The following is a 288358-nucleotide window of genomic DNA, read 5'->3' on the forward strand; positions in this document are numbered from 1 at the left end:
TCCAAGGACTCTTTGTTCAGCAAGACTCTCTAGGACCTTACCATTAAGTATATAAGTCCTGCTAAGATTTGCTTTTACAAAATGCAGCACTTTGCATTTATCTGAATTAAACTCTATCTGCCAATTCTCAGCCCATTTGCCCATCTGATCAAGATTCCATTGTAATCTGAGGTAATCTTCTTCACTGTCCACCACACCTCCAATTTTGGTGTTATCTGCAAAATTACTAATTATACCGCTTGTGCTCACATCCAAATCATTCATATACATGATGAAAAGTCATGGACCTAGCACTGATCCTTGTGGCACTCCACTGGTCACAGACCTCCAGTCTGAAAAACAACCCTCCACCACCACTCTCTGTCGTCTACCTTTGAGACAATTCTGTATCCAAATGGCTAGTTCTCCCTGTATTCCATGAGATCTAACCTTGCCAACCAGTCTCCCATGGGGAACCTTGTCGAACACCTTACTGAAGTCCATTTGACAACTTATTCTCCCAAAATAGTGATAGAGAAATCAAGAAAGGTAAATGATTCAGAGGTAGGCCACATGAAGGTATGGGAAGGTTAGAAACATAAAAGAAGGTGAGGTATTCCAGAGACGGTTTCAAAAGAAAATTATGATATAGTTCCAGGGATGAGGTGACTTCAGTCACTTGGATGGAATGGAGAAGTTCTCCTTAGATAAACAAGGTTCAGAGCTGTTCAAAATCATAAGGGGTCTGGACAGAGTAGATAGTGAAGATTTTGAACCACCAGAGGACATAAATTTATGGTGAATGACAAAAGAACCAAACACAATAAAAGTTTGTTTTTAAATGCAGCATGTAGTTAAGCTCTGTAATGCATCGTAGGAGCATGTGGTGGAAATGGATTCAATTGTCACTGACAAAAGGGTAGAGGAAGAAGTGCTATGCTATAGGAAGAGAGGAATGGGACTGGCTGAGTTGCTTTTGCAGAGAACTGAAATGGACTTAAAATGTAGAATGGTTTTCTTTTGTGTTGTAATCATTTGCAAATTCTGCTAGTGCAGTTCTGGTTGCTGCATTACATGAAGGATGTCATCTAGATAAATGGAGAGGGTACAGAGAAGATTTTTGGTAATACTGTTGTCAGCCATAAGCAAAGATTGTTTAGATTGGGATTGTTTAGTTTAGGATTGTTTATCTTAGGATTGTTTACTTTGGAACAGAAAAAGACTGAAGGAAGGTGATAAGACATTTTTTTAATGTTTCATGCAATGTTGGTGTTAATGTCATTCCAAATCCTCGAGTTGATTAGGAAGCCACTTCAGAGGACATTTAACAGTCAATTCATATTCCTGTGGTTCTGAAGTCACATGTAGATTTAAACAACTCTACATAGCACGATTACCATTAGTCAGCATCTAATTCCAAAATTTTATAGAACTCAAAGCTTACCGTCAACTGTGATGGGATTCCAACCCTCGTCCCAAAGAATTTTCCCAAAGCAATGTCCAGTAGACATTACTATGACATCCTGTATATGTAGAGAGATTGGATAGATTTTGTATTTTTCCACAGAAACTCAAAGACTGAGAGGGTATTTCACCAAATAATATAAAAGTCTTCAGATCTGATAAGATGAACGATATCAGAATGTTGCACTCAATTTTCAAATTAAATATTTGAATTTTCTACCCCATGGGTCTGTGAATGCTTTGAGGTTCATTATATTTAAACAAAGGAGCTGACTGGGTTTCTGGATACAAATATAGATAAAGAATATGGAGAGTGCGGAGAAAGATTGATTTGAGGTAGTAAATCAGTCTTGATCACAATGATTGGGAGAGCATGCTGGAAGCATTTCATGGCCTTTTTAAAAAAATGAATATGAGTAGAGCACACAGTGGCCTGAAAACCAGCAATGGGAGGAAACAGTAGCAAATGCCTTCAAGACCAAAACAAAATGAAAGCAAGTGAATGCATAAAGCCCACCATAAACTGGCAGAGACGGTTTGTTAAGATACACTAGGCAACAAAGTAATTTCAATGATTCATTACCTGTGAGAATGAATTGCTCTTCTAACCCGGGCGAAGAGATCGTAGCAAATATTTTACTCCCACACACAACAATGCTAAATCGTTCAATATTAAGAGTACATGTAAAATGATTCATCAGTGACACTGTGCTTGTTTGTGACATAACAAACCACCTCAGCTGAAAAAAAATATAAAACAAATTGCAGGCTTCTTTGTGGGGACAGTTTGACGCCTACATTTTTTTTAACGATAGTCACTTTAAAAGTCTTCACGGATCTTTCTACGTCAAAAAAAAATTGATTCTTAAAAATACTTAACCTTTGAAGTGTAAATTATTACTTTGAATGTATTTGAAAATGTATGCTATGCAAAAGATGAGAACACAATATCAGAATTCAAAATTTCACCATCCACTGTAGAAAAAGATATACGACTTATTTGGGCTCCAAGCTCTCCCTATCTTTATTCCCATCCTTGCCTTTCCTCCTCCACGTCCTTTCATGGTGACCCTGATGGAATGGGTTTCAGCTTGTGGGGCAAGGGAGCTGGTCTGGTGGGTTGGATCTGTGCTGGGACCAGTGTCCTGGCAAATCACATAACAGTGCTGTAGGGAAAGCTTTAAACTAATTGACGGTGGTTGGGTGTTGGAATAAAGGAAACGTAGACTTACAAAGTAAAAGAATATGGCAGCACCAGAGGGCAGCCATTTGATTAATAATATCCAGAATGGGACAGGAAGAGATAGTGTACAAAAGTAGAAAAACAGTAGTACATATGATCCAACAGGTAAAGAAAGATAAAAAGGTAAAGTTAATGACTCTTTACTTCAATGTGTCTCGTGTTCAACACAAACCAATAAATTAACAAGACAATACAGGTTAACGAGTATGATCTTATGACCATTATGGACACATAATTACAAGGAGATCAAAACTAAATATTCAGGAATATATAACATTTTTAAAAGCCAGAAAAGCAGACAAGGGTGTTGAGGTAGCATTGATGGTATGGGATGAAATAATTATGATAGCAAGGAATGATCTTATATCAGAAGATGTAGAATCCATTTGGGTTGAGATAAGAAATTAAAAAGGGAAAGCTGACACTGGCAGGAGCAGTCTCTCGGCTCCCTAACAATAAATCAGGAAATAATGAAGGCACCTAACAAAGGCAAATGAATCATGGGTAACCTTAAATTTCACGCAGATTTGGATAGTCAGAAGAAGCCATGAGGAAGAATTTTGAGCGGAGTTTCCTCGAATAACATGTTGTGGATCCAATCAGTGATCAGACTCTGTGATGTGTAATGAGGCAAGTTTAAAAAATTATGTAAAAGGTCCCCTAGGAAACAGTGACCATAACATGGTAGAATTTAGCATTTAGTTTGGGAGGGAGGAGTACAAACATAAATAAGTGTAATTTCAAAAGAATGAGGGAGGAGCTGGCTGACGTGGTCTGGGTCAGACGTTTAGTAGCAATCTACACAGAGGAATCCAAATTCTGGAATAATAAGAAAGGCAAATGGAACGTCAGACTTCATTTTGAAGTGAATAGTGTATAAAAGTTGGGAGGTTTAGCTAATACTATACAAGACATTATTCAAACCACCTGGAACAGTTTTGGTCCCCTTATCATTCAAAGGTTCCCCAGGCTGATCCGAAGAATGGAAGAACTGTCTTATGAGGTGAAGTTGAGTAGATTGAGCATGTACGCATTGAAATTTAGAAGAATGATAGGTGATTTGATAGGGTATATGGGAGAGTATCGGACCAAAGGACATAATCTCAGAGTAAGGGATCACACATTGAAGACAAAGATGAGGGGGAATTTCTATCGAGGGTATTGAATTGATGGAATTCTTTACTATAGAGGACGAGTCAGTGAGTATATTCAAGGCCAAGATAAGACTAATTTTTAATCAGTAAAGGAATCAAGCGTGAAAAACACAGGGAAGTGGAGGTAAGGATTATCAGACTTGCATGATCTCATTCAATGCCTGAATAATCTGATTCTGCCTCTACATCTTGTTTTATAAGCCTGCTTTTTTTGCAGATGTGCTTTTAATCAGTCTATTCCTTACAGCATACATATTTGCAGTTTCAGGCAGTGCTGTTTTAGATACTAGTTCTTTGTGCATCTCATCTTCAGCATTAAATGATAAACTTATAACTTGCCCAAGCATATCGGACACGTCTCCACATGTGCAAAGGGTGTGCATGTAATATCTATTTCTTGCAATTCTTTCTGGCAGATTTGGGTGTATGTAGTGAGGCCAGATTTTCTACCCCTCCCCAGTTGGACTTAAACTTGTGCTAGAGAGCTGTCTTCTTAAACCACTGCTTCATGGTATAGCTGTTCCAGTAATACTGTTAAGTTGTGAGCTCTCTCTCTACAGCTAATTTGCATTTTCTCATTCAGCTTCCTGAAAATAAATGACCTATTTCAAGTAGACCCATTCTATTTTGCTGACAGTATTTTATACATCAAGCCCTACATTTGGGGTGAATGTTCAATCTCTCACCCATAACTTTCACATGGAGCCTCCTCACAACTTTAGCTCTGTTATCACTTTCTACAGCACCTATGACACAACTCTTATTAATCTAACATTGACAATGCATTTACTTATGTAAAGATAGAAGGTAAGACCATAAGACACAGGAGCAGAAATTCGGCTGTTCAGCCTATAGAGTCTGCTCTGCCATTTAATCATGGCCAAATTCCATTCTCCTACTTTCTCCCCGTAACCCTTGATACTCAAGAACCTACCTATCTCAGTCTTAAATATACTCAATGACCTGGCCTCCACAGCCTACTGTGGCAATGATTCCATAGATTCACCATTCTCTGGCTGAAAACATTTCTCCTTATCTCCCTTCTAAAAAGGTCCTCCCTTTACACTAAGGTCATACCCTCAGGCCCTAGTCTCTCCTGCCAATGGAAACATCTTCCCCAACACCTTATCTGTCCAGGAAAGACATGAGAAAATGCAAATTAGTTGTGGAAATGATAGTTTATAACTTAACATCTTGTCACATTCAATCATTTTATATCCACCTTCACTGAAGAAGAGGGATGAAACTGTCAACATCGGAGTAACAGAAAAGATTGTAAAGAAATTGGGTAGGAGGAAAATAGATAAAAAGAGAGGTTTTTAAAAAGGACAGCAGAACATATGAGCAGAGGGTTAAGATGATGTGGAATGCACAACCAGGAAAGGAGGGGTAAATGCTAAATTCAATTAAATATATTTTTAAAAGGAAGAGGGATAAAGTCTTAAGGGGATAAGAGACAGGGAGCTTGCACAGGCACATTGGGCTTAATGGTACAACATTTTATATTATGGGTCTAAGAGCATCATACCAAGGTGCAGGAATTCTGATCGGGCTCTTGGAATGTGCAGCAAATGGCGTGCCAACAAGGAATTCTATCATCAGATGATCTAACACCAGAATGAAAGAGTTTCATTTCAATGCTAAGACAACACATACAAAACTCCTACCCAGCCTATAACAGAACACAGGTATGCAACAGCTGCTGACCTGGCTGCAATGCCCAACATGAATACATTCAATTTGATGATGAGGGTAATTAACTAGCTGACAAGATTCCCGAGATCCATGAAGTTCCAGATATTTATAAGCAGTTGTGACCGAGAAGAGTCAACTAAGTAGAGTGACAGGGACGACTTTAATAAGTGTTTTGAAGATGTGGGTGAACTATACCTTTTAAGAGAGTTAAAGCGTGACAGCATCTAGTGTTCTTAACTAGACACAATGTAATGTGTGCTCCAGCTACTGGAACAGCTGGCTGCCTGGAAACAAAAAAACAGATTCGAATTAGGCCAATCAGTTTAAATTATACCCTGAAAAGTACCCAACTCCAATCAAGTTTAAATCGAGTATATTGACAATCTTAAAAGCCAATGACACACTGTGATGCTCTGGGGTATAAGACCGGGGGAAAACTGAACAGCTGGGAGGAGGACCACCAAGCCCTAGAATGTAAACAGACTGCCTGAAAAATATGTCTCTTAAACGGTACCTTTTCCAATCAGTAACCTGTGATGCAGAATTCCTAAGAAGAAAAGACACAGGAAGATCCAAATAGAAGAACCGAAAGCTGCCTGGTTGAGATAAGAATTTTTGTTTTGTAAGCCTTAAGTAAGCCTTTTGTAAGACAAGAATTATAGAAGGGAAGGTAAAAGATAGACTAGAGTAAGAACTTGTGAATAGTTGTTAGTTAATTATTCGGTTATACTTTAAGAAATAAAGTTGTTAATTTTTACTTTAAATAGTTCTTGGCCACTCGCGTTTTTTGCAGACGACTGCATGGGATAAATCATTTCTGTGATGCTCGTTTTAAATTAAGCAGGAGGGTTTACCCAGTGTCGTAACATGAGCGTGTTCTTCAACAGTGCTGTATGTCAAACAAACTTGCCATACTAAGTCCTTTCAGATAAAATGCGGGGCTAGGACATATTACCCAATCGAAACAGAATTTGTAATCAACCCCTATTCAGTTGAAATCACTGATGCAAATTTAATTCCTGTACTTTATTCACAAAACATATTCTAATCTATCTGGATTAACATTCATCCACAAAACCACCTGACTTAATGGGGGTCATTGCACAGAAAGTTTGGCAGTTTATTTAAAAGTTTACACTCTATATTACAGGTGCCACAGTTGAAAATATCAAAAATCCATGCTTTCACGTAATAGGAGCTAGGCTCTTGGCAATACAGAAACTTCCCTCATCAGATAATTAAATACTGACAAACATCAGTAGAGTTAATACAATCTGCAATGAATTACAGTTCCAGTTAACCACTCAACCTCATTACACTTCTTCAACTATTCTGTCTTCCCAGAATCAAATCATGCGTGATGACCAATTTTTATTGTATCGTCTGGGTTCATAAAAATGAATTTGTCTTATAAACATGTGAAAACAGTCTTCTTGATCTCTTGTAAAACAATTTTATAGCATTATAACCCAAGACACAATATAATTAATGAAACATCCTCTATACATTTATTAGTCCAAAACATGAAATTCTCCTGTGGTCAAGTGCTACTCTGTTAATGAAAGAGAATGTTTTGCCGATTCATCCTGATGTGTACACTCTCAGGTGAACAGCTTACTCATTGCTTTGCCCATTTTTTCATTTTGTGCCTTGATCTGTTCAATAAGAACTCGAAGTTGCGCTGCAGCAGCAGAGTTTGCTGGTTCCAATTTCAGTACTCGCTTCAAATCACGTTTGGCTTTGTCAAACTCATTAATGGAGGCATAGGCCTGACCCCTTCGGTACAGGCATTTCACAGAGTCTGGCTCAATCTCCAGTGCCTTTGAGCAGTTGTGGATGACATTTCTGTACTGCTTCTGTTTTATCTGGCAGGCTGCCAGATTTGAATACAAGGCCTTTCTGGCCTGGACATACTCCTTGGTTTTCTCAAGAGGCACATCATATTTCACAGTCACCAGCAGCTTCAGGGATTTTGCATAACGTAGTGCAGCTCCAAAAAGATTCCCACTTTTAAAATGCTCAGTGGCTTTAGCTTTGTGATGCATAGCCATCTGCCATTTTTCCTCAAATCCAATTTCCCAGGAGTCCTGCTGGAGGGTGAACTCCTCCAGCTTCACAACCATTCTCAGTCCTTCTCTGCAATCTGTGAATGTTTTCATCAAGTCTGGAGCAGGGATTAGCTCACATTGCTCTCCCAAAAGCATCGTCTCAACACATTTCTCGATTAATTCTACAAACTGTGTATCAGTCTCACCAAGAATTAGCTCAACTGACTGATTGATCCCGTTTTGGAAATGGGTCCCTGCATCAAAACTGCTGGAGGGTTCCACGTCCACACAAACACGACACTTTGAACCTTCTTTGGGTTTATCGAGACCACTACCTCTCTGCAGAATTTTCTTCACGAAGGAACCATCTGGGCATGTCCAAGTGAAGGGTTCAGGATTAGTCTGTTCTTCGGTGGGAGCATTTTCTGGTCTATCACTGAGAGAAGTGGCTGCCAAAGTCTCATTCAATTGGCTTACTGCCATTACTCCACAATTTAAATTATTACTCCCATCTCACCATTGTGCATTATGTACGAATTTGACAGTACTGATGGCTCCCAAGTCCAATATGGAAATCAAAAGAGAAAAATGCTGGAAAATCTCGGCAGGTCTGTCAGCATCTGTAAGGAGAGAAAATATGGAAATCAAAGCACTCAAGAAGGACCTGCAGTTTACTTCTGAAAAATAAAATATGTTCACAACATTTCTTCAGCACACTGCTTCCTGTTAATGGCTTTTAAAAAAATTACCAGAAGTCTAGCACCTAAATACCTAAAAATAGAAAATGGGAAGCCTTCAGAAATGAGATAACGAGAATCCAGAGAAAGTATATTCCTGTTAGGGTGAAAGGAAAGACTGGTAGGTATAGGGAATGCTGGATGACTAAAGAAATTGAGGGTTTGGTTAAGAAAAAGCATATAGACAGGATAGATTGAGTGAATCCTTAGAAGAGGCAGTAGGAATACACTTAAGTGGGAAATCAGGAGGGAAAAAAAGGGGACATGAGATAGCTTTGGCAAATAGAATTAAGGAGAATCTAAAGAATTTTTACAAATATTTAAGGACAAAAGGGTAACTAGAGAGAGAATAGGCCCCCTCAAAGATCAGCAAGGCGGCCTTTGTGTGGAGCCACAGAAAATGGGGGAGATACTAAATGAGTATATTGCATCAGTATTTACTGTGGAAAAGGATATGAAAGTTTTAGACTGTAGGGAAATAGATGAAGATATCTTGCAAAATGTCCAGATTACAGAGGTGGTGCTGGATGCCTTGAAACGGATAAAGGTGGATAAATCCCCAGGACCTGATCAGATGTAACCTAGAACTCTGTGGGAAGCTAGAGAAGTGATTGCTGGGCCTCTTGCTGAGTTATTTGTATCATTGATAGTCACAGGTGAGGTGCCGGAAGACTGGAGGTTGGCTGACGTGGTGCCACTATTTAAGAAGGGTGGTAAGGACAAGCCAGGGAACTATAGACTGGTGAGCCTGACGTTGGTGGTGGGCAAGTTGTTGGAGGGAATCCTGAGGGACAGGATGTACATGTATTTGGAAAGGCACGGACAGATTAGGGATAGTCAACATGGTTTTGTGCATGGGAAATCATGTCTCACAAACTTGATTGAGTTTTTTGAAGAAGTAACTAAGAGGATTATGAGGGCAAAGCTGTAGATGTGATCTATATGGACTTCAGTAAGGCATTCGACAAGGTTTCCCATGGGAGACTGATTAGCAAGGTTAGATCTCACGGAATACAGGAAGAACTAGCCATTTGGATACAGAACTGGCTCAAAAGTAGAAGACAGAGGGTGGTAGTGGAGGGTTTTTTTTCCAGACCGGAGGCCTGTGACCAGTGGAGTGCCACAAGGATCGGTGCTGGGTCCTCTACCTTTTGTCATTTACATAAATGATTTGGATGTGAGCATGAGGTACAGTTAGTAAGTTTGCAGATGACACCAAAATTGGAGGTGTAGTGGACAGCGAAGAGGGTTACCTCTGATTACAACAGGATCTGGACCAGATGGGCCAATGGGCTGAGAAGTGGCAGATGGAGTTTAATTCAGATAAATGCGAGGTGTTGCATTTTGGAAAAGCAAATCTTTGCAGGACCTATACACTTAATGGTAAGGTCTGAGACATGGAAATGTGTTGCTGGAAAAGCGCAGCAGGTCAGGCAGCATCTAGGGAACAGGAGAATCGACGTTTCGGGCATTAGCCCTTCTTCAGGTCTGAGACAGTCTTGCTGAACAGAGAGCTTGGAGTGCAGGTTCATAGCTCCTTGAAAGCGGAGTCGTAGGTAGCTAGGAGAGTGAAGAAGGCGTTTGGTATGCTTCCTTCATTGGTCAGAGTATTGAGTACAGGAGTTGGGAGGTCATGTTGCGGCTGTACAGGACATTGGTTGTGCCACTGTTGGAATATTGCATGCAATTCTGGTCTCCTTCCTATTGGAAAGATGTTGTGAAAGTTGAAAGGGTTCAGAAAAGATTTACAAGGATGTTGCCAGGGTTGGAGGAATTGAGCTATAGGGAGAGGCTTAACAGGCTGGGGCTGTTTTCCCTGGAGCGTTGAAGGCGGAGAGGTGACCTTATAGAGGATTACAAAATTATGAGGGGCACAGATAAGGTAAATAGGCAAAGTCTTTTCCCTGGGGTCGGGGAGTCCAGATCTAGAGGGCATAGGTTTAGGGTGAGAGGGGTCAGGTGCTGGCAGGTGGGACTAGGTTGGGTTGGGATATCTGGTCGGCATGGACGGGTTGGACCGAAGGGTCTGTTTCAATGCTGTACATTGCTATGACTCTAAGTCATACGCACTGCAACATTTAAGATAGCTCATCATGACGTCATGAAGGCCAACTGGGCATGAGCAATGATGTTAACATCCCATAAACGATAAAGGGAAAAAGCACCCAAATAAACACTCCATGCTTTGAATACAGTTTTAAGCATGGCAGCTACCATGGCTTTTATCAGGAACATCAAATATTTGATGTGTGGCGCTAAATCATTCTAATATTTCCTACTATAGTGTTACAGCAAAGCCCAATGTTAGCTCGAGGACCAGCGCCTTGTTTTCTGCTTATAAAATTTACAGCTTTCGGGACTCAATGTGGAGTTCAACAACTTCAGAGTATGAACATGGCCAGATCCTCCATTTTGAGAACATTCTTGCTCCACATGTGTCCTGATGTCATGGTCTTGTTCTCAGATCTGACCTATTTTTAAACATTCACACCTATCAATTATATCTATTTTGCATAAATATTTCTCATTTACTACCATTAGCACTCCCTTTGCCTATGTTTGGGCACATTCTTCACTTTTCTGCTCGCTCCTCTTTCTCCTTGTCAATAGCATTACATTATTTTTCAACCCACAATCAGCACTGAGGGAGTGGGCACTGTCGGAGGGTCAGTGCTGAGGGAGTGGGTGCTGTCGGAGGATCAGTGCTGAGGGAGCGGGCGCTGTCGGAGGATCAGTGCTGAGGGAGCGGGCGCTGTCGGAGGATCAGTGCTGAGGTAGCGGGCGCTGTCGGAGGGTCAGTGCTGAGGGAGTGGGCGCTGTCGGAGGGTCAGTGCTGAGGCAGTGGGCGCTGTCGGAGGGTCATTGGACTCAAAATGTTAACCCTATTTCTATCTCCACAGACACTGCCAGACCTGAGTATATCTTTAATATTGTTTTATTTCAATCTCCATCATCCGCAACTTTTGTTTGTTTGTGTTTGTCTCACACACTTTTCAAAAGTGTATCTGGGTAACATGCAAGAGATGGAACCCTGGCTGACCTTACATTTCTTGACGGAAAATAGCCACTGCTAAAAAGGTTGGGTGGTCAGCTGTTTAGTGTAAACTGGGATCATGAGAGCAGGAGATGGGTCTAATGGACAGGATGAGATTGAGAAAGGGAGATAGGAAAGGAATTTGAGAAAGATGGTAGATTAGGATGAGTACCGACATCAGTATTATAGACAATAGGTGCAGGAGTAGGCCATTCTGCCCTTCGAGCCAGCACCATCATTCATTATGATCATGTATTATAACAAGTTTGGTCAGGCAGACCAGTGGGAGATATAGAACAGGGACATCAATTCCACAACTTATAATTATTACTTCCATCTCACCATTGTGCATTGTGTACAAATTTGACAGTACTGAAAGGAACTTTCATCAAGTCTGGAGCAGGGATTAGCTCACATTGCTCTCCCAAAACTATCACCTCAACAAAGGCAGCTGATCAGATGGTATCGATCCAACAAATAATGAAGTCCACAAGCTGCTGGCAGTTATTGCTTAATGTTGTTCAAGACCTGAAACGTGATGCTTATGAAGGTGATATAATAAGGGGAGATGATCAATACATTCAAATGAAATTAGATGAGCACTTGAGAGAAATAAATATGCAGGGTTATGTGAACAGAACAGAGAAATATGACAATATGTTCTCCATAGGGCAAATTATCTTTTTTGGGCTGTTATGTTCTGCATCTCTGACTCTTGTTGTGACCATGCAGTCAGAAAACAATAGGCACTGATTTACATACAAAGTTCACCTGACTGCATTACTGCACATGCTGGGAACTGTACTGGAAACAAAAAGTGCTGGAGATCACAGCAAGCCAGGCAGCATCCATGGAGAGAAAGCAAGCTAACATTTTGAGTCTCGATGACTCTTCATTTCCCCTCAGGCTAAACTGTTCCAAACTATCCAGCCTATGCAATCGTTTCTCTTGACAAATTCTCCATACCTAGCCACATTCTTGAAACTTCTTTCTGCTAATCCCGCTGTACCCTTTCCAGTAATCATTCTTATTTATTTTCAGGAATCTGCATTTCAGAGTCCCTCTGTTCCTTTGCACTTTTCAATATTTTATTATTTACATTCCTTCAACTCATTTACCCTTCCCATATGAAATATTTATGGTTTCTGAAGGAAATTGTTTCTCATCTTGCTTCTCCAACCTAAACAGCATTCAAGAACCCTGCTGGAGGTCAGAACCAGAAAAACATTTGGCTTCCCTATGAGTGACATTTTTCCCATTGCACAGGAGAAATTTATTTTCTTTAACTTCAGAAGACATTTGATCTCTTATGAACAACCTTACCAATTATGAGTAGATTGTTCAAGCCCTTAAACCTACTCTATCATTCAAACTAGTTATATTTCAGAATTCCCAATTTGCAAAACATTCACACTATTGCAACGAAGTGGCAGAAAACCACCAATACTTACATAAGCAGCAATGACGGATTGGATTTGTTTCCCCTCACATGATCTACAAGTTCACATTAGAGCAATACACTCACTGGAGGCAAATATGGAGCTGCCATTATAGCACGAATGTAAGAGGTCAGGAAAACAGAGAGCATGCATGAGGAAGATGTGCTACATTCACCTAAAAAAGATTTTAGAAGTAGCATAATTTTTAATTCTTCCAAACTAAAAAAAACACATTAAATAAAACTATAAAACAAGTTATCCTAAAATTGGAAATAAAACAGATTATGCTTTTCATGTTGGGTCACACCCCACGCTTAAATGTATTCCACAACCTCCAATAACATAATTACCTCCCATTTTGTACAACCAACCCCTCCTCTTTTCCTACAGAAATAAACCCATCTTACTCCCTTCGGTAAATAAATCCCACCTTTCTTCCCTCAATAAATGCCTATCTGCATCCTGAATAAGAAACACTCTGCTCAGTTACCTTCCTCCTCAGCAAATATCCTACTCAGTAATAACCCCACCTCTCTTTGCCTCCAGTGGGAGCCACACATCTCCTCCCTCAGTAAAAATCACAGCATATCTGCTGTGCGGCAAGAGGCCATCCGGTCCATCAATTATGTACTACCCCCCCTAACCATTACTCCGCATTTCCCGTGGCTAATCCACCTAAACTGCACATGTTTGGACTATGGGAGGAAAGCCACGCGGGGGATGGACGTGCAAACCCCGAGGTTTGGAATCGAAACCGGGCCCCTGCACAAACCACTGAGCCACAGTGCCCACCCCTTAAAAAGGGTGCGCTCTCATGAGAAAGTCCTATTCCCTGCACCTATTCCTCTCGTCCTCTCCCAGGCTTTGGGAAGCTTCCGCGTGCGGTTTTGTGCCAGCGAATCAGGGTCCTCCCCTCCCTGGGCGCGCGGACCCGGACAAACGACGATTCGAGATTCAAAGACAACCCCCGTTGCCGCGAGCCCCTCCCCCCCCTTCACCTGTCACCGACCCCCGACATACGGGGTCTCGTCGACGTCACTTCCTTAACGACGGGCCTTCGGTTGCCACGACAACAGCGGCCTAACAGGCCGCCTTCACCCCCCACACCCAACTTCCAGTCAGGATTACAGCTGAGCGGGGAATGGACTCTAACTCGGGGCTCAGGCGAGGGGAAGGTGCGCCAGTAGAACTCAAGTGTTGGTCCTGGTGCCAGTTGTGCCCTCGCATGCCTGCCGCTCGCGGACGACCTCGGGCGGGCACTGGGAGAGCCCTCGCTCTGGACAACGGCGGCCACAGCCAGGGCAGCCGCGCCGAGCGACCCCCTCCGCCGCGACCCGCCTGGACCTGTTAGCGGCTGCGTTTGGTCAGAGCTAGGCCCAGGAGCAGCAGCAGCGCCGTGGAAGGGTGGTTATCCGGCCTACCCACTCCTCCCTCCCCCCAGCACCAGGGGCATTTGGGCACAAATCAGGAGTGCGGGGGGAAGGGCTGAAATGCAACCCAGAACTCGTGAGTGGCCCCTTCAAATGCTGTGATCCAAGGAGAGAGAAACTCTGAGGAGAATGGAGCAAGGAGCTCACGATGTGATGTCTCGACTTTCCACACAGCAGCCCTGAAAAGTCTGAAGCCAACTGTTCACTTCCTGCTTTGTCAAACAGGGAGCTGTTGTTGTTGCCAAAGGCACTCTCTCATTATGTTGGCAAACAGAAATAATCATGTTTCGAGCTGTGACTTTACCACGGTCCTGATTTTATCTGCATATTTCTTCGGAGAGTACGGACATGGCAGAGAATACTTAAAAGTAGAAAAGGTATACCATCCCCATGCAACAAGTTTGGACATTGCTGGAGAAGCTGCAAATCTGAAATAAAGCAAATGCTAGAAATACTCAGCAGGTCTGGCAGTATCAATAGGGAGATAAACAGAATTAATTTTTCAGGTCGTGACTTTTTACGCCAGAAGATAGTTCAAGGCTATATTGAAGACTTCATCCAGTTATTTGTACTTAAGATGAATAATGCAAGACTCACTGTATGTAAGCCAGTACAGGCACAAAATCCTAATTTCATTGAAAAAATATCAAAATGTGGCAACATCCTTGTAAATCTTTTCTGAACCCTTTCACGTCTCAGAACATCTTTTCGATAGGAGGGAGACCAGAGTTGTATGCAATATTCCTAAAGTAGCGTAACCAATGTCCTGTACAGCGCAACATGGCCTCCCAACTCCTGTACTCAATGCTCTGTCCAATAAAGGAAAGCATATCAAATACCTTCTTCACTGTTCTATCTATCTGCGACCTTGAAAGGTGCAGACTTGATGGGCCAAGAGGCTTTTTTTCTGTGTTGAAGACCTCTATGATTCTATAACAAAAGTCTCATGTCTGTCTGCCAGAGATTACACATTCAATTGTCTGAAATTACTTTACATCTAATAATGTACTCGTGAAATGTAGCCTTTTGTGCAATGTAGGGAAATGCAATAATTAATTTGTCCAAAAACATAAATAATGACCAAATCTTTTCTTTAAAATTTTATTCTTTCATGGGATGTGGGATTTACTGGCTCTGCCAGCATTTATTAGTTAGTCTTGAGGAACTGCCTTTAGAACTGCTGCAGTCCATTTGGTGTTGGTGCACCCAGAAATGATGATGATTGTGAGATAAATGTTAGCTAAGGAGTTATGGAAAACTCTTCTGATTTTCATCTAAATAGTGAGATGTTTTACATCGAACGGAGAAGGCAGATGTGCTCTCAATTTATAAATGCCCTTTTAAAGACACAACCTCCAAAAAATGCAGTGCTTCCTCACCTGTATGAGTGTTATCTGTTATGTGACAGTTACAATGCTAATGGTCTTCAGGTTATTTGCAGGAACTCTGTCTACTGACCTGTTTGACTGGTTCCATTCCAATCTGCTATATGTGCTTACATTGGGCAATAAAAGAGTTGCTATTACTTACATACAAAATGTTCAAGGTAATACTTTAATCATTGGCTAGATGAGCATTTATTGTCCGCCCCTAATTGGCCTTGAGAAGGTGATAGTGAGCTACCTTCTTGAACCACTGCTGTCCATGGGGTGTGTGTACACCCATAGTGCTGGTAGGAATGGAATTCCAGGATTTAGACCCAGATGGAAGTAATGAAGATACAGCCACTACTTGATGTCAGTTTCAATATGTAAGTGCTAAAGGGCCACTGGGGATGTGATGCACCTCCCAGGAACAGGAAGAGAAGGATATCTAGTTTGAGGGAGCTAATACGCAGGTAGTTCATTTGAGGTAAATGTCCTGATTGACAATTTGTTTTGGTGAGGGAGAGCTTTTGACACTATGGTGGGTCAATCCATACATTTCAGTTCTAACATTTGAGATCTAATCCCTTTAATTTGGCCTGCAGAAGCTGTAATAACAGGGAGAGCTTTAAGATCCCTGACCAAAAGTGCACTTGAAGCAAGCAATAAATAAATGTGGCTTTTACCTTCACAATCTTCTCTAAGCTCTAATTTCCACTTCCTTTTGATATCCCGGTAAGTTGTCCACTTTAACCTTAGGTAAAAACAAGGACTGCAGATGCTGGAAACCAGAGTGGTGCTGGAAAAGCACAGCAGGTCAGATAGCATCCGAGGAGCAGGAAAATCAATGTTTTGGGCAAAAGCACATCATCAGGAATAGAGGCAGGGTGTCTGCAGAGTGGGGAGATAAATGAGAGGGGTGGGGGTGGGGAAAAAGTAGCATAGAGTACAATAGGTGAATGTTGTGAGGATGGAGATGATAAGTCAAAGAGGAGGGTGGGGGAAGGTAGCAAAGAGTACAATGGGTGAATGGGGTAGAGGTGAAGGTGATAGGTCGGAGAAGAGGGTGGAGTGGATAGGTGGAAAGGAAGATAGGCAGGTAGGACAGGTCATGAGGGTGTTGCTGATCTGGAAGGTTGGAGCTGGGGTAAGGTGGGGGAAGGGGAAATGAGGAAACTGGTGAAATCCACATTGATGCCATGGGGTTGAAGTGTTCTGAGGCGGAAGATGAGACGTTCTTCCTTCAAGCGTTGGGTGGTGAGGGAGCAATGGTGGAGGAGGCCTAGGATCTGCATGTCCTCGGCGGAGTGGGAGGAGGAGTTGAAATGTTGGGCCACAGGATGGTGGGGTTGATTGGTGCAGGTGTCCCTAAAGCTAGGAGGTGTCCAGTCTCCCCAATGTAGAGGAGACCGCATCGGGAGCAACGGATACAACAGGTAAAACTCTGATGGATGTGGAAGTCTCCTTTGGGGCCTTGGATGGAGGTGTGAGCACAGGTTTTGCAATTCCTGCAGTGGCGTTGGGGGGGGGGGGCGTGCCAGGAAGAGAGGGTGCAATGTTGGGGGGGGCGTGGACCTGACTAGGTAGTCATGGAGGGAATGGTCTTTGCGGAAATGGGTGGGGACTCTATGCTACTTTCTCCCACCCCCACCCCCCTCTCATTTATCTCTCCACTCTGCAGGCACCCTGCCTCTATTCTTGATGAAGGGCTTTTGCCTGAAAAGTCGATTTTCCTGCTCCTCGGATGCTGCCTGACCAGCTGTGCTTTTCCAGCACCATTCTAATCTACACTTAGTCAGTCACCAACTGTTTCCCAATTCAGGGATTGGGAGAGTGGAGGGGACTAAGGTAGCAAAATGGTGTCTTTTGTTTGTCTATGATCCAAGTGTTCTTGTGACATCTAGGAAGAAAAATGTGCATGTCTGAATCCTGAAGGGTCAAACTCGCTTGCCCATAGCCTGAATCCCAGGTTTGTAAAAGATGATCCATTCACATATCCCGAGAGCTCATCAGCACAGGATGCAATGTAACTGTGCAAGCACTGCAATAGTATACTGGGGAGGCAGTGACTAGTCATATTGTTGCTGGGCTAGCAAGTGCAGAGACTCAGACTAATACTCTGGTGACATGAATTCCATCCCCATCATAGCAGTTGGTGAAATTTAAGTTCACTAAAAATATGGAATTACAAAGCTGGTGACCATATAACCACTGTTGATTATCATTAAACAAAAATCTAATGTCCCTCAGGGAAGGAAATCTGCTGTCCTTACCTGGCCTGTCCTATACATGACTCTAGACACACTGCAATTCTTAACTGCCCTCTGGCTCAATCTTGATAAACAATAAAGGATTTTTACTTAGTGCTTAATAACTATGAAATCACATAGTTTCACAAAAGAACTTTATGAAAACGTAACAGGAAGTGCACATTACTATTAGTTACATAGACTTCACACTTACAACTGTCACTGCAAAACTGCTTAAAGACTGAAAACAATTGGCTAACTCCTCCTAGAAACAGTTCTATATATCCTGCTAGGCAGAACCTGTCTCATGATGTTAGTTATGAGGTACTACCAGCCCTTTAAAATTTCCAATAGAATCAAACGAATCTGGGTCAAAGTTTGTCATGTCATAGATGGACTTGATGTTTTTAGATTAGATTAGATTAGATTACTTACAGTGTGGAAACAGGCCCTTCGGCCCAACAAGTCCACACCAACCCTCCGAAGCGCAACCCACCCATATCCCTACATTTACCCCTTTAACCTAACACTATGGGCAATTTAGCGTGGCCAATTCACCTGGCCCGCACATCTTTGGACTGTGGGAGGAAACCGGAGCACCCGGAGGAAACCCACGCAGACATGTTGCGGTCTGAAATCTTTAGTGTTGGAATTGGGCATTGATTAGCTCATGGATTATTATGATATGTACATTTGTGCATGCTGTTAGACCAGTGATAGAAAGTTTCATTGTATCAAAAACATAAATGTTTTCAGGTGTCCACCCTGAGGAGCGATTTAAAATGGACAATGCCAGGACATGGAAGGGCTTATGCCCGAAATGTCGATTCTCCTGTTCCTTTGATGCTGCCTGACCTGCTGCGCTTTTCCAGCAATACATTTTTAAGCTCTGATCTCCAGCATCTGCAGTCCTCACTTTCTCCATGGATGTCAGATCCATTATCAGCGATTAGTTTATGGACTGCACCACACTGTGCCAGTGAGCTGACTACATTTCATCTAAGCTGCATTAAGGGTAGATATTAGCACTTCCATCAATCTTTGAAATGTAACTCATGTATGGAGGTAAAGTTTTCAGATTTTCTGACAGCATCTATGTATCAAACTGAATGTATGTACTACATATCTGGAGTCTGCAAGCTGTTACTTCCTAGATTTTGTTGACATGTTTGCATAACATGGATAGATATTTGGAAACATCTTTCACATTGTTCCTTGGTTGGCTCTGCTTCACATGTTGCTGTGGAGCATTGTGTTGCACTTTGGTTTTCGCAATGCACTTGGACTTCTTGAATACTGCAACTTAATGTGCTCTTGTAGAATATAATAGAAAACTGCTGGATACTGTTGGTGGATGAGACAATCCACAGTTTGGATGTTTTGATGTTCATGTTGACAGCTACAATAGCAGTTGCAGAGTCAAGTACCTATAAATGTTGCTGTTCTGCTATAATTGCTTCATATTTGTCCTTCGAGCAGTGTACCAAGGCTTTAATCTTTAGGGTTGCCCAAAGTGTGTTTTGGAAAGATTAATGAGTGCTGAGGCAATAATCATTTTCATCAGCACATCATCAAAGTCAGCTTCAGTGAAATCACATTCTCTCTCTTAGCATCGGTATCTGACTATGAATTGGCCAATGTTTTCACCAGGCTGTTAGTGGTATGACATAAACTCAAGGCTACGAATCTTGAATTTGACTGTGAGTTAAATCTCCTAGGACTTGAAAAATTTCTCTAGATCTTTGTGGTCGTCACTTGAAATACAGAACATTTAATTCTTTTCAATTCTTTGTTCCTCAAAGTGATAAGATGTTTGGCAGCATGTTTCTCATTGTCTCTGATCTGTTGATCCATTAAAATTAAGATTCATTCTTTAAATAACAAATTCAAATAGAATGCTGCTGGAATGCCATGATCAGATGTATGCTTTGCATCATTGCTGTGCTTCTTTGTGTTCTTTCAAGTTGTAAGTAAAGATTTCTGCTTTAACAATTGCAACCTTATGCCTATAGGTGGCATTCACACCCAAAGAAAGACACGTGTAGCCACATTTGAGAAAATTACATGGTGGACTATAAGACTATACTAGATAGAAACAGAACTAAACCATTTGGCCCACTGAGTTTGTTCTATCATTGAGATTAAAGCTAATCTGACAATTCTACGTTCCTGCCTTTTCCCCATAATGTTTGTTTTTAGTACAGACTAAAATTCTGTCTCTCCCAATCTTGATTGTACTTAATGCCCAACCTCAGCAGTCCTCTGCGTAAAAAAAATTCTACAGCTTCACTATCCACTGAGAGATGGAATTCCTCCACACTCCTGCCGTAACTGGTTAACCCCTTACTCTGAGCATATGCCTTCTGGCCCTAGAGTCTTCCACGAGTGGCAATAACCTTTCCACATCTACCCCGTCAGACTCTTGAGGAAACTTGCATGTTTCATAATCACATTCTCATTTGTTAAACTCCAATGAGCACAGGCCCAAACTGTTCAACTAGTGCCTTCCATAGTTTTAGCAAGATTACCCAATTTTGATATTCCATTCCCTTTGAAATAATGTCCAGCATTTTATGAGAGGCCCATCAATCACAATATATAAGTGATATATAATCATTATATAAGATTATCAGAGGGTTAGATAGGGTGAGCCTTTGTCCAAGAATGGTGACGGCAAGAATGAGGGGGCATAGCTTTAAATTGAGGGGTGATAGATATAGGACAGATGTCAGAGGTAGTTTCTTTACTCAGAGAGTAGGAAGGGTATGGAATGCTTTGCCTGCAACAGTAGTAGATTCGCCAACTTTAAGTACATTTAAGTCGTCATTGGACAAGCATATGGACGTACATGGAATCATGTAGGTTAGATGGGCTTCAGATTGGTATGACAGGTCGGCGCAACATCGAGGGCTGAAGGGCCTGTACTGCGCTGTATTGTTCTATGTTCTATGTTCTCTAGCTTCCCACAGAGTTCTAGGGTACACCTGATCAGGTCCTGGGGATTTATCCACCTTTAACTGTTTCGACACATCCAGCAATTCCTCCTCTGTAATCTGGACATTTTGCAAGATGTCACCATCTATTTCCCTACAGTCTATATTTTCCACATCCTTTTCCACAGTAAATATTTATGCAAAATATTCATTTAGTATCTCCCCCATTTTCTGTGGCTCCACATAAAAGGTCACCTTGCTGATCTTTGAGGGGCCCAATTCTCTCCCGAGTTACCCTTTTGTCCTCAATGTATTTGTAAAAACTCTTTCGATTCTCCTTAATTCTATTTGCCAAAGCTATCTCATGTCCCCTTTTTGCCCTCCTGATTTCCCTCTTAAGTATACTCCTACTGCCTTTACATTCTTCTAAGGATTCACTTAATCTATCTTGTCTATACCTGACATATGCTTCCTTCTATTTCTTAACTAAACCCTCAATTTCTTTTGTCATCCAGCATTCCCTATACCTACTAGCCTTCCCTTTAACCCTGACAGGAATATACCTTCTCTGGATTCTTGTCATCTCATTTCTGAAGGCTTCCCTTTTTCCAGCCGTCCCTTTACCATAAGACATAGGAACAGAAGTAAGGCCATTCGGCCATTCGGCCTATCAATCATGGCTGATGGGCATTTCAACTCCACTTACCCGCATTCTCCCCGTAGCCCTTAATTCCTTGTGATATCAAGAATTTATCAATTTCTGCCTTGAAGACATTTAGCGTCCCAGCCTCCACTGCACTCTGCAGCAATGAATTCCACAGGCCCACCACTCTCTGGCCGAAGAAATGTCTCCGTACTTCTGTTCTGAATTTACCCCCTCTAATTCTAAGGCTGTGTCCACGGGTCCTAGTCTCCTCGCCTAACGGAAACAATTTCCTAGCATCCACCCTCTTCAAGCCATGTATTATCTTGTAAGTTTCTATTAGGTCTCCCTTTAATCTTCTAAACTCCAATGAATACAATCCCAGGATCCTCAGCCGTTCCTCATATGTTAGACCTACCATTCCAGGGATCATCCGTGAGAATCTCCGCTGGACACGCTCCAGTGCCAGTATGTCCTTCCTGAGGTGTGGGGAACAAAACTGGACACAGTACTCCAAATGGGGCCTAACCAGAGCTTTATAAAGTCTCAGCAGCACAACGGTGCTTTTATATTCCAACCCTCTTTAGATAATTGACAACATTGCATTCGCTTTCTTAATCACGGACTCAACCTGCATGTTTACCTTTAGAGAATCTTCAAGTAGCACTCCCAGATCCCTCTGTACTTTGGCTTTACGAATTTTCTCACCATTTAGAAAGTAGTCCATGCTTGTATTCTTTTTTCCAAAGTGCAAGACCTCGCATTTGCTCACATTGAATTCCATCAGCCATTTCCTGGACCACTCTTCCAAACTGTCTAGATCCTTCTGCAGCCTCCCCACTTCCTCAGTACTACCTGCCTGTCCACCTAACTTTGTATCATCGGCAAACTTCACTAGAATGCCTCCAGTCCCTTCATCCAGATCATTAGTAGATAATGTGAACAGCTGCCGCCCCAACACTGAACCCTGCGGGACACCGCTTGTCACGGGCTGCCATTCCGAAAAAGAACCTTTTATCCCAACTGTCAGACAGCCAATCCTCAATCCATACCAGTAGCTCACCTCGAACACCATGGGCCCTCACCTTGCTCAGCAGCCTCCCTTATCAAAGGCTTTTTGGAAGTCTAGGTAGACCACATCCACTGGGTTTCCCCGGTCTAACCTACTTGTCACCTCTTCAAAGAACTCCAACGCGTTTGTCAGGCATGACCTCCCCTTACTAAATCCATATTGACTTGTTCTAATCCGACTCTGCTCTTCCAAGAATTTAGAAACCTCATCCTTAATGATGGATTCTAGAATTTTACCAACAACTGAGGTTAGGCTAATTGGCCTATAATTTTCATTCTTTTGTCTTGATCCTTTCTTGAACAAGGGGGTTACAACAGTGATCTTCCAATCATCCGGGACTTTCCCTGACTCCAGTGACTTTTGAAAGATCTCAACCAACGCCTCCGCTATTTCCTCAGCCACCTCCCTCAGAACTCTAGGATGTAGCCCATTGGGGCCAGGAGATTTATCAATTTTAAGACCTTTTAGCTTTTCTAGCACTTTCTCTTTTGTAATGGCAACCATACTCAACTCAGCCCCCTGACTCCCTTTAATTGTTGGGATATTACTCATGTCTTCCACTGTGAAGACTGATGCAAAGTACTTATTAAGTTCTCCTGCTATTTCCTTATCTCCCATCACTAGGCTTCCAGCATCAGTTTGAAGTGGCCCAATGTCTACTTTTGCCTGTTGTTTGTTTCTTATGTATTGAAAGAAACATTTACTATCATTTTTAATATTACTGGCTAGCCTACCTTCATATTTGATCCTCTCCTTCCTTATTTCTCTCTTTGTTATCCTCTGTTTGTTTTTGTAGCCTTCCCAATCTTCTGATTTCCCAGTGCTCTTGGCCACTTTATAGGATCTCTCTTTTACTTTGATCGATTTCCTGACTTGCTTTGTCAGCCATGGCTGTCTAATCCCTCCCCGGATAATCTTTCTCTTCTTGGGGATGAACCTTTGTACAGTGTCCTCAATTTTACCCACAAACTCCTGCCATTTTTGCTCTACTGTCTTCCCTGCTAGGCTCTGCTTCCAGTCTATCTTCGTCAGTTCCTCTCTCATGCCCTCATAATTACCTTTATTTAACTGTAACACCATTACATCCGATTTTGCCTTCTCTCTTTCAAACTGCAGTCTGAACTCTACCATATTATGATTGCTGCTTCCTAAGTGTTCCCTTACTTTAAGATTTTTTATAAAGTCTGGTTCATTACATAGCACTAGGTCCAGAATAGCCTGCTCCCTGTGGGCTCCATGACAAGCTGTTCCAAAAAAGCCATCCTGTAAGCATTCCATGAATTCCCTTTCTTTGAATCCACTGGCAACATTATTTACCCAGTCCACCTGCATATTGAAGTCTCACATGATCACCCTGACATTTCCTTTCTGACATGCCTTCTATTTCCCGGTACATGTTGCGCCCCTGGTCCTGACCACTGTTAGGAGGTCTGTACATAACTCCCACTATGGGTTTTTTGCCTTTGTGGTTCCTCAATTCCACCCACACAGACTCCACATCATCCGACGCTATGTCATTCAGTGCCATAGATTTAATTTTGTTCTTAACTAACAAGGCAACCCCACCCCCTCTGCCCACCTCCCTGTCTTTTCGATAAGTTGGAAACCCTTGGATGTTTAACTGCCAGTCCTGACCCCCCTTGTAACCACGTCTCTGTGATGCCTACCACATCATAATCATTCACGATGATCTGTGCCATTAGTTCATCTGCTTTGTTACGAATGCTACGAGCATTCAGGTAAAGTGCCTTAATGCTAACTTTCTTATCATTAGAGATATTGAAAGTCATAAGATGTCCTAAGTTATCCTTTCTTTTTGCTGCATTTCCAGTCTGTCTCAAGTTTAAATATGCCTGCACATATGCTATCCTGCTGCTTATCTTTCCATTTAACTCCATACTCTTTGTCTCTTTCACTTTCCCTTCCCCCCCAACTCAGAAGTTTAAAGTCCTACTGACCACCCTATTTATCCTCTTTGCGAGAACATTGGTACCTGATCGGTTCAGGTGGAGACAGTCCCTACGGTACAGATCCCCCCGGTTCCAAAACTGATGCTAATGCCCCATGAAGTGGAATCCCTCTTTCCCACACCAATCCCTTAGCCACGTGTTTACTTCCCTAATTTTCTTATCCCTTGGCACGTGGCTCGGGCAGTAATCTGGAGATTATGACCCTTGAGGACCTGTACTTCAATTTCCTTCCTAGTGCTCGATAATCCCCAAACAGGTCCTCCACCCTAGCTTTGCCTATGTTGTTAGTCCCAATGTGGACCACAACAACTGGATCCTCCCCCTCCCGCTCCAATATCCTTTCAAGCCGGTCAGAGATGTCCCGCACCCTGGCACCGGCTAGGCAACACACCATGCGAGACTCCTGATCCGGCTTGCAAAGGATACTATCTGTTCCCCTAATTATAGAATCCCCTATAACAACTACTTGTCTTTTTGCTCCCCCCTCTTGAATGGCCTTCTGCACCATGGTGCCGTGGTCAGCTGGCTCATCCTGTCCAGAGCCCTTTTCCTCATCTGTACAGGGAGCAAGAATCTCATACCTGTTGGACAAGGTCAAGGGCTGAGGCTCCTGTACTCCTGAACTCAGGTTCCCCCTACCTGCCTCACTTACAGTCACATTCTGTGAACATCTGCCTCCAATCAGCTTTCGAAAGTTCTTGCCTAATACCGTCAAAATTGGCCTTTCTTCAATTTAGAACTTCAACTTTTAGATCTGGTCTATCCTTTTCCATCACCATTTTAAAACAAATAGAATTATGGTCGCTGGCCCCAAAGTGCTCCCCCACTGACACCTCAGCCACCTGCCCTGCCTTATTTCCCACGAGTATGTCAGGTTCTGCACCTTCTCTAATAGGTACATCCACATACTGAATCAGAAAATTGTCTTGTACGCACTTAAGGAATTCCTCTCCATCTGAACCTTTAACACTATGGCAGTCCCAGTCAATGTTTGGAAAGTTAAAATCCCCTACCATAACTAATCTATTATTCTTACAGATAATTGAGATCTCCTTAAGTTTGTTTCTCAATTTCCCTCTGACTATTAGGGGGTCTATAATACAATCCCAATAAGGTGACCATCCCTGTCTTATTTCTCAGTTCCACCCAGATAACTTCCCTGGATGTATTTCTGGGAATATGCTCCCCCAGCACAGCTGTAATGCTATCCCTTATCAAAAATGCCACTCCCCTTCTATCCTTCCTGTAGTATTTGTATCCTGAAACATTAAGCTGCCAGTCCTGCCCATCCCTGAGCCATGTTTTTGTAATTGCTATGATATCCCAGTCCCATGTTCCTAACCATGCCCTGAGTTCATCTGCCTTCCCTGTTAGGCCCCTTGCATTGAAATAAATGCAGTTTAATTTATTAGTCCTACCTTGTCCCTGCCTGCCCTGACTTTTTGACTCACTTCTGTTCTAAACTGTACCAGTCTCAGAGTGATCTCTTTCCTCACTATCTCCCTGGGTCCCACCTTCCTCGCCCACCCCACCTTACTAGTTTAAATCCTCCCAAGCAGTTCTAGCAAATTTCCCTGCCATCCAAGATGGAGGATGGGAAAAATTTCTGGCTGTAAGAGCTGCTCCTTTTTTTGAGGTATTTTAGGTTCTGGAGATGATTTCCTCGAATTCCAGGAGCAGCAATTATTGCTTTATATGCTGTTGCATTGTTTTGGAACTTTGGGAAAAAAAAGTCAAAACAACAGCAGTTTTAAAAGGGAGAAGAGCAGACAAAGGAAGCACATGGTGAGGACAGTGCAGGAGAGAGAGAGAGAGAGAGAGAGATCCTGCACAGTTACTGCCTTTGCTGTTTTTGAATTCATGTGTCGCTGGACATCGGAGTGCATCTGGGAAAATTAACAAACAGTGAATTTCACAACGAATCTTGGAGGAACTGGTTTGGGCGAAGTTCACAACACAGAATCAGAATTGTTGTTTTAAGTCTGTCCAAGAAAAAGGCTGTATTAGTGAGTACAGTGGGTTCTTTCTTGATTATATGTTTTTGGAGATAAGTCTCTCGATTAAGCTTAAAAATATTACAGCTATTAATTTAACCTTGTGCAGTATTTTGTAGAGGAATAAGACGGTGTTATTTTCTGGGTCTGTAGATTGTGAAGGAGCAAAAATGGCCTTTGCAGTGATATGTAATTCTTGTCAGATGTGGGAGTTTAAAGAGAGTTTAAGGTTACTGCGGATTCTATCTGCCATAAATGCTGTTGGATGCGAATCTTATCAAATCAAATGGATCGGTTGGAGAGACAGATAGAAGTGATGAGGAATTTGCAACAGCAATAGTATGTGATGGATGACAGTTATAGGAAGAGTGGAAAGTCTCAGATACAGTCACATAGATAGAGTAGTAGATGTGATCTATATGGACTTCAGCAAGGTGTTTGACAAGGTTCCCCATGAGAGACTGATTAGCAAGATTAGATCTCATGGAAGACAGGGAGAACTAGCCATTTAGAGGATTTGAGCTAGGAGAGGCTTAACAGGCTGGGGCTGTTTTCCCTAGAGTGTCGGAGGCTGAGGGGTGACCTTATAGAGGTTTACAAAATTATGAGGGGCGTGGATAGGGTAAACAGGCAAAGTCTTTTCCCTGGGGTCGGGGAGTCCAGAACTAGAGGGCATAGGTTTAGGGTGAGAGGGGAAAGATATAAAAGGTACCTAACAGGCAACTTTTTCACGCAGAGCGTGGTATGAGTATGGAATGAGCTGCCAGAGGATGTGGTGGAGGCTGGTACAATTGCAACATTTAAGAGGCATTTGGATGGATATATGAACAGGAAGGGTTTGGAGGGATATGGGCTGGGTGCTGGCAGGTGGGACTAGATTGGGTTGGAATATCTGGTCGGCATGGATGGGTTGGACTGAAGGGTCTGTTTCCATGCTGTACATCTCTAGTTCACCTGCTGAACTGTGAACTAGTTTTTTGTGATTTATGCATGAGGACTCCAAACTCCACCCATGCTGCAGCTTATTGCAGTCTATCTCCATTTAGTAGAGGTGCTGCTCTATTCTTCTTGCCAAAGGGCATAACCTTTCATTGTATTCTATCTGCCAAGTTTTTCTTCCACTCACTTAACCTGTCCATATTTCACTGTAGATTCTTTGTGCCATACTCATCAGTTGCCTTCCCACCCAGTTTTATGTCATCCACAAAATTGACAATAAAACATTAACTTACCCCATCCAAGTCATTTACTGTAAATAATTATATCCCCTGTGGCACTCCTCTGGTTACGGTTTGTCATTCTGATGAGTATCAGAATTCAGTTTGCTACTTTCTCTGAAGATGTTGTATATAACCAAACTGCAACACAGGGCTCAAGCTGTATGCACGAGTTGCATACACCTATTATCTATGGACATTGGCATCTGGCATTTGCCAACCCCTCACAAGGATAATGGCACCTTTCTGATACACTGGTGGTGTTCTATAAGCACAGGCTTGCAGGGTGCACTGGCAACTAGTATTGAAAGGTTGTAGCAAGGACACTTTGCATGCATGGATGACTCAGCCATGCCTCAAAGTCTTAGGGAAGTTATCCTCATTGAAGTTCATGGTAGCATGTGTCAATCAGAGGGTCTCAACACTGGCACCTGTCAGTCAGATGGTCACAGCACAAGAGCAGCCTTCCAAACCATCCTAGCCCATTGGACACAGTCAGGTATACAGCTGGGTGATTTTAGTCAGGAGGTCTGTGCCTTTGTTATCTGGGACTGGGTCACAATCAATCCTATGGAACTATAGGAGTCAGTCTAGGTGGTAGACCTAGTACAGTTGGGAAGATGCTTAACCACCAGTCAGGGATTTGGGCATCTCTAATCTGGGGCTGTACAGTTTGGATGCTCAGTGGGTGGGCTACAATCACTAGATCAAGTCTTTCCAAAGAAATAAAGGGAATGGGGTATTCAAGAGCAGCCACTGTAGCAGGAATGAGTCTCGGAAAATTATACCTTGAGACTGTGCTGCAGAGGGTTTAAAATTGTGACACAGGGAGCAACAATATGTGCAAAGTAGGTAAACAGTAAAACATAGTTTGGAAAAGGGTCACGCAGGACAGAAGTTTGCTCAGTTAGGAGCGCCTTGGCTGCGAAGGTGCAGGCAGGGCAGTGTATAACTAAAATTTTCACCTTCTGCTGGATGATCCCAGGGACACTTGTATCTGACTGGGACAGACATAGTGAAGGTTGTCTTGCCAGTTGACCCTCCTTGGTGCAAGCCTTCAAGGGTCAGAGGGGGCAGGTATGGGGCAGATGAAGGGCCCATTCACTTCTTAAGTGTCCTGAGTGGAATTTTCTGAGGGGGTGACATGTGGGTCTTCCTCTGGCTGCGTGATCCTAGTGAGGAAGATGTATCTGGAATGTGCACCAGTTTTCTTGTCCTCCTGTCACTATACTTTAGGCCTGTGAACCAATGGCTGGTATGATGAAGTTGCATTTTGTGCACCTCTCCAGCAGACCCTAAGGGTGCTGGCCCTGGCTGTCTACGGCAACCTATACATAGAGGAAGTCAGACTGTGCCATGACCCGCTGCACTACTGCAGCTTCTGGGCAATAAGGTCATTGTGTACCACATACCTGTTTATGTCATTATGTTCCACCCCTGTTTCTCTCTGTGCCTGTGGACAATGTACCCCATCACCAGCACCACCGGGTCCTGTCTTTCCTGTGGCTGAGCAGGTGGCTTGTGGTACAGTGGTCCACTGCATGCCAGTCTGGCACATTTTTTCCTTGCATATTGAGTGTGATGAATTCCTGATGAAAGGCTTTTGCCCAAAGCGTCGATTTTTCTGCTCCTCGGATGCTGCCTGACTTGCTGTGCTTTTCCAGCACCATACTCTCAACTCTAATCTCCAGCATCTGCAGTCCTCACTTTTGTCACATTTTGTCCTCAGCCAATTTGTTGTAGTTCTCAAAAGACTGGACTCCCACACTTTCTAAACTTAACATTCTCATTGAGGTTTCATTGCCAAGGTGGTTGTATCTGTCAGACATGAGAGAGAAGCAAGTGGAGTGCAATGATTGAGAAACATAGTGGGGTTAATGTGAGAGGTTACAATTGAATGAAGAGTGATACTTACTGATTTGGCCAACCCCGGATGTCTCAGTATCTCTACAGGAGGAGTGCAGGTTTTCTCCTGCAAGAGCCATGATTCTCATCTAGTATGTGATGAGGAGCCTAATATTCATCACCCATGTGGTCTGTCTCTGTCCTGTTTTGGGCTGTCTTTTCTTGCAGTGAGAGAAAGGGAGAGATTGAGTGTGATGAAAGTCAGTGGTGTGACTAATAGTCCTGATGCAGGTGGAAGAAAGATGGTGAGATGTCACAAAGTAGTGAAAAGGCAACACAGAGGCTATGCAGTGTTAATAGCTTGGAAGGCTGGGGAAGCAAGAACAATTCACAGAAAATATTGCAGGAGATCATGAGCGTGGCAAAGCATGAGCTTTGGGAGAGAAATGGAGTGAGTGTAAGGTTGCAGGGAAAGGAGTGTAATTCTTTCCACGCACCATTCCCAGAACAACTCGCCCTCAATGTGCCCCTGCCCAAAGAATAACATTTCTTTCACATGGAACATCTTTGAAAGGCCACAGTATGCCTGGATAAATGTTGGCACTCCATCATTGCCCCTTAATGGCAATATTTTGGCATAGCAGCCACATAGCCACACTAACTATGGCACATAGCCAAGACAGCAGAAACTCCCTCAAAATACAACCTCTTTCTCTCACCATTAAACTCTCATTGTTTAATCACCATGCAACTCACATCACCTTTCCTTAACTGTGTCCTGTCTGAATAATTTGTACATTAGCATAACCCAAATGTACCCGATGCCTACTGGACAGCTGCAGCTTGTCATTGTCTAGCAGGAGAACAATACACTCTGGCAAATAATCAGACAATTCCAGTCACAAATATGAGCTTTTATTTAATGACAAGTAGGTGTCAGCATTGTGTTCAAAAACTGAGACAGTCAACGATTGTGTGCTGCATCCACTCTCATCTATGGATGTTGGTATCAATGAAGTTCTGAGCTGAAAAATGTGTTGCTGGAAAAGCGCAGCAGGTCAGGCAGCATCCAAGGAGCAGGAGAATTGACGTTTCGGGAATTCCTGAAGAAGGGCTTATGCCCGAAATGTCGATTCTCCTGCTCCTTGGATGCTGCCTGACCTGCTGCGCTTTTCCAGCAACACATTTTTCAGGTCTGATCTCCAGCATCTGCAGTCCTCACTTTCTCCTAATCAATAAGGTTCTTTCTGTTTTGGAGCACCCAATGCAGCCGAGCTCTGTCATGGACAACATCTCAAAGGTTCTCATCCTCCTTCTCTGAATACTGCCCCCTATTTCCCCAGTTCCTCAGAATCCTGCACACACCTCTTTGCCAGCTCCATTTGTACAGAGCACGGCATGTCGCAATGATGCACCATATTGAGTAAGAACTATGCTTGAGGAAGTCCAACCCCTCCAAATCCAGACCGAGCAGTAGATCTGCATTTTCAGAGGCCCTATCATCTGCTGTAATACAACACCAGTTGAAGCATGGGCAGCGTTGTAACCATGCTCCACATCAGTCAAGGGTTGTGCAACAGTATCATAGACCATAGTTGCAATTGGTAGCCCTTGTCTCCCAATAACTAGCCTTGTAAGTCCCGTGGATCCTCAAGCACAACAGATATATGAGAGTGCTCAAGGATGTACAAGTCGTAGCAGTTGCCATGGTAGTGGGCACATGCAGGCAGAGTGATCATCACATGCCTTAATCTCCACTATTATAATATCCACGGCCTTCCACCCCATTAGCCTTGGCTCCTGTATCTCCCACAAGAGCATTTCTACCACAAGTGCTTTGACAATAGTAAACATGCTGGCATAACACTAAGCTGATAACGTTACTGAGAGCCCAACACTGCTCCTCCTTTCAGCCATTTAAGGTTCTATGGAGACTTCTGCTCTTACTGGGAGTGGAAGACCCTCCTCAGTGAGTTGCCAGCCAATCTGATCACATGAAGAAGTCAACATAAGCCCACTTTGACTGTGCCAACATACTGATGCGTTAGCCATTTATTATAAATATATTGGAAATGTGTTGCTGGTAAAGCGCAGCAGGTCAGGCAGCATCTAGGGAACAGGAGAATCGACGTTTCGGGCATCAGCTCTTCTTCAGGAATGAGGAAAGTTGGTCCAGCAGGCTAAGATAAAAGATAGGGAGGAGGGACTTGGGGGAGGGGCGTCGGAAATGTGATAGGTGGAAAGAGGTCAAGGTGAGGGTGATAGGTCAGAGTGGGGTGGGGCGGAGAGGTCGGGAAGAAGATTGCAGGTTAGGAAGGCGGTGCTGAATTTGATGGATTTGACTGAGACAGGCTGGGGGGAGGGGAAATGAGGAAACTGGTGAAATCCAAGTTCATCCCTTGTGGTTGGAGGGTTCCTAGCCGGAAGATGAGGCGTTCTTCCTCCAACTGTCGTTTCGCTGTGGTCTGACGATGGAGGAGTCCAAAGACCTGCATATCCTTGGTGGAGTGGGAGGGGGAATTGAAATGTTGAGCTACAGGGTGGTTGGGTTGGTTGGTCCAGGTGTCCCAGAGGTGTTCCCTGAAACGCTCCGCAAGTAGGCGGCCCGTCTCCCCAATATAGAGGAGGCCACATCGGGTGCAAAGGATGCAATAGATGATATGTGTGGAGGTACAGGTGAATCTGTGGCGGATATGGAAGTTTCCTTTGGGGCCTTGGAGGGAGGTGAGGGGGGAGGTGTGGGCGCAAGTCTTGCACCTACTGCGGTTGCAGGGGAAGGTGCCGGGAGTGGAGGTTGGGTTGGTGGGGGGTGTGGATCTGACGAGGGAGTCACGGAGGGAGTGGTCTTTACGAAATGCTGATAGGGGAGGGGAGGGAAATATATCCTTGGTGGTGGGGTCCGTTTGGAGGTGGCGGAAATGGCGGCGGATGATGCGCTGTACATGGAGGTTAGTGGGGTGGTAGGTGAGGACCAGTGGGGTTCTGTCCTGGTGGCGGTTGGAGGGGCGGGGTTCAAGGGCGGAGGATCGGGAAGTGGAAGAGATGCGGTGGAGGGCATCGTCGACCACGTCGGGGGCGAAATTGCGGTCCTTGAAGAAGGAGGCCATCTGGGATGTGCGTTTTTGGAACTGGTCCTCCTGGGAGCAGATGCGGCGGAGTCGAAGGAATTGGGAGAATGGGATGGCGTTTTTACAGGGGCAGGATGGGAGGAGGTGTAGTCCAGGTAGCTGTGGGAGTCGGTTGGTTTGTAGTAGATGTCCGTGTTGATTCGGTCGCCTGAGATAGAAATAGAAAGGTCGAGGAAGGGGAGGGAGGAATCTGAGACTGTCCAGGTGAATTTGAGGTCGGGGTGGAAGGTGTTGGTGAAGTAGATGAACTGTTCAACCTCCTCGTGGGAGCACGAGGCGGCGCCGATACAGTCATCAATGTAGCGGAGGAAAAGGTGGGGGGTGGGGCCAGTGTAGTTGCGGAAGATGGATTGTTCCACATATCCTACGAAGAGGCAGGCATAGCTGGGGCCCATGCGGGTGCCCATGGCTACTCCTTTCGTTTGGAGGAAGTGGGAGGATTGGAAAGAGAAGTTGTTCAGGGTGAGGACCAGTTCAGTCAGTCGAAGGAGGGTGTCAGTGGAAGGGTACTGGTCGGTACGGCAGGAAAGAAAGAAGCGGAGGGCTTTGAGTCCTTCGTGATGGGGGATGGAGGTGTACAGGGACTGGATGTCCATGGTGAAAATAAGGCGTTGGGGACCGGGGAAGCGAAAATCATGGAGCAGGTGGAGGGCATGGGTGGTGTCCCGAACGTAGGTGGGGAGTTCTTGGACTATTCCATGGTGAAAATAAGGCGTTGGGGACCGGGGAAGCGAAAATCATGGAGCAGGTGGAGGGTTTCCATGGTGAAAATAAGGCGTTGGGGACCGGGGAAGCGAAAATCATGGAGCAGGTGGAGGGTTTTCATGGTGAAAATAAGGCGTTGGGGACCGGGGAAGCGAAAATCATGGAGCAGGTGGAGGGTTTCCATGGTGAAAATAAGGCGTTGGGGACCGGGGAAGCGAAAATCATGGAGCAGGTGGAGGGTTTCCATGGTGAAAATAAGGCGTTGGGGACCGGGGAAGCGAAAATCATGGAGCAGGTGGAGGGTTTCCATGGTGAAAATAAGGCGTTGGGGACCGGGGAAGCGAAAATCATGGAGCAGGTGGAGGGTTTCCATGGTGAAAATAAGGCGTTGGGGACCGGGGAAGCGAAAATCATGGAGCAGGTGGATATTGCCTCACGTTGCACTTGCCCCTTTTACATGTCGCTTACCCATTTTGCAGGCTGCTGTGTTTAAACATGAGCTGCATATCATAACAAATGTCTCTCTGTATTTAACAGCATTATTTTGTAAACTATGAACCTTCTATATACGTAGTTGCCGTTTCAAATGGCCCACATGCTTTGTCATTGTAGTTTCCAATACATCAAAATTACACTATAGGAACACACTAACAGGAGGAGACCATTTAGCTCATCGAGTCTGTTCTCATACTAGATGATACTGTGTCTGGTTTTCATAACCATCTTTCCTCCCCATTAGGTAAAAGGTCTGCCTCTCATTTTTAAACTGGCTCCTTGTCCTAGATTCCGATACGAGCAGAATTAGTTTCCTCCAACTCCAACCCACCTGTTCACCCTTAAAAGCTTTGATCAAATTACCCCTACCCGTTAATCTAAATTCCACAGAATACAACCCCAACCTAATTGTTTAATTTCCTCTGTTAGTTTAATCCTTGTAGATATCATATTCAGAACTGGTCCTGGTCCAGTTCTGGCGAAACACAAGAGAATCTCAAATCACAGAATTGCTATAACACAAAAGGAAAACAAACATAATCTCCAGCTGAAATGCTAACTTTGTTTCTCTGTCTGTTGCCTGAGCTGCTGAGCATTTCCTGCAATTTTTGGACTTTTGTTTTACTTACAGCATCCATTTCCTGTCCTTTAAATCTGGCTCAAGGAAATGGTCTTAATGACCACAACCATATACATTATCCGAGGTGTTTAATTAAATTGTGATAAGAGTTTGATATAAACAAGTCCTACAAAAATGAGATGGTTCAGTTGAATATAGTTCCTATAAGCCTTGAAACTGATTTTAGGTCACTTGTTATCAGAGCAATCATGACATAAGTGACTGGAAGTTCTGATGGAGTTTGTTGGAAAACCTTTGACTCTCTCCTCCCATTGCCAAGCAGGGAGATGAACATTTTAGATGCATGTGTTGGGTGGGAACAAGATGGCTTTTAAGACCAATATTTGTTTTAAATATTCATTCACAGGGTGTGAGTGTCATTGGCCGGAACAAATTGTCCTAGGGATAGGCACCCATCTCATAGACTGGATCAGACTTGCTTGGTCTCTCACTGCTTTTTCACTTTGCACCTACATTGATGCTCACAGCATCCTGCCTTTCTTTTTTATGCTTTGCTCCCTTAGCTAGAACTAAATGCTCACTGTATTACTGTATAGGCCAGGCAACTTGTCTCCCTTGCAGCAGTCATCAGTCAAGTGATGGACATGTTGCTATACGGCACCACATAGCATCATGTTTACATCTAGAACATGTGCCTGCCATGTACGTGTCAAACGTGCTGAATGGGCTTCAATCAAATGGATGTACATCAACATCTAAAGGGAGTAGTCCTCAATCAAGGGAGCCATCCTTTAGTCAGTGGGTCCTGCTAAAATAGTCAAGAGCAGCTTCCAATATCCGTCTAGTGCTTGGGCACTGTAAGTCAAGGATGGTCTAGGGTGGAAGGAAGGCCTAGGTTGGTCAGGGTCAGGGGTTATGTACCTGTACTGTCCAGGATGCAGGCCACAGTTAGCCCTGAAAGTCTAGTGCAAATTGTCCTGGGATTCCTAGGATGTCAATCAGGGAGCTGCATAGTAGTCTTGTCAGTCATCTGACTATCCAAGTCTGTCAAGAAAGTGGACCAAGGTGAGTCATGGAAGTCTGTCCACTAAAAATCAAGGGGAAGCTGTTATCAGGAGCAAATGCTGTGGGAAGGAAGCTGGATAATTCAGTTATGGGGATAGTGGGCAGCACGCTGGGCTGCAGAGGGATAACATATGCAAAGAGGTGGCAACTCAACAAATAAGGGGGAGACAATAGAGCTTGGAAGAGAAAGTGGTTATGCTGGAGGGGAATCATTGCCAGTCAACAACAATCTTAACATCAAGGGAAGACAGTGCACTACTATATTTGGCATGACTCAATGTGTCTGGGTCTGCTGACGTAAAGCAGGGAGATGAACATTTTAGATGCATGTGTTAGGTGGGAACAAGATGGCTTTTAAGACCGATACATTGAGGAGCCAAATAGACATTGACTTAAAGCATTGACAATGAAAGCGAACAAGAAGGGACTGCGTCCAAATTTTATCTTCAATTCACAGATTAGAGTTGAGGTAGAATGTAAAATGTAGAAATAGGTTACATCAGCATAAGAGATTTAGTTGAAAGCTCTAAATCAGAAGTATTTGGTTAAATCTTTGAACGGGTTATTAAAGCTGAAAACTCTAAGATGTTATGTTCTTAATCAAGGAAGAGGATATTGAAGTCCAACATATAAAAATTTGAGAGAGAAGGATGTTTGACTACTGGTGTTGGGATAGATGGAATTGTATTTTTACTATGTTTTGAATTTTTTCAAATTGAGTTTTATGTATAAGTAAATTGATATCTCATTTTATCTTACTTTGCATGATAAACTTCTGTTTTATTGATAAAACCAAATCTGACAGATTACATGCTTGTATTTCAGTGAAAGATCAACTTGTGAAACTTTTAAAAAATCTACCAAACCAAATTTCAGTCTGAATTGCTCAGTAAAAACATCAGCTGAGATCGTAATGGTGTTCACAATAAACTGTCAACCATATCACCTATGTGCCTCAGAGAGTCTTTTTTTCTCTTTCCCTCTCAGTACATCGACATGCGATCCTGGGGTCTGTGGCTGGAGTCATGGGAGCCTGTCTTGCAGTGGAAAGACTATTGGCCTTAAGAGTTTTGGTCAGTTTTGATCTTCTTCCCAGACTTACTATCAACCATCCCTTTGCCTACCTAAGCTTTTTTCTTTCTCCATCTCCACATGTCAATTCACTCCTTTCTCAACCACCCCTCCCTCATTCCCTGCATTTAACATGAACACAATCTTTTCCTTGCTACAATCAGTTCTGAAGAAACATCACTGGTCTCAAAGCATCAAGTCTGCTTCCTCTCCCCAGATGCTGCTAGGCCTGCTGAGTTTCTCCAGCAATTTCTGGTTTTGGACCATCATCCCGCCGTTGCCTTGCCATTAGTGTTGAGCACCAATGGAACTGATGGTAGAATGCAGGTCCATGCATTTATCCAACAGATATCGACTATGGTGGATGTGGCTTCCAAAGGCTTATCCATGAAAGTCAGAGGCCACATTGGAAGCCCTGCAGCCTTTATATTAGTTTTCCCAGTGTCTCCAAGAACCACACTGCTTTTCCTGTGTCTGCTTTCACATTTCTATGAAATTCTGACACCAGGGGCCTTCTGATGTCTGCTGCTGAGCAGATTCCTGGTCTCTGGCAGTTCTCTGTATGCCAGTGACCTAGAGAATTTATTCCTCAAGCAAGGAGAAGTGGCATGTGGTTCCAATCTGTGGTTGAGCACAATTCTGCTGCTGCTGATGACCCACAGTTCTTCATGAATATGCAATTTTTGAATTGCTCTATCTGTTTCAAATCTGTCCCATTTATCATGGTGTTTGAGGTACACAACACAGTGGAGGGTATCATCATTGGAAGGTGGGACATTTTCTCCACAAGCACAGCTCGGTGGTCACTCCTACATGTCATGGAAGGATGCTTGTGCAACAGATAGATTAGTGAAGTTGGGATAAAGTTTGTTTATCTCTCTCGTTGATTCCCTCACCATTTGCTGCACACCTGATATCTGCAGCTGTATCTTTTTGGACTCGGCCAACTCAATCAGATGTGCTAGTACTGAATCATTGTTAATAATGGACATTGAAATCTCCCCACCCTGCGAATATTCTGTATCTGTGCCACACTCAGTGCTTCTTTCAAGTGATGTTCAGCATGGAGGGGCACTGATTCAGCAGCTGACGTGAAGGATAGCAATTTGCAGGGGCTTCTGAGAGTAGGATTTATGACTATTTGGAAAAACATAGTTTGATTAAAAATAATCAGCTTGGCTTTGTGAGGGGCAGATCATGACTCACAAGCCTTATTGAGTCCTTTGAGGATGTGACAAGACACGTTGACGAAGGTCGAGCAGTGGATGTGGTGTATATGGATTTCAGTAAGGCATTTGATAAAGTTCCCCACGGTAGGCTCATTCAGAAAGTTAGGAGGTATGCGATACAGGAAAATTTGGCTTTCTAGATGCAGAATTGGCTAGTTGAAAGAAGACAGCAAGTGTTAGTGGATGGAAAGTATTCCACCTGGAGGTTGGTGACCAGTGGTGTCCCACATGGATCTGTTCTTATGCCTCTGCTCTTTGTAGCTTTTATAAATGACCTGGATGAAGAAGTGGAAGAGTGCATTAGTAAGTTTGCCGATGGCACAAAGGTCAGTGGAGTTGTAGACAATGTTGAGGGCTGTTGTAGGCTACAACAAAACCTTGACAGGATGCAGAGCTGGGCTGAGAAGCGGCAGATGGAGTTCAACCTGGATATTCATTTTGGAAGGCCGAATTTGAATGCTGAATGCAGGGTTAAGGACAGGATTCTTGGCAGTGTGGAGGAAAAGCAGGATCTTGGCGTCCCTCAAAGTTGCTACCCAAGTTGATAGGGTTGTTAAGAAGGCATATGGTGTTTTGGCTTTCATTAATGGGGAATTGAGTTTAAGAGCCGCGAGGTTTTGCTGCAGCTCTATAAAACCCTGGTTAGACCACATTTGGAATATTGTGTCCAGTTCTGGTCACGTCATTATAGGAAGGATATAAATGCTTTAGAGGGGGTGCAGAGGAGATTTACGAGGATGCTGCCTGGATTGGAGAGCTTGTCTTATAAAGAGAGGTTGAGTGAGGTCAGGCTTTTCACGTTGGAGAGGAGAAGGAAGAGAGGTGACTTGATAGAGGTATTCAGGTAATGAGAGGCATAGATAGTGTAGATAGCCAGAGACTTTTCCCCAGGGCTGAAATAACTGTCACAAGGGGGCCATAATTTTAGTATGATTGGAGAAAGATGTCCAGAAGTTCCTTATGTAGAGAGTGGTGGGTGCATGGAATGCACTGCCAGTGGTAGTAGAGTCAGAGACATTAGGGACACTTGAGCAACTGCTGGACAAACACATGGACAGCTGTAAATTGACGGGTGTGTCGGTTAAGTTGATCTTAGATTAAGATAAATGCTTGGCACAACATCATGGGCCAAAGGCCCTGTACTGTTCTATGTTCTATGTTTCCTTTCCCATGTTTGACCTGATGCCATGGAGGCTTCATGGAGTCCAGAGTCAATGTTGAGGACTCTCAGAGCAACTTCTTACCTGTTATATATCACCTGCTGCCACCTCTGCTAGATTTGTCCTGAGTACTGGCAATGGTATTGTCTATGGTACTGTATGTAAGGTATGATTCTGACAGTATGATTACATCAGGCTGTTGTTTGACATGCCTGTGGAATAGCTCTTTCTATTTTGGCACAATCTCTCAGATGTTGGGAAAGTGGACCTTTCAAAATGAACCAGGCTGCGTTTGCATGATTATTTCTGCATGCCTAGATCAAAGCCACAAGATCAATTTCTTTCCAGAGACTTTGTTAGAGTTTGCTACAACAGAGTGGCTTGCTAAGTCATTGCAGAAGGCAGTTAAGAGTCAACTACATTGAGGTGGGTCTGGACCCACATATTGGCCAGACTAGGTGGAGGTAGCTGATTTCCTTCTCAAAATAACATTAGTAAGTCAGATGAGTTATTATGGCAATCAACAATGATTACAGGGCTGCAATTGGGTAGGTGTTTCATTCCAGATGTTATTAAAATCAAGTAGTATAGTAGACCTTTCATTTTCATTCTGTACGTTAAGGAGACTTACATTTTGCAATATACTGCTTGTGTACGTAAATATTCATACTCGTGAAATCCCATTGTTATGTTATCATTTATTATATTTTATCATTTCTGTAATATATGATGAGTTATGATTATTAGTCATATTTGGTCAATCTGACACACCACAGTGTTTTCTCAATGAACAAAATATCCTCATATCCACATACATGTCCTTTAATCCATCTATCAGTCTCTAACATAAGCTATTAATCATTTCAGCTTGGTCCTTCTGTCCCACTGTTCCTGTGACACTCTTGGGCCCACTGCACTGACCAAAAGAGGTGAACAAGCATGAATCACACATTCTGCATTATTAGTAGAAGCTACACAGCTCAGTGGCATTGGAAATGTGAGGATGAACTTCTTTATGTCAGGCTGGTGATTTTGGCCTTGAGTATATTTGGCCTTCAACAGTGATGTAAATCCAGATGATGAATACGTTCAAAAGGAATGGCTGGCAACCTTAGGAGAAATAAAGGTGCAGGGCTACAGGGATGGATGTGGGAATGTAATTAACTAGATTGCTGTAGAGGGATCAAACATAGATTTCATGTACTGAATGGCCTCTTTCTATTCTGTCATAAGTCTAAAGTTACTCTCTGGTATCTTAAACAATAAAGCACTCTGGGAATGAACAATTTTACCCAATTGATCATTTTTAGCTACAGTAAGATTCACAAGCCTTCTATATTTAAAAGTGCAAAGAAAAAAGTAATTGGAAGAGATTAAATCAAATATTAATCCTAATTATATCTGCATTTAAGAATACTGTACATTGCACTCCACTGGAAGCAGTTCCATTACATTTTAACCCGAGAAGCAATGATGCGTGATGTAAGCTAAAAGGGAGTATTATTCTCTTTATTATAACCTGAAAGTAAACAGTACTTGAGTCATGCCAAAATGTAGCTTGGAAATGCATGGCACAACAGAATAGCAATCAGTCTTTATAAGAAAATCAACTGTGTTGGTTTTTATTAAAAAGGTATTACCATGGCATCGCATGCATTAAATCTAATACAGGACATTCTGGTGCTCATTTAATTTTATAGAAGTAGCATATACAATTACATTTTTGTTTGTTCATTCATGGGATATAGCAATCACTGGCAAGGTCAGTAATTATTGCTAATCCCTAACTACCTGTGGGGTGGAGAGATGTATCAGTCCACACTACCTTTAAAGAAGTTCCAGGATTTTGAACCAGTAGCCATGAAGGAATCAGTGATATACAGGTGTGTCCAAGTTAGGATAGTGCATGGCTTTGGGGGGCAGGGGGGTACCTTGCAGGTGCTGGAGTTCTAATGTTGCCATTATCCTTCTAGATGACAGAGATTATTGCTACCAAAGAAAACTTGGAGATTTGTTGCAGTGCAATTGTAGATGATGCAAAATGTTGCTACTGTGTGCCTGTGTAATATAGTGAATTATTCAAACAGGATATGTTGTCCTAGATGGCGCAGAGCTTCTTGAGTGTTGTTGACGTTGCACTCATCCAACCCAATATTCCATCATATTCCTGACCTTGGTTTTGTAGAACATTAGAATTAGGATCAGGAGTCAGCCATTCAAGCTGCTCTAGTACAGAGAGAATCATAGATAATCTGATTTTAGCTGTACATCCACTTTCCTGTCCTGTCCCACTTGGGGGCAGTTGTTCAGGAAGTATTTGGGCATTTGGGCATGGGCGGAGGGGGAATGGTGGGAAAGATAGTTAAGATTCATTCATGTTAGAGATGGTCATTGCTTGGCAATTCTGAGGCACAAATGTTATTCATAACTTATCAGCCCAGGAGTGAATATTGTCCAGGTGTCTTTACATGTTGAAATGAATTGCTTCATTACCTGAGGAGGAAAAGAGTTGCAGAAGAAATGTAGCACAATGGCGCAACACTTGACACGACTGATTGCTGTTGACATTTTAGGTGCGGGGATTGCTTTATGAGGAGTGATGGAGCAGATGTGGTCTATTTTCTATGGCTTTTGGAAAAGTAAGAATCAATATCACTGAAATATATACAATTCTTTGAGGGGTTGAATGGGTAGGAGCTGAGAGACCGTTTCCCTGGCTGGAGAGTCTCTACTAGGGAATGTAGTTTTCCCCTAAAGGTTGGCTATTTAGGACGAAGAGATTTTGCCTTTCAAGAGAGTTAGAAATCTCTGTCTTAGAACCTAAATGAGCTCATCTGGTGACTGTACTTATCAGTAGCCTTTCAGACATTAAGAAAATCATTGATGTGGTGAACAGGTGGAAAAGTAGACTTAAGGTAATCTCAATCATAATCATACTGAAGGGGCCATATAGGCTCACTCTGCTTATGTTTCTCATATTCCTTTCTCCTCCACTGTGTTTGTTCATTTTCCTTCTCTCAATAAATCTCGGAATAAAGAGCTGGTCTAAAAATTGTATCTGGTTTATTAACGTGCTTACCTGGTCTGGCCTGCATATGACTCCAGACTTAGTTGACTCTTAACTGCCCTCTGGGCAATGAAAGGCTGGTCTAGCCCAGCGACGCCATATCCTGGAAGGAATAAAAAGAAAACAGACATGGGGATGAAAATTTTGAAGGTGCAAAGCTGAGTCCTCATTCACAGCGATTCCACAGTGATTAAAGAAAGCCTCAGTCAGAATCTCCCCAGTGTCTCATTAACTAGGTTCAGCTCCCACTCTGCAGCTGAGGCTTGGCAAGACAGTCACAAGTTCTATCCCAGCTGGAGGGGGAGAGAGAGGCTGAGGGTTGAAATTATTTTATCTCCTCCATTAGCCTCTCCCTTCCCCCATTCCATCTCCCCCCTCCAGCTCCCTCCGATGCAAGAAAATGAGAAGGCGGGAGGTACCTCCATGTCTGACTCAGAAGGGATAAGGGGATTGTCAGCGACACTGGAACGGCGCAGGTACAGAGCCCTCTCGGCGTTAACTCGTCAAGCGAGAAAAGGGTCGCTGCGGTGGAAACGGCGAGCTCACCTCAGTGGCTGAAAAGATTTCGGACGCTGTCAACGGCTGGGCACCGCTACACCGTTTCGGTCGATGAGGCAAAATGCGGAAAGCTGTCACCGAATCTCTCCGGCGGCACAAAGCGGTGTGTGAGAGGGAATCGGCAGGGGTGGGGGGCAGTGTCTCACTCTGAGAGCTCGCTTCACTGACACTCCCCGCACCTCACCCCCGAAAGAAATATCGAATTCTCTGACGGCGGACACTTTACATCTCGAAGACAAAGGGTGCTGGAGGTGTCCGGGCGCTTCTCCGGCCGCTGTGCAACGGAATCGGTGCTGACCGGTTTATTGTACCTCACGCTCCGAGGACGGGTCGACAACCCAAGAGGCATTCATCGCCTCTGGTCCAAAAACAACCCAAGCAAGCTCCAGAACTCTGTGTGTGGGAAGAATAACTGAAGATCTTTCTAGCGACCAGTGGCTGGTAACACCGAAAAAATGCAGGTAAGCTACCTTGTCAGAGATAAGAGTCTATAACATATTCCGCTGTGTCTTTGCACTCAATGTCTCCTATATTAAAAGGTGGTTGTAAGCTTTGCTCGGACGTCGATGTGTCACACAATCTATGTTACAGGGTTAGTTTGGGTCGCAAGCCGCACCGAGTGGGGAAAAGTTTGGCGGAATTCCTCCTCAGAAGAGTCACGGTGATACAATGTGACTGGAAACACGCAACTTTCGCCAGAGGGAATGGTGGGAGAAGTTGGGCTGACTTCACCTGAGTTCTGTGGTTGGGGGGGGGGGGGGGGGGAATGGGTGGGGGGTGGGGTGATGGGAGAAGGGATGGTGTCAACAAGGGATTGCCAGCCCATAATTTGATCAAGCGGTGCAGTCAGTTTCACACAAGGATGCACCTAAAAACCTACAACCAGGTAATTCGCGGTCGGCGTTAACTGAGGGACAGAAAGAGAAATCGCTGGGGGAAAAAAAACTCAGCAGGTTTGGCAGCATCGGTGGAGAGAAGTCAAAGTTAACGTTTCCGTTTCGAATGACCCTTCCTCAGAAGAAGGGAGTCAAGCGGTTTTGACATTGCACAATGGCTCCCAAGAAGAGGGCTTGTGAAACATTAATTCAAGGTGGGCGTGCAGTTTGGGATATGTCCAGGGGATGGGTCACCGAGAGTCCGCTCCCAGGCCACAAACCAATGAGGACCATTGTCAGCAGTCCAACGGATGCTCAAATAACTTACAGGATGGGACCTAGCTGAACTTTTCCGATGCTTTACCGAAATTCAGGAAATGAGTTGCGGATAGGAATCTAATTGACCTGATGGATTTTTGATCTTCGGCCTCAGAGATAGCAGTTTGTGGTGTAATGGTCATATCCCTAAGCTAGCGCTCCACAAGTGTAGGTTATTCACTGAAGTTCTTTAGGAAGCAAATCCGTAAAACCTTACCCAATTCATAAGAGTCCAAAACCAGAGGGCACGTGTTTAAGGTGAGAGGCGAAAGTTTTAACAGGGACCTAAGGTGTAAAGTTTTCATACAGCGGGTGGTGTGTGAATGGAATGAGCTACCAGAGGAAGTGATGGAGGCTGGTACAATTACAATATTAAAAGGCATTTGGATGGATAGGTGAATAGGAAGGGTTTAGAGGGATATGGGCCAAATGCTGGCAAATGGGACTAGATTAATTTAGGATATCTGGTTGGCATGGACAAGTGGGACTGAATGGTTAGTATAACTCCATTACAATTCTACTTGGGCAAGTGCAGATCATTAAAGAAAGTCAATGTGAGTTTATTAAAACAAATTAAGTTCAATTAACATGTTTGGCTTTTTTGATGAGGTAATGTGATGAGGGTGATGCTATTGATACAGTGTACAAGAATTTTCTAAAGGCATTTGATAAAGTGCCACACAACAGGCATGAGAAATGTTGGCGATCATTGAATTATTGGAACAGCTCGGAGCACTTGTGGTGCAGATATAACCTTCCTACTCCTGGGCTCAAGTCCCACCTGCTCCGGAAGTGTGTAATAACATCTCTGAACAGGTTGATGAGTAAAAATAGCTTACATGGAACAGGTTCCTCCTCCAACTCCATTTTGATTTAGTCGTTTCCCACACTCCCACCACCAGCCCCCTCCCCCACTTTTGATGGTTTGAAATGCTCATAGTGGTCTTTGCTTGTAAATATTGTGTTGGCTGCACTGGTGGTGCTTATTTGTTTAGAAAAAAAAACAAATCAGACGTTATGGTGATTTCGGTGGTGGGATGGTCACTCAGTTGTGTTTAATACTACTTTGGGTAAAGAAAAAATATAAAAGGAACAGCAGGATACAAAATTGGCTGCATGACTGGAACAAAGATGAATGGTCAATGAACAGTAGAAATGTTTTGAGTGGAGCACCCTGGGTTTGGTGTTCTGGGGTTGCAATCTTGGTATTACTTCCTGTGCCAAATACCAAGATAGTGCAGTTAAATACATGACCTAGAGCTGATCGAAGAGAGAGAGCTTCAGGTACATGATTCATTGGAATGTCTTCTGGGGCAGCAGGACGGGTTGCACCGAAACTGGAGGGGCATCAATATCCTGGCAGGGCGATTTGTTCGTGCAATTTGGGAGAGTTTAAATTAGTGTAACATGGGAGTGGGCACCAGAGCAGTAGGTCAGCAAGTAAAATTGCTGAGCGGGAGTCAGAGACTAAGGCCAGTAAGAAATAGAACAGAGATTACTGAACATGGCGGGGACTGGTGGGCTGAAGTGTAATTGTTTTAATGAGAGGAATAATGACATATAGGGCAGATAAAATGATGTACAACTGTGATGTTGTAGCTATAATAGAGACTTGGTTGAGAGAGGGATAAGAGTGGCAACATAATATAATAACAGATATGTGGATAGCTTAAGTAAAAAAGTAAAAACAACAGGGTTGTTGTGGTGGGTGATTGACGGGGACTCCCTTACTGCCAGGGGCTTGGATGGAGAGGAGTTTGTTATTCAGGACGGAGTTTTGAAATAATATGTAAATAGTCCGACGAGGAAGGTGTCATATCAGATCTGGTATTGGGGAATGAGCCTGGCCAGATGATTAACTTTTCAGTGGGGTAGCATTTCGGGAACAGTGATCATAATTCTGTAAGTTTTAACGTTACTTATGGATAAGAAAAAAAGTAATCCACAGGTGAAAGTATTAAACTGAGACCATAAATTTAGACAGAAACTGGGGAATGCAGTTTGGGGACAGCTTTTTGAGGATAAATTCATATCTGACATGTGGGAATCTTTTAAAGGCCAGTTGATTAGAGTTGAGGACCAGCACATTCCTGTGAAAAAGAAGGACTAAGGATGGCAAGATTCCAGAACCTTGGATGACAAGAGAAACTGAGAGCTTAGTCAAAATGGAAATGGAGCCATACGTAAGATTTAGGAAACTGAAGATAGACAGAGCCCTCAAAGAATGCAAAGATAGCAGGAAAGAACTCAAACAAGGAATTTGGAGGGCTAAAATCATCCATGATATGTCTCTGGCAAACAGGATTAAGGAAAATCCCAAGGAGGGATTTTATGCATGGGGCTGGAGGAAGTGGGTGAGGTCCTTAACGAATGCTGTGCATTGGTATTCACAAAGGAGAAGGATATGGTGGACGGTGAGTCTCGGGAGGGATATGTTGATATGCTAGAGCATGTTGATGGAAAAAAAAAGGAAGTGTTCGTGTTTTGAAAAGCATTAAAGTAGACAACCCGCCAGGACCTGATGAGATCTATCCCAGAATGCTGAGGGAGGCAGGTGAAGAAATTGCTGGGACCATATACAAAATCTTTGTTTCCTCTTTGGACACAGGAGAGATCTGGCAGAACTGGAGAATAACTAACGTCGTTCTTTTGTTTAAGAACGGCAACAGGGATAATACGGGAAATTATAGGCAAGTGAGCCTTATGTCAGTGGTAAGGAAATTTTTGGAGAAGATTGTTGCGGATAGTATTTACTCACATTTGGAAAAATATTGACCTCTTAGTCATAGGCAGCCTGGCCTTATGTGGGGAAGGTCATGTCTCACAAACTTGATTGAGTTTTTTGAGAAAGTAACTAAGATGATAGACAGCAGGGCAGTGGATGTTGTTTAAATGGACTTTAGCAAGGCCTTTGACAAGGTCCCTCATGGCAGGTTGATGCAAAAGGTGAGGTCACATGGGATCGGCAGTGGGATATGGAACTGGTTTAGTCAAAGACAGAGAGAAGCGGTGGAAGATATTTTACAATTTGGAAAATCTGTGACCAATGGTGTTTCATAGGTATCAGTTTCAGTACCTCTGTTGTTTGTAATAATATATACATTTTTGGACGACAAGGAAGTGGCCAGATTAGTACGTTTGCAGAAGACACAAAATTGGGGCAGCTGCAGCGAATGAGGAGGTTTGCAAGAGGATACAGCAGGATATAAATTGGCTAGAGACTTGGGCGGGAGAAATGGCAGACAGAGTTTGTTCTGGACAACTGTGAGGTGATGAATTTAGGGAGATTTAAAGTAGGAGGAAATAGCAGTACACTTAATAGCATCAATATACATAGATATCTAGATGTACAGGTCCACAGTTCCCTGAAAGTGACAACATAAGTGGAAAGGGTGGTCAAGAAGGCATAAGGCATGCTTGCGTTCATAGGTCGGAGTGTAGAGTATAAAAATTAACAATCATATTGCAGCTGTATAGAACTTAAGTTAGGCTGCTTTTGGAAAATTGCATAAGTTCTGGTTGCATCACTACCAGAATGATGTGGAGGCTTTGAGAGGGTACAGAAATTGTTTACTGGATGTTGCCTGGTTTGATGGATATCAAGAATGAGGAGAGATTGAAAAAACTTGGTTTGTTTTCACTTGAAGGATGAGGGGGTGACCTGATAGAAGCTTACAAAATTATGTCAAGCAGAATGGGTGGAATGGATAGTCAGAGTCTTTTTTTCCCAGGGTAGAAATATTAGTTACAAGGGGACATAGGTTTAAGGTTAAAAGAGGATAAGTTTAAAGGAGATGTGGGAGGTAAGTGTTTTACACAGAGGGTCGTAAGTGCCTGGAATGTGTTGCCAGAGGAGGTGGCGGAGATAGATACAATCGCAACATTTAAGAGGCATTTTGACAGAAATATGAATAGTCAGGGAATTGAGGGATATGCACAGTGTGGAGGCAAAAGGTTTTCAGTTTAGAAAGATGTTATGTCAGTGCAGTGTTCGTGAGCTGAAGGGACTGTTCCTGTGCTGTACTCTTCTTTGTTCTTTCCTTTCTCTTATGCACAGGTAATTATTCCATAATAATGAACAGAGCATTTGTGACGTTGAGGGCTACAACAAAAATGAAAAGACAGACATTCCTTGGAGAAGCTATAAAGAACAATGCAGAACATAATTCAAGAGGGACCAACCTAACATTTACTTCATAAAATATGTTATCTGAAGGCATTTCAGGGAAATTATAAACCACACTCAAATATGGGTGTGCATAGCATAACAATGTTGCGTCTTCGCCAACATTTATTGCTAACATCACTAAAGAAACATGCATTATCTGATCATTGCCGTAATGCTGTTTGAGGGAACTTCCATCATGCAAAACGGGCTGGTTATGCAGCAGCAATGAAAGCTTCACAGTATTTCTTTGTCTCAATTATATTCTTTCTTGGGAAGTGGGCAACACAGGCAAAACTATAATTGGTTGCCCATCCCATTTGCCCTTGAACGTACTATGCAGGGCGAGCTGTTAAGGTGAGATATTTCCTTTCTAAAGGATGTTGGCCAACCAGATGGGTTTTGATGACAATGATAACTTCATGGTCACCATTGCAGTGACTAGCCTTAAATTCCAAATTTATTTCGTCATTGAATTTAAATTGCACTAAGTCATTTTGCGGGATACGAATGCATGTGACCAGAATATTAAAGAGGGCCTCTGGATTATTAATCCAGTGACATGACCATCACATCAATTTCTTCCGACTTGAAGTCAATAAAGTCACACCATATAGAAGTGAGTCTTCATTTACAAATAAAAACCCGATTCTAGCGCTCCTTATACTTCACAACGCATGCACTGTCCTATTTCAGGAGGTTAGGCGGAAGTGGGTACTGCAGATGCTGGAGATTAGAATCAAGATTAGAGTGGTGCTGAAAAAGCACAGCAAGTCAGACAGCATCCGAGGAGCAGGAGAAATGTTTCGGGCAAAAGCCCTTCATCAGGAACGAGCTTTCAATTCAGGAAGTTGGCTATTCAAAACTATTTGATTACATCTCTGGAAAATTCAAATTCTTGCGTTCATATTTCATCTGACATTCTCATCTCATTTTTCAGAATTTATCCTCCGTCTCCTTAGGTTGAAAGAAAATCTATCACTGGGAAAATGTTAGAGTCTATTATAAAGAAAGTAACAGCAGAGCATTTAGAACCACATAATATGATCAAGCAGAGTCAGCTTGCTTCATGAAGGGAAAATCATGCTTGTCAAAATTATTAGAGTTCGTTGAGAAGGTAACCATCAGGATAAGTAAAGGGGAAGTAGTAGGCTTAATGTATTTAGATTTCCAAATAGTGTTCTTTAAGGCGATGCACATTAGGCTGCTTTTAAGATAACAGTTGGTGTACAGTATATTAACATTGATAGAGGATTTGCGAACAGAAGACAGAGAGTTGGGATAAGAGGGGCATTTTCAGAATGAAAACTGTCACCACTGGAGTGCCACAGGGATCAGTGCTGGGATCATAGTAAATTCCAAGATATTAATGACTTGGATGAGGGAAGTGAATAGGCAGGTTTGTGAATGGCACAAAAATAGATGGGGAAACAAGCAGATGATGCAAACAGTCTGCAGAGGGACAGAGATGGGTCAGGTGAATGGGCAAATATTTGGCCTGGCAAGATGTGAGGTTATGCACTTTGGCAAGTTGGATAGAGGAGCTGAAGATGATTAAAGGGATGAAGGTTGCAGCACAGATGGATTTGGGAGACCTCAGTGCAGTATCACAGAAAACTAGAATACAAGTTCTGCAGGTAACAGGTACATAAAACATTAGACTTTGTTTCAAAAGCCATGGAGTATAAAAATAAGGATGTGCTGCTAAAACAATGTAAGGCACTAGTTATACAACAGTAAAAGTAGAAATTGCTGGAGAAACTCAGCAGGTCTGGTAGCATCTGTGAGAAGAAAACACAGTTAACGTTTTGAGTCTGGTGACAGTTCATTAGAATATCATCAGAACAGAAATACTAGCCTTGAAGACAGTACAGAGAAGGTTCACCAGGATAATCCCAGAAATCGAGGGATTTCCTTACGATAAAAGGTTGAGTAGGTGGGTCTGGACATTTAGATGAATAACAGGAGACCTTATTGACACATGTAAGATTCTTAGGATGTTCAAGAGGATGGATGCTGAAAGATTGTTTCTCCATGTGGGAAAGTCTAGGACCATCGACCACAATCTCTGAGTAAAGGGTCATCCATTTAACACAGAGATGAGGAGGGATTTCTTTACTGCAGATGACTGTAGGAGCTGTGTCATGAAGAATGGTGGCTCAGTGGTTAGCTCTGCTGCCTCACAGTGCCAGGAACCCAGGTTCATTTCTAGCCTCAGGTGAGTGTCTATGTGGAGTTTTCACATTCTCCCCATATCTGTGTGGGTTTGCTCTGGGTGCTCCGGTTTCCTCCCAAAGTCTAAAGACACGCAGAATCGGTGGAATGGCCATTTTAAATTGCCCATAGCATCCCAGGATGTGCAGGCTTAGTGGACTAACGATGGGAAATGCAGGGATAGGCCTGGGTCTGCATTGGATGGTCTTCAGAGGGTCAGTGTGGAAGTGATTGGCCAAATGGCCAGCCTCAACACTGTAGGGATTCTATGAAGCATTGTGCAGGTGAGATGAATTTTTCAATAGTAAGGGAATGAAAGGGTATGGGCAAAGCAGGAAAGAGGAATTGAGGATTAGATTAGCTCACTGATTGGCAGAGCAGATTCAATGGACCAAATGGCCTCCTTATGATTCTGTCTTATACTGAGAAAGCCATTGCATAAAGGACAATGTTAAAACTCTGTTAATTATGAATTAATCCATTTCAAACTTCGAACTTTACTCAAATAAAATGTTTTCCTACTTACAGGTCAGGTTGGATAGCCGCACACAATTGCTCTTTATTGCTCTGACATGTGCAACACTCCTGTCTCTGGTGTACATTTCTTTTAATTCGCCCAGGTTAATGTAAGTAACATTTGGAGCACAATACTTGTTGTGTATGCCTTTGTTGTGTAAACCTGCCATTGAATAGTTCTCAAGGTCACATCAACATTCATATCATTAGTCTACAGCATTGGAATGTGATAAATTCACAGAGGAGAGAAAGCTTCAGTTCATGCTTCAACAGAAACTTACAAAGGGAAATCCGGTAATTAATTTATAGAAAAAAGGACAAGTTCATTACTGGATAGTGAGTCATGTGGACTAAATATGCACCTTAATTCACGCCTTAATCTGCAGTGAGATTGGGACAGGAAACTTTCTGTGAGGGGAACACTCACCTCATGAACAGTGAGACTGTGACAGGTAATACACACTTTATTCCCAGTCAGACTGGGCCAAGTGGCACTCACTGCATCTATAGTGAAACTCTGACAGGCATCACTCTTCTCAGTCCATCGTGAGGTTGGACCAAGTAACCCTCACCTCATTCTATGATTAAACCAGGTCAGATAATACTCACCTCAGTCCACAATGAGACTGAGACATGTAACTCAGGTTCTCCAGTATCCTTGTCCTCTTCTGCCCAAACTGCACTATTATTTCCATCATAAATGACAGGAATCTAGATCCTAAATTATCTTGAGGACAATGTATGTGTTTCAGGAATGTTATTACTCTCAGTTTGCTCCCAACAGTTTGCTGTCTTCCTAATCCTGGTGACATGTATTCTGAGCTTTCATGTACTTCCAATAACCTTTACCTTGATAATTCCTGTCAGATTTCAGCAAGTTCATTCAATCACACCCTTTCTTTTTCTCTTCTTTTCTCTCCTCACAACCCTTAGAATGCGGGCTGCCAAAGAGAAACCAGAGTTTAAATGGAGGAAAAGTTACGTCATTACAAAATATGAAAATTGGTTCAATGATAGGTATGTAATGGTCTCTAATCCTAATTTACTGCCTACTATAGAACTGTGCCCACCACAGCATGTGTTTACTCTGAACAAAGTCTGTCAGACTGATGTAATGATCCAAAATGTTGTGCAATCAAAGGTAAGTGATTCCAATAGTTAGCAGAAGTGGGGGAAGGGGGTTAGGATCAATTTGTAAGGGAGGTCTAAGCTGGTCAGGGAAGTGTAAGACTAAGAGACATCATGCATTGGCCTTTCAATTGGAAGCGTGTGGTACACTTTCAAGTTTCTGCACATCTGTAAACTTTTCTGGAGCAAGAAGCTGACATTGTCAATTTCATCTCCCACGTTCATATCAGAAGCCTTGCATTCAAGGCCCACTCCAGGACTTGAACACAGAAACAAAACTAACATTACCAGTGCAATATTGAGGGAGTGCTGCAGTATTGGAAGTGTCTGCTTTCCAGCGCCATGTACGTTCTAAAAGAACAGTTGAGTTGTACCACATGCGCATACCAAAGGGTCTGTTTCTGTGCTGTACATCTCTATGACTCTATGCTTCCAACACTTATCTCGCAAACAACCTCACTGAAAACAGTGATGACTTATCAAACAGCTTAGTATGGGGCATCTGGCTGTACAAGCATTAGCTGCTGGGTGTCTTGGAATTCAACTACGACTACAGTTCAAAAGTATTTCATTGGGATGTCCTAAGTTTATGAAACATGATATATAAATGCAAGTCACACTGTCTTTTCCTTTGCATTGAAACCCATCCTTAAAATGCATCAATTTTACTGGCAGTGAAGGTTGGATCTTTCTATAACTGCTTTGTGCAGGGATGTTAAATTAAAACCCATTCTGAGAATGCTGTCTATCTGTTAGAAAGCTAATGAGAAATACATACAATTCATTAGGAATTAAATCCCAGGTTAATAAAGTTGAGGTCCATAGTGTCCTGATCAATAGATATGGAGTTTAAAGCAGATAAATGAGGTGTTGCATTTTGGTAAGACAAACTAGGGGAGGAGTAATGGTCAGACCCTGGGGGGTGTTGTTGAACAGAGAGCTCTAGTGGTGCAGGTACACCATTCCTGGACAGTGGTGTCACAGGTAGAGAGGGTAGGGAAGAAGACACCTGGCACACTTATCAGTCAGAGCATTGAGTACATGAGTTGGGACATGTTTTTACAGCTGTACAAGACATTGGTAAGGCCACTTTTAGAATACTAGATACAATTCCGGTCAACTGCCACAGGAAGAATGTTATAAAACTGAAAAGTGTGCAAAAGTATTCACAAGGACTTTTCGCCATTTACATAAATGATTTTGATGTGAACATTGGAGATAAAGTTAATAAGTTTGCAGATGACACCAAAATTGGAAGTGTTGTGGACAGCAAAGAGCACTGAGTATAGCAGTTGGAGCTCATGTTGCGGAGGTACAGAAAACTGTTTAGAGACAAAAAAACTTCAGAAGCTGGAATCCAAAGTAGACAGGCAGGAGGCAGCAAGCCAGGCAGCATCAGGAGGTACAGAAGTCAACCTTTCGGGTGTATTGATTACACTGGTTCGTCCACTTTTGGAATAATGCACGCAATTCTGATCTTCCTACCCGAAGAATGTTGTGAAACTTGACAGGGTTCAGAAAAGATTTACAAGGATGTTGCCATGGCTGGAGGATTTGAGCTATAGGGAGAGGTTGAATAGGCTGGGGCTGTTTTTCCAGGAGCATCAGAGGCTGAGGGGTGACCTTATAGAGGTTTATAAAATCATGGAGGGCATGGACAGGAGAAATAGACAATGTATTTTCCTTGTGGTGAGGGAATCCAGAATTAAAGGGGATAGGTTTAGGGTGAGAGTGGAAAGATATAAAAGAGACCTAAGGGGCACCCTTTTCACGCATAGGGTGGTGCGTGTGTGGAATGAGCTTCCAGAGGAAGTGGCGGAGGCTGGTACAATTACAGCACTAAAAGGCATCTGGATGGGCATATGAATGGGAATGGTTTAGAGGAATGTGGACCAAGTGCTGGCACAAGGAACTAGAGTAGGTTAGGATATCTGGTTGACAGGGACAAATTGGACTGAAGGGTCTGTTTCCGTGCTGTACATCTCTATGACTCTGTGACTCTCTGAGATGCTGGATAGGTTAGGACTCTTTTCCCTGAAGCATCGGGAGCAGACATGTGACCTTAAAAAGGTCTATGAGTGGCATAGATAATGTGAATAGACAAGGGTAGGGCAGTTCAAAGCTAATGGGCATTGCAACATATAAAATTGCATGCGAAATGGACACGATAGATGGGAGACTGTAGGACCAGCGTTTGTAATGTCAGAGTGAGAAATTGTTCAGTTAAATCAGAGATAAGGAGGAATTTGTTCTCTCAGATAATAGTGAATATTTGTAATTCCTTACTGCTGAGGGCTTTCAAGACTGGGTAATTAAATATATTCAAGGCAGAGGTGGGCAGATTTTTAAAAATCAGAAGAACTGCAGATGTTGTAAATCAGAAAAAAAACAGAAATTGCTGAAAAAATTAAGAAGGTCTGGCAGCACCTTTGGAGAGAAATCAGAGTTAATGTTTCTGGTCCAGTGACCTTGCCTCAGAACTAGCATCAATTTTAGTGTCATCTATAAATGTGCTAACCATACCTCCCAAATTCTCATCCAAATTGTTCATATAAAAAACATACAACAATGGACCCAGCACCTTATGGTTAGTTACATCTCTGCCCCCTCCACAATTTAATGTAACGTTTAAATATAGAAATTGTGTTTTTGATTTCAAAGTACAAATCATTCAGGTAAATTGTGACAGCAATGGTTGCAGAACTGATCCTTGTGGAACATTGTATCCCCACTTCTTTCATTCTGAATAACTACCCTTTACTTCCATGCTCTGCATTCTATCTTGAAATCAGCTATGAACTACATTCTGCCACATGTCCCCTTATTCACATTCACAGATCTTATTTGTTAGTCTAATTTGGGAAACTGATTGAAGGTCCTTTGGAACTCCAGATAGATTACATCTATTGAATGCTTGCACAAAAGGTGTGAATAAACAGGACTTTCAATTTTAAAATCCATGCTGTCATTTCATTATTAAATTTCTCCACTCTGGATTTTTTTTTTCTCTCCTTTAGAAAGGATTCCATTATTTTCTTACCAACGATGCTAAACTGACTGGTCCATTCCCCTGGACATGTTGTCACCTTTTATGTAATACTTAATTACATTAGCTATCACCAAGCCTCTGGTCCTGCACCTTGATTTAAAGTATTATGAGTTATGAGCAATAATGCCTTTACTATCACTTTCCTAGGTTCTATATATGAAATCAACCCACCCGGACCAAGGCTTTATCCTCTTTGTGGTTGTTTAGTTTATTTAATACACCTTTTAAAAATTTTAAATTCACTTATCCCATTTCACATTTTGTCATTCAATATTATCTCCAAATATTATATCTCCCTGGTTAAAAACAGAGAGAAAAAAATTAATTGTTATTTCTGTCACCTCTCTGTTGTTACCTATGGTATAATGTCTGTGTGTCTCTCTCTCACGATTCCTATCCCCATCACAGCCTTCCATACTAGAAAAAAAATGAAATGTCTTTGCATTCCTAATTCTGTTTTCTTTTACTGAATCATAGAATCTCTACCGTGGGAACATGCCATTTGGCTCAACAAGTCCACACTGACTCTCTGAAGAGAATCCCACCCAGGCTCACTCCCCTACCCTATTCCTGTAACCCTGAATTTCTCATGGCCAATCCACCTAACCTGCATATCTTTGGACAGTGGAAGGAAACTAGAGCACCTGAAAAAAATCTGCGCAGACATGGGAGAGGTTGCAAATTCCACACACCAGTCACCTAAGGTTGGAATTGTATCCTGCTGCTGTGAGGTAGCAGTGCTAACCACTGAGCCACAATGCAGCCCCACACTGTATTATTCTCCTCATCCTTCACATTGTGTCATCTTTGCTGCCTATGTATTTTATGTCTGCTTTTTTGCTTTCCTCTCAGTGTTCCTTTATACTTTATTTACTCGCAGAGTCTGACTAGTGTTTGATTTGATATTTTTTCTCAATGAAATATGTTTTCCCCGTACTCTGCTGAACACCGTTTTAAATGTTTTCCATTGTTGTTCCTCAGCATTTTCTGCCAATATGTTGGCTCATTTAATTTTTACAGGTTCCATGCTCAATCCCACAAATTGGCTTTTCCCAACTTATTGATCTGGTTTTAATTATACTTACACCCTTCTTTATTATCATCTCAAAGAATATTATGTTATGGTCACTGTTGCTTAGATGCTCCTCAGCTAATATTTCTCATACCTGTTTCAACCCAAAAACAAATCATCCTTTGTTTGGATTTTTAAATTGTGGTTTTGAAAGCAATTTTGCACATTTTGGAGAAATTCCATTTCCTAATTCCCTTTACCTATCTCTTCTGTTCAATTAATATCAGAGTAGTTGAAATGCCCCAAGGGACTGTTATTCTATATTATTTTGTGCCTTAATTTGTCTGCACATTTCTGCATCCAGCTGATTTTATGTTCACTCAAAAGTAGAAAAATTGTCCACATCCCTGGATTGTTAGTCGAGTGACACTACCACTACACTACTATTAGCCCAGTTTTGCAAAGCCACAAATTTTAAGAGCAAAAATATTGTTAGCTATCATAGTTCTCAATTTCTTTGATGCAATTTTGAATATATTCTCACGGTGTGACTTACTTTGAGAAGATAGACATATTGGGACCATCTGTTGGGAATATGTTGGTCTCTGGGTTTAAACTATTCGAGAACATTAAAAGAAAGCATCTTGTGATGAGGATCCCCTACTATATTACAGCTGCTAACATCTTTGTTCTGTTTGAAGTGCTGTTACCGATCAACAGACAAAGACCTCATGGGGTGCTCCTATTATGTGGGATGGGACCTTTGACCCATTGGAACGTGATGAATTCTACATTCAAAAGAAGGTGGTGATTGGCCTGACCGTATTTGCGATTGGAAGGTAAGATAGAGAGACTGTCAGATTTGCATTTCTGGTCCCCTCTAATTTGTCTAGTTAATCCATTCATTTAATATTGGTCCAATTTATATCCAACCTATATCAGGATATTCATCCCAAATTAATTCTGCTACCCTATTGTTTGCCAAGAACCCTGTCCAGTCCCAAATCAATCCCACTGTGCCCTCCCTTATATCCCACAGTCCTGTATCATTTCTAAATTAGTCCCACTGGTCTGCTGTTTCCCCAAAATTCTGTCTCAATCCGAACTTAATTCTGCAGCAACCATACTTCCCAGAACCCTGTATCAATCTCAAATTAATCCTATTGTCCTGTAGTTTCCCCATAGCCCTGTAGCAATCTCAAACTAATCTCACAATTATGTCCTCTCCCATTGTCATCGAGTCATAGAATTATACAGTATGGAATAGTAATGCACTAGTCCACTGTCCCGCGCTCTCCAGATCCTTGTATCATGATACATATCCTGATGCATATCTTAATCCTGCAAATATTCATCCAGTTGTCGTTTGGTGGGTGAAATGACCTCTCCCACAACACTTCATGCTCCGTCGTGTAAAGAAACTTGACATCAGCTCATTTCTAGTGCAAAACTGAAATTAATGACCTTCTGTCAATGTTATCTGAAGCAAGACAAAGAACAAAAATGTTGTTTTTGTTTTAGTGGGGGCCTTTGGATTGCAAGAAGTTTTAACCCTTGTCGTCCCCCCCCCCCCATCAGGTACATTGACAGATATTTGAAGGATTTCTTGGTTTCAGCAGAGCAGCATTTCATGAAAGGACTCCAGGTGATCTATTACGTGATGGTTGACAATGTCAGCAAAGCCCCTGAACTGCAGATGTCTCCAGGCCGGACCATGAACGTGATCCAGGTTCCCAAACAATCTCGCTGGCAGGACATCAGCATGATGCGTATGCAGCAAATCAATGACCTCATCCAGGATAAGATCCGTTTTGAGGTCACCTATCTCTTCTGCTTTGATGTTGACCAGGTCTTTGTGGGGCGTTTTGGGGCTGAAGCTTTGGCAGACTCAGTCGCTCAGATCCACTCGGCTTTCCTCACCGCCAGCCGCAACCAATTCACCTATGAGCGTAACCCAAACTCAGCAGCTTACATCGCACCAGACGAGGGAGACTTCTATTATCATGCTGCTGTTTTCGGAGGCACACCATACCTGGTTTTTAACCTGACTAGGAGCTGCCTGGACGGGATCATCAGAGACAAAAGCAAAGGTATCGAGGCAATCTGGCATGATGAGAGCCACTTGAACCGTTACTTTTTGGATCACAAACCTGCTAAGCTCTTATCTCCTGAGTATTGCTGGGATCGAAGGCCAGCCAAATATATCAGATACGTCAGGATGAAATGGATGCCCAAGGACTATAAGAAATTACGTGACAATTGAATGGGAGAGGAGTCTACTAACCTTTCCTGTTGCTAGGTTATCATCATTTGACTGGGACTCTCTCTCTTGTCAACCATTAAAATCAAAACACGTCCTTTCAAATCTTTGAACAAAACAATTCCAGACAAGAATTTTGCAGTCTTTAATGCATGGCAAGGGCTAACTGCTTGGGGCCGATTTTTCCATTCAGGAACATTATGAGTGGAACTGACACCAGTCCTTGGATTTGAAGAGTTTGACTATCCCTATTCTGATTGTCGTTCAGTCAATCACTTACTCCAATATTCTGCCTAGCTTGTGTGTCTGAGGGTGTTCACCACCAAATCACAGCCTCTTCCCCATATTGTTGCAAGCAGTCTTCTCCTCACAAACTACAAATTCTTTACAGCGAAGATAATTAGAACAAGGACTCTTTTCCAGTTACCTTTTTGAAGCATAATCCATAATTTATTTTAAAATGAATCGGTTGTTTTGCTGAAAAGATGATTATTAACAGTTGTGGAGAAACAAGAGTCAAATTAGGCTCAATTTGCACTGAAAGGTGTTGGCTTTAATCTTGTTTGATATTAAATCAGGATGTGCTTTTCTACATTGCTGGGAGTTTTAAATAAAAATTTATAGTACATTTCAATAATCTGAAATCGGTCATGGTAGTGGACTCCACCCATCCAGGTTTTTGCAAGGATTGTATATAATTATAGCCAGCCTTCTTTTTGTCAAAGTGCGATGCTAATTGTGAAGAAATACAGTTTGAAGGGTCTTTACTTTTTATTCCGTATCAAGATGTAAATTGAATGGATACTTACCAACTGCACTCCTCCACAGTGACAAAGTGCTATCAGAGGTTTACACTGTGCAATTCACCTATTTCATGGCTCTCCAGGTGAATTGATTGCCTGTTGCTTTTTTGTAAATTTCAAGCAATCATAGTACCCAGCTTTATGCCAAAAGTGGTGCTCATTGTGCAGAGACTATTGGCAAGGTCCTAACTTAAAGACCAGTCCTGATTGTGCTCACCTCCTTTTCAAAAGAAGCAGGTTCCTGGGCAAGGCCAAACTGGCCATAAGCAGGTCCAGGTTGCGGCTATGGAGGGGGTCGTTATGGTTGATTGCCTGCCCTCTTCCGTGGTTATGTCAGAGCCCAGTTGTCCCTGGAGAAGGAGCACACGGTGTCCACCAACACCTTCGAGACTTTCAGGGAGAGGTGGGCACCGCAGGGAGTGGAGTGTATAATTTCCCCCTCCAACTCTATTTTGATTTAATCCCTGCCTTCCCTTCACTGTTTCATGATGCAGCATTGCCCTCTGAGAAGGGCACTGCTTGTCACTGGCCACTTGGGTGTTTCCTTTCTTCCTGGTGGTGGAAACTGAATAAAGATTTGTACACCTTGTCTTTCACTGTGTTTCATACCTGCAGAAAAAAATCAAAAGAAGCAAGTGAACCTTGCAAATGAAGGAGATGACACAGTGCCTCAGTAGTTAGCACTGTCACCTCATAGCGCCAGGGATCTGGGCTCAACTCCATCATCGGCCAGTCTGCATGGAGGTTGCACATTCTCCCAGTGTCTGCTTGGGTTTCCTCCCATAGTCCAAATGATATGTAGGCTAGGTGGATTAGCCATGGGAAATGCAGGGATAGGGTAGGGGAGTGGGTCTAGGTGGGATGCTCTTCAGAAAGTCAGTGTGGTCTATGAGCCGAAGAGCCTGCTTCCATCCTATATGTAACCACTTGAAGGACTTTGAGTATGTTGGTTAGTTGACTACGTAGGCAAGCTGCCTAACACGACAAAAACAAAGAGCAAAGATATCATTGGGTCATTCCTACCAGTCACTGCAATGTTTTTAACAAAAAGGTTTCTTCGTGCCTACCCTATCAACGTCCCTCATAATTATATTCACTTCAATCATGACCCTCTCAGTCTTCTGTCCTCCAATCAAAACAACCCCAAGTCTGTCCAACACAAACAAATACTGAAATTGCTGAAAAAGAAACTCAACCGGTCTGGCACCATCTGTGAAGAGAAAACCAAATTAACATTTCAGGTCCAGTGATCCATCTTCACAACCCAGCATCCACAACTCTTTCAGTTTTTTGCCCATTCTGTCGAATCTTTCTTCATAACTAAAACTCTGACAACAACTTGTTAAATGTTCTCTGCACCCTCTCCAATGCAAGCACATTCCTCTTAAAATGTGTGTTCCAGAACTGCATACTCTAACCAACATTTTACACAGTTCCAGCACCATCTCCCTGCTCTTAAACTCTATGCCTTGATAACGGAAAGTATCCCAAATGCCTTCTTAATCATTTTATCTACCTGCCTTGCTATATTAAAGGATTAGTGTACATACGCACTAAGGTCTTTCTGATCCTCAGTGCTTCCCAGGATACCACAATTCATCATATATTCCCTGGGCTTGTACCAGAACAAGGACAATCAGTGACTTCAATAAAATAATTACCAGAAAGCTGACAACAGGTTATCAATAAAATATATCTAATTTCAAAACAACAATACAAATTATCCAAAATTATTTAGTGAAGGATCATTTTGGAGAAAAAATTATTAATTTGGAGCTTTGAGAGAAATGTATTTAAGCATAGATGTCTTAGATTAGAGTGGTCCTGGAAAAGCACAGCCGGTCAGGAGCAGGAAAATCGACATTTCGGACATAATCCTGATGAAGGGCTTTTGCCCAAAACGTCAATTTTCCTGCTCCTCGGATGCTGCCTGACCTGTTGTGCTTTACCAGCACCATTCTAATCTAGACTCTGGTTTCCAGCATTGGCAGTCCTCACTTTTGCCGAAGCATAGATGTCACAGAGTATAGGACACTTTTACTGTATGCTGCTATATTTAACTCTCTGTGGTGTGTCTGATACTGTGTCCTTTCAGATTGATAAAGGTATATCTTAAATCAGTGACGGGCATAGAGAGAAGCAATGATATATGAATTATGGATGTCTTATGAATGTACTGTACTGAGAAGGGATAAGACTTTGAATAGAGGGTATTAACTATCTCATGTGGAATGCCTTGGCTATAACTAACCTGTCAAAACATTAATGGGCTTGCAAAATGAATGACAGCAGTCAATTACTAAACACACTCAAATATAAGCAGAATAGGATCTTGACATCACTTTTAGTGCCTATCTACATTTGCCCAATGTAATTAAGCCCATAAAAGTTCACAAAATATTGTAGCTCCTTGGGAACTTTGGCTTCGTCTTAGCGAGGCTTATGAGCAATCAATATACTTGTCACCTTCTTGATTTGAGTATTGGTACCTATATCACAAGTGAACTACATGTAAAGGAGAGTCCATTAACAGAGTATGAACCAGATTCTCAGCGTGATCTTTCTGCTCCTCCAATTCTGGCCTCTTTCATATCCCTGATTTTCATCTTTTCACCATGGGTTACCACGTGCCTTCAGCTGTAAACTTTTAACACTTTGACATTTATACCAGTCATTGGGCAAATTCGATCTGTACCATTCACACTGCCAGCTCTCAATGCTGGGTTTTCTTTCTCAATCACATTTAGGATGTAAGCATCACGAGCCAAGACCTTGTACTTATTGTCCATCCCCAAGTACATTTGGGAAGATGGTAGTGGGCTGTTTTCCTGAACTGCTTTAGCCCTTCTGGTGTTAATACATCCCAGTCTTGTTAGGGAGCCCCAGGTGTTTGGTCTCGTAACAGTAAGGGTATAGCAATATTGTTTCAAGTCAGGATGCTGGCTGGTTTGAAGAGAACTTACAGAGGGTAGTATTTTCATGCGTTTGCTACCCCATCCTACGTGCTATGTCGTTGGCTTGAAAATTCCTTTCCAAGGTGACTTGGCAAGTGGCTGAAATACATCTTGTACATGGTACACACTGCTCCCATTATGTGCTCGTGCTAGAGGGAATAAAGGATTCATGTGGTGGGAAGGTCCCCATCAAGTGGGATGCATGGCGGCAAGATGCTCAAAAATTAACAGAGCTACACACATTCTGACAAGCATTCACAAATCCAGCTCAGATTTCTCTACTATCTACAGTGATCATTCTCAAGACTGAATTATAGAGCATTCACAATGCCACTACTGAACACAGATGCAAAATTATCACATTTACCCACAGGGCCCTTACACAACAAACCACACATAATCAAGTAGAATATTCACACAGTTATTTTAATAAAAACAAATGGTGCAATATTTACAATTGGATATTTTTGGGGAACTTAAAGCATTCCAAGCAGGATTTCAGATTTGCAAGTATTTACTTCATTTTGTTGGTCATTGGTCCCATTACATCCCCTATAATTCTTCCTCCAGACTGAAAGCTCAGTGGGCAATTGATGGGACATCAGCTACCTTTGGTTTGGGGTAGGCGTAGGAATGGCAGGAGGGGATGGAGATAGAAGGAGCGATGTGAAACACACCAAATTAGGCTCAATTTCTCCCACCTCAAGTTCAATCAGACCAACCTCACCCTCCAAAAGACAAAACTCCCCTCTCAGCCCTGATCACATCGCAGTGATACAGCCAGTGCAGCATGTGCTAAGGATGGGACTCTGGTTTGCAAGCTGGGCATCTGAACTAGTCTCACCATCTCATGCTCCCTCTCCCCACTAAAAAGCACTCTTTCCAAACACTGGTATGCTAATTCAGTGAGAAAATGAGTTCTGCGCACAAAGCAGCATAAATTCTCAAAATGACTAGCTACAAGAATGGTGGAATCAAACTACCTGAGGAGTAAAAGCCTGCTCATGTGCTTATATAGTGACAATCGGATCACCCATTCACCTTCTAAAACCACAACACCTATCATGCGGTGCTCCCTGCTATATTTACTGACCAGTCATATTTCGTGGGATTCATAAGCATTAATGCTGATCGGTTCCCGCACTCCTGGCACAGGTACCACCTACACTAGAACACTTACAGGAGGGATATGTTGGTCCTGGAGGGGGTCCCTCAACCAATTTAACTCTTTGGTATTGAGTTATGAGGACAGGTTCCATAATGATAGGGCTTGATTACAGAAACCAAACAATAGAAGAGGCACTGGCAGTGTCTCAGAAATGGAATTCTCAAAGATGAGATAATGACTGAAATATTAAACTCATCAGGAAAGGCTGAGAGGCTCTTGAAAAGGGCCAACTCCCAATGAACAAAGAGGGGATCGGTAGCATACAGAACACTGGTGCTTCTATATTTCCTGTACTCCTCAAAGCTGAAATGTAGTGGGTAACAGTAGAGCTGATTGGCCAATTGGAGCTGCTCGGGCATTTAGAAACTAGGCAGCACTCTTCTGTTCTCAATCAGATGAAGAATGAGCATGGTAGTTTCCACGCCCACTCTTGAAACATGGAGACTTGCAAAGGTTGACTCTTAGCATATGCTACCCGAGTATTTACTGAGAAAGACATACTCTGCTAAACATTTTCATCTTCCACTCACTAGGACGTGTACATGAACGCCACATTTCAAAGGGAACAACAATTTAAACTGCACGAGAATAGGGTGTACTCTGATTGAAGTGAAGCCATTCAGAGCACACCAGGGAATAGTTTCCTTCTAAGCTTTTGTTTAAATTCAATAAGAGCAAGGTCACTCTGATTATTTGAGGCACTGACATTGGAAAGCAGCAGGGAACCATCATCAGTCATGCTTTAACTCAAATTGCAATGCCTGACTGGATTATATTTTGTCTGCATAAGACAAGGCCCTGTTCATGAATCTTTGTAGCTTCAGGCAAGCATTAATGAGTCATAGTGAAAATCTGACTTAAATAATCTCAGCACAGGCTGATTGAGTATTCTAATCAGTATTCTGCCTTTTGTGAGCAGGCTAAATGAGAGTTGATATAATCCATTGTTGTTAGGACATGTGCTACATTTTTGGAACACTGCAGGTTATGTTGGCCAGATGTCCCAACCACTGGTGATTGTGTCAAACAGCATGTCCTTTCAGCTATTTACAAAAGGTAGAGTACTGGCCACACTAACCATCCCATGCTTACAAAACTCAGGACATAATGCCCAACATTAGATGCAATTCCATGGTAGGACGCTACTTATTTAAACAAACATAAATGTACTGAGAACGACATTAAAAAGCAACTTAAAATTATCAGTTCAGTTCACAATTTCTTGCACTTTCTAGAAGCTTCATGACCGAGGTCCTATCCTCTGCAAACAGAGCAAAAAAAGTGAAGCTCTGCATGTTTTTCATTAAACTAAAGTATGGGGGAACAATAATTCCCATAAGGGTTTCCCATGGCAATGCCTTGACCAATCAGAATTGGCTTCCTTCACGGAATTTAAATAAATAATTGGGGAATAATTATTCCTTTGTGCATTCCCCACAGCAATGCTTCAATCATTCAGAGTCTACTGGACAACCAATCAGCATTTCATTCATTTAGCATAAAATGTTTTTCCTTCGAAATGTGGCATTCTTGTGTGACTGTCCTGCCTGAGTGCAAGACAAAAATCTTCAACAGCATTTCTAGGTTTTCAGCAACACTACTCAAGTTCTGTGCTATAATTAAGTGCGACTCTCTTAAAATTTCTTATGCATAACATTAGTGAAAGTTGGGGCCATACAAAAAACAGGGGACGTAGGTGAGTCACTTTCTGCCAAGAGGTATGGCTTGGAGTCATTCACTCCCTTCTTCTTTCTTCTCCCAGGTTATCTCAGGAAATCCTCATTGTACACCACCTGGCTACGTTTATCACGGTGTGAACCCTTGGCACTGTTCTGGACCGCTGTGGACAAGAGAAATGCTTCTGTTAGCGTAGGATAATTTGGCGATTACCATTTCCATTCTGTCACCAGAAACACCCCCACACTACAACACATTCCAAACCCACCAATATAGTTTGCTCCCTGCCAATCCTGAGGTCCTCTATGCTCCTGTAGTTTCGCTTGGTCCAGTGCTTTCACTCTTGAGACAGAAGTGCATAGCAGGCATTTAATTCCCATTAAAGGATGCAAGAGGAGAATCCTGATGGTTCGGATGTCGTGTTGCATTGCCAAATGTGCTTTTGCTTTTGACTAGCTTTGCTCAACAGAAGTGGTCCACCAACCCGACACTGATTTTGCCACATACATTAATTTTCCACATGATCACATGAAACGTGCTTCAGAGGTGTATACATTCCTTGGACAAGCACCCACCTGCTATTCAATGATCAGGATATTTGTACAGCCATGTCAAGAATAAACAGTCACATTTTGCTCTTTATCTTGGCACATACCAAGAAACACAGGTTAAACTGCATATCCTCATTCCCAATGACTATTTCTATTGCTCAATTGCTCAAATTACTTACTTTCGGCCACATTTGGATTCCCTAACTACAGCTGGGAGTGCTAAACGTACTTCTTTTGGAGAATGCGTTATCTTGAGAAGCTCTGTCTAACTGTCCAAATGGGCATATCACATCTAACTGCTTATTTTACCCCAGATTAGGTTAGATGGGGGAGTGGATCAGTGGTGCTGGAAGAGCACAGCAATTCAGGCAGCATCCGAACCCGCACCTCCGCCCTCAGACCCAACCCCTCCAACCGCAACAAGGACAGAACGCCCCTGGTGCTCACCTTCCACCCTACCAACCTTCGCATAAACCAAATCATCCGCCGACATTTCCGCCACCTCCAAACAGACCCCACCACCAGGGATATATTTCCCTCCCCACCCCTCTCCGCCTTCCGCAAAGACCGTTCCCTCCGTGACTACCTGGTCAGGTCCACGCCCCCTACGACCCACCCTCCCATCCTGACACTTTCCCCTGCCACCGCAGGAACTGTAAAACCTGTGCCCACACCTCCTCCCTCACCTCCATCCAAGGCCCTAAAGGAGCCTTCCACAACCATCAAAGTTTTACCTGCACATCCACTAATATCATTTATTGTATCCATTGCTCCCGATGCGGTCTCCTCTACATTGGGGAGACTGGGCGCCTCCTAGCAGAGCGCTTTAGGGAACATCTCCGAGACACCCGCACCAATCAACCAAACCGCCCCGTGGCTCAACATTTCAACTCCCCCTCCCACTCTGCCGCGGATATGGAGGTGCTGGGCCTCCTCCACCGCCGCTCCCTCACCACCAGACGCATGGAAGAAGAACGCCTCATCTTCCGCCTCGGAACACTTCAACCCCAGGGCATCAATGTGGATTTCAACAGCTTCCTCATTTCCCCTTCCCCCACCTCATCCTAGTTTCTAACCTCCAGCAACACAATCCCTTTGACTTGTCCGGACTTGTCCGACCTGCCCAGCTCCTTTTCCACCTATCCACTCCACCCTCTCCTCCCTGACCTATCACCTTCATCTCCTCCCCCACTGACCTACTGTACTCTATGCTACTCTATCCCCACCCCCACCCTCCTCTAGCTTATCTCTCCACGCTTCAGGCTCTCTGCCTTTATTCTTGATGTAGGGCTTTTTCCAGAAACGTTGATTTCGAAGCTTTTCGGATGCTGCCTGAATTGCTGTGCTCTTCCAGCACCACTGATCCAGAATCTGGTTTCCAGCATCTGCAGTCATTGTTTTTACCTAGATGGGGAGTGGGCAGTCAAGCACAATCTCTTTGGATTTCCTGGGGCTCAACATGTCACTGTTGAGCCCTAATCAACATTACTGCTAGACCACAGTAGGAGGTGAAGGAAACATCAAGCCTTCATCCTTAACAATCTGCCTGCCGCAAATAAATCTGTCCATGGCAGTATAGGCAGGAGTGATCAATATACAGACCTTGTGGAGACAAAGTCCCATCTTCACACAGAGGAAGCCCTTTACAGTGTTGAGTGGCACTACCACCACACTAAATGGGATGGGACAGATTTCAAACAGATCTAGCATCTCAAAACCATGAGGCACTGTGAGCAATCAGCAAGAGCAGAATTGTATTCAACCACAATCTATAGCCTCAAGATTCAGCATGTCCCTTTCTCTACCATTACCATCAAGCATGAGGATTAACCCGGGTCAATAGACAGTGCAGAAGTAGCACCATGGATACCGAAAATTGAGGAATAAACAGTGAAGCTATAATACAGGACTAATTGTGTGCCAAACAGCACAGACGGCAAACAACAGACAAGCCTAACTGATTCTGCATCAGACCTCAACTCGGCAGTTCTGAATGCTGATGGGAAGTTAAAAAAATGCACTGGGGAAGGAGACTCCACAAATACACTGTTTTTAATGTGGAGGAGCCTCGCACACCAGTGTAAAAGGTAAGGCCAAGGTACATGGAATAATCTTCAGCTGGAACTGCCAAGTTGACGGTCCATCTTGGCTTGTAGATTAATACTGCAGCTGGAAATAATGAAATGGCTGTTGTTGTTTAACCACAGGATGCTTTGGTGTTTAAGTAGTCAGGGTACAATTTAGCTCACGGACCTCTTCAACCTCTGCGTAAAATGCAGTGAGTGTAATTAATGCTCATTTGCAATAGGCCCAAGATAGTCAGTCAAGTTGGACAATCAGGTCAGGATGATTTGTTTCAAGTTGGCATCTGTAGGCACAACCTTTTCTTTTTGCTGGGATACTGTTGTTCTTATCAGAAGTGAACTGATTATTCCAGGAGTGTATGCATATCTAGAGGCCTATGAAGATTGAAGTGTTTGATTTACAATTGTTGGAATGAGGACCAAACTGCATGACAACATTTCACAAACTGGTGCCTTAAATACTTGGAATCTAATTTTTTATTCTTTTCATGGGATGGAGGCATTACTGGCAAGGCAAGTATTTATTATGCTAAAAGTGCTTTGTTAAGACATTCAGGGAGCATTTAAGTGTTCCTGGGGATCTAGTCACATTTGTGATGACAGATCTCCTTTTGTAAATGACACTAATGAATCAGTTGGGATTTTACAATTGATCTTAGGTCCAGGGTCACCATTATTGAAACAAGATTTACATTCAAGATTTACTCATTCTATTTAAATTCCACAAGTTGTCATAGAGTAATAGAAGTCTGCAGCATAAAAACAGGCCGTTCAACCCAACTCGGCCATGTTTACATGGTGGGATCTGAGCCCATTTCAATCCATGTCCACAGAACATTAATCTAGCCCTCTGGTTTAGCAGTCCAGTGATATTACCACTACACCAACATCTCCACCTGAAGTTTTTAAGACATTGAGGACAGCAGATAGGGGAGATAGAGAGAAATTATTCCTGCAGTAGGAAAGGCTGGGATTAGTAGGCATAGTTAAATACTAGAGGCAGATCGCTAGGCAGTGAAATTGGGAAATATTTTGTAAAAAAGTCGTGGAAATTTGGAATGCTTCTTCCCCAAATAATAACAGTTGCTAGATCAACAATTAATGTTAAATGAGATGGATTTTCCTTGACCAAAGATATTAAGAGATATAGGGCAAAGGCAGTCCTATGAAGTTAGATTACAGATCAGCTACAATTTCATTGAATGGCAAAACAGGATAAAAGGGCTCAATGACCTCCTCCTGTTCCATGAATGATAGTGGCTATATTTCCAGCTACGAGCGAAAGGGGGCAATAACGTTGATTTCCCAGAGGCATCCAATGTCTGTAAGCTACAACATGCAAAGGCTTGGTTGAGCACAGTAATACAATCATTTTGCAAGACATATTTGGCTGTCAGCTTTGAACCCTCTTTAACAAGGCAACAGTACTTTCAAGGAGAACAACATTTTGTGATGATTTGGAGATGCCGGTGTTGGACTGGGGTGTACCAAGTTAAAAATCACACAACACCAGGTTATAGTCCAACAGGTTTAATTGGAAGCACTAGCTTTCGGAGCACCGCTCCTTTGTCAGTTGGTTGTGGAGTACACAATTGTAAGACACAGAACTTATAGCAAAAGTTTACAGTGTGATGTAACTGACAGCCGAGAGACTTAACAAACAATCAAGGTATTTTTCAGTGTATAATTTCAGTTACATCACACTGTAAACTTTTGCTATAAATTCTGCGCTTTACAATTGCGTACTCCACAACCACGTGATGAAGCACTCCGAAAGCTAGTGCTTCCAATTAAACCTGTTGGACTATGATCTGGTGTTAGTGTGATTTTTGTGAGGTATGAATTGCGGACTGCCTTCAACTCAAAAACACACTCATTGCTTTGCCTTGGCCAGCCTGTTACAGACACATGAACCATGACGTCATTAATACAATCGCACATTCTGCCGCAATGTGAATTTGCAAAGTTTTCCTACCTAGACTGCCCCAAACTGACTTCCCTGTGGCTGTTTCCAACATCAGCTGTTTACGAGCAATCATCACCTTCAAGCAAACAGCTCCAACCATGCTGCCATCTAGCTGTTAGAGAGAGAGAGAGAGAGAGAGAGAGAGAGAAAAAACAAACCTCAGAATGTGGACTGGACTTGAAGAGTACCAGGAATTGTAGTGAAACATTAGAAACACATGGTCAGTAACTAACAAATCCAAACATCTCTTACACACGTACACTCCCACTCATTCACAATAACTGATAAGCTTGACACATGTTACATACATACACACACGAGCAAAGTACAGGAATCAATAGCTGCATCACTCTGACCTGTTCCTTACCTCTGCAATCGCCTGATCTGCCGACTCCATTGTCTCAAAGGTGACAAATGCACAGCTGTAATAAACAGATGAATAATGATCAGTACAGCATAGCTGGTGTGCGACAGCATCAGCGGAATCACAAACACATGAAGAACGCAGACAGCAGTATGAAACAGCAAGGTGGGTGCCTTGGGAGCAGGGAAGAGGGAGAAAAGGTAAGATGGGGCAGGACTCCAAAAACTACACCTCCAGTCAGACAGGTCACTGTTGAGTGGGGCCAGTTAACAGCTAGATTGAACACAGGGCAACTACAGAACACCAGGTGAGATCAGGTAATAGGTTTGAGCCCAGCTGCACACTCTGGGCTAAAATGTCATTGTGAATTGCCCTGCTGGTTACATGTAATCCACATTATTAGTGTGGGACTTATAAGTGAAGAAGGATTAACTTATAAGTTAATCTCTACGTTAATCCTTCTTCACTTATAAGTCCCATCCTGCAGTAGGAGGGAGATCTGTGCTCTGCAGCATTGAAAAAAAAAACAGGTTGTTGAAGGTCAAGCCTTTTAGGTAGAGTCAAATTAACCACCATCTCTTAATCACAGCATCCTAGAGTAGTACAGCCTTTGTTGCAAAGAAGTGGCAATATAGAATTACAGAAGTTTTGCTACAACTGTACACAACATTGGTGAAACCACATGTAAGATACTGTACACTGTTTTAAATTCCTTACTTGAGTAAGATATATTCACATCGCAAGTAATTGAGAGAAGGCTGACGATTGGGGTAATGAAAGATTGAGCTAGTTGGGCCCATATTCATTGCAGTAGAGAAAAATGTGAATGACCTTATTGAAACAAAGATTCTGAGAGGATGCTTCCCCTTGTGGGGAAGAACTAGAATTGGGGAGGATCATGTCACAGTGAGGGCTCTCAATTTAAGACAGAGGAGGAGGAATTTCTTCTCTTTCAAGGTTAACAGTCTTTGAAATTCTCTTTCCCAGTGAGTGGGGCAGGCTAGGATACTGAGGTAAGACAGGTTTTTGATCAATAAAGGAGTCAAGGATAATGGGGAAGAGGGGCAGTGCTGCAAAGTGAAATTGGGGCCTCATAAAGTCAGCCATGATCATAAATGGAGCAAATGTGATGAGCTGAATGGCCGACTCCTATTCCTCTTTCTTATGAGAAGGAAACTGTTTCGACAATCAAGTGTAAGCAAATAATTCCTGGGAGCAAACCAATGAGTCCCACTCACCTTGCTCTTGCCCAAATCCCTTCAGCCTTTATGTTGCATTAGATTAACAGAGAAAGGGTGACAAGATTCACAGCATATCAGCAAACAAGCCAAGAAAAGAACAAAATGGTTTTTTTTGGGAGCAGTTTGTGGTAGAGCCCACTAGGGAACGGGTGATTCTGGATTTAGTGATGTGTAATGATGCAGACTCGATTAGGGAGCTGAAAGTGAAGGAACCCCTTGGGGCCAGTGACCATTATATGATAGAATTCACCCTGCAGTTTGAGAGGGACAAGATTGAATTAGACATAACGGCATATCAATTGCTTAAAGGTGGCTACAAAGACATGAGGGAGAAGCTGGCCAGAGATGACACAAAGACAGGTGGAGGGGCAGGGAGTGTTGAGGTAGCAAGGAAGTTGCAGAAGGGCTTGGACTTAGGCGACTGGGCAAATAAGCTCTGAGTGAAGAAGGGACAGCCCTTTAGAACTCAGATGAGGTGGACTTTCTTCAGCCATCGAGTAATTAACTTGTGGAACTCATTGCCGCAGAGGGCTGCAGAGGACAAGTCACTGAGTGTATTTAAGACAGAGATAAATAGGTTCTTGATTAAGAGGATCAAGGGTTACAGGGAGATGATAGGAGAATGGTGGTTCAGACTCTATGGGCTGAATGGCCTAATTTTGCTCCTAAAATTTACGGTCTAATGGTCTAACCCCCTAAATATCCAATCTGCTTGATATACGTTCCCAGCTTGACTTAGGAGTGACAAGAGAGAAACACCCCGATTTCAATCAACATTTTCGGAATCACGATCATATTAAGATATTTTGTTGAAATGGTGTAAAGCACCATAATTGGTAAAACTACTGGAAAAATCAGAGGGCAATAAAATGAATGTATGTTTTTAGATATATGGTTAAAATTGACTGACTAAAATCTGAGCCACTGATTTGTGAAGAGTATATTATACCATAGTCACAAGGAGCTGGATATTCGCATAACTGTCGTAAAATTATGGAGGGATCAAAACCTCAGTAGAAATAACGTGAACGCATGGCTATCTACTTGTTGAAGGATTGGACTATATCCATCAGTTGAATTTCCTTATTTTTGATAATTGTATTGACCATTAAAATTGCTGACTTAAAACAATAATATTTTGACAAAAAGGGGTCATGGTGGCTCAGTGGTAAACACTGTTGCCTCACAGCACCAGGTACCCGGGTTCGATTCCACCCTCAGTGACTGTCCATGAGGAGTTTGCACATTCTCCCAGTGTCTGAGTGGGTTCCCTCCAGATGCTCCGGTTTCCTCCCACAGTCCAAACATGTGCAGATTCGATGGATTGGCCATACTAAATTGCCAACAGTATCCACCGATGTGCAGGCTAGGTGAGTTAGCGATGGGAAATGTAGGGTTACAGGAATAGGTGGGGTCTGCCTGCAATGCTCTTCAGATGGTTGATGTGGACTTGATGGGCTGAATGGCCTGCTTCTAAACTGTAGGGATTCTATGATTCTGAATCAGCCATCTTGTTGGATCACCAATTTGTATGTAGATGTTGCCATGAACACTTTAAAATATTCAACAGTATTTCACACAACAGGGCAATATAGACTATACATTGTTGATCTGGAGTCATATGAAGGCGTAGTTAAAGATGAGGAATTTGCTTCCCTAAAGTACATTAAATATTACACATAGAAAATTTTATATTATACATTCATATACAACATATGTTGGTGAAACAGATAGATTTTTGCAACAATCAATTCTTGTTTTGCAATCACCATTACCGACAGAAACTTTAAGTTCTAAATGTACTACTTCAAATTTATATTCCAACAACTATCACGTTTATATAAACGATTTGATGAGAATTTAGGAGACATGATTAGTGCATCTGTGGATGACACCAAAATTGGTAGTATAATGGACAGTGAAGAAGGTTATCGAAGATTACAAGGAGATCTTGAACAATTGGGTATGGGCTGAGGAGTGGCAAATGGAGGTTAATTTAGGTAAAGGCGAGGTACAGGTCATTCTGTTTCGTCAAGTTTGTTGTAGTGCGATTGATGAACTGGGGACATTGTTTCTAAAGCACAAATGTGTGTTAGCTGTAACGCAATTACATCGCTAACACTTTACATGTTGTTTCTAAAGCATGATTTTTCTATAAGGCAGGGTTGTACCACATTATAGAAGAACTGACTGTATTGCAGTTTGGTAAAACAGATAAGAGCAGAGCTTATACAATTAATGGTAAGGCCCCGGGTAATGTTGTAGAACACAGAGACCTAGGAGTTGGGTACATTCTTTTTAAAAAATTGCGTCACATGTAGACATGGTAGTTAAAAAGGTATTTAGCACGGATGCCTTCATTGCTCAGACCTTTGAGTATAGGAGCTGGTATGTAGTGTTGAGATTGTACAGGATGTTGATGAGGCCTCTTCTGGAATACTGTGTACAGCTCTGGTAGTCCTGCTATAGAAAGAATATTATTAAGTTGTGGAGGGTTTGGAAAAGATTTACCAGGATATTGCTGGGAATAGAAGGTCTGAGTTTTAAACATAGGCTGGCACTTTTCTCGCTGAACCATAGGAAGTTGAGTGGTGACATTGTAGAGGTTTCTAAAATCATATGGGGCATAGATAAGGTAATAGCAAGGGTTTTTACCCAAGGGTGGGGCAGTTCAAAAGCAGGGGGCATAATTTTAAGGCGAAAGGACTAAGATTTAAAAAGGACATGAGGAACAACTTTTTTTTTACACAGAGAATGTTTTGAGTGTGGAATGAACTGCCAGAGGAAGTGATGGATGCAGGTATAGTTACAACATTTAGAAGACATTTGATAGGAAAGGATATCGGCTAAACACAGGCAAGTGGAACTAGTTTGATTTGGGAACATCGTCGACACGGATTAGTCTGACAGAAGGATCTGTTTCCAAGCTGTACGAGTATGGGTTACTAGTCCAGCATCATTACCAATACGTCACTGTCTTCCAGAATAATTGCACTGGCAGCTTGCCAAGCACAGAGTGCTATATGTACCACTCACTTCCTGGGGCTGTCCATGGTCAGGTTGACAATGGTCCCAAAATTGGAAAAGGAGCTTCTCAGCATCTCCTCAGTCATCCCCATGCCATGCACATAGATGGTGTTTCCTTTACGGGGTGCACGGAAAGAGTCATATCCTGCGGGAGAAGCAGCATTCCAGTTGAGGCACACAATAATTAATATTTTCATCCATTCTCCACATTCACAATGACTGCCGCCACCCCTCCCCACCCCATTCCATAAGATCTGGGCTGATCCACGCTCCCACCTATCCCGATAACCTTTTACCCCCTTGTTAACAAGGATTTCTCCACCTCCAACTTCAAAAGATTCAACGATATTTTCAGAAAGAATTCGACAGACTTACAACTTTCAGATGGAAAATTTAGTCTTATCTTGGTTTAAATGGGTGACCCTTATTTTTAAACAGTGACCCCCAGTTCTCAATTTTCCCATAAAAGGTAACATGTTCTCAAACTTCGACCTGTCAAGTCTCCTCAGAATCTAATATGCTTCAATTAAGTCAACACTTCCTCTTCAAAACTCCAGTGGATACAAATCCAGCCTGTCCAACCATTCCTCATGAGACAATTCAACCATTTGAGGTTTTAATCTGATAAAAAACTAAATTTCTTCCAATGCATTTACACACTTCTTTAAATAAGGTGACCAATACTGCACAAAGCACTCCAGATGTGGTCTGATTAGTACCCTGTGCAGCTGAAGTATTATCACCTACTCTTGTATTTAATGCCCTGGCAATAAATATAAACAATCGATTAGCTTTCCTAATTGTGTGCTCTACTTTCAAACTAACTCTTACTGATTCATGTGTTGATACACCTAGATCTCTATGCATCTCAGTTCTGCAATCTCATTTCATTGAGAAAAAAGGCTTTGCTTTTAACTCTTACTGCTAAAATGGACAATTTCACACTTCCCCACATTTTATTCCGTTTGGCCTACCTTTGTCCACTCACTCAAACTACACCTTTGTGTAACCTTCACGTCCTCTTCACAATTTAATTTCCTATCAATCTTTGTGTCATCACAAATCTGGCAACCATATCTTCATCCTTAATAAAAGCATAAAATTTTTGTGAAAAAAAGTTCCACAATTTTCTCAATGGCTGGCTATATCTGCATACTAACCTGTTGTAATTCATGAACAAGAATACCTCGATCCCTCTGCAACTTAGAGCTCTGCAATCTCTCAGCATTTAGATAAGGCACTTACTTTTCCTCCCAAAATGGACAATTTCACATTTTCCCATGTTTCACTCCATTTGCCATATCTTTCCTTCTCACTTATCTATATCACTTTGCCTATTCCGCAACTTACTTTATCACCTAACCTAAAGCTCTGCAATCAGCAAATTTGGCAGCAATACTTTCTGTCATTTCATCATCATTTATAAACATGCTAAACAGCAGAGGACCTAGCTCTGATCCCTGTGGCAGACCAGTCAAAGTTGATGCATTGGTTAGCACTGCTGCCTCACAGTGCTAGGGACCAGGTTCGATTCCAACCACAGGTGACTGTCTGTGTGGAGTTTGCACATTGTTCCCGTGTCTGCATGGGTTTCCTCCAGGTGTTCCAGTTTTCTCCAACAATCCAAAGATGTACAGATTAGGTGAATTGGCCAGGCTGAATTTCATCTAGTATTGAGGGATTGTAGGTTAGGTGCATTAGCCAGGGGTAAACATAGACAATAGGGTAAGGGAATGAGTCTGGGTGGGTTACTCTTCGGAGTACTGGTGTGAACGTGTTGGGCTGAAGGGCCTGTTTCTACACTGTCGGGATTCTAAGTGCTAAACTGGTTTAAAAAATCCATTTTGAGGGCTTGAAGAGCCTTTCTTTTTAAAAATGCTGGAGATCTCTATGACTCTATGTCTACTCTCTGTTTCCTGTGAGGCATCCAATCTACAATCCACTTGCTACCCCATTCAGCATGAACTTTATTTCTATCAGTAATCATTGGGATGGAACTTCATCGGATTCTTTCTGGAATCCAAGTACAGTATGTCTACTGTTCCCCTTTATTAATCTGTGGCGATATTCTCTGGAGAAAATTCGTCAGTGGCTTGACAGGGGAGATGTCAAGAAAATGTCTCCCGTGTTTGGGGAATCTGAAACACGGGGACACAGTCTCAGAATAAGGGGTCAGCCATTTAGGACTGAGATTGGAGAGCATCATCATTTAAAGGGCTGCGAGTCTTCAGAGTTCTTCACTCTTGAGGGTTGTCAATGTTCAATCACTGGGTATATTCAAGACTGACATTAACAGATTCATGGGCTTTGAGTCACAAAATGTGGGAATCAGGCAAGAAAGAGGAACTGAGGTAAAGATCAACTCCCCTAATTATCTTTGGAAACATGGTGAATCTTCATGATCTGCTGCAACCGAATATATGAATAATGGAGCAATTTCAAGGGGTGTTCAGCCAACACCTGCGCCTATTTCTTATGACTCAGTCCATTAGCATGAGCCTGATAAACAGATGGTGCAAGTTTCCCAAGAAGCAGGTGACAGAACAACAACCACCCTTGTTAAGTCTGGTCCAGAGGGACAAGTGCGCAAACAATTAATTAAAATAAACTACACAACTGGAACTTAAAGGCATTAGGATAAGACTTTGATATCCCACGGGTAAAGGAGAAGTGGGGGGTGGGTTTTGTAGGGAAGCAAAAGCAACCTCTCTGGGTTCTCAAAGTAACCATGCCTATAGAATGGCCACCTGGGAGAATCCGGGCTGGCAAAGTCAACACAGCAATGGGACAAAGAAAATTACACTTACTTCGATAAGAGCCATCACGGTCCCGGTCCCGATCCCGATCCCTGTCCCTGTCTCTGCCACGGTCTCGGTCTCTATCCCTGTCGCGATCCCGATCACGGTCACGATCCCGGTCACGCTCTCTATCCCGATCACGGTCCCGATCACGGTCTCGGTCCCTATCCCTATCTCTGTCCCTGTCTCGCTCGCGGTCTTGGTCTCTGTCTCTATCTCTGTCTCTATCTCTGTCTCTATCCCGGTCTCGATCCCGATCTCGATCTCGATCTCGATCCCGATCTCGATCTCGGTCCCTGTCGCGGCCTTTGTCACGATCTCTTCCACGATCCAGATCTCGCTCAACGTCCCTGTAGCTGTCGCGGTCCAGCTCCTTTCCTGATTCACGTTCCTCCTCTCGATCTTTCTCACGCTCACTGGAGCTCACAAAGCTGAGGACAAACCACAAAAAGCTTAGGTTATTTCTGAAGCTCCTTCACCACTTCCCCAATAGCTGTGCACTGATGACTGAAGGAAAGATAACAGGTTCATTAGAATCCATTACAGGTAAGATTTTTCAAAAGCGTTTCATTTATGTGGCAATTTTAATGAAACAAATACCTAAAGGCATTTTACAAGAGGTAAAGTGAAACTGAGTCATGTAAAAAAAACAGTTGGTTATAAAACGTAGATTTCAAGCTTCTTAAAGCAGGAAAATGAGATAGTGTCAGAGAACTGGAGCAAGATAATTCCAGATCTTGGGGCCAAGAACAACTGAAAGCATGGACACCAATGATGGAGTCATTATAACTGGGACACTCAAAAGACTAGAATTCAACAAGCACCTTATCTTGGAAAGTTGAGAGCCTGGAGGAGATTACAGGGAAAGCAAAGGCCTTGAAGGATCTCCAAACAAGATCACAGCATTGCTTAGCCGGGGTCAATAAGTTCCATGAAGTATCAAAGGATATGTTGTTTTTGAGCAATCGTGGTCTTGGTTGAACAACACGCGATTGAACAGAGCTAAAAGCCGTTTAAGAGAAAGTATATACATGACTTTAAAGGGACTTTTATGTCTTATGCCTTGCACTACAGCTGTTAGTTAATTACTGATGCAAAATAATCCTCTAAATAAGAAGCAGTAACTGATTTCATGATAGACTCTGCTGAGTCACAGTATAATATTTCCAAACAAACTCTTAACCTCGAGCTGACCTCAGGGATTTCTAACAGCATCTGTTTACACAGATTGTACATCACAGGAAAAGCCGATATCATCCATGGGCTCTGTTATGAGGAATATTGGCAGAGACTTGATCCAAGTTTAGAAGCTTGAAGATGACTTGATTTAAGTACGTAAAATCCTGAACTGTCTTGACAACTTGGGCGTGAAAAGGAGGTGGATCAATCTTGAACTCAGGGGCACTATTTAACAATTGGCCAGCTTGCTAACACCTGGAGACATGTGCAGTAGAAGCAACAAATTTGGAGTCATAGAGATACACAGCCCGGAAATAGGCCTTTCAGTCTATAATCGTTCATGCCAACCAGATATCCTAAATAAACCTAGTCCAATTTGCCAGCATTTGGCACATATCCCTCTAAACCCCTCCTGTTCACGTACCCATTGAGATGCCCATTTAATTTTGTAATTGTACCAGCCATCGTCATTTCATCTGGCAGATCGTTCCATACACACTGAACGCTCTGCATCCTTGTAAATCTTTTCTGAATCCTTGCAAGTTTCATAACATCGTTCTTATAGCACAGAGACCAGAACTGCATGCAGTACTCCAATAGTAGCCTAACCAATGTCCTGTACAGCAGCAACATGACCTCCCAACTGCCATACTCAGTGGACCAAGAAAGGCAAGCCTATCAGACTCTGTCTACCTGTGACTCCATTTTCATGGAACTATGAACCTGCAAGATTCCTTCATTCAGCAACACTCCCCAGGTCCTTACCATTTCAAATAAATTTAAATAAGTGATAAAAACCAAACCAACATATAAAAATGAAACACAAATAAATGAAAGAGTACATTGATAAAGTCAAGTAGCATTAAACAAAGCAGAATTTTTTTAACTTGAGTATGAGTATGCGCAGTCAGCACTCATCAATGGTTCACGGGTGTTGGCAGACACAAAGTTGAAAATTAAGGGTTTCCTTTTTAGGGGAGGACTGAAGAGAATTTGTTTTCCTCAGAGGGCTGTGAAGCCTTGGAACTCCCTGCCTTAAAAGACAGTGGAGGCAGGATGATTGAATATTTTTAAAGATGGAGATGTATAGATTCTTGTTCGGCTACCTAATTAAAGATTATCAGGGAGGCCTGTGGTCCTAATTCATATGTTTGTTCATATGAGGCTCCTACCATCCTTCATCATCTAATCCCATCAGTATACTGCTTTTCCCCCCTATTGTTTAGCTAGTTTCCCTGTAATGTATCTATACTATTTACCTCCACTTGTCACTGTGGTAATGACCTCCATATTCTTGTCATTTACTCTAGTAGATGAACCAGTCACTAACTTACGTGTGCTGCAGTTATATTTAACCTTCTCTCCATCCAACCAATTGAAACCTGCAATTGTAAAGACTTAATTATGTCTTCCACCTTTTTGAGGACAGTCCCCAGCCTATTCTATTTTCCCTGATGGTTATAACCTCTCAGTTATGGCGCCATCCTCATTTGCATTATTTCCAGTGCCACTACATCATAAGAATTTAAGAACATAAGAAATAGGAGCAGGAGTAGGCCATCTGGCCCATCGAGCCTGCTCCATCATCCATGGTTGATCTTTTCATGGACTCAGCTGCACATCCCCGCCTGCTCAGCATAACTGTCAACACCTTTGCTGTTCGAAAACCTAATCTTTGTCTTAAAATTTTCGAGCTTAAAACGGACATAGTACTCAAGGCTTTATCTGGTAGTAGAATGCTGTTTTTGATGTCAAGACAACAAACATTGCTAAAGGAGTAGCATGTACTCAAGAAACGATTAAAGGGAACTGGCAAAAGAGGCAGAAGTGAGAGGAGTGTAATGGTTTCTTTTTTTACTCAAGGTTTTATTGTCTGAAATACATTGTCTGAAACATGGTATAATCAGGTTCAATTGTAGCTTTCAGGTGCACATAATTGTAAAACACTCAGGTCGTATGTTTATATAAACAACCCAGCGTTTCCTCACCTCTACCTTGCTCAAACCCCTCTATTGCCTTTGAATTATAAGACAGCTTGTCTGACAGCCAGAACCCAATGAGCACAAACCATCTCAGAACTGATGGATGAAGTTATGGCCTTTGGCCCCAGATGTCCATTTTCTAGACAACAATACCATCCTCTCCCTGACAACTGTCTGAGGCTGACTCAGTCTGCTCAGGAACATGACATTATATTTGATAGCAGGTTGGCCTCCACCCACAAACCACACCATCAAGGCCACCTATTTCCACCTCGGAATACTGCCCGATTCCATGCTTCTTCCAACACATCTGTTACTGAAATCATCATCCCTCATGCCTTTGTGATAGCTGTGGACTTGAATATTCCTACGCAGTTCTGTCTGGCAACTCCTCTTCCTCACTAAAGGTGAGCTCATTCAAAAGTCTGCTGCCCCCGTCCTCATTTGTACCAAATTCTATTACCCAATCATCCCTGAGCTTACTGACCTACGTTAATTTCTGACTAAGAAGTGCCTCAATGTAAAAATTCTAATCCATGTTTTTGAATCTCTCCATGGCTCCATCCCTCCAATTCCAAAGCCTCTGAGACCTCTGCATTTCTCCAATTCCAGACCTTGGGCACACTTGATTTTAAACTCCTTGTCACGATTAGCCGTGACTTTAGCTACATTGGCACTGGGCCCTGGAGCTGCCTCACTAAACCTCTTCATTTCTCTTCCTCACTTTCACCTTCTGAGACACTCCTTACAGACTACCACTTTGACGAAGCTGTTGATGATTGGCCATGATATCTCCTTTTGTGGAATAGCGCTAAGCTTTCTTTGATCATGCATTGGGATATTTTGGATGAGGTGCTTTAAAAATGCAAGTTGTTGTTGTTTGTGGATGCAAGGTTGCACTGAGCAGTTCCTGTCTCAGCTGCTTACCTGGGTGGCAGAAAACATTCTCAGACAGAGAGCAGGAGAGACATTTGTTTGTCAGTCGTTAATCAATAAAAGGTAAAGTTTTAACAACCAGCAACTCAGATGATTAAATAAGAAAAATAGGAGTACCTTTCATAAAGAGTCTTCCTCTGTGGACGCTTACAGACCTAAGAGATCAAGATGTACTGATCAGTGGAATATGGCAAGAAAACACACGATATTGCTACAACAATAAAAGACCCTCAAACAGGGTAACCGCTGAACCAATAAATAATCAGAGATGAATCCAGTCATCTCTCTTTGGGTTGGATGCTGTGGAGTTGAGAAACTGCGGAAAATAGAAAAACTTGCATGCCTGCGAGAGTGTAGATGCAGAAGAGGCAGAAGCAGCACTTGCATTTGCTCACAAGAGGACCAACTTCAGCCCCACAGCATTATATTTGCAGGACCTGATTCTCTCAGGCTGGACTGGAGGTGGTGAGGTGCTGTGGGAAGTTTGGATAGGCTTGTGTAGTTGAGAGATCATGGGCATTATCACTGGGACACTGGCTTCCCTCACCAGCATGTGCAACAGAGACAGCACATAGGTACCTGAGCAACAGCCATCTGGACAAATGATTGGAAAAATAGCACAGAGGCTGGACAGCCTCCATTTTAAGTTAATTGGAATGCCTCACCCACACCATTCCACAATTTTTACTTTCACATTTTCCCACTGGGAAACTGATGATGGTGGGAAAATCCGTAGCCATTGAACAAGTTTCCAGCCACATCAAATTCACTGGGATGTGGCATGGGAATGTGAAAAATCAAAATCTAAGGATAGCTTTTCCTGGAGGCCAGGTGTCAAAGGTAAACTAACACTCCCTCACCAAACATCTCTCCAACCCCATGGTCGACAGGTGAAATTGTTTATTATTTTGACCAGGAAGATAGAAAACAGAAGCAAAAGTAAGTCATTTGATCCTTTATGTCTGCTTTGTCATTCAATTTGATCCTGACTGATATTCTACCTCAATGAATTTCTTCATACCATCCTCATATACTTTGATGTCTCAATGATTGAGTTTTTTGACACAGCTCTATAGGGTAGAGAGTTCCAAATTATCACCACTTTCTGGATGAAGAATTCCTGTTCACCAAATGCTAGATTTCCTATCCTTTATTCCCTGAATTCTAGATTCCACCTACTCAATCAATGCAAGGAGAAATGTCATTTTTCATATAAGCTGTCAATATATGTAACAATTTTGTACATTTCAAGTGAGATCATCCCTCAGTCTTGTAAACTCTAGAGAATATAATCCACTTTTAGCTGCCCATCTTTGCAGAGAATTCCTTTGATTTGGAAACATGATTGCTTGGATTGTATAAGTGTGTGCGTGCACACACGTCTGTATGAATTCATCAGGTCCTCAGCTACGCAATTACTAAAATAAACTTTCAGAAATGTACGTCTGTCATCATTGAAGTTACTCATGTGCGCCTAAGTGTTGTCATTGCTAATAATTGTACCAAAAGAACATTCCTGTACCTTGTGTAACCATCTGAGCTAAAAATAAATCTGACGGCTTAGCTTAAATGTGAACGATCAGACAAGTGCACTGTCTTTCAAGCTATAATGTGGTTCAGTAAAAGCATTCCCATACAGAGAGAAGATATAATTGTTTACATTTTCCCACTTGCATAAAGTCTTTTGTGATAAATTATTTATTCACAGTAGATTAACATTCACAACCATTTCTAATTGCCCTTGAGAAGGTGGTTGCAAGCTCTCTTCATGAACCACTGCAGTGCATATGTGTAGATACAACCCAAAGTGCTATTAGGGGTGGGATTTTAACCCAGCAGTGAAGGAACAGTGATATAGTTCCAAATAAAGATGATGTGTGGTTTGGAGGAGAATGTTTAGATTGTATCGGCTGCCCTTTTCCTTTTAGCGGTCGTGGATGTGAAAGGTACTGTCAAAGAAGGCTCACTGAGTTGCTGCTGAACATCTTGTAGATGGTATTCACTTCTATCACAGTGTGTTGGTGGTGGAGAGGTATATGTTTAAATTGTATGTGGTGCTGATCAAGTGGACTGCTACGTCCTGGAGAGCTACATTCTTCCAAGCAAGGTGAGTGCATTCCAACTCAGCCAATGGGGAGAGGAACATGTGTGGAGACAGGTCAGATCAGTCGATAACATCATTACTTCTGTGTCAGATGTTCATTTCCTTGAACTCGCTATGGAAACATGAGGGTGCAATCTAAGATGGCAGTTCTCTATCAAATCATATGTGAGTTTATTTTAGCGTCCGCTGGTGCCTTGGTAACACATTGGAGCAGGTTCTTTATATAATCCTAATCACTTTCAGTCTAACAATTTCACTGAATGAGAAGTAGGCAGGTTTTATAAGGAGCAAGCAATTTACTTCACTTGAATACTGTCTAGTCAGGGCGTTTTTGAACATCTATTATCCTTTATTGTCGTTAACGCCAGTCCTGGAGGTTAGAATATACCTGCTTCTAACCACTACATCCACCTATCAAAATACATACAGTGACAAACCATTTGATTATGAACTGACCTCCAAGTTGTCATCATCAGCAGAGACACTTCGTTGAAAAGGCTGGAATGAAGGGGTTGGTCCCTTCTCCGGATCCTGCAGAGATAAACCAGCATGATTCAGTGAGTCAGACGTGCTGAGGATTTTGCCATTTCATTCAATCTGAGGGTATTTAATACTCAAACACTCCAAGAGCAGCTCAGACTCAATCCAGCCAGTCACAAGCTGCATCCAGCAAGAAAACAAAAGGATTGCTGCAGCAATTTGTGGCCCACAGATGGAGACTGAGATAATTGTGAATGCCTTCATCAGAAGCATCCAGGTAAATTGTTCACTGTGGAGAGCTGTCTTGCGACCAAGGATGCATGAGTAAAAGTTGGAATTTGGGGATAAGCTGGAAAAGGGGTTGAACATGTTCACCCAGAGAGCTCTGAGTACCAGTAGCCAGAGTAGCTATAATGCGAACCTTAAAAATAGCTTTGAGAAATATTTGAGTTATAGAGAGACAGGGTACAGCTATAGGAGAGAAGCTGGGAGGGTGGGGGATAAATTTGTTGGGTCTTATGTTCTGCTGCCTGTTCCCAAATGTTTGTTCATCCCCCACCCTCTCAGCTTCTCTTATATAGCTGCTGCCTATCTGAATTATTTATCAAAGCTACTTTGGGGTGACAGGTCAGAGTAAATCAGCAACCCAGTAAACTGGGTGATATATTTGTTACTGGGCATGCTTTTTACAGGATCAGTTTCACCATCTGTATTCTCTACAGAACATGGTTACAAATTGGATCTCCATTGTCAAAAACATACTGAGACTCCCACATGGATACAAGGGCTCAGTTTTCAAGGAAACCAGGTTATTGAATGGGATATACTCAATAGGCTTCAATGCAGTGGCAGGGGGTTAGCTATTCAAAACACTGGCTTACTACAATGGTCTACTTGCTAAACATGTAAAGGTATGTTCGACTCCATTGCAGACAGAAGACCCCATTCGCGGGGCAAATGTTTCATCAGAGGGAGAAGAATCCATTGGGCCCATTCATCTATTTGGTGCCTGCAAAAATGAATTGGACCAAGTGCCCCATCAGGGAAACTGCCTCTGTCAGGGAACTCTGTTCAGGAAACCAATCCACTGTGGAGAGAGTGACAGTTTCTTCTCAGACTGTTCTGAGAGGCGAAAGGGGAATAAAATATCTAATGCAAGAGCACAAGAACTGACTGTTACCTCCATAGTAACAGACACTGTGCCTCACTAACGGCTGATTAGTTATGCCAGTGAGAATGGGGGGGGAGCGGGTACGATAAGAAAACCAGTCTTTCCTCCTCACCTTTAGCTTTCCTTCCAAAGTTCGTGAGCGTTTAAAACCAGAGTTCTTGTTTTCTGCCTTGATGGCACTGATTGCTCCAGATTTCACCAGCATTTTTGCCTGCTCTGTTGCTGTAGCAGTGTCAATGATGGGTTGATCAGAAAGAGCTGCACAAAAGAGATACAAGGCTATAAATTCCAACAAGTTTTTTAAGAATATGATCTCCCATTCACAAATCCATGCTGCTTACACCCAACCAGAACATGAATATCCAGCAGTTCATTTATCACACCCTTTATATTAGATTCTAGTATTTTCCGAGTACTCATCTAATGTTAAGAGGTTGGTAGTTCTCAGTTTTCTCTTTTGCTCCTTTCTTAAATAATGAGGTGACATTTGCTAGCTGACAACTGTAGGAATCATTTCAGAACCTATAGGATTTTGGAAGATGATTACAATACATTGTCTATGTCTATAGATAGCTTCCTCAATACTCTGGGATGCAGATGATTAAGTCCTAGGGACCACTAATTTCAACATTCAGGACCACTAATTTTTCCAGTAAATCCTCATACAAATTTCCTTTAACTCTTCCTTCTTTCCAGTCACTCGGATGTCTATTTCTGGATTCTAATAGAGACAGAGTAATTGTTTAGCTTATCTACCTTTCTCTATTCCCCATTACAAATGCTCTTCACTCTGCCTGTGATAGATCCACATTCATCTCACAAATGTTCCCTTTTTTCAAGACAACATCTTGGTCAGAGTCGATTTGCTAATGAAACAGCACTGTTTTCCCCTATATTATAAATTGAAATAATTTGAAATCTTCCATTCTTGCATTTGTCCTGGGGAATGCAAAGCAAAATGTTTTGGAACATGTGTCTCTCTTCATCAATGTATACATTTTAATACATGTTTAGAAGTATTTTTTTAAAAATCAGAAGCATTTTAGTTGAATTATTTTCAATCCCATTACACATGGTCTTAACTACCTCCTTCTGTGCAATGACAGATTGACTAGTCTGTCAAAGTGAAAAGATCTCTTGTTTAAATTGAACATAGTGAGGGACGATGATGAATCAGAAAGCTTCTGACAAGATTGGATCAACAACTTTGACTGGATGCAAGAGTCAAAGCCTTACAGTTTTTCACTCTTTACTAACATGTCACTCACACAAAGGATTTCTGAGAGAGGTATAGTAAGTAATTACATCAGCATCAGCACATTATCAAAGGGACTGTTAAACCCTAGCAGTGGCAGACGATTAATCACAATGGGTAATGCTAGATGCTGGTCTCGTTGGATGGCCACATAACACAGAATGCGAATGAGGTTAATAGTTTCCTCTCTAACCTAGAGCTGATTGCAACATGCCACCTCCCATCACTCATCCTTACAACAATATCAACTGAGGAAATTGCTCCAGCAAACTGGTATACTCACATCGTTTAATTCCACCCTGGTTTGTCTGAGCTGCTGAACTTTGCTTCTTCAAAGCCATCAATGCCTTTTTCTGAAAGGCAAGTCACACAATCAGGAAGAACTCGGCTCTGGAACAATCAGAACCAGATGACATAACTGACTCCACTTCGGTAACATTTAAGGAAACAAAGAAATCATTGGTTTGTGGGAGGGAAGTGCAAAGATAATTCACTCCCTCCATCCATCCATACAATCCAGTATGGCTTGAACAAAAGATTTGTATTTCTAAGGCACCATTCCCAATTCCTTCCAATCTCATGAAGTCCCAAAGTACTTGACAGCCAATTAAGTACTTTTTGAAGCACTATTACAATGCAAGGCAACACATCAGGCAATGTTTGCACAGCTCCCTCAAATAACAATGTGACATCAACCACCAAATCTGTTTCAGTGTTGTCAATTGAGAGATGATATTCCTGGAATATCATCCTTCTTCCAAAGGTACTGTGTAGAATTTTTGACATTTAATGAGAGGGCAGAGGGAGTAGTAATTTAATATCTCATCCAAAAAGCAAATGGTGTAGAGCTCCCTCAATAACTCAACATTACCAAGGGGACAACTTCTGGCTTCTTTTGGAAGAGTTTCATACAGATATAAGGTTTTCAACATATTACGCATGTGAAATCACAGAATAATATGAAGGAATACAATGTCTGAATTCAAAAAGAGGGTATCTGTGTAACTTTGTAATCATCCAGACTCTCACTCTGAGGTTGACTCAAGTTGATGTTATTCTTGGAGGTTTGTTTAGGTGTGACATTCCCATTTCCTACTGGCGTTCCTAGTCAATTCCCCACCATCATGAAACTGCACCCCTAATTACATAAAGCGAAGGAAAAGGTTGCAAAGAAAACAAATAGAGAATATCATATAGATAGTACGTTTTTATTTTGCTCGCAAGAGCAACTGAAAAAAACTAATCTACAATTGAAAGCAAGTCCAGGGTAATCGTGAATGGTTAGCAACCTGAGACAGGTCAATAGAAGACAATCCTTCCCTCTCTGATCTGCACTAATGCCATGGTGATCACTGGACCTATATTGTAAGTAATTAGAAGAAAATAATTGCCCCTGTGGGCCTGCACCGTTGGCATGGTGATCACTCTACCTACAGGATAAGTCAATATGAGTGGATAATTGTCCCTTTGGTCTGGACTGTTCCCATGGTGATCACTGAATGTGCAGGATAATTAACTGAGATGACAATTGTGCCTCTGGCCTGCACCATTGGTATGTTGATCACTGGACCCGCAGGGCAATTAAGTGCGAGATAATTATTGCCCCTCTGGCTAATACTGTTGCCAAGGGAATCACTGGGCCTCCACTCACCTTCTTTTTGAGTTTGGCATATTTCTTCTGCAGAGCCTCTTCCTCCTCACTGAGAGCGGACGGGAACAGAGTCATTATTCCCTCTTTCGCCCAACAATCCTCCGATTTAAAGCAATAATCCCCAGCAAATCTTCTTCTTTATCCCACGTTGCGCCAAAAAGGGACCAAAAAAAATGAAAACAACGGCGCTCGCCAGTGACGCACCGATGACGTCAAACGTTCGGTTCCACCATTTGAAACAGACTTCCATGAATAAAGAATCTATCTCCCTCTGGATCGCTCCAGTATTTCTAAAAAGCTATTTTTTTTATTTTTTTTGTTTTGTGTCAAAAAGAAAGGGACGCAAATCAGCCCCTTCAGGGATATGCCCGCGGAACGCGCCGCCATCTTTGATAGTGGCAAACCGCCACGAAATGGTCGATCATTATTGATAAGACTGGCGGAAAAACGCGTTGGCCATCTTTGTTAGTGGCAAATGCCGACCGTCGCCTTCAATGGGACCGTTCTGGCCATCTTTGTTAGTGGCGAATATCGATAATTACTTTTCAACGGAGGCCCTTTCGGCCATCTTTGTTATTGGCGGCGGTGATGCGGCAGGACAGTCCCAAGGGAGCGGAGGGGGGGTGCAAAATGAAGCAGTTCGCCGGCCATCTTTGTTAGTGGCAGACTTCGCCAGACGTAGAAAGCCTGCCTCTTCCCTAGTTTTTGCTAGTTTTGAAATCACGACCAGCATAAACGACAACAATCGCCGCCACTGAAAAGCCGTGATACGAGTGTTTGCGATGTCCGTGCTGAAAGGGAGCGGGCAAAGGTCATTTTCAGTTGTACTGCCGGGCTAAAGGTCAGAGGTCCCGGTGGTTGCCAGGCAGAGATGGATCAGGAAAGAATTGGTAAGAGTTGGCATGTTGCACACGTAAGAGTTTATGTTGTTTTAATGTAGAGTTTCAAAGTGCTTTGAGGAAGACTGTCTCATCAGACTTGTCCATATTGCTGGCTTTTCCTGCCATGGGTTAGTTATTGTATCACTGGAAAGCAAAGACAAACGTGTAATTCAGTTGGGGATTGTGCCTGCATCCTCACAGGACAACTTCTGATTCTTATTTGAGGTCCCTCAGTGGGTCTTGTTGTAGGATTGCCACACAGGCTCATTGTAGAAAGGCTCCTGAAACGATACACAGGCCCACAGGAGGAGGTCATTTAACCAGTTGTTTCCATACTAGTACTCTTCTGAAGAGTACCACCACTACCCTTTCCCCCTGCAGTTGTGCTAATTTTTGCGTTTTTAATGCCTTGATTGAATCTGCCTCCACCACATGCTCAGACAGAGCATACCAAATGTTTTTTGTGTAAAAAATGCGCCCCCCCCCCCACCTGCACTCAAAGTTCTCAACTTCCATCAGTGGTAATGGTTTCTCCCTATGAACTCCGTCTGGTCCCTTCATGATTTGGAACACCTCTATCAAATCTCTCTGTTCATCATGTAAAACAGTGTGAGGTTCTCCAATAAACCACACTGCAAAAACATTTCTGTAAATTTTCTCTACAACCTCTTTAATGCCTTCGTATCCTTCCATGAAATGGTGCAACTCATGACTTGAGCTTAGTAAGTAACAAGTGAAATACAGCTGCCAATTCAAGACTAAACAGCAATTTTTGGATGTGTTTTTGAAGATATTTTCCAGTCAACCTGTTCAGAAATATTACGACACACCACTGCAGCAGGTGGACCTCGTACTTAGGTTTTCTGGGCAAACGTGAGGACTGCAGATGCTGGAAACCAGAGTTTAGATTAGAGTGGTGCTGGAAAAACACAGCAGGTCAGGCAGCATCCAAGGAGCAGGAAAATCAATGTTTCGGACAAAAGCCCTTCATCAGGAATGGAGCCTCCAGGATGGAGAGATAAGTTGGAGGTGGGGTGGGGCTGGGGAGAAGGTAGCAAAGAGTACAATAGGTGAATGGGGATGGGGATGAAGGTGAAGAGCTTCAGGGCAGAGGAGGTGACCTGGGGGTTGCAGTGAGAGAGAGAGAGACTCACTGAGATTCTAGTGGAGAGAGGAGGAGAACTTTTTCAAGGAATGCAGCCTTGCAAGAGGATTCGCAGTAAGGTTAAAGTCAATTAGGCAAAAGTGAGGACTGTAGTACTGGAAATGAGAGTTTAGATTAGAATGCTGCTGGAAAAGCCCAGCAGGTCAGGCAGCATCCGAGGAGCAGGAAAATCGACGTTTTGGGCAAAAGCCCTTCATCAGGAATCCGAGGAGCAGGAAAATGGGTCCAGACATAGGAATGCTATCACTGTGCCACAAGACTTTCTTGATCCTTTTATTCTTGCAAATGTGTCTGGCTGACTGCTAGGTTTGTTTGGGCATCTGTGCTTGTGCAGTGGAACAGTTTTTCTTTCTTTTTTGTTTATGGCATGTTGGGGTTGCTGATCAGGCCAGCATTTATTGCCCATTCTTAATCACCCTGGAAGCGAAGGTGATGGTGAGCTGACTTCCTAAGCCACTGCATCCCTTGTTAGCAGAGTTAGATGCTTGCTTACTTCTGAAGCAAAAGGCTGTTCGTTTCCCTCTTAAGACTGTGATCCTGAGTGAGTGCTGCACTCTAGGTGGAATTATATTTTGGATGAGATGCTAAAATGAGACATCTCCATAACCCCAACCTTTCTCCACCCATCTGCCTACTTGGGTGAATGTAAAAGATCCCACAACATTATTTTAAAGAGCAGAAGAATTCTGCCTGCCTGATATTTACCCATCAACCAGCATTTATAATACAGGTTATCACGCTGCTGTTGTGGGAGCTAGCTGTGTGCAAATTGGCCCCTGTGCTTTACGTAGCAACAGTAACTACATTTTAGACGCACTTCATTAGTTGTGGAGTGCGTTGGGATGCCCTGAGGTTGTAAAAGCTGCAAGTCTGACTTTCTCGAACAGATATGTTTTGACTTTGATTTGGTGACCAGTTGTGTGATTCTGCTGGTCCTGTAGTTTGTAGTCCTTGGGTGCTCATGATCTTCCCAAGTCTTTGCCTGCCTTTGTGTCTTCTGATTATGATGTTAGGCTGGGAGTAGAATGATCAGCCTGGGTGGGCAGGCTGGACTCTGGAACGGAGGGAGATGGGTGGATGAAGGAGTTTTCTTGAGTGATTGGAGGGCATGGGAGCTACTGAGTGCTCAGCTTTTGTCACTGGGAGAAGCAATAGAGTGGGACTTGGTCTGTGACTGGGAATGAGCCTTCCCCTTAGCTCCTGCAGCTTTTACTAGCCTCCTTGAGTGTACAGATAACTTGTGTTCTTCTCACCACCTCCATGGTTTGGCTTCTGAAACAGGAGGAGGTAGTTCAGCCCTTGCATGCACTGGCCCTTTGAAGAAGCAGTTCTGTTGGTTCCTCCTCTCTACCTCCTTAGCCCTGGAAGTTTTTCAGTGTTTCAGATTACAACGTACTGTGTTAAAGAGAAAAATCTAGTCGTCCTTCTGATTCTTCAAGTCACCTTCGTGGGCGGCACGGTGGCACAGTGGTTAGCACTGCTGCCTCACAGCGCCAGAGACCCGGGTTCAATTCCCGCCTCAGGCGACTGACTGTGTGGAGTTTGCACGTTCTCCCCGTGTCTGCGTGGGTTTCCTCCGGGTGCTCTGGTTTCCTCCCACAGTCCAAAGATGTGCAGGGTCAGGTGAATTGGCCATACTAAATTGCCCATAGTGTTAGGTAAGGGGTAAATGTAAGGGTATGGGGTGGGTTTCGCTTCGGCGGGTCGGTGTGGACTTGTTGGGCCGAAGGGCCTGTTTCCACACTGTAATCTAATCTAAAAAAAATCTTAAATCTGTGACCTTTGGTTACAAACTCTTCTGGCCCTGGGAAGAGATAACCAAAGGTCCTCAACTGCAAGAACCTCCCCTGATTAGTATTTTTCATTTCTGTTGTGTAGAAGTGCCTCCAAAGGATCCCCTTGACCTTCCTTTGTCCATCTTGGAAGTGGGCTGCTCAGGAAAGTTTGAGTTGATCACAGAGCCTGCGAGAAAGAATGGGTACATCTTCCCCTTAGCAACGGTGAGTATTTGCACTTTTATTCCTTAGTAACACAAGCTGTATGTGAGCTTGCACATCCATTTACCAAAGCAGTTTGACTGCAGCAGATGGGAGTACCCTTTCATGTGCTAAATGAAGTGTGTGTATGAACAGGAACTGCGACTATCATCTTGAGCTATAAGAAAAGCATTGATTTCTTAGTTTGTGGGCGGCATGTGGCACCGTGGTTAGCACTGCTGCATCACAGTGCCAGAGATCCCGGTTCAATTCCCGCCTTGGGCAACTGTCTGTGTGGAGTTTACACATTCTCCCCGTGTCTGTGTCGGTTTCCTCCGGGTGCTCAGGTTTCCTCACACAATCCAAAAATGTGCAGGTTAGGTGATTTGGCTGTGCTAAATTGCTCATAGTGTTAGGTGAAGGGGTAAATGTAGGGGAATGGGTCTGGGTGGGTTGCACTTCGGAGTGTCGTGTGGACTTGTTGGGTCGAAGGGCCTATTTCCACACTAAGTAATCTAATCTAATCTTGAACAATGCCAAGTGTTGATGGCTCCTCTGGTAGTGCAGCACAGTGTAATTTGTCGTCATGTGCATCCCCAGCAAAGGGGAGTGGAGTGGGTGTGGTAGTTGGGATGCCATCTCCCTCCTTTTACGGAATGGGATCATTTCCCCCCATACCCCCCAACCCAACCTCCTCCACGTTCACCTCTGAATCACAAACTTAGAGTCAGAGGTGCGCACCATGTGTCACAAAGCTGGTTTCTTTTTTTGTAAAAGCTGTTCTTTTTCTCAAGGATACTATGTCCTTGGTTTTTATTTTAGAGGGGTAATAAACTGCTCTTATTTCTGATTAGTCTGGTTTGGTACAGAGATTAAACTGTACTGAGAGGACTTTCTGTTTATATGTGACCAGATGAGACTTCAGGCCAAAGTGATCATGATTAGATTAGATTAGATTACAGTGTGGAAATAGGCCCTTCGGCCCAACAAGCCCACACCGACCCGCCGAAGCGCAACCCACCCATACACCTACATTTACCCCTTACCTAACACTACGGGCAATTTAGTATGGCCAATTCACCTGACCTGCACATCTTTGGACTGTGGGAGGAAACCAGAGCACCCGGAGGAAACCCATGCAGACACTGGGAGAACGTGCAAACTCCACACAGTCAGTCGCCTGAGGCAGGAATTGAACCTGGGTCTCAGGCACTGTGAGGCAGCAGTGCTAACCACTGTGCCACCGTGCCGCCCTCATGATCATGTTTTAGAAGTGACCTATATAATGAAAGGGTAGTGATCAGCTCTCTAGCTGAGCAGTTTAGTTTAGTCCAGAACTAGTTAGGACCTCTCTGTCTGTCTGTCTCTGTCTGTCTGTCTCTGTCTGTCTGTCTCTGTCTGTCTGTCTGTCTCTGTCTGTCTGTCTCTGTCTGTCTGTCTCTGTCTGTCTGTCTCTGTCTGTCTGTCTCTCTCTGCCCTTCTAACTTCAACCTGTGAGCATCTGTTCCATTTTTTAACTGTGTTTCAAGAGGGTTTGCTTATTGGGACTGTTGTGTATATTCAGAACAGCATTATTAAATCTATTTTAGATAGACTGAATTCTGTAGGGGTTCTTTATTCTGGTCTTTGTGTTTCATTCTGTAATTTTGTGAACACATTTTTTTTGTCTGTTTTAAACCTGGTAGTTAACCTTGCTAACTTCAGGTAATTTTCACTGTATCGTTACCGGAACAAATTGCAAAGTTATGGTCTGGGCTGCCTGCATAGGAATGTTTTGCGTGGTCTGGCCTAGTCCATTACACATGGAAACAGACCCTTCAGTCCATGCCGACCAGATATCCTAAATTAATCTAGTCCCAGGTGCTAGCATTCGGCCCATATCTCTCTCTCTCAATGCTTCCTATTCAGATGGCTTTTAAATGTTGTAATTGTACCAGCCTCCACCACTTCCTTTGGCAGTTCATTCTATATACACCCTATCTTCTACATGAAAAAGTTGGCCCTTAGATCCCTTTTAAATCTTTCCTGTCTCACCTTAAACCTATGCTCTCTAGTTTTGGATTCCCCTGGGGAAAAAAAACCTTGGCTATTCACGTTATCCATGCCCCTCATGATTTTATAAGTCTTTACAAGATCACCTCTCAGCCTCCGATGCTCCAGGGAAAATAGCCCCAGCCTATTCAACCTCTCTCTATAGCTCAAACACTCCAAGCCTAGCAACATCATTGTAAATCTTTTCTGAACCCTTTCAAGTTTAACAGCATTTTTCCTACAGTAGGGAGACCAGAATTGAACACAGTTTTCCAGAAGTGGCCCAAACAAAAGTTCTGTACAGCCACAACATGACATCCCAATGCTCAATGCACTGACCAATAAAGGCAGTGCAAGTCCCATCATAGGGCTCGAGCACAAAAATCCAGATTGACTTTCCTGTGCTGCGCTGTCAAAGGAGCCAATTCGGAATGCGATGTTCAATCAAAGTCCCCTCTGCCTGCTTCAGTAGAAGTGAAAGTTAGCAGGGTGTATTTTGAAGGAGTGCTGGGAAGTTGTCCCAGGCGCATTGGTCAATGTTGATGCCTTAATGTATATCACATAACAGTTTATCTGGTCATTATCGTATTGCGGATGAGGAAGCTCTGTGTTCAAACTGGCTATTCTGTTTTTGCATCATTCAACACTAAGAACACTTCAGAAAGTGTGTCATTAGCTGTAAGGCACACTGACATCTAGACAGTGCTATAAAAGTGCTATGAGCCTTTCCATTCCCCTTACACCTTCATGGTCCCTGCTAAGTACCTCCCCCCAAAATATGGTTAACATCATAGCCCTTTTCTCTCCAGCACTCCACAGATCTTCCGAGGGAACATTCTTTTTCCCCCCCCCTCACAAAAAACCTTCCCATGCTCTTATCCCTTGTTTGAGATCATCCTCTAAGCCTATTCTTGCATTATAGCATTCCTGCTCCTCACCTCCTTCCCCCATAAGGTAGTGACCCAGTTGCTCTGCTTCCATGGTCAGGGGCACTACCCCTCTCATCACACCCTCAATCCCTTCCTTTGTGGTCAGATATGTCCCTAAATCACCTTTCATGAGCAGGATCTCTCTCCTTTTCCTCCTATTCCACAGGTAAGGACCACATTGTGTCTTTTACCTGCTACCTGTCTACCCCTCCAGTAGATGTGAGAATTCCCATGATACTATCTGGGAAGGAATACCTTGTCCACAATTCATCTTCAACAGCGTAACCATAAACTACATCACTGGTTATATATCTTAATATATTTGTGGGAGTTTCCTCTGCTCTGTAATACTTACTTGGCCAGGACATCAAAAACAATGTGAAGGGAGAATTCACTGGTTCACAATGCCAGAAAACTTGATTGAGTTTTTTGAAGAAGTTACAAAGAGGATTGATGAGGACGAGTGTTAGACCTGATCCATATGGACTTCAGTAAGGCGTTTGACAAGGTTCCCCATGGGAGACTGGTTGCAAGGTTAGATCTCGGAAAGATGTGGTGAACCTAGAAAGGATTGAGAAGATTCACAGGGATATTGCCAGGGTTAGAGGATTTGAGCTATATAGGGAGAGGCTGTTTTCCCTGGAGCTTCGGAGGGCTGAGGGGTGACCTTTTATAGAGGTTTATAAAATCATGAGGGGCATAGAGAGGATAAACAGACAAGGTCTTTTCCCTGGGGTGGGGGAGTCCAGAACCAGAGGGCATAGGTTGAGGGTGAGGGGGGAAAGATATAAAAGGGATCTAAGGGGCAACTTTCTCACGCAGAAAGTGATGCGTGTTTGGAATGAGCTAACAGAGGAAGTGCTGGAGGCTGGTACAATTATAGCATTTAAAAGGCATCTGGATGGGTACATGAATAGGAAGGGTTAGGGGGAAATGGGCCAAGTACTGGCAAATGGGACTAGATTAGGTTAGGATATCTGGGTGGCATGGACAGGTTGGACTGAAGGGTCCGTTTCCATGCTCTGCATCTCTATGACTGTCATTGGACATGTTCCATTTGTGACACCTGGAATTCCATGATTTCTCAGGTGTTTGTAGGTTGCATTCTGTGGTTGTGGCACTTGGGTCTGGGATGCTGGGACCTTCTGGGGTAACTGTGACCTGCCACTTGCTGACTTTTCTCTGTTCTGCTTCCAAACCAGCTTCCGCATGGCTTACCACCATACGCCTTGGACCTCATCACTGAGGCAGAGCAGCGCTTCCTGTCCGACCCCTCGTTTCTCCCCCTCCATCACTTTGAAAACTCCCAGAAGTAAGTTCCTTTGTTGACAGGCAATGACATTCATTGCAAGGGGAATGGGGTATCGAGAATATAAAAGCTGGGAGTTTAATTACAGCTGTGCAAGGCTTTGCTGAGGCTGCATCTGGAGCGTTATGTATGGTTTTGGTTTCCTTACTTGAAAAAAATGGAAGCAATTCACTCAACTCATTCCTGAGATAAGGGTCTTATCCTACGCAGGAAAGATGGTCATGTTGGTCTTATATATTGGCGTTTAGATGAATGATCACTGAAGTTATTGAAATACAAGATTCAAGGGAGAATTGGTTGAGGTGGCTACTAGGAGAATATTACTACTTGTGGGAGAGACTGGAAATAAGGGGCACAGTTTAAGGATTGGAGGTCCCTTTAAGATTGAGATGAATTTGATTTCGCTGAGAATTGTCAGCAAAGTTTTCTCCCTCAGAAGGTAGCAGAAGCTATGTCGTTGCAATTTTTCAAGGCAGACTTAATTATATTTTTAATGATCAAGAAGTGAGCCAGTCAAGGAATTGGAGTTGTGACCATATGAAAGTCGTGACATAATTGAATGGAGGAGTAGAGTGGAAGTTTTGTGTGGCCTAATCCTAAGTCCTACTTACTGGCTATTTTAAAGACTAAATGTGTTTTGTTGAAATATGAAGTGAAAAAAATGGAAGTTTGGATTGGTATGTAAAAGGGAAAGAACTTCTTGTAATCACTGGAAGCAAGAGTTGCACTGTGTGTTGTTCACTTACAGGAATGCATGTAACATCTGCTAAAACCGAATTTGATATTTTTGAGAGATGAACTGGCATCAGGTGCCTTTGGGGGGTGGTGGGGGGGAGAGTATTGGGGAAAAGGAAAATCTACTGCCCAGCACCAGCCTTTGGGTTGGTTTTAACTTTCAGTTTTGTCGCGGATCTGCAAGCAATCCAGATCTCTCTCACTCCCTCTCTGAAGACATTCAAATAATGTTTAAAGACTCTACAAGGAGTAAAGACCTCGAATTCCAGCCAAGCATGATAATGAAAGATTAGTGAAGTGAATTTTCACTGAGTTTATCTGTCCTCGAGAAGGCCCAGGGTGGGAATACTAATGTTGACTACCAATAGCAATGTGATTTTGTTATCAAAATCCAACCAAACTGTGAGATTGACACTTGTTTTCCCTTTGACGTTTAGTTTCTTGATCCATAAACATTGTTTCTTTTAGCCATTGTATTTTCTATGCATGATACTTCTGTCCATCTGGTCTGTCCTGGATTTATAATGGGAGGGATATGCATGTTAGTAATTAGCAATCCATTTTGCCATATGTTAGAGGATAAGTTTGTTTCCTTCTATTAATGAAACCTCGTGAATTTTTAAAAATCTTTGATAGTGGTCACATCACCCTCATGATTGAATTGGTCATTTATACATTTCAAAGAACAGAATCATAGAATCCGTAAAGTGTGGAAGCAGGACCTTTGGCCCATCAAGTTTACACCACACTCTGAATAGCATCCCACCCAGACCCATCCCCACCCTGTCCCTGCATTTCCCAGTCTGCACATCCCTAGATTATGGGGCAATTTAGCATCACCAATCCACTTAATCTGCACATATTTGGACTGTGGGAGGAAACCCATGCAGACACGGGGAGAATGTGCAAACTTCACACAGACAGTCACCTGAGGCTGGAATCGAACACGGTCCCTGGTGCTGTGAGGCAGCAGTGCTAACCACTCTGCCACTGTGCCACCCCTAGTGATGACTTGGGCATAGTGGGGCATGGCTTTGCCCATCAGGGTCATAACAGTAAGGTCATTCCACCCAATTGTCATTTATTACCCTCTATCTGGGGGTGGGTGGTGCATGGTTGGGGTGGGCAACAATTTTCTACAAGATGAGAAGAATTTGCAGCTTGGTTTACAAGGGACTCTGGTCAAGCTATTGCACTGAGCAATGAGCCAGAGAACAACCGTTATCTCATTTGTACTGCTGCAACACACACAAGGTATTTGCAAGCTTTTTTCTGTCTGCAAACAACAGGGCTCTGTGTATTCGTATATATGTGATGATCAGTGTTGATTTGGTGGATAAGTATTCATCTATACTGTTCACCTCAACCTGAACCTTGAATGTCCATATTCTTGCCATTCTCGAGGTAAAAACGTTTTTTTTTCTGAATTCCTTATGGAATTTATGAGGGAGTATCTTATCCAGCCCCTTGATCTGGTCTCTGGCCACAAGTGGAGACATATTCTGTATTTACTCTGTCAAACCCCTTGCACAATTTTAAGTATTTATATATGGTCACTCCTTAGTCTTACCTAGTGCCTATCCTGCTTACATTCTGATGGTTATAGCATTCCTAAAGAGCCCTTCTATCTCTTTTTGTAGCGCAGAGCCCAGAATTCTGTGAAGTATTGTGAGTGTGGTCGAACTAAGGTTTGCAAGTTTAACATAATTTCTATATCTTAGAGTTGGATGTACGTTCTTCAACTGCACTTCATCTGTCTTTTCCCAAACTGTTTAATCTCTGAACATTTTGTTTTCCTATTTGCCTGCATCGAAGGGTCTGGCCGAGAGAGGTATGTGTGGATTCTCTGTATCATGTCGATGTCACCCCTGTTCATTCAACGCTTAAAGTGGAGAGGAACCAGACTACTGGCGAGTTGCTGGGCTATAAAGAGGTACGGGGCGGAGATGTCATAGAGTTATTGTACAGCATGGAAACAGTCCATCTCGTTCGTGCCGACCAGACAGCGCCAATACCTGCAGCTGTTGTCTATCATTTTATAATTGTTTATAATTTAGAAGATGCACCATGACCACCTCAACTTGGACTGATTGCTTATTAAAGTATGGGGAGATGGTGACCTTGTGTTCACATCATTGGGTTAGTAGTCTACAGGCCTGGCCAGAATGTAAGGGTTGTGTTTTCAAATCCTACCTGGGACCTGGTGGAAATTAAGTTTAATAGTCCTGGGATGGAAAGTTAGTCTCAGAAATGGTGACCAGCTATTGTTGTCAAAATTTTCTAATTCGCAATTAACCTTCAGGGAATTAAATCTGATGCTTTTATACAGAAAGTCTGTTGTCCTTGTATGCACCAGGAGAGGCACAGGAGCAATATTGCGAGATCTGGGGACTCTTTTTCAGTTTAACTGTACAACTTTAGTCAGTTGTTATTTTGAGATTTGATTTGATAGAGCCAATCTAAAAGTCTATTGAACCTGATTTGTTACAAGACCAATCTAGTAAGTATGTTTTTGCAAGTTTCACAGAATTTATCATTCTTAACATTAAATTTAATAAATAAATCATAGGCAGAGAAGATTTGAAAGAGGCAGTTAGTGTCATGAAGGGCTCTATTGATACTAAAGAATTATACTGGATAAAAAGCAGTAGCTTTGTCAGTTCAGGACAGAAAGTGAGTTTGAGATCTCTGGCTGGGTGGATACATATCTTTTGTTCATGTGCCTGAGGCTTTTCTTCAGTTTTGGGTTGGCTTACTTTAACCTAGACTCCAAAGAGTTACGGCTTGTTAACTCTTGCTAGCTGCTACCCCACACTGTATGTTAGAAGCATCCTAACCTTTAATTGGCCTGTCAAAGTATGAAAGCACATGATCAGTCTCTGACTAGGTATTGTGTGCCCGATTCCAGATAGGTTTCTTTAAAAGTGATGACACTCCCTAAAACCCCTAACCACCACCATGTGAACTTCAAATAACTGTTGATAGGGACATATTTCCAAGAATAGGCCACTCAGCTCCTTGAATCTGTTCCTCCATTCTAAATCATGGCAAATCATCCAATGCAGTGATTGAAACAAGTTGACAAAAGTCACTTTCAAAAACCGTTTGGTTTGGTTTACCTTTATCACGGTACTAAAGCATGTTAAGATTAGATTAGATTAAATGACTTACAGTGTGGAAACAGGCCCTTCGGCCGAACAAGTCCACATCGACCCGCCGAAGCGCAACCCACCCAGACCTATTCCCTTACATTTATCCCTTCACCTAACACTACGGGCAATTTAGCGTGGCCAATTCACCTAACCTGCTCGTTTTTGGATTGTGGGAGGAAACCTGAGCACCCGGAGGAAACCCACGCAGACACGGGGAGAATGTGCAATCTCCACACAGACAGTCGCCTGAGACGGGAATTGAACCCAGGTCTCTAGCACTGTGAGGCAGCAGTGCTAACCACTGTGCCACGTGAACATTGAGGAGAAAATGACATTGCAAGATGTCACAAAATATATAAATTACAGCAAGCTCAAAATATCCAGATAACCCAACACATGTAGGTCTGTTACATACTTTTAAGTTACAAAACTAAAATAATTTAAACCCTCATACTGTCCTGAAATCCATAAGTTAATTTAAATCAGCGATTCAACATTAGTTGCCCTGAGTTTGCTTGCTGGGACCATAAATGCAAGTTCCAGTATTTGTATATTTGACCAAAAAGCCAATGATTATGTAAAAACTAAGGGATGTTCCAGCACCAGTATTTTACTGACCACAATTGAACAAAAAAAGATTCTTTACTTGCTTGATCAGGTCAAAATTATTGAAAAATAACTACCTCTCAAAACGATTGATACTTAATTGCTCTTGAGGGCGATTTGGAACAGGCAACAAATGCAGGGCTTGCTGGTGATACCTGCATCTCATGAAAGAATAAACCAATCAGAGGCAGAGAATATTTGAAAGAAGTATGGTTACCAAGAAGGACTCCACTGAATACAAACTGTCTCCAGTGGCTGAAGGACAATGAAGGTATAGATTTAAGATGATTTGCAAAAGAACCAGAAATGGCAAGAGGAAATAATATTTTGTACAAAAGTGGGACTGACTAGATGAGACTTCAAATGAGCTGGTGCAGGCTTAAGGGCTCAATGACCTGATTTTGTGCTCTATCATTCTTTGATTCTATTCGCAATGAAAGTGCAGCCTGACAATGAAGAATCAATAAAGTAAATTTTCATCGTGATATATGCCCTCCAGAAGGCACAGGGTGAGTACACTGTTGCAAAGTGCTATCAAATGAAAGTTCTTTGCTTGTTTTCTTTCCGACAGGTACTTCTAGATGATATGGGATTGTCGACAAAGAACTCCCTTTCTCTGCAGCGACCACCTGGCCCTCCGTCACAGTCTGTAAGAGGCAGTTCCACCAATTACCCATTCTGGCCAGGTACCGTTCTCAGCTTCCCCGGTATTATATTGATGCTTGTGGCAACAAAGTCCAATAAGATACAGCTCTTCCCCCCACTGACTTCTCCCACTGATCCCCATCATAACACCATACCTCACGTGTGTTCGTGTTCTCGAATCAGTTCACACTCTCTAGTACATATGTTACATATTTATAGTCACAGAGTCATAGAGCACAGAAACAGACCCTTCACTCCTACCAGTCCATGCCAAACATAATCCCAAACTAAACTAGTTCCACTGCCTGCTCCTGGCCCATTTCTCTCCAAACCTTTCCTGTTCATGTATTTGCCCAAACATTGTAAACATTGTAATTGTACCCACATTCACCTCTTCTTCAGGGAATTCATTCCATGCAAGAGCAACCCTCTGTGTAAAAGATTGCCCCTCATGCCTTTTTTGGTTGTCTCTCTTGTCACCATAAAAATGTGCCCCCTAATCTTGAATTCCCCATTCCAGGGACAGGACAACTACCATTAACCCTATCTATCCTCCTCAAGGTCGTCTCTCCATCTCCTGAGCTCCAGTGAAAAATGTCCCAGTCTATCCAGCCTATATGACTCAAACCTTCTATACCCAGCAACTTCCTGGTAAATCTAAACTTTGGTGTATAGCTCATGCTGGTACTCCTATGCCTGATTAAGGGAGAGATTATCCAAGAGATACCTAGGGACCCAAAGAAGACTTGTCCACTTGATGCCAGTGACAGATTGCTAAACCAAGAACAAATTTTGAAAGGGAGCTGGGATCTTTCCACCTAGAAGTCCAGAACAGAAGGCGATCAATCTCAGACAATCATCGAGAAATCTAATAGGGAATTGAGCAGAAAACTCTATCCAGAAGGCTATGAAAATGGAGCTGGCTAGCAGATAATATGGTTGAGGTGAACAATGTGAATAAGGGGAACTGTAGTGGGTTGGATCTCAAACAGTGATGAGATAGAGAGCTTCATGGCATTGTGCAACAATCTCTCCCTCAAAGTCAGCAAAACAAAGGAGCTGGTCATCAATTTCAGGAATCAGAGTGGAGGACATGTCCCTGTCTGTAGCAGTGGTGCTGAGGTGGAGATGGTCGAGAACTTCAAGTTCCCATGAGGAAATATCACCCATAATCTGTCCAGGGTCGTCTATATCGAAAAAACACGCCACTTCCTCCAGAAGGTGAAGGAAACTCAGCAGGTCCACAGTGACTCTTAGCAATTTTTATAGATGCACCACAGAAAGCATTCTATCTAGATGCATCACAGCTGTTATGGCAGCCGTAAGAAACTACAGAGAGTTGAGAACGCAGCCCAGTCCGTCAGGCAAACCAGCCTGCCGTCCATTGACTCTGTCTATACTTCCCACTGCCTCGGGAAAGCAACAGATGTAATGAAAGACCTCTCCCACCCTGGTTATGCTCTCTTCCACCGTCTTCTATTGGGCTGAGGATTAAAAAAGTTTGACAACATGTGCCAATAGATTCAAAAGCAGCTTCATCCCTGCTGTTATCAGATTATGAATGGATGTCTCATATTAGTTGATCTTTCTCTTCTTCATCCCTGTCGCTGGAACACTATATTCTGCATTCTGTTCTATTACATAAGGTATGATTTGTCTGGGTAGCACGCAAAACAATATCTTTTACTGTCACATGTACTGAGATAGTAATAAATCAAATCAAAATTCTTAAGAACATGAAGGAGAAACTAATATGATATTCTGGAAGATGGGAGGATTGTGCTGAGCATTAAAGTACTAACATTGATCTGTTAAGAGAAATGATCTGTTTCAGTGCTGTAAATCCTATGTTGCAGAATTAGCTCATGCTTCTTTTTCTGTCTTTCTGCGTCTTCACAATTGATCCGCTGTCTTTGTAGGGGGCTTGGATGAGCCGAGTTTGGATACAATTAAGTCAAAGGGAGAACTTGAGGAAAACATTGACTTTGAGAAGGGTAAGTGCTTCTGAGATAAAGTTCGAATAGTGCTCCCTCGCTTGCAGTCTTTGAAAATGTTGTGGAGTGATGTATTGCAGGCTGCATCAGCAGTTTTTATCTATCAATCACTGCCCTTGAGAAGGTGATGGTGAGCTACCTTCTTGAACCAGCCTTTGGAGTACAGGGTCACCTACAATGCTGTTAGGGATGGAATTCCAGGATTTTGACCCAGTGACTGTGAACGAATGGAATGGCGATTATAGTTCCGAGACAGGATAGTTTGGAAGAAAACATGTAGACGGTGGTGGACCTTTGCACCTGCTACCCTTGTGCTTTTGAAGTGGGGAAATCACAGGTTTGGAAGGGGCTTTCAGAGGAATCTTGGTGAATTGCTGAAAAGCATCTTTTGCCCACTGCTGCCACTCTCCATCAAAGATGAAGCGAGTGCGTGGTAGATAGAGCGCCAGTCAATTGGGCCACTTTCTGCCAGGCTCTGCAGAGCTTCTCCTGTATTGTTGGAGTTACTCATGTCCAGGAAAGTGGAGAGTACTCTTATTGTACTCCTGACATTTGCCTTGTCGATAATGTGCAGACATTGGAGAGACTGGAGGTAAGTTTCTTGCCACAGAATTCCCAGTCTCTGACCAATGTTTGTAGTTGCAGTATTTATATGACTAGTCCAGGTCAGATTTTGTTTTGTCAGTTATAAGCGTATTGATTTTGGGTATTCAACAATGGTATTGCAGTTGAATGTCAAGGACATGATTGGATTCTTTGTGTTTGGAGGCAGTCATTGGCATTGGTGTGGCACAAATATTACTTGCCACTTATCAGTCCAAGGCTGGATGTTGTCCAGGTTTTGTTGCATATAGACTGCTTCATATCTGAGGAGTCGGGTATGGTGCTGAATATTGTACAATCCTCACATCTGACCTTATGACGGAGGGAAGGTAAGTGATGAAAATGTTTGGGTCTGGACGCTACCCTGGGAAATCCCTAGAATCAAGGAATCCTTCCAGTGTGGAAGCAGGCCATTCAGCCCATCGAGTCCACAGAGCACCTCTGAAGAGCATCCCTCCCACACCCACTCCTCCCCCCTATCCGTGTAATCCTAGGTTTCCTTTGGCTAACCCACCTAGTCTGCACATTCCTGGGCACAATGGCCAATCCACCTAACCTGCACAACTGTAGACTGCGGGAGGATACAGGAGCACCTAGAGGGATTCCACGTAGACATGGGGAGAATATGCAAGGACAGTTGCCTAGGGGTGGAATTGAACCTGACTCCCTAGTGCTGTAAAGTGGCAGGATTAACCACTGAGCCACGCAATCCTGCTGAGATGTTCTGGTATTAGGGCCATTGACCTCCAACAACCTCAACCATTTTCCCTTTGTATTGCATATGACCAGCGTGGAACTTTCTCCCGATTTTCCCTTCACTCCAGTTCTGCTTGGACTCCTTGACTCTGCACTTGGTCAAATGTTTCCTTAATGTCAAGGGGCCTCACTTCTGGAGTTCAGCTGTTTTGTCCATGTTTGAATTAAGGCTCACCTCTTGTGAGAAAGACGAGGATTCAATGTCCACATTTCCACTTGCAGTCCGGCCTGTCCCTGGCTTCAGCACCCTGTGCAGATGTAAATGCATTCTGCGTATTTGCTTTTACAGATTTACTGACTGTGCCTCCGGGATGGAAAAGAGGAATGGATTTCAAAAAAAAAGGTAACTGCTTTGAATTAAGGGTTGCTCTTAATCTGCAGTTGTTTTGGGGGTAAAATAAGGGTGACATTCCCTTTATGCCGTGCACACACTGATTTGAACTGTTTGCTGATTGCATCAAACAGCATGTTCCCTTGGCTGCAGGGCGCAGGCAGAGTACAAATTGTACTCGAACTGCCTGTGCTTGCAAATCCAAAGTAAAATGTGCGCTCACAGCCACCCAATAATCAATAAATCTTCATTTGGTATCACACACAACTTAATGAAAGGCTGAGTAAATTGGGTCGATACTATGTTCTCTGGAGTTCAGGAGAATGAAAGGTGATCATATTGAGACAGACTGGATGGAGAAAGGGTTTGACAGGGTCAACACTGAGAGGTAACTTCTGCTGTCTTGGGATCTAGAAGAAGTGGAGGACAGCCTGAGTGAGGGGCTGATCATTTAAGTTTGAGATATAAAAGCGAATTTCTTCACTCGGTGTATTAAGAATCTTTGTACTTCTCTACCCCAGAGGATTGTTAATGCTCCATTGCTGAGTACGTTTACGGCTGAAATAGTCAGATTTTGGATTTATCGGGAGCCAAGAGATTGGGGAGTGAGTAGGAAAGTGGAGTTCTGACAAGATATTAGCCGTGTGCATATTACATCATGGCACAGACTTAATGGGCTGAATAGTCTACTCCTGCTAGTCCTTATGTGCTTCAGTCCTACAATACAGCTGAAACCAAGAAACTTCTTGGTCAGGTGAGAACGCAGTCCAGTATTTATTGCCCATCCATAATAGCCATTGCGAAAGTGGTGGTGAGCCACATTCTTGAACTGTTGCAGCACTTAAGGTGTAGGGACACTCACAGCGCTGTTAGGGAGGGAGCTTTTAGGATTTTGCTCAGTGTTGTTTCAAGCCAGGATGGTGACTGAAGGGAAACTTTCAGATTAATCCACTGCCCTTCTCCCAGGTGGAAATCCCTGATTTAGAGAGTGCTCTTGAGGAACTTTGCTAAGTTGTCGCAGTGCATCTTGTAGATGGTGCACACTGCTTCCAACGTGTGTACGTTGGTGGTGGAAGGAAGGAATTTTGAAGTTGATGGATGAATGTGGTGCCAGAGAAGTAGTCTGCATACTGTCAAGCCTTTTGAATGTTGGAGCTGTACCCGCCTGGTGAGGGGGAAGTATTCCATTGCCTTGTTGATGCTTGGCAGGAATTTGGGAGTCAGGGGCTGAGTTATTTGCAGCAGAATTCCATGCCTTTAACAAGCTCCTGGAGACAGCATTTATGTGGCTGCTCCAATTCAGTTTCTACATGTCGACTAAAGACTTTAATTCTTCCTGCCCTTTCCCTCTCATGGTGTCTCTTTCTTTTTCTTTTCTCTCCTCTATCCATAGAGCACAAAGTGACCCCTGGCTTACTGAACCTCTCGAACCTTATTGGAGCGATGGATGACTTCAATCTGGGGGGATCCAGCGATGAAGAGGACGAGAAAAAGGCAAAGGCGACTGAGACCAAGCGGCCTTTCCACAGAACCAACAGCTTGGAAGATTTGGTTTTACAGGTTAAATTTTTTTTTAAAATAGGAACAAGTTTGACTAAGACTTCAGCACTAGATCCCTTTTAAAAACAAGCAGCCAGTTATAACCAGGCTGAGTGAGACCACTCCCTCAGCATTTCCAAATGACTCCGCAGTGGAAATGATTCCTCTTTGAGAGAGTAATAATTTCATCCCATTCTCCTTGTCTTTCCCCATCTCCAAGTTACTTGTTTCCTTTTGTGTATTTCTTCCATTTCCTTTCGATAGCGATGATCGATTAAATCTGCGATGCAGCACTTTCAAGCAGTTTGTTTCAGATCCCAACCCACAGTTTCGGTTGAGAGGGATGTCAGTTTCCACGAACACAGGCTGAACTTGGGTCTCCTCTTCTGTTCAGGAGCTGAAGGTCACTCCTCAGCCTGACCAAAGTGAGCAGAAAGAGGAAAGGTCCGTACCCGAGAAGGAGCAGTGGGCTGTCCCAGTTGATATCAGCACCCCTGTGGACGATTTCTACAAACGCATCCCAGATCCAGCTTTCAAGGTAAGAGCTGAGCTTTCAGTGGCTCTTTGTTCACCTCTCAGTATTGGAATGGGACTGGTTGCTGGGGTTGTGGGGTGAAGCAGTGGAGGAGCGTACCTGTTTCGCCCATTTCAATAAAGGCTACTGCACACATCTCTCTCACTCGCACTGTGGGGACATTACACTGTCGGAGGGTCAGTGCTGGGGGAGCGCTGTGCTGTCAGAGGGTTGGCGCTGGGGAAAGCGCCATGCTTCAAGTATAGTTTGTGAAAATTCTGTATAAGTCGAAGTCTTTTATTTTATCAACCAATCTCGATGACTGAATGAAGGTCCAAGACCCTGTTCTCCTGGTAATCATGTTAATTTGTTCTCACACCACCCCCTTCTCCCCACCCCAAAACCCCTCTCCCTTTCAGTGGCCCTTCGAGCCAGATGTCTTTCAGAAGCAGGCAATCCTTCGCCTCGAGACTCACGATTCCGTGTTTGTGGCGGCCCACACGTCAGCGGGAAAGACTGTAGTCGCTGAGTACGCGATCGCACTTTCACAGAAACACATGACCAGGTGAGAGCCTGACAGAAGTAAAAGCCCATGAGCATGGTCTTCATTTCCCTCAGTTCTTTAGACACCGAGGATTGACAACCACTCAGTCCCTGGCAGCAACCAGTTCCTCATCTGAATCTGTTGGTGGCACAGTGGCTCAGTGGTTAGCACTGCTGCCCCACAGCACCAGGGTCCCAGGTTCGATTCCAGCCTCGGGCGACTGTCTGTGTGGAGTGTGCACATTCTCCCCGTGTCTGCGTGGGTTTCCTCCGGGTGCTTCGGTTTCCTCCAAAGATGTGCAGGTGAATTAGCCAGGCTAAATTGCCTGTAGTGTGAGGTGCATTAGTCAAAGGGAATGGGTCTGGGTGGGTTACTCTTCGGAGGGTTGGTGTGGACTTGTTGGACTGGAGGGCCTATTTCCACGCTGTAGGGAATCTGATCTAATCGAACCTTGAGCAATTTGATTGTCCTAGTATCAGTACTGAGGGAACATCACACTGTCTGAGGGTCAGTGCATCTGTGCTGTGGTGGTGAGGAGAGGGCAGTGGGCTGTTGTTGCTGCTGCCGTATTGTGGGGTGAGTCAGTCTTTAGGGTGTGCACCTCTTTCAAACGAGACCTTTAAAAACTTGTCCGCACCCTCAGGTGACTAAAACATTTCACGTCCGATATTTTTGAAAAAGAGCTGGAGAGCTCAGTGTCCTGGGCAATCATCTATCCCTTGGTCTGAACAAGGAGATAGAATATCTGCTCATCTGTCTCATTAGTGTTGATTTGGGAAGTTGCTATGTTCAAAAACGTTATTCCCTTGAGTTCTAACATGGGCTGCACTTGGGAAAAGTATTTAGTCAATTCTGAAGTGGTTTTGGCCATCTTTGAACTGTTGAAAGGTAGAGGAGACAAGAAATGAGAGACGTTTCTTACAATTTTGGAGAGAATGGGAACACCTTCCTCAATTTGCGATCATGGTCGGCCATTTCATTTGAGATATTGGCAAATCTGATCCTCCAGGATCAAAATCAAGCTGTATGGATATTCGATCCCTTTCAAAGCAATGGCCTACCACCAGATTGACTCCTTTAACATGGCTGTATGAATTTTGTACATACATTGTTGGTCGACCCAGTTTGCGTCAGAATTGCAAACTGAACAAAATTCCACCGAAGTTTCGGGTTGTAAATTGGCGCTGGTCTTAAGTCGAGAGCCTGGCTTCTTTGTCCTGCTTCACCATCTTGGGATAGCACTGAAATTGAGAAATTCCTTCATTCAAGAGACTATACTCGCCCCAGAGTGTAGGTGCTCAGTCATAGAGTCGCTTGGATTTGATCAATGTTTGGCAACAAGGAGATGTGGGCAGGAAAGTGGAGTCATGCCTAAATACCAGCCAAGTCACCTTGAATGGTGGGGTGGTCTGATGGGCTGAATGGTCTACTTCTCTGGTTATGGTGTTCTTCAATTTTATCATTGCTTCTAGTCACCGACGAAGTTTTCTCTCCCCCACCCCAACAGGACAATCTACACATCGCCGATTAAGGCCCTGTCCAACCAGAAATTCCGGGATTTCAAGAACACCTTTAAAGATGTTGGCCTTCTGACTGGAGATGTCCAGTTACATCCAGAAGCTTCCTGCCTCATCATGACGACCGAAATTCTCAGGTCTGTAACGCTGCCTCTCCCCTTGTTCTCCCAGAGTCCGCTCGTTCGTCGTTTCTTTCCTTCCTTTCAACTTTTTCTTTATCAAACCGGTCTCCTCATCTAGTTCCCGACTCTGCACTGGAGCCTGAATAGTTTCTGCCTGAGACCTGCTTTCTTTCAGCATTTTGTGGGATCACTTGCAGGGCCAGCATTTAGTGGTGAAATTGTGAAATTTTAGTGGTGCTGCAGTCCATCTGCTGTAGGTTTGGGATCTAGTGGATAGGTAAATGCCAGTCAAATTGCAACCTTGTTTGTTATTTTGTAGCGGTACAATACCATGCTGAGGCTCATAAAGCCCACTTCAAAGGACAGTTAAAGAGTTAACCACATCACAGTGCATGTTGATTCACACGTTGGCCAGGTCTGGTGAGGAAGGTAGATATTCTCCCTGAAGGAACAGAAGTGAACCAGATGTATTTTTGTTGCAATCCAGTTGTTGCACAATCATTTCTACGAATAATCGAGGTTCCTCTGTACTTCAGAAGGACATGGGCAGGGTGTATTTCTTTTGGTTAAGTGACTGCTGGATAACACAGTTTAGCCAAGCATCAGGACCTTGCGATCTTGCTCAGATAATCCGAAATTCGGATAATCGAGGTTCCTCTGTAGACTTTTAGTCCACGTTTATTTAATTAACAAATTCGATTCCCTGGGTGTCCTAGGGAGAATTTGAACTCTCATCTTCAGAACATTGGTCAGGATGTCTGGATTACTTGTCCAGGAAGATTTACGCCATCTAATGTTCCTTTCGTTGGTTAATGACTAGGTTTTAAAGCCAGACCTGTACAAAATTCGCAGTTATGTTGTCGCTGCATGTTACCCATAGGATATCTTAAACTTAAGAGAAACCTGTGACTGGGAAAGCTGGGATTCTAGTGGAAGAAATTTGTCTTTGGGTCTATGCTGAATACCTAGATCACTTAACCAAGTTTAATAGATGTCAGTGGTAAGGCGGTACAGTCAATGTCAATGACCAAGATCAGGAAGTGGGTGGATGGACTGTTGTACATAGTAGGGAGTAACAGTGATGTAGCAGTCAAGTCACTAACTCCTAAACCCAGGCTAACAGTGTGGAGTTTGACACTGGTTTAAATCCCGTCATAACTGCTCATGCAGTTTAATATTTGCTTATAATGTACAATAAAAAGCTAGTCTCAGTAAATAATTTTCATCTGTTGTTGTCGTCGTCGTCGTCGTCGCCGTCGTTGTCGACGATCTGGGGTTTTAGAACCATAATGTCCTTTCGAACATTTGCCACCCTAGTCCATACATGACTGTCCATATTCAGCAATTAATTATCCTCTTTAAGAGCTTAGCAACCCATTCAGTTCAAGGGCAATGCAGGATGAGCAGAAGGTGCATGTGACACCCACATCATATGAAAGGATAAGGCCAAGATACTGTGCAGACTGGGACTCTGTGACATTGTGTCTCCCACAGGTCCATGTTGTACAATGGCTCGGACGTTATTCGTGATCTTGAATGGGTGATATTTGATGAAGTTCATTATGTCAACGATGCTGAGGTGAGACAAATCCATGGTTTGAAACTTGCACTTCCTCAGATCTCTCGGGCAAACTGGAAATCACTCCAACAGTGCAGAAGGAGGCCAGTTAACCCATCGTGAATATGCTGACATTTCATTAGATTACAAACGTAACACCTTTTTATTCAAAGAAAGGAGTCAGAAAACAGGAAATCACAAGCCTGTTGGCTTAATGTCGGCCTTAAAAAAAAAAGTTAGAAGCTATTAGTAAAGTATTACACTTCGATAAAGGCATGTAATCAGGCAAAGTCAGCATGGTTTTGCAAAAGAGAAATTATGTTTGAGCAATCCATTGGAGTTCTTTGAGTAAATAACAAATAAGAAGGCATTTGATAAATCGCTGCATCAAAGGTTATTGTGGAAAATAAAAACTCATAGTGTAGGAGGTAACATACTGTCAGGGATAAAAGATTGGTCGGCTAATAGGAAGCAAAACATAGACGCAAGTGGGTCTTTTCACGTTGACAAGAGCTAACGAGGTGTGCCACAGGAATTGGTGCTGGGATCTCAACTTTTCACAGTTTATATATGGCTTGGATGAAGAGATGGAAAATGCTGTTGCCACTCTTCCTTACAACACAGTAAGGGAGTAAAGTCAGTGCTGACGAGGACAACGGGATATCAATAGGTTAAGTGAATGGGCAAAGTTGTGGTAAATGAAGGATGATGTGTTGTGCGGTTGCAGAGGGAGCTGGTTGTCCTAGTTCACGAATGGCAAAAGGTTGGCGTGCAGATATAGCATGTAATTGGGAAAATTCAGGAACGTTCTTTGGAAAGAACTGTCATAGTTTACCAGATGGATACTTGATTATAAAAGTTAGGTTATGCGTCATTTATGCTTCAGTTACATAAGGCACTAGTGAGACTGCATCTGGAAAACCATGTACAGTATTGCTTATCTTCTTTAATAAAGGATATAAACATGAGGATGCAATTCCCGGGAAGGTTTGCCAATCTAATACTTGTAATAAGTGAGTTGCCTTCTGAGGAAAGGTTGGAACAGACCAGATGTGAATCGGCTGGAATTTGGAAGAGTAACAGCAACTTAAGATCTTAAGGGATCTTGACAAGATGAATGTGGAATTAATATTTCCTCAGAGATCTAGATTTGGGGTTACTGTTTTAACATTTTGGGGTCACCTTGTGGAGCATGTAGTTCCCCTTTGGCTCGGACAATGCCACGGAGAAAAGAATCAAATCTTTTTTTTCCTTATAGGATAAATTGTTGAGCTTGGTTAAAATTTGACATCCTTGCACTTGTCCTGATCAGGGCAGGAAAAGTAGTTAAAGCAATATTTGCTTGATGATTTGGCCGTGGCGCACTTTTGAGGTTATGTGAGGTGCTATGTAAATGCAGTTCCCCCCTTCTTCTCTCCTTGTAGAGGGGTGTCGTATGGGAGGAAGTGCTGATCATGCTCCCGGACCACGTGAACCTCATTCTTCTGAGTGCCACAGTTCCCAATACCCTGGAGTTTGCCGACTGGATCGGGTGAGCTGTTTCCTTCCAAGCCTCAGAATAAAGGGGAATGCCACCCACTTCTCTCCCTGCTCTACGGCCCCCTTTAAGGGCCCTTCAGCAGGAGGAGGGACATTGGTGAGGAACTGGCTTGAATTTCACCTTATACTGTGCTGATGACTTAAAAGTAAATTGAGCCTAGCGATGTTCTCTCTGCAAGAAAGCAGGGTCCCGATTTAGCGAAGGCTGATCAAGTGCTTCCAGTAAAGACTTTGATCTGAAGCACGTTTTCAGAGATTTCCATCAGGGCATTGCTCTGGGAGAAGCACCTTTTGTTAAAATGGTCAATATAAATTTATTTCATTAATGTTGGGGAAATCAGATTCTCTGTATCAATAAAAACACGGGCCATCAAATTCACCTCTTGCCATCCCAGTAGTCGCAGGTTACACTGATGGTGGAGTTGTTGCCTAATCTTGGTGTTTAACCCCTATACCAATGAGTCATCAGCAGATACAGACTTCAGGCAGGGAAAGCCTTAAGTGGTGAAGAGTCTTGGAATTGACAACTGTTGTGATCACTTCTAATAATCAACCACAGAATTCGAGTCCATGTTTTCAGTTATTAATTTGAGTGTATGCAATGAGCAAGTCCACTCTGGACTAACGGGAATGGAAACTCTGCTGAATACAAGAACTTAATCGATTTACACATCTTCAATCCCTTTCACAAATTCCAACCTTGTCAGTCCATAAAGAGACAGTAAATTTATGTTTTCAGTCCAAGGGATGTACCTTCACTCACCCAGATGGATATTGCTTAATCTTACCCTAGTTTTGTACTGTTTTCTTCAACCCTTACCTGTATGTTTGATCTGTGCCCTCCACTCTCTCCAAACCAGTTAATCCTTTTAAGGTTTCCAAGACTTTTCTGGAAGTGGCCTGCGGCCCATGACCTTTCTGGTGTACAAAGATAATCCAGAGAATTCTCTCAATTTTTCTGTGAACGTAGAAATCCCTACTTAACCATATAGTCTAATGAACTCTTTAGGAACCAGGACTTGGCACTGTACAATCCTGCAAAAAGTATAGATTATAGGCGAGAGAAGTAGGAGGAAGCCATTCACACCCTGGGGCCCGCTGTATTACATAATAATCTTAAGAACTATAGGAGCAGGAGTAGGCCACCTGACCTGTTCAGCCTGCTCCGCCATTCAGTAAGATCATGGCTGATCTTTGTGGACTTGGCTCCATTTATCAAAACCCTTAATTCCTTTACTGTGCAATAATCTAACTACCTTTGCCTTAAATACATTCAATGGGGTAGCCTCAACTGCCTCACTGGCCATTGAATTCCAGAGATTCACAACCCTTTCGGCGAAGAGGTTCCTCTTCAACTTAGTCTTACATCTACTCCTCCTTATTTTGAGGCTCTGTCACCCCAGTTCTAGTTTCACCCCACCAATGGAAACAACCTCCCTGCTTCTATTTTGTTTATTCCCTCTATAATTTATATATTTCTATAAGATCCCCCTCTCATTTTTCTAAATTCCAATGATTATAATCCCAGTCTACTCGATCTCTCCTCATAAGTCAATCCTCGTAACTCTGGAATCAACCTGATGAACCTCCTCTGCACCCCCTGTAGTGCCAGTGCACCGTTTCTCAAGTAAGGAGACTACAACTCTGTGCAGTACTCCAGGTGTGGCCTCAGCAGTAACCTGTACAGCTGCAGCATAACCTCCCTGTTTTTAAACTCTATCCCTTTTAGCAGTGAAGGACAATATTCCATTTGGCTTCTTAATTACCTGCTGCACCTCCAAACCAACCTTTTTTATAATTCAGACACAAGTATTATAAGTAATCTCCTTCCTCAACCCCTATTTCCAGTCTGCTCTCCATATCACTTGATTTGCTTCGTGCCTGAGTATCTCTGGATGTCTGCCTTGAATGGATTCGACGATAAAGCACCCACAGCCCTCTGTAGTAGAAAATCCTTAACTCTCTTACATCTGTGAGTCAAGAAATTTCTCCTCCTCCTCAGTCCAGAATGGTTGACTATTTATTTTGTACATGCGTACCCCATGTTCCCGATTTCCCAGTCAGGGCAAATGTTTTCTCAGTGTCTACCCTGTCAAACTCTTCAAGGATTTCCTCCTTTTCAATGACTTCAATTCTCATCCTTCTAAGCCTCAGGGGTCATTAAGCCTAGTCAACCCAGTCGTCCCTCTTAAAGAAGTATCCTTGTCTCAGTAATCTGTTTGGTGAGCCACTCTCCCTCCTTTCACATATTATCCTTCCTTGGGTAATGGCGCACTTGGTTAACCTGAAGTCTCCACCATCAGCGCACTGTGTTCGCAATGTGTAATATCGACAGGATGCACTGTAGTAACTCGTCAAGACGCCTCAAACAGTATCTACCAAACCTCTGACCTCTACCACTGAGAAGGACACAGGCCGCAGGGAAGCGCTTGTTCACAATAGGTTTAAGAGCATAGGGAATCAGAGCTGGAGTGGACCATTCAGCACTTTGGAGTCTGCTCCCTCATTCAGTAATATCATGTCTTACAGTTTTTACCTCAGCTCAACGTTGTCCCCATGTGCTGCTGATCTGTTGTTATCCAAAAATCTAGCTATCTCATTATGCATGCGGAATGAGTGGACATCCACAATTTCAAAGGCTCCCAACCCTTTAAGAGAAGAAATGTTCCCCTCTGCGTCTGCCCTAATTTGCCAACCCACTATTCTGAGACTGTACTCCATGTTCTTGATTCTCAAACAACAGGGAATAAGCTATTGATGTGTACGCTGTCAGCATTCTGGGAATTTTGTGTGTTTCAGTGAGGGCCCCTTCATTTTTCTGAACCTTGTGAAATATAGACATTTCTCTACTTGAAGGGCAGTCCACTAATCTGAGAAACTAGTCTAGTGAACCTACAAGGCACTCCCTGTACCTTTTCTTTATCCTTCCTTGGTTAAGGAGAACAGTCCTGTGCTCTCATTAAGATCCGATTACAATCTACAGTCATAGAATCCTTACAAGGTGGAAGAAGGTCATTCAGACCATTGAGTTCACATTGACCCTCCAAAGAGCATCCTACCCAGACCCAACACCCCCATCCTGTCCCTGTAAGCCTGCATTTCCCATGGCTAACCCACTTAGCCTGCACATCCCTGGACTCTGTGGGCAATTTAGCATGGCCAATCCACCTAGCCTGCGTGTCTTTGGACAGTGGGAGGAAAGCAGAGCATTCGGAGGAAACCCACAGCGGATGTGGGGAGAATGTGCAAACTCCACGCACACAGTAGCCCGACTGGAATCAAACCTGGGTCCCTGGCGCCGTGAGGAAGCAGTGCTGACCACTGAGCCACTGTGCTGTCCACAGTTAGACACCTTCACTCTTAAATGCCAGTCTTCCTGCTCCAGAGAGCTTGGGACTATGGTCTGGCACAGAGTAAACAGTGTCCTCAAATGCTGTAAGATTTAATAGCATTGGCCAAACTTGGACTTGGAAATAGGTCAGGAAGATGCCGTAGTGTGTACATCAACTAGGGAGGGTGTTGATAACCAGCCGAAACAGTGCTATTGATACACTATACATTCTTTGCCTATCTCAGACTGTCCTCCAGGTTCTGTCAAAGTTAACCAGAGCAGTGTCTTCAGCCTTGAGACTCTGTGCTGTTGGTTGTGCAGCAGCTGAGAAGGTGTGTTGAGATTTCCCGTCTCCCGCCCTTCCCCTCATACTGGTGCAGAACATCTACCCCTTTCTCGGTGTTTGCAATCACCCATTCCCCGTCTCTTTGCTGAATGGGCAGCTCCTGACCCGGGTCCTTGTTCCCACCTGCCTGCAGGAGGATAAAGCAGAAGAAGATTTACGTGATCAGCACCATGAAGAGGCCGGTGCCTCTGGAGCACCACCTGTACACTGGTAACAGCCAGAAGACACAGAACGAACTCTTCCTGCTGCTCGACGCTCAGGGGAACTTCCTCACCAAGGCGTGAGTCTGGGGTAAAGTGGGTGTACTCGTGTGTCTAAACCGCTGCATCAGTGGGTCAGTACGGAGGGAGAGTTGCGCTGTCGGAGGGTCAGTGCTGAAGAAATACTGCAACTGATAGGCAAGGGTACTCACTACTGAGGGAGTATCACACTGTTGAAGTTGCCCTCTCTTGCTAAAGCAAGGCACTGTCTCTCCCATCAGGTGGACGTAAACGTCGTTGTGGCCACTATTCAACAAAGAAGCAGGGGTGGGCTGGAATGGGGAGATCGCTCTGATATCTCGGTCTGTATTTAGATTTCAGTCGACGTTAGTAACATAGATAACCTGGTGATTAAGACACGGCTGTTTGCTTTGTATAATGAGCATATAATGAATGCAGCATTTCCCATGTTTGCAACAGTTGCTCCATCCCAGTGAAAAATGACACCTAATTAGCTGTAATACCGTTAGGGATAGCCTGAGGGTGTGGTGGGCACTACATGGATGTTTATGTTAACTCTTTGCATCTGGGCATTGCCTGTTACACCTCATCTCTGTTTTTAAGTGTCTAGCACCAGTCCTTTCCTTAATTTTGAAAGTTCATTTATGGGTTGTGGACATCACTGTCTGGCCTATTGTTAGTTGTCCTTGGGAAGGTGATGGCGAGCTGCCTTCTTGAACCGCTGAAGTCCATTTGGTGTAGGGAGGCCCACCGACCTTCCCTGGAATTTCTTTTCTCCCTGTTCCAGAGAACCCTGATGCACTGGATTTCGAAAGAGGGAGCCAGTCCTTTTGCGGGTGTGGACCCGCTGCCAAGGGGGAAGCGTTGACACCCACACAGTGCTGTGAGGGTTGGGGTGGTGGGATTCCTAGATTTTAACCCACAGACAATGAAGGAACAACCACTTAGTTCCGTGTGTGTGTGTGTGTGTGTGTGTATCTTGCAGGGGAACTTCAAGACTTGCTGGGCTGGAGGGCCTGTTTCCACACTGTAGAGATTCTGTGAAAGTTTCTATGAAAGACAGTGGTATCCCTCATATAGCTGATACCCTTGTCCTTTCACATGGTAGTGTTTGTGGGTGTGTCTAAGGAGCCTTGCTTTTATCATAGAATCCCTACAGTGTGGAAACAGGCCCTTCTGCCCAACAAGTCCACACCAAAGAGTAGACCCATTCCCCTCCCCTATTATCCTACATTTACCCTTGACTAATGCACCAAACCTACCACTATGGGCAATTTAACACAGCCAATTCATCCTAACCTGCACATCCTTTGGGAGGAAACCGGAGCACCCAGAGGAAACCCACGATTATGCTGGGAGAATGTGCAAACTCCACACAGACAGGTCGCCTGAGGCCGGAATCGAACCCAGGTCCCTGGCGCCGTGAGGCAGCAATGCTAACCATTGCGCCACCATGCCATCCCATTTATTACACAAATGACATTTCTGTGTACATACGAAAATGTGAGCACAGCCATCAATTCCAAAGTCATGGCATTTTTACCTTCCATAATCCCACTTTGCGAGCGAGTTCCATCCCCTGTTATTCAGCCGGTCTGTTCCCCAGTGCAGTCGCAGTTTTACCCTTGTTTCCGATTTGCTTGCTAATGTTGCAGGTACTACGCAGCAGTTGAAGCCAAGAAGGAACGTAGCAGCAAGCACTCGCAGTCTTTCGGAGCCAAGCAACCGGTGTATCACGGAGGCTCCAGCCAGGTAAGGCTGTTGTATCTCGGTGATGAAAGATGACATGCACGTCCATCATTAACACCCCTAACCCCTGTCAACCCCACGTTCTCCTCCCATACCACATCTGGGTGTCTGACAGGTTGCTGAAAGTAGGTATGCATGTCCAATAGGCAGTGAAGGAATCTAGACAGGAGAACTCTGTCATTTTCTGAACGGGAATCTTGCCTCATTTTGCTTTATAAATACTGAGGAGTCTTGTGACCAGCCAGTCCACAGCTGTATCCAATTGGGCATCTTGCCAGTCTGTCAGCCCCGATAACTAACCGTCTTTCTGCATTTCACTGGGCGCAGGATAAGAGCGTGTGGTTGTCCCTGATTGACATGCTGAGGAAGAAGGACAGTCTTCCCATCGTGGCGTTCACCTTCTCGCGGAACCGCTGTGATGAGAATGCCAACATGCTCACCACCGTCGACCTCACCAGCACTGTGGAAAAGAGCGAGATCCACATTTTCTTCCAGAAGTGTATCTCCCGGTTAAAGGGCACCGACAGAGAGCTACCGCAGGTACGTGTTGGTGAGCCTGTGTCCTTAAATCCCAGCTCAACGTGCGGTTGAACAGCACCACTCCTATCAAGAGTGATGAGGAACTAAATGATGGCTCCACCGCTGCCTCTTTACGTGGGTGGGTTTTATGTGGATGGTAACATAAATGTAGAATAAGCCATTGAGCCCCTGAAGCCTGCACCGTGGCTGATAGTCCACCTTGTTACCATATTTTCCACTCTGCCCTCTATCCCTTGATGACAGTAATCAGAGATCTATCGAGCTCTGTCTTGAATGTACTGAATCTCCATCTCGCCTCATAGGGGCAGCACGGTGGCTCAGTGGTTAGCACTGCTGCCTCACAGCGCCAGGAACCTGGGTTCAATTCCAGCCCCGGGCAATTCTGTGTGGAGTTTGCACGTTCTCCCTGTGTCTTGTGTGTTTCCTCCGGGTACTCTAGTTTCCTTGCAGAATCCAAAGATGTGTTGGGTGAATTGGCAATATTTAATTGCTCACAGTGTTCAGGGATGTGTACTCGGTTAGGTGTGTTAGTTAGGAGTAAATGTAGGATAATAGAGTAGGGGAATGGGTCTGGATGGGTTACTCTTCGGAGGGTGGGTGTGGATTTGTTGGGCCAAAGGGCCTGTTTCCACACTGTCGGGATTCTATGAATGACTGAGCAGCCACAGCCTCTGGAGGACAGAATTTTAAAGATTTACCATCCTCGTCATCTTGAATAACCTGCTTCTTAATCTGAGACTCAGTTAGTTCTGCTGGAGTCCATGTCAGTGAATATATTCAAGAAAGAGATTGCTGCATTTAGATTTGAAAGGCAGCATGTGATAGCGGAGGAATAAAGGCATGGGGATAAAGGATCAGCCATGATCGAATTGAGTGGCGCCACGGGCTTGAAGGGTCACCTGGCCCACTCCTGCTTGTTTCTCTCTTTCTGATCTGGGTCCAGACTTCTCAATCTCTTCTTGTAGGACTGTCCCAGTCCGGTGAACCTGTACTGCACTCCCTCTATATTCTTCATTAAATTAGGTGGTCAAAATTGAACATCTACAGATGCGGGCTCTCCATGTTTCTGTACAATTGGGTGTGGGTGGCAGATATGACACATCATGTGAGGTACGTGCATAAGTCCAGGTGGGGACAATGCTTTGGAAAGTGAGGAAAGAAGCTTAGCACAGTATTTGCTAAATGTTCGGTTTTTCAGAGACGGTGAAATGGGTTTTGGTGCTTCCTCACTTGCGATTACACACAGTGTGATGGGATTTGACTTTTTTCTTTTTGCCGCAGCTTGCATTGAATTGGGGAGCGTTGCTTTTTGGGGAGGTTTACAGTCAGGGAGGACAGGATTCACTGTTTTCTCATCTGTGTTTTCTGACAGTCAGATAGTGTTCTGGATTTTATTTTTGCCTCTGGTTACAGACAGGAGGGATTTTGTGTATTTTGTTTTTTGCATGGTGTTGCAGCTGTGAAATGTGTTTTGTGGGGAGGGATATTGTGTGAAATAACTCCATGAAGGCCAGTATCCCATCATCAAGCCACCCTTTTATGTACACATGTATAGAACATGACACTGATCCAGCCTCCTCAGAGCCAGTTCCTAGGGTGTGCAGAATCCCTGACACTCCTGTTTATATGTCAGTCAGGGCTCCCTGATTTTCACCAGACTAACAACCCCAATTGGGGAGTTAATTCTCTGGCGTCGACCTGGCTGACCTCATTCCAATCACCGTGCTATGAGGATGGAGCTCGGTGTCTGGGATTACTGAATGAAGCCCCGTGCTTTTTATTTTTGCCTTGGGCCACAGACAGCTTCGGTTTTTAATGCCCGGGACGACAGACAGTGAGATGAGCTTTGGCTTTTTTTCTCCCCCCTGGAGTTACAGACAGATGGGTTTTGATGTGTTCAGTGGGATTGTGTCCCTAGCAAATGCTTGGCTCAACGCCAACTCCAGGATATGTTGATACTGAAATTAAATGTGCATCACGCGTTGTTTACTCCTTTGCTCGATCTGTTGGAGTTTTAAAGACGCGTTTCTGTTTCCACCGGACAGGTCCTTCAGATGGTGGAGCTTCTGAAGCGGGGAATTGGTGTCCATCACAGTGGGATCCTTCCAATCCTGAAGGAGGTTATCGAGATGCTGTTTACCAGGGGCCTTGTAAAGGTATAACATTGTTCTGTGTGAGCTGTGACTCGCCCACTTCCTGCAGACCTCCTCACCCTTACAACATTCTTTTTGTAAAATTGATTGATTTGGTTTAATCTTGTTGTCACGTGTGCTGAGATACAATGGAAAAATATTGCTTTGCGTGCTATACAGACAGATTGTACCATACAAAGTGTATCCGGGTCACAGGCGTCTGCTGTCTGTGGAAGATAATTCCACAGGCCCTTGACCCTCTGAGAGAAGAGATTCCCCCTTGATTTCCTTATTTTGAAACTGCGTCTCCTAGTTCTAGCCTTCTCAAGAGGAACCCCTTTTCACCATTTACCCTGTCAGGGCTCCCCTCAGAGTGTTTTGCGTTTCAATATGAACGTCTCTCGTTCTTCTGAACTGCAATGCGTTTTGGCAGAAACTGTTCTGCCTTTCTTCATAACTGTTTCATCTCCAGATTCAGCTGAATGAACCTTCTCTGAACTGCTTTCACGGCGAGTTATTCCCTCCCAAAGTAAATTGACCTAAAACCAAACACACCGTTCTCGGTATAAGTTGAAGCAAGACTTGCTGTCTTTTGGGCATGACATTTTATTAAGGACGTGAAGGTTTTGCAGGGATTGAGGTAGAGAAGGTTAAGAGGAGGTTTGATAGAGATTTTCAAAAGATCTAATAGATTAAAGAAAGAGAATTGGTCTGTCATAGCTAAACACATGATAGCCCCCAAGGGCACAGATATTAGATAAATTGACCGAAGACCCAGCGATAAGAATCGAAAGACTTCTTTTACGCAACGAGTAGATGTGATCTGGAGTGTGCTGCCCGAGAGAATGGTGGAAGCAGACATGGTAGAGGTATTCTGCAAGGAATTGGATCCATAGCTGCAGGAGAATAAATATAGCAGGGATATTGGGAAGAGTGAAGGCTAGGATGCACAGACTCTGATAGCTCCAAGGTTTGTGTGAAGACTTGTAGCTCGGTGGCAGGTTGCAGTTGTTCTGGGAATGCTTGCCGAGCTGGGAAGTTGGTTTACAGATGTTTGGTTGTAATGGCTGGCATATTGGGTCAGGGTTAACATGTTTATTGATGGAGTCTGTGGTTGAGTGCCAAGCCTTGAGAAATTCTCCAGCTGTCCTCTGTTTGGCTTGTCCTATTATTGTTGTGTTATCCCAGTCGAATTTGTGGTCCTTGTGGTCTGTATGTATAGCGACAGCTGGTCGTGGCCTTTGGGGGCAGGACAAGTTTTAGTGGTGTACAAGATTCCATGCAAGGACTGCATAAAACATTATATAGGACAAACAGACAGACAACTAGTGATCCGTAATCATGAATATCAACTAATCATTAAACCCCACAATCAGCTGTCGCTAGTAGCTATACATACAGATGACAAGAACCACAAAGTTGACTGGGACAACACAATGATAATAGGACAAGCCAAACAGAAGACAGACAGAGAATTTCTAGAAGCATGGCACTCACCCACAAACTCCATCAATAAGCACATTAACCTCCACTCAATATAACGGCCACTGCAACGATCAACTGTAACCCACAACTGGATGCAGCGGGAACAAAACCAAATAAATTCCAACTGATACAGTACACCAGTGCTTCACAGGAGGCTCCACAGCACTGAGGATGTCACCTAGGAAGGGAGCGAAACATCTAGTAGCCAAAATCCCAGCTCAGCCAACATATCCTGCATCTGATAGCTCGCTTTGATACTGTGTTGTTATATGACTGTGAAACTTGACTGCATCTCCCTCTGGCTTGTTCCATGGAGTGAATGGTTGAAGGAAACTGGCCTGAGGAGGTATTGATCCAGCAGTCAGCACTGTCTGTGTGTTTACAGGGTCTATATCAGAGGGTAATCTTAGTTTTTGTTTTGCCATACGGTAGAGATTCAGCACCGTCTGTCTGTGTGTTAACGATGTTTATATCACGAGGTAATTTAGTTTTTGTATTTCCACGTGCTGCAGATTCTCTTTGCTACAGAGACCTTTGCGATGGGAGTGAACATGCCAGCCAGAACTGTGGTGTTCGACACAATCCGCAAGCACGATGGGACAAACTTCCGAGACCTGACACCAGGTAACGATGTAACCTCCTCCCCCGTACCCCCTCCCCAACTCCTCTCCACACGTGGCAGGCTCAGCCACGTCACTGAGGGCAGACCACCAAACAGAAAGTGGAGAGGGGTAGTAAGAATACGGAGACACAGTCCAGGCTTGTGGTGGGATGGGGGAATGTCGTTCAGCGGGAGATGACTAGTAGAGATGCGGGGTGAGAGGAGAAATTGAATGAATTTCAGTTATCTGGATCCCCTTGTGGGCATTGTTCAGCATCGCTCAGCACAGAATTCCCCATTTTCAACGGCCTGGTGTTACCATTGGCCAGAAACTGAAGTGGATCAGCAAGGTAAATACTGTGTGACTGTAGGAGCAGATCAGAGGTTGGGAAACAGCGAGCAGCTCCCCACGTGACTCTCCAAAGCCTGACGACAACTGGCGACAAAACAGAAGTCTGATGAATGCACTGTACTTACCTGGGTGAGGCAGGCTCCAACTTCACACTGAGCTTGACAGCATCCAGGACAAAGAACCTTGCTCAACGGACACCTCCAGTCACCGTCTTTAAACATTTCACTTGCTGCACCACTGACGCTTGCTGGCAGCAGCTTGTACCATCTACGAGACCCTTTGAGGGCACCTTGCAAAATATGATCTCTGCCACCTCAAAGGACACTAGGCTGCCATCACATCTGAACCCAGGCACCATCCTGACTTGGAAGTGTATCACCATTCCTTCACTTTGGCTGGATCACAATCCTGAAGCTTCCTTCCTAACAGCACAACGAGGCACTCCTGCACCACATGGATTGCAGCAGTTCCAGGAGGTGGCTCACTAGCACCACCTTGTGGCAACTAAGGATAGGTCATTAAACCGATTAGACTCCCTACAGTGTGGAAAACTAGCCCTTCAGCCCAACAAGTCCACACCAACCCTCAGAGTAACCCGCCCAGTCCTATTTCCCTCTGACTAATGCACCTAACACTATGGGCAATTTAGCACAGTCAATTCACCTGACCTGCACATCTTTGGACTGTGGGAGGAAACCAGAGTACATGGAGGAAATCCATGCAGACACTGGGAGAATATGCAAACTCCACACCGACAGTCGCCCGAGGCTGGAATCGAACCTGGGACCCTGATGCTGTGAGGCAGCAGTGCTAACCACTGAGCCACCATGCCACCCCATAAACACTGACTTTACCAATGATTTTAAAAAGTACTTGCATGTTTTTTTTTCTCCACCATCATTGCCTTGCAATCCTTTTGTGGTGGGTTTACTTACTGCGAGGAATGACAGAACATTACAGCACAGAATGAGACTTTCAGTCCATCTTGCTTGTCCTGGCTGTTTCTAGAGAACAGTTATTTACAGTTTCAACTTTTTATTGTTTGTTACCCTAAGCATACCTCGTAGAATCATGGAATAGTTAGAACACAGAAGACAGCCACTCAGCCTGTCGCATCTGTTCTGGCTCTCTGTGCTGGCTCTATCATGGCATGTCGTACACATCTGTTTTGCGACATTCTCTCCCAGTTGCTGTAGTGTACAATATTTAAAAGGCATCTGGATGGACATATGTCTAGGAAGGGTTTAGAGGGATATGGGCCAAATGCTGGCAAATGGGACTGGAGTAGGTTAGGATATCTGGTCAGCATGGATGAGTTGGACCGAAGGGTCTGTTTCCATGCTGTACATCTCTCTGACTCTCCGCATTCAACTGCACTTCGATCAACTCCCCTTTTTGCTGATGTCCACTTTGTCTTTTGAAAGAGATCCTTGACTTTTCAGCTCTAATCTAGTGGCCAAAATCCTTAATTTTTTCCTATCTGTCACTTTTAAAGAGTTTTTGTTTTGCTCTTGCAACTGTTCACCTCTTCATTTGTCTTACCTTCTCTATATGGACGATTTAGCATATGTGTCTTAACATCTGTGTTTCAAAGGCCTCTATTTTCTTCCATGGATCTTTTATTTATAGTCTGGAGTTTCTGGCTGTCAGGTTGCATCTTTCGAGTTTTTTTCTTATTACAATCTTGGGTTTTATTCTTAACATGTAATGGGTTTGAGGCAGGGAAAATAGTTCCAGCCTCACTCGTCATCAAAACTAGGGGTCATCAATATAATGGTGACTGATAAATCTAGTAGTGAATTCGGGAGAGGTGCCTTTACCAGAGACTGGTGAGAATGGGTATCCCACTATCACAGGGTGAGGTTGAAATGACGAGTATAGATACATCTAAGGTGAGATAGCAAAAGAAAGATGTGTTGCTGAGTGTCATAGAGTCATAGACATGTACAGCACAGAAACAGACCCCTTGGTCTAATTCGTCCAAGATTAATCCTAAATTAATCTAGTCCCATTTGCCAGCATTTGGCTCATTTGCCTCCAAACCCTTCCTACTCATATACCCATCCAGATGCTTTTTAAATGTTGTAATTGCACCAGCCTCCACCACTTCCTCTGGCAGCTCATTCCATGCACGCATCACCTTCTGTGTGAAAACGCTGTCCCTCAGGACCCTTTTAATCTTTCCCCTCTCACCCTAAACCAATGTCCTCTAGTTTTGGACTTCCCTCTTCTAGGAAAAAGACCTTGGCTATTCACCTTATCCATGCCCTTCATGATTTTATAAACTTGTATAAGATCACCCCTCAGCCTCTGACACTCCAGGGAAAACAGCCCCAGCCTGTTCAGCCTCACCCTTTTGCTCAATCCCTCCACCCCTGGCAAAATCCTTGTGAGAAGGAGAGGACTGCGGGGAGGCCTTGATGGAGCATAAGCTCTAGCACAGGTCAGCTAGAGTCACTGCAGTGGTTTTGATGTAATGTCTGAACAGCCTGGCTCTGACTTTTAAGATTATGCCCTTTGCTTTAAGCTCCCTCCACCAGGGAAAATGGTTTCTCTGTATTATCCGTTCTGTCGACTCTGTTGAGGGCTGGCTAGTTCAGTCAGAGGTCATTCTTTTATTGTGCAGCCTGCTGTCCAGATCCCTGAGTTTGGGTTTAATACAGACTCATTGAGGAGAAGGCAAAGTAAGAACTTTCCTTAGGCTTGTGTTTCTTTATAACACTGTTTGTTTATTAGAAGTTAAGACTAAATACTACAGTAAATGGTATTTGGAGATATACCGGGCTGTAATTTTGTCCTTTTGCACTCTGGAAGGAGTATTTCATAAGCTCTGCTGCCTTTTGCCTGTGAGCCTATTCCACATGCTTCCCTGTATGTGTTTCTAACATTCACGTCGCTAGACTTCAAGCTGCTTCCTCATTCTCTGTGTGTTTCTTCTTTCTTTTAAATCTACCCACACTGCGTTATTTATGCCGAGTGAGGAGAACTCTCTGACATCATCGGAAGGTTGCTCTCGATTCCTAAAGTCCTTGCACAGCAGCAGTCTTACTGGAGAGTAATCCAGAGACCAGCATTAATGTGACATGAGTTTATAACAAACCATGGCAAATATGGAATTTGAACTACTCATGATATTACCATTGTAAACCCATCCAGGTTCACTTGGAGAAGGAAATCTGCCATCCTTCCTTGGTCTGGCCTAATGTGTGACTGCAGATACAGAAACCATGTGGTTGACTTTTCATTGCCTTCTGAAATAGTCTCGCAAACCTCTCCCATTGTATGTTAAGAAGGCAGTTAACGTAGATAATACTCTGCACGTCCAACAATCCAACAATGTCCCACATTTGATTAAAGATGAAATCAAGCAGCACAAAGCTCCTTTTTAATCACACTTTAATCTTCAGTACTGAAGCAAATCCAAACAGAACCTCCAAATCCTGTCCTGACCGCTTACCCCATTTTTAATCCTCTACCCGTGTTGTACTCATTGCAGGTGAATATATTCAGATGGCTGGGAGAGCAGGAAGAAGAGGACTGGACACAACAGGGATGGTTATCATCCTGTGCAAGTCTGGGGTCCACGAGATGGCTGACCTCCACAAGATGATGTTGGTAAGTAATGCAGTTGGAGGGGTGAGAAGGGAGGTGGCAGTGCGATTCAGTCTTGGAGACCAGCTAACTTTGAAGGAGTCTACCCTTGCCCTTGTGACCTCGTGTTGCATGAGAAAAGGAGCAGTTTGTCAGTCATTCAGTTGCTTTGTTTGCAGATTTTGCTGTGCAGAATGGTCACCCTTTGACTAAAACCCTACTTCGATTTCTAGCTTTAGTTCAAAACAACTTGACTTTTCTCCATCTTTCTCCTTTGCTCTCTCTTGCCCTTTGCCACCACTTTTGCCTTTCACTGTTCCTTTTGCTGTCTCTTTCCTGTTACCCAGATTGCTTTGTGCAGCCCTCGGTGTGAGCGTGTGTGTATTTTGTTGCACTGTGATGGCTTTGTGCAGCCCTCCGTGCGAGCGTGTGTGTATTTTATTGCACTGTGATGGCTTTGTGCAGCCCTCAGTGTGAGCGTGTGTGTATTTTGTTGCACTGTGATGGCTTTGTGCAGCCCTCCGTGTGAGCGTGTGTGTATTTTGTTGCACTGTGATGGCTTTGTGCAGCCCTCCGTGTGAGCGTGTGTGTATTTTGTTGCACTGTGATGGCTTTGTGCAGCCCTCAGTGTGAGCGTTTGTGTATTTTGTTGCAGGGGAAGCCAACGCTGTTGCAATCACAGTTCCGTCTAACCTACACCATGATCTTGAACCTGCTGCGGGTGGAGGCGCTCCGGGTGGAGGACATGATGAAGCGGAGTTTCTCCGAGTTCCACACCAGGAAGGATGCCAAGGTACAGCTGCAGATTATCACCGAGTCCTTTTAAGGGCTTTAGATTAGATTCCCTGCAGCGTGGAAACAGGCCCTTTGGCCCAACCAGTCCACACCGACCCTCCGAAGAGTAACCCACCCAGACCCATTTCCCTCTGACTAATGCTCCTAACACTATGGGCAATTTAGCATGGCCAATTCACCTGACCTGCACATCTTTGGACTGTGGGAGGAAACCGGAGCACCCAGAGGAAACCCATGCAGACACGGGGAGAATGTGCAAACTCCACACAGACAGTTGCCCGGCGCTGGAATCAAACCTGGGATCCTGGTGCTGTGAGGCAGCAGTGCTAACCACTCAGCCGCCCTAACCTGACTTCAAAAGATTCATCTTGTAGCTCTAGGTTTCTGTTGCCTTGAGATCCAATCACCTATTCATATTCAGTTTTACATTTCTTTAAAACCAAACCTCCATCCAATTGACACTGATCTCGTCAAGTAGACGAAAATATTGCATCTGCCCTATCCTAGGTACTGCATTTTCAAAAAAAAAATTCTCTCATGAGCTGGGCCAGCATGTTGCCCGTCCTTAATTTCCCCTAAAAGGTGGTGGTGAACTACCTTCTAGAAACACTGCAGTCTGTTTGCTCTCAGTAGACCCATAATGCTGTTTGGGAGGGTATTCCAGGATTTTGAGTCAGTGACCCTGTAAGCAACAGTGACATATTTCCAAATCAGGATGGTGAGTGACTTGGAGAGGACCTTGCAATTGGTGGTGTTCCCATGTATCTGCTACCCCTTGCCCTTCTAGGTGGAAGTGTTCATGAGTTTGGAAGGTGTTGTCGAAGGAGTCTTGGCAAATTTCTGCAGTGCCCCTTGCAAATGGTACATACTGCTGCCATTGAGCATAGGCACTGGAAGGAGCGAACAGTGCCTATCAAGTGAGCTACTTTGTCATGGATGGTGTCGAGCTTGTTGTTAGAGCTACTCTTGTTCATGGGGAGTATTCCAACAGCCCCTTGACTTGTGCCTTGTCGATGGTGGACAGGCTTTGGGGAGTCAGTGTTTTATAAATTCTCAAGGATCGGGTTCGCAGGAGAGTAGTCTGACACAGACCAGGAGAAAAGAACTGAGAGACGAGTTTGCTAGAATATAAGTATTTTATTCCCCGCAGTGTCGCCTCAACCAGGTCTCGTACTTACAACGGGTCTGGTTTATACTCACTCTACATGTTACCGGAACTGGGAGCCGTCAGTTCTCGTAGAGCGGTTGCCAACAACCCACGCTCGGCGGTTAAACGTAACCCGAAGCAGACTCTACCGAACTGGGGACTTTCCCAGCTTATATACTCTTTCGAGATCTAAACATTCATGCGAACAACAGGGCAAGACTCTTTACGAGTTTCAGCTGGAACCAATTAAGCTTGCAACATCCTGTTTGACAGTGTCTGTTCCTTATCAAGGCTGGTAGCATAAACACCATAAGCAACACATTCCATTCCGGCAACATATTCATGCGAACAACAGGGCAAGACTAAGCAACACATTCCATTCCGGTTACATACAGATAATAAGATTCACACATGTATTGGGACATAATTTTAACCCTTTCACCACATTCCACTGATTGGCCCAATACATGTGTTACATCATGCCCATATATATCTTTTCCAACAAGCGTCTACGTACACGCCAAATATACAAGCAAGTCAGGACATTACAGCATGTTACGATCACCAGGACTCCTACCAGGATCGATAACAGATAGGTCTGATTCTGCCATTGCCACTGATAAACATTTGAGAGGCATCCCGAGAACGGTACTGTGGGAAGCATGGGATGTGGGTTATTGGTAGCCACACAGAGTGTGTGTGGCCCAATCTGCCACATCATGTCCCTTGAAGCTTCAACAGTCCATTCACACAGGGCCGTTCCCTTAGTCAAACAAGGGTCTCGATATCTGTCCATCAGTAGACAAGCTTTACCTTGATCAGTCTGTTCACAGGCGGACAGATCATAGGTAATATTGGTATCTGGGCTAAACCACTGCCCCTTTGTTTTCAGGAAATAGTATCCAGAAGACGTACTCACCGGTAATACATAATATTGACAGACCGTAACAGTTCGAGTTACATTCATGGTAACAAAATGCCCTCTACACATAGTTGTATTACACCATGTTTTCTCTGGATGTGTCATCATCCACAGTTTCTCGGATACATTCCATATTCCCCTCCAAGCTTGTACATTAGGGGATGTTACCGTGCGCAAGAATCGTTCTTTCTGCATCTGTGCATGCAACATGTTAATGTGACAGGCAGTCCAATTTAACTGAGTTGTAATGTTCTCAAACAGTTCCTGGGTGGCACCCCAGACATCTAGTTCCCATTGCAGGGATTGTATCAATATTTTAGCTGTTTCTCCTTGAGTCATCATTACGGATGGCATCCATCTTCCAATAGTGTGTAGTCCTTGTGAAGTAGCCTGTCCTGTGTTGGATAATTTAGTACGGGTTACCTCAGAGTCAATAGCATTTGAGATACCCATGACAGTTCCTGCACCTCCCAGTAGAGTGTCATACCATGCACGCCGCCTCCTCTTATGTTGGCATTCTGGGATAGCCGGCAGCCGCACCTGCCAGTGAACATCAGTGTGCAGTACTGCCTGGGCCATCTGCTGACAAGTTGACATAATGGGAGCCAACTGTGTGCGGTGCGCGTCAGAGACGTTAGGGCGCACCAAGATCAGCCATAACATTCGAGTCCGGTTTTGAATAACTGTTCCATTGCTGATCCAGATGTCCTCATCTCCAGTCGTGATGTTCCATCGTGTCCCGTTTGAGCTTTCACATTCACGAGCGGTTATATTCCAATGACACATATTCACCATTGCATTCAACATCAATGTACAGTTAGGGGTTATCAAAGTTACATTTCTCCCCTTATAACATCGTACACAAGTATACATTTGACAATCACTCGTGAGATCTAAAATTGTACACCATTGATTTGCCGCACACTTAAAATCATCTTGCTGTCGTTCCTCACTACTAATTTTCCAACCTACATTTTGTTTCGATAAGGGTACCAACGACTGAGCTGGCACACTCCTCCAGACTGATTCCCCAGGATACATAATGGTGACCAGACTGTCTTTTCCTTGGGCTATGATCTCTGCTGGTTTGGGGGGACCAGTTGTCTGGCGTACCCATACCTTGGCACCCTTAGTGTCAGTAGACCCAAATCCCCCCGTCCCACGCTCAGTAACCTTAATGGGAGCTCCCGTCTCTTCCACCGTTGTAAGGTTACATGGTTTAATAACTAATTGTGCTATTCTGTCTCCCTTCTGTATCACATAAGGTTCAGATGTGATGTTGACCAGGACTACTCCCAATTCTCCTTGGTAGTCCGCGTCAATTACTCCTGCCATTACATCAATCCCCTTTAGTGACAATCCCGATCGCGGGAGGATATGCCCATAGGTTCCAGGGGGACAAATCAATCCTAATCCGGTCTTAATCACCGTAGGTTTTTGTTGGACCAAAGGTCTGTGTAGTTAACGCTCGTAAGTCCAGTCCAGCCGAAGCCGGTGTGGCCCTTACGGGAATATTAGCTTCCTTAGCAAATTTCCACATTTTAATAGGCTGTGCCTTTGGGGTATCACACACCCGTATCATCCGATTCAAGGGCGTCACCCCGTTTCCCAATGGGCGGTTATTAATTTGCTTTACTACCCGAATCAATTGTTTCTTCCAACCTGTTAAATTATTACATCCTCCTGCCTTTCGCAGGGAGGATTTTAGAAGCCCGTTCATTCGTTCAATAAGTCCCGCAGCTTGCGGATGGTAGGGCACGTGATAAATCCACTCCACATGGTTATCATGACACCACTGCTTCACCATCCCTCCTGTGAAATGGGAGCCATTGTCACTCTGGACCTGTATGGGCAATCCATAAAATTGTTCGATCAAATCTAAACACCGTAAGGTAGCCTGTTGGTTGTTATGTCGACAGGGATGGGCTACCAAAACCCCAGACATAGTGTCCACAACTGTACATATATGGTTACATCCTTGTGAGGAAGGTAATGGACCCACAAAGTCCATTTGCCAGCTCTGTCCCGGTCCCTCTCCTCGGTGTATATGTCCCATCATATGTTGGGGCACTCCCTGCCGTTGATGCTGACACTGCTCACACTGGTTTACTGCAGTCTTAACATCATCTACCATAAGATCTATTCCTCGGTCTCGAGCCCATTGCAAGGTTCCTTACACTCCCCAGTGCCCAGCCTTAAGGTGTGCCCATCTAGCTAGGTCCACTGAGGTGCCCCTTTGCACATTCATGGTTCGGACGATACCATCCACATATCGATTATGTAGAGCTTCCACATCATTTCGAGATGTATGGGCATCTACGTGGGTGATGTATATAACCAGGTGTTGAGCTTTTTCCCAGAGATCTTCCCATAACTGTTTACCCCATACTTCCCTATTTTGGATCATCCACTGATTGGCCTGCCAAGTTGGCATCCATTGTGTCATGCCGTTAACCACTGACCAAGGGTCAGAAAACAAATAAACTCCCATGACCCCCGCTTGCATGACCACCATATGTACTGCTTTTAATTCTGCCCACTGACTACTTTTCCCCTCGCCTAGTTCTTCTAGGGTTATACCTTGTTTCGGATTAAAAGCGGCAGCTTTCCATCTACATTGTCCTGCCTTCCATTGGGCTGACCCATCTACAAACCAAGCCGTGGTTTGTTCATCCAGGGTCAGTTCATCATACCGTTTGCCCATCTTGACGGGTGATTCTTTATACTCAATCACCTCAAACCGCTTTTCCCCTTCCCCAGGGGCCTCTGCCACTTGCTCATGCAGGACTGACACTCCCTTTTGTCCAGTCCGCACTCTTTCTGACACGTACCATTTCCATTTGATAATGCTGCTCTCTTGGGCGGTTCCTATCCTGTGGGTAATGGGGTCACTGAGTACCCACGGGAGGATAGGAATAGCTGTTCTCATGATCATTTCATGTCCAATAGTTAGAGCTTCAGTTTCCACCAAGCTCCAGTAACATGATAACAATTGTTTCTCAACGGGGGTGTATCGTTCCCCTGCCGGGGGCAATTTCCGGGACCAAAATCCCAATTCCGCAGGAGGCTGAGCCCGCGGTAATTCATGCATAATTGCCTCCCCCTGTTCATTCCGTATGGGATTCCCTTCCCCATCTAACATTACTTCCCGCTGCACCGGGAGGCGTCTCTGGACTTGTTTTCTCCTAACTACTGGTTTAGCCTGGAGTACGGGTGGGTCATCTTCATACTGATCATCTGAATCTCCCCAAATATTTCCGTCCCAATGGTCGATATCCCATCGATCCCCATTATTTAACTGGGCTACAAACGCCCGTACTTGTACTGGGTCCGGGGTTCGAGGGACCTTCCTTTTCTCTTTCCGTTTCTTAGCAGACAGATACATAATAGTTCGTCCTGCTAGTTCAGTTAATGCTGTCAATTCAGCCTTTAACTTCATAATTTCCTGCCTCAACATAGAGGCATCTCCCGAACTGAGTCCCTGCTCATGTTTCAGGAGGGCTAATTCTGCTTCAGCTTTTTGGCGCTTGTCTGACTGTTGTCTACAAGTCGCCGCACATGCCCACATCCTCCGCTGTACCCCAGGCAAGGGGTTCTTCGGCAGGACTGAGATCTTCTCAAGGGTGGACAGCAGCGACACTGGGGTTCCTACGCCCTCGGCTTCCCAGTTTTCCGGTCGCCCCCCACCATTTGCCCACATCCTCCGCTGTACCCCAGGCAAGGGGTTCTTCGGCAGGACTGGGATCCTCTCAAGGGTGGACAGCAGCGTTACTGGGGTTCCTACGCCCTCGGCTTCCCAGTTTTCCGGTCGCCCCCCACCATTTGCCCACATCCTCCGCTGTACCCCAGGCAAGGGGTTTTTCGGCAGGACTGGGATCCTCTCAAGGGTAGACAGCAGCGACACTGGGGTTCCTACGCCCTCGGCTTCCCAGTTTTCCGGTCGCCCCCCACCATTCCTCAAACAAACTGCCACGTCATGCCACGGTCCCTGCCATCCCGGGACGGTTGGGACCTCCACAGTTTGTTCTTCTGGTTTCTTAGTCCTTTTCCCAAACATTGTTCTGTATCAAAATCTCTCCCCAATTGCGATTGATCCTGCCGACTACGCCAAAATGTTTTATAAATTCTCAAGGATCGGGTTCGCAGGAGAGTAGTCTGACACAGACCAGGAGAAAAGAACTGAGAGACGAGTTTGCTAGAATATAAGTATTTTATTCCCCGCAGTGTCGCCTCAACCAGGTCTCGTACTTACAACGGGTCTGGTTTATACTCACTCTACATGTTACCGGAACTGGGAGCCGTCAGTTCTCGTAGAGCGGTTGCCAACAACCCACGCTCGGCGGTTAAACGTAACCCGGAGCAGACTCTACAAAACTGGGGACTTTCCCAGCTTATATACTCTTTCGAGATCTAAACATTCATGCGAACAACAGGGCAAGACTCTTTACGAGTTTCAGCTGGAACCAATTAAGCTTGCAACATCCTGTTTGACAGTGTCTGTTCCTTATCAAGGCTGGTAGCATAAACACCATAAGCAACACATTCCATTCCGGCAACATATTCATGCGAACAACAGGGCAAGACTAAGCAACACATTCCATTCCGGTTACATACAGATAATAAGATTCACACATGTATTGGGACATAATTTTAACCCTTTCACCACAGTCAGGTGATGAGTTACTCTCTGCTGGATTCCTAGCCTTTGACCTGCTCTTGCAGCCACTATGTTTAAATCATGCATCTAGTGCAGTTTCTGGGTGATGGTGACCCCGGGATGTTTTTGTGGGATTCCGTGACGGTAGTTCCGTTGAATGTCAAGGCTAGGAGAGCAGCTGTTGTGGTATGACCTGCTTGTTTGTGTCGTGCCATTCTCTCACAATCCGTATAGATTAGATTACATTACAGTGTGGAAACAGGCCCTTCGGCCCAACAAGTCCACACCGACCCGCCGAAGCGAAACCCACCCATACCCCTACATTTACCCCTTACCTAACACTACGGGCAATTTAGTCTGGCCAATTCACCTGACCCTGCACATCTTTGGACTGTGGGAGGAAACCGGAGCACCCGGAGGAAACCCACGCAGACACGGGGAGAACGTGCAAACTCCACACAGTCAGTCGCCTGAGGCGGGAAGTGAACCCGGGTCTCTGGCGCTGTGAGGCAGCAGTGCTAACCACTGTGCCACCGTGCCGCCCACCGTCTGCAAGTGCTCTGTGATCGTCATCATTCTGCTCAGCCGAGGGAAAGGCCTCTTTCTCTGGAAAAGATTCCTGTAATTTTTCAGCTCTGACCAAATGTTTGAAATCCTGGAATTTTCTTCTCAGTGTGTCACTTCATGGAGTTATTTTTGCGGCTGCAATTTCAATCACCTCCTCTTTTCTGTTTGTACATAGATGCATCTTGGCACCCAAATTTCAGAGGCCCCTGTTTTCTACCATTCGTCTTTATTTATTGTCAAGTTTCTAAAGCATTCAGCGAAGTGGTTAGAATGTGTAATTTGAGCTTGAGTCTTCTCTTTTCTTGAGAGATGGCAACAAAGTGGGATTATAGCACAAGAACAGAAGAAATAGGAGTGTGAGTAGACCATTCGGCCCCTTGATCCTGCTCTACTTGTCAATAAGGTCATGGCTGATTCAATAGATTCCTGAAAGCCACTTTTTATTCTAACTGCACCCATGTCGTTTGACTCCCTAGTTTATCAGAAGTCAGTCTAAGCGTTGAGCATATTCAGTGACCCTGCCTCCAGTCCCCTTTTGAGGAAGGGAATTTCACAAATTGACAATTCTCTGGAAGAAAATCATTCCCATCAGCTCTGCCTAAAATGAGAAATTCCTGGTTTTTTTAATTGTAGCCCCCTGGATTCCAGACTTCTCAACAAGTTGAATCATCGTCCCAGGATTGACGCTGTCAGCTCTCCTCTGGATCTTATTTGTTTCAATAGGACCTCCTCTCAGTCTTCTAAACCCAGAATTTGGGCCTAACCTGCTCAGCTAAGCCTCCTTTTTAAAAATAAGACCCGAAATCTGGCGAGTCCATTTTCACCGAATCGCTCACGCATTCATTCGTTCTTGCGTGAGGCGATAGAAGCAGAACGCAGTGCTCCGGTGACTAAGCTGCAGTGATATCTCCCTGTGCAGCAGCCACCTCCTTCCCATGCAAGGGGTGGAGCATGTGCAAAGGCTGAATGGTGCCTTATACTTCCTGCTTCTCACATTGTGCTTTGCAGATATACGAGCAGCAGATTCAGGAGCTGGCAAAGAAGCTGTCAAACATGGATGAGGTGGAGTGTGTTGGTCAGCTGAGTGATTTGGAGCACTACTACAATACTGTGAGGGAGCTCCTGTACACGAGGGACACTCTGCAGGTAACGTGTGATGAGATGAAGCCTAGACTCTCAATTGATTTAAACAACGGTGAAACTTGCTGCTCTGCTGTTTTAACACCTGCTCTGTCTCGCGTTACAGAAAAGCATCATGGAATCCACAAGCGCTTTCAAGGCACTGTCTGTCGGGCGAGTCCTGGTGGTTAAAAACCAACATCACAAGAATGCCCTGGGAGTGATCCTGCAGGTAGAGCGGTGGGGGATGTTAACTGTGCTTTGAACTGTCTCTATTTGTTGCACTGAAGCCATCCACCTTAAATTATTATCTCCATTTTCCCTTCGCTTTGAAGGTGACAGAAGCTCAGCCTCCAAATAGTTCTGATATGCCATTTGTGATCAGAGATGAAAACTGGCTGTTCAGTTCATTTGAAAACTGATGGGAAGCAAGCTGAATTTCAGGGACTTCGATTTAGAGGTGCCAGTGTTGAACTGGGGTGGGCAAAGTCTAAAGTCACACATCACCAGGTTACAGTCCAACAGGTTTATTTGAAATCACAAGCTTTTGGAGCGCTGCTCCTTCATCATGTGAATTGGAAGGTAGTGCACAGGCACAGACTCTATAGGCGAAGAGATCATTGCAAGATAATTCCAGGTGATTAAGAATGTCAAAAAATAGTACAAATGATGTGAGTGGAGCATCGAGAGGCCGAACAACAAGTCATTGCAGGTTGTCAAAAGTGTCAGATGGTGTGAGTGAAGTGTCAAACGCTAAGTAGCAAGTGAAGGGATGACCTGTGATCCAGTTAATTCAGGCAGAAAGATAATTCCAAAAAAAAAAGATGGTGCTGGAGGCAAACCAAATGGCTGGAATAACATGATAGTTATAAGACGAGGGTCTAACCGAAGTAACAACAAGCAATCCAAAACTGGACAAACTAATGAAGGTCATCCCTTCACTTGCTATTCAGCTGTTGACACTTTACTCACCCTGACAGTTTTGATCACCTGCAAAGAGTTGTTATCCAGTCTGTTGACACTTCACTCGCACTATTTGTAGTTATCTTTTGACCCTCTGGATTACCTGGCATTATTTTGCAATGATCTCTCCGCTGATAAATTCTGTGCCTGTGCAATTCCCTCCACTTCACCTGACGAAGGAGCAGAGCTCTGAAAGTTTGTGATTTTGAGTAAACCTATTGGTCTGTCACCTGGTGTTGTGTGACTTCAATGACTTCACGAGACACTTCTTCACCATCTTCGTCATCGCGTTTATATTAGAAGATGATATTTCAACATGCATACAAATTCCTATAACCAAAAGTTAGAAGGTAGGAAAGTTTTTTTTAAATCAGTCTGCAATTTGGTGGGCTGAACGGTCTTTTGTATCATTAGATTCTTCCTTTGTTTCTGTATTTCGATACTAAGAATTTGGAAGAGCCAGTTTAAACACTAAAATTGATAGCTCCTTATTTAACAAAATAGTCTAAGGGAGGTAAATAGCATTATCATGCAGATCAGTTGCAGTGTGAGCGAATGACTGCAATGGCTTATGGGGATGACTGGCCTCCTCCTGTCTCTATCTGAAAGTGGTCTCACCAAGTGCTCTCTCATGAACTGCAGGTTTGCACAGATTCCAGCAACCGGTCGTTCACCACCCTGGTCCTCTCGGAGCCTAGGCAAGAGGACACGGGAAAAGATGTTGAGGAATTACCTGTGGCACCGACTCCTGACTACCTCCTTGCCAATAAACTCTTCCTTCCTGAAGGTGAGCTTGATGAGTAATCTCGCCTCATGCACCTCAGCACTCCGAGAATTCATTAATTCCCTGTTCCCACCAGCAACACGTACACCTAGTTTAAACTAATTCGATGGCACTTTTTGATGATGTAACCTTGAGGGTTGATGAGGGTACTGCCATTGGTGTGTTGAACATGAACTTTTGTTTGACAAAAGTGCTGCAAGTGAGATTTCTGGCAGGAAAGTAATGGCATGGATAACAGTGCGGATATGGTACTCTGACCCGAATCCTGCCTTGGCAGGTGGTGGAATTTGAATTTAACAAAAATCTAGAATGAAGTGTCTTAATGATGACCATGAATCCATTGTCAATTGTCAGCAAAAACTCATCTGGTTCACTAACATCATAGAACATCGAACATTACAGCGCGGTACAGGCCCTTCAGCTCTCTATGTCACGCCCACCTATGGAACCAATCTGAAGCTCATCTAACCTACACTATTCCATTCTCATCCATATGTTTATCCAATGAACATTTAAATGCCCTTAAAGTTGGCAAGTCTGCTACTGTTGCAGATAGGGCATTCCACACCGCTACCACTCTTTGAATAAAGAAACTACCTCTGACAGCTGTCCTATATCTTTCACCCCTCAATTTAAAGCTAAGTCCCCTCGTGCTAGCCATCGCCATCCAAGAGAAAAGGCTCTCACTGTCCAACCTATGTAACCCTCTGATTATCTTATATGTCTCAATCAAGTCACCCCTCAACCTTTTTCTCTCTATTGAAAACAGCCTCCAGTCCCTCAGCCTTTCCTCGTAAAACCTTCCCTCCATACCAGGCAACATCCTAGTAAATCTCCTCTGAACACTTTCCAAAGCTTCCACATCCTTCCTATAATGCGGTGACCAGAACTGTATACAATACTCCAAGCGCAGCCGCTCCAGAGTTTTGTACAGCTGCAACATGAGGGAAGAGAGCTGCTGATCTTACCCTTTTCTGGCCTATGTGTGACTTAGACCCACAGCAATGTGGTTAACGCTCAGCTGTCCTCTGGACAATAAATGCCGGTCTAACCAGCAACGCCCCCAACCAGTGAATGAATATTAAAAAACAACATAGTGAGCCGGGACAGAGTCACGTGGGCGTTTGCTTTACAGATCGAGGGAAAGGCTCTACTTCCATTCCCTTGGGGTCAGCTTTGGAAGGGACTGTGGGAAGGTGATGAGTCTGAAATGCTCCCTGTGGGAGATAATCCTGAGCCTGAACTCTGGGTGTGATATACACGATGTATAATGGGAGGGAGGGATCTGCAGGGGCTGGACTGACCTGTTGCTGACCTCTCCCCACCTGCCCAGGACCCTGTGGCCACGTGGTGGAGAAACTGATCGCCAAGGACATCGGCAGCATCACCGTTAAAACCCTGCGCATCAATGCCGACAAAATCATCGATGACTACAAGAAGAGGCAGATTCCCCGCTTCAGGTCAGTCACTTACCTCTGCCAACGGCACCGTGTGGGGAGCACATAGAGTAGGAGGGGTGAAGGGGGGGTCGGGGTGAAGTGGGGGGGAGCGGAATGTACCAAGGGAATAACAGACTGCTCAGGGGATTACTCTGAACCCAGCGCCACCAATTTTACCCCCTGTCCCTCAAGTAGCAACACCCCAACTGCCTGTGGGACAAAGGGATAGCAGAGTGAAGGGACTGCCTGACTGCAGATGTCTTGCAAAAGTCAGCCATGTATCCTTCCTTTCTTTTTCCACCGCTCCCCACCTCTACCCCCCATTATCATCATGACCCCTATACTGTCACCCCCTAAACCTGTCCCTATTCTGACAGCCCCCCCCCACTCATTTTCAGCATGATCCCTATACTATCACCCACTAACCCTATTCTGCTCCCCACCCCAACCCCAGTGTCTTCACATTGATTTCCTCCCCCCCCCACTTCCTCCAGAACCTCCAACACTGCCGGGTGAAGAGAGGGCAGTGCTGTGGGGTTGCTGTTGCCCACATCTGCCCTCTGCATGCCTGGGTACCTCTAATAGAGCGTCGATCTCTTTTGTTCCCACCCCCCCCCCCCCCCCCCCCCCACCCTCAGGCATGACCCACCCGGTCCGTCGGTCACCACTGCCACTCAGGAGCTCCTGCGGCTGGTTGAGGCCCACCCTGATGGCCTTGCTGGCCTGGACCCCATCGGCGACCTGCAGCTGAAGGACTTGGACCTGGTCGACAGCTACACCAGGGCAAGGAGACTCGAGGACTCTCTCAGCACGTTTACCTGCTTCCACAGCCCCAGGTTCTCCACCGAGGTACAGCCTGTATAGTCCCTTTGCCTCTCTGTGAGTCGTGTTGCTGTCTGAGTAACACCCCGCCCCTGTACGTTAACCCGGGTGCTGTTCACGTGCAAACCGTGACGGTAAATGTCAGCCGGCTGCGTAGAGCAGCGTGTGGCTGAGTCTGTTCCGAAACTCTGACCCGTTGTGAATCCATGAGCCACTGTGGCACTGCCACTTCACCTCTTGCTTTTCCTTACCCCTTGAGCCATTGTGGCATTGTCTCTGGTCTGCCTGCCCTTGCTGTGGGCTCGGGGCACAGAGTCACGTGGGCGTTTGCTTTACAGATCAGTGTGGTCTTGATGGGCCAAATGGCGTGCTTTCGGGTGCCTCCTGTTATCCCTTGAAGTGGAAGGGCCAACCTGCCAGCTGAAGACGGGCAGGTATGCTCAGTAGGTGGGAGGGACGTCATTTCTGAGTACAGAGCCATGTCAACGTATGAGCATACCTGCTAGCCTGCTCCACTGGTTTTCACATCCTCAACTCCACATTCTCTCCTGCACCAGATAACACTCTCACCTTGCCTAACAAGAATAATCCACCTCTGCCTGGAGTAATAGTCAAAGATTCTGCTTCTATCACCTTTTCGGGAACAAGGTTCCAAAGGCTTTCCTCCCCCAGGAGAAAATGTTTGTTTCCCTTTTAAATAGCTGACCCTTTGTTTTTGAACTGTAACCCCTTTTTCGAGATTTTCCAATAAGTGGAAACAGCCTGTCCGTGTCTCCAACAGTTAAGACCATTCAAGATCTTGAATGGTTCAATTAAGTCACCTGTTATTCTTTTGAAGCTACAGCAAGTACAGAAGCTGAGCCCAACTAGGATGGGTCTGGGTGGGATGCTCTTTGGAGGGTCAGTGTGGTCTTGATGGGCCAAATGGCGTGCTTTCACACTGCAGGGACTCTACGATTATTCCAGTAAATCTTTGAACTTCCTCCAACTCACTCACATCATTCCTTCAGTGAGGTGCTGAATACTCGACACAGTAATCCAGATGTAGTCTCACCAGTGGCCTGTATGTTTGTATTTATTTCCCCTCCGGATAACTGATAAGATTCCATTTGGACACTCTGTTTCAGCTGCATCTCCTGGTAATAGAGTCCTAGAGATGTACAGCACCGAAACAGACCCTTTGTCCAACCCGTCCATGCCAGCCAGATATCCCAACCCAGTCTCGTCCCATCTGCAAGCACCCAGCCCATATCCTTCCAAACCCTTTCTATTCATATACACATCCAAATGCCTCTTAAATTTAGCAGTCTCCACCACTTACTCTGGCAGCTCATTCCATACACATACCACCCTCTTCGTGGAAAAAGTTGCCCCTCAGGTCTCTTTTATATCTTTGTCCTCTCACCCTAAAACTATGCCCTCTAGTTCTGGACTCCCTGACCCCAGGGAAAAGACTTTGTCTATTTACCCTATCCATGCCCCTCATAACTTTGTAAACCTCTGTAAGGTCACTCCCGCCCCACTCTCCCCCCCCCCCCCCCCCCCCCCCCACACTCCGATGCTCCAGGGAAAACAGCCCCAGCCTGTTCAGCCTCTCGCTATAACTCAAAACCTCCAACCCTGGCAACATCTTTGTAAATCTTTTCTGAACCCTTTCAAGTTTCACAACATCTTTCCGATAGGAGGGAAACCAGAATTGCTTGCAATATTCCAACAGTGGCCTAACCAATGTCCTGTACAGCTGCAACATGACCTCCCAACTCCTGTACTCAATACTCTGACCAATAAAGGAAAGCATACCAAACGCCTTCTTCACTACCTGCAACTCCACTTTCACGGAGCTATGAAACTTGGACTCCAAGGTCTCTTTGTTCAGCAATATTCCCTAGGACCTTGCCATTAAGTGTATAATTCCTGCTAAGATTTGCTTTCCCGAAATGCAGCATCTCGCATTTATCTGAATTAAACTACAGCTGCCACTTCTCAGCCCATTGGCCCATCTGATCAAGATCCTGTTGTAATCTGAGGTAATCTTCGCTGTCCACTACACCTCCAATTTTGGTGTCATCTGCAAACTTACTAACTATACATCTTATGCTTACATCCAAATAATTTATATAAATGACAAAAAGTAGAGGACCCAGCACCAATCCTGGCACTCCACTGGCCACAGGTCTCCAGTCTGAAAAGCAACCCTCCACCACCACCTTTGAGCCAGTCCTGTATCCAAATGGCTAGTTCTCCCTGTATTCAGTGAGATCTAACCTTGCTCACCATTTTCCCATGGGGAACCTTGTCAAACGCCTTACTGAAGTCCATATAGATTACAGCTACCGCTCTGCCCTCATCAATCCTCTTAGATACTTCTTCAAAAAACTCAATCAAGTTTGTGAGACATGATTTCCCATGCACAAAGCCATGTTGACTATCTCTATCTCTAATCAGTCCTTGCCTACCCAAATACATGTACATCCTGTCCCTCAGGATTCCATCCAACAACTTGCCCACCACCAAGGTCAGGTTCACTGGTCTATAGTTCCCTGGCTTGTCCTTACCGCCCTTCTTAAACAGTGGCACCACGTTTGCCAACCTCCAGTCTTCCGGCACCTCACCTGTGACTATCTATGATACAAATATCTCAGCAAAAGGCCCAGCAATCACTTCTCTAGCTTCCCACAGAGTTCCAGGATATACCTGATCAGGTGCTGGGGATTTCAAGACACCCAGCACTTCCTCCTCTATAATATGGATATTTTTCAAGATGTCACCATCTATTTCCCTACTTTCTATATCTTCCATGTTCTTTTCCACAGTAAATACTGATGCAAAATACTCGTTTAGTATCTCCCCCACTTTCTGCGGCTCCACACAAAGGCCGCCTTGCTGATCTTTGAGGGGCCCAATTCTCTCCCTAGTTACCCTTTTGTTCTTAATATATTTGTAAAAACCCTTTGGATTCTCCTTAATTCTATTTGCCAAAGCTATCTCATGTCCTCTTTTTGCCCTCCTGATTTCCCTCTTAAGTATACTACTGTCTTTATAGGATTCACTCAATCTATCCTGTCTATACCTGACATATGCTTCCTTCCTTTTCTTAACCAAAGCCTCAATTTCTTTAGTCATCCAGCATTCCCTGTACCTACCAGCCTTTCCTTTCACTCTCACTGGAATATAGTGTCTCTGGATTCTCATTTCTGGAGGCTTCCCATTTTCCAGCCGTCCCTTTACCTGTGAACATCTGCCCCCAATCAGCTTTTGAAAGTTCTTGCCTAATACCGTCAAAATTGGCCTTCCTCCAATTTAGAAATTAAACTTTTTAGATCTGGTCTATCCTTTTTCCATCACTATTTTAAGTCTAATAGAATTATGGTCGCTGGCCCCAAAGTGCTCCTCCACTGACACCTCAGTCATCTGTTCTCTAGTCACTTGCCATTTGTATAACTTACTTTATTACTCTTGCTGCCAAAATAAACAATTCACATTTTCCCACATTATACTCCATTTACCAGATCTTTGACCACTTATCGACATCTTTTTAAAGCCTTCTTTACAAATGTTCCCTGCACAACTTGGGGAGCAAACTATGTCATCGGCAAATTTGGCAAACCTATCTTGAGTTGCTTTATCCAAGTCATTTGTATAAATTGTAAACAGTTAAAACCCGAGCACACCACTTGCTACATATTGCCAACTTGATAAAGGCCTATTTTATTCCCTACTTTCTGCTTCCTTTTACCCAACCCAATTTTCGAACCGTCCTATACGCTAGCTCCCTACGGCACGAGGTTTTATTTTTGCACAATAACCATGAATTGGCACTTCTTCAAACGCTTTCTGGAAGTCTCAGTATGGTACATTCACAACCCTTTTATGCACTGATCTGTTGACTCTGTCTGGTTACCTTGAACTTATTAACAAAGTTAAAACAGGACACTTAGATAAGAGCTTCCAATGTTTTTCCCAACAACAAATATTAAGCTAATTGACTTACACTTCTAAACCCAAGAGTTTCCAATACAACCAGTGAGTTCCCATATAAATCTCACTGCACACATAGGTGATACCAGAGTAACTCCATGCATAATCGTCCATCTCCCTGGGACAAGTGCTGTTGATTTCTCTTGTTCCTGTCAGCCGGTGTGTTCGGGAGCTCAGTTTGGGTGTGACATGGAGATGGGATGGGTGTCTGTGAGAAACTGACACAAGTGAACCACTGCTGATTTGGTTAATATCTCCTGCAGTACACACGGATGCATGAGCGGATGATGATCAAAGATGAGCTGGAACGACTCCGTTTCCTGGTGTCGGACCGGAGCCTGATGCTGCTCCCAGAGTATGAGCAGAGAGTTAATGTACGTCAATATGGGACTTGGTGAGATGCAGCCGAGGGACAGGGTCGGAGGGACAGGTCAGCGAGAGAGACCTGGGTGGGTACGAGGGTCAGCAAGAGAGGAGGGGGGAGCGGGAGTGAGGTCAGTGAGTGCCACAGGATGGGGCAGAGCCTGTGACGGGGCGGGAGAGAGAGCGTGCATGGGGAGAAGGATGAATGCCAAGATCAGAGGGAGAGAGTCATGGGAGGTAACAGAGAAATAGAGTGGATGTCAGTGAGGGAGAGCTGCGGGAGGGGTTGGGGGGTGGGGGGGGGGGGGGGGGGGGGTGGCGGCGGTGGTGTTGTCAGTGAGAGAGCAACGGGTTTGGGGAGTAGGGTCAGGGTCCGTGAGAGAGAGCCGGAGATGGGAGTGGTGAGGAGGGTTAGTGGGAGAGCCAGGGTCGAGAGTGATGGGAGTGGGGTGGGCGGTGATGTGAGAGAGAGAGAGAGACAGGGGATGGGACCAGACCAGCGTTTGGGTCTGGAGAGTGTGCAGTGGCGCCGTAGGAGGCGGTGGGAGGTAAGGGAGCAACCAGTTGGGCTGTCTGGAATTGTCCCAGGTCTGAAGCTGACCTTGTTCTGTTTCCCACCTTTGCCCCACCCCCCCACCCAACAGGTGCTGAAGGCCCTCAAGTACATCGACGAGAGTTGTGCTGTGCAATTGAAGGGCCGGGTGGCCTGTGAGATCAGTAACCATGAGCTAATTGTGACGGAAATGGTCTTTGAGAACGTGCTGACAGACTTGCGGCCGGAGGAGATTGTCGCTCTTCTGTCCTGCCTGGTCTTCCAGCAGAAAACGCAGGTGGAGCCTGAACTCAATGAGGTTCTACGCAAGGTGAGGGCAGGACAGGGTCTCGGGCAGCATGGGAATTCAGGGATAGAGCCCTGGTGTGTGGGTGAATGGGTACTGACTACGGATGCTGTGGGCTGGACGTGCTCTTGTATCGATCCTGGGGCTATTCTCCGTACTGCTGTGTCAGAGGATCGTACAGGCCAGTAGCTCAGTAGCTATCGTCCATCTGAGCTACAAATCTTCTCAAAAACCGCTAACCGGCAGAACCCGTTCAGCCCACTGAGTCTGTGCTGGCTCTCTGCACAGCACATCAAATCGGCCAATCCCATTCCCCCCTCTCACTACAAATTTATTTCCTTCCAATGCTCATCCAGTTTCCTTTCAAAATCATTCATTGTCTGCATGCTCCAGCTCATTACCCTAGAATCCCTGCAGTGTGGGAGCAAGCTGTTGGGCCCACAAGTCCACACTGATCCGCCAAACAGCTTCCTACCCAGACCCACTCCCCTATCCTAACTCTGTAACCCTGCATTTCCCACGGCCAGTCCATCTAACCTGCATATCTTTGTACTGCACCCGAGGGTGGAATCGAACATGGGTCCCTGGCGCCGTGAGGCAGCAGTGTTGACCACTCGGTGACATGCCCTCCCCTCTAACTATTCCCCAAAACCTTAAATCTTTTTCTCCTGGACCTTATACTATTTGGTAATGGGAACAACTTCTCTTCATTATTGTATGCAAACTGTATCTTGTGCACCTCCGTCCATCGGAACTAGGCACAGGGCTCTGTCCGAAGAACAGCATTGTGAATTGGAGGCTTGCGTCACTGCACAAGGCACTGTCCAACCTCTCTCGTTCAGTCCTTTTAACGTGTTCCCGTTGTTCAAGTGTCCATTTCTCCTCCGCAGGGGATCGAGCGGATCCGTGGTGTTGCCGAGAGGATAGCCACCCTGCAGCGGGAGTGCAGCCTGCGTGAGTCGGTTGAGGATTACGTGGAGCAGTTTAAGTTTGGTTTGGTGGAAGTGGTGTACGAGTGGGCCCGGGGTCTGGTGAGTATCCACAAGCTGCAGTGGCCTGCTATCAAGGCCACTTGCTATTTTACCTCTGCTCCTGTCTCGCACAACTGTCAGCCGCAGGGGTTGGTGGTGGGGGCGCGGGGGGAACCAATGAGCTACTAGGACATTTTTCCACCTCCCCCACCCCAAAACACTTAATCTTTAGTGCATTTTTTCTTTAGTTCCTGACTACCTCTGGCAAAGGTTAAAAGAGGTCTGGGGGCTCCATGTTCCCCTCCATGTGATGCATGGATAGGCAGAGGGGCAGATGCAGGCACTGACAGACAGGCAGGCCACGCTAACGGGCTGATACAGAAATACACACTGGGACATGTGCCTCTGCACTCTGGTGAGTTAGCTTGGGCACAGCCTCCAAGTGAAAGGGTGACCCTTTAGAACAGAGATGAGGAGGAATGTCTTCAGCCAGAAGGTGGTGAATCTGTAGAAGGCCATGGAAGGCGAGTCATTTTGAGTGTGTTGAAGACAGAGATAGATAAGATTTTTAATTGGTAAGGGGATCAAAGGTTACAGGGAGAAGGCAGCAGAATGGGGTTGAGAAACTTAATAGCCATGATCGAATGGCAGAGCAACTCAATAGGCCGTGTAGCTGAATTCTGCTCCTTATCTTATGGTCTTTTTGGGTAGAACTTGAGGAAGAATATTGAAGCTTGGGGATGGTACAGAGGAGGGACCTCCATAATGTGTGGAATCTGGAGAAGCTAGTAATGTCCTCCACAGAGCCAAGAAGGTAAAGGGGAGATTGAAGCTGCAAAACCAAAATTGTTGATGGTGGTTGTGGATTGACCATCATTTACAGAGAGAGAGATCTAGAGGGGAAGTGAGAAGTTCACACCATGGGGGAGGTGTTAAAATCTGGATAGTGCCACCTGAAAGGGGAATTGGAATCTGATTCCATAGGAGTTTGCGGAAGGTAATTGGACAGCACTTGTTCATTTTCAGGGTTCTGAAGAGAAAGCTGTGACATGACACGATTGAACTTTTTTTTTCCCCTGAACATTGAGTCAAAGTCATTAGAAAGAGATTTCTTTGGAAAAGAGACAGGTTTCCAGACCATTTTATTTTTACACCAGTCGCTTTCCTGCAGCAAAACATCGAGAAAACTCAAGACTTGACTTCAGTTCTCAGCACTAATTCCACTCCCTAGTCACCAACTCTACCCCTCTCCCCACCATCTGTTTGAGACAACGCCAGTCTTTTCACAACCTCCGTGATGTTTTTGACCCCAGGATGAGCTGCGGGCCACATATCTGGACCATCCAACAAAGTCGCTGATTTCCTTCTCCCTAGTTTTGTGTGAGATTGCCCCGTCTCAGCTCCTCATTGCTGCTGAAATCCTCATCCATGCTTTAGTCACTTTCCACTTCTGATGTGTCAAGCCGTTTGTGTCTGATCTCCCACAACGCAGCATTGAATTTTCAGCTCATCCGAAACTCTGCTACCCATATTACTCCCGCTGTGCTTGCTGATTGACACTGTCCCACAGTCTGGCAACATTTCCAGTCTTGTGTTGAATTGCCCACCTTCTCCCGCTGTAATACGCCAGCTCCCAGAATTTAATCATTCTACTGCAGACCCTAAGCGCTGGAATTCCCTTATGTACAGCTCTCCTCCTCTGTACCTCACTTTCCCCTTTTTTTTTTTGTTTTGTTTTGCATGCCCCTGAAAAGCTGCAGGTTTGGTTGAGTTTTCACTCACCACCTCCCTCTGAGGCATGTTTGGGTTTTTGGTGAAGCTGTTGACGGTGTTTCCCGCTTCTGGTGAACTCGCTGTCTTTCCCGTTTTGTGCTCAGCCCTTTGCTGAGATCACCAGGCTTACGGACGTCCAGGAGGGCATCATCGTGCGGTGCATACAGCGGCTGAACGAGACCTGTCGCGACGTGCGCAACGCAGCCCGCATCATCGGGGACCCCACCCTCAATGCCAAGATGGAGCAGGCCTCGAACCTCATCAAGAGGGACATTGTGTTCGCTGCCAGCCTGTACACCCAGTGAGAGCCGGCTGGCCAGCCATCTCGCACTGGGACCCCGAGCTTCTGCCCCCACTGCCACCTCCTCCTGCCGTATCGATTAAACAACAGCCAAGCAAGAGCCTATGCCTCTTCGATCCAGCCACCTCCTACATTGGTGACGCCGTCGGGTCAGCATCGCCATTGTCGTGGGTCCAAGGGGCTAGATGTTTTCAGCCCCGCAGCCCTGAACCAGCATAGCCCCAGCAGCCTTGTACCAACCATGCCAGCTGGCAGCCACAGCCGGACTGGGTATTGCGAAGCTTCCAACCTGTTGAGAGGACACGGTGACAGGGCAAGTTCCCACAGACCCATTACTAGAAATTCTCCATGTCGGGCAGTGGGCGTGTGTATGTGTGAGACCTCGTGTTCCAGACCACAAAATGAGCATTTCATCCGTTTTGATCTGTGCTACTCTCAGACGCTGCTTTCAGCCAGACTCTGAAAGGTGTGATTATAAACACGAGACTGTTTTTTTGACTTTCAGCACGATGTGAACTTAACAACATAGGACTTCAATGTAGTTGCTAATGAAGGCACTGCCATGGCGCCTGGAGGAGGAGGAGCCCATTCTGTGTGTTATGCCTCTGCCAGCTCTTCGATCGAGCCACCCACTCAGTCCCATTTACTCCATGTCCCTGAGGGTGTCTCCCTTTCAAATATTTACCTAATTCTGTTTTGAAATTTGAAACAGTGATGCACACAGTTCCACTGCCTGTTTCTGCGGCGGTGAGTGATCACACACATGCATAAGTGTACAGGTGATGTGTTTTACTTGGTTTCTCACAGGCAAAAGTACAAGATGAGGTTGTGACAATTCGAAAATTATAAAGCTCAGAATGCAACCTCACCAGTTGCAATCTTCCACTGCCTCTCACCCCATTTTCCCCCAACTTCCCTTCCATTCCCTGCCTTCCTAAACCAATCCGTAAAACTGTTGAGCAAGATTCCCTAATCCCAAAGTGAAATCCCGCCCTCGTTGCTCAGGCCATCTCATTACATTCTTCTCTTTTATTCTTTCGTCGTTGTTCCTGGCTGGCCACAACCCAGCGCCTTTTTAGGATAATGAAAATCACAGTCCGTAATGAGATTCTTCTGCCCCCACTGCACACCACCACAAAACTGCTATTTTCGACACATGGTTACAACAGAACATGGTTACAATTGCACCCCCTCTTTCTTCAACGCCTCCAAACCCCCCCAACTTCCAATCTCTCCGAATCCTTCACCTACTCCTGACTTAGCCAGCCAGAATTGGGAACCTTGTCTATCCAAATCGTTCTCCCACTGAGATTTCCACCTGGAATTTTCTCTTGGCCCTGTCCAGCATATTTACTGTAATGCCTGTTGTCAAGCAGCAAGGTGACAGGAACTGTGGTATAATGCTGCATTTAGCCTACACAGAGGCTGCCAGCTGTTGTTTGGAGTTTGGTACTTACTCAGCGCAATCAGCGTTCGTTCTACTGCAGCAAGTAACAAGAGAAAATAAAAACTGAATTTGCCAGAACGCATTCATTCCCGTTGCCGATCTCGATGCAAATGTTGCTTCTTTTGACCCAGTAAGTTAAATTTCTCTGCAGGGAGTTCCGAGGGTGTTAAATCTCTGTAAGATAGCTTTATGAGTTGTTTATGGCACTCTTAAACCCAGGATGAATAACAACAATTAATAAAAGTCATTTGAATGAAGTATTTATTGATCTTTTATAAAACCAAATGCTCATCAACTGAATATGTTAATCAATGTGCCACATTGGAAGTTGAGAATTTTTTTTATTAAAATATCCTGATTTGCTTTATCTTTAACTGAAACATTGGAAACATACTTGGCAGAGGAAATAGTCAATAAATCACTGGCAGAGTAGAGACAAGAACTTGCAATTTGCAATGGACTGCACAGCTGTAAGAATGGGTGATTTGAACTCCAGTGCTGGTCCGCATCAAGGCAACTTGCTTGTTTTAGTGCTGCTAGCTGACACTCAAGCTACAACTGAGTGCATGGAGTACGTATAAATACTGCTGAGATTTTAGGATAATTCTAGCCTGAGCTGAAAGTTCGGATTATAAAGAGTTGGGAGACCCCAGGTGTGACTCGAAAGTCACACAGTGGTCATTCTTCAGGGATTTGCAGAAATGAGAGATTCCTGGGCCATAATGGGATTCCAGCCAGCACGGGAAAATCCTCCGGCTGGGAATTGCTCCCATGATGCAGGTATTTTGTGTGTGTGTATATAATGCATGTGTCTATTGATTTGGGCCCAACAACAGCTCAGAGAAAATCACAGTGCCACATGGTAAGTGAGATGTATCTAAAAACGCAGCAGTGTTTTCAGTGAGCAATGGATTCCCTTCAGCTACCTGGAAGGGAAGCGTGTCTCCTACTGGTCCAGAAATCTGGTGCTGTTGCCCAGGTGCTGCTTCAACCAGTCCATCACTTTGAACAAATTGATGTGAAAATCTCTGGCGTGGTCTGGTAGATAGGATTGTTCACACAGGTTCATGACTCCCCAGCTTACGATTCCCACCTGGGATGGCAGAAATACTATATTTAGAAAGCACCTTTCATAAGAGAATAGCAACAGCTCTAAGGGTGGGTGGGTAGGTGGGGTCACATGGAGCATGCAGACTGCGGTGGGGGAAATGTTTAATAGCACCAATTATTGAAAGTGCGGAATGAGGTGAGAATGCAGTTGATAAAGGTAGTTAAAATCCAGGTCTTTATAAATAGAGTTGTACAATGCAACAGTAAGGTAGTTGTAGTACATTGAGAAGACGGCGATGTTGTGGCAGTATCGCTAGACTTGTAAGCCAGAAGCTAAAAGTATGGGGACAGGAGTCCAAATCCTACTTGATCAGCCAATGTAATTTAAATTGAATTAATAAAATTTGGACTTAAAAGCTAGTTGCAGTATCAGTGAAAATGAAGCTCCTGTCAGTTGTAAAACCCATCTGGTTCATCAACTTTCTTTGGGGAACACAATCTACTGTCCTGACGTGTATATGACTCCAGATCCACAGCAATGTGGCTGAATTGGGCCTAGCATGTCACTCAGTTCAAGGGGCAGTTAGGGATGAGAAATAAAAACTGGCCTTGTAAGTGATGCCCACATCTCATGAAAAACTAAGGGGATTGCGACTTTTTAAAAATAAAATAGTAGATGGGACTAGTTCAGTTTGGGAACATGGTTGGCGTGACCTGATTGGACTGAAGGATCTGTTTCCATGCTGTATGATTATGACTCTAAACAGTAGTCTGACAGTAGCTGGAGTGGATGTAAGTTTGCTCGCTGAGCTGGAAGATTCACTTTCAGATGTTTTGCCACCATACTAGGTAACATCTTCAGTGAGCCTCCAGACGAAGCCTCCACTGAAGATGTTACCTAGTAGGGTGACGAAATGTCTGAAAGTGAACCTTCCAGCTCAGCGAGCAAACTTCCATCCAGAACCTCAACCTGAGCTCCAAATCTTCTCAAAACACACAAGTAACTGGAGTAGTATCCAGTTCTAGGCACCACAGTTTCAGAACAATGTGAAGGCATAAGAAAAGCTTTTGTAGAATGACCCCAGGGATGTGGAAACGTGAGTTATGTGGGTATATTGGAGAAGCTGACACAGAACGAGACCGCTAGGGCTGTGCCAGATCTTTGAGCTTTTCCATTAGCTCCACTTCCCTGTACTTTAGTTCATTCATGATTTTGACCAATCCCTTTTTCAAGTTAGACTGAAATCCTCTACCCACCCCCTTTTCAGTGAATGAATTAAAGCAACAACTTATTCCTCCTCAAATTTTCTTGCCTAGTCCCTCAAATGAATGTACTGCTCATCTATAAGACATAAGAGCACAAATTAGGCCATTTAGCCCATTGCGTCTGCTCCACCATTCAATCATGGCTGATCGGTTTCTCAACCCCCATTGTCCCGCTTTCTCCCCATAACCCTTGCTCCCCTTGAAAATCAAGAATCTATCTTAGTCTTAAATATACTGAATGACTTGGCCTCCACAGCCTTCTGTGGCCATGAATTCCAGGCATTCCCCACTCTCTGCCTGAAGGAGTTTCTCCTTATCTCCGTTCTAAAAGGTCTTCCCTTTACTTTAAGGATGTGCCCTCAGATCCTTGTTCCCCCCCATCCCCCACCAATGGAAACATCTTCCCAACATTCACTCTGTCCAGGCCTTTCAATATTCTGTAAGTTTCAGTTGTCTCCCCTCGTCCTTCAAATCTATGACCATTAGAAATTGTTAATTCATATCCACTTCATATTTTGGAATACAGGGATGGACTGATTGGCTTCTTCCTGTGGTAGGGTTAAACTCCCCACCACCTTTCCCCCTCTGGGGAGAATAATCCCAACCTCTAGCCTCTCCAGGCCACCTAAATACTTCAAATCAGCTACAAATCTGATAGGACTTTAGAGTGATTCAACTCTTGGTGTTGAGACTTCAGTAGGATCGACATTGCACACTACTGAAACAACACAGATGTATGTACAAACCTGAATATATCGGTATAGTTTCTGAACGTACAACGGTCCTCCTGAATCTCCTTTTTTAAACAAGAAAAAAATAAAATAGTTAGTTGCAGTTAACTATTCTGCTCTCTGGTAACCAGTAGCTTTGCTCCCAGTGGTAGCTGGGAGTATACATTGGAATCATCACTGCTAGGATGCTTCTGTAACCTCTTAAGAAAACAGACTACATCTTGGGCTTTATGAACAGGGTACAGAGAAAAGCTCAAAAGGAGGTAAGTTACATTAAACCTTTATAATAATTTTGATCTCAACTGGAGTATTGTGTCCAGTTTTGGGTTCCATGCTTTTTGGGAACGATTGAAGGCATCAGAAAAGTGCAGAAAATATTCAGTGAATATTTCCAGGGATGAGAGACTCCTATTACATATGCAAAGTAGGAGAAATTGAGGAGGATATTCTAGCCATGGAGAGAGGACATCAATGATTTGCCAGGCTGATTCCTGAGTTGCAGGACTGGGGTATGAAGAGAGACTGGGTTGGTTAGGACTGTATTCACTGGCATTTAGGAGAATGAAGTGGAGAGATTTCATAGAAACCTATGAAATTCTAACTGGACTAGACAGGATAAGTGGAGGAATAATATTGCCAATGACCTCAGAGTGCAGAACTGGGGTGGTGTCACAATCTAAGGATATAGAGTCGGTCATTTAGAACTGAGAGAAGGAGAGATTTCTTCACCCAGAGAGTGGTGAGCCTGTGGAATTTTCTGCCACAGAGAGAGGTTGAATTTTTAAAGAAGGAGTTAGATGCATTTTTAGGGTATGGGGAGAAAGCAGGTAAAGGAAACTGAGTTTGATGATCAGTCATAATAGTATGAATGGTGGAGAAGGTTTGAAGGGCCGAATAGCCTACTGCACTTGCTATTTGCTAAGTTTCCAAACATTGGGGAAGTGAAGGTAGATAGGAGACTTGATATCGATATTCAAAAGCGTGAGGGGACTACACAGAATATATGAACAACAGTCCCCACTAATGGCTTTAGACCAGGAGTCGAAACGTGTAGTGCTGCAAAAGCACAGTAGGATTTGAGGAGCAAGAGAATCGATGTTTCGGGCACCAGGAATAAGGAGCATGCAAATTTAGAGCAGTTGGTGGAGGAAGTAATTCAGACATGGCACGGTTAGTATCTGGAAGAATAGGTTGACTGAATTTGTGGTGGAGGCAAGTTCAGGCAAGAGGGAAATGGGTCATTATTTGAAAAAGAGAAATGTGTAGGGAGAAAGCAAGGGCCTGTGACTCGGCGAATTCCTCCTCTGGAGAGAGGAATACGGGACAACTCCGGAACGCTTACCCTTACAACTGATGACCTCAGGATTCTTTCTACTTCCTCCTGTGCATAGAAAGCGGTCAGTGACCACGTCTTTGACATTGCTCACGTTAACATAGATGGCAGCTTTGATAGCGTCCTGCTCACATGAAGCTCTTTCCTGTAAAATATATTGAGAACTTACTGGACCATTCACCAATAGTTTTGTGTTGTGCATTGACTTGGACTCAGTTATTAGCCCCTGACTTGTCAAAGCCTGTCTGTCATCTACAAGTCAGGAGGGTGCTGGAATACTCCCCACTGGCCTGGACAAGTATGGATCCAATAGCACACAAGAATCTCAACATCATTCAAAGCAGTCCACTCAATTAACACCCCATCCAGTATTTTAAACATTAACTCCCCTCACCTCTGGTGTATTGTGACAGCAGTTATGTGTCCTGCGTACAAGACACACTGCAGCAACTTACAGTACTACCCCAGCACTGAACGAGGCAGCATGTGCAAACTGCCATCTGCAGGTTCTTGATCTGAATACATATCTTGTACTGTCACTGGGTCAGACACTATTGAAAATTTCAAAATACAGTGAACTTCCCCCTTCGCAGAATAACTCACCGATGCACCAGTCTTTATCCTCACGTTTTTCAGTTCGTGTTTCCAAGTTTTCTGAATAAACTTGGCTTTAACAGTTCCCAAAGTTGGGAGCAGTTCTCTCTCTGTAACAGCAACAGACCATTACTAATCTTCATTATATATTTTTTTTCTGTACTGCCATTATCAGCAAGTTTTCTTCAGTCAGGTATGCCATGGAAATGTGGTGCTTCAAATGCACAGCAGGTCAAGCAGCATCCGAGTAGCAGGTAAATGCTTTATCCTGCTCCTTGGATGCTGTCTGACCTGCTGTGCTTTTCCAGCACCACACTCTCGACTCTGGTCTTCAGCATCTGCAGTCCTCACTTTCTCCTATGTCATGGAAATGTCAGAGGCAGTTCATTACCCCGAATGAGTTGGGCCTAGTTGCTTCCCCCCATTGCCTTGCAATTTGCCTTCTCAATTACATGCTGCACCTACATTCTTAACATTTTGTGTTTTATGCACAAATGCACCCAGCTCCCACTATGCTGCACTTCTTCGGAGTCTGTTTTCATTTAAATTTTTTTTTGTTGGTTCGCCATAGTCTTACCAGACCATAGGGGCTGCTCTCTCATTTGAGAGAGGCAACTAGTGGTGATTTAACCTGAGGGCCACCAGACATCAGACGAGGGAAGAGGTTGAGAAGGAGAGTCCTTCCTGGTAGCCTCATACCAGTGATGGGATTGAACCCATGCTGTTGGCATTACACTGCTCTGTGAGCCAACTGAGCTAAAGGCTTTCAACTAATAGACACAACCTCACATTTTCCTACAAAAATTCCATTTGCTAAGTTATTGCCCACTCGTGAAACTATCTATATCCCCTCACAGTTTCCTTCAGTTTTCAACTTAAAGACTATCTATTTCTTTTTTTCTGTAGTTTTGGTTCAGGATTGAAATGGGATAAGAACTGTCTTAAAAACCATGGATTGATGAAGCATTACTGCACTTTTTAAAAGCAAATATTCCAACACTCATTGTAACTGCTGTTTGCACAGCTGCATGTTTGTGTTGAATGCCTAGTTACAGATCAGCTGAAGACAGAGGGGGGTTGTATAAAATCTGAGCTTTGGTCAGCACAAGCAGCTGATTGGTCGGTGGCCTTGTGATCAGTTATTAATTCCAAAGGTCTCCTGCCTGCCAACGACTATCTGATTGGCTCCGAGTAGCTGAACAGCTTAGGGTGCGAAGGTTTGAAGGAGAACAGAAGGAGTTTTTTTATCTGCAGCAAAAAGCCTCTCAAGCTTGAAGGTAGCCAGTTTATGTCGATAAAGTGTGGAGCTGGAAAAAGCATGGCAGGTCAAGTGGCATCAGAGAAGCGGGGAGTCAATGTTTCAGGTCAGAACCTTTATCAATCCTGCTTGACAAAGAACTCTGAAAAAATTTGTCTACCATGATTTCCCTTTAATTAAATCATGTTAAACCTGTTTGATTGTCTTAAGCTTTTCTAAATGTTCTGTATTTCTTATTTAAGAATGGACTCTAACATTTTCCCAATGATAGACGTTAGTGTAACTGGCTCACAGTTTCCTGCTTTTTGTCTCCCCTTTTTGAACAGGGGGACCCCATTAGCTTTCCAATCTGCTGGAATTCTTCCAGAATCCAGAGAGTCCTGGAATATTTCAACCAATGCTACCACCATCTCTACAGCTATTTCCTTTAAAATACTTGGATGCTGTCCATCAGGTCCTGGTGACCGGTTTTCCTTCAGTCCCATTAGTTTGCCAAATACTTTGTCCCTGTTGATAGAGGCTATTACGAGATCTTTCCTTCACTAACACTTTGCTGATCTGTTATGTCTGCAGTGACCCCTACACTGGAATGGGCACCAAATGCTGGCCTAGCAATTGCAAGTGAAGTCACCAGGGTCCAAAAGGACCGCAGGGCAGCTCTCTCATCAGAGAGAGATGACTGGTGGTGGTTTAACCCGAGGATGTCCATGCCTCAGGTAAGGGGAGAGTTGAGAAGAAAGCACATTTGTGGTAACCTCGGCCAATGGGAGAATTGAACCTAGACCATTGGTATCTCTCTACATTATAAACCAACCAACTGAGCTAACCATCCCTCTTCCAGAATATGTGCACCTTAAAGCACACATCCTCAGTAAGATCTAGAGAATTATTTCCTTGCAGAATTATTCCACAGTTTTCTCATTCTATTCATTCTGTGACGTAAGTTTGATTTTCAATTGCCTATTAACCCTTAAGTTGGGTGGAACTGAAACACTGAAGGAGCCACAGATTACCATGATCAGCACAAGTTGGTTTGGTCTGAGATATCCTCAAAGCAACACTGGTGTCCACTGTGCATGGCAGGCAAATCGGTCTGAGGGCAGAAAGTGATGAAAGAGTTAGTCAGATACTCTTCAAGGAAGGGTCGAAGGAATCTACAGGGTTGAAGTTACATTTACAGAAATAATCAATCAGAAAAACAGCTTACAGCCACAATTACTGTCAAAATCTGATCAAGCCTCCATTAAGTCCAGGTTTATTTGGCACAATACTAAGATGTATAAAACCTTTACATATGTGTTTTTATAACCAACCAATCACCATAATTATAATTATAACAACCTCCCTATGTGCAATCTGTTACATTAGAATTGTTAGTTATTGGGAGATGCTCCCTAAGGTGCAACATGTTGTGGTTGTGGGATGCTCCCTGAATTCTGTTTTACAAGATTGTTGGTGCAATTGTGGGATGCTCCCTATGTGTAACCTATCACACTGGGGCAGTCAGCGTAATTATGGGACACTTCTTTCCTCCAATGTGTCATGTGGCTTATATTGGGACCTTGTGTGAATTGCATCCAAATAGATCTGTCAATGCGATTTTGGGATGCTTGTCGAGTAGGAAACATGACATTAAGGTTCTGGGATGCACCTGGTGTGGATTATGCCCAGACGAGACAATTGGGATAATTGTGGGACAGTTTTTAGGCAGAGCCCATCTTGACTGGAACATAAGTCATAGCCCCAAACCCATCCCCTGTACCTCACTCCCACCAGACTTCACATCCAGGTAGATTGAGCTGGATTGGTGTAGGGAAGGGAGTCCAGAGGCTGGGAATTGGGTCAGGTAAAGGTATATTAAGTAATGGTGGAGCAATTAAAATCAGAGCTAGACAAGAGATGGACATCTCAGGAGCACTCAGATATTTCAGGGGGTTACGTATGAACATAAAAATCAGCAGTAGGCCGTTCACACACAGAATGCTCTGCTATTCGGCCAGTCTGACTGTAACCTCATTCCCATCTAGTCCTGATAACCTTTCACACCTTCACCTCTGTCCCAGAAATATTCACTGATTCTGTTTGCACCAGCATGTCAGTAAGATGGTTCTATAAAGACTCATATGCCTCAGAGAAAATATGTCGATTAATCTCTATTCCGTATGAGCGGCTCCTTATTTTCAATCAGGGTTCTGCAAGTGGAGATAATTCATAATTTCAAAAGTAGGTTGGAATGAGCAATTGAGAGAAATAAAGTTGCTGGCCAATGGGGTAATGACATGGACTGGATTACTCTGTGGACAACTGAAATAAACAGAATAGGCGAAATGGCCTCTTTCAGTGGAGTAATTACTCTAATACTGAGAATATGCTCCAGATGTATAGGGAACCAGTGGAGAAGTAATAGTGTCAAATGTTTCCTAATCTAGAAGGAAAAAAATGCTGGAGAAACAGTGCTTCTCTATTGTCTGAACAGTTCTATTTCTACATGGCTGAAAAAGAGTCATACCAGACCCAAACGTTTGTGTGTGTCTATCTCTTTCCATTTATGCCTGTCTTCTTTTGCCCCTATTTTTTGTTTTAGGTTTCCAGTATTGCAGTATTTGACTTTTATTATCATTTTCCAGAGGCCAAGATTAATAAATTTGAATTCAATAATAAGCTGGCCCCATGTTACCATTGTCGATTGTTGTAAGAAACCTCTCTAGTTCACTAATGGCTTTAGGGAAGGAAATCTGCCATCTTTACTTGGTCTGACCTATGTGTCACTCCAGATCCACAGCAATGTTGACTCTTAACTGCCCTCTAGACAATCAGGAATTGGCAATAAATACTGGCCTAGTCGGTACATCGCACGAATGAATACATTTTCAAACATTGCCACAGAAAGCAATCCGTTTGAGACAGAGAAAGGAATGATTTTTTGCTTTACCTGATGAATGTTGAGAAGTTCAATTTTGACTTTATCTTAACCAAGGCAATATCATAATCATAAAACTCCTGGATGCCCATCTCCACCTTCCCAGTCAGGTTGTAGTTTGGGTGTTTTATGACTCTGTCTATTTCGAGTTGTACCTTTGTATTGGAAGCTCCTGTGAAATTCAGAAAAAATAAAGCTCCATTCCTTCACAAGTTTTTTTTTTCTTTGAATATGATGTTAAACTGAAGCCCTCTCTGGCCTTTCACAGAGTCATAGAGTCCTAAAGCCATTATTCCAAAGAAGGTGCTTTCTTTGCATCATGGATTACAATGTACAAGGCCGTAAGACGTGGGAGCAGATATTGGCCATTCAGCCCACTGATTCTGCTCTGCCATTCAATGGCTGATCTGATAATCCTCAACTCTGCTTTCCTGCCTTTCTCCCATAGCCCTCGATTCTCTTAGTGAGTTTTTAAAAATGCATCAATCTCAGCCTTGAATATTTTCAACCCAATGTCACCATAGTCAGCTGTTTACCACGTTCCCGGTCTGTGGGAGCTTGCTGTGCACAAATTGGCTGCCGTGTTTTCCTACGTCACACCTGTGACAATATTTCAAAACCATTCACTGGCTGTAAAGCCCTTTGTGAGATTCTGGGGTCATTATACTCGGTCCCAGGGTGGCACGGTGGCTCAGTGGTTAGCACTGCTGCCTCACAGCACAAGTTCAATTCCATTCTCCGTGTGACTGTCTGTGTGGAGTTCTGCACATTTTTCCTGTGTCTGTGAGGGTCCCCTCTGGTGCTCCAGTTTCCACTCATAGATGTGCGGGTTAGGTGGACTGGCCATGCCAAACTGCCCATTGTGTCCAGGGATGTGCAGGCTAAATGGATTAGCCAGGGGAAATGCAGGGTTACAGGGATAGGGGAAGGATGTGGGTTTGGGTGGGATGCTCTTCGAAAGGTCGATGTGGACCCCATGTGCTGAATGCCCTGCTTCCACACTTTAGGGGAATCTATGATTATCCAGTGACGAAGATTTGTTCGCATTGGAATCTAGAAGAACAAGCTATTGATCTGATTAATAGGAATAAGGTTCTGACAAGGTTTAACAGAGTGAATACCAGGAGGAAATTTCCTCTCATGGGCAAGACTGGGAGTGGGGGGACACAATTTAAGGGTAAGCAGTCTCCCATTTAAGACTGATATTAGAAGAATGTGTTTGTCTCAAAGGGGGTGGTTAAGTCTCATCCCAGAAAGCAATATACAAACATATGAATTCTGCCCCTCAAAACTGCTTTGCTATTCAATAAGGTCATGGCTGATCTCATTGTGACCTCAAATGCACACTCCTCCCCTTCCACCCATCTCCAAACAACAATCTATCCACCTCTGACCTAAAACTGTTAAAGACTCTGCTTTCACCATGTCCTCGGGAACAGTGTTCCAAAAACATATGACAGTCCCAGACAATAAAATCATGCCTTCAGTGGGTGACCACCTGCTTTTATAAATGGTAACCCTCTAGCTCTAGATTCTCCCTGAAGGGGAAACATTCTGCTTCAATCAATGCCTTCAGTGTTTGAAGCAAAAACACTGACACAGAACAATTGGGCTGAATGGCCTGTGTCATGTATGAGTTGAACTATCAGATGAATGAGTTGTGTTGGTGTAAATGCGATAAAGGGTGGACTGGGTTTGATAATGGGTGGCATGTTCCCTGTGTCCTACTCCCAACCTAGTTCAGGGTGTTGGAAACAAAAAGCCATCAAAGAGTTCATTTCTTACCAACAAAAATGACTCTGCTGTCAGTGTTTCCTTCAGGCAGATATTCGAAGCAATGGGCTGCTGTTAGGATCCATTGATCCCCTATAATGGATCCAGAACACCGAAAGTCCTGTTGAGGAGACAGCTCATTAAAAACTTCCTGATGATCTGCTACCAAGACACCTTTCGCCCCAGGGTTCAGCCACATTGGTGACTATGCCTCCCACAGCCTCTGCTAGCCACAAACAAATCTTCACCTGATCCCACTCAACCATCTCTCTCAGTGCTCATTGTCTTGCATTGGCTTCCAGTCCTTTTCAAATCTCCAATTCTCACCCACTTCCTTCAGTTCTGTCACCCTCTTCCCCATTGAGGTGACCTCTGAGTTTGTATTTGCTACACACCCTGCCTCATATTCAATGGGTTTGATGGTGTAACAGAAAAGCCATGTGATATAGTCCTCCCACTGCCACCCCATCAAGATGGCTTTCTAACATAATGAAGTTGTGGGTTGGAAAACAGGATCCTTCATCTTAATCGAGCCAGACCTCCTCTCCAAGATCATCTATAAACCAACCCATTTAATACTCAGCCATACACATTCTCATTCCTTCTTTGTCTTCCCATTTCTTCTTTTTTCTCCTTTTGTCACTGCCTCTCTCTCTTTCTCTCTCCAATGAATTATTACCTATCACACTTTCTTCTCTTTCTTTATTTCAAAGTATCTCTTTTATCCTCTGTCTCCCAGATCTCTCCCTCTCCCCAGTGCTTTCTCGACACTATGATTGCTTCCCTTTCTTTCTCTATCTCTCCAAACATCTCTCTCAGCTGAATTTCTCACTCATGCTCTTCATGTGTGTTTGTCTGTGTACCTATATCTGTGTCTCTGTATCTTCCTTGCCCATATCTTTGTCTCCTTCTCTGCATGTGTGCTCATCTCTGTCTCTTTCTCCCTCTCTCCAACTGTGTGATGTGTCTCGTGAACACCCTCCGTTGCTTTCTCAGTTTCTCCCAATTTGTGTTGGAGAAGACGATTGGTATGCTTGCCTTCATTGGTCAGGGCATTGAGTATAGGAGTTTGGATGTCACATTGCAGCTATACAGGACCTCGGTTAGAACACTTTTGGAATTATGTGTTTAATTCTGGTCTCCCTTCGATAGGAAGGATGTTGTTAAACTTGAAAGGGTGCAGAAAATATTTACAACGATGTTTCCAGGGTTGGAGGGTTTGAGATGTAGGGAGAGGCTGAATAGGCTGAGACTATTTTCCCTGGAGTGTTGGAGATTGGGGTGGGGGGTGACCTCATAGGGGCATGGATAGGGTCTTTTATCCCAGATAAGGAAGTCTAAAACTGGACGGCATAGGTTTAAAGTGAGAGAGGTAAGATTTAAAAGGGACTTAAGGGGCAGAGGGTGGTGCATGTATGGTATGAGCTGCCAGAGGAAGTGGTGGAGGCTGGTACAATTACATTCAACATTTAAAAGGCATCTGAATGGGTACATGAATAGGAGGGGTTTGCACAGATATGGGCCAAATGCTGGCAAATGGGACTAGATTAATTTAGGATATCAGGCCAACATGGACGTGTTGGACCGAAAGATCTGTTTCTGTGCTGTATGATTCTATGTGTTGGGTTTGTGTGCAAGCATTTCTCTCTCACTTTGTGTGCATAGGTCTTTTATTCCCACTCAGTGAATATATCTCTCTGTCAGAGAAGTAAAAGCTCACATAGACTCACCGGATTTTCATTACTGCGAATTTCTGCATACCACGGATAGGAACTCTGATCGCTTGCAGTTAAACTTTTATTGGCGAAACCACACAGGCTTCCTACTGAAGTAAGATCTGTAAAATGAAATGCACTTTGTTAAACTTTAGTTCTGTGCAACAGAGCAAGGCCATCATTGGTGAAAGCAAATGTTTCATCATTTGTCCAGAGGTTGTCTGGTGAAGGGAAAGTGACAGAAGGAGACATTTTTTAAAAACCCACATTAAATGATGGATAAGCTGCATGCATTGTTTTCTATGGAAATGTATGCCCTCTATTGCAAGATTGCTGACTTAGATAGAGACCACAGTGTTTTTGATGATCTTTGCTTACAAACGTATATAAGTGTTGACAACTCACTTACTGCGGAGTATCAGTTCTGAGGAAGGGTCACTGGACCTAAAACATTAACTCTCATTTCTGTTCACAGATGCTGCCAGACCTGCTGAGCTTTTCCAGCAACTTTTGTTTTTTTTTTCTGATTTACAGCATCCATAGTTCTTTCGATTTTTACTGCAATATGTCATTGCCCAACTCATGAGCACTGTTCAAACAGAGAGAGAGAGACATGTTGATAAAACTTCTCACCTTGCACTCATCAGGATAAATGCAAGAATGCCAAGTTTCAAACAATCACAACAATTTATAACATTGGAGTAAAGAATGCTGCTTGGTGGGCAAGTCAAATCTGATTGGCCCAGCTGTTACCATGGTAAAAAGAGAGGTGGAGAACTAGCTCCCAAGCTCCTGTGTGTAAACTAGTAAAAAATGCAAGGCTTGAATGTGTTCCTTCTATTACAGGGTTCCTGTGTCTGAAGGTTTGCTGTTCCAACAAGCCTCAATGGGCCTTGTTATGAGTTCAACCAATTTATGTTGAACTGGCATTAGTTTGAATATCATTTTTAATCAAAATTATACAGCAAATGCTGTCCAATTGCCCAATCATATCTTCTTAATTGTAAATTGATGGGATCATTTGAAATTTCATCCCATCAAATGCATTTTGCATATGTCCTCTTGAATACATATTTCTTTCAAGCAATATTCAAGTTGGAAGACCATAAGATGGAGAAGTAGAGATTGGCCATTTAGCACATCAAATCATTCAATGAGGTCATGGTTAATCTGATTATGCTCCACTCCAGTTTCCTGCCTTTTCCCTGTAATCCTTGAATTCCTTACGGATTAAATATCTGACCTCTCAGCACAGAATATACTTAATGACCCAGTATTGACAGTGCACAATTCCACAGATTCACCACCTTCTGGGAGAACAAATTCCTCCTCATCTCTGTCTTACATGAGTGATTCTTTATTCTTGAGAATATACGCTCCAGTCTCCTCTTATTTGCCTGGACTCTAACGATACAAGTCCAATCTATATGAACCTCTCCTTATCGAAAAGCCCTCCATACCTGGACTTAACCTATTGAACTTTCAGGGTGAAAACAATGAATGCAGATGCTGGAAACCAGGTTCTGGATTAGTGGTGCTGGAAAAGCTCAGCAGTTCAGGCAGCATCCGAGGAGCAGTAAAATTGACGTTTTGGGCAAAAGCCCTTCATCAGGAATATAGGCAGAGTGCCTGAAGGGTGGAGAGATAAATAAGAGGAGGGTGGGGATGGGGAGAAAGTAGCATAGATGAAGGTGATAGGTCAGGGAGGAGGGTGGAGTGGATAGGTGGAAAAGAAGATAGGCAGGTAGGACAAGTCATGGGGACAGTGCTGAGCTGGAAGTTTGGAACTGGGGTGAGGTGGGGGAAGGGGAAATGAGGCAACTGTTGAAGTCCACATTGATGCCCTGGGGTTGAAGTGTTCCGAGGCGGAAGATGAGGCGTTCTTCCTACAGGCGTCTGGTGGTGAGGGAGCGGCGGTGAAGGAGGTCCAGGACCTCCATGTCCTCGGCAGAGTGGGAAGGGGAGTTGAAATGTTGGGCCACAGGGCGGTGTGGTTGATTGGTGCGGGTGTCCCAGAGATGTTCCCTAAAGCGCTCTGCTAGGAGGCCCCAGTCTCCCCAATGTAGAGGAGACCGCATCGGGAGCAATGGATACAATAAATGATATTAGTGGATGTGCAGGTAAAACTTTGATGGATGTGGAAGGCTCCTTTGGGGCCTTGGATGGAGGTGAGGGAGGAGGTGTGGGCACAGGTTTTGCAATTCCTGCAGTGGCAGGGGAAGGTGCCAGGACGGGAGGGTGGGTCGTGGGGGGGGGGGTGGTGCGTGGACCTGACTAGGTAGTCACGGAGGGAATGGTCTTTGCAGAAGGCGGAAAGGGGCTCATGATTCTACCCCCATTCCCCCCACCACCACACCCACTCCAGTTACTGGCTCTGCCCCCACTCCCAGCTCTGCCGAGTTTTCACCATCCCACCAGACCTCCCCCTCACTGAGGATGAATGATCAGTCCTCAGCAAAGGACTCGCCTTCATCCCCCTCCGTCCACACATCAATGAATTTAATACACGCCGTGACGTCGAACACTTCTTCCGCCGCCTCCGCCTCCGAGCTTACTTTCACAATCAGGACTCCCGCCCACCTTCCGAAGACCTCCAACACACTCCATCCACCTGGACACCCCGCGCTGGCCTATTACCTGCCCTCGACCTCTTCATTTCCAACTGCCGCCGGGACATTAACCACCTCAACCTGTCTACCCCCTTTCCCCACTCCAACCTCTCACCCTCACAACACACAGCCCTCCAATCTCTCTGCTCCAATCCCGACCTCACCATCAAGCCAGCAGATAAAGGGGGCACAGTGGTAGTCTGCCACACTGACCTTTACACAGCTGAAGCTAAACACCAACTCAAGGGAACCTCTTCCTACCGCCCCCTCTTCCTACCCCACCTCCCATCACCAAACCATCATCTCCTAGACCATACAGAACCTCATCACCTCAGGAGATCTCCCACCCACAGCTTCCAACCTCATAGTCCGGGAACCCCGCACTGCCCGGTTCTACCTCCTTCCCAAGATCCACAAGCCTGACCACCCTGGCCGACCCATTGTCTCAGCATGCACCTGCCCCACTAAACTTATCTCTACCTACCTCGACACTCTCCTATCCCCCCTACTCCAGGAACTCCCCACATATGTTCGAGACACCACCCACGCCCTCCACCTACTCCAAGACTTCCGTTTTTCCTGGCCCCCAACGCCTCATCTTCACCATGAATATCCAGACCCTCTACACCTCCATCCGTCATGACCAGGGCCTCCAAGCCCTCCGGTTCTTCCTTTCCCGACGTCCCCAACAGTACCCTTCCACCGACACTCTCATTCGTTGGCCGAACTGGTCCTCACCTTAACAATTTCTCCTTCGAATCCTGCCACTTCCTCCAGACCAAAGGGGTAGCTATGGGCACATGTATGTGCCCCAGCTATGCCTGTCCCTTTGTTGGCTACATAGAACAGTCCATCTTCCGTAATTACACCGGCACCACTCCTCACCTCTTCCTCTGCTACATTGATGACTGCATTGGCGCCACCTCGTGCTCCCGCGAGGAGGATGAGCAATTCATCAACTTCACCAACACATTCCACCCTGACCTTAAATTTACCTGGGCCATCTCTGACACCTCCCTCCCCTTCCTGGACCTCTCCATCTCCATTGATGACGACTGACTTGACACCGACATTTTTTTACAAACCCACCGACTCCCACAGCTACCTGGATTGCACCTCTTCCCACCCTACCTCCTGCAAAAATGCCATCCCGTATTCCCAATTCCTCTGCCTCCACTGTATCTGCTCCCAGAAGGAGCAGTTCCACCACAGAACACACCAGATGGCCTCCTTCTTTAGAGACTGCAATTTCCGTTCCCACGTGGTCAAAGATGCCCTCCAACGCATCTCGTCCACATCACGCACCTCCGCCCTCAGACTCCACCCCTCCAACCTCAACAAGGACAACGCCCCTGGTGCTCACCTTCCACCCTACCAACCTTCGCATAAACCAAATCATCCGCCGACATTTCTGCCACCTCCAAATGGACCCCACCATCAGGGATATATTTCCCTCCCCACCCCTTTCTGCCTTCCACAAAGACCGTTCCCTCCATGACTACCTGGTCAGGGATGGAGGCATGGGGAGGGACTGATGAAAAGCTGGCTCAATGTGGTTTAGGGGAGTCCTAAAGAAGGGGATGAAGTTGAATTGGGGTGGGGGTGGTTGGCGGTGGTGGAGAGCTAAACTGTTGAATGGTATATCCCTGGTCAAAAGCTAACGGAACCTCTCTTACCCAGCATCGCGTTGAAGACAGTTGTTAGCTCCTCCTTCTGCATGAAAAACATATGCCTCTCGTTATTCTTCTGAGATGCGATTGAGTTGATCTCCACTTTGTCAGTATCACTGCCAAGCCCAAACACATAGACATCTGAAAGAGAAATTAGATTAGATTCCCTACAGTGTGGAAACAGGCCCTTCGGCCCAACAAGTCCACACCAACCCTCCGAAGAGTAACCCACCCAGACCCATTTCCCTTTGACTAATGCACCTAACACTGTGGGCAATTTATCATGGCCAATTCATCTAATCTGCACATCTTTGGCCTGTGGGAGGAAACCAGAGCACCTGGAGGAAACCCACGCAGACACAGGGAGAATGTGCAAACTCCAAACAGACAGTTGCTCGAGGCTGGAATCGAACCTGGGACCCTGGTGCTGTGAGGCAGCAGTGCTAACCAATGAGCCACCGTGCCGCCCCTAGAAATAGTCCCTCTCAAACAAGCCTTGAATCTTTGTTTCACGATCAGATGTTATATATTGTGTTCAATTCACTCATGGGCCAGCATTTATTGCCCACAGGGCAGGTAAGTGTCAAACTCATCCCTGTGGGTATGGAGTCACATTTAGGCCAGACCAAGTAAGGATGGTGGTTTCCTTCCCTAAAGGATATTTTTCTCCCCCTGTCAATCGCATGGTTTTGTGATCACCATTGGACTTCTAGTTCCAGATATTTTTGATTTCAAAGTTCACCGTCTGCCGTGGTAGGTTCAAACCCACAGCTCCAGAGCATTTTCTGGGTTTCTGGATTAGTAGTCTGGCAATAATACCACTAGGCCATCACTTCCCCCACAAAACATAGAAGATAGGAGCAGGAGTAGGCCATTTAACCATTCAGTGTGATCATGGTTGATCATCGTGCTCAATACCCTAATCCCACCCTCACCCCAGATTTCTTTAGCCACAAGAGCAAAATCTGAGGGTTTTGGACCCTAAGCATTAATCTGCTTTCTCTGCACAGATGCTACCAGACCTGCTGAGGTTTTCCAGCAATTTCTAATTTTATTTCTCATTTTCAGCATCCGCAGTTTTGTTTTTAAAGAGTTACATCTACTCCTTCTTGAAAACGTATAATATTTTGGCCTCAACCACTTCATTAGTAGTGAATTCCATAGGCTTGCCATTGCCTGGTAAGAAATTTCTCCTCATCTCCATCCTAGAAGATTTATCCATATTCTTTAAACTACGACCTCCTGTTTCCAGACTCCCTCACCGTCAGGAATGTTCTTTTTACATCTAACCTGTCTGGTTCATTTAGAATTGTATAAATTTCTATGAGATTCCCCCATATTCTTCTGAACTCCAGTGACACAATTATAACCGACTCAACCCAGAGATCCAGTTAATGTTCTGAGCACCCAGATTCAAATTCTGCCATGAGAGAAGGTGGAATTTGAATTAAATAGAAATCTGGAACTGAGAGTATGATGATGACCCGTCTAGTTCATTGATGTTCTTTAGGGGAGGATATCTGCCATCCTTACTTGGTCTGGCCAACATGTGACTCCAGACCTACAGCAATGTGGGTGGCTCTTAACCACCCTCTGGGATGGGCAATAAATGCTGGCCTAGCCAGTGACACTCTCATCCCATGGATGAATAAAAGAATCTCTCATCATGGGTCAGTCCTGCCATCCCAGGAATCAATTTGTCTCCAGTTACTTAATATTAAAATAAAAGACAGGGGTGTTTATGCTTCCCAATAACACCCTACACCAGCTTTAGGTGCTTAGAAGAAACAGTGAAACTGTGAGAGATGCTCTACCGAGAAAGTCTTCTCCAACATTGTCAATGTCCAGGAACTGCCGAATGCGATCCATCATCGGTTTGGGGTTTCCTCCCACATTGTTCCTCCCTGGAAAACAGACAAAACTCAGAAGATTGGTTGTTAAGGATTTATTACTCGTGATTATGATTTTTAAAAAGAAAGGAATACTTACTAATCAACCTTTACAGTGATGTCATTGGAGCAGGTAGGCACTTGAACACAAGCCTTCTAGCCCAGCACTTTTTTCTCATTTTGCCATTATGTTTGTTCACTCACAGAGTTTTATGAGTGTTGATTCAGTTTTCTACCACCCTGCCTGGCCTCCACAAATTCTGCCATTCAAAGCCAATGCCTAGCTTGCCCAGGCATTGTATGGACCCTTTGAGAGAGGAGGGAGGGGTTGTGGTGGTGAATTTCACAGATTGTGCTTCCTGGACCACGTGTTCCCTTTCTTTCTTTATATTCCCTCATGGAATGTGAGTGTCATGGGCTGAGCCAGCAGTATTTTTCCTGCCCCTAGTTGTGCTTGAGAAGGTGGTGGTGGGTGAGTAGCCTTCTTGAATTGCAGCCTCACACTGCCAGGGACCCGGGTTCAATTCTAACCTCGGGCAACTGTCTGTATAGAATTTATACATTTTCCCTGTGTCTGTGTGGGTTTCCTCCGGGTGCTTTGGTTTCCTCCCACTGTCCAAAGATGTGCAAATTAGGTGGATTGGCCATACTAAATGAGGGGTTACGGAGATATGATAAATAGCAATGTGTCTTTCAGAGGGTCAGTGCAGACACAATAGGTCAAATGGCCTCTATCTGCACTGTAAGGATTCTATGTACTGCAGGTAGACTCATACTGCCATTAGGGAGGGAATTCCATGGTTTTGACCCAGTTACAGTGAAGGAATGGTGATGTATTTCCAAGTCAGGATGGTGACAGTCTTGGAGAAGGAACTTGCAGGAGGTGGTGCTCCCATATATCTGCTGCTCTTGTCCTTCTAGATAGAAGTGGTCACGTGTTTGGAAAGTCCTGTTACTAATGAGCACTGGTAATGGAGGGAATGCATTTTTGTGAATGTGGTTCTAATCTGAGTGAAGGTTGAACAGGCGCTGCTTGTCCTGGAGTTTTGAAGAATGAGAGGCGGTCTTATTTAAAAATAAAATTCTGAGAGACTTGACAAGGTGAATGTTGAGAGGATGTTTCTTCTCATGGTAATCTAGAATTGGAGTGAGGGGTACAATCTCAAAGTAAGAGGCACAGTGGTTAGCACTGCTGCCTCACAGCACCTGGGTCCCAGGTTCGATTCCAGCCTCGGGTGACTGTCTGTATGGAGTTTGCACATTCGCACTGTGACTGTGTGGGTTTCCTCCCACAGTCACAAAGATGTGCAGGTTAGGTGAATTGGCCAGGCTAAATTGCCCGTAGTGCTAGGTGCATTAGTCAGAGGGAGGTGGGTCTGGGTGGGTTACTCCTCGGAGGGTCGGTGTGGACTTGTTGAGCTGAAGGGCCTGTTTCCACACAGTAAGGAATCTAATCAAATCTAAGATGCAGCAAAGAGGAATGTCTTTATTCTGAGGATCACTGGAATGTTCTTCTCTCCACAGAACAAAGGAAGCTGAGTCATTGAATATATGCTGAATCTATAGCAGATGAAATGTTGTGGTGTGGGGGCAGTGTGGATGGGCAGAAAGTGGAGTTGAGGCCACAATTTGAATCCCTATAGTGTGAAAGCTGGCCATTCAGCCCATCAAATCCACAACAACCTTCAGAAGAGCATCACACCCAGACCCACACCTATCTTTGTAACTCTGCATTTTCCATGAATAATCCACCTAGTCTGCATATCCCTACACGCTGTAGGCAATTTATCATGGCCAATCCACCTAACCTACACATTTATGGACTGTGGGAGAAAACCACAGCACCAAGAGGAAACCCACACATCCATGGGGAGAATGTGCAAACTTCACATAGACACAATTGCCCAAGAGTGGAATCGAACCCAGGTCCCTGGTACTGTGAGGCAGCATCCTAACCACTAAGCCCACCCAGGTTATCCATAATTTGATTGAATGATGTAGCAGACTCAAGGGGCTGAATGACCCACTCCTGCTTCTAATTCGTACATTCTTATATTGAACCCAAGAGCTAAAAGTTGTTGTGGAAACATTGGCAGAGGTAGCTTTCGCAAAGAGAGAGGACAAAGAAGATGTGATTCACTGTTACCTACCATCAGTGAAGATCATGATGGCGTGTCGGACATCCCTCCATTCTACCTGTTTGTTCTTCATTGCTGCCTTCTGCAGAACCATCATTTCAAGAACTGTTTTCAAAGCTCCAGTCATGTTTGTTCCTGCATTGCTGTACTTTGTGACGTCTAAGATCGAGAAGGTTAATCAGACAATGGGTTTCCAGGCAGATCCTGAGGCTTCTGATATGAGACCGAACATCAAAGCCAGGCCCAAACTCCCAGTTGAGAAACTCAACACTGGCAAAGGCGTCTCTTTAAAGATGTGACCTCAAATCAGGGAGCCAGAACAAGAGGGCAAAGCCTTCATATTAGAATTGGGTCAATGTGGTAGTGTGGCTGAGTGATCCAGGGCACTGGATTAAAGCTCCAGCCTCTGAGGACCTGTGAGTTTATACTCCATTGCTACTGAAGCTGTATTTTTGTCTCCTTCAGCATGCAGCTTTGTTTGGACAAGTGAGATGTTAATGTAAACAATTTTAGTTGCTGATAGTAGTATAATGGTAATATCAATGGACTAACCCAGAATAACCTAGAGGCTTTAGCCTTCACAGGTCTATAGCCATACCGCAGCAAGCTGGGGGAAATTTGAATTGAAGCAATAAATCTGGAATGTGAATTTACTCTATCACTAGAGGGCTGATGATGACCATCACAACTTGGTATGGCAACTGCTCTACCCAGGATGGTAAGAGACTACAGAGAGTTGTGAACACAGTCCCAACTAACATGCAAATCAACGTTCCATCCATTCACTCCATGTGTACTTCTTGCTGCCCCGGAAAGGCAGTCAACGTAATCACAGATCCCTCTAGTCCAGTTAAAATCTCTTCCAACCTCTGTCAGGCAGAAGATACAAAAGCTTAAACGTACAAGCCAACAGATTTAATAACAGGTTCTTCCCCACCGTTATCAGGCTTCTGATTGGATATCTCAAACTTTAAATTTAAAATTCACCTTGCTGTTTGTGCACCTTCTCTGTAGCTGTAACATTGTGTTCCTCACTGCTCTATTACCCTAATGTACTTTGTATGGTGTTATCTGCCTGTATATAATGAAAGTTTTCACTGTACCTAGATACATATGACAATAACAAATCAAATCTAGTGGTATTATAACTAGACTATTAATCCAGAAACTCAGTTAATGATCTGGAAATCTGGGTTCAAATCCCATCATGGCAGATGATTTTTTTTAAGTTGAATTCAATAAAAACAATAAAATTAAGAATCTATTGATGGCCATGAAACCATTGTCGATTGTCAGGAAAAACCCATCTGGGTCACTAATGTCCTTCAAGGAAGGAAACGGCCATCCTCATTTGGTCTGACTACACATGTTTCCAGATCCACAGCTGAAATGACCCAGCAAACCACTCAGTTCAAAGATGGCTAGGAATGGGCAGTAAATGCTGACCAGCCAGCAATGCCCATGTCCCTCGAGAGAATAAAAAAAAATTAATGGCCATACCATTCCGTCCAGTTCCACAAATGCCACTATGGGCAAGGAGATCAGCCATCCTTACGTGGTCTGATCTAGCTAGATTCCAGACCCACAGCAATGTGGAGGAGGCTTAACTTCACCTTAAAGTGGCAAAGCCAGCCATTTAGTTTGAGGGTCATTAGGAATTGGCAGCAATTGCAGTCTTACAATGAGACCTAAAATTATTTTTTCATAAAATAAACAGAATTGAGTTGATGTCACTTCCTAACACAAAGGGTCATGAGGCTGAGGGTCAAGTGGAACAAGTCAAAATTGCTGATAATGACGTTTTTTGCTGTATGAAGTGATACAGAAACATGGACCGCCATACTCAATGTCTGGAGTGACATTAGCTCAAGGCGTTAATTAGCTCCACTATCTCTATATTGAAGAATGGCTTCATTGGGAAAAAATATGGGGCTCAATCAATGTCTCAAAGAGAGTAGCAAGACTTGAAAGGAAAGAGGAACAAAAAAATTTTTAAAAATTATGAAAGGCAAGTAATTTTCATGATAATATCTCATCTCAGCAAAAACTTGTTTTCATATAGCACCTTTAGCGTAGTGCTCAAAGCATCTCACAGAAGTGTTATCAGGCAAAATATGACACTGAACCACTTCAGGAGAAATTAGATCAGAAGAACAAGAATTTGGTCAATCAAGGAGTTTTTTTTAAAGGAATGTTTTCAAGGAGAGGTTTAGGCAAAGAGTTCAAGGGATTGAGTTAGAACGCTGAAAACGCAATGGTAGAGCAACTAAAAGTCAGGGAAAGGGCAAGAGGCCAGTATTGGAGAAGTACACAGCTATCTCAGAGGGTTCCGGGGGCCTGCAGATGAAATAGAAAGGGTCAAGACCAGGGAAGGAATTAAAAACAGTCAAGAACCTTCACTACTGATGTCGGGGATAAGTGATGGGAGGCAATCACTTACCTTCATATTTAAGAGTAGGCAGTACTTGGAGAACAGAATCAGAGTCGCTCACATCATCATGAGCAATATTGATCTCCACATGTGTCCGAGAGCCAAACATCACCAGTCCATAACTGACCCCAACTTCAAACTGTTTGATCTGAGGGAGGACAGGAAGTAGATTTCCTGAAAGGTCAATTCACTGTAAACTTCTTGAGAACTAACAACAATCCAAGAGGAAGGAGAATTGGCCACTCAGCCCATCAATTGGTTCTGTGCCATCCAACAACTGAGAGGTGGGTTGAACCCCATAACGTAGGCTGGCCCTCACAAGTCTGCGGTACTGACGGAGTGCCACACTGACAGAGGTGTTGCCATTTAGATGAAATGTTAAGCCAGGGGCGTGTATCTGTTGGACATTAAAGATCCAGGGGTGGTACTTTGGAGAAGAATGAGGGAAGCTGCTCCCCCTGACCAGACCCAATATCTATCCCTCAGTCAACTGCATAAGAACAAGTTAAAATGGACTGGTCCGTTTTCTTGTTGTGTATGGGATCCTGAAACTGGGCACCTGGGTTTTTGGTCCCATCAACAAATCAAATCTTGGAGGTCAGTCCGTAACTCCCTTCCTAACTGCTACCCTTCCTGAATTGGGTGCTGTATGATGGAGCAACATGGTTCTACAGAGCTTTGCAGCTAACCTAAAGGCAGAGAGACTCCACTTAATGTTTGCCACTCACCCACAGGAGGTTTGCCATTCATTACACAACTGAAAAAAACTGTGTTTGAGTCCTCGCTTTGGCTCAAGTGGTTGCAGTCTCATCTCTGAGTCTGAAGATCATGGCTTCATAGACCCAGAGGCTAAAATGCTAAAGTAAGGGCTAATGTCATTGGGGCACTGCTGAGGGCACTGTCTTTTAGGTACAATGTTTGCCTCTCAACAGATTTCAAAGATCTCACTGCACCATTTCAAGGAAGAGCAATCTCCCCAGTATCCCAGGCAATGATTATTCCAACATCACAAGTCAACAGATTCTCTGGCTGTCATTTAGAGTCATAGAGTCATAGACATGTACAGCATGGAAACAGACCCTTTGGTCCAAGTTGTCCTTGACGACCAGACATCCCAACCCAATCTAGTCCCACCTGCCAGCACCCGGCCCATATCCCTCCAAACCCTTCCTTTTCATATACCCATTCAAATGCCTCTTAAATGTTGCAATTGTACCAGTCTCCAACACTTCCTCTGGCAGCTCATTCCATACACGTACCGCCCTCTGCGTGAAAAAGATTCCCCTTAGATCTCTTTTATATCTTTCGCCTCTCACCCTAAACCTATGCCCTCTAGTTCTGGACTCCCTGACCCCAGGGAAAAGACTTTGTCTATTTATCCTATTCATGCCCCTCATAATTTGGTAAATCTCTATAAGGTCACCCCTAAGCCTCCAACGGTCCAGGGAAAACAGCCCCAGCCTGTTCAGCCTCTCCCTGTAGCTCAGATCCTCCAACCCTGGCCACATCCTTGTAAATCTTTTCTGAACCCTTTCACGTTTCACAACATCTTTCTGATAGGAAGGAGACCAGAATTGCATGCAATATTCCAATAGTGGCCTAATCAATGTCCTGTACAGCCGCAACATGACCTCCCAACTCCTGTACTCAATACTCTGACCAATAAAGGAAAGCATACCAAACGCCTTCTTCACTATCCTATCTACCTGTGACTCCACTTTCAAGGAGCTATGAACCTGTACTCCAAGGTCTCTTTGTTCTGCAACACTCCCTAGGACCTTACCATTAAGTGTATAAGTCCTGCTAAGATTTGCTTTCCCAAAATGCAGCACCTCAAATTTATCTGAATTAAACTACAGCTGCCATTCTTTGCCCATGGCCCATCTGGTCCAGATCCTGGTGTAATCTGAGGTAACCCTCTTCACTGTCCACTACACCTCCAATTTTGGTGTAATCTGCAAACTTACTAACTGTACTTCTTAGGCTCACATCCAAATCATTTATGTAAATGACAAAATGTAGAGGGCCCAGCACTGATCCTTGTGGCACTCAACTCGTCACAGGCCTCCAGTCTGAAAAACAAACCTCCACCACCACCCTCTGTTTTCTACCTTTGAGCCAGTTCTGTATCCAAATGGCTAGTTCTTCCTGTATTCCATGAGATCTAACATTGCTAATCAGTCTCCCATGGGGAATCTTGTCGAACGCCTTACTGAAGTCCATAGAGATCACATCTACTGCTCTGCCCTCATTAATCTTCTTTGTTACTTCTTCAAAAAACTCAAGTTTGTGAGACATGATTTCCCACGCACAAAGCCATGTTGACTATCCTGAATCAGTCCTTGCCTTTCCAAATACATGTACATCCTGTCCCTCAGGATTCCCTCCAACAACTTGCCCACCACCGAGGTCAGGCTCACTGGTCTATAGTTCCCTGGCTTGTCCTTACCACCCTTCTTAAACAGTGGCACCACATTTGCTAACCTCCAGTCTTCCGGCACCTCACCTGTGACTATCGATGATACAAATATCTCAGCAAGAGGCCAAGCAATCACTTCTCTAGCTTCCCACAGAGTTCTCGGGTACACCTGATCAGGTCCTGGGGATTTAGCCACTTTTAACCTTTTCAAGACATCCAGCATTTCCTCCTCTGTAATCTGGACATTTTGCAAGATGTCACCATCTATTTCCCTTCAGTCTATATCTTCCATATCCTTTTCCACAGTAAATATTGATGCAAAATATTCATTTGCAGTTTGTGAGTGTTTACTGAACGCAAATTGAGTTTCTGCATTTGCAACATTTAGCACCACTTCATTGGCTGAAAAGCATTTTTGGATGGCCTGTAGAAAGGAAACTCTTTCGCTATCACAGGCACACATGAGTTAGAGCCCAGAACTTGTTATTTCACTTTCTTAGAGTACTGGTTGTTGGCAAGACCTCCATTTATCACCTACACCTAACTGTCCTGAAGGTCATAATGCAGCGGTGCCAGTGTTGGACTGGGTTAGATAAAGGCAGAGGTCACATGACACCAGGTTATAGACCAACAGATTTATTTTAAATCACAAACTTTCTGATCAATCCCAGTGGAGAGAAGTGTGCAGGCACAGAATTTATAGGTGGAGAGATCATTGCAAGGTAATTCCAGGTAACTAAGTGTCAAAAGGTACTACAAATGGTGTGAGTGGAGCATTGAGAGGCTGAATAACAAGTCTTTGCCGGTGATCAAAAGTGTCAGATGGTGTAAGTAAAGTGTCAAAGCTGTGTAGCAAGTGAAGGCAGAGAGATAATTACAAAAAATCAAAAAGAAGATGTTGCTGGAGACAAACGAAATGGCTGGATTAACATGATAGGTATAAGAGTCTCATGATAAGGATTTGTCTCTAGCACCATCTTAATTTTTTTTTGTGATTATCTCTCTGCCTGAATTAACTGAATTATAGCTAATCTATCCAGTCCCATCATATGATTCCCCCCAACGCTGCCCCCATTCTTCTAAATTCCTGTAGATGGTACACTCTGCCACCTCGAGGCATTGGTGGCAGAGGAAGTGAAAGTTGAAGGTGATGGATGTGGTGCTAGTTAAGTCGGCTGCTTTGTCGTGGATGGTGTCAAGCTTCTCTTGAGTGTTGCTGGAGCTGCACTCATCCAGGCAAGTGGGGAGTATTCCATCACACTTGTGCCTTGTAGATGGTGGGCAGGCTGCTGTTGGGTGCCTTTGAGAGGGTGGCACAATACCACTGCAGGAAGGGATTGCTTTGAACCAGATATCACATTGAGTCACACTTACCATGGTGACAAATTGGGTCACAGCAACAACGGCGTTCTGAAAATCCTCTTTTGTAATGCTTCCAGAAACATCAAGCAGAATGTAAATATGAAGCTTCTGATTTTGCCCCAGTATGAGTTTCCTGCCGTGGCTGCCTGAGAAAAACCAGAAATGCTTATCAGATACTATCAGATATTTACAATTAGACATAGACTTCTTGATAGAACAAAATCCATTCATACATATAGGTAGACTGGTAGATATGTCACACCAGCAGAACCTGCTTATTGGGTTAATTTGACTTTCGAGATTTGTCAAGGGTGACCACTTAATGAAAAGCAATCTTGCAATTTCTAAGGAGTACTAGTCTCTCAGTATCTAGCTCATTCCTATTCTATTCCACAGTTTTCCAGCTCACCCACTCTCTTCCGATCTTCTCCTATGCCATTCCGTCCACAACGTTTTCAGTCAGCTATACCTCAGTTGGTACCTCTCCTGCCTCTTAGTGGATTCAACTCCCTCCCTCCCATTCTTGAACACAAAGGTCCAAACTGACAAATATGAGAATTAGGAGCAAGAATAGGCTATTCAGCCCCTCGAGCTTGCTTGGCCGTTCAATAAGATCATCTTCAACTTCTCTTTCCTCCCTGTCCCCATAACCCTTTACCCACCTCGTGTGAATCAGCTAACTCTGCCTTGAATTGATTCAATGAGCCACCATCCACTGCTTAGAGGGGCAGAAAATTCCAAAGGCCACTGAGTCCCTGAGCAGAGAAGTTCCTCCATATCTCCAAGTAGATCCCTCATACTAGATTCCCCCATAGAGGGAAAACAAATCTAAACAGCATCTTCCCTGTCAAGCTGCCTCAGAATCCCAAATGTTTTAATAAGATCACCTCTCATTTTTCTAAACTCCAATGAATATAGCCCAACCTGCTCAATCTTTCTTGATAAGCCAAACCCCTCATCCCAGGATCAGCTGAGTGAATCTTCCCAGAACTGCTTCCAATGCAAAAATATCCCACCTTAAATAAAACTGCGCACAATATTCCAGGTGTGGTCTCAAGAAAACCCTTCACATTTGTAGCAAGACTTCCCCATTCTACTTGTGATGAAAGCCAAAATTCTGTTTAGTGCCTCAGTTACTTGCTAGACCTGAATGTCGATTTGCTGTGATTTATGCATAAGATCCCCGATCCAGACAGTGCACAACTCGAGGTATGTTACAGGGTCAGCAGTATTGCCCTTTGGGCGAGACACTAAATCTAGCACTGGCTTTCCCTCCAAGGTGTGACAATTTTCTGAAGAAGAGAAGGGGAACTATATCTGGTCAAAACTTATCCTCTGTCAATATCACAGAAAGAAGAAGTAAATTGTGTGGTCATCATCTCATTGCTGTTGGTGGGAGATTGCAAATTGACTGTTGCATATCCTATATCACAACAGTGACTACATTCTTAAGACTACTTTGTTGGTAGAAATCATATTGAAATCTGTAGCTATGACAAGCTTAATGTAAAATCTAGCCTTTCATTTCCCCTCTCCTATCTATGTCTCTATTCTAAGCTAACTATTGGTTAAAGTCCTAGAAACATAAGTAAATAATACATACAATCTTATAAATATGCCTACTTTTTAAAAAGTTCACTCACAGATATAGGCATCTCTGGCTAGGCTAATATGTATTGTCCACCCCTAATTGCCCAGAGGGCAGTTAAGAGTCAACCACATTGCTATGGTCATATATAGTCCAGACCAGGGTAAAGAAGACCGTTTTGTCACCTAAAGAAGTTTAGCAAACCATTGTTTTTCTGACAATCGATAATAGTTTCATGGTCACCATTAGACCCTTAATTCTTTATTGAATTCAAACTCCACCATCTGCCATGGTAGAATCTGAACCCATGCCCCCAGAACACTAGTTGAGTTTCTGGATTAATAGTCCAGCAATACCACTAAGCCATTGCCTCCCAATGCCTTGTGCAATTAAGAAATGTCTTTGGCTTGTTTGCTTGATAGTCAAACACCAATGTTTGTTAGTTATCTTCATATGCAACTGTCTAGAACTGAACAACTTTCATGACTATGTATGTATTTCTTTGTGAATGAAGTAAAGTTTTGAAATAAAAAATAGGAAGGAGTGAAGTCAGGTGATGTTGCAGAGGCAGATCTTACCTCTGGATCAAAACTGACACTGAGGTTGTGAACAGACTGGCTTTAGTTTTGCCAGTGATGGGAATTTTGTGGTTCAAAATGCCTTAAGACTGTAGACAGAAGAACCCCAACACTTGGGAAGAAGCCTCTCCCAGCGAAACTCGCAGACTTGCTGCGCCAGCAATAAAATATCGTGAACCGAGTTAGATCACTTACCATCTTGCTCCTTAGCCTCGGAGTTAATCTTTGACTCACTCAGAAAGCGTGAAAATGAGGCAGAGAAATGAGAAGCCACTTCCTCTGGCAGGTCAAAGGAATATATGTCTGAAACAAGAGAGAGAGGGAGAGAGAGTCACCATTTGGGGATGTGAGAACAAGAGGAACAGGAGGAAGAGTTCAACAACAAGTTCAACAACTTATATAAAAGTGAAATATTGTAGAAGCTAGAGGTCTCAAACAACACACATAGAATGCTAGGTCTGACAAAATCTGTGGAGAGAGAAACAGAGTTAACACTTGGAGTCTGACATGGCCCTTCTTCAGAACTCAGAATGGCCTATATTTATGTAGCACCTTTAACAAAATGAAACAACCCAAGGTGATTCACAGAAGCATTCACAGGAGTAAAGTATGAAACATAGAAAATAGGTGCAGGAATAGGCCAGTTAGCCCTTTAAGACTGCACCGCCATTTAATATGATCATGACTGATCATGCAATTTCAGAATCCCACTCCAGCTTTCTCTCCATACCCTTTGATCCCTTTAGCCACAAGGGCTATGTCCAGTTCTTTCTTGAATTGGAACTGGCCACCAGCAGCCTTCTGTGGTAAAGAATTCCACAGGTTCAAAACTCAGAGTGAAGAAATTTTTCCAGAATGTTTACCCCTTATTCTTGGATTGTGATCCCTAGTTCTGGACTTCCCTGACATCATGAACATCTCCCCACATCCAGCCTGTCCAGTCTGATCAGGATTTTATATATAACTATGAGATCATCCCCCCATTCTTCTAAGTTCCAGTGAGTACAAGCCCAGAGGATACAATCTTCCTTCATACGTCAGAGGTTGAATCACATAAGGAAATATGAGTTCTGTCCAGAAAAATGCTTGGTAAAGTAGGTAGATTTTAGGGTGGGCCTAAAGGGTAATGGAGAAGACTAGGAGAAGGCTACTCCCAAGGCTGCCTAGGCAGCTTAATATATGGGCACTGATGTTGGAAAAATTAAAATTGGAGATGCTAAATAGGAACACAGATATCGCCCCGGGTTGCGGGGTCATAGAGTCATGGAGACATATAGCACGGAAACAGACTCTTTGGTTCAACTCGTCCATGCCGACCAGACATCCTAAATTTATCTAGTCCCATTTGCCAGCACTTGGCCCACATCCCTTTAAACCCTTCCTATTCATGGAGCCATCCAGCTGCCTTTTAAATGCTGTTAATAGTAGCAGCCTTTAGCATTTCCTCTGGCAGCTCCTTTCATACATGCACCCACCATTTATATGAAAAAGTTGCCCCTTAGGTCCTTTTTAAATCTCTCCCCTCTCGCCCTAAGTCTATGCCTTCCAGTTCTGGGCTCCCCCAAGCCAGGAGATGACCTTGTCTATTTACCCTATCCACACCCCTAGGTATAATTAGTAAGTTTGCAGATGACACCAAAATTGGAGGTGTGGTGGCCAGCGAAGAAAGTTACCTCAGAGTGCAAGGGGATCTTGACCAAATGGGCCAATGGGCCAAGGAAAGGCAGATGGAGTTTAATTTAAATAAATGTGAGATGCTGCATTTGGAAAGGCAAATCAGGGCAGGACTGATACACTTCATGGTAAGGTCCTGGGGAGTTTGCTGAACAAAGAAACCTTGGAGTGCAAACCTTGAAAGTGGTGTCTCAGGTCGATAGGATAGTGAAGAAGGCATTTTGTTTGCACGTCTGGATACCTTTAAGCAGCAAACAAAACCATCAAAGTGCACTCTTGAAGGCTCCAGTAGTCCCTCAGCATCCACAGCCTCTCTATGTGAAGTAATGTTTCTTGATGTCACTCCACAATGACCCAGCTCTGACATTTACCTGATGCCTGACTCCAATTTTTCAACCCAAAGAAAATAGCTTCCTAACGTCTATTCAATTAAGTCACTTATAATGTCTCAAGAACCTCCCAGGTCAGATCATCCCTCAATTTCTCCGGCCAAAGGGCAGTGAATCTGTGGAATGAATCACCGCGTGTGGAGGCCAGGCATTGAGAATATTGAATGCAGAGTTCTTGACTTGTAAGGGGATCAAGGGTTATGAGAGAAGGCATGAGAATGAGGTTGAGAAACATATAAGCCATGATCGAAAGATGCAGCAGACTCAATGGGCCAAATGGCCTCATTCTGCTCCTATATCTTATCTCTCACTTATCTCTCCACCCTTCAGACTCTCTGATTGTATTCCTGATGAAGGGCTTTTACCCGAAACATCGATTTTACTGCTCCTCGGATGCTGCCTGAACTGCTGTGCTCTTCCAGCACCACTAATCCAGAATCTGGTTTCCAGCATCTGCTGTCATTGTTTTTATCTACCTCCCCTCTATCGTACGGTCTTATGCTTTTCAAAACTCATGACGGTATAAGCCTGACCTCATAATTTAAGCTTCTCTGCCAGGTTGAGGCAGGATGTGGTATTAGGCAGGATCCTTTTTTAGTTATCAGAGCTCCTGGTTATTTTGATACTGTCTTACCGGTTGGCTCCTTATTAAGTTTCAAGCCTTAAAGTCCTTTAAAATTAGAATACCTTTGGCAAATTATCACCTATTGACTTTTTTGTTAGTTATTTTTCCAGAATTGCTGGTGAGGCGATCATTTGTCAGTAAACTCAAATGGCCTTGAACTGAGTGACCTGCTGGGGCTATTTCAGAGTACTGGTCAGCTGCATTACTGTGACACAGACCTAAGGTGAGAGAGAAAAGATTATAAAAGAGACGTAAGGGTCAACTTTTTCACGCAGCGGGTGATTCCTGTATGGAACAAGCTGCCAGAGGAAGTAGTGGAGGCTGGTACAATTACAACATTTAAAAGGCATCTGGATGGGTATATGAATAGGAAGGGTTTAGAGGATCTGGGCCAAATGCTGGCAAATAGGACTAGATTAATTTAGGATATTTAGTTGGCATGGACGAGTTGGACTGAAGGCTTTGTTTCCATGCTGTATAATTCTATGACACTTTGACAGCTCCAAGTCACCTTTGCTCAGAATAGCCATCAATTGTACGTTCCTTCTTAACTTGTTAAATTTTACATTTCTTCCCAAAGACTATGGTAGGGATATTGAAGTCAGAGTGCATGACCATCTCCTCAAAAGTGAACGGTGTGGTCTTAGTCTCATTTCAAGTAATGCCCCCTTATTTCTACACTGTTGTGCAGGTGACAATAAAGCAACTTCAATTCCGGTTTCAGGTTTAATGACTCAGGTGCTCCTGGAAAACCATCTTAAGCTATACCCCTATGCCTCCCATCCAGCTGAGGCCACAGACATACTGAGGGCAATTTTTAAGGAGCTTTTGGGGTAGCAATCCCAGAGACCGAAGGGTTTTATACAGCTGTGTACTAACCATTGTACACAGTAAGGGGGCAATAAGGATAACATTCGGTCCATGTGACCTGATTCCATTAAAGTTGATCCTACAATGCACTCACTTATCCCTTCATTGTGTTCCCATCGATAGACCTTAAGATAACGTTTAATCAGAACGTTGGTCACAAAAATCAATTAAACCTAGGTGCTCATTTAAATATACAGTCCATTTTACTTTGAGTGATATTTCTGCCGTTTCTGTTCACTCACGCTGACACACAGGCTCCGATCCACTCCATTCGCCAGTTTCCAGGCAGATCCTCTCCTTTGAACCAATCAGAACAAGATTGTGGAGGCACAGGTATTTGACCTTGTCGTTGAAACCATAGTTAGTCCCAGATTTCGAGCTTCCTGCTGGAATGCCAGGATTAGGACAAGTGTCCACTGAAAACAGAAAAGGGAGGTATGTAATCAAATACTCACTGCAGAGTAGAAATAAACATTGAACAGCTCCAATAATGATCAGTGAGTTTTCGGATGATACAGGAATTTGTGTGATGGTAAAATCATCATGAGATTAGCCTATGGGGACAGGAGGCTATCCAAGTGCTGGGCACTGGGCTGATTAGCGGCAGATTAAATTAAATTCACATGCACTTTGGCAGGACAAACAAGAGAAGGAATACATGATGAACAATAGAACCCTGGGAAGTACCAAGAATCAGAGGCACAGGACAGGTAGAAAATGGTTAAGAAGCATATAGTATACTTGTCTATATTAGCTGGGGCACAGCATTTTAGAACAGTAAGATGATGCTGCAATTGGTAGTATTGTGTACATTTTGGAATCAACTTTATAGGAGGAGATTTACCAGGACATTGCCTGAGTTAAACCTAATTCAGTTACAAAGAGAGATTGGACAGACTGGAGTTGCTTTCCTTGAAGCAGAGGAGACTAAGAGTGGGAGTGGGGTACATTACTTCGATGTAGAAAAGTATGAGGGACATAGGCAGGGGAGACGAGAAGGAACATTTCCCCTGGTGGAGGGATCAAGGATCGGGGCATTGATTTAAAGTAAGGAGCAGGAGTTTTAAAGAAGATGTGAGGATATATTTATAAACCCAGAGGATGGTGGGAATCTGGAACTCAGTATCTGTAAGGATGGTAAAGGCAGAAACCCTCATAATATTGAAAAAGCATTTAGATGTGCACTTGCAATGCCAAAGCGTTGTGGTGGTGATTGGAGATGTTCATGTGCAGCTATCACTCTGGCATCATCTATGACCCCCCAAAACCACCCCCGCCCAAAGTGCACAGGAAAGCTCAGTCTGTGAGTTTGGCCTCAGAACTCAGAGCTTACATCCACCCTGGCATACGGCTGTGGTCCCATTCCATCTTCCATTGATCAGGCAGGTTCTGTTCTTTGAGCCCCATAGGCTGTATCCATCATCACACTCGAAGCTGACAGTGTCACCCACGGCATATGACACGCTGATTGGAAAGAATGCTCCTTGTTCAATCGAAGGCGTCGGGCATTTGAATGCTGAAAGAAGAACAGCATGTGAAAAGGATCCACACAGAGCAAGTTGCTCAGGAGCAGGCCACTTGCCTGGACAGGTTCCAAACCAACCTCTGCCCACTCACTTTACCAACTTCCTAACCTCCCCTTAAATAAGGCCTTGTTCCCCACCTCAACCACATTACTCAGCTATAAGTCACACTGTTCACTGCGCAATAAAGCTTTCTTCAAACATTTAGAGACCAAGTCTAAGATTTCAAACCAGCGACAGTGTAAGAACAATGATAAACAGGTCATTCTGCTATAACGCACATTTCAACAGCACAAACTGGCTGATTGTGATTGTGGACATTATTTGAATAATGAAAACTTTCTACTGAATGGGTATAGCGATTTTCTATTAGTGATGTTCTACAGCGCGGTTTCCTGTGGCGCAAGATTGCAGAGAAACACAACTGTCGCGTTATAGCAGAATGACCTGTACTTTTAACAACAGGTGATGTGCAATTTGGGCCATGCCTTGCTGGCCTTGTCCTTCTGGATGTTAAATATTACAGGTTTGGAAAGTACTGTTTTATGAGCAGATAGGGGAATCCCTAAATGAGTGTTTTGCCTCAGTTTTCACTAAGGAAAAGGAGCTTGTTGTGAATGAGAACTTTGAGGAGCTGGGATATGGGCTTGAACAGATCAAGATTGATGAAATTGATGTGTTGGAAATTTTGGTGAACATTAAGATTGATAAGTCCCCAGGCCAGACCAGATTTATCCAAGATTGCTCTGAGAAGCGAGAAAGGAGGTTGCTAGGCTGCTGGTGAAGGTCTTTGCTTTCTCACTCTCCACAGGAGTCATACCGGAGGATTGGAAGGAGGCGAATGTTTTTCCTCTTTTCAAAAAGGGTAATAGGGAAATCCCAGGCAATTACAGACCAGTCAGTCTTATGTCTGTGGTCAGCAAGGTTCTGGAAAGAATTCTGAGGGATAGGATTTATGACTATTTGGAAAAGCATAGCATGATTAAAGGCAGTCAGCATGGCTTTGTGAGGGGCAGGTCATGCCTAACTAATCTTATTGAGTTCTTCGAGGAGGTGACAAGACAGGTTGACATAGGTCGAGCAGTACATGTAGTATATATGGATTTCAACAAGGGTTTAAACTAACTCTGCAGGGGCATGGGAACCCAGATTGTAGCTTCAGGGTGCAGGGCCTGGAGTGTAGGGAGGTTAGGAACATGGTATCAATTTCCAAGGAGGGTGTCTGTAAACAGGAAAGTGGCTTGAAGTGTGTATACTTCAATGCAAGAAGTATACGAAATAAGGTAGGTGAACTTGCAGCGTGGGTTGGTACCTGGGACTTCGATGTTGTGGCTATTACGGAGACATGGCTAGAACAGGGACAGGATTGGCTGTTGCAGGTTCCAGGATTTAAATGTTTTAGTAAGGTCAGAGGTGGGGGTAAAAGAGGGGGAGGTGTGGCATTGCTTGTCAAAGATAGTATTACAGTGGTGGAAAGGACGATGGATGAGGACTTGCCATCTGAGGTAGTTTGGGCTGAGGTTAGGAATAGGAAAGGTGAGGTCACCCTGTTAGGAGTCTTTTACAGGCCTCCTAATAGTCCTAGAATCATTGAAGAAAGGATAGGGAAAGTGATTCAGGAGATGAGTGACAGTAATAGGGTGGTTGTTATGGGGGACTTTAACTTTCCTGATATTGATTGGGAAAGCTATAGCTCAAGTTCGTTAGATGGGTCAGTGTTTGTTCAATGTGTGCAGGAGAGTTTCCTGACACAATATGTAGACAGGCCAACAAGAGGTGAGGCCATACTGGATTTGGTTCTGGGTAACGAACCAGGCCAGGTGTTAGAATTAGAGGTAGGTGAGCACTTTGGGGATAGTGACCATAATTCGGTGATTTTTACTCTCGTGATGGAGAGGGATAAGTGTGTACTACAGGGCAAGAGTTATAGCTGGGGTCAGGGAAATTATGATGCGGTGAGGCATGACTTAGGATGTGTGGCTTGGAAAAGTAGACTCCAAGGCAAGAGTGTAAATGATATGTGGAGCTTGTTCAAGGAGCAACTATTGAGTGTCCTTGATAATTATGTACCTGTCAGACAGGGAGGAAAGGGTCGTGCGAGGGAGCCGTGGTTTAATAAGGAATTGGAATCCCTTGTTAAATGGAAGAGGGCGGCCTATCTCAAGATGAGACGTGAAGGTTCAATTGGGGCGATTGAGAGTTATAGGGTAGCCAGGAAGGACCTGAAGAGAGAGCTAAGAGCAGCAAGGAGGGGACATGAAAGGTCCTTAGTCGGTAGGATTAGGGAAAACCCTAAGGCTTTCTATAGGTATGTTAGGAATAAAAGAATGACTAGGGTAGGAATAGGTCCAGTCAAGGATAGTAGTGGGAAGTTGCGTGTGGAGGCGGAAGAGATTGGGGAGACACTGAATGAATACTTTTCTTCAGTATTTACTCAGGAACAGGGCATTGTCGTCGATGTGAATACTGAGTCACAAATAAGTAGAATGGATGGCTTTGAGGTATGTAGAGAAGAGGTGTTGGAAATCCTGGAAAAGGTGAAAATAGATAAGTCCCCTGGGCCTGATGGCATTTATCCTAGGATTCTCTGGGAAGCAAGGGAGGAGATTGCAGAGCCATTGGCCTTGATTTTTATGTCCTCTTTGTCTACAGGAGTAGTGCCAGAAGACTGGAGGATAGCAAATGTGGTTCCCTTGTTCAAAAAGGGGAGTAGGGATAACCCTAGTAACTATAGGCCGGTGAGTCTCACTTCTGTTGTGGGCAAAGTCTTAGAGAGAATTGTAAGGGATAGGATTTATGCACATCTGGATAGGAATAATGTGATCAAGGATAGTCAGCATGGTTTTGTGAAGGGCAGGTCGTGCCTCACAAACCTTATTGAATTCTTTGAAAAGGTGACGAAGGAGGTTGATGAGGGGAAAGCAGTAGATGTGGTATATATGGATTTTAGTAAGGCGTTTGATAAGGTTCCCCATGGTAGGCTACTGCAGAAAATACGGAGATATGGCATTGAGGGTGAGTTGGAGGTTTGGATTAGGAATTGGCTGGATGGAAGAAGACAGAGGGTAGTCGTTGATGGCAAAGTTTCTTCATGGAGTGCCGTCACTAGCGGTGTTCCGCAAGGATCTGTTTTGGGACCATTGCTGTTTGTCATTTTTATAAATGACCTGGAAGAGGGGTTAGAAGGTTGGGTGAGCAAGTTTGCGGATGATACGAAAGTCGGAGGAGTTGTTGACAGTGAGGAAGGATGTGGCAGGTTACAGCAGGATATAGAGAAGCTGCAGAGCTGGGCAGAAAGGTGGCAAATGGAATTCAATGTAGCTAAGTGTGAGGTGATTCACTTTGGGAAGAATAACAAAAAGATGGGGTACTGGGCTAATGGTCGGATACTTGGTAGTGTGGATGAGCAGAGGGATCTTGGTGTCCATGTACACAGATCTCTGAAAGTTGCCACCCAGGTAAATAGTGCGGTGAGGAAGGCATATGGCGTACTGGCTTTTATTGGTAGAGGAATTGAGTTCCGGAGTCCTGAGGTCATGATGCAGTTGTATAAGACTCTGGTGCGGCCACATCTGGAATATTGTGTGCAGTTTTGGTCGCCATACTATAGGAAGGATGTGGAGGCACTGGAACGGGTGCAGAGGAGGTTTACCAGGATGTTGCCTGGTATGGAAGGAAGATCGTATGAGGAAAGACTGAGACACTTGGGGCTGTTTTCATTAGAGAAAAGAAGGTTTAGGGGTGACTTGATTGAGGTGTACAAGATGATTAGGGGGTTAGATAGGGTTGACAGTGTGAACCTTTTCCCGCGTATGGAGTCGGGTATTACAAGGGGGCATAGCTTTAAATTAAGGGGGGGGTAGATATAGGACCGAAGTTAGGGGTAGGTTCTTCACTCAGCGAGTCGTAAGTTCATGGAATGCCCTGCCAGTAGCAGTGGTGGACTCTCCCTCTTTATGGGCATTTAAGCGGGCATTGGATAGGTATATGGAGGATAGTGGGTTAGTATAGGTTAGGTGGGCTTGGATCGGCGCAACATCGAGGGCCAAAGGGCCTGTACTGCGCTGTATTCTTCTATGTTCTATGTTCTATGTTCTATTTGATAAGGTTCCCCATGGTAGGCTCATTCATAAAGTCAGGAGGTATGGGATACAGAGAGATTTGGCTGTTTGGATTCAGAACTGGTTGGCTGACAGAGAGCAGAGAGTGGTTGTAGATGGAAAGTATTCTGCCTGGAGGACAGTGTTGAGTGGGGTCCCGCAGGGATCTGTTCTTGGGCCTCTGCTCTTTGTAGTTTTTATAAATGACAAGGATGAGAAGATTGAGGGATGGGTTAGTAAATTTGCAGATGACACAAAGGTTGGAGGTGCCATTGATAGTATCAAGAGCTATTGCAGGCTGCAGCATGACTTAGACTGGATGCAGAGCTGGGCTGAGAAATGGCAGATGGAGTTCAACCTGGATAAATGCAAAGTGATGCATTTTGGAAGGTCGAGCTTGAATGCTGTATATCGGATTAAAGACAGGATTCTTGGCAGTGTGGAGGAACAGAGAGATCTTGGTGTTCAAGTACATAGATCCCTCAAAATTTCCACTACAGCTCTACAAGTCCCTGGTGAGACCACACTTGGAATACTGTGTCCAGTTCTAGTCGCCCTAGTTTAGGAAAGATACAGAGGCTTTGGAGAGGGTGCAAAGAAGGTTTACTAGGATGCTGCCTGGATTGGAGGGCTTCTTTTATGAAGAAAGGTTGACTAAGCTCAGACTTTTCTCTCTGGAGAGAAGGAGGAAGAGAGGTGACCTGATAGAGGCATGGATAGAGTCAATAGCCAGAGACTTTTCCCCAGGGCAGGATTGACTGGTATGAGGGGTCATAGTTTTAAGATTTTAGAAGGAAGGTATAGAGGAGATGTCAGAGGGTAGGTTCTTTACGTAGAGAGTTGTGAATGTATGGAATGCGTTGCCAGCGGTGGTGGAGGAAGCAGAGTCATGAGGGTCATTTAAGCAACTGCTGGACATGCACATGGATAGCAGTGAGTTGAAGGATGCATAGATAAGGTTATTTTATTTTACATTAGGATTAATTCTCGGCACAACATCGTAGGCCGAAGGGCCTGTTCTGTGCTATACTTTTCTATGTACTATAGCTTTCATGAATTGCTGCGGTTTGTGAGGCAGGAACACAGGTCAAAACAACTCTGTCAAGCTTAACTAAGAGTAATTATAAAAAGGAATGAAAGGTAGCCTTACTGAAACATTCAAGACTCTTAGGAGATTTACAGGTGTATACGGAAAAGTTGATTCCCCACGTGGGAGAATCCAGGACCAGAGGGAATAATCTCAAAATGGGAGTGGGGTGCGGTGGGGTGGGGGGGGTCACTTAAGATAGAGATGCGGAGGAATTCCTTCTCTCCAAGGATAGTGAATCTATGAAATTCTTTATTGTAGAGAGTTCTTGAGGCTGGGTCATTAAGTAAGTTCAAAGCTGAAATCGACAGATTTTTGATCAGTAAGAGAATCGAGGGTTATGGGGAAAAAAAGGAGGAAAGTGGAGTTGGAATTATCAGATCAGCCATGATCTCATTAAATGGCAGAGCAGCCTTGATGGGCTGAATGGCCTACTTTTGCTCCTATGTCAGATCGTGTACCTTGCAGCACTGTCACTGCTGTGTGCCTGTGATGAAGGGATTGAGTATTTAAGTATAAATGGATGCGGTCTATTGGGTTAGTTGTTTTACCTTGGTTGATATCGGGCTTTCTGAGTGATGTTGAAGCTGTACTTATTTAGGCAAGTGGAGACTATTTCATTACATGCCTAATTTAACACTTGTAGATACTGGACAGGTCCAGTGACTTACCCACTGCAGAATTCCTAGCCTTTGATCTGCTGTAATAACTACACTATTTGTAAGGTGAGTCCTGTTCAGTCTCTGAGCAATAAGAAATTAAGAACATAAGAACTAGGAGCAGGAGTAGGCCTTCTGGCCCGAGCCTGCTCCACCATTCAATAAGATCATGGCTAATCCTTTCGTGGACTCAGCTCCACCTAACCGCATTTTCACCATAAGCCTTAATTCCTTTAATTTTCAAAAAAGAATCCACCTTAGCTTTAAAAGCGATTACTGAAGTAGTGTCAGCTATTTCCCTGGGCAAGGAATTCCATAGATTAACAACCCTCTAGTTGAAGAAGTTCCTTCTCAGTTCACATCTAAACCTGCTACCTCTATCGGGGTATGTTACTGGGATACACTGACTTTTCATCCCCCTCTCTCTCTGGGACCGGGGTGTGTTAGATACACTGTCCTTTCCCCTCTCTCTCTCTCTCTCTCTCTGGGACTGCGGTGTGTTAGATACACTGTCCTTTCCCCCCCCACCCTCTCTCTCTGGGACCTGTGCCAGATAGACTGTCCTTTCCCCCCCTCTCTCTGGGACTGGGATGTTATAGATACACTGTCCTTTCCCCCCTCTCTCTCTGGGACCGGGGTGTGTTAGATACTCTGTCCATTCCCCGCTCTCTCTGGGACCAAGGTATGTTAGATACACAGTCCACCCCCTCCCCCCTCCCGCTCTCTAGGACCAGAGGGCCATGCCCTCTTGTCCTAGTTTCATCTACCAATGGAAACATCCAATCTATTTCTATTTTATCAATCTCCTTCATAACTTTATATGTTTCTAAAAGATTTCCCCCCCCATTCTTCTGAATTCTAATGAATATAATCCCAATCTACTCAGCCTCTCCTCATAAGCCAACCCCCTCAACTCCTTTCTTAAGTAAGGAGACCAAATCTGCATTCGGTACTCAAGGTGTGGCCTCACCAGCACCTTGTACAGCTGTAACATTACCTATTTGCTTTTAAACTCAAACCCTTTAGCAATGAAGGACAAAATTCCATTTGCCTTACTAATTATTTATCGAACCTGCAGACCATCCATCTGCGATTCATGCACAAGGACACCCAGGTCCCTCTGCAAATCAGCATGCTGCAACTTTTTTACCATTTGAATAATAATCTATTTTGCTGTAACTACAACCAAAATATATGACTTCACATTTACTAACATTGTATTCCATCAGCCAGACCTTTGCCCATTCACTCAATGTATCTATGTTCCTCTGCAAAGTTTCACAGTCCTCTGCACACTTTGCTCTACCACTCATCTTAGTGTCATCGGCAAATTTTGACACCGTACATGTGGTTCCCAACTCCAAATCATCAAAATAAATTGTAAATAGTTATGGTGCCAACACCAATCCCTGAGGCACACCATTGTCACTGATTGCCAGCCAGAATAGCACTCATTTATCCCCATTCTTTACTTCCTGTCAGTCAACCAATCCTCTATTCACACTAATACTCTACCCCTAACACCATGCATCCTTATATTATGCAGCAGCCTCAGGTGCGGCACCTTGTCAAAGGCCTTTTGAAAATCTAGGAACACCATATCCACTAGGTCCCCATTGTCCACCTTGCTTGAAATGCTTCATAGAATTCCAAAAGATTTGTGAAGCATGACTTGCCCTTCATGAACCTTTGCTACATCTGTACAATGGGACAATTTCTTTCGAGATGCCCTGCTATTTCATCAAATAATAACCCCAGGATGTTGCTAGTTGGGGATCCAGCAATGTTCGGGGATGTGGTTAGATTTTCTGTTATTGGGAATGGTCATTGCATGTGTGGCACAAATGTTACTTGCTGTTTATCAGTTCAAGCCTGACTGTTGTGCAGTTAGACACAAGTAGTTTCAGTGTCTGAGGAATTACGAATGATGTTGAACATTGTGCAATCATCAGCAATGCTCCAGCTTTTGATTTTAAATCGAGATGAGAAGCTTCTAAAATATATTAGTCTCCCGTACCTGCCGGGGGTTACGTTCCAAAACCTACCACGGAAGCCTGAAACCTCGGACAGGAGCGAACCCATTAATTTAATGGGAACGTACCATCCCGGCAACCTCCTGGTCGCTGGTGCTGGAATGTTCCCTATAATATGCTCGGGCTGTGGTAAACCGCAGGTAATTGAAACCACGGAAAATGATTTCACGGATGGGGGGTTACCCTGCAATTGAAGCTGGTTAGGTCTAGGATACTACCCTGAGGAAATTCTACAGAGATTTCGAGCTGAGATGACTGACCTCCAACATCAGCAATCTTCCTTTGTGCCAAGTATAACTCCAACTGGTGGTGGGATCCCCCAATAACATTGGCTTCAATTTGATAAGGCTCTAAGGTATCAAACTCAGTCGAGTGGTGCCTTGATATCAAATGCAGCCACCCTCCCCTCATTTAACAGCAGAAAGCAAATATTTCATCTTTTCCATACCATTCTAGGAACGAATGAAGAAAAATGATTAAGATTTTCACCTCTGCACTCTGCCTTTGAAATGATCCGTCCATGGTCATTTCTCATTAAACTCCATTGGCCATTTCTTCTGCAGGTCCGGCTTGGTACTGGATATGCATAAAACCCGGAGGGACAAATGTACCTTAAGATGCTCCCAACTTCCCCACCATTGGACAGTGTGATCCTCCCACCTTTGATTGTGATGTTGGGATTACATGTGATGCCATCATTTTCACTTTCACCTATAATCAAAGAATGTAAATCAGACAGTACATGATGTGAACCCAGAAATTCACAACCCTTAAATCTCAATATCCAGAGTGTTGGATTTCTGAAAAAAAGACTTGTACTCATCAGGGTATTTTGCAAGAATTTACCATTCAAGGGGCAGCCCGACAGTTATCTTGCATGAGAACAGTCTGATACTCTGACTGGTGGAGGTATTGCCATGAATTGTACACCAGTTAATGATAATTGACAGTTAACAGCCAGCTTCTGTAAGCAGGCAGGTTGAATCTGATTGATTAAGCTATTGTCCTGAACCAGCGAGTGGACACCATCTGCTTTGTAGAGTTGAAAGAGACATAGTGTTTGTAAATGCTCTTTCTAACATGAAATACAAATATGCAATGTCACATGCAGATACAACCATACATGTGCACACAGATGCATGCTCACACAGACATGCTCACACACGCACACTGACAGAACCATTGACACAATATACTCACATACCGAAACACACATTCTTGCCTCCCAATGGGTAGATGTACCTAAACCTCCACACATTGACACAAGGCTCACATACATCCTCTCACAGCAACACAGGACTGAGGGCTGTGAATAATGAATGGGGCAAGTGAGTGAACATGGATTGATTGTAAGAGAAATGGAGTGAGGATGGTGAGTGTTCACTGAGGGATCTTTTGGGAATGATTGTGGACGGTATCTATGGAGAATGGGAGTGTGGAGAGGGTCAACAAAAGGATATGGATCGAAAGGGGGGGAAGGTAAATGGAAGACATGAGGATGGCAAGTGTTTACTAAGGAACATATAGGACATGAGGGTGTAAAATGTTTACTGGTGGATATAGAGTGTGTTCAAGTAAAACGTGTCTACTGAGTGATGTGGAGGGAAGGAGTGAAGGTGGAAGGAGGGAGTCAAGCAAGTAAGGATGTATCCTGAGGGATAGGGAGTGAGGGGATCAGGCTGGAGAGTATGGGGGCAGTAAGGAATATGGAGGGAAGGAAGGTGGTGAATATATACAGAGGACAATGGAAAAAGTGAGGATGAGGAGTCTTTATGGAGAGAACAGGAGTGAATAATGGCAGCGTGTGTATATGGAGGAAGTGACTCTGGTTGGATGTATAGGGCAAGACGTTGATACATTATCAGGAGAGAAACTGGAGAAGGTGAAACAAAGCTCTAATATAAACATTAGAGACTTTTGAACAGGCTGGAACTTTACATTCTGGAAGGGAGAATGCTCAAGGGTTAGAAGTCTTTAAAATTAAAAAGTGCAGATGCAGAGAGGACCTTTCCACTAGTAGGTCAGAGAGCAGAGTTTGGGGACTTCAATATTCACAAATAAATCCAATCAGGAATTCAGGAGAAATCTTTTCTTTCAAAGACTGACAAGAAGGTGGAACTGTCTCCCACAGAGGCACATTTTTAAAAACTCATCATAGAATGTGGACATTCTAGCTAAGCTAGCATTTACTGCCCATCCCTATTGCCCAGAGGGAAGTTAAGAGTTAACCAAATTGCTGTGGGTCTGGAGTCGCAAGAAGGCCACAGCAGATAAGGATGACAGATTTCCTTCCCTAAAGGACATTAGTGTACCAGAATCAACAATGGTCATTGTTAGACCTTTAATTCCAGGTTTATTATTGAATTCAATCTCCACTATTTACCATGGTGGTGTTTGAACCCAGGTCCCCAGATCACTAACTGAGTTTCTGGATTAATACTGTAGTGATGATACAACAAGGCCATTGCCTACCCTCACAGTCAAATAGAATCGATAGAAAGGGAATCTGGATTAAACACGAGGGAGGGATTAAGGGGGTGTAATGTTGTGCTAATAACCTGACCCACTGCTTGAAAAACCAAGTCATTTTGCCTGATATGAGGGAGTTTTAACAATGGCACAATAGGCATCTTTCAACCCAGCATGCATACAAAGCTCAGAAACATAACAGACCTTGTCCAGTCTGGATGTTGCTGATAAACAAACGCTTGCCTTCCTGATGGTTTGAATTTGAGGGTTCACTTACCACTCACAAGAAAAATGAAGAGATTCAAGGCAGCAATCCTGACCAGTCCCATTTCTAACCTCGCTGGTGGATAATGCTGCACTCAATGGGACATAGACTGTGTTCTCAACGCTGATTAAACAATCACTTCCCAGCAATGGCAGTGTAAACACGGACAACCTGACCAATGAAGTTATTTAATAGATAACGTCGTTGCCATTGCTTACGTCGCCCCATAAATCAATCAGACCTCGTTTGGCCAATTGTTCTGCATTAATCTCCCTGCAAATACCACAAGTTAAGTAAATAGAGGTTAATGTGGTCTGGGTCCTATATTACTACCTGATCATACACAGCCTGAGAATGTTGCAGAATCATATATCTCTGTCCTGCTGTCTATGCCTTGCTCTATCTATGAGTGCATCAATATCTGTCAGCTTTTGAATTTCATTGTCTGTTTATGTTGAGTAAAAGAGGCTTCAGTTATGCCGCTGATGCTGGGCACAGACCTGGCTTTCGTAGCTTTGTACCATATTTGGCATGGATTTGTAGCAAACGGGTTTTGGTGTATGTTGGTACAAGTTGGTTCATCTTTCAGGGGTGATGGCCTCACCAATTGGAGTCAAACAGCTTATGGTATGATTTGCCTGTATAGTACACAAAACAACATTTTTCACAGCATCTCAGTACATGTGACAATAATAAATCAATCAATGTATTTGGTTTAAAATTTAAACAAAGTCTGGCAGTTAACTCTTAAGTATCTTTAACTGGTGCAATCACCATGGCAATGCCTCTACCAATCAAGATTCCACAAGATCCACCTCAGCAGAAGGCTCCAATGTCCAATTCTCATTGTGGCCAATCTTTATTAGTAGAGATGGGGATGATGCTGGGAATGGACAGAATTATTCATTCTGATCTGGAAAATTCAACACAGAGTCTAATTGACAGTAAACACTGGGACGTAGGCAGCCACAAGAGCTGGACCGTATTGGGCATTCTTGTCTTGAGTCAGTTTCATTCCAGCATCAGTGCTCATGGACTACTGCACTGTCAGAGGTGCATTCTTCAGATGAGACAGACTCACCCTCTCAGGTGGATATTAGAAACCCCACAGTCGCTGTTCAGAAGAGCAGGTTAGTTCTCCAGAGTTTCCTGAGCAACGCCTGATGTGGATTTTCTACTTTGTATTTTCCTTTACACACAAACATGCAGGGCCCATCAAACATGTTCCACCATTCAATGAAATCAGGCTGATTTTTTTTGTGGCCTCAACTGCACTCTCCTGCCTCTGCCCAAATGAACTTTGACCCCCTTATCAGACAAGAGTTTATCTGTCTCTGTATTACAAATATTCAATAATCTAGCGTTAGCTCTCTGAAGGAGAGATATCTATAGACTAATTACCCTTTGAAAAATAAGCAAGAGTTCTCCTCTTCTCAGAATTCAACAGGAAATCCCTTATTTCTAAACACATCCCCAATTCTAATTTCTCTCATAAGAGAAAACATCTTTTCAGCATGTTCCTTGCCAAGTAACCTCAGAACGTTTTATCTCAATAAGATCACCTCACATTCTTGTAAACTTCACTGGATACAGGCCCAATTTGTCCAAGGTTTCCTGTTAAGGAACCCCTCCACCCCAGGCATCAGCCAAGTGAATGTTCCTTTAAGTGCTTCTGAAGCAACTGTACCCTTTCTTAACATAAGGAAATCTAAACTGCACTCAGAACTACAGATGTAGTCTCAGGAATGTCCTGTAAAACTGGAGCAAACTATTTCTCCTTAAATATTCCACTGACCTTGCAATAAACATATGTTCCTACATGGCACCAATCACTATATTCTGGACATCTGTCGAAGGCTGTGCCAAATCATTTGTAACCTTGGCACTGTATCTGAGTCTACGATTAGATTCTGACCTAATGTCCCCTCAATCACCAAACCTACCTATTTCCAAATCTGTACCATTTTGTTTCTGCTCCTGCCTCACCTCACTAGTGATTTGAAATCTCAATCCTTATATGTATTACTTCTGGGCTATTTCAATGCTCACCTCGCTGGTCATCCAACTTAGCTTCTCCCTAACTCTTAACTCAGCAAAATCCAAACATGTAGCAAGTCCCATGCCTTTATTGTCTGCTGTACCACTGGCCTCCACAGATTTTTCATACAGCAAAGCTTTGATTTAGAAATCCTCATCTTAGTACCTCTTTATCTCTGTAAATCTCCTCCAACTCCAAAACTCTCTTAGAACACTCTGCTCTTCAGCTTCATGAGCATTCCCCTTTTGTTATTGGTGGCTATACCTTCAGTTGCCTGAGTTCCAAGTGTTGGAATTCCCTCACCTCAATTTCATCATTAAAATCCACATCTTTGACGGAACTTACTTCTCAACTGACCTAAATTCTCCTCATGTGATATGGAAAATAAAGAGCATGAAAGCATGGGAGGGGTTACTGCATGAAGACCACTGGCGATCTGTTGCAAAATGATCTGTTGCTATCCTGTGGAATGCAGGATAGCATAAGAATAGTGAAATGCTCTTATACCAATTAGCAGAGGAAGGTTGAGGCTGAAAGTTCACTATGGTGAGATGAGATAACAGAATTAGTAAAATTAGCCTTCCTGTTAAGTGTCATTATAACAAGATTGGGACCATAAATGTTTGGGACATGATATTAAATATCTAATTAAAAGTAGAGTCAGTCTGCTTGAGACTATTGACAATAAGTATCTAATCATGACATTAGGAAAATATTAAGTAAGGTCTGGAATGAAAGACCATTGTTGCAAAAGCTGACATTAAATATCTAACCGTGACATTAGAATAACATTAAGTAGAATGTAGGAAAATCTATAGTGAGACAACTAGAGATAATGGGAACGAACAACACTGATTTATTGTATAGCGAGAGTGAAGTACTTTGATTAATATAGTTGCACAAGATGATAAGCTAACAGAAACATGATAAAAAAGATATAAAAAACCACAGACCCTGAGGTTCGTGGGCATTCGAAAATCTGCTTTCTGAGTGTCACGGTTTTTTGTTTGCAAATAAAAGACCTACTTCTTGAAGAACTCTCTGCATCTCCTAGTGATTCTCTATATTTTCTCCATGACAGTGACTCAGTGTCTAATTTTATTAAATTATGTCTCATTGAAGCAGCTGAGGATATTTTACAATGTTAAAAGTCTTATGGGTGTTTTTATATCAATGTGAGTGAGATTCCTTGACAGGTTCAGTGGAATGCATACCAGTTAGACTGAGGGAATATCAGCTAGAACATGGCTGGAAAGAGAGTCACTTAGAGTCATAGTTATAGAGTCTGCGATGATGCTGTGGCTTTTGGAGCTTATTTTGTCCTTTTTTTAGGCCAAGTTGTAAGGCAGAGGTGCTGAGCAATCTGGGATAAGATCAGCTTTGGAGGCCTTGGGTTTTGTTTAGCAGCCGGAATGAGTGTGCCCATCTCTCACAGATCCCAGATTCCTGAGTTTTGTTTTTTTTCAGCAGCATCAGGAGCTATTGGGGCCTCAACAGATGAAGCTTCAGTGAATGTCCCCTCGCTGCTATTCTCTCTGAATTTTCTCTTGATGTTTTTCCATCCTTGATGAGAGAGAACTGCATGCGAAAATCTTTGTCTGAATTTTCCTTATAGCCAAGCAGTATTTTAATGGGATGTTAGTATATCAGAACAGTTAATAGTTACTGTATCTATTATTGTGTTAAGCTATTCAACAGAGTTCAGGTATTCTAAATTCCTCTTTCTTTTGTTTTTATTTTAACTATAATGTTTAAATAAGTTGCGTTTTTCTTAACTTCAAGTAGTTTAACCAGTCATATTGCATCTGGAACACAGCATTCCACATTTCATTTAAGATAAGAAAAAGTTAGGCTCTAGAATAGCTTATTAAAATTTTTTTGGGGGGCGCGGTCTCGTATGGTTCATAACAAGTTATACAGCCATACAGCATGGAAAAAGACCCTTAGGTCCAACCAGACCATGCTACCATAATCCCAAACTAAACTAGTAGTATGTGCTCACACTTGGCCCATATCCCTCCAACAATTTCTTATTCATATACTTACCTAAATGTCTTTTAAACATTGTAACTGTACCCGAATCCAGCACTTCCTCTGGAAGTTTATTCCACAAAAGAACCAATCTGCTAAAAAATTGCCACTCATGTCTTTTTAAAATCTTTCTCCTCTCACGCCTTAAAGATATGCCCCTTTTCCCTAGGTGTCCATCCCAGGGAAAAGACACCCGCCTTATCTATACCCTTCATGATTTTATAAAGCTCTTTAAGGTTACCCCTCAACCTCTTATCTCCAATGAAAATATCCCTATTCAACCTCTCTCCATAACTCAAACTCTTCATTCCTGGCAATATCCTGGTAAATCTCTTCTGAAGCATCTCAAGCTCAATAATATCCTTCCTACAACAGGGTGACCAAAGCTCGACACAGTACTCCAGAAGAGGCCTCACCAATGCCCTGTACAACTTGCTGAAGGATTTCCCCTTGCATTCATCAGGACAAATGGAATAATGCTAAATTTCAAAAAATCACTACAATTCCTTTATGCATGTTTATATATATATATCTACGGGAGATAAGAGTGCTGATTGGTTGACAAGCTGACTTGATTGGCTGAGTTGTTGCCTTGGAGAAAACAAAGCAGAATCTCCAGCGTATCCCAGAGAAGGTTTAAAATTTGAACATATTGTTTTGTTTTCCAGAGAATAGATCTCTGTGTATGATTGTCACTTTTGGAAAAAGACAAAAAGCCAAATTTGGAGGTCAACTCATTATTTTAAATTGTTTTGTAACTTTGGATTGAGGACAAGTATTACCTAATCTCAAGAATTATAGAGATTTGTAGTTGTTTTGTTTTGGGTATTGCAAGTGTGCATTAGTTGAGCATAGACTGCTTGCCAACCAAGCAGCAACCTCTTCCACTGCAGTGTAAATTGTTATGATTGCTTGAATTTTGTCATTCTTATATGCACCCTGTGAGTGCTAGGCAAAAATATGTCTCTCATTTCAACAATATTCAAGTTCTGTACTGTCCAGTGACCACAATAATATCAATTTGGCAATGTTAACCATCAGTGCAAACACAAGGCTGAGATGGTCCACGTGGTCAGGTCATTGACTGATCGAGTAAAGTCCATATCAACTGGAAATTACATAACTGACTCCAAGATGAGCTTCTGACCCCACATATCTGTGAAATGTTATCAGCTGAAACTAGATTCTTGTCTGATGAGATGGGGCCCTGTTAGATCAAAGAAAGTGAGAGGGGTTGTCATTACTCTGTTTAGAAAACTAAAGACACTGGATACAGTTTTGGTCTCCTTACTTAAGATGGGATACACACACCGAATGTTCAAAGAAGATTAGTTGTGCTGATTACGTAAATGAAGAGATTATTTTACAAGAAAAGGTCAAACAGATTGGACTGATACCAATAGAATAACTTACTTTAACTCATTCATGACATGCAGGTGGGACTGGCTGTGCAAGCATTTAATACCCATCCCTAATACTTTGGAAGGGCAGCTAAAAGTCAACTGTGTTGCTGTAGGTCCGGAGTCACATGTGAGCCAGACCTGTGGAGATGACAGAGTTCCTTTCCTTAAAGTGGTCAATATTAGTCATCTTGTTTCAATAATTCCAATTTGTATGGAATTCAAATTTCACCAGCTGCCATGATGGGATTCAAACCCACACTTCCAGAATATTGGCCTGGGACCCTGGATTACAATTCCAGCAACATTACCACTACACCACTGCCTTTCCATAAGAATGAGAAGTGATCTTGCAAATCATGAAGACATTTAGAAGGGACGGTGTGTAAAGTTGCAAAGTAATTGGTCTCCCATTAAAGATGGAGGCAAAGAGGAATTTCTTCCTTCTGAGGGTCATTAATTTTTGGAGTTCTTGGTGGTTGAATGCCTTCAAGGTTGAGGCAGATTTCCAATTGACAAGGGAATCAAAGATTGCAAGGGGATGGGCAGAAATGTGAGGCAATTACATTTGGGGCATATTCAAGGAGTCAGAATGAGAAGAGTGCTTGCATCACAGCAGATTGTGAGGCTGCAAGGCTTTGTACAGATAAGGAAAGGTGAGGTCACGAAGAGATTTAAAGTCAAGGAGGGGAACTTAAGCAGGAGCCAATGTTCATCAGAGAACAGAAGAGTGATAGGGAAATGGGACATGCTGTGAACTAAGATACGGTGGCAGAACCTTGGATAACCTCTCGTTCACTGTGGGTGGAAAGTAGGAGGCTAGTCAGGAGTACATTCAAATAGTTGAAGCTAGAGGTAACAAATGAATGAAAGTTTCAGCAGTAAAATAGTAATAGGCTGAAAACTCTCCACCCAACAGCACCACCAATACTCAGCATTCCTCATGTGACAGCCCCAAATGTCTTCTGAAAATTGATGCCAGGCAGTAAATAGCTCTTAAAGTGGTCTTTACTTGGCAACTTCAAAGGCCTCATGTAAGACCAGGCAGGCTGACCCAGGCCTCACGCCATCCCACAATGTGGGAGTACCATTGTGAAGGTCATCACAGAAATTTTAGAATGCCTTCTCTCACGAACCCACTGATAGAGGACTATAAAACCTGATCTTCTCATTGCCTGCTCAGCTTCCACAATGTCTCTTTCCTTATCTCGGAGTCAACATGTATGTGTAACCAACCAAATCAGGTGAGCATTTTATGTTCCCAGTTTCCCATAATCAAACAGAGAACAACAAAACCATACACACAGCCTCAAGGTTCAAGTCACTGAAAACCAGTCCACAAGGCTGGATGTGTTGACTTGTATGCCTGGCATCAAATTCCCAAAGCAACAGCTTGCTCAGAATTATTTGTATCTGGAGACTCCCTGAAGGCTAACTGGGTAAAGTTTAGGGATGTCCTCATTGCAACCCCAAGGAGATATGACTCAGAGAATCCCTGACATTTAACAAACTGAGAAGGTTCACTCACCAGTGCACAAAACACAGTGGGGGACACTATCGGTGACAGGCTGAGGCAAAGTCAAGGAGTTGGAGAAAGCGTACTAACGTTAAAACAACCCACTGACCCAACACTTCAGTGTCACCATTCCACATGGCAGTCTCAACTGAGTTTATCAACCATCTCATAACCTACAGAACCATAGTGGAAACAAGTCTTCCTCAATCCCAGGGAACTGCTTAAAGGCAACCTGCACTGCAATTAGAATTCTATTGTTATCACAACTGATGTGTCTTCACACATACATCTCCTGAGCACAAACATGTAATTTCAGACAGTATTTCCAAAGTGTACAAATACACCTGTACTTCTGTCACATGTAACACACATTTTCTGCCCCCATCCTCACTAATATTTGGGTTGATAATATCATCAACTTATTTTTGACCCCGGTTGCCAAGTTCTGGGGCATCTAACATCCTTCAAAAGAAATTTGTCTTGATATTTGGAAAAAAACTTAAGAGATATTGGGAAAAATCTGGGAAATGGGATTCAGGTAGACAGCTATCTCTTAGTGTAAGTGGCCTGTGTACATTACACAATGCTTTCTTTCATAATGATGCTTATTGCAACCACGCTTCAGGCACCCAAATGTGCTCATGGATCATTGTTTTCTGTGAAGCATTTGCAAATAAGGATTGCATGTACTTACAAGTTTATTTCAACAAAATATTATAAGAAACAGTCAAAAGAAATATATATTCTATATCAAGCTAGTGAAGGAAGGGAAATAAATCAGTAAACACCAACAATCACCTATTCCTCTTGCTCATAAATGTAATGTTTCCTTAGAAAGGCTTTTAATCTATGACACATTCAGGTATTTTTAACTTGCACCAAACCATTAATAATCCGTATGTATAGGTAAGTCAGGGGCTCACAGTAACATTGGCTCTCTAACTCCTCTCATCTCTTTCTATCATTTCTTTATCCTCCTCCCTCTTTCTACATCAGTCCACCTCTTCTTCTTGAGCTTGTCTTTCTCTTTTTTTTAATTTTCGTCTCTTTTACCCTATTTTCTACTTATTGTATGTCTCACTCACCCTCTTCTCTCTTCTTTCACTGGCTCCGTCTTCTGTTTCACAGTCCCTTGCATTCTCCCCATATACACTATTTTGGTCTCTATCACTCTCTTTCCCACTCCACTTTCTTCTCTATCCTTTTCACAGTTCCTCATTTTCTTTTGTCCCTCTCCACCTCTCTCACTCAGTGCCTTTTTTGTCTCCTTTTTGCATTCCTTCTCTTTTGGTGTCTCATTTTTCCTGCGCACGCCAGTCCTTGTTTCTATCGATCTCTCTTCTCTCTCTATTTTTCCTTTGTCAATGTAATTAAATTTTGGGGAGGGTGTATAATTAGGTAGATAATTCAATGATCCCTCCCATTCCCTTTTGCTGCTTATTAAAACACAGCAGGCTCTTCTTAAAATCGCGAAAGAGTTAGCATGTAGATACAGCAAGCAATTAAGAAGACAAATGATTTTTTTATTTGTAGATGGTTGGAGTTTGAAAATATAGAAGTTTTGTTGCAACTGTACAGGGTGTGGGTGAGTCTGCATGGCAGCACTGTGAACAGGGTGGATGTGCTGACATTCAAGGCAGTTTAGAAGAGATTTACGAGGCTGATACCTGGGATGAACAGGTTAGTAGCTGTTCACTAAAGTTTAAAAGAATGAGGCGTGATCCTATTAAAATACAAGATTCTGAGGAAGCTTGACAAAGTGGAATGTTGAGTAGATTTGGGCAATCTCAAACTAGGACACATATTTTCGAATAAGGAGACACCCATTTGAACCTGAGATGCAAAGGAATTTCTTCACTCCGAAGAATGCTTGAAATTCCTTTTGAGAGTTGTGAAAGCTAGATCACCGAAATTATTTAAAGAGGCTTCTGAAATATCAGGGAGTTGAGGGCAATGATGAGCTGACACCAAAGATGAGGCCTGGGGCAGATCAACTATGGACTTATTGAATGGTGGGCCAGGCTTGAAGGGCCAAGTAACCTACTCCTTGTGCCCTAAACTCCAGAAGCACATTTGGGAAGACTGTCAAGGTTGATCAGTGAAGTCAAGGTAAAATCTTGCACTTGGCACTGTTGACAAGGTATGTCTTTGCTTTGTGTTTGCTCCAGTGATAACCACACTGATGGACTTGATCTGATAAATTTAGACATGATAAAACTGATCTTCAAATCTATTAGGAGAATGAGCAATTAGTTCAATATGGACTATTAGAGAGAGCCAGCTTGGATTGCAAAATACAAGGTCACAGCCATAGACCCAGTTGAATTCAAGTCAAATTATCACTTTCTGCAGGACTCTAGAACTAGGGGACAGTTTAATAAGAGATCTCCCTTTGAAAATGGGGATGAGGAGAATTTTTCTTCCCTCTCTAGAGTCTGTGACATTCACTCCTCTAGAAAGTATTGAGGCATCACTGAATTTATTTTGGGTAGATTTTTCATAGACTAGGGAGTCCAGTGGCTACAAGGGCAGACAGAAAATATCCATAACCAGATCAGCCACAGTCTTGTCAAATGATAGAGCAAAATGAAAGGGTTGAACAATCTAATCCTGCTCCTCAATCACATTTCTACATTCCAAGAATGTAGCTTTTGTGATGCATTGGGGCACATCTATGGATATCATTCAAGTGGAGTTTCAGAAGAAATTCAGTAAGGTTCCACATGAGAGACTGTTAATGAAATTAAAACACATGGAATTGGAGACAATCTATTGACATATGTAGGGAAATTGCATGAGGTAGGTTGCAAAGACTGGTGATAATGCTATATACTCTAATTGCAGGGTGTTTCCTGGTATATTCCCAGGGATAACTGTTTTTCACTATGTACATAAATAGTACCAATGAAAGAATAAAGAACCACATGTGCAAGTGGCATCATTTTCAGTAGCACTGTAAATGACACAGATGGAAGGGGAACGTTGCAGAGGCAGTGAGCGATTTAAAGTGTGGTCAAAACTGGCAGTTGGAGATGTGGAAAAGATCAGAATATTTTCTAAATGGAAACTTTGGATGAACAGAGATTTAGAGGGCCCAACTATAGAAAATATTTTAAAATACTCGTAAACACATACAAAAAAATAACTAAACAAGTAAGTGGAATGTTCACCTTTATCTGATAGTCAGCTCGATTATGAATGGGAGTAACAAGTACTGTGGATGTATTAAAACTTGGGATGGACCCCAGCTGGGGTACTATATTCAGTTGCTCACTGCATCTCAGGAAGGAAATAGTAGTCTTGGAGGAGATGCAGTGAAGATTCACAACAATTATTTCATAAACTGGAATATTATTTGAATAGAAGAGACTGCAGAATGCTGAGGCACAGAGAGATCTCTGTTTAAAGGCGGGGGGGGGTTACTGGACCCAAACCGTTAACTCCGACTTTTCTGCACAAATGCTGCCAGAACTGCTCAGTATTTCCAGTGATTTCTGTTATTATTTGATTTCCAGCATCCACAGTTCTTGTGGCTTTTGTTGAGAGATCTCTAAGTGTTCTAGTAAATGATTCGCAAAAAGTCAGCACACAGGTATAGTAAAAAACTAGAAAGGCAAAAGGAATTTTGGCTTTTATTGCAAGATATAAAATGTAAATGTTGGAAAAGATTGCTACAACTGTACAGGGTGATGGTGCCATTTCATCTAGAACACTACAATTTTTATCTCCTTACTGCGTTGGAAGCAGTTCAGCACAGTTCACCTGGCTTGATCCCTGGGATAAAGGGGATATATCATAAGAAAACATTGAGCAGGTCGAACTTATTAGCATTTAGAAAAATAAGTGATCAAATTAAAATATAATGATTCTGAAGGGGGCTTGACAGTCAAGATGCTGAGAGGGTGTTTCAACTGGGGAATCTAGGGAGAGTTCCAAAATAAGAAAGAGGAGACTATTTAAGATAGAGGTATAAAGGAATCTCCCCTCTCAGTGGTCTGCGGAATTTTGAATTCTCTACCCCAGAGTGCAGTGGAGAGTGGATAAATTGAATCTGTCGGAGGTTCAGTTAGTCAGGTTTTTGATTGACAAGAGAGTTAAGGATCATGGGGGAACAGTAAGGAAAGGAAAGTTGAGACCATGGTCTTATTTAATGGTGAAGATGGTTCGAATGACCTATTCCTTATGATATAATACCAAGTCTGAAAAGGTCCAAACATGAGGAGATATTGCAGAAACTAGGCATTTTTATTCCCTTGAGTTAATAGTGTTAAGGTGTTTGAACTGATTAAAGTATTCAGCAAGGTAAACAGAGAACCCAGATCCTCAAAAGGACGAGTCCATAAAATGAGGGCAATGGGCTTAAAACTAGAGCTACATCCTCAGGCGAGATGCTAGATCACACAAAGGATAGCGATAAATTGGAACATTCCCCACATCAAAGTTAAAAGAATTTTCACTCAGTAAGGTTACTGAAGTTTATGGAACCAAGGTGGGTGGGATAGCATTAAGAAAGAGAGCAACCATCATCTAATTCAATAGCGGTACAGGCTTGAGAGGCAGAATGGCCTCCTCCTAACCCTAATCTATGAATGTCATAATTTTCCCAAGTCTCTCTTTCAACCATGGCAACACCTTGAATAAGTTGACGTGAAAGTCACGAGCGTGATTCTTGTCTGCGTTCACAGTATCACAGACATTAATAACTCCCCAACTTATAACGCCCACCTGTAGAATATAGGAAAACACATGTTAGAATTACATACTGAAACTGCATTTTATTCAAAATCACAGCATTGTTACAAAATAGAAAATGGTCATTTGGCCTAGCGTATCTGTACAAGCTCTCCAAATGAGGAGTTTCCTTAATGCCATTAATTCCACTTTTCCCATTAGCCCTGCACTTGCTTCCTTTTCAAAAAAAAAAGGAATTCCCTTTGAGAGCCTTGAATGGATCTACCTCCACCACAATTTCAGTGCACTCCAGATACTGCCATCCACTCACTACATCATAAACTTCCTCCTCGTATCTTGCTTCATTTATTTGCCAATTATCTTAAATCTGGGTTCTCTCCTCAAATCTTCCCTACATGGGACCACTCTCTATCAGTACTCTTGGCATCGCATGAATTTGAACATCTCCATTCAATCTCCTCTCCATTATCTCTTCTCCAAGGACAACATTCTCCAGTCTATATGTGTGAATGAAGTTTCTCACCCTCCACTGGCCTGCTGACAGTGCAGCACTCCCTTGGTAACAATATCTTTCATTTTTGTTCTGGTCTATGCATTGGGACTTGAATCCATAAACTCTACCTCTGCCTAATATCTAACACAATGACATAAACATTTGTCGCCTTCGGCTGCCCTCAACTCCAGGTTGACCTCGACCGTGGCTATGGGTTTCTGCTATCTTCACGTGACCGAACAGATTGACTGGTGACCCACAGACATTTTGGTCTGTGTGATGGAGTTTGGCGGACAAGTTGTTGGTATTCTGAACAACTGGTAGAAAGATCCTCCCCTTCATTAATGTCGGGGTGCTGTGTTTCAGGGAGAACTTCAGAGTGTCTTTGCAGCATTTTCTCTGTCCACCCCAGCAATGGCTGGCCACTTGAGAGTTGATAAGACAGTCTTGATTTTGCATGAGTTTTACCTAAAAGACAGCTGCCTTTGGAAAGGTCTCTCAAGTTTGCTTGACAGCCCTCCCACTCAAGCTAATGAAGGTGGAGAAGGAATTATTGGTAGAATTTGTCTTAAGTGTCACTGATACACAATCTAGGTCTCAATGTAATACAGGAACATGGTGATGACAACTGCTCTGTACACTAGAACTTTTGCTGGCTTACTGAGGTCTCTGAAGTCAAACACTCACTGCTGTAGATTATAGATGACTGAGTTGGCCCAGCTGATTCAGTCTTGGATCTCATCGTCAAAGGTCATCTTTACAGAATGATGGTTGCTAAGGTTAGAGAAGTGCTTAACAATTCAAGAAGGCAGCTCACCATTATCTCCCCAAGGGCAATTTGCGATGGGCAAGTTGATGACTGAGCTAGCCCAGCCAGACGTACACTCATCCCACAAATGAAGAAAAAATTTCAGTGTCTCTCCTTCAACATATACAGGAAATGAAAATATTTGAGTCACCAGATCTGGTTTGGTATGGGAGTTTGATTTTGGCAACACTCAAGGACAGGTTAAGTCCCCTGTATGTACAATTGAGGAGACCAAGAGTGGCTTGCTAACATAATAGAGTGGTCAACAAATTATAGAACTGATTACCCACAATCCTGCCTACTTCTGATAATCTCTCCATCCCTTTGCTTATCAAGAATCATCTGCCACTATCCTAAAAATATTCAAAGTCTCTACTTCTGTGGTCTTTTGATGAAGAGTGTCCCGAATGACCATCTGTGAGAAAAGGAACTCTCATCTCTATCTTAATTGGGCATCCCTATATATCCTTTAATATTCAGATCTCCGTCTCTGTCATCCTGCATCTATTCTTTGTAAGGGTTACTACAGTGATTGTAACAAGGTCAGCAGCTGGACCTCATAGAATGGGAGTTCCCTGATTGGGCCCAATTAACAGCCTCAATCAAGAAGCCCTTACTGGCATAAAACGGTTGAGTGTCAGGGATACTGTCACTCTGGTGCCTTACTCTGTATGAGGCAGCATTATGGGCAAGGAGTGCACATTTGTAAATAGAGGGTCACCTGGTGACGGGATACTGGCTTCTGTTGAGTTATTTCAGTTACAAGATCATGTGTATTTCTTTTTAAGCTCTCAGTTTTGTTTTGTTTTGAATACTAAGTTGATTCAGATATAGAGCTCTATGATAGTCCTTTTGTTTTCTGTGTAACCTTCAATCTTTCCTTTTGATTTGATCTTGGATTTGTCCTCTCTGTCCCTTACTGTTATGGTCGGTTGTTAGTCAAAGACAATATTATGGTGGCAGAAAGGATGTTTGATGAGGACTCGTCTACTGAGGTAGTATAGGCTGAGGTTAGAAACAGGAAAGAAGAGTTCACCCTGTTGGGAGTTTTCTATAGTCCTCAGAAAAGGTCCAGAGATGTAGGGGAAAGGATTGCAAAGATGATTATGGACAGTAGCTAAAATAACAAGGTAGTTGTTATGGGCGACTTTGACTTTCCAAGTCTTGACTGGAAACGCTGTAGTTCAAGTACTTCAGATGGGTCAGTTTTTGTCCAATGTGTGCAGGAGGGTTTCCTGACACAGTATGTAGATAGGCCAACAAAAGGCGAGGCCACATTGGATTTGGTACTGGGTAATGAACCGGGCCAGGTATTAGGCTTGGAAGTAGGTGAGCACTTTGGTGACAGTATCCACAATTTGGTTTACTGTCGCAATGGAAGGGATACGTATATACCGCAGGGCAGGAGTTATAGCTGGGCGCAAGGGAATTATGATGTGATTAGGCAAGATTTACGATGCCAAAAGATGGGGAAGGATATTTCAGGGAATGGGCACAATTTTAAGGTGAAGCTTGTCTAAGGAACAGCTACTGTGTGTCCTCGATACGTATGTACCAGTTAGGCAGGGAGGAAGTGGTCGAGCGAGAAAACCGTAGTTTACTAAAAAAATTGAATCTCTTGTCAAGTGGAAGAAGGAGGCTTATGTAAAGATTAGACATGAAGGCACAGGTAGGGCACTTATGAGTTGAAGTTAGCCAAGAAGGACCTAAAGAGAGAACTAAAAGGAGCCAGGAGGGGACATGAGAAGTCTTTAGTAGGTAGGATCAAGGAAAACCCTAAAGCTTTCCCACAGATATGTCAGGAATTAAAGAATAACTACAGTAAGATTATGGCCAGTCAAGGACAATAGTATGAAGTTGTGCATGAAGTCCGAGGAGGTAGGAGAGGTGCTAAGTGAATGCTTTTAGTCAGTATTCACACTGAAAAAAGACAACATTGTTGAGGAGAATACAGAGATACAGGCTATTAGACTAGATGGGTTTGAGGTTCATAAGGAGGTGGTGTAAGCAATTCTGAAATGGTGAAAATAGATAAGCCCCCAGAACTGGATAGGATTTAGAGTCATAGAGATGTACAGCATGGAAACAGACCCTTCGGTCCAACCCGTCAATGCTGACCAGATATCACAACCCAATCTAGTCCCACCTGCCAGCACCTGGCCCATATCCCTCCAAACCCTTCCTATTCATATACCTATCCAAATGCCTTCTAAATGTTGCAATTGGAGCAGCCTCCACCACTTCCTCTGGCAGCTCATTCCATACACGTACCACCCTGTGTGTGAAAAAGTTGCCCCGTAGGTCTCTATATCTTTCTCCTCTCACCCTAAACCTATGCCCTCTAGTTCTGGACTCCCTGACCCCAGGGAAAAGACTTTGCCTGTTTACCCTATCCATGCCCCTCATAATTTTGTAAACCTCTATAAGGTCACCCCTCAGCCTCTGACGCTCCAGGGAAAACAGCCCCAGCTTGTTCAGCCTCTCCCTATAGCTCAAATCCTCCAATCCTGGCAACATCCTTGTAAATCTTTCCTGAACCCTTTCAAGTTTCACAACATCTTTCCGATAGGAAGACCAGAATTGCACGCAATATTCCGACAGTGGCCTAACCAATGTCCTGTACAACCGCAACATGACCACCCAACTCTTGCACTCAATACTCTGACCAATAAAAGAAAGCATATCAAATGCCTTCTTCACTATTCTATCTACCTGCGACTCCACTTTCAAGGAGCTATGAACCTGCACTCCAAGTTCTCTTTGTTCAACAACACTCCCGAGGACCTTATCATTAAGCGTTTAAGTCCTGCTAAGATTTGCTTTCCCAAAATGCAGCACCTCGCACTTATCTGAATTAAACTCCATCTGCCACTTCTGAGCCCACTGGCCCATCTGGTCGAGATTCTGTTGTAATCTTCACTGTCCACTACACTTCCAATTTTGGTGTCATCCGTAAACTTACTAACTTTATGTCTTATGCTCGCATCCAAACCATTTATGTAAATGACAAAAAGTAGAGGACCCAGCACCGATCCTTGTGGCACTCCACTGGTCACAGGCCTCCAGTCTGAAAAACAACCCTCCACCACCACCCTCTGTCTTCTACCTTTGAGCCAGTTCTGTATCCAAATGGCTAGTTCTCCCTGTATTCCGTGAGATCTAACTTGCTAACCAGTCTCCCATGGGGAACCTTGTCGAACGCCTTACTGAAGTCCATATAGATCATATTTACTACTCTGCCCTCATCAATCCTCTTTGTTACTTCTTCAACAAACTCAATCAAGTTTGTGAGACATAATTTCCCATGCACAAAGCCATGTTGACTATCCCTAATCAGTCCTTGCCTTTCCAAATACATGTACATCCTGTCCCTCAGGATTCCCTCCAACAACTTGCCCACCAATGTCAGGCTCACTGGTCTATAGTCCCCTGGCTTGTCCTTACCACCCTTCTTAAACAGTGGCACCACCTTAGCCAAACTCCAGTTTTCTGGCACCTCACCTGTGACTATCAATGATACAAATACCTCAGCAAGAGGCCCAGCAATCACTACTCTAGCTTCCCACAGAGCTATTAGGTATCCCTGATCAAGTCCTGGGGATTTATCCACCTTTATGTGTTTCAAGATATCCAGCACTTCCTGCTCTGTAATATGGACGTTTTGCAAGGTGTCACCATCTATTTCCCTACCGTCAATAATTTCCATATCCTTTTCCACAACAAATACTGATGCAAAATACTCGTTTAGTATCTCCCCCATTTTCTGTGGCTCCACACAAAGGCCGCCTTGCTGATCTTTGAGGGGCCCTATTCTCTCCCTAGTTACCCTTTGTCCTTGATATATTTGTAAAAACCCTTTGGATTCTCCTTAATTCTATTTGCCAAAGCTATCTCATGTCCCCATTTTGCCTTCCTGATTTTCCTTTTTATCCAAGGATTCTCTGGGAAGCCAGGGAGGAGATTGCAGAACATTTGGCATTGATTTTTATGTCATCATTCTCTACAGGAATAATGCCAGAAGACTGGAGGATAGCAAATGTTGTCCCCTTGTCCAAGAAGGGGAGTAGAGACAACATTGTTAATTATAGACTAGTAAGCCTTACTTTGGTTGTGGGTAAAGTTTTGGAAATGAATATAAAAAAGATAGGATTTATGAGCAATTAGAAAGGAATAATTTGATTAGGGATAGTCAACATGTTTTGTGAAGGGTAGGTCGTGCCTCACAAACCTTTAAGAAAGTGACCAAATAGGTGGATGAGGATAAAGCGGTTGATGTGGTGTATATGAATTTTAGTAAAGCATTTGATAAGGTTCCCAACAGTAGGCTATTGCAGAAAATACAGAGGCATGGGATTGAGGGTGATTTAGTAGGTTGGATCAATAATTGGCTAGCTGAAAGAAGACAGAGGGTGGGGAATGTTCATCCTGGTGTTCAGTTACTAGTGGTGTACTGCAATGATCTGTTTTGGAGTCACTGCCATTTGTCATTTTTATAAGTGGCCTGGATGAGGGCATAGAAGATGGGTTAGTAAATTTGCAGATGACACTATGGTCGGTGGAGTTGTGGACGGTGCGGAAAGATGTTGTAGGTTACAGAGGGACCTGCAGAGCTGAGCTGAGAGGTGGCAAATGGAGTTTAATGTGGAAAAGTGTGAGGTGATTCACTTTGGAAGTAGTAATAGGAATACAGAATACTGAGCCAGTGGTAAGATTCTTGGTTCTGTGAATGAGCAGACAGATCTTGGTGTCAATTTATATAGATCCCTGAAAGTTGCCACCCAGGTTGAGAGGGTTGTTAAGGCGGCATACAGTGTGTTAGCTTTTACTGGAAGAGGGACTGCGTTTTGGAGCCACGAGGTTATGTTGCAGATGTACAAAACTGGTGCGGCCACGCCTGGAGCATTGCACATAGTTCTGGTCTTTGCATTACAGGAAGGATGTGGAAGCATAGGAAAGGGTGTAAAGGAGATTTACTAGGATTTTGCCTGGTATGGAGGAAAGGTCTTATGAAGAAAGGCTGAGGGACTTGAGGCTGTGTTCATTCGAGAAGTAGTTGAGAGGTGATTTAATAATGACATACAGATGATCAGAGGTGTAGATAAGGTGAACAATGAGAGCCATTTTCCTTGGATGGTGATGGCCAGCATGAGGGGACAAAGCTTTAAATTGAGGGGTGATAGATAAAGGATAGATGTCAGGGCTAGTTTCTTTACTCAAAAGGTAGGAAGGGTGTGGAATGCCCTGCCTGCAACAGTAGACTCGCCAACTTTAAGGGCATTTAAGTGGTCATTGGATAAACAAATGGATGATAATGAAGTAGTGTAGGTTAGATGAGCTTCAGATAGATTTCTCAGGTCGGTGTAACATCGAGGGCCGAACTGTAATGTTCTATGCTCTAAAGCGGAACAAAGCATCTGCAGGAACTATAAAACACACCTGAATTAATCGTCGTTTTTTCTCCATATATAAGGCACCTCCCGAGTCACCTGCAAATCAATATCGCAAGATGTGACTAAACAGAATTTTCTTTTAAGAAACTAAAACACTGAAAAGCCTTACAACACTTTTGTACCTATGCTGTTTCTGTGAAGAAGTCATCAAAATTTGTTGTCACTTTGTCGGTTTTCCCTATTTTCCTAAAAATTGTCCATTCAAGTGTTGTGTCGAAAAGTGTGATGCTGGAAAAGCACAGCTGGTCCGGCAACATCCAAGGTGCAGGAGAGTCAACATTTCGAGCAGGAGCTCTTCATCAGGATTTTTCCTAATGAAGAGCTCATGCTCGAAATGTCGACTCTCGTGCTCCTCGGATGCTGCCTGACTGGCTTTGCTTTTCCAGCCTACACTTTTCGACTCTGATCTCCAGCCCTCATTTTCTCCCAGTCAAGTGTTTATCCAATTCCCCCATCTACAAGTTACAATTCAATCTGTTTGCACTGCCCTTTCAAGCGGCACTTTCCAAATCACAACTCACAGATCGAAAAACATTCTCCTCGACTTGAGTTCTTGCTAATTATTTTAAACCTGTATTCTCCGGTTGCCAGTGGAAGCAATTTCTTCCTTATGGTTGATCCTTCACAAAGAGAATCACACAAGCACAGAACTACATGTGCACACATGACAGACAAATGCACAAGCACCAACACAGAGGCACAGATATAAGCACACTCACAGAAATACAAAAGGTTACATGTCAGAGACACAAAGGTGGCCTGCCACACACGTAAGCACCTACATATAACTGTAGATATCTAAGTGGTCACACCCGGAGAGACGTAAGCATAGACAAGCATGCAGGCACACACAAAACAGACAAATGCACAGCTTCACAAACAGGCATACCCAAAATGTCAGATAAAAGACAAGTGCACAAAAGTACATACACAGAAATAGACAGACACACAAACAGACACACACAGTAAAACAGTAAGAGTGATGAGGTTAAATTATTGAGCCATATACCTTTACAAGATACCTCCTCAGCTACAGGGTCTTGTCCTCCAGTGCAGAGGAATCTGTCTGTGACCACCATCCGCACATCAGTAACGTGTTTGTACTCTTCAGCATGGAGTGCATTCGCCTCACAGGCATCTCTCAGCTAAGTGGCAAGACAGAAATAGTGACAAGTGAAACCACAGACAATGATACATCAGCAGAATACCTTGCCTAACATTCCCAACTTTTAGACTGAATAAAAAGCTGTGTCTTTACTGAGATGATAATTGCCAGTTATAAGCATTTTAAACAAAGAAAAGGCTTGAGAAACATAGTCGGTCTGACAGCATCTGTGCTGACTGAAAGAGGTAAAGTTTTGAGTCCAGCATCACTCAACGTCAGGACTTCAAAGTAATTTGCTTTTATTTAAGCACCTTGGATCCCTGTATATGGAGAAGGGTCTCAACAACGGGCAGTGGACATTGGCTGTCAGGCAGGAGGTAAGGAAGGTGGGCATAGCTACCGTGTGATCACAATTTAGTGACTTCCCTCACCCAGTAGCCACATATTGGACTTTAGAAGAGGCTGTGTCCTTGGTCAGGATCAAGAGACTGATAGAATCTAGACTTAGCAACTTTACCTTTTATGAAACATTCTGGCAACTATTTACAGAATAAGGCTGCACGTGAATCATGGACTCAAAGTTCTAAGCACAGAAAAAGACCTTTCAGCCCATTTTCCAGCACTTGGTCCATAGTCTTCTGTGCCTTGGCTTTGTAAGAGCACATAGAATTATAGAGTTCTACAGCATGAAAAAGACCCTTCAGTCTAACCCGTCCATGCCAACCAGATATCCCAAACTGATCTAGTCTCATTTGCCAGTATTTGGCTTGCATTCCTCTAAACCCTTCTTATTCATGTACTCATCCAGAAGCCTTTTAAATGAAGTAATTGTAACCCTCTCCACCACTTTGTCTGGCAGGTTGTTCCATACATGCACTACTCTCTGCAAGGAAAATGTTGCTTTTCAGGCCCCTTTTAAATCTTTCTCCTCTCACCTTAAATTTATGCCCTCCAGTTTTGGACTCCCTAAAATCCCTTGACTATTCATCATATTCACATCTAAAGACATCTTAAATGTTGAGGATTTTGCCTTTACCACTCTTAGAGGAAGTGAGTTCCAAATTCCCACCACCCTCTGAGTGAAAAACGTTTTCCTCACATTCTCTTTACCATAAACCTTTGCCTCAGTCATTGATCCCTCCTTCACATCACCATTCTTTCTTCCCTCCACATGCCCTTCATAACTTTATACATCTCAATCTGCTGCAAGGAAAACAACCTCTGTCTGTTCAAAATCTGGTCATAACTGAAACTCTCCAACCCAGACATCATCCTGGTAAATCTTCCATGCATCCTCTCCAGTGCAATCATATCCCACCTACAGTGCGACTTCCAGACCTGCACATACTGTACTTGTGGCACAACAACATGCTATACATTTCCAGCATCACCTCTATGTTCTTAAACACTATTCCTCACGTATTAAAGGCAAGTACATCATTAGCCTTCTTAACCAGTTTATTTACCTTTTCCATTACCTGGGACTTCATTAGAACAGTTTGCCTTTGTCTAGTCTATTGCCACGTGGTGCCTTACATCATTGACAATTCAGATTCACTATTTTCATGTTAAGCATTGACTCTTTGCAGAAGAGTATGTGGGCTGCATGCACAGGGTTCAATGAACCTCATGGTTCACTAGGCCGAATGGAAAGACACTTCTTTAAGAGGGGATCCTAAGGACTAACAAGGTTTCACATCATAGGGTCAGTGCAGATATCACTTACAGCCTCAGTCGTCTTTATCGTGACATACGCCTCTGTCTCTAATCTCCCTCTGTCGCGCTTCACGAAGCTTGCTGGGACTGATCTGGTCGTCGGTAACAGTTCATTTTCTGCACAGAATAAGCTGATTAATTAAATACAGCCCAGTTTACAGGCTTCTCAAACCTAAGAAATTTGCAAAGTCCTGCTCCTCACTGCCCAGCCAGGTCACAGCAGGGGTCAGTTGGAAGGTTCAGCAAAGAGGATGTTATTGTCACTCCAGGAGCTGGTCAGTTACAGCATGAGTGAGTCAGTAAATGATACACAGAACAAACTAGTTAGCGGGATAGTCACTTAAAAAGCAATCAAGTACCAATGCAATTCAGTTCCAGTTTAAGTCTGTTACACTGTATGAGGAATAAGTAAAGTCACCATAGTCCCAGAGGACCATAGGGATGCTCTCTCATCAGAGAGAGAGATGACTGTGGTGATTTAACCTTAAGGTCAATATCCCTCAAGTGAGGGGAGAGTTGGGAAGGTGGGACTTTCATGATAACCTCAGCCGGTACTGGAACTGAACTCACGCTGTTGGTGTCACTGCATCACAAACCAGTCATCGGAGCTAACCAGTTATGGTGTTTAAATGGCTCACCACCTTGCACCTAATTTTGCTTGTACAATTTTATGCACGTTTGTCTGAACAATCTTGAGTACACTGCTTAAATTGTGCAGGAATCCTTCAATAATCACTCTGACACTCCGTTATATCAAGTTTCATAGTAAGTTGCATTGCATTGTTCACACATACCGTGGTCACGACAGTTTGTTCCTGGGAATGGTTTTCGGATGGCTCTTGTTGTTTCGCTTGTGCATGGTAAACAGATGGATCGACTAAAAGAAATAGATTATCACTTAAAAGGTTTGTTGAAAGAGAGATTACCACTGATGATATGAATGAATAAGCGCATATGTGGAATATCCATTGTTTTTGTTGGAGAATTCCATGCTTGTTCTTGCTCATTTGGTGTGTCGGGCTGGGTGAAATATCTCTCACGCTCTCCTGCTATAAGCAATGCAAATCAAATCCTGGAAGTGCATGCTTCCTGGAAAATTTTCTCAAATTCTATAAACCAAATCTTCATGTTGAAATGCCTCTCATCCTTTCATCTCCACAACCACAAGGTCCAACAGTATGAGACACTACAATAAACTTTCAAAAGGAATATTATACATTAATGTGAATGCTGTTTCTATGTTTAATATAGATTTATTTTTTGTGACCAAGAAGAATGTTCTGATACAGCTTGTATATTCTACACTTTTCACTGAATAGGTGTATGTTGTTATTGGTTCACCGGATAGAATACTATACATTCCTGCAACTGTTTAGTAACTGTTACTAGATGTGATTTACACAATCAATAATCATCACAACAGCACTGAGCAGGAATAAATTATGTTCCTTGATAATATTTAGTGGCTTGTGGTTTCAGAATAGTAATGGAGATATCCAAATAGCTAAAACGTTTGCATAAACAGAATAAAGAACATGATATGAAAGTCTGAGCAAGACTACAAAGTAAACCATAAAAATCTATAAGTATATTGATATACGTGAATGTACACCAGGAAATCTGGACCTTTATTGCCATTATTGCACCTGTCACATATCATTTTTTGAATTAGTGTCTAACAATGAAAAACCTACTTCTGTTCTAAATTCATATCTGCATACAATTTTAAGTAGGCCATTTGGCCTTGAGTCTGCTCCATCATTCAATGAGATCATGGCTTATACATTTATGATTCAAATGCCACATTCCCATCTACCCGTCAACCTTTGAGTCTCTTGCCTAAAAAGAATCTACCTACCTATTTGCCTTTGAGCTAGAGTTCCAATGTCTCTCCACTTTTATCGAGTTTCCCATTCTCCTTGAATGTCAAGTATCTATCAATGTTCAGGACCCAATACTACTCATCATGCAGCCGTATCTCCAAAATCAATATATCACATTATTTATTTTTAAATGTGCACTATCAATGTATTAACTTTATTAAGGATTCAATATGCAATCATATTAAGCACCTTTAATTTTGCCTTTTTGTTATCCTTATAACAATTCGTCTTGACTGTTGGCATATTCTTAGGTTTATTAGGTCCACTCTGACCTTCATTTCTCATTACTACTGTTCTCCCTTGTTTGTTGCATCTATCCCTTGACCTCCCACCCCACTGTTTAGGTTATAACCCTCTCTGTATCACTAGTTTTATGATTTGCTAGAAGACTGGTCCTAGCATGGTAGAGGTGTATTAAATCCCAAAAATACAGACTCTGATATTCACATTAGTGCTAAGAACTGATATCCAGTTCTCCCACATTAGTCACTGTATGTATTCATTTTACTAATCTTAAGAGTCCCTCTGCAAATTGGCATGGACTTGGGTAATAAGTCGTTACCTTTAAGGTTCTGCTCTTCACACTGTCAAAGCTGAATATGTCTCCCTGTTCTATGTCTTTGATACTTACAAGGACCAAGATCTCTCCTGCTTCTACTTCCTGTCCAGCCCTGAGCAGATGTCCCAAACCCTAGCACTGGGAGGCAAAATAAACTTCTGGACTAAAGAAAATATTTTCATTCACACGAACACACGTATGAATGTATGAATCAGGAGCAGCTATTGGTCACTTGGCCCTTCATGCATGCCTCTCTGTTCAATCTACTAAACACTGCTTTCCTGCACCATCCCCATTTCTTTTTAAGTGTCTTAGTGTCAACAATTCATTTGATGGAATTGGGGGAATGAAATCAGGAAAACTTTGGGTGTTCAATTCAGATCAGAGGGGTGATCATCTAAAATGATACAACATAGTTAAAAGTTTGACAAAGGTAAATGGAGAAGATATATTTCAAATACTTTTCAGGCCCACAAGAATGGTCATACTGGCAAAGGAGTCAAACTTGGACGCACATCAAGTCAAATCTTTCACACAAAATGTGATCAGTGCTTGGAACGTGCCTCCAGATAGAATAGTGGAAATCAAAGCATGGAACATTGTCCTGCATGTGTAAATGCAGCAATCAATAAGGTTCTGTGAACAGAGAAGAGTCATGGGTTCTTCTCTGGACAGGAAAATTAAGATCGACTGAATGGCCTCTCCCAAAGGCAAATATCCACAAAGTAAAGACACAAGTTACCTTTTTGTGTCGGCAAAGTCTATTCTCTTCTTCAACTTAAGCAATGCCACATCATAGTCGTAAAATTGGGAGATTTTCTCATCAAGCAGCCCTGATAGGTTGTACTGTGGGTGTATGTATACGTCTTTCACATGGCTAAAACGAAACTTATCACCTGCAGATTTGGATCAGGATAAAGAGAATTGATTCTTTAAAAGTGAAGAATTTAAGCATTTCCCCATTCACTCTCTTAGCCCTCTAGACCATTTCCCAATTTCTAAAGCTTCACTATTGGTACCTTCTGCTTTTGATGCCTTAAGTTAGAGAGGAAATCCCTCTCCTCCAACATTTCTCCTCCTTTAAGATGCTCGAGTAGGGGATCCAAGATGGCGGCGACCCAGTAAGACGGAGTCTATAGTGCTCCTCCCAAGACTTGGGCACAGTGGGTCACCTACCCCCTACCAAGCTCACCAAATCATTTATAATAGTTTTGTAATTTAATTAGTTGTGTAATATTACATTTAAACAATTTAATCCTAAGTTAAAATGACTAAAGGGAAGGGAGCCCGCAGCTCTCAGCAAGCAGGAACCCCTCCCCCACCCTCTCCAGCTGCAGCAGAGGCGTCCACAGCCGCCCCGGGGGACTTACCTACAGTAACAAGCCTTGCAGAAATGCTTTCCAAGCTTGACTCGAAGATCGATGCTTTTATTGTCGAATCCAGAAATCGTTGGGAGTCGCTCTCGGCCGCGCTGCAGAAGCACGACCGAGAGATTGAAGAAATTCAACGCCGAGTCAGAGGGGCGGAGCTAAAGGCCGCGACCTCCGAGACAACCGCTCAATCGGCCGTGGATCAGGTCCGAACTCTCGAGCAGCGAGTCCGGACCTTGGAAAATCATATTGACGACCTCGATAATCGAGGTCGCCGAAAAAATATTCGTTTGCTGGGCCTTCCCGAACGGGAAGAGGAAGACCAGCTTACAGCATTCCTGGAGCAGTGGCTGCCACAACTTTTAAATCTGCAAGCTGGATCAGGCCAGGTAAGGGTGGAATGGGCCTACCGGGTAGCAATACGCGGGCCCGGCTCGAACCAGCGCCTGCGCCCGGTCCTGTTCCGGCTGCAGAGCTACAGGGAGAGGCAGATACTCCTAGAAGCCTCTAGAAATCTCGGAAAAGACCCCCAAGCTATGAACTACAAAGGATCCAAGATCATGCTATTTCAGGACTTTTCCCCGGCTCTGGTTCGAAAGAGGAAGGCATTCGACGAGCTGAAGAAGCGTTTAAGGGACTTAAATGTTCAGTACTCCTTACGCTACCCAGCGATGTTACGCTTTAACCATGAAGGATCCGTATATAACTTTGGATCACCAGAAAAGGCTAAGGAATTCTTGGACTCTCTTAGATAAACTGTAGGACATAATGGATGTTGGTCTGCCTTTCCCCCCCCCCCCGCTTTGGTTTATATCCCCTCCTTTTTTTTTCTTTCTCTTACCTTACTGCTTAATATTATCATGGGAGGTGGGGAGAGGGATTTGATTTTCTCCTCCCCCCCCCCTTGGAGTTGTTTTCTGTTATTATTTTATGTATATATGAGGGATGTATGTATATATGTATGTGTATGTATATATATATATAAACTGGGGGATTTGGTTAATGTTGGTGGGGGGAGGTGGTTACCTTATTCAATTTTACCTCTGTCTTTAGGAGCGGGGTTGTTTTCCCTTCGTTATTTTGTATTATCATATTTAATTATTACTTGTTGAAGTGGTAATTTTATAGTTATATGTTTATATATGGTATTAACATTACCAAATATACCCAGGTGTTGGTATGGGTGGGGGTGGGGTGCTCACTGTTAACTCTAGCTTTGTATTATATTTGAATTCTCCTCATTTTATTGAGGAGTGCCTGGGTCAAGGGTGGGGCACTGGTTGGGAGAGGATATGAGGGACTTTTGGAGAGGAAGTGACGCCCCCTGGGAACAAGGGGGAAAGTCTCCACTTAGATACGTTTTATATTTTTTTTATTCAGAAATAGTTTTTTACTGTATTGTTGTGGGTGTATTAAAGAGGCTTTATTTTTGTAAATTTTACATGTTCCACACTCGGGATGTTCTGGATAGGGTTCCCCCTCCCGAGGGGTCTCGGATTGGCCCAGAGGATTATGGTTGATCAGTCGGTTAAGTGGTGCACCTGGAATGTCAAGGGGAGTAATTCGCCACTCAAAAGGAAGAAAATATTATCAAATCTTAAGAAGGAAAGAGTTGATATAGCTCTCCTACAGGAGACACACCTGTCAGATAAAGAACACTTGAAATTACGACAGGGCGGATTTGATCAGGCCTTTTTTTCTTCTTTTAGCTCAAAAAGCAGGGGAGTTGTTATTCTTGTTCGGAAGAATTTCCCTTTCAAAATCCTAAAGCAGATAAAAGATGAATCTGGACGATATATCTTGATTAAAGCCCTCATAAATGGAGAGGAATATGGGATTTTAAATTTGTACTGCCCCCCGGCACACCCCTTTAAATTTATAACGGAAGCCTTTTCAAAATTGATGGCTTTTGATGCCCGTCATATAATTATAGGGGGAGACTTTAATTGTATTATGGATCCGGAAATAGATAGGATTCCCAAGAGTACTGCAGGAGTATCTCCCAGATCTAGACAATTGATGGATCTGAACAAAGAATTAGGATTAGTAGATGTATGGAGATGTCTTCATCCACAGGGTAGAGATTTTTCTTTCTACTCTAATCCACATAAATGTCATACCAGAATTGATATGTTTTTTGCCCCCTCGATTTTTTTAAATTTCATATCATCCTGTAAAATAGGTAATATAGCAATTTCTGACCACGCTGCTGTATATATGGAAACTAAGGCGAGGAACAGTGGGACATCCCCTCGGCATTGGCGTATGGACCCCTTCCTAATGAAAGATAGTAAATTTGTAAAGTACTTCTCTGAAGAATTTAAAACTTTTTTAGAAATTAATTCAGGTACAGCTAGCAACCCGTCAATGATGTGGGAGACCATCAAAGCTTACACGCGAGGCTTGATCATCTCCTACTCAGCGACCCAGAAGAAATTAAAGGGAGAACAACAGCGTCTGCTTGAAGCCCGCTTAAAAGCGGCTGAAACAGCATACACTGATAGACCTTCTATTATTAAATTGCAAAGGATTACAGCTCTTAGGACAGCTCTAAACACTACACTTACTCAAACGGCTAAGAGGGAAATATTATTTGCAAGGCAAAGGTTATATGAATATGGCGACAAACCGGGTAGATACTTAGCATTTCTTGCAAAGAAAAAAAAGGCCCCTCAGACTATTATGTCTATCAAAGAAAGTACGGGTATTTTGACTCATGATCATAAAAAGATTAATGCGACCTTTACAGAATTCTATTCTGAGTTATATAAATCACAGGATTGTGAAGATAGGACGAAGAGGATGCAGTCATTTTTTAAAAATTTGACTTTTCCAGACCTAACTCCGGAACAAGTATCGGTCCTAAATGATCCTCTTACACCCCAAGAAATTAGATTAGATTAGATTACTTACAGTGTGGAAACAGGCCCTTCGGCCCAACAAGTCCACACCGCCCCGCCGAAGCGCAACCCATTCATGCCCCTACATTTACCCCTTACCTAACACTACGGGCAATTTAGCATGGCCAATTCACCTGACCTGCACATCTTTGGACTGTGGGAGGAAACCGGAGAACCCGGAGGAAACCCACGCAGACACGGGGAGAACGTGCAAACTCCACGCAGTCAGTCGCCTGAGGCGGGAATTGAACCCGGGTCTCTGGCGCTGTGAGGCAGCAGTGCTAACCACTGTGCCACCGTGCCGCCCACAAATAGTTGATGCAATTAGGCACCTTCAAAATGGTAAGGCGCCGGGCCCAGATGGCTTTCAAGCTGAATTCTATAAAGAATTTACAGAAATACTGGCTAGTCCACTTATGGACATGTATAACTATGCATATAGTCAGGGCTGTCTCCCGCCTTCGCTGAAAGAGGCAAATATCTCTCTTATTCTTAAAAAAGGAAAGGACCCAGAAGATTGTACATCATACAGACCAATATCCTTGCTAAATGTAGATTTTAAAATCCTCTCTAAAACTTTAGCACTGAGACTAGAAAGGATACTGCCACATATTATAAAGGAGGATCAGACAGGGTTTATTAAGGGCCGTAGATCATCCAATAATGTTAGAAGGGCTCTGAATATGATTCAAGCTTGTCATCAGGGAAAGATACCAGGAGTAGTGGTTTCATTAGACGCGGAAAAGGCATTTGATAGGGTTGAATGGTCATATTTGTTTTACACATTGGAGAGGTTTGGCGTTGGACAGGTGTTTACCAAATGGGTTTCAACATTGTATAGTGATCCCAAAGCAGTTGTGGTTACCAATGGATTAGGCTCGGATAGCTTCAGTGTGGGTAGGGGCTGCCGTCAGGGATGTCATCTCTCGCCATTGTTATTCACGCTAATAATTGAACCACTAGCAGAAGCTATACGAGCTGATCCTAATATAGTGGCCCCAAGGATTGGTACAGGTAAACATAAAATTACCCTTTATGCAGATGATGTTCTTCTATTCCTCAGTAATCCTTTGATGTCTATACCTCGCTTAATCCAAGTTATTAATACATTTAGTGCATTCTCAGGCTATAAAATTAATTTTTCAAAATCGGAGGCTATGCCAATGGGTGGCCTTGCTGTGATACCCCGCTTAGCGGACGGTTCCCTTTTTCCCTTTCGCTGGTCCCTGGAGGGTTTCTTATATTTAGGTATTTTTCTTACTCCAGTATTTGGTCAGTTGTATAAGGCTAATTTTGTGTATTTATTGGAAAGGATAAGGCAGGACCTCCAGCGATGGGGAGACCTACCAATTTCCTGGTTGGGTAGAATAGCATTAATCAAAATGAATATCCTGCCCCATCTCCTATATCCTATGAGAATGCTTCCGGTGATGCTGCCGAGGACGGCTTTATGTAAATTATACGGCTGGCTGAGTTCCTTTATCTGGAATCATAGGCGGCCCCTCATTAAGCTGAAGAAGCTACAGCTTCCACAGGCAAGGGGTGGATTGGACTTCCCAGACTTTAGGAAATATCAGTTAAGTTCCCTATTAAGTTACATAGCTGATTGGGTCTTGTCTGATCCACAATCAATCTGGTTGGACATCGAGGCTTCTCAAGTAAAATACCCACTTATTAACCTTTTATTCTCAGACAAGAGGAAAATCATTACAGATCACTGTAAAAACCCTATAATACTAAATACAATCAAGGCTTGGAATATAATGCGGCAAAATGAGGGTAATTCACATAAAACATCCCCCTATGCACCGATAGTGGGAGCATGGGGATTCCAACCGGGGTTAACAGATGCCACTTTTAAACTCTGGAGATCCTGGGGTATCTCATGTCTAGGGGATTTATTTAAAGATGGGGTCCTGATGTCTTTCGGACAGCTGCGTCAGAAATTCGGATTACCCAATGGAGACCTCTTTCGATACGTCCAAATTCGAGATTATATACAGAAGAAGACTACGTTATTAGATAGTCTTTATAAATCCAATAGAGAATGTAGTGTCCTACGACCAGTGGGGGTATCTTCCGTCAGTAATATTTATCATTTACTACATGATGAAGTATCGGGAGATATGGATAATCTGCTTAAAACATGGGATCAGGATCTGGGACTAGAAATCTCCACAGAAACGTGGAATGATATCTGGGAAAATGCTAGAAGAATTACTATTTGTAACAGAACCCAGGCTATCCAGCTGAAGATACTCCATAGGGCCCATATAGCACCGGTTCGATTGGCAAAATTTAAGGCAGGAGCATCTCCAATGTGTCCTAAATGCAAAATAGAGGTGGGCACTCTTGTACATTGCTTATGGACCTGTCATAAGATCCGTAGATATTGGACTAAAGTAGCAAGTACCCTGACAGAAATTTTAGGAACGGAAATAAAAGTGGACCCTGTATCTCTCCTCTTGGGCTTTTCGAACTTTCCCTCCCTGGACACGTACGGGAAGAGACTATTTTCTATTCTTTCTTTCTGTGCAAGGAAAAATATTTTGGTGAACTGGGCGGCGGAGGGCCCCCCTGGACTTTCAAATTGGCACAGACTAATTATGGAATGTATTCCCCTTGACTTCCTTACAAATATGGTGCACCGAAAGACCGAATTATTTTATAAAATATGGCAGCCCTTTTTGAATTACATAAATACAGATATTTCGGCTATCCTAACAAGGGCTTTTATTTAATTGAGATTACAAACCTGGCTGGTCCGCGGCCCCTCGGGGGAGGAATCCCGCACGAATACGGGTTTTATTATATCTGATGCTAACACATCCCGAGCATGTAAGAGACTTAAATATACACCCTGGTTAGTTGTAGGTTAGATTAGTAGATAGTTGAGTTTTGTTTGTTTGTTTTTTTTTCTTTTCGGTTTTTTGTTGTTGTTTTTTTTGTCAAATTTTGGCTATTGTATATTTGAGCTAATTGTATATCAATGTTTATATCTGAGAGTTTTGTTTATTTTTGTAAACTTGTAAAAATGTTAAATTTCTAATAAAAATATCTATTAAAAAAAAGAAAAAAAAGATGCTCGAGTAAACCTATCTGCTTGCTTTAGCTTTTGGTCACCTGTCCTAATATTTCTTTCCATGGCTCAGTGTCAAAACCATTGCTTCTGTGAAGTGCCAACATGTTGCTACATGTTGTAAAAAATAAAGTAACTCTACTGTAAAACCCCTTCCTCAGACAACCCCATTACAAAACTCCCCTCAGAACCGAAGTGTTTGTTAATGCATTGGTATGCCCACTCTTCTGTATCTCTTCTTTCCCCCTATGGATTTGATTGTGTCCTTCTATCACTTGCCATCGCGTTCTGCCACTGTCTTCTCGGTCAAGAGAGTTGTAGGCTCGTGAGGAACATCTCTAACCCTGTCTTTGTATCCAAAGCACTCAATAAATGCAGTTCAAGGAATGTGCAACTGATGATGTGGTTGCAACTATCTTGAGTGGGAATCCTGAAACAGAACCTTTTCAACTCTGGCCCAAAGTCATTAATGGAAATGTGTTGCTGGAAAAACGCAGCAGGTCAGGCAGCATCTAGGGAACAGGAGAATCGACGTTTCGGGCATTAGTTTCTCCCCAAAGTCATTAAGACAGTGGGCTGTTATTTACAATCGAACTAATAATAGCTATTCACCTCATCAAAGATCAGCCACCCTCAGGGTTGGTAATACAAAGAAGTCAGTCGGTCTTTGAATGTTGGAAAATAAAACTCATCATATAGCAAGCAGAATAGTATACAGCACTCAAGAATCGAAACAAGGTTTAATACTTTGCTATTTTCAATTCTATCACTCTAGAAGTAAAGCCTCACGCGTGGTTTGCTTTTTTATCATGTTGCTAATACGTGGTACATTCTTAGTGATTAGTGTTTTTGTACTCGGCGATCCAGTTATCCCTTAGAGCCTCGACCTAATCTAGATTTGCACCTTCCATGTAATAAGTGACCTCTCGACTCTTCCTATCAAATGTCCTGACATTAAACAGTGTTAACCTATATCTGCTAATTATTTAACTATTCTCGACCGTTATTAATATTTTCCTGAAATACGTTGGAGTTCCCCTCTGTGGTAATTATGCCTTCAAATTAGAAGTAGTGCTTTTGATTCCAAAATCAGAATCATTGTGAAGCGGTATTCTGGCATTTGAACATCGTTACCCAATTTTCTGTGATTCTGAATAACTATCCATGGCATGTTGGCTCAGTTGTTAGCACTGCTGTCTCACAGTGCCAGGGACCTAGGTTCGATTCCAGCCTTGGGTGACTGTCTGTGTGGAGTTTGCACATTCTCGCCATGCCTGTGTGGTTTCCTCTGGGTGCTCTGATTTCCTCCTACAATCTAGGTTAGGTGCATTAGTCAGGGGTAAATATAGGGTAATAGGGTAGGGGAATGGGTCTGCTTGGGTCACTTTCTGGCGAGTCGGTGTGGACTTGTTGGGCTGAAGGGCCTGTTTCTACACTGTAGGGATTCTATAAACTCTCTGATTTCTGTCTTGAAGCCAACTAGGAAGACCTTTTCAACTATTCTGACTTGTGCCTTCCTTCAACAGTCTTGTTCACAACAGCAGTGAGGTGGTGTGGTGGCCGTTAGGATGCCCTATGGGTGCATATCCTTGGAACTATAGCCCCATGCCCTGGACAAAACAGAACTAGACTGTTGTGTTCAACCCTTTACATTGGGCAAATTTCCTTGTATAATATTCGCTTTTGCTCATCTAAGAATCTGGGAACCAAGAGCTATCATAGTTAACCATGAAACAAAGAGGATTACAGTTAGTCTTTGAAGACTTGAGAAAGGGTGGTGGTGGAACATTGCCTTGTTTCACACCCCAGCCAGTACTTGCCTCTGGGGCAGATAGAGTGTAAAACAGGTAGTTTTAAAGTCATAGTCCTAAGGTCATACAGCACCTAAGAGGCTCTTTAGCCTATCAAGTCTGTACTGACCTATCTACACTAATCCCACATCCCAGCACTTAGTCAATAGCCTTAAAAGTTATGACATTTCAAGGGTTCATCCGTGTACTTTTTTCTTAAAGTGGCGAGATTTTCCATCTCCACTGTTCTCCTGAGCATTGCATTCCAGATTCACACTTGCCTCTGGGTGAAAACTATTTTCCTTAAATGCCCTCTCAATGTCCTTCCGTTCACCTTAAAATTATGCCCTTTTTTCAGTGACCTTTGACTAAGGGGAAGTTATTTCCTCTCCAGCCCCTCAGCATCTTAATCAGGTCTTCCCTCAGCCTTCTCTGCTCTAAAAACATGTGAGTCTATCAATCTCTCTTCATAGCAAAAATGCTCCATCTGAGGCAACGTCCCGCTGAATCTTGTCTGCACCACCTCCAGTGCAACCACATCCTTGTTATAGTGTGGTGACCAGGCTCTTGGCACTCTAGTTGTGACCTAACCGAAGTGCTCCCTAGCCTATGAATAATTTCACCTTTAAACACTGGAGGGAGGACAATCAGCTCTTCCTGTGGTAGGGTAAGAAAAGTGGAAAGGAAGCCCTTACCAATTTGCACTGTAATCTTATCGATATCCAACTTAGTCTGCACATCTTTCAAGCAATGAGCGGCTGTCAGGACCCATTCAGGGGACACAATGGATCCACTGCAACTACCGATACCCTGTATGGGGAAGAGAGCACCACTCATTACTGGACCTCATTGCCAAAGTGAAGGAATGAACCCTTAAGATGGTTAGGCTACAAATGAGCAAAAAGGCACAGACACTGAAGGAGTGGATTTCATGAAAGGATGAGAGAGAGGTGAGGAGCACATGCAACTTTGAGGTGTGGGGCAAGATGACAAAGAATCAAGGCCATACACTGGCCTGAACCTACTCCATCATTTAAGATAGTCATGGCTGATCTTACATCTTATCTCTAAATTCCAAAACCTCCATTATTTAGTTTACTCTTCCATGGGTCGTTGTTTGCCTTCGAACGGAGTAGGTGTCCAGCGCATGTCAGAAGGTCCTTACTAGTCAAATTGTTGCAGGCGAGAGCAGAGAGTGTGAAAGATTCACACCTTTCACCTGAGGAAATTTCTCTTCACCTCAGTCTTAAAATGTCTATGGCCCCTCATTCCAGTCTCTCCATCATTCTTTGTCTATCTACCCTGTCAACTCCTCCAATAATTTGATACATTTCAATGAGACTGTGTCCAAAATTTCCTTGATGAAAAATTAAGAATAACATAGTGTAACGCGTATAATGGCAGATAAACCGTTCGGCCTATAGTGTTAGTGGTACCTTCTGCAGGGACAATTAACCAGTTTCCACTCCAGTGCCTATACTCTGTATCCTGCATCACTTTTTTCCCTTCAGACTGTCATCCAGTTCCCACTGGAAACCATATTTGAACATCCCTCCACAATGTATTCATATCTGGTTAATCACATTGTTATGTTTATCAGTGTTTATTTACAGTTAAGGATGTCAGTGATGGTAATGTCTTGAAAATCATGGTGGTTAAATTGTCCCTTATTGGAGACAGCCATTGTCTGCCATTTGTGTAGTGAAAATGCTACTTGTCAATCCAAGCCTGGATACTGTCCAGACCATGTTGCATTTGAGAAAAGACTGCTTCAATATTGGAGAGTCATATATGGTGCTGAACATTGTGTAATCACAGCAAACGTCCCCAGTATGACCTTACAATGAAGGAAAGATCATTGACAAAGCAACTGAAGCCATTTGGCAGAGGCCACGACTCTGAGGAACTCCTGCAGAGAGATCTTTTGAACTGAGATGTCAGACTTTCAACAACCACAACCAATTTCCTATACGCTGGATATGACTTCCACCAGTGGAGAGTGTGCCCCCTGATACCCATTGATTCCAGTTTTGTTTGAGCTCAAACAGGATCCTGATATCAAGGGCTATCATTCTCACCTGGTGACCTTGGCGGAATGTAAATTGAGTGTCAGTGAGTAACTGAGGAAGGTAATAAACACTCTCTGCAAAATGAGAGAATTACATGCTTTAATTTCAATCACTCCAAATTCCTTGGAAACAATTAACACCAAAGCAGAGGATGGCTTCCTAAAGGGTGGAGGCTGAAAAACGATTATTAAATTTCACATGGAAAAGTGAAACTGGTGTTACTTTGATGAAGTCAGAAGTCACATGACACCAAGTTATAGTCCAACCGGTTTACTTGAAAGCACAAACTTTCACAGTGCTGCTCCGTCATCAGGTGAAGTCCAAAATTTTTTCTAATTCATTCAGAGATTAAGGATTTCATTGGCTCAATTAGCATTCCCATTTTCTTTGTGTGATGGTGAGCTGCCTTCCTGAACTGCTGCAATCATTTGGGTGTATGAACACCCACCTTGCTGTGAGCCAGGGAATTAGAGGAGTTTGGCCTACCAACTGTAAAGGAACAGTGATTTAATTCCAAGTCAGAACGATGATGACTTGGAGAACTTGTAGGTAGTGCACCTGCTACATTTGTTCTCCTGAATTATAGCAGTCATGGGTTTGGAAGATGTTGTGTAAACAGCCTTGCTGCATTTCTGATTGTATGGGATACACACTGCTGCTACTGAAGGTCAGTGTTGAAGAGAGTGGATGATCAACAGTGAACTAATGGGGTGGGGTGGGGCATTTATTGGCAAGTTGAAATTGTCTTGCTTATTGTGCAGCGGGTATACCTGAGCAATCTCATACTTTGCCAAGTAGATGTCAGTGATCTAACTGCACTGGAACAGGCTGTCCAGGAGCACACCAAGTCCTGGAGCATGTGTCTTCAGTAGTCTTATCAGGGCCCATAGACTTTGTAGTATCCAGTTTCTCGATGTGACACGGAGTGAATTGAATTGGTTGAAGGCTGATATCTGTGATGTTGAGGATTTCTAGAGGATGTTGCCTGATTGGTACAAATGTTTCAGCCTTATGTTTTGTGTTGTACAGCCCCATCATTGAGGATGGGGAAATCTGCTGGGCTCTCTTCCACTGAATTGTTTAATTGATAACTGACAGTCATGACTGGATGGGGCTAACCCATCTATCACTTGTTGCTAATGCGGTTTGACGCACAAGTTGTCCGATGTTGTAGCTTTACCATGTTGATAGCTCAGTTTTCAGTATTCCTGGCAATGATCCTAGAAAGCCGTCCTGCTCTTGCTTCATTGAACCAGGGTTGATCCATTGGTTTGATGGTAATGGTAGAATGGGGGATATGCCAGGGCATGAGGTTGGACATTGTGTTAAAATATGATTTTGCTGCTGCTGATGGCCCATAGTGCCTTGTAGATGCCCAATTTCAAGTTGCTAAATCTGTTCCAAATCTGAGGGAAAGTGAGGACTGCAGATGCTGGAGTATCAGAGTCGAAGAGTGTGGTGCTGGAAAAGCAGAGCAACTCAGGCAGCATCTGAGGAGAGTCACGTTTTGGGCATAAGTCACCTGCTGCTCAGTTGCTGCCTAGCCTGCTGTGCTTTGCTAGCACCACACTTTTCAAAATCTGTGCTAATTAGCGCAGTTGCAATGCCACACAACATGAAGGAGGAGAGGATTTTGCGAAGACAGGATTTTGTCTCCACAAGGACTGTGTATGGTCCCTCTTACCAATACTGTCATAGACAGATGGATGTGCAGCAGGCAGACTGGCGAGGACGAGGTCAAACTGTATTCATCCGTCTTGTTGGTTCCCTCACCACCTGCTGCAGATCCAGTCTAGCACCTACGCCCTTGGGGTTCCGACCACCTCTGACAGTCGTGGCTCTGCGAGTCACTCTTAAAAATGGACACGGAGACCCCAAACAGAGTACATTTTGTGCCCTTTCTATCTTCAGTGCTTCCTCCAAGTATTGTTCAATATGGAGGAGCCAAGGGAAAATAGTGCACGTAATCAGCAGGAGGTTTCCTTGTCTATGTTTGGCCTGACGCTGTGAGCCCTCATAGGTCAGGAGCCAGTGTTGAGGATTCCAAGTGCAACCCTTTCCCAACAGTATATCACTTTGCCACTACCACTGCTGGGTCTGTCTTGCTGGTGGTACAGGACATACCCAGGGATGGTGATGGTGCTGTCTGGGATGTTACCTGTAAGGTGTGATTCTAAGAGTATAATTATGTTAGACTGTTGCTGGACTAGTCTGTGGGACAGCGCTCCCAATTTTAACAATAGCCTCCAGATGTTGGTAAGGATGATGTTGTAGGGCTGTGTTTGTTGTTGTTTTTGGTGCATAGGTCAATGCTGGGTGGTCAGTCCAATTTCATTTCTGAGAGATTTTCAAGGTGTTTTATGCAACTGAATAACTTGCTAGACCATTTCAGAGAGTAGTTGACAGTCAATCACATTAATGTGGATCTGGAATCATATACAGGTCAAGGATGCTGCTAAGTTTCTCCAGCATTTTCTGTGTGTGTTAGTAATTCTATTTTTGCCTCTGCTTTGCTAGATGGTCCTAAGTTGTCAAATATGGATATATTTCTAATATTAAAAGAAGTTAGATTTTCAGAAACAATCATGTTTTTGGAACAAAGGAAGGAAAATTTATTTTAAAAATCCTAAGAAAACATTTCCAGGTGATTTCATGGCATAAATGGATTTTAAGGGCTCAACAGCATCACCACTGTGACAATCAAGTGGTATTATTACTAGACTATACCTTAGGGGTCCAGGTAGTGTTCTGGGTGGAATTGGAATTCAACAAAAATCTGGAATCAAGTGTCTAATGAAGACCATTGTCAATCGATGGAACACTCTCCAACTGCCTGGACAAGCATCACATCCACAAACATTTACTCTCTCCACCACCCATGTTCAATAGCAGCAATGGACCTAGTTGCACTCCAGAAATTCACCCAAAGTTCCTCAGCCAACACTTTCCAAACACAGACATTATAATCTAGAAGGATAAGGGGCACAGATACTTAGGAACACTACCACCTGCTTCTACCATGTTCCCCTTCAAGACGCACAATGTATTGACTTGGAAATATATTGCTTTTTTCTTTAATGTCACTGGGTCAAAAATTCTGAAACTTTCTCTTCGAGTGTACCTGCACCAAATGGACTGCATCAGTTCAAAAAAGCAACTCACCATCACCTTTTCAAGAGCAAATAAATTGAGACCCTAATAATATCTTGCTACTTCCGTGGTTGTGTGTAAAACTTACCGGAATTTCCATGAGAACGTGCCAGGGGTGTCTCAATCTAAAGGATTTCTCTACATTTTCATCAGCAACTCCACACAAATCACCAATTTGGTTAAAGTCTGCAAAAGTGCAAAGATACAGCACGTTACAATAATCACCAAAGCAAGATTAGCAAAGATGCTCGAGAGGTGTCACAAACCGAACTGTCATAAGTCAGTAAATGCCAACAGTAATAAAACTCAACTATCACCAGACAATAGTAATTAATCACTCATATACTCAACAGCAATCAGTATTCAACCATTCATGCACTCAATGTTCAACTATCACCATGCCTATTAATAACTTGTACTCAGCCATTCCCACACCCCACAGTAAAATGTACTCAACCATTCCTGTTCTCAACAGTAATTATTATTCAATCATTCCTGCACCTAACAATAACTGGCACAATAACATCCAGGCTTTGGCTAAGTGGCAAGAAACATTTGCGCTACCCAATTGCCAGGCAATGATTATCCCCAATACAGAACCTAACCGTTACTCATTGTCACTGTCATTGAATCCCCTACTATCAACATTCTGGGGAATAAAATGAACCAGAAACTGAACTGGAACTGACAGGTAAATGTTGGTTTCAGGCATAGTTCAGAGGCAGGGAATTCTGCATCAAATAACTCACCTGTTCTGCGATGCCTGTCCACTACCTGCAAAGCACGAGTCAGGAGTGGAAGGCATAGTCCCAACGTGCCTGGATGGTGTGGTTCCAAAACACTCGAGAAGCTGGACATAATAAGAACAAAGCAGCCTGCTTCACTGGCACTCTAATTACCGCCTGCATTATAACTTATAGGTGGTACACATACATGGAGGGTAAAGTGAATAAATATAAGATATAATGCAGCAACTCACCACTTACCCCTTCAACAGAACCTTCCAAGACAGACCTAGACAGACAATTACAGCCAATGCACGGGGACAACTACGTGTAAAACCCACCCTCAAGTCACACATGATTCTGACTTGGAACTACATCTCAACATCTTCACTATTGCTGGGTCAAAATCCTGGAACTCCTATCCTAACAGCAATAGTAGGGTGCCCTTTCACCTCAAGGACTGCAACAATTCAAGGATGCAGCTTACAACCATCTCCTCCAGCAGGATTAGGGGAGAGCAATAAACGCTTGCTTTACCAGTGATGCCCACATCCCATGTATGAATAAAAAGAAATCCTATACACAATAATGAGAATTCATGCATCAAACAGTAATAATTTACGTTGCCATTCCCACTCAATACTAATTAATACTCCACTATTCCTGTACCAAACATTAATCAGCATTCAACCATTCCCATATCCAAGGAAATTAGTAATCAAATCTTGATGCACCTAACTAGCACGCTAGCATCCTTTATACAATAGTAACTAATACTGAATCATTCATGTACTTAATAGCAACTAGTACTTAAAATAACTAGTACTGAATCATCTCTGAACCTAACAGTACCCAGTACTCGATTATTTTGCCAGGATTTGTGGTGGGGTTTTCAAAACTGGAGGGCTTACATTTAAGGTGAGAAAGGAAAGATTTAAAACAGATCTAATGAGCAAACAGAGGATGGTGCACGTATAGAATGAGCTGCAGAGGAAGTGGTGGAAGCTGGTACATTACAACATTTACAAAGCATTTGAATACGAAGGGTATATGAATACGAAGGGTTTAACAGGGATATGGGCCAAATCCTGGCAAATGGAACTGGATTTATTTAGGATATCTGGTCAGCATGAACGAGTTACACCGAAGTGCCTGTTTCAGTGCTGTACATCCTTATGACTCTAAATGCTTTCCCTGTGAACATTTACTTACCATGACGATCAAAAGAAGATTGGAAAATTCTGGCTCGTACCTTTGCAGTTTCCAATCTTATTTCATTATCCTTAGAAAAGGTCTCCTCTGGTCCTGGGGACTTATCTTCTTTTAGTAAAGCCAGCCCTTCTAACATCACTGATTTTTCAGTAGTGTGACTAATGTTGGCTGAATTGTGGGAAATTAAGAATTTCAAATGTAGCGACCTGGATGTTGCACCTTGCGAAATTTAAACCAGGATAAGAGTATCTCCACTCAGAATTAAATTGTTTAATGAGCCTTAAAGGAACACTGTCAAAGAAACTGAAATCCATACCTAATATGTCATCAAAAGCTTTTATCAGCTCTGTCGTGCTTTTAAGAATAAAGCAATGTTTCTCGTCATGTTTTTTAGATGATAGTGCGTTCAGTTCTAGTATATTGGCACCATCTGTCACTCCAAAGGAGTACATATCTGTAAGACAAGTAGTAGATTGTGAGCACTGACACTCAAGCAAAGGATGGTCAATATGCTTACAATTCAATATGCCTGGATGTACAAACCAGCTTGAACAAACTTTGTCACGAGTCTAAACAATTTCTCATAGAGACATGGGAGATAGGAGCAGGAGGAGCCCTTCAAGCCTGCTGCGCCAACCGTCATGATCCCATTCACTCAAGTGCTATGTCTAGCCACCTCTGGAATACATTCAATGTTTTGGCATCGTTTATTTCCTGTGGTAATGAATTCCACTTTTTGGGTGAAGAAATGTCTCATCTCCATCTTGCCTGGTCCACCTCAAGTCCTCAGACTGCGACCTCTGCTTCTGGATGCGCCCACCATCTGGAACAAACCCCCCCTCCTCCCTCCTCCCACCTACTCTGACTAGTCCTGTTAAGATTTTAAGTCTCTACAAGATCCCCACCCAAACATCGGATTCGCCCTGAACTCCAGCCGAAAACAATCCAAACCCTACTCAGTCAATCTCACCTGGTACTCCATCCCAGACATTCAGAGAAAGTGAGGTCTGCAGATGCTGGAGAGTCGAAAAGGGTGGCGCTGGAAAGGCACAGCAGGTCGGGCAGCAACCAAGGACCAGGAGAGTCGACGCTTGGGGCGTAAACGCACCGACAGACACTTTTCACTGACAATGGTAACAGCGAGTGCCTGACCGTCGACCGTTTCCTCTCCTCATGGCACTGCAGACGACAGCGAGCGAAACCCGCGCACACGTCCGTTGGGGAGTAACTCGAAGTTCGAACGCTGTCACGGCACGTGACATCACGCATTACTGCGCATGTTCAGGGAAGCGCGTGCGGTATTGTTCTGACGTTGAGTCTCAGTGGGACTGGGGCTCCGCTGGGTGTTGCGTCAGTTTGGTTCTCTCCTGGGAACAAGGAGGAGTCCTTTCTCCGTCTCCCTGCCGCACTCCCCTCCGACGGTTACTCACTGCGAGCTGTAGCCCTCAATGCCATTCAAGGGCGGATCGCGGCCGTTCAGCCCGTCGCGATTACGCCTAGCTCTTTGAATGGCTGCCTCCAGCACAATCTCAGGCAGTGCATTCCCAGGCTCCCGACCACTTTTGCTATGTGAAAAGGTTCGCTCTTGTATTGTTTCGAAATCTTTTGTGAATTGTTCTAAATCTATGTCCAATCATTCTCTCTCCTTTCTTAAGTGAGAACTGTTTCTCCCTGTCTATCTCAAACTCCCATGATTTCAAATACTACCATCAAGTCTCTTTGCTCCAAGGTGGAGGACCATCCCACCCCAAGTTGTCACAAAGGAAGTCCTTCATTCCTAGAGTGATTCTAGTGAATGTTTTCTGTATTTTCTTTAATGACTTCATACCTTTCCCAGAATACAGTGCTCAGGACTGGATACAGTACTCCAGCCGAGGTCAATCTAGTCTGTTATATAAATTCAGCATAACCACCTGCTCTTAACTGTACTTCATGACCCTGCAAATAAAGCCCAGGATACTATATGCTTTGTTAACCAATCTCTTAACGTGTCTTACCAGCTCCAATGACTAATACACATACATCAAGGGCAATATGTTCCTTCATATACTTTAGAGCTGTAAGCTCCTGCAATTCAATACCCTTGGATACTTCCGAGATTGTTTTTCTCCATTTATTTCCTAACAAAATGAATAACTTCATGTTATTCTCTTGATCTGCATCTGCCTACTTGCCCTTATGATGTTCAACACTGTTCTCTCAGTTTAGAATGCTTCCAAACTTTGTACCATGCAACAGTATTAAAACTGCAGTTTCTACCTCAACCTTCAGGATATTAATATAAATCAGGGTTCTTGAAGAATGTCATGAACAATCTTTCTTCAATTGGAAAATCATCCAACCACCAGTGCTATCTGTTTCCTGTCACTTGTCCAATTCAGTATTCATGTTGCTACTGTCCTTTTCATTTCATGAGCTATAATTTTGCTCACAGATGCGGGTGGCATTCTATCAAACCACTTTTGATAGTCCATGAATACTTGAACAGCCTTACTTCCATTAACACTCCCTGTTACTTCAAAAGACTCCAGCAAGTTGGTTAAACATAATTTTCCCAAAAGAAATCTATGCTGGCTTTTAATTAACCTGTAGGTGTTCATTTGAATATTAATTTTGCCCATAATTATTATTTCTAGAAGTTTCATGCCCATCATAGTTCAACTGACTGGTCTGTAGTTGCTAGACTTAACTTTACACCATTTTAAAAAATTGAACAAGTCCTGTGGTGCCACCCATTAATCTAAGAAAGGCTGAAAAATTACTGCCAGTTTCTAAGAGATAAAAAGCAACTTCATTGCAATGACATCTTCCTCTCCTCTCCTATCTATTACAGATTGTTGAAGGGTGGACAGCAGAGAAGAAGCTGCTTTGAGTGCAATGAATGGAAGTATCTATGTGAGTAATGATCTTCTGAATAACTTGGCAATATAATTAACATACCATTAACAAGATACACCAGTGAAAGGCATTGCTTAATTACGTGCCTAGAGCACTTATAAGTAGAGACTGTTGAGACACTGGGAGCAGTAGGTAGGAGACAGACAGGTGAAATGCTGCACAATAAATGTATAAGAAAATGTTTGACATCTAGTTTCACACCTCACAGTCTGGCTTGGAATCAAATGAAAACTCACGCTGGCACATGGATACTCACCAAGATAATCATCCGATTTATTTTGTGCAAAAATAAAGTCCTTTATTTCTCTGACTGCTGTCTTGGGGTCCCCTCCCATGTTCGATTTCCCTGCAACACCAAAGAAGGTCTCAGAAATGTACAACTCACCATTGAGAACCACCTGATTGAGAGTATCCCAAAACGCATCACTGCTCCCTCAACCAATTTATTTTATCCATTCATGAATGCCTCCAAGGCCAGCATTTGTTTGCCTGACGTCATTGCCCTGAAGCAGATGGTGACAAGCCATGTTTTTGAAGCGTTGCAGTCCATCTATAGCAGTTATACTCACAGAGAGGGTGCTGCAGCAACAATTCAGGAATGGCCACAATGTTTCCAAGTTTAGGTAGTGTGCAGCTTGTAAGGGAGGTGATGGTGTTCTCATTCATCTGTTTCTCTTGCCTTTCTAGATACTAGAGAGTGCAGGTTTGGAAGGTGTTCTGACAGGAGCCTTGGTGAGTTGCTGTGATGTATCTTGTAGATGGTGTGCACACGTATTGCCACTGTGCTTTTTGGTGACAGGAGGTAACATTTAAGATGGCCTGCATAATATTGCAGCCACAGTGCATACTGGAAGCAATGTTTGAGGATGGTAGGGAGAGAAGAGAGAAAACAAATGAGGGAAATGTCCAAGCCAGCCGACTGCTATTTCTAGGAGGCCGTAGGCAGTTATGACTGCAAACATTCAGGGTCAGTGTGGTGTGGGTCTGTTTTGCTTCAGTCAGCTTAATCTGCCCCAAACCTTACCTTCTATCCACTTTTTAGATTTCACCCTAGTATCTGAGCGTACTCACCATCTGTAAATAATATGGTGACGAATCTTGTCTTGCCCCAGGAATCCTTATAAATGATCTTTGAGAGGACCATCATTTCCAGTACCTTCTTGAACGCTGCATGAATGTTGGTGCCTCTCTTGTCAGCATGAACTACAAACATAAGATGTAAATCAAGGGAATTGATTTTTTTTTAAAAAGTGGCTTCAGCGGCAATTTGGAAAGAGAGAGAAACAGCAGGCAATTGAACATGATCTCCCTTTCAATTAGACATCGGGAGATCCAATTCTTAACTCTATTTGCTAACTTGGTTCCACACCAGTTATCAGACAAAAATCTATTGTTCTTGGTTTACACAATTTACAACTTACATAGCTGTCCAGTCAATGTGATCCTGGCTGATCATCCAATTCAGCATCTTGTTCTTACTTTCTCCTCATACCCTTGGATCCATTTAGTGCTAAGAATTACATCTAACGTCTTCTTGAAAACATTCTGTGGCAGAGAACTTTACAGGCTCACCATTTTCTGTGTGAAGACGTTACTTCTCATCTCAGTCCTAAATGACATACCCCCATATCCTTAGATTGTGATCCCTAGGTTCAGGATTTCCTGGTCATTAGGAACATCCTTCCTATGGTTACCCTGTCTAGCCCTGTTTTGATGAATTAGTGTTGATTTATCTTCTGTTGATGATATAAGTAGGAGCAGGAGTAGATCCTGTGACCTGTGAAGCCTGGTTCTGCTGTTGAGTACAACCATGGCTGACTGTAGATCTGAGCTGCTTTCACCAGCCTATTCCTCGTATACCTCGATTCCCTGAAAGACCCAAAAACCCTGTACATTACAGCCTTAAAAGTATCAAATGATGGAGCATCCATAAGCTGCTCAAAATGAGGATTCCATAGATTCACAACTTTTTGAGTGAAGAACTTTCTCCTTATTTCAATCCCAAGTGATCATCCTTTACCCTAATACTATGTTCTGGGTTCCCCAGCCGGGATGGGAGAACAACCTCCCAGCATCTATACTGTGGTGTGAATCCCACAGCGAAATATAAATGGGGGAGTCTCTACATTTTACAATCGGAATAAAGAAGACCTTGAGGTCCATAGGTCGACAGGAGGTAACTTGCACACTAACCCTAACCCCAATGTTAACCCTATAGTTGTACCCCTTCTAACCCCCTCCGTGATGCCAAGGTTGTGTTGTCACTGTTCAGAGGAGAGATCCCTTTTGTGATGATGCTGTCACTTTAAGAGGCTATTTTGTCCTTTTCTTGAACAGATTTTGTAAGGCAGAGACGCTAAGCTGTCTCTAAGAAAGTAAACAGTTTGAGTCCTTGGGTTTTTATTTTAAAGTTGAAATAATGGAAGCAGCTGGGTGTGGCCAGCTTTCACAGATCAGGCTTTCTAGGTTGTTTTTAGTTGTTTGGTTTAGTTTTGAGCAGAAGCCTTTGGGGTCTCAAAAAGATTGGCGCTTCAGTGAATATCTTCTATCATCTATTCTCTCACTGCTTTTTCCTCCTGTATTTTAACTAGTAGTTTGACCAGTTGCATTACATCTGGAACACGGCGCTTCACATCTGCCTTTTAAAATAAGAAAAAGTTAGTGTCTAGGCTACCTTCTTAAAATATAGAGGAGGTCTGGTTTGGTCCATAACAGTGGTCCACTGTTGTCTTCAGTGGACAACAGAACGGAGGATAGGTTGTATGTTTACATGTCACCATTTCACCGAGGATGGTTCAAGTTAAAAATCAGGGCCCTTTGTGCACCCAACTCTTAAGTTAAAGACTAGGCCATTTGGCTCCTTGGGCCTGCAGTACTCTTTTGGGAATAAGGGACTAACATTAATAAAGGAAACGCTGGAGCATCCAGACCTTGTTCTCTTCAAATGGAAGGTCAAGTAGAGATTTGATAACATGAATCAAAGTCACGATGAGTGTGAACAGGTAGGAATTGTTTCTGTTGGTTTATTATCCGCTGGAAGGATTATGAACCAGAGGCTACATGTCTAAGGTGAGTGGCAAAAGAAACAAGACTGGACATTGGTGAGGCCAGTTTTGGAATACTGTGTGTAATTCTGATCAAGGATGTTAAACTTGAGAGTACAGAAGAGATTTGCAAGGATGTTGCTAGGACTGGAGAGTTTGAGTTACAGGGAGAGCCTGAATCGGCTGGGTTTTTTTTCCCTGGGAGTGTTGCAGGGTGTAGGGTGACCTCATAAGAGATTTCTAAAATCATGAGGGGCATGGATAGGATGAATAGCCAAGGTCTTTCCCTTCAGGTGGGGAAGTCCAAAACTAAAGGACATAGGTTTAAGGTGAGGGGGAAAGATTTAAAAGACCGGTAGCTTTGTCATGCAGACGGTGGTGCATGTATTTTAAGAGGTGCAAAAGGAAGTGGTGGATATGGGTACAATTACAACATTCAAAAGGCATCTGGTTGGGGTCATGAATAGGAAGAGTTGAGAGGGCCAAATGCTGGCAAATGTGACTGGGTCAGATTGGAATGTCTGGTTGGTCCAGATGAGTTGGACCAAAGTTTCCATGCTTATGACTTTGAGTGAAATGGAGGGGGGGATGCATTTATGAAGCAAAGAGTGGTTAGGATTATTAATAAAAGCAAAATACTGCAGATGTTGGAGATCGGAAATGAAACAGAAACTGGTAGGGAAACTGAGCGGGACTGGCAGCATTTGTGAAGAGAGAAACAGTTAATGTTCTGTGTCAGTCTGACTCTTCAGATTAGACTCAAAATATTTTCTTTCTTTCTCTCCACAGATGCTGCCAGACTTGCTGTGTTTCTTCAGCACTTTCTGTTTTCATTTGGTCAGGACTTATGTGTGATGTATGATGATGTATAAATATTGCCATGGGGGGAGATCCAATCACAGCTTTTAGAGGAGAATTGGATCATTATCTGATGAGGAAAACATTGCAAGACAGTGGGTGGGGGTAGAAAGCAAAGAAGTTGTTGAAAGTTTTGCAGTTGTCTCACATAGACACAATGGGACAAACAAACTCTTGAATCACCTCAGAAACAACAAGATTTCCAGCAAATACAAGCTGGTTAAGTTACGTTTTCCTCACAATGCCCTTCAGGTCCAGTATTAGGTTAGATTAGATTCCCTACAGTGTGGAAACAGGCTGTTTGGCCCAAAAGTTCACACCAACCCTCCGAATAGCAATCCACCCAGACCCATTCCCCTACATTCATCCCTGACTAATGCATCTAACACTACAGGCAATTTACCATGGCCAATTCACCTAACCTGCACATCTTTGGACTGTGGAAGGAAACTGGAGCATCCAGAGGAAACCCACGCAGACACGGGGAGAATGTGCAAACTCCACACATGCCCAAGGTGGGAATTGAATCCGGATTCCTGGCACTGTGAGGCAGCAGTGCTAACCACTGAACCACTGTGCCGTATTGTTCTGGTGAATCTGTTCTGCTCCCTCCAATTTTTTTTCATCCATTCAGGGGATGTGTCAATGGCCAGGCCAATATTTATTGTCCAGAAGGTAGTTACAGTGGGTCTGAAGTTTCATCTAGCCCAGATCGGATACGGATGGCAGATTTCCTGCACTAAAGGACATGAATGAACATGATGGGTCTTTTTTTTACAACAATCAACAGAAATTACACGGCCGCTATTAGACTACAATTTTTTTTCCCCCAGACTATTGTTAAATTCAAGTTTCACCATCTGCCATTGTGGGATTTGAACCCATGTTCCCAGAATGTTAGCCTGGTTTGGATTACTAGTCCAGTGACTTTTACTTATGCATCCCTCTGTTTCAATAAGAACAGAGAGAAAAAAAACTGCAGGAAATGCTCAGCATGTGTGGAGAGAGAAACAATTCATGTTTCAGTTCGGGATGATCTACAATCAGAAAATCCTTTCAACATAGGTGTGATGAGCAGAACTGAACACCTTACTCTAGATGAGGCTAAAACAGGGCTTCATATGTCTGTGGTAAAACTTGCCTTGCAGGGGTGGAGGGTAGCGATATTGGCCGGTGCAGAGCAGCAGCGATATATAGCTTCTCTGTAGGTTGACGAATGAGTAGGAGTGAGGAGCCAGTGACAGACAGCTGTCAGGAGTGAATGAGACAGAGAGAAGAGTAACTGGGGGACCCGGGCTTCAGGACAATGTTGAGAAGCATCACAAGGGAGTGGGGCAGGGGAGGCAGAGAATGGGTTTTTTCCCAGTTTATGTTGAATGAGCAAAATTAGAATGGGAGTTGGCTGTCCGATTATTCCGTGAGGAGATATCTGATCTTGCTCGTTTCCCTCAAGCGCAAATTTGCTGAGGCGAATGACGTGCAAGACTTCTTTTTGGATACCAAGAAACTGCAAAGCCATGGGCATTGTGCAGGAAGTGGAGTAGGTTTGAGGGGCTGAATGGTTTACTCCAGTTCCTATTTCTTACATTATTAGACCGTTAATGAATGAGCAATTGCATTCCAACCCTTAGCTCACCTTCATATTGTGCCGATTCCCCATTATCTAACAGATAAATGACCTCATCAGCTGTGGCTGTCTCCTGAATATTGATGTCAGAGATGACTTTTGGTTCTGATGCATACGATATAATTCCAAATTTGGGCTGAATGTCAAAACTTGCAATCTATGAGATAAAATAGAAATAAATTGAGAGAGAGAACCTGCACAGTTACCGCCTTTGCTGTTTGAATTCATGTATTGCTGGACATCGGAGTGCATCTGGGAAAATTAACAAACAGTGAAATTCACAACTAATCTTGGAGGAACTGTTGGGCGAAGTTCACAGCACAGAATCAGATAACTTAATTGTAGTTTTAAGTTGTCCAAGAGAAAGGCTGCAGTAGTGAGTATAGTGGATTCTTTCTTGATTATATGTTTTTGGAGATAAGTCTCTTGATTAAACTTAAAATATAAGCCATAGCTATTAACTTACCTGGGGCAGTGTTTGTAGAGGAATAAGACGGTGTTATTTTCTGTGTCTGTAGATTGTGAAGGAGCAAAATTGGCCTTTGCAGTAATATGTACTTCTTGTCAGATGTGGGAGTTTAAAGAGAGTTTAAGGGTTACTGCGGATTATATCTGCCATAAATGCTGTTGGATGCGAATCTTATCAGATCAAGTGGATCGGTTGGAGAGACAGATAGAAGTGATGAGGAATTTGCAACAGCAACAGTATGTGATGGATGGCAGACATAGGAAGGGGGGAAAGTCTCAGATACAGTCACATAGATGGGTTAACTCCAGGAAGGGTAGTGGAGGTAGGCAGCTAGTGCAGGAGTCTTTTGTGGATATACTTGTTTCAAACAGGTATGCTGTTTTGGAAAATGTAGGGGGTGATGGATTCTCAGGGGAACGTAGCACAAACAGCCAAGTTTCTGGTATTGAGATAGGCTCTAAAGCAACGAGGGGTATGTCGGCTTCCAAGAGATCAATTGTATTAGGGGATTCTGTAGTCAGAGGTACAGACAGACATTTCTGTGGCCAGCAGAGAAAAAGCAGAATGGTGTGTTGTTTCCCTGGTGCTAGGATCAAGGATGTCTCAGAGAGGATGCAAAATGTTCTCACAGGGGAGAGGGACCAGCAAGAGGTCATTGTCCACATTGGAACCAACGACATTGGAAGGGAAAAGGTTGAGATTCTGAAGGGAGATTACAGAGAGTTAGGCAGAAATTTAAAAAGGAGGTCCTCAAGGGTAATAATATCTGGATTACTCCCAGTGCTACGAGATAGTGAGTGCAGGAAAAGGAGAACAGAGCAGATGAATGCATGGCTGAGGAGCTGGTGTATGGGAGAAGGATTCACATTTTTGGATCATTGGAATCTCTTTTGGGGTAGAAGTGACCTGTACAAGAAGGACGGATTGCATCTAAATTGGAAGGGGACTAATATACTGGCAGGAAAATTTGCTATAACTGCTTGGGAGGATTTAAACTAGTAAGGTGGGGGTGGGGGTGGGACCCAGGGAGATAGTGAGGAAAGAGATCAATCTAAGACGGGTACAGCTGAGAACAGAAGTGAGTCAAACAGTCAGGGCAGGCAGGGGCAAGGTAGATCTAATAAATTGAACTGCATTTATTTCAATGCAAGGGGCCTAACAGGGAAGGCAGATGAACTCAGGGCATGGTTAGGAACATGGGACTGGGATATCATAGCAATTACGGAAACATGACTCAGGGATGGGCAGGACTGGCAGCTTAATGTTCCAGGATACAAATGCTACAGGAAGGATAGAAAGGGAGGCAAGAGGGGAGGGGGAGTGGCTTTTTGATAAGGAATAGCATTACAGCTGTGCTGAGGGAGGATATTCCCAGAAATACATCCAGGGAAGTAATTTGGGTGGAACTGAGAAATAAGAAAGGGATGGTCACCTTATTTGGATTGTATTACAGACCCCCCAGTAGTCAGAGGGAAATTGAGAAACAAACTTGTAAGGAGATCTCAGCTATCTATCAGAATAATGGGGTAGTTATGGTAGGGGATTTTAACATTCCAAACATCGACTGGGACTGCCATAGTGTTAAAGATTTAGATGGAGAGGAATTTCTTAAGTGTGTACAAGACAATTTTCTGATTCAGTCTGTGGATGTACCAACTAGAGAAGGTGCAAAACTTGACGTACTCTTGGGAAATAAGGCAGGGCAGGTGACTGAGGTGTCATGGGGGAGCACTTTGGGGCCAGCAACCATAATTCTATTCGTTTTCAAATAGTGATGGAAAAGGATAGACCAGATCTAAAAGTTGAAGTTCTAAACTGGAGAAAGGCAATTTTGGGATGGTATTAGGCAAGAACTATCGAAAGCTGATTGGAGGCAGATGTTCGCAGGTTAAGGGACGGCTGGAAAATGGGAAGCCTTCAGAAATGAGATAACAAGAATCCAGAGAAAGTATATTCCTGTCAGGGTGAAAGGGAGGACTGGTAGGTACAAGGAATGCTGGATGACTAAAGAAATTGAGGGTTTGGTTAAGAAAAAGAAGGAAGCATGTCAGATATAGACAGGATAGATCGAGTGAATCCTTAGAAGAGTATAAAGAAAGTAGGAGTATACTTAAGAAGGAAATCAGGAGGGCAAAACGGGGACATGAGATAGCTTTGGCAAATACAATTAAGGAGAATCCAAAGGGTTTTTACAAATATATTAAGGACAAAAGGGTAACTAGGGAGAGAATAGGGCCCCTCAAAGATCAGCAAGGCGGTCTTTGTGTGGAGCCACAGAAAATGGGAGAGATACTAAATGAATATTTTGCATCAGTATTTACTGTGGAAAAGGATATGGAAGATCTAGACTGTAGGGAAGTAGATGGTGACATCTTGCAAAATGTCCAGATTACAGAGGAGGAAGTGCTGGATGCCTTGAAACGGTTAAAGGTAGATAAATCCCCAGGACCTGATCAGGTGTACCCGAGAATTCTGTGGGAAGCTAGAGAAGTGATTGCTGGCCTCTTGCTGAGATATTTGTATCATCGATAGTCACAGGTGAGGTGCCTGGAGGTTGGCAAATGTGGTGGCAGTGTTTAAGGAGGGCGGTAAAGACGAGCCAGGGAACTGTAGACCGGTGAGCCTGACCTCGGTAGTGGGCAAGCTGTTGGAGGCAATCCTGAGGGACAGGATGTACATGTATTTGGAAAGGCAAGGACTGATTCGGGATAGTCAGCATGACTTTGTGCATGGGAAATCATGTCTTACAAACTTGATTGAGTTGTTTGAAGAAGTAACAAAGAAGATTGATGAGGGCAGAGCAGTAGATGTGATCTATATGGACTTCAGCAAGGCGTTCGACAAGGTTCCTCACAGGAGACTGATTAGCAAGATTAGATCTCATGGAATACAGGGAGAACTAGCCATTTCGATACAGAACTGGCTCAAAGGTAGAAGACAGAGGGTGGTGGGGGAGGGTTGTTTTTCAGAACGGAGGCCTGTGATCAGTGAAGTGCCACAAGGATCGGTGCTGGGCCCTCTACTTTTTTGTCATTTACATAAATGATTTGGATGCGAGCATAAGAGGTACAGTTAGTAAGTTTGCAGATGACACCAAAATTGGAGGTGTAGTGGACAGCGAAGAGGGTTACCTCAGATTACAACAGGATCTGGACCAGATGGGCCAATGGGCTGAGAAGTAGCAGATGGCATTTAATTCAGATAAATGCGAGGTGCTGCATTTTGGGAAAGCAAATCTTAGCAGGACGTCTACACTTAATGGTAAGGTCCTAGGGAGTGTTGCTGAACAAAGAGACCTTGGAGTGCAGGTTCATAGCTCCTTGAAAGTGGAGTCGCAGGTAGATAGGATAGTGAAGAAAGCGTTTGGTATGCTTTCCTTTATTGGTCAGAGTATTGAGTACAGGAATTGGGAAGTCATGTTGCGGCTGTACAGGACATTGGTTAGGCCACTGTTGGAATATTGCATGCAATTCTGGTCTCCTTCCTATCAGAAAGATGTTGTGAAACTTGAAAGGGTTCAGAAAAGATTTGGATGGGTATATGTATAGGAAAGGTTTGGAGGGATATGGGCCGGGTGCTGGTAGGTGGGACTAGATTGGGTTGGTATATCAGGTCGGCATGGATGGGTTGAACTGAAGGGTCTGTTTCCATTCTATACATCTCTATGACTGTATAAATTACAATGTAAGATATAACAAACAATAATAAAAATCACTTCTTTATTCATGTGAGCTTCATTGACAAGGTTTGTCACCTAACCCTAATTGCCTCTGAGAAGGTGGTGAGCTGCCTTCTTGAATCACTGCAGTTCACATGGTGTATGTACACCTCCCAGTCAATCTAGATGACAGTTCGAGGATTTTAACCCAGTGACAGTGAACGAACAGTAATATATATTTCCAAATCAGTACTGAGAGTGGCCTGGAGGGGAATTTGTTGATGGTGGTGGCCCATGAACCTGCTGCTCTTGTCCCTCTGGATGGCAGAAGTCTGGGATTTAGAAGGTGGTGTCCAGCAACCCTTGGTGAATTTCTGCAGAGAATCTTGTAGACGGTGCACACTTCTGTTACTGAGTATTGGTGGGGATGCCAGTGGAAAGGTTTAAGATCGTAGGGTTCCAATCAAGCGGGGTTGCATTATCCTGAGGCAGTGATGTCCAAAAAATTGCAGAACAAGGAATAACCCCCATGAAATTCTTCTGTTTAAAACTACGCTAAAGGCCACTTTCGAACTTCATGGCAATGATTTGTTTCATTACCTTGTCAGTGAGGTTCTTTATGATATTCTTGGCTTCATTGAAGTTGGCCTCACCAACACTTTCGGAAGCATCTAGAAGGATGTATATATGAAGTGGAGCATCCTTGGTGAGAGTAATTTTGCGGGCAGTGGATGCTGTGAAGTAAGAGACAGTTAAAGTTAGGGTGATATGGGTTATATTGGCGCTCATTGGAAGGAGGTGTTCCATGGATCAAAAAATACCTTCCCAAATCCAATGGACATTGAACTCTCCAAGGCCTGTGTCTATCTAGTGCGCCTTGCATATCCCACCACACCGTGTAGATCACTAAGGCACATCTGTCAGTGGCAAAGTTCATCTTCTTCCCACCATTATCATCTGCCTTTGGATGAAGGCAAGCCCTAGGACCCCAATAGAGTTCCTGACCCTCTGTTGCCATGGAGTCTTTGACCATTGAAAAGTTAATCTCACTAGACATGACAGCGAACAAAGTGCAGTAAAAAGGTGGCCGAGGCCCGAAAACAGACTTGACTTTTAATCAATTTTCTTTAAATACTTTTGTTGCTTAGTTATTCATACATGAGATATTAGCGTCGCTGACAAGCCCGGCCTTTCCCTTGAACTGAGAAGTTTACTTGGCCATTTGGAGGGCAGTTCAGAGTCAGTCACATTGCATACGTCTGGAGTCACATGTAATCCATATTAGGTAAGGATGGTAAATGTCCCTTTTTAAAGGATATTAGTGAACCATTATTGGCAGTACATTATTATTATTCCTAAGACTAGCTTTAAAGTTCAGACTTATTCATTTGAACTTGAGTCCCCTGAGTACACTCAAAACGTCAACTTTCCTGCTCCTCGGATGCTACCCTTCCAGCTATGCCTTTTCAGCACCACACGTTTCGACTCCCCTGAGTAATAGACTGGGCATTTGGATTACTAGTCCAGTGATATTACCACGATGTTACTATCTCTTGGAGAATGAGGGAGTTGGGGGATAGTAAAAACTGTTAAACCAGCTGAGGTGATTGGACCTCGAATGTCATGTGATGCAATCACCAGGGAGAAATCCAGTTGAAGTTGACTACCCTCAGCCCCAGGCCCATATAGAAGTCAGGGTTATGTTGACAAGACTCATTCCACTTCGAATAAGAAAAGACCAAGAACCTTTGAACCTAATGGAACATTGACTTTGATGCCCACTAATGTGTTGAACAATCGCACAAAAATAAGAGGAAACCTCTCCATCAAAGAGTTGTTTCTGTGGGCTGAGGGGTGGCAGGAAAAACTCAAAACTGACTGGGACAGTTGTTTTCCAGCAAAAATGGTAATTGCTATTGAAACTCAGCAGGTCTGGCAGCATCTATGGACAAAGGAGAGTTAACATTTCGAGTCCAATGAACCTTCTTCAGAAATTTGTTTCAGATCTTCAACATCCACAATTTGTTTTCTGGTAGGAATAGATGTTTTATTGGGTAAGGGTGTATGGGTTTAACAGGCCTAGGTGATTGGATGGAGTTTGGTTACACTGCAGCCATGGTCCAATTGATTGGTAGAACAGCCTCTTCCTACTCTTCAGCTCCCAGTGAGCTCAATGTTCACTGTTCCTATGATAGATTGTGGTTCAAATGGGAACAATTAAAATATTCGAAAGGAGGATTTTGGTCATTGGATCAGACAGAAGGGGATTGAACAACCAGGAGAAAAAGCAATCATAGAAAACATTAAAAACTCGAGGCAGGAGTAGACCATTTAACCCATCGAGCCTGCTCCACATTCAATATGATCATGACTGATCTAATATCTTAACATCAGACTGCCATCCACTCCCCAATCTCATTGAAATATTTCACTTCTAAAAGTATGTATGTTATATTATGGAAAATATTCTAAAATTTATTTTGCTTTCGCTCCTTAAACAATTTTATTTTAGTTGTTTGTTCGTGGGTCTCATACTTAAGATGGAAATGAGGAGAATCATCTGGGGATCATCAGTCTTTGAAATTCTTTTCCTCAGAATGGACAGTCTGGGCTACTGAATATGTTCGAGGTTGGTTTTAGACAGATTGCTGATTTGTGGCAGACTTCAAACAAAAATCTAGGATCTATGTCGTTTGTTGCCTATAAGCAGCCTCTGGTGTCACGTTGCTATATGTTTCACAGCCCTGAGATGTGAGTTGTTGAGGGGACTTGCAGGAGAAAGCAGCTTTCTCTGCCTTAGTCAGAAAGAGACAAACCTTAAAGAAAAGAAACAGCAAAAACTCTGTCAGTGAAGTAGTTTGAAAATCTTATGAAGTTTTCAATATCAGGATCAGAATCTGAAATTGGGTCTGAAGATCTCTGATCATTCTGCAACTTTCAGTAATTAGATCTCGTCAACAGAAAATCTAAAGAACAGTGAGAAATCAACACGTTCATACCCTTGACTTACAAGGGTGCTATTCTTCAACTTTTTTACCCCAAACTCGTATTTGCAGACCTGTGTTGTTTTATCTGACCTGTGTGTATTTGGAATTAAGGAGTAATTATAGTAGCTTTGTTGGTAACCTGTTTCCCCCACTTCTAAAGGACATTTGTTTGCATTAAGTGTATTTTGAGACTAATGAAGAAACCTGGTCAAAGTATCTCTTATTCTACGTAATGACAATAAAGAGACAAATTAACTATCTTCGTGATTAAAAGAAACATTTACACTTTGGAGATTGATTACCAGAGCACTCCTCCCATCGGTGTTATAATAGATTAAAAGAGTTATGGAGGACTGCAGACAGAAAAGTAGAATTAAGACCAGAATTGTGTCAATAATTTTGTTCCATGTGCAGCAAGTTGCTCGGCGTAGAATGGCCTATTGTGGTTTCTTATGTTTCTCTCACCAATAAAAAAGTGAAAATGCAACTTTTGGTTATTAAGGACTTATCCTATCCCTTTTTAAAAAAGGCTTTAGCTGAGACAAAGGGAAGAGTTAGACGGGGGGACTGGTTAATGTCATGTGGAAAGGCAACATATGACATACCTGGCTGCTTTGCTTCTCCAGTTTGAGTCATACCCAGCATATTGGTAAATGAGGCTGTGAAAGCTGATGCTACATCTTCTGGAGTGTCAAAGGAGTTTTTGTCTGCAGAAAGAAAAGTGTTGGTTTAGCAAGATCCACTTTCTCAATTTGATTCACGTGTGTCCAAACTGAGACTGTACCATTTTTGTCCCACAATCTTCCCAAATGGAATGTTGTTCTTCCATGCTACCCCTGACAACTTCCCCACCAACTAACCACACCTGCCAACTTCCTGCATAATGTTTGAAGCTGAATGGATTCTTTCCATTTCGGTTTCAGTGACAGATGGTGGGAAGCTGGGTGGTGGAGGGAAGCAAGGGCAAAGTCGTCAATCCACTCCTTACATTGTATTTTCCTCATCATTTGAGCTTGTTGAGACTCTCCGTAATATTTAACCTCAATAAAATAGTATTGCCATTACTCCATTCTGAAAAAAAGGAAGGGAGTTCTCCTCTCAGTCCTGAGTTGATTTTAATCCCTCACAACAGATGGATGATTATTTTTTATTCACAATATGTGGGGATCCTAGCAACATCTGCATTTAGTGCCTACGCATTATTGCCCATGAGAAGGTGGCACTGAGATGCCTCCTCAAGTATAATGGAGTGACTCATTAGGCCATTCCAGTGGGCAGTTAAGTGGCGAGCTGAGGTTCCAGAGTCACACAAAAGCTCGACTGGATAAGGAGTCAGGAGTGTGATACATTGCTCCCCATTTGCCTGGCTGAGTGCAGCTCCTACAACAGTCAAGTTTGACACCGTTCAGGGCATAGCAGTTCGCTTGGTTGGCACCACATCCACAAGCATCCACTCTCCACCAGCGTTGCTCAGCATCTTTCAAACCTATGACCACAGCCATCTGAAAGGACAAAGGCAGCAGATACATGAGAATACCATAACCTGCGTGTTCTCCTCTAAGCCACTCACCATCCTTACTTGAAAGTTGGTCGCTTATTCCTTCAGTGTCACCGGATCAAAATTCTGAAATTCCCTCCCTAAGGGCATTTGAATATATTTGCAGGATAGGGGCTTGGCATGTTTCACAATACCATGAATGCACTTTCCTTGGCCATCAAGTCTTGGTTTAGGATTCAAACAGTATCTCTTTCAGTTCATTTGTAATTTTTAAAAACAAAACTTGCCTTAAGATTTGCCACACACAAATACACAGTGTCAAATAGATTTTATGTGGAACAGATTTTATGTGAAACGTGATAAAAACATAGTAAATAGACACAGGGTTAGGCCATTTTGCCCTTTGAGCCTCTTCTGTCATTCAATACGATAGTGGCTGATCATCCAGAGTAATACCCTGATCCTGCTTTATCCCCATACCCTTTGATCCCTTTAGCGCTAAGAACTATATTTAAAACCTTCTTGCAAATATTCAATGTTTTGGCCTTAACCATTTTCTGTGGCAGAGAATTGCACATGCTCACCACTATTTGGGTGAAGGCTTTTCTCCTCTTCTCAGTCCTAAACAACCTACCTTAGTATTCTTAAACTGAGATCCTTGGTTCTGGACTCCCAAGTCACCGGGAACATCTTCCTTGCATTTACTCTGTCAGGTTTGTTAGAATTATATAGGTTTCTATGAAATCTGCATCAATGGAGCTGAGGTGGAGAGTGTAGAATGTCCAAGTTCTTCGGAGTGATGATGACCAACAATCTGTCCTGGACCTTCTATTTAGATGCAATGGTCACAACAATGTCTCTTCTTTCTCAGGCAGCCTAGGGAATTTAGCATGTCCTCACCAATTTTTACAGATGCACCATAGAACCTGAGTACATAATGGCTTTGTATGTCAACTGCTCTGCCCAGGACTGTTAGAAACTACAGAAAGTTGTGTACATAGCCCAGACCATCACAAAAGCCAATCCTGCCATCTGTGGACTCCATCTACAATTCCCATCGCCATGAAAAGGCTTCCAAATTATCAAAGACCCCTCCCACGCTGGTAATACTCTCTTCCACTAGAAAATATAGAAGCTTAAATATGTACCAACAGGTTCAAGTTCAGCTTCTTCCCTGCTATTGTTAGACTGCTGAATGGATTCTCTAATTTCCAGTCTAATGTTGATGTTGCTTTTGTGCATCTCCTGTGCAGATGTAACCTTGTATGCTTTGTTTTGTCTAAACACCCTATGATCTCTATGTCCTGTAAGTTATGATCTGCCTGTACTGCTCGCAAAACAAAACCTTGCACTGTACTTCGGTACATGTGACAATAACAAATAAACCAAATCCCTCTCCTTGCCTCCATGACTCATAAAACCTGGCAGAGAGGGGATGGGTCAAGCGGCCAATTCCTGTGCTGTAAACACTATGCGATCCCATGCAAACTGTCATTCCAACAGTCATTACCTGCACAACAGGTAATAGAAAGAGGCAGTGAGCTGATGCTCCTGTCTGATGGTTCATTGAATGAACCTAAAGAACTGATGAAGAGGAGGACTTACATTGGCAGCTGGGTTCTCTTCCACTCCACTCCCTCGACTCCAGGCATTGCCTCACGCTCGACCCTACCAGCACGAGGTGGTTGTTGCAGACATACTCCACCTTGCTGCCGATCATGTAATTCTCTCCGGATTTCCTGCCTCCAGCCGGGATCCCGGGATGAGGGCAGTATTGTGCTTTGAGAGTTTGAAAACATGATTAAAGGCGAGAAACAACTCAGTAGCTAGCTAGCTTTCAGTTATTTTCAAACCCATGGCAGCAAACACACAAGGGAAAAGCTTCACCCTCCCACGCAGTCACCCCTTCCTCCTACACACCTCCCATTCATCAATTTCCAAAACAATGAAGTTCATGGTACAATAACTCCCAGCTCACCATGAAGGAAATGGCACCGGGAATTTCTAGTTTACTGAAGTGCTTCAGTTAAAGCTCTTTCAATCTAAGCCTGTAATTGTTTGAAGAATTGGAGGGTACTGTTGATAGCAATATTCATTTAGGTGTACCAAGAGTCCCTTGAGCTTGTTCCTAGAACAATGCAATCAGTTTTGGGCATCCAATCCTAGGCAGAATATGTTGGCCTTGGAGAGAATGGATCAGATCTCACAAGGATAATACCTGGAGCCTGAGGGTTACTTTACAAGGAGAGATAATGCAAACCAGGGTTGTGTTTCCTAGAATTTACAATGTTAAGGGGTGAGTTGGTCAAAGATTTCCAGATACTAAGGGAGATGCAACGAGGAAGATAGAGAATTTAGGGAGAGGGAATGATGGAATCACACCAAGAGGTATGACAGGGGAAACGAGAGAGTGTTGGGGTGAGTGAGAATGGGGAAATGTGAGGGTGGGAAAGAGGTTGGGAGGATTGAGGGTGACGAGAGTAAGTCTGGGAGGATTGAGGGCAGAGAGAATAATTTGAGGGTTGAGAGCATGGAAAGTGAGGCTTGGAGGATTGAGAGTGGGAGGTTGAGAGCAGGGAGAATGAGGTTGAAAGAACTAGGGGGAGAGATTTGGGGGATCGAAGTGTGAGGGGAGTGTGGTTGCGGGAATTGAGGGTTGGTGAGAGGGAAAATGGGAAGAGACTGAGGTTGGGAGGAGTCAATATGGTAAGACTGATGGTGGTAGAAATGAGAGGAGTGAGTGAAGTATGGGTTAAGCAGCGGGGTAGGAAAGGGTGACTGTGGGAGGGGTTGATGTGAAGACGATAGAGTGGGGGGCATGGAGTCAGAGGAAGGGCGGGATGGGGGCTGGAAATTCTGAAGATTGAAATAAATTATTTATGCTGGTTGAAATGTCCAGGATTGAAGGATAGGATCTAAAAATGAGAACCTGACCTTCCAGTGGTGAAAGTAGGAAACGTGTCACAAGAAGGGAAGGCTAAGTGGAATTCTATTTTGAAAACAGCAAAGCAAACACATCCAGTGATAGCCTAAGGGGGAACTCACATCCAGAGTTACAGCTAGTTATTGTCCCATTCCATCGCCCATTCTTCATACAGGTCCTGCTAATTGATCCTTGAAGCTTATACCCATCATAGCACTCGAAAAAAACAGTTTCCCCGATAGCATAGGAAAGGTTCTGTGGTCTGATCATTCCATCTTCCAGTACAGGCATTGGACATCGAAACTCTAGAGAGATAAGAACAGGTTAGAAAGGTTGAATGGTCTGGCATTGACTTCAGGGCTTGAGGAGAACAGAGACACGAGGGATTTCAAGGAGAAACGAGTGAGCTAAGGAGATCAGTGAGTCATAGAACAGATACAGGACAGAAGGAGGCCATTTGGCCTGTTATTCTGATTCTCTTGCGGAGGCAAGAGCAACTTGGTCAGCCTATTCCCTCTCCTGGGAGATTTCCAGGGAGGTGCAATCTTCGAGTTTATTGATCGCAGGACATGGGATAGTGACACACAACTTCAGATTCCACCACAATTTCAATTCTGTTAACAGGTAAACTGAGAATGGCAGAGTTAGTCCTAAAATGGTGCTCAGTTACAATCTTCTCAAGGCCAGTTATTGTCTGGATGGACAGTAATAAATGATCACAGGTCGTGAAAGAGTGAAACAGAAAGAGGAAGGAGAGAGGAGAGGAATAGAAAAGGAAGCTGCCTCACCTTTGCATATAGGTTTGGTGCGTCTGTAAGTGAGCCTGAACCAGTGCCCACTCCTCGTGCACTTGGTCTCTGACACTGGGTATGGGTAGGTGTGTTCTGGACACTGGAACCTCAGAACGCTGTCCACTGCATTACCATTCGATTTCGTCAGTGTGCCCCCAGTAATGTGGACATTGGGATCACAAGTTATATTCTCTTCTTGATTGTCATCTTCTGCAATGAGATTTGTGAATGTAACTTCATGAATGGGTGAGGGAGAATGGGATAGGGAGGTGAAAGTTAGGATGAAGGAGGTTCCATCTTACTGTGCTACTGCACGTTGACCTCAGAATTGGTCCCGAAAGCCAACCCAATGGGCTGACTAAAAGATTTTGATCATGATACAGGCTATTCAGCCTTGTTGTGGGCATGTTGGCTCGCTGTCATGGCAACTTAACTAGTTCCATTTCTTGCTTTTACCCATAGCTCTGTCAATCTTTCCATTCTGGCACTTAATCAACTCTATTTTGATTGTCTTGATGCCAACACATTCTCAAGCAGTGCATTCTCTACAAGAGGTTTCTCCTTGTGACACATTTGTTTTTTTTTGATAATCACCTTAAATCTGTGCACTCTGGTTGTCAATCCTGCTAAAGGCGTATTATGACTAATGCTGCCCAGACTCCTCAGGATTTGAAACACCTTGATCAAGTCTTTACTTAACAGTCCCTGAGGAGATCAGGTCCAAAGTTTGCAATTTCTCTGTGCAATTGAAGCTTCTCGTCCCTGGGACTAAACTGGTGTGTCTTTTCTGTACTCCTTCGCTGTCCAAACCTGATGTCTATACAATGTTCAGCACCTTTCATGATTCTCAAGACACTGAATCTATCCGTGTTCAAATGCAACAAGACCTGGACAACATCCATGTTTGGTCTAACAAGCGGAAAATGATAAGAGAGCAAATTGTAGAGCCATTGGCAGAAATGTTTCAGGCCTTTCTGAGCATAGGATTAGTCCCAGGTGGCTGGAGGATTGCAAATGTGACAGTGCTGTTTAAAATATAATCCAGGAAACTACAGACCCTGTCAGCTTGACATCAATAGTGGGAAAGCTGATGGAGTGCATAATACAGGATAAGGTAAAGAAACACTTGGAGAGAAACAAGTTAATACTTGACAGTTAACATGGCTTTGTCAAGGCAGGTGATATCTGACAAATTTAATTGAGCTGTCTGACCAGGTGACACAGGCAGTGGTGAGGGTGGTACAATGGATGTTGTACACGTGGAATTTCAAAAAACATTTGATACAGTTGGTTAGCAAATTAGAAAGGTTTGGGACTGGTTGATTTTGCAGCATGGTGGCTCAGTGGTTAGCATTGCTGCCTCACAGCACCAGGGATTCTGGTTCAATTTCACTCTTGGGAGACTGTGTGGAGTTTGCACATTTTCCCTATTTCTATGCGGGCTTAGTCCAGGTGCTCTGGTTTCCTACAAAGACATGCAGGTTAGGTGGATTAGCCATGTTAAATTGCCCATATTGTCCAGAGATGTATATTTTGGCTGGATTAGCCATGGGATATGCAGGGATGGGTCTGGGTAGTATATGCTCTTGACAGGGGCAATGTGAATTTGATAGACTGAATGGCCTGGTTCCATGTTGTAAGGATTCGAGAAGTTGGTTAAAACATAGGAAACAGAGAGTAGGTATAGATGGGCATTTCTCAGATTGAAGTTAAGTTTAAAATGGTGCTTGCCAAGGATCAGTGTTGTGATCTTTGTCCCTTTCTGATTTATGTAACTGATTTGGAAATGGGTGTTGAAGGCAAAATCTCTGAAGTTGCAGATGAAGCTAGGGAAAATAGTGAGTTGTGGGGATGGTGCTGAGTGACGTCGGGGGAAATCAACAAGTTGACCAAATGGGCAGACATCTGGCAGGTGAATTTCGATGCAGGGAAATGTGAAGTAATGCATTTTGGTAGAAGCAATTTGGAGAGACAATCTAGGCTCATAGGTACAATTTTGAGGGTAGGACAGGATCTCAGGGACCTTGGGGTTCATGAGCATGAATCTCTGAAGGTGGCCAGGCAAATTGAAACAGTTGTTAAGGTGACATGTAGGATCCTTGAGTTTATAACTAGACAGTCATACTTTCAAGATTGTCAGCAAGAGAGCTAAGAGTGAGATGAGGAACTTGTTTACTCAGTTGTTGGGAGTTGGAATGCGCTGCCTGGGAGAATGGTGGAGACGGATTCCATAGAAGGTTTCATAAGAAGGGCTGGATAGATATTTAGAAAAAATAAATTTAGAGAGCTGTGGATGTAGGGATGGAGAATGGGACCAGCTTGGTAACTGTTTTGGGAGCCAGAAAGTGTCAGTTCTCCTAAGTTTCTCCAGTGCTTTCTGTTTTTCAAGGCCATGTGTGTGCTGTATAACACCATTCCTGCATGTACAGTGTCAGTGTCAAAGCTTGTGACTAGTGGGAGATGCTTTGAAGTACATTGCCAAACTATGAATTGTTTTTGCAAGTTGGTGTGTTGTTACAGTCTCTTTTTCAACAAGATAATTCAATGGGAAGAAAACTGCAGCTACTCAGTGCAGTAATAGTGACTATGGAACTCTGAGTCATATGGTACATCCATCAAGTCTACACAGAAATCAAGAACAACAAAAAATTATCAAATGTTGTAAAAGCCCATTTTTTCTGGTGTCCTTTAGGGAGGATAATCTGCCATCTTTACTTGGCTGGCTGACATGTGACTCCATAACCACACTAATGTGGTTAACTCTTCAGTGCCTCTGTTTAGGCCCAACAGTGCAGTTAGTTCAAGGGCATTGCAGATTGGCCACAAATGCAGGCCTCACAAGCAATTCTTATCTTGTGAAAAGGAGAAAGCTAAAAATGAAGAAAAAAACCTCAACAAGTCAACTATACCCTGTTCTTCTTCAAATAGAATCATTGCATTTCTTATGTCCACCTGAGAGGCCAATGGGGCCTTGATTTAGGCTTAGATTAGGTGTATGTACCCAGTTGTTCTGACTCAGTGGTGATAACATCACACATTAGCCCAGGGCTCTTGTGGCACAGTAAGTGTCCCTGCTCTGAACTAGGAAGTTCTGGGTTCAAGTCCCACCTTCTCCATAACTATATGTATTAACATCCCTGAACAGGTTAATTAGGGGGAAAAAAATCAGCCTTTGATGCTGTGGGTAAAATGTTCACCAGAATTCAAAGAAGGGTCATTTAGCAGATTTCTGGGATGGAAGAGGTGAGGAAAGGTCGAATACGTTGGGCTATACACATTGCAGTTGAGAACAATGTGAGGTGATCTTACTGAAACATATAAGATTCTGAGTGAACTTGACAGGGTTAAGGAGAATTCAGAGGGTTTTTAGAAATACATTAAGGACAAAAGAGTAACTAGGGAGAGAAGAGGGCCCCTCAAAGATCAGCAAGGCAGCTAATGTGGGGAGTCACAGGAGACGATGGAGATACTAAATGGTATTTTGCATCAGTTTTTACTGTGAAGAAGGACATGGAAGATAGAATGTGTGGAAATAGATGATGACATCTTGAAAAATGTCCATATTACAGAGGAGGAGGTACTGGATGCCTTGAAACGGATTTAAGTGGATAAATCCCCAGGACCTGATCAGGTGTGCCCTCGAATCTATGGGAAGCTAGGGAAGTGATCGCTGGGCCCTTTACTGAGATATTTACATCATTGATAGTCATAGGTGAGGTGCCGGAAGACTGCAGGTTGGCTAACTATTTAAGAAAGGTGGTAAGGACAAGCCAGGGAACTATATACTGGTGAGCCTTTCATTCGTGGTGGGCAAGTTGTTGGAGGGAATCCTGAGCAACAGAATATACAAGTATTAGGAAAGGCAAGGACTGATTAGGGATAGTCAGCATGGTGTTGTGCATGGGAAATTATGTCTCACAAACTTGATTGAGTTTTTTGAAGAAGTAACAGAGAGGATTGATAAGGGCAGAGTAGTGGATGTGATCTATATGGACTTCAGCAAGGTGTTTGACAAGGTTCCCCATGGCAGACTGGTTAGCAAGGTTAGATCTCATGGAATACAAGGAGAACTAGCCATTTGGATACAGAACTGGCTTAAAGGTAGAAGACAGAAGGGATGGTGGAGGGCTGCTTTTCAGTTTGGAAACCTGTGACCAATGATGTGCCACAAGAATCAGTGCTGGGTTTTCATCCTTTACTTAAGTGGTTTGGATATGAACATAGGAGCTACAGTTAGTAAGTTTGCACATGACCCCACATCGACGATGCAGTGGACAGCGAAGAAGGTTACCTTAGATTACAATGGGATCTTGAGGGCCAATGGGCTGAGGAGTGGCAGATTGAGTTTAATTTAGATAAATTGAAGGTGCTGCATTTTGGAAAAGCAAATCAGAGTAGAAGTTCTACATTTAATGGTAACCTCCTAGGGAGTGTTGCTGAACAAAGAGATCTTGGATTGCAGGTTCATAGGTTCTTGAAAGTAGAGTCACAGATGTGGTCAGAGCATTGAGTTTAGGAGTTGGGCGGTCATGTTACGGCTGTTGGGGACATTGGAGAAAGTGAGGACTACAGATCAGAGTCAAGAGTGTGGTGCTGGAAAAGCACAGCAGGACAGGCAGCATCGGAGGAGCAGGAGAATTGATGTTTCGAGCATAAGCCTTTCATCAGGATATTGGTTAGGCCACTTTTGGAATATTGCATGCAATTCTGGTCTCATTACTATTGGAGGGATGCTGTGAAACTTGAAAGGGTTCAGAAAAGATTTACGAGGATGTTGCTAGGGTTTGAGGATTGGAGGTAGAGGCTGTCTAGGCTGGGGCTGTTATCCCTGGAGCATCGGAGGCTGAGGGGTGGCCTTATAGAGGTTTATAAAAACATGAGGGGCATGGATAAGATAAATAGACAAAGTGTTTTCCCTGAAGTTGGGGGAAGGTTTCAGAATTCAAGGGCATAGTTTTAGGGCGATAGGGGAAAGACATAAAATGGACCTAAGGGGCAACTTTCTCACGCAGAGGGTGGTACATGTATGGAATGAGCTGCCAGGCCAGAGGAAGTGGTGGAGGAGGGTACAATTACAGCATTTAAAAGGCATCTGGATGGGTATATGAATAGGAAAGGTTTCGCGGAATATGGGCCAAGTGCTGACAAATGGGACTAGATTAGGATAACTGGTCGACATGGTTGAGTTGGCTCAAAGGGTCTGTTTCCGTGCTGTACATCTCTATGTCTGTATGACATCTATGACAGAGTGGATTTTGAGGAGGCATTTTCTGTCATGGGGAAATGTAGAACCAAGGAGGTGCTGTTTCAAAATAAGACTGAGATCAAGGGATGAAGAGATTCTCTGAGTGATGTCAGATTTGGAATTCTTTTCCTGCAATGAGCAATGGATGCTGAGTCTTTGAATTCCATTGAATTCCGAGTTGGACAGGTTTTTTGATGAGTGAGATGTCATGGCTTACGTGGGAACGGCAGGAAAGTGGAGGTAAGGAATAAATCAGATCAGCTAGGATCTTATTAAATGGTGAAACAGATTCAAGGGCTGCTCCTCATATTCATCTTATTAGCCTCTGGCGGTCCTTGCCCACTGATGTGATGAGTTCTGACTTTCTTCAAGAAAGTCTTCAAGATCAACTGGCTTTTCAGTGAAAGCACATGATCTGCTGACTGTTGGCAGTCACTGGAGTGAAATTTCTGTATTTCTTTTCTAGCAGATTACCTGGCCCAAGTGTGACAGTATGAGGGGGAAGAGAGAAAAATGAAGGGCAGAGAGTGAAAGAGGGGAGGAGCTGAAGGGAGAGGAGACGAATAGGAAGAAGGGAAGGGTCAAAAACAGAGGGGGAGAGAAGGAGGGAAAAGGGAACAAGGATAGAGGAAGGGGAATGAGGACTAGGGCGACTGAATGTGAGAGAATGAGTGAGAAGAGAGAGAAGACGACAAGGTGAAGGAGAATGGGTGAAATATAAAGGACAAGGGAGGAGGAGACCATGTTAAAGAGATGTTGAAGAGTCCTGACCCGAAATGTCGACTTTCCTGCTCCACTGATGCTGCCCGAGCTGCAGTGCCTTTCTAACTCCACTTCTTACCGATTCTGAGTTCAGCTACTGCCATCCTTAATATCTCCAAATCGCTGGAAGAGAAGACATCTCTCTCTCTCTCTCATTCTGTGAATTCGGTGTAGGTCCGAACTACTTTCTTTTAATAGGATCGGACTCTGGGTAAAGGAATGTCTGGCTAAACACTTTATTCAGATCCCTCCTTAATCCTGTGTAATTCATTGGGTAGCACTGTCACTTCCAGAATTTCTTCTGAGGGTAGTGAATCTGTGGAATTATTTACCGGAGGGTTGTTGAGGTTGACTTGATAAATACATTCAAGCTGAGATAGGCATTTTTAATCAGTAAGGGAATCAAGAATTATAAGAAAAAGGTAAGAAAGTGGAGTTGAAGATTATCAGATCAGCCATGATATTATTAAATGGTGGAGCAGGCTTAATGGGCTGAATGGCCTGCTCCTATTCCTACATCTTGGCTTTGTAGAGATCAAAAGGCTGGGTGTGCCAGTCTACCTTTAAAAATATGAGTGCATAATCAAGGCTAACACTCCAAAGCAATGCTGAGAGTGCTACACTGTCAAATAAGTTATTACAAGTTAAACCAATGCACCAGCTACCTCCTCAAATGGGCCTGAAAGGTGCCATGGCTCTGTTTCAAATAGGAGCAGGGGAGCTCTCCCAGTCGTCACACTTCTTCTTAACCAAATAACTGCAAACTACTGTGTATGCTGGAAGTCTGAAATAAGATCAGAAAGTGCTTGAGAAATTCAACAGGTGTGGCAGTATATGTGGTGAGAGGAAAAAGAGTTAACGTTTGGAGGCCAGTATGTCTTTTTCTGCCATATTAGACTCAAGAAGTTAACTCGGTTTCTCTGTTCAAAGACATGCTAGACCTGCAGAGTTTCTCCAGCACTTTTGTTTTATTTGTTCTCTTCAATCATTAAGATAGGCGATGTAGTCATTCACCTAATTTCTGTTTATGGGAGCTTGCTGTGCACATTATTAACCAGTTGACATTTGAAGTAACTGTGAAGGTCTCTTGAGGTCACTGAAGGAGTTGGATAAATGCAAGCCCCTCTTTCTGATGAAAAAGTGAATCATAGAATGATTCAGTGATGGCTTAGGACTGGAATATGCCCTGGCAGGTTGATTCCAAAGATAAATGGTCACCCCTCTACAGTCTTAATGCATTCTGAAATCAGGAAAGATGAAACCCCCAAGTTGCTAATCGCAGCCTGACTCTGTTAGTCCATCACTTACCTTTTGCACCTGCCAGAAAAGGAAGGCAGAAGATGAGGAATCGATACAGTTTCATTCCCGAATCCTGAGGAATTTGAAAATGCTCTCAAGCTTCCGTGGATCTATATGACACTGAATCCTGATTCCAAGCATAGGTACTGGTGATCAACTATTGAAGTTCTAGGCTGTTCATTAACTGCAGGGTAAACAGGGAATCAAAACAAAACTGGAGATGCCATGCCCTTTTTTTTTTGAGGATGAGTTTCTGAGCTAAAGTTCATTCTTTATCTTCCTTCGTAATATCTACCCTGCTGATTTCCCATCACATCATCAGTGTTAGTGAACATTCACTGTTTGACATTAATTGATTCATGAGGTAAATGTCCCCTGGTGTAAGGATCATTGTTTTGTCCATTGATTTACCCAGTGTACACAAAGCAAAAAGAATTGGAGTTACAGGAAAGTGTGCATTGCCCAACCATTGATTGCACAAAGCAGGCAATGGATGCCAATTCTCTTTCTTGATGTTTGCTTTCAGGATTTGGGAATTGCTGACAGTGCTGGCATTTGTGGGAATCCTGATAAAGTAGCAAACTGAGTTGCTTTTTGCAACATTAAAGTGAGAGCCCATGTCTGTCTGGAGTTGTGTTGGCCAGCCTAGAACAAGATGAGATTCCCTTTCTTTCAGGACATTGGCAAATGGAAAGTATTTTTTTTTAAAAGTTGGTTGGTGATCATCTCTGTTGAGACCAGTTTTTCATTTGATATTTATTTAATTAACCTTTCCAACTGTCCTGATGGGATGTACTTGAAACCTCAACTCATGACTCAATCTTGATTACTAAACCAGTATCATAACCATCATAGATGTTGTCAGGCTTGCAATACAACCTTCTTGTAACAACACCTTCTATTACAATTTCATCATTACAACCTCTCATTTGATTACACTTTTTCCATTACAATCTCTCAAATTATTACCACTTCTCCTTTTGTTGCAATCTGAAATTTACATTTTCTGCTCCCATTCATTACAAATATAAAGTGCTTAAATATTTGGTTAATAAGGGGTGGATTGACAGTCAGCATTTTTAACAGTGGTCATGTCCTTCTAATCAAGTTGAATTTAAGAGTTGATAGGAAAATAGAAACATAGGATAAGGCGTGGTTCATTCCACTCCTTGAGTCTGATCCTCTGTTCAAACAGATCAGGGCTGATCTTCAGCCTCAATGAATTTTCTGCACTATCTCCATAGTCTCTATCTTTTGCAATCTGTCCATTGCCATCTTTAAAACACTCAATGATTAAGCATTCACGGTCCTCTGAAGTTCACCACCCTGAGTGAAGGAATTCCTCAACTCAGTCCTATTAGACTATAAAACAAGAACAGGGGTATGTTTTTTTGCCCTTTTGAGTCTGCTCCTCTATTCAATAGGATAATGGCTGATCCAATATTCCTCATGTTCACTTTTCTGGCTTTTCCCCATAACCCTTGCTTCCCCATATCCTGAAGGAAAGGGAATCTATATATCTCAGCCTTACATATCGACAAGGATATCCATACTTGAATGTGGCAAGGCGTTCCAAAGACTCTCAACTTGCTGACAGAAAGAAAAAAATTCTTCTCAGTCTTAAATTTTCACCCCTTTATTCGAAGACTATGCTTTCTTGATCTACTCTCCCTTGAGAGGAAACATCCCCTCAGTATTAACCCTTTCAAGCCTTAAGAATCCTATATTTTTCAAAGAGGTCATCTCTCATTTTTCTAAATTCTAATGAGACTGTCCTCCAATGGTTCCTGACCTCCCGGCCAAGAGAGACATCTTTGCTGGATCCACACAATAAAACTTGTACATGTGTTAATGTGACCATCTCTCATTCTTCTAAATATAAGCTCAGGTTCCCTAATCAGGTCAATAACAAGGTAGGTAAGGGAGTGCCCATGGATGTTATGGTTGACTTCCAGAGTGCATTTACCAACATATCACTCTGGGATCATTTGGGACAATTACAGGATGTCTGAGAACAATCGACAGAATGTGGCAGTTGGGTGTGCTTAGCGTTTTGTATTGGGACCCAAATCATATCGCCATACTTAATAATAGATGGGAAAAGGAGTAGATGGGAAGGGTTACAGCACATTCATACCATTGTGCCTGTGCTGGCTCTCTGCAAGAGAAAACCACTTAGCCCCTCTCCTCTATCTTTTTCCACCAAACTTGCATTTTGCTTTCCTATTTACATATATAATTATTTTAAAAGCTTATCATTGAATCTGCCTTCACCACACTTCTCTTGCATTCCGGATCCTAATAATTTGCTGTGCATAAAGAGTTGTTCTTCGTGTCACTGTAGTTCTTTTGTTTATTACCTTATATCTGTGCCCTCTGGTTCTATATCTGTTCATTAATAGTTTCTTCAAATACTTTGTCCAGATCCTTTATGATTTTGAACACCTCTGTCAAATCTCCCCTCAACCTTCTCTCCCCTAAGAAAAATAATCACAACCTTTCGACATAATTGAAGTCTCTCATCCCTGAAACTATTACGAATGTTATCCTCTCTGATAGCTCAACAACCTGAAAAAAAGGGCATTGGCCCAGAGCTTGAGACAGTGCTTCTTTTTCTGCACATCCTGGTTAGCGGATGACAGTAATTTGGAAACAACAGTCAGCAGTGCATGTGGGGTGAGAAATCCCCAAAGGGACACAAGAAGACCAAGAGAGCAAGGACATATGTGGAACTCAAGATGGTACAGTGGGTAGTCACCTACTTCAGACCAAAGGAAGCTATATCAGTGTACTGTTAACACTCAAAACCGGTCAGCTTCAGGGTTGGATTGGCTGTATTTCAGGTCAGTTACTTTGAGCAGTGGTCAACCTGTATCCAGTGGGGTCAAGGGTCACTTGCACAGGAATGATGATACAAAGTAGTAGTAGTCCGTTCAGCCTTTCCCATAATTTGACAAGATTTTGGCTGATGTTTGTGTTTCTAATCCAACATTCCCATCTACCTGGCAACTCTTGCCTTGCTGTAAAATAATCTATCCACCTCCGAATATTTTTAAAACGATGACACCCACCTCATGAGGCAGAGAATTCTGAAGTTACAAAGCCCTCAAAAAGAAGGGATTTCTTCTCATCTCTGCCTTGATGGGCAAACCTAATGTTAAAACGGAGCCTGCTGATTCTGAACTCACCCACAAAAGGAAACATCTTCTTTTATGTCCACCTTGTTAAAGTCCACTGCTGCTTGTCATTTTTATAAACAACCTGGATGAGACCGTAGAAGGATAGGTTAGTAAATTTGCGAGTGACACTAAGATCGGTAGTGTTGTGAACAGTGCAGAAGGATGTTGTAGGTCACAGAGGGACATAGATAAACTGCACAGCTGGGCTGAGAGGTGGCGAATGGAGTTTAATGCAGAAAAGTGAGGGGTGATTCACTTTGGAGAGAGCAACAGGAATGCAGAGTACTGGACTAATGGTAAAATTCTTGGTAGTGTAGATGAGCAGAGGGATCTCAGTGTTCATGTACATAGATCCCTGAAAATTGCCATCCAGGTTGATAGGGTGTTAAGAAGGCATACTGCATGTTAGCTTTTATTAGTAGAGGGATTGAGTTTCAAAACGATGAGGTCATTCTGCAACTGTACAGAACTCTGGTGTGGCCCAACTTGAAAGTATTGTGTACAGTTCTGGTCACCGCATTATAGGAAGGATGTGGAAGCTTTTAGAAAGGGTTCAGAGGAGATTTATTAGGATGTTGCCTGGTATGGAAGAAAGGCTTAAGGGATTTGAGGCTGTTTTTGTTGGAGAGAAGAAGGTTGAGAGGTGACTTAATTGAGACATTTAATATAATCAGTGGGTTCGATAGGGTAAAGAGTGAGAGCCTTTTTCCTCAGATGGTGATGGCTAGCATGAGGGGGCATAGCTTTAAATTGAGGGGTGATCGATAGCGGACAGATTAGATTAGATTACTTACAGTATGGAAACAGGCCCTTCAGCCCAACAAGTCCACACCGCCCCACCGAAGCGCAACCCACCCATGCCCCTACATTTACCCCTTACCTAACACTACGGGCAATTTAGCATGGCCAATTCACCTTACCTGCACATCTTTTGTGACTGTGGGAGGAAACCGGAGCACCCGGAGAAAACCCACGCAGACACGGGGAGAACGTGCAAACTCCACACAGTCAGTCGCCTGAGGCGGGAATTGAACCCGGGTCTCTGGCGCTATGAGGCAGCAGTGCTAACCACTGTGCCACCGTGCCGCCCACTAGTCAGAGCTAGTTTCTTTACTCACAGTAGTAGGGGCGTGGAACGCATTGATTGCAACAGTAGTAGACTTGCCAACTTTAAGGGCATTTAAGTTGTCATTGGATAAACATATGCATGAAAATGGAATAGTATAGGTTAGATGGGCTTCAGATTGTTCCACCAACCTGTGAAACCATCGAGGGTCAAAGGTCCTGTACTGCGCTGTAATGTTCTATGTTCTAAAACAGTTCAGAATCTTACACACTTCAATCAAGTGACCCCTCACTCTTCTAAACTCAGATGAAATCAAGCCCACCCTGCTCAACGGTTCCTCATGAGATAACCCGCTCATTCAAGGTACCAATCCATTAACCATCTCTGCATATCCTGCTGTAGTTTCTAGCCAAATTGTTGCATTAACTAACTTTAATTGAGCGAACTTTTTTTTTAAAATGCCACATTCGAAGAAGTCCAATATTTGGAAAACTCTGGTTTAAAGACAACAGGTTCGGAGAGATTGTACATGCTCCATTCTCACCAGTTAGAGACTAAGAAAGGACAATAAATGATCAGAACAAATCAAAAGCTGATGGCATCAAATGAAAAGAAATGCTATTTCAGCCTTGGTCAGATACCCACCTACAGTACCTGAATGTGGACACCACTGGTTTATTTCCCTGTCTATGACAATGAAAAGCTGGAAACAGTGTGGGTCTAATGAGACTTGAAAGCCTAGGAGGCTATCTGGTCGGCATGGGTGAGGTGAACCAAGGATCTGTTTCTGTGCTTTATGGCTGTATGACTATGACTCATTACTATGTCATGAACAGGTACAGAAAAAAAATCAAACCAAAAGCTAACAGAAGGCAGGCCTTTTACATATGGGGGACAAGAATACAAAAAAGTAGAAGTCAAACTTCAGGTATATAACACCCAGGTTACAGCACACTCAGAGTAACAGTGATGAGTTTTGGACATTATACTTTTGGACGTTTACACTAACCTCAAAGGAAGTGCAGGTAGATTCACAAGAATGATAGCCGGTCTCTGAAAGTTGAATTATCAGCAGATTTTAAAACAACTAGGGATGCATTCCCTGGAATTCAGAGGGATACAGCTGAGTTGATTGAAGTTTTCTCAATGTTAAGGGGAACAGGTCAGGTAGATAGAGAAGAACTGTTTCTGCTGGGTGGGAAATCAAGAACTAAGACCACCATTTAAAAATTATGATTCGGACAATGTACTTTCAGAGTTACATTGCACTTTGCTCAAAAACCACATACATTCATGTAGAACTCTGAGCTCAAAAACTGCATGAATTTATGTAAAACTCTGTTATCTCACTTTTTAGATTGGAATCAATCTAAACATCAGGTCATAGACAGAGAACACAGGGGGCTAACACCTTCAACATATTGACTAGCTATCACCATTGTTAACAGCTAACCCGAGAATGCAACTTTTAAAAAAAAAAAGGGTTTTGTGATTTACACGTGAAAGAAGTGAAACTATCACTGTATTCTAACAGATGAAAGGCTTAACAGACAATCAATTCTTCAATGTATAATTTCAGTTACATCACACTGCAAATTTTTGCTATAAATTCTGTGTTACGATCGAGCCCTCCGCAATCACCTGATGAAGGAGCATCGTTCCGAAAGCTAGTGTGCTTCCAATTAAACCTGTTGGACTATAACCCGGTGTTGTGTGATTTTTAAATTTAAAAATTAGAGTTACTCCTTTTAGGAGTGAAATTTAGAAACACTTCTATCTACATAGGTTGCAGTGGGAGACAGTTTGTAATCGTGACCATAAATGGCAATTGATGCTCGATCAATTGCTCATTTTAAATCTGAGAATGATAAGTTTCAGTAGATATTAAGGAACAAAGGGCATTGGAGTTAGGTGTAAGATCAGTCACAATCTTATCAAATAAGATCAGCATGGTAGCACAATGCTGCCTGAGAGCCAGGGACATGGGTTCAATGCCAGCATTGGGGAAACTATGTGGAATTAGTACGTTCTCCCCAGTCTCTGCGTGGGTTTCTTCGGAGTTTCCAGTTTCCTCCCACAGTCCGAAGATGTGCAGACTAAATGCTTGGAATTAGTAAAATTGCCCTGTAATTGTCCAAGGATGTGCAGGTTACATGGTTTAGCCATGAGGTTTAAAAACCCCATGCATGGTTACAAAGATGGGGTAGGGGTGGTTCTGGATGGGATCTCCTTCAGATGGGCAGAGCAGACACCATGGGCTGAATGGCCCTATCTGGACTGTAAGGATTCTATGAAATGACAGGACAGGTTCTAGAGCTGAATGGTCTCCATCCGTTCCATGAAGGCCAGGGGAGTGGTGACCTTAAATCTGCTGTAGTCCTTTTCCCCTTTAAAAACTCAAAGGGCAGTCAGTGGCTCTTCAATGTTGATTACAATGTTGTGAACAAAATCTGATTGTAAAAGCTGTGAGGGGGATGACCAGAAACCCCTAAAGCTTCATGAGCAGGCTGTGTTTGAGTGTTAGACTGCATGGCAACTACTTGCCTTACAACTGAAACAACCACCATAAAAGCACTCGGTGAAATAAAAAACAGTCCGAGGGACAATGCTCTACCTTCCCGGCGCCTGACAAATTAACAATTCACGCAACAGAAGGTTATAAAAAGAAATGATTTTCGCTTGTATATTTTTAAAATCACAAATTATTATTTTTTGCAATAAAAATATAGATTACACAAAAGAGACGTTTCCTGTTGTGGAGACATACAAAATAAAATAAACCAGGCGATGGTGAGGATAGGCCCTTGGTTAAAAAAACTCAAACAGACAAGAGCAGAAGGTGGACCGAGAATTTGGAAGAGTCCATTGTTTGATCAGATTAAAACTGTGCTGTTAATTGGGGTGGCTGCACTGTGAAGTCGTCTAAAAAATGGGGTGCTTCTTTGACAGGAGGCGATTCTGTGTGAGATATGGGAGGGGTCAAGTTGGAATGGATCTGGGGTGAAGAAGGATGAAGATTCTGAGATGATAAAGTGGAGAGAAGGGAAGGATAGGATGGAAGGGGTAGATTGGGTTGGTGGGTAAACCAACTGCTAAGGCACCACCAGGCTGATTTCAGCGGGCTTGTTCTCCATGTTGCGTGTAGTGGTCTTGCCGTGCTGGTCCCGGAGGTGGACCCGCAGGGTGCTGTAGTGGGTGAAGCGCATGTCGCAGTAACTGCAGCAATGCGGCGAGTCACCGTTGTGCACGTTCATATGGTCCTTGAGCGAGCGCTTCTGCGTGAAGGTGCGACCGCAGATAGCGCAGCAGTATGGCTTGAAGCCGGTGTGCACATTGATGTGCTGCGCCAGCCGTGCATTTTTCTTGAACACTTTGCCACACAGCAGGCACATGTAGAGCTTATGGACTACCATGTGCGCAGCCAGGTGCTCGCGGTGTTCGAACGGTGCGCCGCATTCCGAGCACAGGCCAGGGCTGCGCGCCGACTCCCCTTCCTTAGCGCCCAGTCCCGCCAGGGCACTGGCAGAAGGGGGCGGCGGCTGTTGCTGTTGAGGTGCCAGCGGCGGGTGCTCCTCTCCGGGCCGGTAGTAACTACCAGTGAAGCCGCTGCTGCGGCACTCCTCACTAGCTGAGCTCTCATAGTCCTCCTCCTGGAACTCATCTGAGATCATCACCTCTGACATGTCATAGGGAGGGCCACCGGCATCTGGGTAGCCACCCGCTGTCGAATGGATGCCCGGATCGGGCTCCAAGCCGTTGGCGGCCTCAGGACCCCGCACTTTGCCCACCGGCTCCGGGCAACCCTCCATGCAGTCGGCTAGCGACTCCACCTTGTGGATGCAGATATCCTCGGTCCCGCTGAAATCTGAGTGTTGTTCTGACTCCAGCTTCACCACATCGTCAGCTGGCGCCCGTTTCGGTATTTTCTCCTCTGGTGCTGGTGGTGCTGCTCCAGCTTCCCAAGGAGCTGGCCTCTCGGTGTCCGGCACTCGCTCTGACGAGCTGGCGATCTGCGGCGTGCCAGGCCCCTCATCGACTCCCTCGGATGGGGGCACGCGGGGCCCGATGCGTGGTGACAGCGATTGGCGGCACTTCTCCACCACATGCTCCATCTGCAGGCAGCTCGCAGCTGTCAGGTAGTCAAGGATGTCATTGAAGGGGAACTCTAGGCAGCCGGTATAGCATGAGAGCAGCAGGCGCAGCACAATCTGGGCGCCGGTCATGGGGAAGACCTGCACCTCCTGTGATGGGTTCATGTGGAACTGATCACGCAGGAACGGCGAGCATGCGGCCAATACCACCCTGTGGCCCGGGAACCGCAGCTGGTCCGCCACGATGGTCACATCACAGAAACGCTCCTCCAGCCGCAGTTGGTTCATCTTCTTCAGGATGGTCACCTCGTGGCTCGGGAACTGAAACCTCACTACGTCGTCAGACGCCATAGCTGGGCAGAGGAATCTGGGGAGGGATAAAGAGAAATAACAGGAATAGATGCATTAGACAATATCCTCTAATTGCTTATCTGGGGTGGGTGCGGGAGAAGAAGAAATAACAGGGAAAGGTGCTTAGGATGGCATTCTCCAATTGCTTATCTGAGGAGGTGGACAAGAAGGAGAAATAACAGGGAAAGATGCATCAGACATCTTCAGATGGACCACAATATACCCAGTGTTGCTAACACTTGGGCCGAAGGGCCTGTTTCCACACTGTAAGTAATCTAATCTAATCTAATCTAAAGACGCAGGGCGAATCATTCCTTTCCTCCAGGAAATAGGAGGAAGGTGAGCCCATTTGGCTCCTCTCCTCTGCCAGATTATGATTGTAGCTTTTGCTCTTTCCTATGGGTAAAAACAATGACTGCAGATGCTGGAAACCAGATTCTGGATAAGTGGTGCGGGAAGAGCACAGCAGTACAGGCAGCATCCAAGAAGCTTCGAAATCGACATTTCGGGCAAAAGCCCTTCATCAGGAATAAAGGCAGTGAGCCTGAAGCGTAGAGAGATAAGCTAGAGGAGGGTGGGGGTGGGGAGAAAGTAGCATAGAGTACAATGGGTGAGTGGGGGAAGGGATGAAGGTGATAGGTCAGGGAGGAGAGGGTGGAGTGGATAGGTGGAAAAGGAGATAGGCAGGTAGGACAAGTCCGGACAAGTCATAGGGACAGTGCTGAGCTGGAAGTTTGGAACTGGGGTGAGGTGGGGGAAGGGGAAATGAGGAAACTGTTGAAGTCCACATTGATGCCCTGGGATTGAAGTGTTCGAGGCGGAAGATGAGGCATTCTTCCTCCAGGCGTCTGGTGGTGAGGGAACGGCGGTGAAAGAGGCCCAGGACCTCCATGTCCTTGGCAGAGTGGGAGGGGGAGTTGAAATGTTGGGCCACAGGGCGGTGTGGTTGATTGGTGCGGGTGTCCCGGAGATGTTCCCTAAAGTGCTCTGCTAGGAGGCGTCCAGTCTCCCCAATGTAGAGGAGACCGCATCGGGTGGAAGGTGAGCACCAGGGCCGTTCTGTCCTTGTTACGGTTAGAGGGGTGGAGTCTGAGGGCGGAGGTGCGTGTTGTGGACAAGACGCGTTGGAGGGCATCTTTAACCACGTGGGAAGGGAAATTGTGGTCTCTAAAGAAGGAGGCCATCTGGTGTGTTCTGTGGTGGAACTGGTCCTCCTGGGAGCAGATACGACGGAGGCGGAGGAATTGGGAATACGGGATGGCATTTTTGCAAGAGGTAGGTTGGGAAGAGGTGTAATCCAAGTAGCTGTGGGAGTCGGTGGGTTTGTAAAAAATGTCAGTGTCAAGTCGGTTGTCATTAATGGAGATGGAGAGGTCCAGGAAGGGAAGGGAGGTGTCAGAGATGGTCCAGGTGAATTTAAGGTCAGGGTGGATTGTGTTGGTGAAGTTGATGAATTGCTCAACCTCCTCGCGGGAGCACGAGGTGGCGCCAATGCAGTCATCAATGCAGTGGAGGAAGAGGTGGGGAGTAGTGCTGGTGTGCTATGCCTGTCTCTTTGTTGGCGACGTAGAGCAGTTGATCTTCCGTAATTACACCGGCACCACTCCCCACCTCTATCTCCTTTTCCACCTATCCACTCCACCCTCTCCTCCCTGACCTATCACCTTCATCCCCTCCCCCACTCACCCATTGTGCTCTATGTTACTTTCTCCCCATCCTCCTCTAGCTTATCTCTCCACGCTTCAGGCTCACTGCCTTTATTCCTGATGAAGGGTTTTTGTCCGAAACGTCGATTTCGAAGCTCCTTGGATGCTGCCTGAACTGCTGTGCTCTTCCAGCACCACTAATCTAGAATTTTGCTCTTTCCTGTTTGCCAACAATAATCCTCAACTCCCTCATACAGATTAAGCTGCCACCTGCAAGGTTCCCTCCAAGCCACTCACCATCCTGACTTGGAAATATATTGCCGTTCCTTCACTGGGTCAAATCCTGGAATTCCTTCCCTTAGGCCATTGGGGGTCAATCTACAGCATGTAGACTGCAGTGGATCAAGGTTGCTGCTCACTTCTCAAGGGCAGTTAGGACGGGTAATAAAATCCTGGCCAGCCAGCAACACCTATATCCCACGAGTAAATTTTTTTAAATCCTACTCAACTCAGCCTTGAGTATATACCCTGAACCAATCTCCCAGACATGCTGGGGAAGTGAATTCTAAACATTACCCATCTTCCTTTTATTAATTCATTCATAGGATATGGATTCACTGGCCAGGCCATCATTTATTGCGCATCCCTAGTTTCAGAGGCCAGTTGAGAGTCAACTGTATTGCTGTAGTTCTAGAGTCACATGGAGACCAGACCAAGTAAGGATTGCAGTTTCCTTCCGTAAAGGGCATCAGTGAACCAGATGGGTTTTTCCTGACAATGGACTCATGGTCATCCTTAAGACTCTTAATTCCAGATTTTTATTGAATTCAAATTCCACCATAGCAGGGATCAAACTTAGGTCCCCTGAACATTACCTGGGATTCTGGATTAACAGTTCAGTGATAATACTACTACGCCATCGCCTCCTTCCTTCTCCCCACCTTAAATTAGAGACTCTTTATTATTAAACTGTGGCTCCTCACTTATATTTCGCCCAAAAGAGAAGTATCTCAGCATCTTGCCTTTCAAGGTTACTCAGAATATTATATGTTTCAATAAGATTACCTCTCATTTTTCCTAATTCCAATGAGTATAGGCCTAACCTGCAGATGCACAAATCAAGGGCAGCAGAAGGCTGATCAGCCCTTCAAGCCGTCAGTCTCTGCCACTCAATAAGATCTTGGCCAATTTGTAAGTTTTTTAAATTCCACATTCCCAATTATCCAAAAGCTTTTTGATTCCCTTGTCTATCAAGGATCTTAAAAATATTAAATGACCCCCCCCCTCCCTCACCTTAGAATCAGAGCATATTTACAGCATGGAAAGAGGCCCTTCATCCCACAGTCCATCTAATCTAATCCTATTTTCAAGCACTTGATCTGTTACCTTTGTATGCATTTCATCTGTTCATTTAAATAGTTCCAAAATGCCCTGAGGGTTCCTGCCTCTACCACCCTTTTAAACAGTGAGTTCCAGATAAACACAGTCCTCTGGATGAGAAATAATTTCCTCAAATTCCCTCTAAACCTTCTGCTTTTTATCTTAAAATTGTGCCCCTGGTTACTAACCGCTCAACTAAGGGGAAATTTTTTTCCTTATCTCAGAATGTTGTACACCTCAAGTGGGAGTGTGGGTGGAGAAATGGCATGTGAAATTTTAATCCAGACAAGTGCATTTTTAAATTCATTCATAGGAGGTAGGCGTTGCCAGCTAGTTGAGCATTAATTGCCCAGCCCTCAATGCACAGAGTGCTGTTAACAGTCAGCCACATTGCTGTGGTTCTGGAATCCCATGTAGACCAGACCGGGTAGGGATAGCAGTTTCCTGCCCTAAAGGACATTAATGAACCAGATGGGTTTTTCCAACACTGGATTCATGGGTATCTTTAGACTATTAATTCCAGATTTTGAAAAAAATGAATTAAAATTCCACCATCTACCATGGCAGGGTTCAAATCTGTTTTCCTGGGATGCAACCTGAGTGTCTGGATTAGCAGTCCAGCAATTAATAGCATTAAGCCATCACCTCCCCTTAAGTGTGAAGTGATGCAGTTTTGAGAGATCAAATGCAAGAGGAGACTATACAGTACATGGTAACACCATGAGGAGCACTAAATAACAGAGGGACCTTGAGGTGCATGTCCATAGCTCCTTGAAAATGGCAATACAGATGGATAAGGCAGGAAAAGGTGTTAGGCATGCTTGCATTCATCAGACAGATCACTGAGTATAAAATTGATGAGTCATGTTGCAGGTGTATATAACTTTAGTTAGGCCACATTTGGAATATTGTGTATGGTTCTAGTCACTACACCTTAGGAGGATATAGAGGTATTAGAGAGGGTGCAAAAGAGGTTTGCCAGGCTGTTGTCTGAATTGGAGTGTAGTGTTGAAAAGTATGGTGCTGGAAAAACACAGCAGGCCAGACAACATCCGAGGAACAGGAGAATCGACGTTTTGGGCATAAGCCCTTATGCCTGAAATGTCGATTCTCCTGCTCCTCAGATGCTGCCTGGCCTGCTGTGGTTTTCCAGCACCACACTTTTCAACTCTGGTTTCCAGCATCTGCAGTCCTCACTTTCTCCTCCTGAGTTGGAGTGTATTAGCTATAAGGAGAGGATTGTTTTTGCTGACGAGTCAGAAGCTAAGATGTGACCACAGAAATGCATTAAATTGGGAATCGCAGATAGTCAGAGTCTTTTTGCCAAGGTGGAAATCTACGGGGCATAGATTTAAGGTGAGAGGGGGAAAGTTTAAAGGAGATGTCCGAAGCAAGTTTTTTTTATGCAGAGGATGGCGGGTGCCCGTAACATGCTGCCAGGGGAGGTGGTAGAAGCAGATAAAATCGTAATGTTTAACGGGCTTTTAGACAGACATATAAACAGGCAGTGAATTGAAGAAAATGGATCATGTGCAGGCAGGTAGGTTCATTTAGAATGGCATCATGGTCAGCACAAACATGGTTGGCCCAAGAGCCTGTTCCTCTGCTGTACCATTCTACGTTCTAATCGGATCCCTCCTCCGCCTTCTCTGCTCAAAGGCAAACATCCCCAGCCTATCTGGTCTCTCTTCACAGCTGATTCACTGCAACCAGGCAACATCTGCATCCTCTCTGGTGCAATCTCATCCTTTTTATAGTGTGTTAACCAGTGTTAAAGTATCCTTCACATAGCCTTCGGAGGCAAAGTCGCACACATTCTGAGAGAAAAACTTCCCTAAAATGACAATACTGAATTTTAAAGTAGGGCTCCCGAGTTCTGAGGAAGAATCAAATTGGAGGCAAAGTGTTAACACTATATTTCTCCACAAATGCTGCCAGACCTGAGTTTCTCTCACACTTTCTGTTTTTATTTGACATCTCCCAACATCCATGAGACTTTGCTTTTCCTCCCCCTAGTTCTGAAGCCTTCCTCTTAAAAAAAAATCAAAAGGGGCAAATTGTTTTTTTCAGTGTTTCTTTCTTCTGGACTGAACAGAGACAGTGTGTGAGAATGATAATTGTGTTGCTGAATTGTGTTTACCAAGCATGTGTTTTTGGGATGCTGCCTATGTTGGAACATTTCATGATTAGTTGTTAAATAATATATTATCTTGTTATGTATTTCAATAAAGTTATGCTAATTCTTCTTTGTTGTATTTTAACTATGTTGTAAGAATAAAGTAAGTTTTGGTTTAAGCTTAATGATGGACCAATCTAATCATGTGTGGAACACAGCACTTTATACTTGCCTTTTAAAAAGTATAAAAGTTAGAGTCTAGGATATTTCCATTGTACACTTTGAGGGGGGAGCGAGGTGTGGGTCTAAACTGGTCAGTAACATACGGTTAGATGGTCAGCCATGATCTAGAATAATGTAGCAGGCTTGAAGGGCCGAATGGCCTACTCCTGCTCCTATATTCTCTGTCTCACCAGGGATGAGGGATTTCTGAGACCAGAGAAACTGGGACAGCTCTCAGCATGGCAAAGAAAGTTAAGGAATGATTTAGCAGAGATTTTCAAAATTACGAAAGGCTTTGACAGAATAGACACAAAGAAACTGCTTCCAGTGGCAGTGGGTCAGTAACCAAAGGATATGGATTTATTATTTACCATTTATCATCAGAGGGAGAGATGAGCAATTAAAAAATTCAAAAAGGAAGATTGTGGCTAATTGAATAGCTCTACCAACGGATCCCAGATCTTGTGGCACATGAGCAGCCTCCCTGCATCTGAACTCCAGTTTTTAATCCCATATAAGGGTCTAATGGCATGGAAGGAACAGTCCTAACACAAGTTGAGTAAATCCCTTCAAGTTTCAATGTCAGACAGTAAGTGTGAGTGCAACGATGTGGTGGAAAGAAAAATGGAGTCTCTACCATCACTATCCATAGCTCTAAACCTCTGCATACAGAAGTGACTATCCAAGTGAACTGTCACATGCCAAAACGATTGGTTGTACGGCCTCCTCCTTTACTGTTGAATTCCATGCATGACGCAATTAAGTTGCATTGAGGTATTTAATTCAATCATGAGAATATAGAAGGTATGCTTAGTAAAGTTGCAGATGACATCAATATTGGTGATATAGTAGACAGAGAAGAAGGTTGTCTCAGATTACGAAGAGATCTTGATCAATTGAGTCAATGGGCCAAAGAGTGGCAGATGGAGTTTAATTTGGATACATGTTAGGTATTGCATTTGGTAAAACAAACAAGGGTATGACTTCCGCAATTAAAAGCAGGGCCTTGGGTAATGTTGTAAAACAGAGAGACCTAGGTGTTCAGCTTCATAATTCAAGTTTGCATCACATGTAAACGTGGTGATAAAGACGATGTTTAGCACGCTTGCCTTCATTGCTCAGACCTTCAAAGTATAGGAGTTGGAACATCATGTTCAGCCTGTATATGACGTTGGTGAGGCCTCTTCGGGAGTAATGTGTCCGGTTCTGATCGCCCTGTTATAGGAAGAAGCCTAGAGAGGTTTCAGAAGAGATTTACCAGGATGTTGCTGGGATTGGAGGGTTTAAGTTATAAGGAGAGGCTGGATAGGTAGGTGGGACTAGTTTAATTTGGGATTGTGGTCGGCATGGACTGGTTGAACCGAAGGGTCTGTTACCATGCTATAATCCAGTCATTCCAATTAAGCAACACAAGTAATGAGTCACTCTCCCCATCAGCGCGCACAACTTGAAAATCACTTTCGACCCAAGCTTGAACAAGCCAATTTCTGTCTACCTCCTACCTGCATCGCCCAACAAATTTGCCATTTTCCTTTCTACCACTCTGCAACATTCCCATTCCAAACTCTGTCCCACTTCCACATCACCATTAACCCTCATTCTCTCCCCCCCCCCCCCCCCTTAGATTGGACCTATGACCGTACAAGTCTGATTCATCCCACCTGAAATAAAAACTAAATGGTGGAGAAACTCAGACCTGGCAGCAACAGGGTCAATGTTTTGAATGCAGTACGATGTTTCTTCAAAACTAAGCCCATTCCTCCTGTGCAGTTTCCTAACACATTAGCTCTATGTCTAACAGTGTTTGCAGTGAGGGAATACCAGCAATTTGACCCAGTGATAGTGATACAGTCCCAAGACATTCCTCAACTCAGCTCAACTCTATGATCTTCCCGTATGCTATTGGCTAAAAGTAATTTCATAGCCTTCAATCAATTTACAGAAAGCTTTCTCAATGAGGGAGAAGCGCACAGCAGGGAGGTGGAGTGATGTCGAGAGGAAATTACTTTGTGATGGTCAGTTTAGGGTTTTGGTGCAAAGCATTTTGGGATATGGTTAAGGTTTTGAGAAGTTAATATTTTTGGGTCAGGGTTTGAGGGGACGGTTAAGGATTTTCCATGGTTGTGTTAGAGTTGAGGTTTGAGAGGTTAATGTTTTAGGCTGAAACAAATTGCTGGATAAAGTCAGCAGGTCTGGCAGTATCTGCAGAGAGAAAGGAGAGTTAACATTTTGATACAATCCAGAACTGATTGTAGCTTTTAAGATTGGTATATACACTGAAGATGGGGCGGGAGCTGGAAAATACCAACATCATATATACCAACCTTTTCCCCACTACAATCAGTTCTGAAGACAGGTTACTGGAATAGAAGTGTTAACTCTATTTTCTCTCCCTGCATGCCTTTAGACCTACTGAGTTTTTTCACCATCTTCCATTTTTATTTCTTTGGTTTGTTTTTGTTCCAGATTTAAGACTGGTCTGGTTAGGATTTTCCTGAGCGGTTAAGATTCTGGGGGGAGGTGGAGTGTGTTGTGGGTTTTGGGTTATGCCTTTGATAATGTTCTGAATGGTTAGGTAAGGATGAAGTTTTTTGGTGAGAAGGAGTTAGGGTTTTTGGGGCTGAAACTTTTGGGTTGTTAGGTTATTTTGGGGTTTGGTGGTTAAGGTTCTGGAGGTTATGGTTTTGAGGGTGTTAAGGGTTTTAGGCTATTCAGGTTATGGTTTTCTATACATGATTTGGAAATTGAGTTTTGAATTTGAGGAGGGTTGAAAATGGGTATTTGGATAAGGTTTGAGATGAAATTTAGATGTTGAATTTAAAGAGTGTTGGTGGTGAGGTTTTGGATGAAAGGTTTGTAAGGGCGGTTGGAGATGAGGAAGGGGCTTAGATGTCAGTTTAAAGAATGGCTGGAGACATAGTATTCAGTATCATGTTTGGAGGTGTGGGATTAAAATGACATTTGGATGGAGGGTTTGGAGTTTGCTGCCAAGTATGGAATGTTGATACAAACAGATTTCTAATTATGGGAATTAACAGTCATAAGGGAAAATTGACGATTATCAGATTATTCATGATCTCACTGAATGTCTGAGCAGATCCGAAGGCTTACTTTTGCTTTCACATTGTTTGGAGGGAAGAGGATAATATTTGGAAATGGTGTTGTGATTGTTAGAAACACTATTTTGGAGATGGCGGGTCTTTTGGTCCAGGTTTTGAAGAGGGCTTTTGGTTGCAAGGTTAGAGAGGGCTGGAGTTGCAGTCTTGGAGGTAGGGTGTGGAGTTGGGGCTTTGAAGACAGGTTGGATATGAGGCTTCCAGAGGATTGGAGGTGGGGTTTAGAAGGGGCTGGAAGTGGTTTGAAGGTGGGGGTATGGACTGAGATAGGGGAGTTGAAGATGATATGGGGTGTTGAAGATGGTGGGAGGAAACTGTGAGAAACATTAACTCCATACCTTACAGAACGATGGGGGGGGGGGTTTGAAGATGGCGATTTGAGGCATTTGGAGGTGGGGATGAGCAGTTAAAGATGGTGGAAGAAAGATTGTGAAGATGGTGTGGCGGCGGGATTTAAGTTTGTTTGGTTGAAGATTGGGGTGCGTTTGAGTAAAAGATGGGGAGTTGGAGGTGGGGATAGGATGGTGAAATCAAGGGTGGCTTAACTCGGCGGGGGGGGGGGGGGTCTAAAATCAAAGGAATTGGGGATGTAGGAGTTAAATATGGGGGTTCGGAGATGGGGGAGATCGGAGGCAGGGGGTGGGGGGGGGGGAGATCGGAGGCAGGGGGTGGGGGGGGGGAGAGATCGGAGGCAGGGGGTGGGGGGGGGGAGATCGGAGGCAGGGGGTGGGGTGGTGGGGGGATAAAATTAAGGTGTTGGGGGTTTAGAGGGAGTTGGAGATGGGGAGAGGTGGGGTAACACTCGGATGAGTTTTTTTTAAAATTCAGGAGCTTCCACGTAGGTTCCCCTCCTCACCGTCTCCCCCGGGGTCAGCGGCCCAGGCGAACACTGGGACTCCAGCCCCAGGCCTGGGGCCTAACGCGAGCGGGAGTGAGGCCGGGGCCGGGGGAAGAGGATGGGGGCGGGGTACAGTGCGAGGTGAAGACCCGAGCTCCCCCCACTCCTCCCTCTCTCTCTCTCTCTTTTCTCCCGTCCCGTCTCCCCGTAGGCCCTGCTCGGACTCACCAGGCTCCGAGTTGCCGCAGTCCCCGGCGGGTGGCCGACCGATTCCCGGGCCCGGATTCCGCCAAAACTGCCCTGCGCCGGCAGCGGAGCTGGGCCGACCAGCCGCAGCCGCGGAGTTTCCACCAGCCTCCCCAGGATCTCCCGGTCACTTGATCCCTCCTCACTGGATCGCCCCCCGCCGCTCGGTCTCCCCGTCCCCCGGATGTCGCTCGATCTCTTGGCCACTGGATCTCTCCCCCTCCCCTGTAGGTCTGTGTCACTGGATCTCTCCCCCCTCCCCTGTAGGTCTGTGTCACTGGATCTCTCCCCCCTCCCCTGTAGGTCTGTGTCACTGGATCTCTCCCCCCTCCCCTGTAGGTCTGTGTCACTGGATCTCTCCCCCCTCCCCTGTAGGTCTGTGTCACTGGATCTCTCCCCCCTCCCCTGTAGGTCTGTGTCACTGGATCTCTCCCCCTCCCCTGTAGGTCTGTGTCACTGGATCTCTCCCCCCTCCCCTGTAGGTCTGTGTCACTGGATCTCCCTCCCCTCGATCGGACGTATACCCGTCGCCGATTCCAGCGTCGCTCGATCTCTCTCACCAGATCTCCCGTTGCGCAATCTCCGAGCCGCACTGGATCCCCCCCGGCCCCTGATATCGCTCGATGTCTGCCACTGGAAACCTACTCGGCACATGGTCTCTCCATCACTCGATCCCGCGCTCATTGGGTCTCACCATAAACTCGTTCTTTCTGTTATTCTTCTCCCCCGTCAATGGATCTCTGTTGCACTCAAGTCTTTCTGCCGGGGGCGGAGGGGGATCCTCATTTGATGTCTCCGACGCTGGTACCTTCCACTGGGTCATTCGATCTCTCGGTAAATAGATTTCCCCGATGTTGAACCCGCAACTGAATCCCTGTAGCACCCAATAACATTGGCACTGTTGGTGCATGCCACTGAATCCCTAGCACTCGACCTCTTAGCATTGTCACTGATATCGCTCAACCTCCCTAACATTGGATCGGCCAATCAATCGATTGATCATACTGACACTTTATAGCTCACTAACTGGAATAGAAAACTATCACTAATCCCCAGATTTCAAACTTCCTAGTACTAGATCACTAATCAATGTATTTGCATCTCTATTGCTTACTCTCTTCCACTAGATCTCCCCAATCACACTCTTGTTTATTTACTCGATCCATCACTGGAACCCTATCTCATAAGATCTCTGACTTGATCTCCTAGGCACTCCCATCTTACTTCAGCTCAATTTATCAGTCATTAGAACCCTCTTGTACCTGATCTCACTGGCATAGGATCTCCTTGCCGCACGATCTGTGAATAGGCTCTCATCATGACTTCATCTGTCACTGTATCTCTCCTACCTGTCAGTCAGTCCATAAATAGAACCTTCACCATCACTTTATTTCTGTTCCATTAGAATCTCTGCCCACGCCCATTCATATGATTCATCACTGGATCTTCCCGATACTTGATCTTTTTGCCACAGATCTGTCACTTTTTCTGAAATAGCATAGTAGAACCCTTATTGCTAGATCACTGTCACTCAGTCTAATTATCACTATTTATCTCTATTGATCAATCTTTGTAGAACTCTTCATTCAATCTCTGTAACTGGATCTCCCAACACTCAATGTACCATTCACCAGATACACCTGCTTCAGCACTCTTTCATTTAATCACTGGATCTGTCATTTGACATCTGCCAATGAATCCTTTCTCTAATACTGTCACTCGATTTCCCTAGCAATGAATCGACCACGGTTTCTGTCACTTGAGCTCTGGTATTAGAATTCTATGTCACTAGATCTGTTTGCTATTAGATGTCAGACTTTGCACTCAGTACTCTAGCACTGGATGGATCTAGAACAGGATCCATTTGACATAATCCTCTGTCAAACTGGGACTGAGTGCGTTAATCATAAGATGCTTTTGGCTCTATAATCTGGTAGTTCTGACACAGAATCCGTCTGGTTGTGAATCATTCTGACAGTCAGTTGGCATCAGATTCAGCACTTTCTAATGTTTTGATATTGCATGGTTCCAGCAATTGCTATAGGATCACTCCAAAGGTCGGCACATTTGAAACTGGATCTTTCTCTGAATCTCGAACCGTTTTCTGCTGACAAACACCACAGTCACACAGATTCACAAACTCTTAGCTAACAAACCCACCAGCTATGTTTTATACATCCCCACACGAATCAGTGTTTTAGTAATTATTAATTGATAAACTTCCTTTCATTGGTAAAATGGCAAGTCTTAGCTGTCATAATAGCTGTCTCATTTGCTTGTCAGTGTTAAGTTAAAATTGCCATTTATGGACTCAAACTAGATTCAGTTCATGTCTTTGCAGAATGAATAATATTTATGAGAATAGTAATTCTGCCCCTCTCCCCATTTGAGATTAGTTACAATCTTGTTCCCACCATTTTTGGCATTAGTCACAATCTTGCCCTCATTGTCTAGAGATGTGTAAAAATCAGATTTCCACCATGAATTAAATTAACCTACATTGCTATCTTCTCTATTTTTGGGGATTTGTAACAATTCTGCTCTATCTAAGATTAGTAATAATCCTGTTCTTCCCTGCTGTTTCAGATTGTGCAGGATTGTTATCAATGTCAAAGATTAGTAACAAGCCTGTTTCCACCATGCCTGAGATTAGTAATATTTATGCCCTTATGTTTGAGATCAGTAACAATTGTGTTACCACTGTCTATGGGATTAATAATTTTATTCCCTTAATTTTCTACACCATCCTCAACACCATGTAGGAGTTTAGCAAGCATGCTTGATGTCAAATTTATCAGACGAGAGAATTTATGAAATTTATATTTATTTGTCAAGCAGCTGAAGATTGACACCAATATTATCCTTAGAGTTGAAATGAACCACAACACAATCTAAAAACTATACATTCTATTTTTTACATGTAATAAAACTCTACTGAGATGGAAAAGACAAGCTCTCTAATGGACTTAAAGGGTGGCTTGGTAGGTCACAGCTCATTCTCAGCAGGGATGGGAACAGTCAAGAAGGTTTGAAAGCTACACTGGTCCTTTAATCACTCTGCTCTCATTGGGAATTGATTTAGCAGCATATAAAACTAGCCATGACTGGTGTTACAAATACTTAGTAATCGTAGTTTCGTAAATACTGGCAGAATACAAAGCAGAGGTTAAACTAAACCTGGACAAAACATAGGCAAGGCCTCAGCTGGGATACTTTGTCCTGTTCAGGACCCTTGGAGCACTTTAGAAAGGACATTAGGGTTGGGGTAGGTGCAGGTCTCCAAAAATTGTTCCGGGCTAAAGGATATGGAGCGCTTGGGACTGTTCTTGGTGGTGGTGGTTTGGTGTAGGGGAAGGAGATTAGGTGCAAAATTGAGAGATGCTCAAAATCATTAATAGTTTCATCAAAGCAAACACAGAGAAACTGTTTCCATTGGTTACAAGAGTTGGAAACTAGAGGGCATAGGAGCAAGTTAATCAGCAGAAGAACCCAGAGGTGACAAGGAGAAATATTACTACAGGTAGCAATCTGCAAGACACTACCCAGATGGGCAGTGGAAAGAGATTCAATAACAGATTTTGACTATCAAATTTAACAAGCACTTCAATCTGCATTTAACATGCTGTAACTTACAGGGCTTTCGCCCCCAGGCTGGAGAGTAGAATTATGTTAGATAGACAGCAGCTGACACAGTCGGCTGAAGAACCATCATCCATGATGTGAGATCTATGATCTTTGTAAATTCGACAAATAGCAGAAGGGGAAAATGATATTTACAAAGTGATGCGAGTTTGATTAATTGAATCATATTACCAAGGAACCTGCAGAGCCATGAAAGGTGAATGGCTTCCTGCTCTGCAGTCTGATGTCTCAGACTGTAGTACAATTTGGAATTTGGCTGATCATCTTGTCGCAAAGCCTCAGTGACCAGGGCAAAGACCTCAAGGACAGTCAGTAAAATGGAGGTTCTATCCTCAGAGCCCCAGGGAACCAGTTGCAAGGGCATGTTTGCTGGTGATGTAGCTCCTTTGATCTTGACAAAATTGAGAACTTGACCTAGATGCAGAAAGAATGATCAGATCGGCCATGGAGAAAGTGAGGTCAGATCGGCCATGATCTTATTGAATGGTGGAGTGGATGCAAGGGGAGTATTGACCTACTTTGCTCCCACATCTTATTGGATAGGGGTCAGAGAACATGATAGAGACTGTAGGTGAGGTTGAATATAATGTGGAGGGTGGAGGGAGGCAGAAGAGCAGCAGCTCTTCTGAGATGGAGAGGGGAGGAGGCAGGCGCGAGGGGCACTACAAAAAGGAGGAGGAACTGTGTGTAATCTAGAGTGGAATTTGCACGTGTGTGCAGGGGCTGAGGTTTTAAGGTTGGTATGGAGTACCCCCCCCCCCCCCCCCCCCCAGCCATCCCACAAATTGTTCTACTTATTACCCTGCCACTCCCCCAACAACATAATAGGGAATTCTTCAAACACTCTCAACTCTTCTGGAAGGATCCTTTCACTCACGATCCAGAGACAGTACCTCATTCACCTCTGGGGATCCGATTACATACACACACCCTCCCCATTCCCCAAGGGATCAAGCCCAACAGACGTACCACCCCAGAGATTTACATTTCTCCTATTCTGCTTAATGCCAACCCAACCCCTAGGGATACACCGCCCACCCCACCACCGTGTGCTCCACTCCAATGCCTGTGCGTCCCTCCCTACGCCTTGCCCACCCACTTACGTGGGAGGGCACCCCCCAGCCCCATACAGCACACCTCCCTCGCTCCCATCACCCCAGGGCCACCCTGAACCCCCCGTCCAGCTAGGGCACTACCACGTTGATCTCGGCCAGCCTGGGCTCCCCGGAGTTCTTGCCGCTGGTGGTCTTGCCGTGCTGGTCCCGGAGGTGGACCCGCAGGGTGTTGTAGTGGGTGAAGCGCATGTCGCAGTAGCCGCAGCTGTGCGGCGAGTCTCCGCTGTGGACGTTCATGTGGTCCTTGAGCGAGCGGTTCTGGGTGAAGGCCCGGCCGCAGACGGCGCAGCCGTACGGCTTGAAGCCGGTGTGCACGTTGAGGTGCTGGGCCAGCCGCGCGTTCTTCTTGAAGAGCTTGCCGCAGAGCGGGCACATGTACAGCTTGTGGAGCAGCAGGTGGGCCGCCAGGCCGCTGCGCTGCTCGAACGGGGCCCCGCACTCCGAGCACAGGAGGGGCGGCTCGGCCAAGCCCCCGGGTCCGGGAGCAGGACCGGGCCCGGGGCCCTCCTCCAGGCCCGAGGCCTGCGGTTCCTCTCCCAGCCCGGGCCGCTGGTAGAAACCCCCTGACGCCCCTCCGCCGTAGAAACCCCCCGAGGCCCGGCACTCCTCGCTGGCCGAGCTCTCGTAGTCGTCCTCGGGCTCTTCCTCCCCTCCTTCCTCCGCCCCGGTGCCCGGCGGGTAGGCCTCGGCCACCATCCCTTCGGCCTTGGCCCGGTCCTCCTCCCCATCTCCGCCATCGCCCCCCTCCTCCCCTCCCTCCCCCTGGCCCACCTCCAGCCCCGGCCTCCGGTGGACGCGGCCCTCCGTCTCCAGGTAATCGGCGGCGGGCGGAGGAGGCGGGTGAGGGGCGGCGAGAGCCTCCCGGTCACCGGGGCCCAGGAGAGGAGGTGGTGGTGGAGAAGCCTGGGCCTCGAGTTTGACCGGTTCGACGCCTCGCACCGCCCCCGTCGTCCCAGGGGGTTGGGTGGGAGGAGGAAGGGGGGAGGCCTCGGCCTCGAGTCTCTCCGCCGCCCGGTTCGCAGCCGCTCCGACGCGCGGGTTTCCGGAGGAGCGGCCCGGGCGGAGGCCTCCTCCAGCGGCCGCAGGCCCCGCTCCGTCCTCGGCCTCACCGCCGCCCCCGTCCTGGGCGAGCCGCAGCAGCGAGGCGGCCACCACGCAGGGCGAGAGCGAGCGGCGGCACTGCTCGACCACGTCCTCCATCTGCAGGCAGCTGGCGGCGGTCAGGTAGTCGAGGATGTCGGCGAAGGGGAACTCGAGGCGGCCGGTGTAGCAGGCGAGCAGCAGGCGGAGCACGGCCTGCGGTGCGGCGGTGGCGGGCAGCACGGTGACCTCGCGGGCCGGCTCCATGCGGAAGCGGTCGCGCAGGAACGGCGAGCAGGCGGCCAGCACCACCCGGTGGCCCGGGAACCGCAGGCCGCCCGCCAGCACCGTCACGTCGCAGAACCACTCGCCCCGCCGCAGCTCGTCCATGTTCCGCAGCGCCGTCGAGTCGTGCTCCGGGAACCTGAAGCGCAGCAGCTTCCCCCCGCCGTCGGCCATCGCCTCCAGCTTCACCGCCTGCAGCAGCGACAACTCGACAGAGAAGTCCGCTTTGGTGATGGCCTTTCGGGGGTGTGGGGGCTGGTGTTGGCCGAGGAGCCTCAGCGTGTTCTCCCCACTCACACTCCACCCGCGGAGAGGGAGGGCTCTGTGCTGCCCAGGGATCAAGGAACTTGCATCTTCCCCCTGACGAACAACCGCTGCGTCTTTCAAAGGGAATCCTCCCTACTCTCTGTTCACTCTTGCGTTGCCACCCTGCCGATCCATTCCTTCTTCCCACCCCTCTGACCCCATTCCTTGTTCCCACCCCGATTGATTTTTCCTACCCCTCTGCCCATTCCTTGTTCCCACTCCTCTGACCCTATTTTTTGTTCCCGCCCTTCTGACCCCATTCCTTGTTCCCACCCTTCTGACCCCATTTCTTGTTCCCACCCCATTCCTTTTTTTCTGCTCCTCTGACCCTATTTCTTGTTCCCATTTCTCCTTCTCAGCCCCATTCCTTGTTCCCATCTCTCCACCCCATTCCTTGTTCCCATCTCTCCGCCCCATTCCTTGTTCCCACCTCTCTGTCCCATTCCTTGTTCCCACCTGTCACCACTCCTTGTTCCCATCCATTTTCCTTCTTCCCTCTCCTCTGCCTCCATTCCTTCTTTCCACCTCTCTGCCCATTCCATCTGCCCTCCTACCCCCTAATTCCTTCTTCCCACACTTCCCCACTCTCACCCATCTGCCTCCACTGTGTTCCCGCCCATCTCCTCTCCTCCCACTCTTGAATCCCCTGCACACTAATTCTGTCCACTGCCTCCATGCTCTTTCAACCTTCCGTGATCTTCCAGGCTGAGAGATTGGATAGGCTTGTTTTCCTGAGGGGAAAGAAGTCTGACTGAGAACCAATTGAGATGGACAAAGATCTGAGGGGTGTAGACAGGGACAAACCTTGCCCAGGGCAGTATGGTGGCTCAGTGGTTAGCACTGCTGCCTTATAGCACCAGGGACCAGGGTTCGATTCCAGCTTTGGGCTGTGTGGAGTTTGCACATTTTCTCCACGTTTGCATGTTTCCTCTCACCATCACCATCCAAAAATATGCAGTTGGATTGTCCGTGCTAAATTACCCATCGTCTAGAGATGTGCAGGCTAGGTGGATTAGCCATTGAAAATGCAGGGTTACAGGGATAGGGTAGAGGGATGGGTCTGACTGGGATGCTCTTTGGAGAGTTGGTGTAGACCTAATGGGCTGAATGGCTTGATTGCACACTGTAGGGGGTCCACTCTGTGAATAGAGGGGTCATAAACCAGAGGGCACAGTTTTATGGTAAAGAGTAGGAGGTTGAGAAGGGATATGAAGGAAATTCTTTCACTTCAAGGGTTGTGGGTATCCAAATATTTTGCCTGTTTGGATGGTGGATGCAAGAACCCTTGAGGCACTTAAGAACTATTAAATGAGCACTTGAAATATCCTATGATAAAAGGCTACAGGCCGATTGGATAATGGGTTTAGAATACATGGAGTTTGATGACTAGCATTGATACAATTGACTGAAGGTCCTCTTTCCCCATTGTTAAAAACTAT

The 288358-nt window shown here is 43.8% G+C and overlaps 9 protein-coding genes across 19 annotated transcripts; 2 read left to right on the forward strand and 7 right to left on the reverse strand.

Moving 5' to 3' along the window:
- Positions 1-6625: 6625 nt before the first annotated feature.
- LOC122541426 (FK506-binding protein-like) lies at positions 6626-42690 on the reverse strand. Of its 5 annotated transcripts, none has more exons than XM_087979318.1 (3): positions 42557-42690; positions 42023-42113; positions 6626-8203 (listed from the first exon to the last, which is right to left on the reverse strand). In XM_087979318.1, the coding sequence occupies exon 3, from the start codon at positions 8064-8066 to the stop codon at positions 7137-7139; it is 930 nt and encodes a 309-aa protein (XP_087835444.1). In that variant the 5' UTR covers positions 8067-8203; positions 42023-42113; positions 42557-42690; the 3' UTR covers positions 6626-7136. The 5 variants fall into 5 exon arrangements, with proteins under 5 accessions (XP_087835444.1, XP_087835443.1, XP_043534124.2 ...); XM_087979317.1 differs by lacking the exon at positions 42557-42690 and adding an exon at positions 42430-42551; XM_043678189.2 differs by lacking the exons at positions 42023-42113; positions 42557-42690 and adding exons at positions 12806-12968; positions 13814-14396.
- Positions 42691-42895: 205 nt separating this feature from the next.
- On the forward strand, positions 42896-58395 carry LOC122541425 (N-acetyllactosaminide alpha-1,3-galactosyltransferase-like). 2 transcript variants are annotated; one of them, XM_043678184.2, is made up of 5 exons: positions 42896-43029; positions 50669-50766; positions 51590-51673; positions 56547-56684; positions 57424-58395. In XM_043678184.2, exons 1-5 carry the CDS (start codon positions 43024-43026, stop codon positions 58106-58108), a joined length of 1011 nt encoding a protein of 336 aa, XP_043534119.1. In that variant the 5' UTR covers positions 42896-43023; the 3' UTR covers positions 58109-58395. The 2 variants fall into 2 exon arrangements, with proteins under 2 accessions (XP_043534119.1, XP_087835442.1); XM_087979316.1 differs by lacking the exon at positions 42896-43029 and adding an exon at positions 50004-50144.
- A 3874-nt stretch (positions 58396-62269) lies between these two features.
- Positions 62270-87761, reverse strand: nelfe (negative elongation factor complex member E). 2 transcript variants are annotated; one of them, XR_006309599.2, is made up of 10 exons: positions 87497-87761; positions 86129-86198; positions 84703-84848; positions 83396-83470; positions 80953-80990; positions 76748-77169; positions 73950-74085; positions 69676-69730; positions 69318-69416; positions 62270-64870 (listed from the first exon to the last, which is right to left on the reverse strand). XR_006309599.2 is itself a non-coding variant. In XM_043678182.2 (10 exons), the coding sequence occupies exons 1-10, from the start codon at positions 87569-87571 to the stop codon at positions 64794-64796; spliced, it is 1197 nt and encodes a 398-aa protein (XP_043534117.2). In that variant the 5' UTR covers positions 87572-87741; the 3' UTR covers positions 62270-64793. The 2 variants fall into 2 exon arrangements, 1 of the variants encoding a protein (XP_043534117.2); XM_043678182.2 differs by having other exon boundaries at positions 69318-69420; positions 87497-87741.
- Positions 87762-88207: 446 nt separating this feature from the next.
- skic2 (SKI2 subunit of superkiller complex) lies at positions 88208-149434 on the forward strand. 2 transcript variants are annotated; one of them, XM_043678180.2, is made up of 29 exons: positions 88208-88386; positions 91421-91542; positions 95681-95790; positions 98338-98455; positions 100852-100966; positions 102845-102919; positions 104568-104621; positions 106003-106169; positions 106543-106686; positions 107082-107227; positions 108714-108860; positions 110340-110424; positions 111828-111934; positions 115753-115899; positions 117496-117592; positions 117917-118129; positions 120175-120285; positions 122259-122370; positions 126196-126314; positions 126946-127083; positions 135387-135524; positions 135625-135729; positions 137103-137247; positions 138578-138704; positions 139322-139532; positions 143747-143857; positions 144491-144709; positions 145576-145716; positions 147534-149434. In XM_043678180.2, the coding sequence occupies exons 1-29, from the start codon at positions 88368-88370 to the stop codon at positions 147732-147734; spliced, it is 3744 nt and encodes a 1247-aa protein (XP_043534115.2). In that variant the 5' UTR covers positions 88208-88367; the 3' UTR covers positions 147735-149434. The 2 variants fall into 2 exon arrangements, with proteins under 2 accessions (XP_043534115.2, XP_087835445.1); XM_087979319.1 differs by lacking the exons at positions 88208-88386; positions 91421-91542; positions 95681-95790; positions 98338-98455; positions 100852-100966 and having other exon boundaries at positions 102864-102919; positions 104568-104620; positions 106001-106169.
- LOC148140201 (uncharacterized) lies at positions 127412-129949 on the reverse strand. The gene is made up of 2 exons (XM_087979766.1): positions 128810-129949; positions 127412-127492 (listed from the first exon to the last, which is right to left on the reverse strand). Exons 1-2 carry the CDS (start codon positions 129947-129949, stop codon positions 127412-127414), a joined length of 1221 nt encoding a protein of 406 aa, XP_087835892.1.
- Positions 149422-194338, reverse strand: LOC122541423 (complement factor B-like). Its single transcript, XM_043678181.2, has 18 exons — positions 194208-194338; positions 191951-192172; positions 183393-183575; positions 182302-182475; positions 178697-178804; positions 176348-176481; positions 172564-172702; positions 170136-170282; positions 167911-168000; positions 166103-166237; positions 161833-161939; positions 160115-160223; positions 158342-158501; positions 156423-156502; positions 154161-154261; positions 153567-153702; positions 152240-152289; positions 149422-150270 (listed from the first exon to the last, which is right to left on the reverse strand). The coding sequence occupies exons 1-18, from the start codon at positions 194257-194259 to the stop codon at positions 150124-150126; spliced, it is 2274 nt and encodes a 757-aa protein (XP_043534116.2). The 5' UTR covers positions 194260-194338; the 3' UTR covers positions 149422-150123.
- A 10456-nt stretch (positions 194339-204794) lies between these two features.
- LOC122541420 (complement factor B-like) lies at positions 204795-262404 on the reverse strand. Its single transcript, XM_043678179.2, has 18 exons — positions 262250-262404; positions 254932-255144; positions 254266-254448; positions 252826-252999; positions 250328-250429; positions 247336-247469; positions 242618-242765; positions 238151-238282; positions 237336-237425; positions 234498-234635; positions 232333-232430; positions 227721-227835; positions 218629-218782; positions 216239-216321; positions 215455-215561; positions 213633-213768; positions 212610-212659; positions 204795-205905 (listed from the first exon to the last, which is right to left on the reverse strand). The coding sequence occupies exons 1-18, from the start codon at positions 262302-262304 to the stop codon at positions 205759-205761; spliced, it is 2259 nt and encodes a 752-aa protein (XP_043534114.2). The 5' UTR covers positions 262305-262404; the 3' UTR covers positions 204795-205758.
- A 4935-nt stretch (positions 262405-267339) lies between these two features.
- LOC122541419 (zinc finger and BTB domain-containing protein 26-like) lies at positions 267340-282235 on the reverse strand. Of its 4 annotated transcripts, none has more exons than XM_087979322.1 (3): positions 280474-280625; positions 277416-277523; positions 267340-270943 (listed from the first exon to the last, which is right to left on the reverse strand). In XM_087979322.1, the coding sequence occupies exon 3, from the start codon at positions 270925-270927 to the stop codon at positions 269578-269580; it is 1350 nt and encodes a 449-aa protein (XP_087835448.1). In that variant the 5' UTR covers positions 270928-270943; positions 277416-277523; positions 280474-280625; the 3' UTR covers positions 267340-269577. The 4 variants fall into 4 exon arrangements, with proteins under 4 accessions (XP_087835448.1, XP_087835447.1, XP_043534113.1 ...); XM_087979321.1 differs by having other exon boundaries at positions 277401-277523; XM_043678178.2 differs by lacking the exons at positions 277416-277523; positions 280474-280625 and adding an exon at positions 281186-282235.
- Positions 282236-285279: 3044 nt separating this feature from the next.
- On the reverse strand, positions 285280-286935 carry LOC122541533 (uncharacterized). The gene has a single exon (XM_043678361.2). The coding sequence runs from the start codon at positions 286785-286787 to the stop codon at positions 285318-285320; it is 1470 nt and encodes a 489-aa protein (XP_043534296.2). The 5' UTR covers positions 286788-286935; the 3' UTR covers positions 285280-285317.
- Positions 286936-288358: the final 1423 nt, after the last annotated feature.

This window comes from Chiloscyllium plagiosum, unplaced genomic scaffold (genome assembly GCF_037043375.1).
Source record: "Chiloscyllium plagiosum isolate Xiang-an unplaced genomic scaffold, Cpla_swu_hap1 HiC_scaffold_35, whole genome shotgun sequence".
NCBI lineage: Eukaryota > Metazoa > Chordata > Chondrichthyes > Orectolobiformes > Hemiscylliidae > Chiloscyllium > Chiloscyllium plagiosum.

Bases quoted from the DNA above. Each gene is read 5' to 3' on its own strand.
- LOC122541423 (XM_043678181.2), bottom strand. From the start codon at position 194,259: ATGGGACTGGTCAGGATTGCTGCCTTGAATCTCTTCATTTTTCTTGTG. The intron at 154,262-156,422 runs GTAATCTGTGGC...TTGCTGTTACAG, and splicing joins ACCAACTTGTGCTGATCATG to AGAGAGAACTGCTCCCAACT. The intron at 150,271-152,239 runs GTTTGTACATAC...CTGCCATCCCAG, and splicing joins AACTATACCGATATATTCAG to GTGGGAATCGTAAGCTGGGG.
- LOC122541425 (XM_043678184.2), top strand. The intron at 50,767-51,589 runs GTAAGTAACATT...CACAACCCTTAG, and splicing joins TTTAATTCGCCCAGGTTAAT to AATGCGGGCTGCCAAAGAGA. The intron at 56,685-57,423 runs GTAAGATAGAGA...CCCCCCCATCAG, and splicing joins ACCGTATTTGCGATTGGAAG to GTACATTGACAGATATTTGA.
- LOC148140201 (XM_087979766.1), bottom strand. From the start codon at position 129,949: ATGGTGAATATGTGTCATTGGAATATAACCGCTCGTGAATGTGAAAGC. The intron at 127,493-128,809 runs GTAGGAGTCCTG...GAATATGAATAG, and splicing joins CCTATCTGTTATCGATCCTG to GTGATTGGATCTCAAGGCAA.
- LOC122541533 (XM_043678361.2), bottom strand. From the start codon at position 286,787: ATGGCCGACGGCGGGGGGAAGCTGCTGCGCTTCAGGTTCCCGGAGCAC.
- nelfe (XM_043678182.2), bottom strand. From the start codon at position 87,571: ATGACTCTGTTCCCGTCCGCTCTCAGTGAGGAGGAAGAGGCTCTGCAG. The intron at 84,849-86,128 runs GTGAGTATACCA...TCTTTTGTGCAG, and splicing joins CCAGGGTGGAATTAAACGAT to CTCTTTCTGATCAACCCATC. The intron at 74,086-76,747 runs GTAAGTGTAATT...CTTCTCCCGCAG, and splicing joins CCGTGATGGCTCTTATCGAA to GATATGACTCTTTCCGTGCA.
- LOC122541426 (XM_087979318.1), bottom strand. From the start codon at position 8,066: ATGGCAGTAAGCCAATTGAATGAGACTTTGGCAGCCACTTCTCTCAGT.
- LOC122541419 (XM_043678178.2), bottom strand. From the start codon at position 270,927: ATGGCGTCTGACGACGTAGTGAGGTTTCAGTTCCCGAGCCACGAGGTG.
- skic2 (XM_043678180.2), top strand. The intron at 122,371-126,195 runs GTAACGATGTAA...TACTCATTGCAG, and splicing joins CTTCCGAGACCTGACACCAG to GTGAATATATTCAGATGGCT. The intron at 127,084-135,386 runs GTACAGCTGCAG...TGTGCTTTGCAG, and splicing joins ACACCAGGAAGGATGCCAAG to ATATACGAGCAGCAGATTCA.
- LOC122541420 (XM_043678179.2), bottom strand. From the start codon at position 262,304: ATGAAACTGTATCGATTCCTCATCTTCTGCCTTCCTTTTCTGGCAGGT. The intron at 250,430-252,825 runs GTAAGTCCTCCT...TTCTTTCTGCAG, and splicing joins AAGAGAACCCAGCTGCCAAT to ACAAAAACTCCTTTGACACT. The intron at 237,426-238,150 runs GTGAGTACGCTC...TTGGTGTTGCAG, and splicing joins CACCATATTATTTACAGATG to GGAAATCGAACATGGGAGGG.